Source organism: Manis pentadactyla, chromosome 14 (assembly GCF_030020395.1).
Source record: "Manis pentadactyla isolate mManPen7 chromosome 14, mManPen7.hap1, whole genome shotgun sequence".
In the NCBI taxonomy this organism is placed as follows: domain Eukaryota; kingdom Metazoa; phylum Chordata; class Mammalia; order Pholidota; family Manidae; genus Manis; species Manis pentadactyla.
Window position 1 is genome coordinate 36,456,622 of NC_080032.1, and position 245,334 is coordinate 36,701,955.

Here is a 245,334-nt window from a genome sequence, read left to right on the forward strand (position 1 = left end):
CACCATCTATGGTCCAACTTTGTATCCATATTATTGCCTAACTGCACTAATAGATAAAGAGTGCTGGTAAAAATTTTTGAGTGGGAGCTGCTGAAAGTTAAAATCTCAACTGAGCAAGTAACACCAAATTATTTTTTTAACTATAATCTCATCAAAGTATATTTTCCCAAACTATCTTTTTGCCAGTGTTTTTTCCCTCATTTAAAAACAATTAACTATTTAATATTAAAAGGGGGAAAAATAAATGTCTCTTGTGGGGGGGACTTGGTGAAGGGGGGAGTCTAGTAAACATAATGTTCTTCATGTAATTGTAGATTAATGATAACAAAATGAATATAAAAAAATAAATAAATAAAAATAAGATTTCTCATTTCAATGTGTCAAGTCTCAGCAATTAACTATTCAGTGTTATTTATTCATTAACAAAATGACACTTTTCCATGTGGACATGCTCACTACAAGGGCTCCTTAATACAAGTGTTCATGTAGCCCTAAAATCTTTAGTTGGTCTTTTAATTAATTAAGAAAACACAGGTGATACATACTTTTCTTTAAGCTGGGAGGGATATCGGTGTCTAAATCCTGGGCACCCCCCAGATCGGTCAGGGTGAAAGAAGCCATGGCGTATCTGCTCTTCCCTGCCTCATGGTGCATCACAAAACAGGGTTCCTCCCAATGAATGGTTTCTCACTGGTGTCACGTGAAAAGTTTATTACAAAAGTATATTCCAACACCTACCCAAATTCTGAAACTTTGGGGCTAGATCTCCAAAAATCTTGACAATATTTGTGCACCCTGAAGGTTATGAATTACAGGCTAAACTCTCATCCTCTTCTAAACTGAGAAGCAGAGTCCTCTATAGAACTGCCCCAGTGCACCTTAAATAAACCAAGAGGGTTGAAAGAGTCTGTCCATCTTCTCTCCCCTCTCAGAGTATCCTTTTTCTTTATAATTGTCCCTCAATATTTTATTTTGATAAGTGTTAAAACACACAGGAAAGTTAAAATTAAAAGAAAGGACAGTGGGCACACACATACTACACCATTAACATGTTCCCTTCTTTGCCTTATCACAAGTCTTTCCTTTTATCCATCTCTCTATTCATCAGCCCATCTTAATATTCTGGGGGAATTCCAAAGCAAATTTCAGGTATCAGTAGCCTCTAATTTGGGATGTTGGTGACTTGAAGAAAAGCAGGCAATGAATCCATGTGCCCTGGTGATAATACAGTGGCCTCATTTCACTGGCCAGGATTGGTAGCTGCTGGGCCTGGGCAGGATATTTAGAACGCATTTAATCAAACACTAGGATAGTTTTGGCTAGCTGTGGACGGCTCCCACAGAGTGGTATCTATTTGTCTCTATTCATGTGAATGGTAGCTTTTGTTTTGTTACTGGAAGAAGGGAGGTTTGGAGCCTTGGAGAAGAGAAGATTCAACAGGGAAGCAGATGGCAGTGTAACCCCTTCCCTCTTCCATGGGTTCTGAGGCCCTGATGGAGAGACGGCTCAGAGGCCGAGATGTTCTGCACAAGGTTGTGAGTCAAACTGCGAAGGCCTGCACTCCAGCTGCCTCAGGCTGTTGAAATACTCAGCCTTTTGGCCACAGTTTTCTCATCTGTAAAATCAAAGTAATGACAGTACCTGCACTATATTGTTGTGAAGAAAATACATGTGCCTGACATGTCACTCATCAACCTCCGTGGTTAAAATACAATTACATTTCTTGATTAGTTTCCTTCGGTTCACACCAAATTAACCTGCAATTGTAGCAGATGGTGAGCAAGAAAGAAACAAACTAAACGATTTTGACAAGTAAGCCTAAAAGGAAATCACGGAGATGCAGGAGGGAATAATCTTCTAGACCACTCATTGCACTTAAAAAGAAACCCTCCAACATCAGTAAAACAAAAAGTCATCCTACAGTATGGGAGAATATATTCTTAAATGACATATCCAATAAGGGGTTGATATCCAAAATATATAAAGAGGTCACATGCCTCAACAACCAAAAAGCAAATAAGCCAATTAAAAAATGGGCAGAGGATCTGAACAGACACTTCTCCAAAGAAGAAATTCAGATGGCCAACAGGAACATGAAAAGATGCTCCACATCGCTAAACATCAGAGAAATGCAAATTAAAACCCCAATGAGATATCACCTCACACCAGTTAGGATGGTCAACATCCAAAAGACAAAAAACAACAAATGCTGGCGAGGTTGTGGAGAAAACACTGCTGGTGGGAATGCAAATTAGTTCAACCATTGTGGAAAGCAGTATGGAGGTTCCTCATAAAACTAAAAACATAAATACCATTTGACCCAGGAATTCCACTCCTAGGAATTTACCGTAAGAATGCAGCACTCCAGTTTGAAAAAGACAGATGCACCCCTATGTTTATCACAGCACTATTTACAATAGCCAAGAATTGGAAGCAACCTAAGTGTCCATCAATAGATGAATGGATAAAGAAGATGTGGTACATATACACAATGGAATATTATTCAGCCATAAGAAGAAAACAAATCCTACCATTTGCAACAACATGGATGGAGCTAGAGGGTATTATGCTCAGTGAAATAAGTCAAGCGGACAAAGAGAAATACCAAATGATTTCACTCATCTGTGGAGTATAAGAACAAAGCAAAAACTGAAGGAACAAAACAGCAGCAGAATCACAGAACCCAGGAATGGACTAACAGTTACCAAAGGGAAAGGGACTGGGGAGGGTGGGGGGGAAGGGAGGGATAAGAGGATTAAGGGGCGTTATGATTAGCGCACATAAGGGGGGTATGGAGAAGGAAGTACAGCACAGAGCAGCTTACTACACTGATGGACAGTGACTGTAATGGAGTATATGGTGGGGACTTGATAATAGGGAGAATATAGTAAGTACAATGTTGCTCATGTGAAATCTGAGCATAAGATTGTATATCACTGATACCTTAATAAAAAAAAAAACCCTTCAATTTCTTCCTTCGCTCGGCAAGGCCCCACCGACATCCGGCTTCTGCCTGCTTCTCCAACTTCATCGCCTCTCCTACCCTCTTAACTTAGCTCTTGACACCCCAGCCCGGTTTCCGAAGGAGCCAGACTCCTTCGCTATCAGACCCCTCGCTCTGCGGGTTCGCTCCGCACGACAGGCGCTCCCCAGACCTTTGCGAAGGAGGTTGCTGAGGGAAGGGGCTCGGGGCGGAGGGAGCGGAGCCTTGTGGGGGGCGGGGCTGGAGCCGGAAGCGGGGGCGGGGGCCCAGGAAGTGACTGCCCCGCTCGCGGACTTGCGAAGTCGGTGAAGTCCGCAACGCCAGCTGAGCTGCGGGCGCGTTCCTGGGCCCTGGGCGATGGAGAATGGAGCGGTGTACAGGCCCACCACGGAGGAGGACCCGAGCCCCGGCAGGGGCGCCCGCAGCGGCCTCGCCGCCTGCTTCTCCCTAGGCAAGCTCAGGTGGTATCGGCGCGTTCTCAAAGCCTTGCAGTTGGTGAGTTCGCGCAGGGCAGCGAGCCTGGGCCGAGGCGGGGGTCTGGCGCCGGGCCGTCCGCCTGCGGGCCCAGAGGCCTCCGGGCCTTCTCCCCTCAGCCTGGCGCCCTGGGAAGCGGCGGTTGCCACACCCCAGTTCCTCCCCGCCGCGCCTGGGTCGGGGGCGTTACCCTCCGGCCCCTCCCCGCCGCCCCGCGCCCCTCGTCCCCCTCGTGGGTCCCCGACGACCACCTAAGGGCCACCGAGCTGTTAGGCGGGTCCAGGAAATGCGTCGGGGAGGGCCCGAGGCAGCCACTGGGGCTTCGTTCACTTGCTTTCTGTAGCGCCCTTCGTCTCCTCCAGCGGTTACGCTGCGTTATCGCCCAGAGTGCCTATATTTAGACCACAAAGTGCTTTTCCTTTATATTTCTCTGGTTCTTGTGGTTTTCCGGGTGCGAGCCCATGTAGGCAGTTTAAGTTGTTGGACAAAGTGTTCCGATACCACGCGTGGCCTTGATATGTGTGTGTCCAATAAATTGCCTCCCACAATTCTTATATTGACTGGAGAATTATTTCTGAATGAGCAGTAGGTGTACACAAAGTATAAAGTCAGAGGGACAGCCTTTTGTGTTTTGTTGCTCTTAGCAAAACGAGGGCATCATGCACTTATCTTTCAACTTTACTGAGTTTCAATTTAGGCTGTTCAGGTGCCTTAAACCTCTTAGCGAAAAAATCAAAACATCTCTGAGATTTAAGTTTTAGTTCAGATTACACACATACTGAGTAACCCAAAGATGAGCAATATTTTCTGCAACAGAAAAATCAAACTGCTTAGAATGTTTATGGATTCATTTTTTTTTTTAACCATCCCAAGTAAAAATAGCGAATTGGTTTCCTTGGGAAGAACATAACTTCATAGAACTCAGATAACCAGAACTTACCATTTTCTTAGAACTCAGATGACCTACTTTTATTGAATAGAAAAGTAGCAGCAGGAAAACTGGTGCTACTTTTTAACCACCAAAATGATCACTTCTAGGAATACTTGGGAAATCATTTGAAGGCAAGTGGTCATGTAACCTGTGGGTCCCAAGAGGGCCTGGCTCTCTGGCTTCAGCCTCTTTTCAAGTAATTTTACCAGGCATCAGGAACTCTCCTGTCATTGTCCCTTTGTGCCCTGTTCCTTCTGCCCAGAAGAGCTTCCTTCTGCCCTTCCTCTTAACGGCTCTCACATGACTTTTAGATATCAGCATTGTTTCTCTGCAGTAGAGCTAAAATATTGCTTCATGTATTCTGGTACTCTTTAGAAAAGAAAAGAATTTTCTATTCATCTGACACATTCTTGCTGCTGAAAGACATCACTGTTGGTCTGCTGTCCATTACATCTATTTTCAGTTGCCTTTATTTTTCTTAATTAGAAATGGCAAAGCTAAAGTCAACTTTCTCATTACCTTCTTTATAGTTGAGTAAACGATAGTTCCGTATTTTTGAAATAGAATATAACCAGAAATTTGGGTGGTAAGCTTTTTACTTGCATGTGAAGAAGGAGGGAAGATGAATTTGTCTTGCAAGGGCTGGTAGACTGTTCCCTTGTTCTCCGTCATCCATAAGGAGAAAGAATGAAATAATAAAAACAAATGTCTCTTCTTGATGCCCATTTATTTGTTTATGAGGAACTCCTAATGTTATTAGAATGCCTTCTTCACATAGTGACTCTGTGGCATCTTGCTGAACTGATGGACAGTGACTGCATTGGGGTATGGGTGGCGACTTGATAATATGTGTAAATGTAGTAACCACATTGATTTTTCATGTGAAACCTTCATAAGAGTGTATATCAATCATACCTTAATAATAAAAAAAAGAATGCCTTCTTTAAAATAGATTAAAAATTTTTTTTCATTATTGCCATTTTTTTTTGTGGTTATCTTTTTATGCCTGCTTTGTCTGTTTAAATAATGTCTCTTCACAGTACTGTATTACAGGAGTTTCCCAGAAAGTCCCAGGGAAGTTACTCATGAAGTAAACTAAAACTCTCATCCAGCCTGGGGCAACAGGCCAAGCATTCTTTGCCTTAACTCAAATTCTGACTTTAGGTAACTTACTTTTAAAAGTTTAATTGAATTACGAAGCTCCAGTAAGGAAACAACTGTAATGGAGAAAACCGTAATCAGAAGAGAGGGTACTTTCACAAGGAACTTGCGAGACTTTTGGCATTTTATTCAGAATGTCGTGCGTTTTTGTGTTTGGGTCTGGACTCATGAACCTTAACAGATTCTTAAAACCGGAAAGAGAAAGGAACCTTACTCTAATACATAAAGCCAGACATCATGTTCTTAGGAAATTCTCAGAGTCCTAGGAGGTTGAATTGGATTTCCTCTGAGGTTCTTTCCAGTCTTAAAGATTTTTACAACTGTCTGAAGCCCTTTGGGGTATGCTGCTGGTACAGAGCTGAATACCAAAGGGGTAGAGAAGGCTTGCCTGCATAAGGAAAGGGAGGTTATAGATAAATAAGCTTAACTAGCTCTTGAGTTACATACTCTTGGAGTTATATGGCTGTGTCTACTACTATTCAGATATGACCTTAATTTTGTCAGAGGCTTGTACAAAACATAAGCGTCCCCTCAGCTACCATTTACCCTTCCAGAGCTGAAGAAGAAATAAAAGTCTCAGTTGAGAATTAATGTAAGGAGTTGTTGCAATCCTAAATCTGTGCAGTTTGTTTATTTATTGTTTTTTTCTATCCTTAGATTGGTCCTTATGCCAATAGTTTATTTTGTGAGGTCTTATTGTCATCGTTCTTTTCAAGCATGTTTGTTTCTGTTTTAAGGGGAGAATTGACATTTGGCAACCTAATTCCTTGATAGTAAGCTGGTGCAGTGATTTAAATACATGTAATATTCTCTCTGCAACAAGTTGACATTGTGTTTATCATACCAGTTGAATGTCCTGATGGCCACACAGTACTGTGATTATAATGACTCTTCAGGCAAGCAGTTTGATTTAGGATTCTCCAGTGATTTTAAATTTATTAAATTATAAAGTTACTCTGTAAGTGCCAAGAAACAAACCACTTGGAAGCAATTTATCTTGGTGCTCTTTTCATTATTTAAATGTGAAAATTGGTATGTACTAAATTGAAATGCTCTTATTACCTTGAGGAAGATCCATAGTGTCAGCAAATTATATCTTTGGACCTCTGTGAGAGTAAATGTTTGCCTAAGGCAAGGGAGACCAGCCAGCTATTCAGACTAACAGATTTGTTTACTGGAACCTTACATTTGACTAAGAAGTTTTTAATAGAAATTTGTTTAATTCACAAATTGATATAATTTTATAGGTGGATTCTAATAATAGCAAACATTAGAAAGTACTCTTTTTGTAAGAAACTTTCCAGTGGTAGAATGTAAAGACAACAGATTGGGAATTATTATTTAATATATTGACTTAATTTTAAAGAAGATTGAAGTTTCAGAAAAGGTAGTGAAACTGAAATGGAGAGAGACACTGGGTAGTCATTATCTGAATGTTCAAATCTGCAGAACTGTAAGACCATCTTGTAGTCTCTAAGACTTCCCAAATGTGTAGCCTCTAGCACTTTGGTTTTTATGTATGATTTACCAGCAAAAAGGGAAATTCACAAAACTGTAGTTGTTACTTCAAAAACCCAATCTTACAGGGAAACCTTACATGAGTAGTCATAAAATAACCTTAATAAACAGTGTTTTAGGGGAAAACAAGTACAGAGTGGGAGTCAGGAGACCTGGGCTCTTGTCTGCCTGGGTAACTTGGGATTTAGCTTGTAAGAGATTAATTCCATCATCTGTAAATAGGATGGGAAACTTTGTTCTCCAAGGGCCCTCCCAACTCTAAAAGCTTGATAATTCCCTTAATTGTATTTGTGTAAAATTTTATGTTATGTAGGAGGCACATTGGGCACACTGTTGTTAAGTACTTAGCTTAGTGTTAAGTAAGCAGTATTTAATGTGATGTCTTTATGCTGTTGAGAGTAAAACTGTTCACCAGAAAATAACAAATGGAGCCTTATAAGTTATGGGTTACATTCACTGTCATTTCCTTACCCAATTCAGTGACTTTAACTCTTTCCCTATACTTAAAACCACTTTAATGCTGATCACAACCCATTTCTTGCAATTCTTCCTTTAGCTTTCACATTTCTTTTCTTTTTTAGTACAAAATGTGTCTGCTTACCAATGAATGAATGAATGAATAATAAAAATATATGATTAAAATAAAATAAGTCCACTTCACCTGTCACACTATCACGCTCGCCAGTGTCCCTCATTGACCAACAATTTGGGGTACGTTTACTGCTCTTTAAGGAGTTTTCCTAAGAAGTGTTACACTTCCTGCGACTTGTCTAGTGCTAGTTGCCTTTTTCCCTCCTGCTCTTAGACTAACGTTCCTTCATGCCCCACCCAGTCCTCTCCTCCTCCTGTCTTCCAACCAGCTGAACCAGGCAGGCAGTCCCTGTTGCCTTCTGAAAGTCTGTATACTCCCTGCTGTGATCATCATGTAACTGCACCCAACTCCTTAGCCATTTTTCTCATGAGTCCCCATCCAGGTAGGTCAGCTGCCTTATTATCCCTTTTGGGCTCACCATGCAAATATTTGCCTTCCTGAATCAATTCTTTTCCATCCCCCACCTGGAATGTCTTCTCCCTATCCAGACCTATGTGTCTCTTGGCCCTGTTTTAAGTTTTGTTCTTCTACTCATCATCCAGCTATTACTCCAGGTAGATCCAGAAATTTCTTGGACTTACAGTGAATGCTCAGTCATGAGGTATAAAAAAAAAATGGTTTTCTTATTGTTTTCTTGTTCACTTATCTTGTTGCTCTGTCATTACATGTTCCTATACATATTATAGTGTTGGATACATAATACTCAAATACACTTAAAAATTTTTTAAATTTGAGGTGTAACCTATACAATAGTTTTAGGTATACAACTTAATGGTTTTGTATTTGTATATATTGTAAAGTCACTTATTTCATGCCAGAGACTATAATGCTGTGGGAGATTATAAATGAAGGTTAGTAGCATCAGAGATGAGAGTCAGGAGATTTCATATGGAATATAGCTTGTAGTGCTAATTTCTTGAACTTTAACTGGGAATAGGAACTAGTAAATGTCCAAACTTTATATTGTACCCCTTCAGTCTCTTAAGGTAGTCATGTAGAACTAGCCTCTTCATACTTCTCTGAGGCTTAATCAGGTCAGTAAGAATGACTCCTGTTAGAAAGTTGGGAATCAAACTTGGCCCTGATTGCTTCCAGCCTAGCTGGATCCTGCCCTTTCTTACCCAGAATAGACAAGCAGTCTGTATCTATACTACAGGTAAGATTTTATTGTCATATAGCCTACACAGATGAGTGTTCCTGATGATCTTAATTATTGTAGTAATGGTTTGAGATCAGCTGTTGTCAGACCCCAGTTACAGTTTTAGGCTGATATCATCTCACAGTTAATTTGACTTTTCTATACCTGAGGGGTATTTTGCAAATTTCTCATAGAAAACCACCTAAAACTTGAACAAGATTTAACATAGAGGCAAGAATAAAGCAAAGGAATATAAGACAGTTAGTTACTATTTTATTGTACTGTAGTTCTGTAAAACTCATCCTGTAATTATAACTACAGGAGACTAAGCACTTTTACAGTGCCCCTCTGGGATTTGTCTTGGTGTGTCACTTTATGTCCTGTGATGTAGTGATTGGTAATACCTCACCTGACATTTGTGTGAAAGTTTGGGATATACTCGACTATTTTATACCTCACTGACTTACAGGAAATCATAGCAGCAGGATCTGTTTTCATCCTTACCTAGATTTTTTTCAGTTGTGGGGATATATGAATTTTGTATTGCCAGTAGGAGGGGGGAAAATCCCTTAAGGGCTTAGATAACAATTTAGATTAGATCTTTTCTTTTTAAGCTTTTTATTTTGAAATAATTATGGATTTACAGGAACTTGCAGAAAGTACTGGGAGGTCCTTTGCACTGCTGTGTGTGTTTGTGTGCATGTGTGTGTACATACGTATGTGTATACTTCTGTGCAGTTCTCAACACGTGGAGCAGCTTCCTGTAATTACAACAGTTGGGTTACAGAACTGTCCCATCACCACAGGGCTCCTTCATGCCACTCCTTTATAACCCTCCTTTCCCTTCTCCCCTGGCTACAACTAATTAGTTCGTCATCTCTATAATTTTTGTTATTTGAAGGATGCTATTATAAATGGACACATGCAGTATATAACTGTCTGAAGTTGGATCTTTCTCTGTTTGCATAATTTGGAGATTGATCTAGGTGGTGGCATTTATCATGTTTGTTCCTTTTAATAGTTAAGTAGTATTCCATGATGTGGCTGTACCACAGTTTGCTTAACTGATGGTTTCCAGTTTGGGGCTTTTACGAATCAAATTTTTGTGAATCTTCATGCATCCATTTTTGCCCAAATCATAAGGTCTCGTATCTCTGGGTCTTACACACAATGTAGGCAGGCAGTTGCTGGGTTATATGGAAGTAACATGCTTAGTTTTTTAAGGAACTGCTAAACTGTTTTCCAGAGCAACTGTAACACTGATCTCTTTTCGATGAAAGTATTATATAGAATAAAATTTTTATTATATACTATGAAATATATGTGTTGATTTTTGTAGCAATCTTGTTGCCTTTAATATATTTGGTTGCTTCTACTGGCCTGACGGGTGAGAGGCATTTCCTGACAGGCTTCGACTTGGATCATCAGTCATTTTTTGATGTTTTTAACAATCAGAAAGAAACTCCCTTAGCTTCTACAAAACCCACACAAACTGCTCAAGTGACCTCTCTTCCCTTTCTTCCTTCCTATTTCTAGAGAAGAGTTAATCCCAAACCTAAGCCCTAAATCCTACATTTAGGGAGCCTCTTTTCTCCCTCTGTGTTTAGACCCACACATCTTACGGCTTCTGACTAAGCATTTAAACACGCTCAGTTACCCGCCCCCCGTCTTGGAGTTCCCTTCAGCCTCATCCTCTGTATCCTATCTGACCACACTTCTTGACTCTGCTGTCTCTGTTCCCCTGCCTTGTCTTCCTGTCACTTTCCAAGAGGCAGTACTGTAATTACTATATTACTGTTGTTACTAAATAACAACAATATTCTCTACCCGACGACACTGAAAATGTCTTGCTGATGTCACCAGCAGCTCTCTTGTAGCTCAGTCCATTGTGTTTCGGTTCCGTTCTTACCAGACCTTTAAGTAGCGTTCAGCCCTCGATCACTTTCTCATTTGAGATACTTTTTTCTTGGTCTGTTGCCCCATGGGCTGCTGCTCCTAATTGTCCTTTGCTGGTATCTTCCCCCTCTGTTTATCCTTTAAATCTTGGGGTTCCTCAGAGTTCTGTGCAATAGCTGGCTCTCTGGGTGAGCTCACTGCCTTACTCCCACATTTCTTCTCCACCTCAGACCTCTCCCTGGGCTCCAGGCCCATCTCTACCTAACTCTTCCACAGACCCCTCATACACAGTGTACTTAAAACTGAGTTTATGCTCTCCCCAGCAACCTTGCCTCATGAAAAGGAAAGGGGGAAAAAGTCTTTCTCCAGGAGGCACCAGTATGTCAATACCACAGACACAGCAGAGAGAGCCTGTTAAAACCCATTTGCGTTTAATTGAGTTCCCGATTGACTAGAGTTACCAGTGCTGTTAGGCGTTCAGTGTGAGGCATTCTGACCCCTGCCTGCGTGTCACAGACACCCTGGCCAGGAGGCCCCCTCTTGAGTCCTTTTACCTCTGTCATCAGTTGACTTGTGTTAGTCCCAGACCAGTTGATACAGTTACGATTGTTATGGTCAAACATTCAATTAAATATTACACACACATCAAAACTGAATGTTGAATTATTTCTCTGAAAACTAAATTTGAGTGCTTTGGAAAGAATGGAAAACAGATTACTAAAACATTGTGAGAGGCTAATAATTGAAGGATTCTGCACGCTGCTTCCCAGGTGTCCGAGATCTTGCCCCTCTTTAAGTAGCAGCAGTCTGAAAGTGGGAGTCATAACTGATGAAAGTGATTAATGCAGAATACATTATGTGGAATTCCTGTCATACTCAAAGAAAAGGCCCACTTCAAAAGATCGGTGGATAAATGGGCCTTTTTTGTTTCACGTTAAAATACAGTGTTGCCATGTTTACTGTTTCCTACTCTGTATTCACCCTTTGTCTGCTGAGGGCTCTACTGCATCTTCAGTGATTAGCCACACTTCTCCCCTCCCCTCTTCTACTGCTGCTTTGATCTCTCTCTTTCCCCTGATTTTCTCCCCAGCTGGATGTCTGCCCCAAGTTTTGCCCTCCCTCCGGTGCTCTGTCCGTATCGAAGCTGTAGAGAGCTACTACAAGTGTAAACTTGATCATGGCAACCCTTTGCTTTCAAACCCTTAAAGTCTAGATTCCTTAAGCTAGTAGAAGAGGATTTTCAGATCAGGCCTTTGCTTGCCTCTTTAGTCTCCTAGTCTCATTGGATCATTTTTGGGCCGCTATCTGCTTCCTTCAAAGTACACACTTTAGCCATGTTGACTCAACTTGCTTTCCCAGATCAGGTGGGCAGTGGGATACCTGTGTGTGTGTTGAGGTGGGGGGGTGCCATGATCTCTCACTCTAGGTCCTTTGGTGTACTGCTGCTGTCTCTGGAACTTCTTCCCCTGTCTTTCACTCCCAAACTGACCTCACTCCTTCAGGGTTCCGCTTTCCTTCAGGAAGCCTTTCTGGAAGCCCAGGCTGATCACCTCTTCTGTGGGCGTTTCCCCTAGTCTAGCAGTTAGCGCAGGGTAGTTAGTTAGCAACCAGCCTAAGCTCTGGGTAGGTGAGGTTCATTCAGTAATCTTGTTTGCTGCAGTCCCCACTTAATACATTTTTGGGTGAATAGATGTTGTTTTCTGTGGGTGAATACTGTACATTTCTGGAAGACACTGAAGTAATGCGTTGTTTCTTTTGTAGGTGTTTTCTTTGCTGGCCTTTATCTGTGAGGAGGTTGTATCGCAATGCACTCTGTGTGGAGGACTTTACTTTTTTGAATTTGTCAGCTGCAGTGCCTTTCTTCTGAGTCTCCTTATACTGATCGTGTACTGCACCCCAGTTTATGACAGAGTTGATGCTGGAAAAGTAAAGTCATCGGTAAGCATGAAAAAACACAACCCCTGTATTAGGAACAGAGCTGCTTTGGTGTCTTCTGTAGTTTTATTGTTCAAAATAGTAATGCTTTCAAAACTCAGTAACACGAGACACTATCCAGTGTGGCACATCTGGCTCCAAGCAACTCAGTTTTACCTGTCAAATGGGATGGTAGATTGATGGGGAAAGCAAAATTACAGTGAGAGTGATAAATGCTGCCCAGAGCTTATGGTTATTGGTGCTTTACTCTAATTCACATAAGATATATATTTTTAAAACTAGGATCTTGTTACTTTAGCTTTCTCACATTTCTGAGTGTCAGTCATTGGTTCTACAATTATTTATTGTGTACCTGTTATGTGCCAGGCATTCTACTAGACAGTAGAGACAAAGTCATGAACAACTATGATATATTTCTGGAACTTTTAAATGAAACAGCATGTAATTCTACTTACTTCGTTTTCATTTTACAATGAAAAAAAGTTGCCTGTAAGTGCATAAAGAATTGTTGAATTCACTGTTCGGAAATTTCCCTTTTAATAAGTGTACATGAGAATTCTATTTTCACAGAATTAGGGACTCATAACTTTCTGAAGATTCAGTCTGCTGGCCCTGTGTTTTTATTTGAGTAATAATACGGATTTGTGAGTTGACAGATAATTCACAAGTTACTGCATTTAAGGAAGAAAGAATTGAGCAGTTTGCTTCTTCAGTAGCATCTGAGTGTCTGTGGTGGTTTTTGAAGAAGTGTATCTGTCAGGATCGACATGTGAAGGATTGAACATCTCTGAGGGAAGAGATTAAAATTAAGATAGATTTGTAACGATTAAGAACAAGAGACAACAGGATAAATACAAAGTAGTGTGATTCTATTGTTTTAAATTAATGAGAAGCAAGCATTGAGTCATACATTGATTATACACCTAAGACATTTACTTTTTTCTCTATACCCTTTTGTACCACTTAAATTTTGTGCTTTGGGAATCTATTACTTTCATTTAAAAGAATTGTTCTAAGTTTAAAACTTAAAAAGGCAGAAGTTGATATCAGTTAAAAAAATAACTGGGAAGAACAGGTGGAGTCTGAATCAAATCCATCAAGCCTTTGATGAGCGCATACATGCAGCTTGGGTGTATGACATGGTATGGCCAACATATGACTCTTCCGTGATCTCACCTGATACAAGCTGCTGGTGGTGCAACTGTGTGCCATCACTGTATGTGCTGTGACTAGAATCCTCACACCCTAATGCTCCATTTTTCTGTTGAGCGAACTTAGGTTCAGGATGGTTTAAGTACCTTGTCCAAAGTTACACAGATAGGGTAAAGTAAACTGAGAGTTGGCCCCAGGAGAGCCCTCACACCTGCGTTCTGCCATGGGGCCTGGGCAGGGTCCTATTAGAACCAATGCCATGGCAGGTGTTGTCATCACAAGAATGGCTATGTAACGATGACAACAAATTTGTTTTATGAAGCAGATGTTAAGAAGAGGATGCAGAGAATACCTTAGACTTTTTGTTAATTGTATTTGTAATCTTTGAAAATTCTACCTTTTTACAGATTCATATGTGATGAGATTTGGACAGTGAAAAAGTTCACTAGTATTTGAAATGATTGATTTGTAGTTTGTGTAAATCATGTTTTAAACATTAAAGACTGAATATTACATCATCTAATTTATCAACAGCAAAACACCCATAAAAATATTTTTAGAAATATTTAGTTTTTTAGTGCCACATCTTATAGTGCCACTACAATTGTAAACCTGATCATGGCATCCCTTTGCTTTCAAACCCTTAAAATCCAGATTCCTTAAGCTAGTAGAAGAGGATTTTCAGATCAGGCCTCTGCTTGCTTTAGTCTCCTACTCTCTTTGATCTTTTTGAAAAGGAACAATACTGTAGTATTTTCCAGTGTAGTGTAATGGTCTGAACTAAAAAAAAAGGTAAAACATTTATTATGTCAAACTTGGGCATTTAAAAAGTTATTTATTTTAGGGTAAATATTGGAAAAATGCAAACAAATCAGTCATTTCATCCTGAAACATCTTTTGTAAATTTACCATATTTCTTTGGGTCTTTTGTTTCTATTCCTGGGCAGTATTTAACATTTAAAATAGTTGTAATCATAAAGTGTATATATTCTACTTTCACTTGACATCATGAGATTTCATGTCTTTTTTAAAGGTTTAAAAATTACTTCACTGTCAGCATATTAATGTACTTTAATTTTAAGGTATTTTAATGCAGTAGAGGTTTTGTTTTGGAGAAAATGTTTTGAGTGTGTGATGGTAGTCGTGTCTAGGGAGGAATGATAATCCTTTTGAAGAGAGAATCTTTTCTATCTCATGCTGTTGGGGGCAGATTCTATTAAGAATAACAATAACCGACATTTATGGAACATTTACTACAGACCTGGCACTATCTAAGCACTTTCTATGGATTAATTCTAATCTTCAGAATCAGCTGTAAAGAAGCTACTGTTACTCCCATTTTGCAAATGAAGAAACAAAGGCACACAGAGATTAAGTAACTAATTCAAAATCATATATAGCTAGGAAGTAGTGTAACTGGTATTTGAACTCAGTCTGGCTTTAGAAGCCATGCTTATTAATGAGCACTATATTATTCTGTCTCAAAGTGATTGCCTTGTTTAAATACCTCTTTGAAAGTACTACAAATACTAGAGTTTTATATTGGTATGTAACAGATTTGAACTAATATTCAGAGGAATAGAAAAAACAAAGTACTGTGACCTCTCTTAGAAGTAAGGAGAAAATCTCTAAATATTTTAGAAATGTTAAAGTGAATGATCAACAATGTTGGATAGTTTTACTGATACTAAGTTTAGGGGAGATTGCATTTCAAAAACTCAGAAAGTACCAGAGTTAAAATCCTCTGGAGTGGCTCTCACTTCACCAGTTTCTCCTCTAAATCAAATGTGGATGTTAAGTGCTGTTTGCAGTGAGTGTAGGAGGGTGCCTCAGGTGCTGGTGGCATGTGCCTGAGAGCCTTGGAGACTCACGAAGAGCCTCATCCTTGTAAACTGCCTGCTGGTGAGATATGGTAGCTGTCTCATTTTGGATTACCTACTTGGAACAATTGAAAACAATGTGTTATTCCAGAGAGCTTAATTAAGTCTGAGAAACATACCATACCATTCGCATCATTTTTTTAGTTAATGTGGGTGGTTCTTTTGATTCTTTTTCCAAAGTGCTTTCAAAGCACCAAAGTAGCCTCAGAGAGGTCATCCTAGCATAGAATTCAGATCTTCCTTGACTTACAAATAGAGTTATATCCCAATAAACCCATGACAAACTGAAAATGCACGCAATACGTCTGACTTTCCAACCCCCCAGCTCAGCCCTGCTCAGCATTCTCTTGTTAGCCTGCAGTGGGCAGAATCGCCTCACACAAGCCTGTTATAAAAAGTGCAGAGTATCTCGTGTAATTGATTGTCTGCTGTACTGAAAGTGAAACAGATGGCTTTTGGGTTCAGAATGGTTGTGTTTTGGTCTCTGACCCTTGTGATCACGTGGCTAACTGGGGCCTGCCTTGCTGCCACCGCGCAGCCTCACAAGGGAGGATTGAACTGCCTATCACCGGCCTGGGAAGCATGGTTTCTGCTGAGTGCATTATGCTTTTGCACCGTTGTAAAGTTGAAAAATCCTAAGTCAAACCATCATAAGTCAGGGACTGTCTGTACTTTGAAAGGGAAAACAAAAGCGTTTTTTAAAAATTTGCTGCAAATAAGATTTGATTCAATTAGTCTTTTGGCTTTGATTTTAATAAGTCCTAGAGAAAAAGACACACACACAATCTTTTGGGGAACTGCTTTTATTAAAAGATTATCTTGTGATGTGCTTTCTGAACATGCCCTATCCAAGGGGCAGCTGGGGTTTCTTTACAGGTTATTTATCCAGTAGCAGGCTTACTGAAAAGCTAGAAATTGAAGTATGTAAGTTTGGGTTAAGAAAAAAAGTCATTAAAGTTTTTCAAAAGTTAAAAACCAAAATATTTGTTTCCATCAAACTAACCACACTGTGTTCCTTATGTGCATGTATAGGATTTCTATATTACTTTGGGAACAGGATGTGTGTTTTTGTTGGCATCCATCATTTTCGTTTCCACACATGACAGGACTTCAGTTGAATTTGCTGCAACTGTGAGTACCATGTATTTTTATCGTTGCTTATTTTTGTTTCCTTACAAATACGAAGTATGGAAGTGCATGACAAGCTATACAGCATGGGAGAGTACTTTGTTTTTTAACTTATTTTTTAGTGTAATTTGAATAGAAGACCTAAAAGCAAATAAATATGATAGCCTTAAACACCTAGAACCTGTCTTTAGAATTTGACTGGATTTTGTTAAGAATTTACTCCACATTTGAACATGTTATTGCTAGTGAAAGTGTAGAATTGACTAACCTTATATTTCTCCACATCTCAGCAACAAGAACACCTACATGCCAGGTGCTGTTCTAGGTGTAGAGAATAAACAGGAGAAATGACGCAAAGGCTCAGCCTAATTTAAGACATAGATAAGTAAATGTTCATATGGAATCCTTGAGGGCCAGATTTTATTTTAGAATTCAGAATATTCTTTGACTTAGGAAGGTAATACTATACATATACTGTATTACATAATACCTTCGGAGGGCCTGGGGCAGCACCTTGTAATCTAACAGTAATATTTCTGAAGCATATGAGTATTCACAGAGAAAGGGATGGGTAAAGACTAAATGGTTTTACCTTGTGTTAATTTTGAACCAAATTATCCTGAAAACTGTGAGTTTTTGTAGCTTTGTGGATTTTAGAATTGTAAACAATGGATCATACACCACAGGTGTGAACATGACTAGATAACAAATTCTTGTGCATGTCAGCTGGTTTCCAATTAATACTTTTGTTTGACAAAATGGAAGTTGTAATTAATGAGTTGTCAGCTAATAGATCATTAAAACTACTTTTTGTGGTAGAACAACCCAAAAGGGGCTCAGAGAATTGCAGGGCTATAATGTGTCTGCCTATTCATGTGTGTAAAGTTCCTTTGCACTTGCACATGTACAAACAAAACAAAACAAAATTAATACTGAACTTGACTCATGTTAACAAAGGGATATTTATCCATGGATATATGAACCAATTGAAGAGAAAATTACAGTTTAGTAGAGCCTTATGGTTAATTTCAGTTTATGTGCATATTTTTCTTAGGCATATTATAGGGTGGCCAATAAAATACTTCTGAGTATAAAAATATATTATTATGAAATCCTGTGGAGAAAGTGAAAAGACGTTGAGGAAAAGTTGAATTTAAGGGGAAAAAAGCATGGCATGATATCCCAGGTATTAAAAAATTATTTATATTTTAATTAGATGACATCTTAGATTATTAAAGTATTTAAATTTCATTGGATATTTTTAAGGGTGACTGGCATTTAAAAAACTCAATATTTATAATATGCTGGAAGTTACCTTTAAAACTTTCAAATTAAGAAAAATTATATAGACTTAAATGAGTGAAGGAGTCCTTCAAAAAGTTGAAGTATGTGAGCAATATTGCTGGAAGATCATTTGTTGCGATCACATGGCACAGAGGGCCCTACGTGGACTGGAACTCTCTGAGGTGTCAGAGGTGACGTCACAGACAAAGTGACATCTGGTCCGCCTTCAGAGTATTCAGGAAATTTGTCAGTCAAATCGGGATAGATGCCATCAAGCCAGAATAAAGACTGCAGAAGGGAGATATGATGTGGGGTTTCAGGGGTGGGACTGATAAATATAGGTTGGATTTGTTGGGGACACCCAGGTGAGTTAATGACTTTGGAACTCAGTTTGCTTTTCACCAAGCAGTGGCAGAATGCATATGTTTAGCATGGAGGGGTTGGGCATGAAGGGACAAGAGCCTGCTGCAGACTATAACAAAGTATTAAAAATCATGGAGATAGAGTGTTAGAGCTGGAAGGGACTTTAGCCATCACCTACATAAGTTGTCTTATGAGCACTTCTTAGGTCCCCATTCCCTTAAGGGTTTTGCTAGTGAAGAAGCTAAAAAATTTGAATCATAGTCTTCTGTCTCTTGACAGAATTCTCAGAATGTTTATCATATGGGAGAAGAGAACAATGAGGAAGTGATTTAAGAAAGAGGAAGTAGGTAGTGGCGTCATGTTGCTGTGTCATTACAGTCTGGCAAATATGTTTTAGGTAATTTAAAAGTATCTTCAAAATAGAATTTCCATTTTGATATTTAATAACTTTTCCATTTTCAGCTGCCTAATCACATATTTCCCTTTCTCATCTGTGGGTCAATCTAACCATTGCTAATAATCCTGTATTATTTTATAGGATTTTAGTTTTTATACTCTTAGTCTCATAGATTGGTAACCCACACATACACACATACATATATAACACAGAATATTTGTATTTTAAAAGACTTTGATTAATAGCCATCATTGTGGAATTTTTTGTGTGTAACTTCTTTCCATTTTTTGATGACCTTAAAAAACTCTTTTATCACTAAAGTTAAGAATAATGTGTGAATGATAAAATGGATGAATCATCTTGCTAGTATAAAACACTCTAAGAGCCAAGTAGGAAATGTGAGATTCTGTCCCAGAATTACTCATTCTAATCTTTGCCCCTTTTTCCTTCTCAGGTATTTGGATTTCTAGCAAGTTTTATGTTCCTGTTTGACTTTGTCAGTATGCTCTGTGAGAAACACCATGAGCCCGAGCCAAGAAAACCTGAGAGTTTGACGAGGGGAGAGGCCGTCACTGAGCCACTTAATGCTTAGAGACGCCGGGGAGCAGATGCTAGCACAGTGTGGCGGCTGCGTTCTGCCTGAGCCAGGCAGATGCTCTTGTAGGATTTGTGTAATTGCTAAGCCACTTCCGGAGAGCAAAGAGAAGTGCAGGAAGGCATTTTTATTAACATTGGACTGTGTATCAGTCATCACAAATTTGGCCAGAGGGTTTTTTGTTCCCTTAAATTTTTAAAATAATGGTTAAAACATTAAAATGGTTGAAAATGGTCAAATGAAGTTTGGTTTTTTATGATTTGGAGGTGAAGGCAGTTGTTTCCTTAAATCATTTAGCTGAATTGATGATGAATTATTCTGTCGTCATTACTAAGCCTAATTTCAGATTTATGCTTTAGTGCTGTATGAACAGCATGATTGTTTATCCATTTAGAAATTATTTCTTTTTAAATTAATTTGCTTAGCCATGAGTTTGTTTTTTGGTGATTAGATAAAATTTAATGTATATTTAAGGGACCAGTAGTCAAACTGTTGGTCTAAATTTCTTTCCTGAAAATATAATACCCAGGCTTTACTGTATCTAACTCAGCCTTAAAATTATATGTTAACATTTTAGAATAATTATTCTTAACTCTGAAACCTTTTGTAGCCTAATGGAAAATGTATGGGAGATGTTGGTATTTTATAAGTATAAAAGCAGCAACATCAGGAGCCCCGTGTTTATACCACACTTTGGTGGTGGTTGATACCTAGTAAAAAAAAAATTTTTTTTTTTACATATAACACATATAAAAATGGGAAAAACTAATACCATACCTAATGACCAAAGACAAGAAAGATACACTTTTTGTGCAATACAGTGAAAGTAATTACAAAAGCAGGCTTCCACCACTTGCCAAGTGTCTGAAGAGATGAGTTGATGCTGTGAGTTAGAAGATGGTCTGTTCCCCTTATTCACCTTAATCTTACTGACATAAGATTACTGCTCAGATTAATATAGCTCTGCAGGTCCTGTTCCATGTCTTCTTTGGCACCAGTTTTCTTTTTAAAACTCCACCTTTCAAATTTTTATCTACTTGAGAGACTCCATTTGCTGTCTTATCAGAATGGCCCACACCCCGCTTCGTCATCCAGCAGAGGTGGCCCCCAGCTCTGACTTTCTCGATAGCAGTTGTCTTCCAGCCAGCTGGCCAGTATCTGGGGCCCTTCCCATTGCATAGAGTGTATGGCAGGACCTTGAGGGCCCTTGTTCCCACACAGGTGGGGCTCTGGTGTCTCTTTGGAGGAGACCTTCTTAAAGGAATTTCTAGAGAATCTGCCCAGGTTAATATGGTTGATGGTGTAAGAGAGTAGTCAAACCAGACCCTTTATAGCCAGTTCTGATGATTTGGAAGAGCTGAGTGTGCTGGTAGGCCATCTTAGAGCCCTGGGTAGGACTGTTCTGACCAAGTGGTTCACAGACGAGACCTTTCTTGTCCTCATACTAGATTTTTGACTGGAGCCCCTCGTGTTAAGATGGCGAGCCCACACACCAGCTCCTTTGGTACTTTGGTGGAGGTCTCCTCGGGGGGTGGCTGAGGCTGAGGCGTTCTACCTGAGGAGTGGAATCAGATTTAAAATGAGACAACTTAGTGACCCCATCCTTTTAAAATTTCTTATCTGCCATATGTGTGTGTTGTAGATGAGTTTCGCCTGCATGTATGTGGTGCATGTGTCTCTCAAAAATTGGTCATAATGGCCAGATACAGCTTCTCCTCTGTCTTACTGACTCAGGCAGGACCGTAGCCATTTGTCTTAGAGTCTGGATATCAGCACTACTACCTACTTGGGAGATAATGAATGCTCTTTTTACTCTGACATGCCATCTAAGAGAGGAGAAATAGCCTGGGTCTTGGGTTTGAGAATAAAGACTGGTTCAAAGATGACCAGCTTATGGTAGGCAAGTTCTGCGATTTCACATCAAACTGTACCATTGTCATTTTAAATACCATACAGACTCAGCTGGGATTCACAGCAAACCATCTGGGCTACTTCAGGGTCCCTGCACATGCATTGGGGAGTTGGATGGATAGACCCTCAGCTGGCCTCACATGTATGCATGTTGGCATCGAGCTTAATAAAGCTCTCCTTGTCTGAGGTTCCACTTCCATTTGTTGTTGGTATAGAAGTAGTCCTCTTAGCTGGTCACTTAGTCATTTCCTTTTCAGAAAGATAATATGTTTCCTGGTAATCTGGGGTCATTCTAGAAACTCTCTTCATACTGTCTTTTGTGGGACCCATGACTGATTATCCTTCCTCTTCTATTGTAGAAGGAATTAGAAGTAAAAAGACCATTGTGGTAAATAAGAAAGTTCAAGGAGCACTTGGGACCAAACCCTATTATGTACAGAAAAGGGGAAACTCAATTTTTAATTAACAGCTATGGTAAATTTAATTTGTTATATTTTATACAAATTGTTTAGAATAGTTCTTAAAAATTATAAGGGAAATGCACTTACAAGTCCAAAAATTTTGTAGTTGTTTTACTTAAATTATATTCTGTATGGGGACTGGGAAATATATTTTTACATTGTTTATAGTGAATCATTTTTGTATTTATCAATTTAAATCCTGTGGGTCTTTTTTAGCTCTCTCAGTGTCAAATTTTGTAGTCTTCTTTTTAAATAAATCCATTTTATTGTCCATACCTTTGTAGTTGTTTAGTTATTACAGAAGTGTGATGTTTAAATGAAAACTTTTTCCAGAGTTCTAGGAGTTGGCTCTACAACCTTGGTGAGTCCCTATGTGGAATACTGGACTGTGGGTTTATCCAGATTTTGGGACATGGGTAGAAAAGAAATCAGTTTCCTACCCATGGGCTGTCCCTCTTGTTGGAAAGGTGAAATACACAGAGACAGCATTTTTAGGGAGCCATGTATGAAGAGTTACCAAGGATTGTTATGGACTAAACACCTTTAAATACTTCCAAAGAAACAAATATTGACTCTCCATCACATTTCTTGATGTAACTAACAAAGCTGAAAACAAAAGAGGCCCATTGTCTTTCAGACTGTTCAGTGATGGGGAAAGTGAAGCAAAATTAGGGTGGTTGCAGTACAACTACAACTATTTGAATCGTTTGCAAAATTCCTGCCTCCAGCCTGTATGAGAATAACAAGATCTTTATAGTCATCAAAAACTCACTGGAATTTGTACATTTTTCATAGTTTAGGTTCTATAAAGAGCATTGTATCAGTGTGCAGTCAACTGCAAGGAGCAGGAAACCTAATTAAGTGGGTCTTAAATGGTAAGGAAAATTTATTTCACAAGAAGTCTGGGTCAGGTAATTCCACAGCTGGCAAACTCTGTGGCTTGGTGGTGTCATCTAGGATCCATGTTCTTTCCGTTTTCTTGCCCCTCCACCTTCTGCCATGTGAGTTTGCCCTTGGATCGGTGTAAACGTCTACAGACGTCAGCCCTGTGCACTACAATGTCTGAAGGCCAGAAGGAAGAGATGATTTATTCTCTTGAGTTTCTCTAAGGTGTTTCCTTTTCACATAAGGCCCTCAGTGGACTTCACCTACATGTCTTACTAGAAGACGTTAAATGCCCATTTCTAAATCACATGGGGAGTGGAATTACTGTAGTTGACTAACAGACTCCACCTTAGGTTGTGATAGCCATGGAAGCGTTTGGCTGGCTTCTGACACCTGTACAAAATCGGTTCCGTCGGCATGAGAAAGGGCCACTGGGCTGGGAATCAGTGGGAGCTGTTACAAGCATGCTATGGATCGTTCCCCAGCTAGGAGACATAAAATTCCCAGTTTAAGAAACTTTTGCAGACCTGACTACGCCCAAACAATTAAAAATAGAAGAGCTAACTTTTTTTAGACTAAATTACAATGCTACAAATAATGTAAAACTGGTTTCCTCAAAGAGGGAGGTGGTGTCCTTCCCATGATGTCTTTCCATTTCTTCTATTTTCAATTATTGAAACATGTAAAGCACTGGAAATACAGAAGATAACACCTATTGTACAGCACTCAGCTTCAGTAGATCTTAACATTTGCCATATTTGTTCCAAGGGTCTTTGTTTAAAAGACAAAATGAAGCTATAAAAAAATGACATACCACCACCTCTAATTTTGTTATCTTTCCTGTTTTTATTATCTGTACTATAAATGCAGATAAAACAATGTATAACATGGTGTTTGTGTTATATGTATCCTTTCATAACTTGCAATTTTCAATCCAGTATTTTGAAATTTATCTGATAACAAGTAACTGTAGTTCATTCATTTTAACTATTTGATATAACATTGTATGACTATGCCATAATTTACTTACCATTCCCCTGTGGATAGAAAAATTTTAACACAGTTTTGTTTTTGACCATCTCACCCAGTGTTACAGTGGGCAGACATACGTGAACGTCTCATGCACATGTGTGAGAGTTTGTCAGGTGTGTACTTAGAACGGAAATTGTGGGGCAGAGGGTCTCAGCGTGGCTCAGTGTTTCCCAGTGGGTCTGTCAAAGGGGAGGAGGGCTCACCAGCAGCGAGCGAGTGTGCTGCTTTTCCCATTCTTGGCTTGTGCTTAATACTAGTTCAACTCAGCATGTTGCCAGCCTGGGGCTGAGAGCGCCTGTCATTTTGTTTTAGGTTCCCCATATTACTGGTGAGCCTGTTCATCTCTTCATTTGTTTGTTGACTGCTTAGGCTTCCACACATCTGTGAGTTGTTTGTTCATATCCTTTGCCCTCTTTTATTTTTGTCATATTGAATTTTTCCTTTCTCATTTGAGAGTTCTTGACATACTGTGGATATTATCTTTTGTTAGTAATACATCTTAGAAATACCTTCACAAAGTCGCTGATCTATGTTTTAACTTTGTTTCTATGGTTAGCTCAATGTCAGAGATGTTCTTACTTTCTAAAATATTTTTAAAAGATCTACCTTTTATAGTTAGTACTTGATTTTACCTTGATTTTTGTGTATGGTGTGATTACCTCATACCATCTGATTTATTGTTTCAGCAAGTGACTAGTAGTGTTGCCAAGTTTATGTACATGTTATGAGTCTGGTGCTGGCTATCTTGGGCTATTTTTCTATACCAATGCTAATACTACAGACTTAATATCTGATAAGGCAAGTTCAAAAGTGTTCTGTTTCTGACATCTCACTTTCTTTTCATTTTAGAGACTAGAACAGTTTTAGGTTTACAATAAAATCAAGAGGAAGGTAACAGAAGCACTTTACCTTTTACTATAAAATTTTAAGATTATTTTGGCAAGTTAAAAACCCTTGTTGATTTTTTTTGAATTGCATTGGATTTATGGGTTAATTTTGGGGGAAAGAATTTATGATTGAATTTCACAGTCATGAACATGGAATCTCCGCTGAATTAAGGCTTTTATTGTCTTTCAGTTAAGTTCTACAGTTTTCTTCACAAAGGTCTTATACGTCTTTTGTCCGATTTATCCTAGATTCTTTATTTGTGTAGCTACCCAGAATGGGATCTTTACTTTAAAATTGCGTATTACATGGTTAGTGGAATAGGAATGTGATTGATTTTTGTTGATCTTGTATTCAGCCATGTTGCTGGCATCCTCTGTTACCTCTAACTGTGGATTCCTATAGGGTATTTCACAGTCTGGGTTTATCTGTGTTCTTGTGTTTCTTTCCTCTAGTCACAATATTCCCTCTAAACTGGAAGATAGCTCTAAAATTAGCTTGTTTAAATTCAGGTTGGTCTTTTTCTTTTTTTCAAGTCTTCTTATAGGTGATGCCGTGTATTTGACCAGGCGGAGCAGAACCACACACCATGGCCATTTGATCAGCAGGTCAGGTGCTGACAGCCTGATCCTTCCCACTGTAAAGTTGTCCACCAGCTTTTAGCTCAAAAGTTCCACCCATTAATCTTTGTCTAAGTCTGTTATTTTATTAGGAGTTGCAAATGGTGACTGTAAAAGTCTGTCATTTCTTCCACTTCTATTAGCTAGAATTCTTCAGTAATACTCTTACATTTTGACTTCATAAAAATTTGCAAAGTTAATTGGTCCTCCTACCCATCCATTTAACAATACTAAGACCTTAGAATTAATGCCTATAAGTTTTTCCCACTCATTGTGTGTTTTTGCCCAATGGTTTAAATTTATCTTACCCTGTCAAGTTGGCCATTGTCGTCGTCTTATGCCATTACTGTTTTTAGATTTGCTGATAAAATATTTTCTCTTTTGCTCACCATTGCTTCTTTGCAGTGTACCCCTTATTGTTGAATTCCATTTTCTTCTAACTCAGTGTTGGTTTTCATTTAGACAGGAGTCTACAAATGTGTTTATTTTGCCCTTACTCTTTAAAAGGATGTAAGCTAAGCTGGATGTAGAATTCCAGATTGACGGTTATTTTTCCTCATTACTTCAAAGAGAGTCCATTGTCCTTTGAGCCCTAACATTGCAGAAGTCTTTTGTCAGTCTACATTCATAGTAGATGATGTTTGGTTCTTTTAAGGCTTTATCTTGGCATCTGGTGTTGAGTTCCACTGGAAGATGTCTAGGTGGGTTTATTTGTATTTAACTGGGTAGGAATGAAGAATGCTGTGGTGTGAGGATTGACGTTCTTCATTTCTGAAAAACTTATTTTTTACTTTGAAGTTGGCTTCACTTACTCTCCATCTGAATCTAGTGCCCTTATTATATGTATGTGGGACTTTCTCATTCTATCCGCTATGACATTTAACCTCCCTTTAATATCTTCTGCTTCTTTATCTGCCACGTTCTGGATGGGAGCCTCAAACACTAATTTTTTTCTCAAATCTGTATTTAACCTATTCATTAAATTGTAACTCTAATTTTCTGTTTAGCAGCTCCATTGAGTTTTTAACTTCATTTACTACATTTTCTTTCAGATGATTCTACTAAGATCTTAAGTTCTTTTGGTGCTAATTTCCCTGTTTGTTGGGTTTACTGAATCTTCCTCATGTTGGTTCCATGTTATCATTCGGGAGTGTGAGCTCTAGGTTTCCAGTGGCTCAGCCCTTTTTATTTGATCCTCAGGTTCTGACCCCGCCACCTGCACTTGTGGCCTGCCTTCTGGGTGCTTCTCCCAGCCACCAGTTACCCTCCTCTCATCTGTATTCAGAGGATCTAGCATCTACAGAAAGATTGTTGCACTGGGGGCGAACTGGAACCTGCTATTGGTGCTGGACAAACCAATGTCAGCCCCGTGCTCCTGCCCTTGGAATCATCGTAAATCGGGTTTAACCTAAAACCTACATGGGCAACAGAAGAAACCAGCTCTTAATAAAACCAGCCTCTGGAGTTGGTGGTCTAGATGGAGACCCTGAAGTTTTAAACCACCTTGGTCCCTGCTCTCTCCACTGCCACCAATAATGATGCGTACCAGTAACCCCAAAACTCAGTGACTTAAAAGTACTTCTTCAGCTCATGAGTCTGTGGGTCATGGCTGTAGTTTGTGGCTCTTCTGGTCTGGGTGAGGCTTGCTTGTCACCTAGGCATAGGCTTGCTGTTGGCAGGAAGGTCATTCTTCTGGGGCAGCCTACTGTCAGCTGGGGAACGAGGTCCTCCACACGTTCCTCGGGTCCCCCCAGCAGGCTGGCCTCAGCATGTTCTCACAGCGGCGGCGCAAAGGCAAGTGGACAGGCCCCAAAGGGCACTTTCCAGTGGTAGCTCCAGGCGTTGATGGGCATTCTCTGATGAAATGATACTTTTACTTGAGTGTAAATTAGTGGGGACAGATGTTCACCCAGTGGAATATAGATGTTCTCTGTAGATGTGGAGCTGTCCAGTTTAACATGACATTGTGCCTCTTGGTACAGATATAAAGCAAGACTTATTGGGGGAAACTAGGCAAATTAGAAGTCGAGTGTGTGTAGTTCCCTGAACCTTCATTACCCTGTAATCTGTGCTGGACATAAATGGACTCCATGCAGAGAGGAGCCCTGCCCCACTGCTCCACGCGTATGTAAGGAAGTTGGAGGCAGCGACAGGGGAGTTATGCAAATATGTAAGAATGGAAGCTCTCTGTAGAGGAGTGGCCTTATTAGAAAAGGGACCCTCAAGAGCTCATGGGCCAGAATCAGTATATTTCTCCATTGTGCTAACTCAGATCTTTGGAGTCATCTCTCCAATAAGCTACTAAAATGAGGGAGCAAATGAACCTGCAGAGCCATCCAGATTTTTCTTAACCCATCCCTGTCCCTTGGGGTCCTACAACTGGTTAGGTGGGGTGACATATTTATCATGGCAACTAGAGGAGAGAACAAGGACATTTGGGACAGTTTGTCCATATTTGTAATAGGAAAAGAGAGCTGCTCACTTCCCCTTGGACTCTGTGTACTTCCTGGAGTCAGACACGTTCGTACCTGATGAGATCTGTTGTCCCCTTAGGGATGAGCCACATTGTCCTCCTTTCTGGACCCAGGAGTTGCCATTTTGTTACCAATAAACTGAGCAGAGAAGGGTGGCCTAGAATATCTGAGACAAAGTGCCCGAGTTTATCTACACAGATGTGAACAAAATGAACTACCCATCCATTGGTCTGTTGAGGTCAAATCAGGTGCAAGAGCCCGTGAGTGCCTAGCAGCTCAGGGAAGCAGAGCTGATTATCACATGCAACTTGGCTATAGGTGAAGACAGACCAGCTGGCCTTGGAGAGGTCATCAAAGAGTCTGGTACAGGTGGCACGTAATAGAGTCTTTGCAGTTAAGAATGGCTTCTGTAGTTTCTTACTGGGCATCTCAGTCCTTTACGGTCCTTGCATACACATGGCGCATTTAAGCACAGCCCACTGGCCTGTAGGAGAGATGTTGACCGTATGTTTATTGGCTTTTCTCATGTAAGTTTATATAAATGCTTTTTTTTCTCTAGATATGGTTGCTTCATGTAACCATATATGTAACATAAATATTGAGTCTGTAATTAAATAGTTATATGTCTCATGAGTGGTGGGAGTGCACCAAGTATGTGGTATGTCTTTTCTAGTCCAGTGCCAGGTGGTTCAAATACCTGACCATACAGATAGGCCATGAGTGACGGGCCGTGAGCCTTTATACAGATATTATTCAGTCATTCGGGGGTGGTGCACTCTGGCTGGAAGTTCCACATGTCCAGCCCACTGTATGGGGGTCTGCTGCTGTGGGCCACTGGCCATCAGCCGTCACTGGGCGGCTGTAGCATCGCACAGGACCTGTTCATGTTGGAGGCCAGTGGGCTCTTTCATAAGTCGTTCTTGTCAGCTGGCCTATTTTGTACGTGAGGCTGTTACTAAGCCAGCAGTTTATTAGGGAAGGCAGAATTTCTATCTAATGGATGGGCAACCTGTTTGTGAAGATGGCTGAAGGCTTAGGGGCCCTTAATTGGAAGATCCATTTTCTCCTCATCAGGGCTTTCTGGAGCTTGTCCCTTCTATGGAATTTAGTGCAGAATTGCAGGATGAGAATGTCCAGTTGGAGACTTGTTTCAGTTAGGGCTCAGCACTTGCCTCTTAAGAGCAGGAGGAAGTCCTCACATTCAAAGACTCAGAGGTCAGAGGGCCTTGCTAGAGGCCCCAGTCAACTGCATTCAATCCTGGGCACCTGCACTTCCTTGAGGGCTGAAGCAGAGGCTCTGGGTAAGGCATCTTACTGCAGCCTGACCGCTTCCAGAATATTTGTTAGGACCTTTACTCAAATGTGCCACATGGCTGATGGCATGGGGTGGGGACTGTAGGAATATTGGCAGGTTTGGGATGTACTGTCCCTAATAGCCATAATGCAAAGCAGCCAGTTTGGGTGTGGGACCGCTTCTTTTGCACTTGGTGGCCACTACAAAGTTTGTATATTTGTTGATGAAATAACTCCTTGTATTGTGACTCAGCTTCCGGAGACAGCTACTTGGGATGCAGTTTACTTGGGTGTTGTCCTCATTCGGGGCCCATCTGTCTTTTGTCAGCTGTGCTCGGGGGGCATGTGCTGCAGCGAAGGCAGTTTTCCCTGTGGAGCCGTCATGGAAATGCCTGCATATCCGCCAACAGGTCACATTATACCAGGTGGGTCCAGTCCTCTGATGCTCTATCACAGGAGAATTCAGGGTGATAAAACTGTGTACCAGATACTATGTCAGGGGAAGGCAAACTGATCCCCACGCCCCTAGCCCACCCCCAGGGATCTAAAAAAGAAAGTGTTGGCAATACACTAGGCTGCAAACCAGGACACTCATTCGCTTTGATGTTGGGCCCTGTGGAAATGAATGACCATGTTCTTTAAGCTTCCATAGTCTACTGTAATGTCCCAGCTCCCACTGGCCTGACAAGAGTGCTCAACTTAAAGGGAGCTTTGAACTTTGCGTAGCATGCTGGCTGCACAAAACAAACCCTGGTGTGAGAAGACCATGCACCTTTTCTTGTCCCAGGAAGAGGCGTTGTTTCAATGGTTGGACTTGGCAGGGTTTATGGGTAAACACCAATTTGCTCTGCATCTGACTGACACATGAGCCCCCAACAGGGTCCCAACAAATGTCCAATGAATGGATCCTGTGAGCAAATTCTTGCAAAAGAACAGCAAGCAGAGTCTAGACTGACCGACCAAACTTCCACAGAACCACAAAGTACAGCTGCTCTCTGGTAAGCTTAGGAACATTTGGGGCTGCCTCCAGGGTGGGGTTGAACTGCAGACCCAGTCCCATACCTGGTTCCAGTCCCTGCTTGTCCCACCACTGTAATTGTCCAGCCTGAGTCGAATCAGCTCAGCCTCAGGTCCTGGCTCCACAGGAGCAAGGGAATCCACTCTAGGGTTTGGTGGCTGCTACTCAGAGCCCCCTCGCTGCCCCCGCTCCCCCAGCGATGCCTGTCCATCACTCCCTTGGCTTTTAATCATAAAAATACATGCGTCTGTGATGCGTTTTTTCCTGGGATACCTTTTTTCTGGCATTCAGTGGCCTCATTACCCAGGATTTTAATTTTGTAGGGAATCCACTTCCTGTTCAAATGACTTGTCTGTTAGAGTTCTAGTAGCTTTCTGCCCCCCACTCCCACCCCCTCAGGGGCTACAGGTCTCTCTCCTTCAGGCCCCTTGCCTTTCACCTCTCCCCCTGGCTGTATGTTTTCTTTCCTTGGGCCACTGCCACCAGAGTGGGTGACCAGATGTACCACCCAGAGCTTTGACCCTGGGCATTATTTCCCTTCACTGCTGTCTTCTGGCCTGAGTAAGGCCATCGGTGCAGGCCACCTCATTTTCGGCTTACCCCTCGTATCCAGCTGAGCCACCTGTGTGGAGTGAAACAGGAAAGGAGAGTGAGCCAACACAAGGATGCGTCACTGAGCTGGCCACCACTGTGTGATTCCCTGCTGGTCCCATAGGAATACCCTTGGAGAGGCTATATAAAACCCACCTCAGGACATCCGGTCCCAGGAGAGGGGGACAAATGTCCCCACTGATTCCCGTGTCCCATTGGCCAATATTACCACACAAGGCAGGCACTCTCCCCCACTTTCCAGCTGCCCACGTGTGTGGGCTGAATGCCTCCTATGGCAGCATCTACAGCCAAGCTTCAGCATAACAGTCACGAGGTGTCCCTGGAGGCCTGAAGCAGGGTGTCACAGTCCTTGCCGGGCTGGCTGTGCAGCAGTAGCTGAATCAAGAAATCAGCGAGGCCAAGAGGATGTAAACTGTTGCATAAAGGGGATGTCTGTTACAGCAATATAGTGGTCAGTGAATAAAGTCCCAAAAGGTTACATACAGCGTGGTGTCCCTGCCATTTAATTATAAATAACTACCGTAATTGCATACATGTAGCTACAGTGGAACTATACATAACGAGCAATGATGTGGTGAATGAAAGATGTAGGAGGTTATCTTGGGAGCGGGAGAGGGGAAATGGGCAGGGTGATGAGAGGGGAAGAATAAAGGTAGCTAAGGCATGAAATTGTCATTGACCAATGATCAGAGTGTGAGAGTGTCATGAAGCCTGGATTACGATTAATCTGTGCTCCTGAGGTCCAAACAAAATGTGCTGCTCGTCCGTGCCGGGATTTCGGGGCCGAAGGGCGGCAGGGCTCCCCGCCGGCCACAAGAGGGCGCGCGCGGCGCAGGGTGAGGGGGCGGGGCCGGGCCTCGGCGTCCCCTGGGGCTCGCGGCTGGTGTTTCGCACCAGGACGGTGTGCGGGGCGGAGGGGTGGCGGCGCGTCCTGCAGGCTGGGCGGCCCCCGGCAGGGTCCTGGGCTTCCCGGGGAAGGCCTACTGTCCTCGTCCACGCCTCCCGGGCTTACCGCGCCTTCTCGCGACCGCCAGGCCGGAGGGCTGCAATGAGCCCTCGCACAGGTTTTGTTTGGCCTCAAGTGTATCTTTTAAAATTAAGTTTATCTGGCAACATTAAAAACCAGGAAATGTGTTGTCTAAGAAATCCAGATTTCCACTGGCCGGTGTCACTTGGGACATTTGGTAGCACTTGGCGGCCAGCCCAGCGGACGACACCGGGCAGCTGCCCCTCCACACGCAGCCCTTGCGGGGGGAGGGAGGGTTTTAAAAATAGTTTCGTGGCGGTTATCACTTTTCAGAACTGGGCCAGTCGCACGCCTCATACCATAACATTTCCTTTTTTGCACAGCTCTATGGAGTTCAAGGTGGTCTTTTAAAAAATTTGCATAGTTTTCTATGTATAATGAAAATACATAGATTTCTATGTATAATGAAAATCCCTTACAGTCCAGCAGTCGCTTCAGTCTCCTTCCAAGCGCCGAAGGCTCCGGGTGTTCTCACGGTGGTCCTCATGAGGGAGCCCCCTCAGCTGTCTGCCCCCTCCGACCTGGGCCGGTGGCCCTTGAAGCCATCTGCTGCGCAGTGGCCAGCCTGGCCGCGCCCTTCATCTCTCGGGTTTCCTTTTCTTTTTAAGCAGAGAAATCCCTTTTTTCAAACTTAATCATATGAAACCCCATTAGATACATCAGGAAATACATTAACATAAATGATCAATTTATAACATTTTCTTATTATAAAAGCCCATAAAAATAATGGAATTAATTTGCAAAGCTCACAGCTTGGATAAGGAGATCATCTTTGGATTCATCCCTTTATCTTGGTCGCGCAGGACGGAGGCATCCCCGCGCCCCGAAGGCAGCGCGCTTTCTGGCGGCCTTGCTCTTGGGCTTCCCTAACTCGGATTCGGAGGCCTGAAGCCCGGCCGCCTGTGCTGGAGGCGGGGTGAGAGGTGCGGCAGGCCTCAGGGTTTGCCCTTGCCGGCCAGAGGGCATGTTTTAAGGTGCCAGCATGTATTTTGCGCATAAAATCAGACATCTGTGAGCCCCCTGAAGCACCTCTGGGAATTCACAGGATGCAGTTCAGAAACCACCACCCAGGGGGGAAGTGGCAGTGGCTGAGGAAGAGTCCCGAGACCTGCTGCGTTCCCACGGCAACTGAAGTTAGTCTTTCACGCTAAGGAAATGGCCTGCGAGGTGGTGGCGGGGGAGAGGGCCAGCTCTGGGTACTGGTGCCCGGCTGGACGCCCAGGCTGAGGGCTGAGAGGGAAGCTGTCTGGAAGAGAATCCTCTAGCACGCGGCTGCGACACCAGGGCCTCCTGCAGGACCACGCTTGTCTCCTTCCCTGGAGCTGTCTGCAGACATCAGGGCCAACTGCTTGTGGACGGTGCCAGCTGGCACGGGCCAGCTCTGGCCTTGCCATCCCAGAGGCCCTGGTGGGGAGCTCACAGGCCAGGCCCAGAAGACAGGCAGACCTGGACTCGGACTCCGGTCCAGCTCTGTCCGTAACCTCCTTCCCCTTGGCTCTCTCCTGGGGCCTCCCTGCTGCCCTGCCAGTGTGCCCAGGGTAGGTGGACTTCCCCGTAGGGCAGTTCTACGGCTACACACCACCTGCCACAGGGAGGGAATCACACCAAAGCCGCTGTCTAGTGCCTCTGGGAGAAGCAGTCTTTCTTGTGGGAAAACATCTGCGGCAGAGGACTGTCTGAGGAAGAGCGTCACCTTCCAGTTTCCACCCTTTCCTCCCCGAGGGCAAGGCCAGCTGCAGGAGGCTCTGGCCAGTGGCTGGCTGCTCTTGGGCGATGTGGGCAGACCGGCTGTGGCCTCCTCTCTCCGCGCCCCTTGCAATCACAGGTGCCGACACCCTTTCCCAGGGCCTCAGGTTGCCCTCGGCATGGCCCCTGCCTCCCATGCACCCAGTCTTACCCCCTCTCCCATCTTTGCTCAGTCCTGCCTGGCTGCAGCGGCTCAGGGAGCCACCTCCCTGTGCTGGGAGCTGGGGCGATGTGGGGAGAGTGTGGGCTACACATGGGCACTGCTCCCGGGGTGAGGGCCTGGTTTAGAGAAGACAGACACATCCCATAGCTTGTATTCCAGGACCGAATGCAGAGCGGTTAGATGATGGCCCCCGCCTCTGTTGGGCTGCGATGCCTACTCCGGGTTGGGTGTGATTGGGTCTCTGTCCTCCCTGCATCCCCCAAATAGTTTTTTCAGCTACTTAGGTGCCTAGAAAGGTTATGCATTGCTTTAAAAAAAATTGTGGTAGAAAGTACATCGAAGTTACTGTTTGAACAATTTCTGGTGTACAGTGCAGTGGCATTACACACATTCACACTGTTGTGCAACTGCCACCACCATGCACCTCCAGGACTTTCATCACCCCAAACGGAAACTGTGCCCACTCAGCACTAACTGCCCCTTTCCCTCCCCACCTACCCTGGCAGCCAGCTCTCCCCTCTCCATCTCTACTCCTGGGCCCTCCTGAAAGTGGAATCATACAGTAGTTGCCCTTTTGTGTCTGGCTCACTTCAGGACCTAACTAACGTCTTCGGGTTCATTCATGTTGGGCGATGTGGGCAGACCACCCACATCCTTCTTTTCTAGGTGGCTTCAGTTGCTTGTGAGTAGTTTTGTCTTGTGTGAACAATACTCCCTTCCACCCTTAATACCAATTTACTTTGAAAATACGCAGATCTTGACGGCCAGCATCTTGTGCATCCTCTACCCCCTCACCTCCAGTGGGGCACATACACCCAGGTGCCCCCAGGGAGCGTCGAGTGCTAGCTTTGTGGGCCCCTTCACTTCATTCCTGGTTTTATAGCCTTCTAGTTGAATAAGAAATCCTGCTGCAATTGGCCAATATTTTATTAAAAAACACACAAACACAAGCACACGACGGTAACGAAGGGAGAAATGGGGAAGGAGATGCGAGCTCTCCTGTTTGGGGACAGACTGACCACATAGCGCTCCTCACAGGCACACCTCACTGAAGAAAGAGGGTATCTTCAAGGCCAGGTTTCTGAGCTAGATGAATTAGGAGATGGCTTTGTTTTTGAAGAGAGGATTTAAGGTAGCTTCACTCCCCTGAGGAATGTGAAGTAGAAGCTCATGTATGCAGGAGTTTCAGAAACCCCTCCACTGTGGTGCTCAGTGGGGTCACAGTCCCTGAGGCAGTTCTAAACGCAGGAGGGAGAGTCCGGATTTCCCTGGAGGCTGCTTTCTTCCCCAAGGAAGCCTGGAGAGAGGGGCTCAGACCAGCCCAGGAGCCCAGGAGGAAGGCGAGGGCCCCTCCTGTATCCACCAGCCTGAGCAGGACTTTGGCACATGAACACAGGTTCTGAAGGGTTTCCTCGGTCCCGGCTCTAAGATCCTCGGGTGAGCTGGCCACGCCTCCTGCGGGGCGGGGCCTCCTGCGGGGCGGGGCCTCCTGCGGTTGGGGACGGGCTCTGGTCATCAGGCGGTTGCGTCTGGGGAAGGAAATGGCAAAGTCAGAACGACTTGCCAGGGCAGGGCCCACCCAGAAGCCACACGAGGGCTGAGCCAGGTTCTGCTCAGTGTCCTTCCTGCCCCAGCCAACTGTCACTGTGCCTATTTTATTCTTTTTGAATACTTTGCTAAAAAAGAAGAAAAAAAATCACGGTGCAGAGGGGCCTCCTCCCATGCCCCTCCCAGCCGGGCTGACCCCACAGACGTGCTCCTACTCCTTTGGCTGTTTCTTTCGGCTCCTCCCCTGGAATGTGAAGTAATATATTTATGCCACTGTTTATACATTTATCACATTTCGACATTACCAGTAACCTGTTTTTTCTTACTTTCTCTAATTTTCTCATCATACATTTTTTTTCTTAAACAGCTTTACAGAGAGAATTCACCATGCAATTCACCTGTTTAAAGTATACATTTCCATGGTTTTCACCTTATTCAGAGCATTTGTGCCAGTGTCACCGCAATTTTGAACATTTCATCACTTTGAAAAGAAACCCCCTACCCATTAGCAGTCACCCACACCCCACCTCCCCCAGCCCTAGGCAACTGCTAGTCCACTTTCCGTCTCTGGATTTGCCGATCCTAGACTTTGTATCAGCAGGTTCCTACACTCTGTGGTCTTTTATGACTGGCTTTTTTAACTCAGCATCCTGGTAAGTTTTTGCCAGAGGACTGGAAGGGAACTGAAGTTCTCATGTGACAACCTTTCTGCAGGGCAACTCAGTCAATATGATGTTCATGCTTTGATAATTTTAATGCATTTTTTAAAAAGACAGAAACAGAGCAAAGAAAGGAAGTGCTGGATCAAAGAAGTGGAAGAATCAAAATAGTTGGTTCAAGCCTTTGGCAATTTTAGCTCTAGAAATTTATTCAAAAGGTAAAAAAAAAGTAGGCATGTGTTTACAATGATGTTCATGAGAGCAGGGTTTAGTAGCAAAGAACTAAAAAAAGAAAACCAAAAAATAAAATGCACTGCCCCTAAAGAGGAGACACGTTAAGTGAACTATGGCACAGATGTACAATGGAGTTACTTCAAGCCTATGAGCGATTAGCAATGAAGAACAGCTAACAACGTGGGGCAATATCTGCACTGTAAGTGGGTTAAGTAGGAGAAAAGGATCAGGTTACAAGATTACACAGTCTGATCTTTTTGATAAAAGCAATATACGTATCTATACACCTATCTCTGTATTTCTATATCTAGCTAACTAGCTAGCTGTCATCTATTCAGACGGACGAAATATAGGACAGATGCCTAGCAGGTGCTATTTCTGGATAGCATGATGATAGATGGTTTTTATTAAAACAACTTTTTTCTTATTTGTATTTTCTAAATGCTCTACATTTCATTCTTGTCATTAGGACACTTATGTAAAGAAAATGCTTCACATCAGAGGCTGAAACATGAGGGGTCCCTGGGTGTGGTGGAGACAGGGGTCCTGGGTATGGCTTTCCTCCCGGGCCCGTGCTCTCACCGCCTCCCCCACAGCAGAGCCGTTCACTGCTGAAGTCCAGAGTGGGCCTCCCTCCCGTTCCCATGTGCTAAGCCCTGCAGCTGTGGTACCTGTAGCAGAGGGAACCTTCTGGGATCATCTGTGTTCAGACACCGGAACTCACCTGTTGACTGGGTCACACACGAAATCTTGTAGGAGAGCCACACACTCGCCAGGCAGAGGAAGGTGGCCATGAAGCCGAAGATCTGCACAGGAGAGAGGGGAGGAGGTTCCCAGGGCTGCTCTCAGGCAGTCCTGGCTGTCTCCTGCTTGAACAATGGCCCGAGGGCGCTGGGGGATCCTTTGACCCAAGCACCTGTCTGGCTCAGGTGCCAGGTGAGGCTGGGGCCCCGGGCAGGCGGCAGCCGGGCCTCGAGGGCGCCCCCTCTGGGCTCTTCTCACTCTTGGCAACTTCAGCACCCAAGTTCTGCTTTAGGTTTGGAGCTGGGCTGGGGCCAAGCCTCTCTACTAATGAAAGAGAAAAGGCTGGAACTGTACATTTTAATTTTAGTTCTAAACATTTTAATGTTCAAATGGATTGTATTGGTGTGGTATTCTTGTCTGCATGGCATTTGTTCTTTCTGGCTTTACAGCTGCTTGAGAGCCAGAAGCTGAGGCCTTGATACCAAGTTTTATGTTTGCACATATTTAAATAACATTAGACTAAAGCAAGCGAAGGCAGTGCTCCTTCCCGAGGCTCCACCCAGTCAGTGCTCAGGACACCTGCCCCAGCCCAGGCCAGCCTCCTCTGCAGACGAGGAACAGGGTGCAGAGAGGGAGAGTGCCTGGTGCCGGCTCATCAGATGGGCGGGAGAGGAGCAGGCACACGCTCTGGTGTCTCTGTCTGCAACTTCGAGGCCTGAAGCCATGTTCCTTGCTGTGGACAACACTGGCAGCTAGAGCAGCTAAAATTCTTTGGGCACTCACCGTGGCCCCCCATGTGCTAAGCCCTGTAGCTGTGGTGGTCCCCTTAATGCTCACCACTCTGCCAGGTTCCCTCCTTATCCCCTCTCATTTTGCAGGTGAAGAAATGGAAGGACAAGACTGTTGAGAATTAGGCTTGGGGTTGATTAATGATTGTGCATTGAGTCCCCTATACAGAATTTTATTGTTGTTAACAACCATTTGATCAATAAATATGAGATATGCCCTCTCAAAAAAAAAAAAAAAAAAAAGAAATGGAAGGACAGAAAATCAACTATTTTGCCCAGGGCCACAGAGCCAGCACAGGCCAGACACAGGATGGGAACCGGGGGTCTGGCTCTGGAGCCCATGCTCTCCCCCGTTGTTGCCCAGGTGCTCCCAGCCTCTCCAAGGGCCTCGGGCAGCTCATGCTGCCGCGTGCACGGCCCAAATCGCTGGCCAGCGTCCAGGAGGACTGGCTCAGGAGCAGCCAGGGCAGGGCTTGGTTTCTGTTCAAGCCTGGCTCCTGGTTTACACAGCAGCTGCCCCCGCTGGCCCACACCCACCGTCCCCTCCCCCAGGTCCCTTTCCTTGGCTCCCTTTGTACTGATTGTCTGCACCACATAATGAGCCATTGGAGCCTGTCCTGGCCTCTCATTGTCTATGCTGAACAATTAGCACACTATATGCCACCCCAGTCTCCAACTGTCTGCACTGCAGAACCAAGCAGTCTATTCCATGGCCACATAATGCCAGCCAAGCCAAAATGCCTCGTTTGCTCGTTGTTCCATGCGCCTCGGCCTCGACTCCTAAGCTAGAACACCATTTTCTCATAAGCAGGGACCATATCTTTTTATTTTTTCTGGCTCCTGTATGGCCCAGACTTTGTCCTAGGCACAAAGACAGTATATGCGATGTGGGGTTTCCTGGGATTCCAGGGCTAACACGGTTATGCACAGCAGCCTGAATCATAAACGCAGTGTGTCAGGCACAGTTCCCTCGATGCTTCTTCCACCAGCCTGCCTGTAGTTGGGCAGGTGACAACCTATAGGCGGGAACCACCCCTCTCCTTAGACTGAAGGGTGGGGTTGGGGGCTGTGGGGGGAGCTGGGGGAGGCGCTTAAGGCCCAGGAGGGCTTAGAGGCCTGGCTGCCTCTCTGCAGTGAAATTCTGCCACACGCTGCCCTGTGGAGGAGAGGGTCCACCTCTCGGGAATGCTGGCGCTAACCCACTCCCAGCCCGAAGTCTGGAGAATCTGGGTGAAGTGTGTAAATGGAAGAGTAACTGTCACACATACGAGCTTCTCTTAAAACTCATTTACAAAATCTTGGGTGCTGATCAGTGAGGCAAATCAGTACTGGCCCATAGGCCACCAAACTAAACCATCAGCTAAATCAGAGATCAGATGACAGGAACCTATGAATCTTCAAATAACAATAACTACATCTATATGTATATACACATATGTACATATGTGTGATAAATATAAAGAGCTTCATGGCACTGTAATTTTATGCATTTCCACGCTACTTCTATTCAGGCTCTCAGATGTGAAAGGTATAGAATATAATTTCCTGGCCTGAATGCTGTTCAAAATCAGAACTTGCAAAGCACGGCCTCATGGTGGATATCACTAACTGACACAGTACTTTGCTCGTGGGCCCCAAAAGGGCCTCGGAATCTTTCTCTGCATAGTGCTGAGCAAATGACTAGAATGGGCATATGAATTAAAACCTGTTTGCCCCATTGAAGTAGGGGCCTGTAAGACAGAGTCCTGGGCCGCCGGGGCCGTCTGAATTTGCCAACAGCTCTGAGGATCCATTTTCTGAGACCCTCTGCTGTGGGCCCATGTTTAAGTCCCTTTGGGAACTGCCGCAGGCTGGATCAAGGTGGGTACTGATTCTGCGAAAGAAAGGCCCTGGAGGACAATCCCTTCACTGCCCCCGTGAGGAAGATCAAGCATCGAAATGAATTCATTCCGGAAGGCTCCCCAAGAACGTCCTCACCGCTCCAGCGACCAGTCCACTCTGGCTGTAACTCTTGGAGGCTGCCACGATGGAGGCGATCAGGAGGAGCAGGGTACCAATTAAATAGTGCAGAAGTTCCTGGGGACAAAACAGAGCAGAGCAGTGGGTGGGGAGGTCCACCCTGGGTTCCGAGAGCGGCGGGCATCAGAAGAGATGAACAGAAGCGGGGGCAGTGGTGCTCCCTCCTCTCCCTGTGAGATGCACGAGAGTGGCGCAGCTCAAGGAGCAGAGGTGCAGGGCTGGCCAGCATGAAGCTTGGCAGGAGAGAAGAGCTGCAGCAGGCAAGAAGAGAGCAGACGAAGGGAAAGGTGGCTTCCCTGTGGGGAGAGAGCTGCCCCCAGCACTGCTTCACTCCTGAGATCAGTGTGTGGACAGCACCCTGACCTCCGGCAGAGCTAAAAGCAGACGAGCCTCTCACAGCCCCGGGCTGGGGAGTCTCAGGGGAGCTTCAGCTCAGGGAGGAAAGCCCCTCAAAGAGGTGTGCGCCTTTGGCTTCTGCTGCAGAGGAAGTTCTGGGCTAACACTGTGCTGGCTATGGTGGCTGCCTGGAGTGCCTGCCCACTCTGAATAGCTGTGGACTTGAGAGGTGCGCGGTCCCCCCAGACTCGGCGCCAGGGCCTGCGGGGAGGTCCGTGGCCCTCAGTGACATGCTGTGAGTGTGTGGAGGGAGCTGGCTTTCTCCCTCCTAAGTCCTCCTGATTTTGTTGTCATTTTGGCTTCCCTCTCCTTTTCTCTCCAGAAGTGTCTCCTCAGGCCAAGCTCTGCCGACGAGTCTACTAGCACAGCTGACCTGCCTTTGCATCTTCCTTGGTCCACGGGGCCATCCATGCCCACCCCACTCACTCTCCAGACAGAAATGGCATCTCTGCGGGCCCCGGAAGAGGTGGAGCCTCTGCACTCAGCATGGTGACACTTCCACCTCCTCCCTCCTCCCCGTTAACCCCAAATCAGAGGAGAATGGGGCTTAGGGCCACTGAGTACTCACTCTGAATCCAGACTGTATCCATTTTCAGTTGTTGTCTGTGAGAATTAGGAAATTATTCCTTCATGAAGTCCTGTCTGTCAGGCAGGCAGCTATTAAATTTTAGAAAAGCATTCCACTTTTAAGCTGCAGCTCCTCTCAAAGCTGTGCAAAATCAAAGACCCTGATTTCTCCCCTAGTGACTAGAAACGTATATCACAAGGTAGACCACAAAGAGCAGATTAGTAACTGGAAGTTCCCTACCTCCAAGAGTCTTACCCACAAAAAAAGAGCAGTATGAGATAGGGAAAAGACTTGGGAGCGAGAAAATGGCCTTGAGAGAGTCTTGAATGGAAGGCACCTAACTAGCACTCTGCCAAAAATGCACAGCTCCCAACTTCCACTCCCCTTCCAGGACACCCTCATTCTTGTGCCACTACTTTTATTCTCTCCTTTGCTTGTTCATTATCAGCATCAGAGAAGCCCAGAGGAGACTGTCCTCAAAGAAAGCAGAAAAGTACCATAATTTGAAAGGGGACTTACAACTTAGGAACACAAAGGAAATTTTTCCCAAAATAACATAGTAGGTAAGAACATTAAATGTGGATGATTAAATAATCTGATCAAGAAGCAGAGGTTATCAGATAAGATTTTTAAAAAAAAGACCCCATTACATGCTGTCTATAGGGCACATATTTTATATTCAAAGATACAAATAAACTGAAGTAGAATGATGGAAAAATACGTCATTCAAACACCAACCAAAAGAAAGCTAGAGAGGCTATATTAGTATCAGACAAAATAGATTTTAAAATAAAAAAATGTAACCAGAGATAAAGAGGAACATTTTATAGTGATGAGAATATCAATCCATGAGGAATATGTAACAAAACTTCTATGCATGCACCTAAAAACACGGCAACAAAATACATGAAGCAAAACCTCAAAGTGAAGGGAGAAATAGAAAATTCAAAAATAATAGTTGGAGGCTTCAATACCCCACTTTCAATAATGTATAGAACAATTAGGGCAAAGATCAACAAGCACCCAGAAGACTCAACAATACTACAACATAGCGAGACTTAACAGACACCTATAAAACACTCTACCCAGCAATAGTAGAATATAGATCTCAAACACACAAAACATTCTCAAGGATAGACCAGATGCAAGACCATAAAACAAACCTCAATAAATGTGAAAGGACCAAGATAATATGAAGTATGTTTTCCAACTATAACAATGAAATTAGAAATCAAGAGCAGAAAGAAATTTGGTAAACTAACAAATACATAGAAATTAAACAACACATTCCTAACTGACTACTGGGTCAAAGAAGAAATCATGAGGGAAATTAGAAAATACTTGGAAATGAATGAAAATGAAGACACAACATACCAAAATTAAGGCATGCAACTAATGCAGTGCTCAGAGAGAAACATATCTGTAAATGTGTATATTAAAAAATAATAAAAATTTCAAACTATAGCCTACTGTAAGACACAGGAAAAAGAAGAGCAAACTAAAACTACAGCAAGAAGAAAGGAAATAAAGATTGGAACAGAAATTAGTGATGTAGAGAACTGACATAGAGAACAGAAAAACAATAGAGAAAATCAATGAAACCAACAGCTGGTTTGTTGAAGAGATCAACAAATTGACAAACCTTTGGCTAAACGGGTCAAGAAAAAAAAAAGAAAAGACTCAAATGACCAAAATCAGCAATGAAAGAGGCGCCATCATTACAATCTTACAGAAATAAAAAGGATTTTAAAGGAATACTATGAATAACTGTATGCCAATAAATTAGATAATTTAGCTGAAATGGACATATTCCTAGAAACACATGCTACTGAAAATGACTCACATAGAAATAAGCAATATGAAATACATCTACAACAAGTAGAATTTGAATTAAAAATAAAAAATTACTCACAAGAAAATCCCAGTCCAGATGGCTTCACTGTGGAATTCTACCAAACATTTAAAGAATCAACTTTTCACCAAGTCTTCTAAAAAATAGAAGGGAACACTTTCCAAATTATTCTGCATCCAGAATTACTCTGATAACAAAACCAGACAGATAACAAAACTATAGACCAATAACATCTCTTTTGAATTCAAATACAAAAATCCTCAATAAATATTAGCAAACCAAATCCAGCTACATATAAACTGAATTATAGAACATGACCAAACAGAATTTACCCCAGGAAGGCAAGGTTGGTTCCACATATGCAAATCAATATAATACATCACATATTAGTAGAATATGGCGGGGGGACCCACGTGATTATCTTAATAGACAAAGAAAAAGGATTTGACAAAATCTAACATGCTTTCATGTTAAAAAAAAAACTCAATGAAGTATGACTAGAAGGCAACTTCTTCAACCTGATAAACAGCATCTACAAAAAACCCACAGTTAACATCATATTTAATGATGAAAGATGGAAAGCTTTCCTCATAAGATCAGGAACAAAGTAATGATGTCTGCTCCTGCCACTTCAATTCAACATTCAATTAATTTCTTTAATAAGGCAGGAAAATGAAATAAAAGTCATCCAAATTGGAAAGAAATGTAAAACTATCTCTATTCAGAGATGGCATGATCTTCAATTTACAAAATCCTAAGGAAATCCACTAACAATCTAATAATCTAATAAAGGAGTTCAACTAGGTTGAGGATACAAGACTAATATAAAAAATCCATTGTATTTCTGTCCATTTACAATGAATAATCCAGAAATGAGATTAAGAAAATAATTACATTTGAAATAGCATAAAAAAGACTAAGATAGTTAGGAACAAATTAACAAAAAGTCCAACTCTGAAAACTATAAAACATTGTTGAAAGAAAAATGATCTAAATAAATGGGAAAGTCCCCTATGTTCATGGATTACAAGACTTAATATGGTTAAAATGGCAATATTCTCCACACTGATGCACAGGTTCAATGCAATTCCTGTTAGAATCCAGTTGACTTCTTTGTTGAAACTTAAAAGCTGATTCTAAAATTCATATGGAATTGCAAAAGTCTAAAATAATCTCGAAAAAGAAAAACCAATGAGAAGACTCACAATTCCTAATTTCACAATTTACTACAAATCTGCAGTAATCGTGACACTATGGTAAGATCTATGTAATAGGACTGAGAGTCCAGAAATAGATCCATGTATTTATGGTTCACTAATTTTGAATAAGGGTGCCAAGACAATTCAATGGGAAAAAACAGTCTTTTCAAAAACAATCAACAGATGGTGTTGGGACAATGATACTCACATACAAAAGAATGGAGTTGAATCCATACCTCACACTATGTACAAAAATTAACTCAAAATAGATCAAACACCTAAATGGAAGGGCTAAAACCATGAAACCCTTAGAAGAAAATGTAAAGGTAAATCTTCACAGTCTTGGATTTGGCAATGGCTTTTTAGATTTATACCAAAAACATGAGCCAGCAAAAGAAAAATAGATAATTATATTTCACAAAAATAAAAGCTTGTGCTTTAATGAACACTATCATGAAAGTGAAAAACAACCAAGAGAAGGAGAGAATATATGGCAAACCATATATCTGATAAAGATATACAACGAACTCCTACAACTCAGTAAGACAACCTAATCAAAAAAAGGGCAACAGACGTTTCTCCAAAGAAAATATAAAAATGGCAAAAAGGCACATGAAAAGATGATTACTATTAGCCATCAGAGAAATGCAAATAAAACCATGAGGTATCACTTCAAACTCACTAGAATGACTAAAATCAGAAAGTTGGAAAGCAAGTATTGATAAAGATGTGGAAAATTTGGAACGCTCATACACTGCTTATGGAATGCAAAATGGTGCAGTCATTTTGGAAAATAGTCTGGCAGTTCTTCAAACAATTAAACAGAGTTACTGTATGACTGAGCAATTTCACTCTTAGGTATATTCCTAAGTGAAGCCAAGACATGTCTATACGAAAAAACTCGTACATAAATGTTTATGCATTTATTGCATGTATTAATAGCAGTATTATTGCAGTATTTATTGCAATGATTAATAGCAGTATTAATCAAAATAGCTAAGAAGTGGGAACAAACCAATGTTCATCAATAATGAATGAATAAACAAAATGTGGTAGAGCCTCTCAGTGGAATATTACTTGGCTATAAGAAGGAATGAAGTACTGATAAATTCTACAACATGGATAAACCATGAGAGCACTCTGCCACGGGAAAGAAGCCAGTCACAGAAGACCACATGCATGACTCCATTTACACAAAATGTCAGAATAGGAAAATTAACAGAGACAGAAAACAGACTGGTGGTCACTCTGGCCTGGAGGGGATGAGGGATAGGTGACAGCTAAAGGGCACAGGGTTTCTTTTTGAGGTGATGAAAATGTCCTAAAATTGACTGTGGTGAATGGCTGCTCTACTCTGAGAATACACTGAAATCCACTGAATTGTAGACTTTAAATGGGTAATTGCATGACATGTGAATGATATATCAATAAAGCTCTCTTAAAAAATAATATGGGAAGAAAAACTACCCTGGCAACTTAGGACATTGGTTTCTCAGACTCTGCTAGTCCATTTCAGCTGATGAGCCTTATCATTCAGTATTCATGACTGTGTAACATCCATCCCTTTGATCAGCTTCTTCCTTCCATTCCTTCCATCCTTCCTTCCTCCTGCCAACTCACACAGCCCATTTTCTGTCACTGAGAAAATAAACGCTGAGGTGGGAGGCACAGCCTTCTTGTAGCTGGAGGTGAGTTTTAGAAACCCAAGGGACCCCAGGCAGAGATGTCCACCCCACAGAAGGAAATTCAGGGCTGGGGCAGCAAGGGACACTGAAAGAGGCCGGTGGGCAGAGGGGCTTCAGCACCCCACCTGCCAGGTGGACTTCGGCCAGGTCTCTCCCTTACCGACAGGGGCCAGCTGATGCAGGTGAGCATTCGGTAGAGGCGGAAGAGGTGGACCAGGTAAAAGACGAGGATCATGATCAAGTTGCAAATGGTGACCACTTCAAAGTAGCTGTAGGCACTGTAGCTGGTCCACACGGAACTCCTCACACAGATGAGGGCGATCAGCAGGGTGACCTGACACACAGACAGAGACGTCAGAGAAGGGTCTGCCCCAGGCAAAGATAAATCAAACAATTCGATTTCATCAGAATAAACCATTTTATTTTCATAAAATGTTGCTCCCAGGGCACAAACAAAATAGCAGAAACACAAACTGCCACAGAGAATTGAGGAACTGCTGTAGTTCTGGATACTTCCTCACACACTGGCCAGAAGCTGGAAGAGTGCAATTTCCCCCAGTTCAAGCTTTTTAGATATATGCCGGTCGTGAATGCAGAGGGTGGCTTTGTCCTCTCTGGAGCCCGTTATGTTGTGCATGCAGGATGCCTCCTCAGAGAGAGGGCAGGAATGCAGGGTAAGAACCACAGAGTACCAGTCAGACCTCCACAGGGCAAAGATACTAGACTTGGGTCTACCTCTTAGGTTGAAATCACATATAGGAAGTCGCCAATATTTGGCTAGTTTTACAGACCCACAAATATGGTGATTCATACGTCACAACTACTAGTTGGCAGACAGTACATTACCATTTACTGATGCCTGATGTACATGATCTCATGGAGGCCTCACAGAACTCTGCCAGGTAGACAAAAATCACCCCATGTTCATATGGGGGAAACCAAGGCACACAGGTTCAATAAGTAGTCTAAGGCTACCCAGCATGTAAGCCTCAGAGGTGGAATCTGAACCCAAGTCTGTTTGACTCCAGGAGCCATATTCCTCCCTGTCAGGTGCAGCTTTACTTTCCAAAAATGTAAGCTCTCATTATACACAAGCTGTGGGTGGTGGATGTTCTCAAACGAGTGGGACTCCCAGTTACATGGGGCACTTGTTCACCACTGGGTATGTGCTGCATGAATAAGTGAATGAATTGCAGGATTCATCAGCTAGTGACCTCTCAATGCATTAACAGGTCAGGTAAATTAGCAGTAACATATGAACACTGTGGGAGAGTAAGACGTTTCTGTGAAGGTCGCTCAGAGAGCAGAATCTTGTGGGCTCCACCCAGGGAACAAGCCAACAGCACACAGGTGCTAATGTGTATAAAACCTTAGGATCTATTTTAAAAGCACAACTGATTTAGGACAAAGGTTATTTTACTCTGCCTCTTCCCTATGGAACAGTGACTCAAGGGTGTGTGTGTGCAATTTTCTGTCCTACGGGATGTTTGGCGATGTCTGGATACACTTCTGGTTGCTACAGCTGGGCGGGGGGCTTCTCCTGGCATTTAGTGAGTAGACACCCAGGGTGCTGCTAAGCACCCCACAAGGCACAGGGCGGCCCCCATAACAGAGAACTATCTGTTCTCAAATGTGGCCCAAACTCTTGTGCTCTGTGGAGAAACCCAGCTGTAAAAATGTGAGTCTATAATGAGATCAAGTCACAAAATGGGTCTAATGGCAGTTAGAGTAATCAATGCTCAAAATACTTTATTTTCTAAAGCCCCTCATTTCTAGCACACTGGCAAGGGCCTCAGTCAAAGGTAATGACAGCTAGAGAAGAACTCTGCTTGAAGCTTTACACAGGCATGAAGAGGGCTCTGCTTAGCAGACTGAAGTGGAAGAGTGTGGCTCTGACACAAAGGGACCCTCAACATTTGCCTATTTCCCTTTGGTAATGAGCAACGTGCGTATTTTCATTTTTTCAGTTCCTCTCAAGCCAGTCAGCCTTGGTAATACAATGATTCAGGCCTTGAGGTTGTCTGAAACCTCTGAGGGGAGCCTCTGCCTCACGCAGGGGGTGCCGTGACTGCCAGAGCTTCGTTGCCTCCTCAGTCCCCCTTCCGGGCCTCCTCTACCTGGAAACCCTCTGGCTCTCCCCAGTCCTGAGCTGACCTCTTCCCCCCTTCATGCACTGGGGCATTTTTATTCAAGGCCTGTCTTAAAATGCAGATAATTCAGGATTATACAGGATGATCCCTAGGTGGAGAAGCAATTTTGTACCTAGTTTAATGCAAAAATTAGAATAATTTGTACAATTCTTCATCTGTGACAGAAGTCAGCTCTTTCTCGTGGTGGCACAGAGATGTGGGAGTTTCCCAGTGAATGAAAGGGGCCGGGGCAGGTCTTCCCCTCTGAGCTCCCAGACCTGAGTCCTGTGCAGCAGGAAGTCCACATTGCTCTACCACAAACCGTCTCAAACCTCTCTGGAAAACTGCCTTGTGAAATAGGACTTCCCGAATTCTGTCCACTTGGTCGAGGCCTCCTACCATGTGCTATTTTTGGGGGAAGGCCGATTTTGGGAAATCTCATCTGGACTGCAGCGGGTGCGTACTAAAGCATACTACTAAAAGCTCCATTTCTGCCCATTAATTCATTCATTTCTACTTTAAATGGCCAGCGTCTTAGCTAGTGCACCTAAAAAAAAAAAAAGATTTAACTGACATCAAATTTTTCTGGGACTTTTCTAGGTAACCTCTGCAAATGCTGGAGACCCCTGAATGCTTTACATCAATACTCTGGGGGCAGCCAGAAAGGCAAAGCCAAAGAAAGAATGAGCAAGACGATAGTGGAGAAAATGCCCTGGGGTGCTGACCCCACCCCTCCCCCGACCCCCAACTTGGCCCTCTAGGACCTCTTCTTTTTCCCAGTTAGAAAAGCCAATCAACAAACATGACTGAATTCAGAGAAACTGAAGTGGGGGTTCTGATTTCAGGACTGTGTGAAGGATGCTAGAGGTTTCTGGGAGACAGAGGTTCTGTTTAGAGCAACTTTAATGCAGTTTGTCCAAAGGACTAACCTGTTTTTCCCAGTACTTCTGGCTCCTCTCATAAAGGTTTGTTCTTTTACATTGACCTGTCATGAACACTGAAAATAAAACAGCTAACATAAATGTCCAGGGGTTTAAAAGTAATGTTGCAAGAGCCTCAACTCAAAGCAAGGGTCTCACAGACCAGCCATGGCACTGTTTAGAGTCACTGGAATGACCTCAGATCAGAAAACACCCCCCTCTCCATCCCACTGTGTCCTTTCTGACTCCATTCTAGCAGAATTCTTCTAGAAAAGAGAGATGATTTTTGTAAAGACAGCACTGGGTGTCAGTTTCACAGCAGATCAGGCAAGCTGGTGTCACCTGAGAAAAAGGACGGTCCCCTGAGAACTGCAGGACTACAACAGCCTGGTCCTCACCCCACAGCCAGGAGCCACCCAGCCAGCCAGGTTCTCAGCCTGGGTGGGTGTCCCTCGAGGAGCAAATAAAATGTTAGCGTCTAAGATGGAATACTTCTGGAGAAGACTCAAGAGGCAGTTCGCAGGAGATGCCTTCTGAGCTGGGGGTCCCTGTCATCTGCTGCCTGTCTGTGCCCTGGGAACCTGCCCTCAGCAGGCCTGACCTCTTCATGCCCCTGCCACACCTGGCCCACTGAGGGTGCCTGTTTGGCTGGAGAAGGCACCAGACGCCTTTTGTTTGAGAACCCCAGGGTGGGTGCCACTAGGTCACCCAGCCCCACCCTCTCGTGGGGGTTTTTATTCTGACCTTGGAGTACTGTTTCAGTGAGACAGGACGGGAAGCAGCTGATGGACGCCAACATCAAAGGGCCTCAGACCCAACTCTAAGAGGCTTTTCTGGAAAAGCCAAAGAGATGAAAGCCAGGCTTGTTAAAAAATCAAAGATGGGGACAATTCTGTGAGTGGAAAATGCCATTTGTAGATGCAATCAGGCCCATCGATGACTTTACTGGGCAGTGAGCAGGCAGGAAGAGGAACCTCATCGGTTCCCAACTTGGGCTCAATTCTGCCTCCTGAGGTGTAGGGAAATTTACCCCTGCCTCCCCGTTAAAGCCCCACCCCGGGCATTACCATGGGAAGAGCTGGGGCACAATCTCACTAACCCCCCACCAAAGGCAAGAGCACCCTCACCCCCTTACTCCCTCTGGATCCCTACCACACTCACTGGCGTCAGACTTTTGGTTCAGGCTCCTTCCCTCCTTCCCACCTTCCACCCCAGCACAGTTTTGTTCCATATCCAAAAATAAAAATGCCAGAGAAAACACAAGGGAGGGGGAACAAGCTGGAAAACTTTGTCAGGGGTCCTCAGGTCCAGGCCTTGAGCTGATGCACTGGTTTCCGAATCCACCCAGGCAGCAAAGTGCCTGCAGTGTATTAAACACCAGATCCTGTGCTCGCCTGGCTGGGGACTGTTTCTGGAAGGACACATAAGAAACTGGTCACCGAGGCTGACTTTGGGGAGGAGAGCTGATTATTTAGTGCATTTTAAAATGCATGTATTTTGTTTTCCTTGTATTATGAAGATCACAAATTAAGTTGTAAAAAAGCATTTTTTATGGCAGGTCTTGGGGCTTTCCATGGCACATATATTGATCTCTCTACCTTTTAATTGGCTGCAGCTTTATTTGACCCAGGGTTTCTCAACCTTGACACTGCTGACATTTGGGGCTGAGAACTGGTGGTGGGGAGCAGCCCTGCTGCGGCTTTAGCAGCATCCTCTAGATGCTGGCAGCACTTCCCCACCCAACAACCAAAAACTGTCTCCACAGACATTGGCAAAGGTCCTGGGTGGAGAGAGCGGGGGGCACAAATAGGCTCTGGCTGAGAACCACTACCTTCAACAGACTTCCTGATGGGCGTTTGTCACATCCCCAGCTTTTGAGTAATACAAACAATCCTGCAGAGAATATTCTTTCACATGGCCGTTTGTATATGTGTGAACATTTCTGAAAGATTCCTGTAAGAGAAATTTTCAGTGAAAGCACACTGACATTTAAGATTTTGATGTCTGTGGCCAAAATGCTATCCAAAATTGATGTTTTCTTGCATGGGGCATCTTGCCAACACAGGTTATTACAAGTATTTTGAAAGAATGGAAATGATGTCTTGTTATTTAAATCTTCATTTCTGCTTACTAGTGGGTTGACTATCTTTATGTTTATTGGTTACTGCCTGTTCATGAGCTTGGCTTATTTTTCTCTTGTTTGTACTTTTCTTAGGAATTTGAGGAACTTTATATTCTGTTACAGGTATTGCAAAAAATATTCACTCAATCACCTTTATTCCTAGTCTTTTGTTTTACTGAAGTTCAAACTTTTTTTTTTTTAGATAATTATTTTTTATTGAAGGGTAGTTGACGCACAGTATTACATTACATTAGTTTCAAGTGCACAACACAGTGATAAAACATTTATATACATAATTCTAGGTTCCAGCTATCACCCTACCAAGCTGTTACAATATCTTGACTATATTCCTTATGCTATACATTACATCCCGGTTACTTATTTATTTTACCATTGGAAGTGTGTACTTTTTTTTTTTTTTTTTTTGTGAGGGCATCTCTCATATTTATTGATCAAATGGTTGTTAACGACAATAAAATTCTGTATAGGGGAGTCAATGCTCAATGCACAATCATTAATCCACCCCAAGCCTAATTTTCATCAGTCTCCAATCTTCTGAGGCATAACAAACAAGTTCTTACATGGAGAACAAATTCTTACATAGTGAATAAGTTCTTACATGGTGAACAGTACAAGGGCAGCCATCACAGAAACCTTCGGTTTTGCTCATGCATTATGAACTATAAACAGTCAGTTCAAATATGAATACTCATTTGATTTTTATACTTGATTTATATGTGGATACCACATTTCTCTCTTTATTATTATTATTTTTAATAAAATGCTGAAGTGGTAGGTAGATACAAGATAAAGGTAGAAAACATAGTTTACTGTTGTAAGAGAGCAAATGTAGATGATCAGGTGTGTAGATGATCAGGTGTGTGCCTGTAGACTATGTGTTAATCCAAGCTAGACAAGGGCAATAAAACATCCACGTATGCAGAAGATTTCTCTCAGAACGGGGGGGTGAGGTTCTAAGCCTCACCTCTGTTGATCCCCAATTTCTCACCTGATGACCCCCCTGCGACTGTGCCTGTCTTAGGTTGTTCCTCCCTTGAGGAATCTTACCTGTCTCTGGCGAACCAGTCATCTTCCGGGGCCATACAGGGAAATGTAAAGTTGGTAAGTGAGAGAGAGGCCTTATTGTTTGAAATGGTTAGCTTTTTATTTCTTTGCATATTTATGCCCTGTGGCTTCTATGCCCAGCATTTGTCTTGAGGTGTCTTTACCACTTGGAAGAATTATGATACTCGGTAAATTTGATATGAGGCACGAATTCTATTTAAGGGTTGTAATTAGGAAGGAAGAAGAAAAGCTATAGAAGTAGCAGGCGGTGAAGTTCAAACTTTTTATGCAGTCAAATCCATGCATTATTTTTTATAGCTTCTGGGTTTTATGTGTTATTCTCCACCCAATATCATAAAAGAACAGTACATTAAAAAGAACACGTATATATAAAACTTTCACTTCTTGCAGCTTCTGGGATTTATTTCTGTAGACTGCATGAGCTGGGCACACAGTAGGGTTCTAACTTCATCCCAACAGTCAATTGTGCTAATGTTATTTATTGAAGAGGGTAGCCTTTCTGCCCTGGTTTGAAATGCAGCCTTTAATACAAGTACCTGCTCCCTTCCAATCCACTGTCCAAAGAGCAGTCATCAACTTTAAAACTCCTTAAAGCCTTATAACTTAAAGCCCTTCAATAGTTTCCCATACTTTTGGATCAGGTGAAGTCCCTTAATGAGGCCCGAAGGGGCTGCAGGTTCTGGCCCCAGCTACCTCTGCTTCCCAGGGCACAGCGGTCTCCTGGAGGGCCTCAGCAGGGGCCCAGCATGCTCTCTGATGGAACCTTTGCTAACGGAGCCACATGTGCTTTTGTTGGTTACACAGCTGTGTGTGTGATATTTAACTTGTTCATGACCCATCCCCCGACTACTGTCGGTACCCTGCTGGTTTCACTCTTTCTCTCTCTGCTCCTTGAAGAGTGCCCTGCACACAGTAAGGTACTCAGTTCAATGGTGGGAGAATGAATGGCTCCTGGGGTCATCTCCATCCTCTGGCATTCCACAACACTATTACATTAAAAAAAAAAAAAAAAGACAAAAATCTCCTTCCCTTACTGCCTCAAGTGCTTTGAGAAGGGAATCATGCTTTTTTTTTTTTAACTGAGGGAAACTGACCATCCAGCACTTGAGAACCACCAAGAAGGTTGTAGCCTGAGCAGAGGTGTTGGACTTGGCAATGAGCCTTTTCCGAAAGTGGTGGGGAGAAAAATTTGGGAGACCAGCACGACCTACCAGCCTGCTAAGATGTATAAAGGAGTGTGTGGGGAGTTTGTCACTGGACATCACTTGGGGACCTGGTGTGATGCCTGGCGTGTGGAAAAAGGTGAGAGACTTTGGAGGCTACCCTCAAACACCTTTCAGAGTTGGCCAAATGGCCTTGTTAGCAGCTCCAGGGGGTTTGGCTTTCAACTCTCCCAGGGTGTCGGGGTAGAGGTGTGAGGTAAGAATTTCCAGATTCTTAGTCCAGGATAGAGCCAGAACATTCTCTGCTTATTATTCAGGCCGGGCCACTCCCCTGGTCTCTAACCAATTCTCCAAAATGGATGCAGCTCTGGACGGAAGATGTGGGAGCCTCACGTCACCCATGTCACCACTGCTGTATACTGGCAAAGGTCAACAGTCACACTTAGGAAGACTGGGATAGAAAGCTCAACTTGTCAAAACAGTCACTGTATCAAAAAGGATGAGAAGCACCATGAATATTTATTATGTAGCAAACTTGGTGGTTTGGTGCTTACATTGAGCCAAACTGAATCACAAATTTTGGTTTGCAAGTCATGGGTTCCCTAGCTTCTTTCTCTTTCTGGCTCGATTTCTGGGTCCCCATAGTGGCTGGCTGAGTCTCAAGAACAGAGAACACAGAGCAGCACCTGCCGCCTCTCACTCCTCACATAGCTAGGGGATGAGCCCACGCTGTGTACACGTACGGCAGTGAAAGCGCAGGGCAGCAGGCGGTCACCTCCCAGAGGAGCAGGTCACCAGAGGACCGAGGGCAGTGAGAGGACATGGAGGAGCCCCAGGGAAACGCAGGGTTGAGCCCCCAAAAGAAGAACCTCTTGGCATGGCTCCCAGGGTCAGAAGAGCAAGGGCTGCGCCCGACCGCTGACCCTGTGCTGCACCGACCCTCTGAGCCTAACACGTGCGGGTCTGTCCTCACTGAAACCTACAGCGAAGGCGCTGCCACCCTGCCCACCTCACAGAAATGAAACCAAGGACAGGGACAGGGGCTGGCACCAGCCCCACAACGGTAAGTCCGGGCAAGGCCCCGGCGGCCAGGCTCCCCCTGTGGGGCCCCGGCAGTGATGGCCCTCACCATGGGGCTGTCCCCACAACCCTCTGGCCTCCACACTGGCTCACGCATGTACGTCAGCCAGGGTGACAGGATGGAGGAACGGGCAGGGTGGATGAATGGAGGTCAGTGCCCAGGAAGACGGAGGAAGGGCCCAAGGCCTCGCAGCCCAGGAAGGAGAGAGCCTTGGGGGAAGGGAAAGGGAGAAGGGGACTGAGTTCAAGCAAAGACCACAAGGGCTTGGTTGGCGGGTCTCATCCTGTCCCCACAGCCACCTCCTCTCTTGTTCACACGTGTACTTCCTTTCTGCCGTACTTCCTCTGATGTTGCATTTGCCCTCCTCCACTGGAAGCTGTACAGACGGTGGCTGCTACCCTTGGGAATGCTGCCTGCGTCCAGGCACCGGGCCAGAGGAGCTAGAAAGTGCACTGCTACTTTTACCCCAGTTCATCCTCACATGAGTCCCAGCAGGTGAGCACGATTATCATTGTCCTTTTACAAGGAAAATGGCACAGAGGGGTTAAGCAATGTGCTCAGAGTCACACAGGCAGGCAGAGGAGCCAACTGGGCACCTGGCAGGCTGCTGTGGTCTCTGCTCCTCACAATACTGCTTTGCCTGCAGGACCTGCTTGTTTCTCTTCGCAGCCCCTTCTCTCACCTTCTCTGGGAGCCCCTGGGTGACCAGATGAGAGAAGGGAAGGCCTGCCCTGCCTCAGGTTCCCCGCGTGCTGGAGAACAGGACTCTGGGACTCAAATCCAGGGAGGGCCTATTAGAAATGGTATTCATGACAAGTGTCCCACTTAAATAAAAGTTACTCTAATCATACAATCAATACTTCTTCATTATAGAAAATTAGGTCATGAAAGTATTTAAGAAAACAAAAATCACTCATGATCTTATTTCTCGGAGATTACCACCATCCCTTGCATTCTGGAGTATTTCCCTTCCACATATATTTGTTCACTGTTGTTTCTCCAGTTGCCTGGAAGCCTGAATGGGTTCTCTATAGATATTTGTTGAATTTAAAAAAAAAGAACAAATGAATGAATGCAATTTTATACTCATTCCTAAGGGCCTTCTCTTTTCTGGGCACTGTGGTGGGCCACATTCCTGTCACTCCTGCCCGGTGTCTAAAGGAGAGAGAGACAGGCAAGTACAGGGAGGGAAAGCCATCCCAGGGGAGGGTTCTTATGTTTAACATGTGGGATGAGACCAGGATGCTCGCTCTTCTGTCCATCCTGAACCAAGTAGCGGCTTTAAACCCAGAGGCAAGGGGTCATCAGGAAAGCAGTGTAAAACACCCACCCACACGTTCAGATGCACATCAGGCCAGAGAGATGCTTTGGTTTGAGACAAGCTGATCATTAAGCTCATGTCCTAGCTGAGGCCACCTCTGCCCCCTGCCATCCTGTGTGCACAGTTTACCTCTGGGCACACAGGGATCACGACTAATTTCCTGAGCATCCCTGGTGCCCAGCACAGAGTAGACCTTCAACAACATATGTAGAATTTATATTGAATTTGGGGTTAAACTGGATTCTCGACAGCACCCTCAGTGTAATAATGCAGCCTCTTTTCTGTATGCATTTCCTCTCGGCCCCTCGGAGACTCTGGGGAGGCAGCACTGAATGTGGGGTTTGCTCTCCTTAGGCATCAGCAGAAGAGGGGATGCCTGAGCAGGCACCTCCCTGACGAGCAAATAGAATGCCCAGCAAGGCAGATACACACTGGAATATTTACAGATGGGATAAAACCCACCTGGGCCCCACCTGGGTGTGCCTGACTGCATCAGACCACTCCCCCCAAGTCTCTGCTCTGGAATTTGCACTGGTGACTTTTGTGACTGTAGAACCCCTCAGCACAGGGTTTGCTGCACAAAAAGATGGGAGCACATGGGCATGAGGGGTCTTTTGGGGATGATGGAAATGTCCTAAAAGTGGACACTGCACCACTCTGTCCACTTACTGACAATCATTGAATTGTGCACTTAAAATGAGTAGATGTTACATTACACCTCAGTAAAGCTACTACAAAAATAATGTGGGGTATTAAGTGGGTGGGGATAAGTTCAGCAGGACTGGCCATGAACTGGCCACTGTTGCAGCCAGGGAGGGGTTTGAAATTTGCCATTATAAAAAATTCAAAATATAATGCCCAATAAACTCTGGGAAACAGCTAATAACGAGGAAGGGGATGGGAGGAAAAAGTGAATTGAGATTTTCAGTCATTGTTCTTACCATAAAGGCACAGGTGGAACTTAGGAGATTGTTAGGTTTACCTTAAAAACAGGACGACAGTAATTCCATTTCATTAGCAATTCAGGCAGTGTGATGTCATGGGCCTTCATCTAAGTGTAGCCAGCGATTTTTGGATCTCTCCGATAAACTGAATGAAAGTGCATAATCACAGGCAGCCCAAGCAACCAGGATCTACATTCACAAAAGTCACCAGTGCAAAGACTTAGGGGGTGTGTGTCTGGTGCAGTCAAGCATGCTGGTGTCTGAATGGGCCCAGGTGGGCCCCAGGTGGACAGGGGCTGCCCGCAGCTTTTCACAACTCTCAGTGCAAGGCACGCTGAACATAGCTTGCCTCTCAGAGAAGAACAGAAAGAACATTCTGGAGCAATGTTTTTCCAGGATTAACTAGAAAAACACCCGAGTGGCTTAATCAACTTGGCAGGGGGCTGTGGAAAGCATATCCAAGACCCTGAGATGTCCGGAAATGCCTGGTATGATTTTGCAAGCCAAACAAACATCCTTTTCCAGCAGAGAAAGAAGTGAATCACTGAACGTGAGACTGGTTCCTTTCAGCCAAAACCCAGCCAGCTAAACCAGGTCAGGTCAGCTGCCCCACATCACCTCGGCTTCATTCCTTTTTAAACTTTTTCTTGGCTTGCATCTCACAGACACCCTTGACTTCTAGAAGCTTGCTCTCTAGAGGCTGAGCAGCCACTTAAACCCTTTACAAATGGACAATTTGTCTGAACTCCTGTTTGTTTATTTATTTTTCTCCTCTCTTAAGGCACCTTTACCAGGTTGGTACTGAGGTGAGGAAGAGAAGGGAAATCTCCAGGCAAGGCAGGTGCTCCAGGGCAGCCGGACCCTGAGGCTGCAGGGAGCAGGCCACCCGCTCAGGTCACCTCAGCAGGCCTGTTGGGCAGCTGGCAGTGTTTCTCATGCTCAGGGTCCAGCCCACAGGTGGGTATCCTCTCTAGTCCCTGCCACGTGCCCTGGGACTGAGCCCCTCTCCCACTGCATTGTCCATAGGGAGCACTGTGTTAACCAGTCACCTCCTGGCACCAGGCTGCCTCGTCCTTAGGTCCCATGCACGCGGCAGCCTCTGCTTCAGCCAGTGTGATGGAGCCGGGTGACGACACAACAGGCAGCTTCCTCGGAACAAAAGGCCACAGGCATGATGGATGCTTAAGAGATTCATGATCTGATGAGGACTCCTTCTTACCATCACTTGCCTATCTTAAACACGAAAGAGGTCTAACATAAAGTCCCTATTTATAATGAGGCTTGTGGGTCACGCCAAGCAGAAGCTCCAAGCTCCCTTTCACACGTCTACCTCTACTTCCTTATGCACACCCATGTCCAAATTGAGGCAGACTACTGGCCGTTTCCATCCTTTACTTCCATTCCCTCTGCCAAACTCCTGCCTGGAGACCAGCCATGCCCAGTAGAACTTTCTATAGCGATGGAAATATTTTCTCCCTGTGCTGTGCAATATGGTAGCCAATGGCCACATGTGGCCACTGAGCCCTAGAAATGTGGCTGGTGTGACTGAAGAATTGAATTCTTAATTTAATCTCAATTAACTTAAATTTAAATAGCCACATGTGGCTGGTGGCTACCGTCTTACACAGTTCTAGACCATCCACGAAATAGTCTCTGCCCTTCTGTTCTCCACACTGAAGAGACCTCTCCCTCTTCCAGCATTTCACTCCCACCCCTTTTCTAGCATTTTCCAGGTCCCCTTCCATACCCCTCAGGAGAAGAAACTTCTTTGCAGATCCAGACAGAGTCTCACAAAGCAACTACTTAGTGAAAGAACTCACCAAGGGCTTGGCCTGTTCAGTGGGGACCCTTGACCCCACTTGGACTGAGTACCGGGTTTCTGGGAATGGCTGTTCTGGAGAGATGGTGACTCCCCACAGATACTGGCCAGGGAGTGGATGCTCCAGCCATCGGCTCTTTCCTACGTACACCCAATTTTACTCCTGATGGCAGCTTACCTTTGGTGCATGTGGCTCAGCTCAGTGGCTACTGGCTGGTAGCACTTTCTAGCTGTGTGGCCCTCTTTCCCATGCCTCAATTTCCTCATCCAGATTAGTAGAGATAATAGTATAATATACAAGGGTGCCATGAGGATAAATCAGTTAACACATGTACAGTGTTGTGTTTGACCCAGTAAGTATGTAATAAACAGTGAAATTATAGCAGCAAACTAACAATGTAAGGGTTGGTGGTTGAACTGGGGCACCTCGGGACTTAACATCAAATTATCAATTATCCACAAAGAAAATGTATATCCTTTGACCCAGTGATATGATCGCTAGTAAATTATCCTATTGAAATATTCACAGATGTAAGCCAAGATTTATTTACAAGAATAGTTACCAGGGAGTGTTATAAAAGTAGGATAGGAAAAACCTAAATACAAAGTAGTATATGTGGGTTAAATGTTATGACTTATCTTTATGACAAAAAACTACATAACCATTAATAAAAATGTTCACCAAACTAAGAGAAATAAAATCAGGCACAAAGCTGTAACTCCTCCCACTACACACTACCTAACAAAACTATGGACAATATATTTCAAGGAAACTACCATAGACAAAATGCTAACTGTGAATATTTTGGGGTGATGGCATCAAGAGAGATTTTTTCCCCCTACATGCTTTTCTAAACATCTGTTTTGAATGTGTTATTACTTTCTTAATTATGAAAACATAGCTTTAAACAATTTTGCTTTAATAACAGGGGATGACAGTCGCCGCATAGTAATAAGTACAAAAAAGATCCCAGGGAAGATTTGCAATGTGAGAATATATCTGCCTATATGCCAAGAAAAAAAATGGAAGCCTTAGGTGCCCAGAATGTGAATGGTGGTGCATACATACTCTAACCTTGGGCTTTTGGCTACGGGAGCAGGTGTTCTGACTTGTTCTAACTTGTTCAGGATTATGTCGGTTTGCGCTCCGACTTATGCTCCGGACCAGCTGGCCCACTGGCATCCCCCTCTTGACCTCCCTCCCCACCCACCCCAGGTCCTAAAATCAGTGGTGGGTCTTATGGTCAGTAGGACCTTAGAATTGAGGAAACACAACATATTAATTTAGAAATGGGAAAGCAGAGAAAATATATTAAATACTCTTTTTTAAGAAAATATATTAAATACTCTTTTTTTAATATATTAATATAGAAATTTAATTATAATAAAGAAAATTAATATATTAAATACTCTTTTTTTAGGTCTTATCCTAAGACCTAGAGAACTGGATGAAATCAGACTGATAACCTCCCCTGTAACTCAGTCAGGGTCTTACTGGAAGTAGAAGCTAGTGTTTCTCAGAGGTTCCCTGATGAGGTGATTAACAAAATAAAATTTTCTCTAGGACTGGTGGGAGCAGGTGTAGGGCCTATGACCCTTGCTGGGACATGAGCTTTTATAAGGTGTTGAAATAACACTGATAATGATCATTGTTTTCATGAATGGCTAATTTCATTAGGCACTTATCATGTGCCAGGCATAGTCTTGTCAAATGATTACAACAACCTTGGGGGGTAAGTGCTATTACTCTCCCCATTCTACAGACAAGCGAACTGAGACCTGGGAGAGGCACCTGCCCCAGGCCATAGAGCTATATGTGCAGAGATGGGATTCATCTTCTCCATCGGGCTCCAGAATGTGGTTCTCAACCACAGGACACTGCTTCTTGCCTCTTTTACATTTTTCCTAAGCTGTGAAACTGTGCAGATGAATTCATCAGCGAAGCCTTACCTGTAAAGCTTTTCCCGAGGGCTCAGTGGTGTGGAGGTGAGGGGTGGGACTGGCACAAGAGGTTTCAACAAGCTTCCTGCAGCCAGGATTCTGATTCCTATGGCCTTAGTGATGAGGTGCAAAAAGAACAACCACTACCCTATTAGTGCACTGTTGCTGTGTTTCCCAAAAATGGCCACAGCACCATTTCCAGTCCCACTGGCTCTTCCAGAACCTTGCTATTCCCCATCAAGAGCAGAACCTATTTCCCCTCTTGCACCTGGCAGCCTTGGTGGTCACCTAGAATGTGGTGAAAAAGACACTGCATGACTGCCCAGGCTGGGTCACAGGTCCGCATGACTTCCTTCTGGCCCACTGGCTCAGGACACTCCCCCTCAGGACCCTGCCGCCATGCTATGAGGAAGCTCAGACCACTTGGAGAGAACATGTGTGGGCATGCAGCCAGCTGCCTGGCTAAGGGCCCTGTTCAGCAGCCAGCATCAACCTTGCCAGGTGAGGAATGCTCCTTCAGCTCATCCCAGCCCAGCTTTCAAGTCTTCCCAGCTGAGGCCCAATCCTTACAGAGCAAAGACAAGCCCTCTTCTAAGCCCTGCCCAAATTCCTGACCCATAGAATTTGTGAGAATAGGTGTTGTTTTATACCACTCATTTTTTGGGGTAACTGGATATGCAACCATAATAGCTGGGGCGGGCACTTGAATAAAAAAAGGCCCTACTCGGTCTGTTTTGAAAGTAGCATATGAATTGTTCTGGGTTTCATGTTTTGATTCTTTGCATGGGGAAGCTGAGATATGTCCAGAGGGAAGTGATGGGTCCAAGTGAGAGAGACATCTGTGACCCACACCTGGGACTTGGGCTTAAAAATGGCCCCTCAAAAGAAATGTTCTTGAGGCAGGCTCAGCTGAAAGGCAGCTGTTGCCTCCGAGAGTCTTGTCACCAAACATACAATGAAACCATCGTGGTGGGGATGACAGGAGAACGGCTCCATAAATCCCCCCCACCCCCGGGCCCCACATCACTGAATGGATACCCATTCTGAATTCATTCACAGACTCACATGGGCTAAAACTGCTTGGCCAGGAGGCTCCGAGCTCGCTTTAGGCAAGTGAGAAATGCCAGTGACAGAGACAACTTCCCAGAGTTCCTGGTTTTGGCTTCCCATCAGCCTTGCAATCCAAGAGGGAGAAGTAGGAGGACAAAGACCTGATGCCTATAAGAATCATTTTTATAGCTTGCAAGAATCATATATTTATGCTTCCTGGTAAGCTTTCATTTGCAAAGAGGATCCTACTACCAAATATATCTACATAATGATTTTCTGTAAATTAAATAGGGGCAACTCTCCAGGGCTGCAGCCCAGAAGGTTCTTTGTGGTTGGGTGAGCTCTGCCACGGCCTGATGTGTGCTTTGTGACAACACAATCCTCCTACCACTTTTCTCAAGCTACTAGCCTTTTGGTTCCAGAAGGATGAGACCTGTGGACAGTGCTGAGTCAGTCCAGTTACCCGAGCTGAGTCCAGCCCGGGGCAGATGGCAAAAGCCAACCCACAGACAAGGAGGCGAGCCTAGGTCATGATCAGCAGTGCCAATCCCAGCTGACCAGCCATGTGAGCAACAAACATTTATTGTCATATGCCACCGTTTTATGACTATACGTCACACAGCAAAAGCTAACTGATACATCTGTTTTCAGAATGTCCTGGTTTCCCAGTCTCAGGCAGTCCTAGTTTTCAAAGCAGAAAGAACAAAGTTATTTATCCACTGATGATTGGCCGAGTACCAACCATGTTCCCAGCTCTGTGCTCAGCACTACGCATTGCTTTCCACTCTGTCAATTTAAGGAAACCTTAATGCAGGAGAAATAATTATGCTGCTCAATACTTTGGGCACTCTCCTGGGGAAGTAAATATTTGGAGAAGCTGTGGGGCCAGTCCCAGCAGGAGGCCTGGCATCCTGCCCTGGGCATGTGCCACAAGTAAGTGGTTTTGAATTTGAGAATGTGGGTGTGGGATGCCTTGATTAAAAACCCAGGCAGCAGAATGACAGAAGAGTGCCAGCCCGGAGGAGAGAAATTAGTCTGGGGCAAAAAATGACAAGGCCAGTACATAAGAACCATTAAGGAACTGTAAGCATGAGTCACTGATGGAAAACCAGTTACTAATGACATGAGCTCATCATATGGTACCCCGTGGAGGGAGAAGGGAGTCCGAGTGTTGGCCAAAGGCTGGCCTCCAATCAGAATAAGCAGGACTGATGGGAACAACAGAGTCTGGCTAGCAACCCCCCACAGGTCAAATAGTCATATAGCAAACACAATTATAGGTTGGTCAGTTAACCATCCTGGGCCTCAGCTTCCTCATCTTTAAAATGGGGATAATAAAACCTGCCAGAGTTGATATGAGCATTAAATGAGCTCCTTTGGGCAATTTATAACAGCCTGGTACTGCTTAGTAAACACTCAACAAAAGGTAGGCATTAAACCCCACTCAGGTTTGCTGGGAGGATTACATGGGATGCCTGAGAAACTCTTAGCGCCGTGTAGCCCTTGCTGGTGATTCTGTCCCTGCAGGGAGCTGTCAGCAGGAGATGAGCACGAGAGAGAGACAGCTTAGACAACAGACCCTGTGCTGACGGGCAAGGGGGTTCAGACCCAGACCAAGTAACTCAAAAGAAAACGGGCTAAATGCCGTCAGGGAGGTTAAGTTTGTGAGGAAGGATGCTTGGAGGAGGGAGAAGATCAGGCCTGCCCTGTGAGGAGTAGATGGGGCCTGTGTGTGGAGCCTGTAGGAGGCGGGAGGTGATACTGGAGCTTCCAGCAGAGGGAACACAGCAAGGGGCAAGGGAAGGCATGGAGTGGAAGAGCAGTGGGAATATTTGGGAATAGGTGAGTTGGCCATTGTAGGCAAACCCCACATGCGTGTGAAGGAGTGTGGTGAGAACAGAGCTGGCAGGGAGGCGCGGGCATGTGGTTCCGGGCTGAGGAAACCAACATTATGGGTGGGCAGTGGGGAGCCCGAGAGTATTACTGAGGAGAGAAGATCCCCAGGCAGAACCACACTCCAGGAGATGAGCAGCAGAAGGGACGCAGAGGCCATGCAGAAGGTGGCTGTGCTGGTCCTAGCAAGGCAATGGGGATGAGAATGAGAGCCCAGCCAGCAGAGATGGGAGGGAAAAGGGGGGTGCAGAGGGCAGGGGTGTCCCAGGGAGCCTCCGAGGATCAAGGCTGCATGATGATGGGGGAGCAGGCCACCTCCGGCCACAGGGCCCGTTCCGACAGGACTCTCCCTTGCTGGCTCGGGAGGGAGGTGGCTGCCTTGGACTCCTCAGAGTGCTGACAACATGCTCAAAATGAGCGGTAATTCCGTCTGTCCAAACACTTCCACACAGGAAACCACAGATCAGAGCAAAATGCACCAGGCCTCCCCCCAGCTTCAGGCCATCCGCTGTGCCCCCTCTCCTGCTCTCCGAGCCAGTTCTGGAGAACAGTCCCCAGAGCAGACCTCTCTCCCCTGCCCTCTGGCTGCCTGTGCTTCCAGGGAGCAGAAAGCCTGCCAAGCTGAACCACCCCCTTCAGACAGGCAACACTGTGGGGGCTGTGGTGTGACCACCTCCCCACTGTCCCCCTCTCTCCTCCAGCTACCCTGTCTTCAGGTCAAAGGCACAATCACTGTGACCTTTGTCCCCAGCGGTTTAGTGAGGTCCTTTCAGAAGGCAGGCATGGGTAGGACCTTCTCTGAAGCCTGTATTCTCCTTTGCTCTCTCACTTTTAAGTTATCTGAGTGCCAGGTAAAAATACAGATCTCCCTTCAGAAGGTTCTCTACCCCTGGGTAGAGAAATATAAAATAAAAATAACCCTGTAAAAATAACTTATTAAAAATAACCCTGTAAGGCTGGAACCCAGCCCCTCCCTGCATTCCCCTCACCTGGCCTGCAGAGTCACCCTGAAGCCTCCTGCTGGGGCAAAAGCCGCCTGGTGGTGAGACAAAGAGGGCCTTTCAGTCCCCACTAAGCAGCTGTCTCCTGCCCTGGGTCTGGATGCCTTTGGAGGAAGCAAGGAGAATGTGAACATGAAATAGACACAAACAAAAGGTTTGTCCTAAACAAAGCTGCCTCTCACACACCTGCCAACAGGGATGGGCCACTCAGATAAATCCAGCACAAGTACAGTCCTCCAGGGCAGTATGGGGCCAGGAACCTGGTGTGACCTCAATCAGGTGAGGCAGATCAATCTGAATCTAGCTTCTGATCTCAAATGCTTCCTCCTAAAACCTGTTTCTCAATTGAGTTTCATAAATTCATGCTTTTCTAACATGTGGGCAGAAGTGAGAAATAAGTAAAGCCAAAAAGAATGGCAACTAGAGGAAGAGGAAAGAGAGATACGGATTTGAATAATTCACACTAGACTTTTGAATGTCTTAAAAGGCAAGCCTGAAAGTGGGCTGGGTCATTAGCAAGCTTACAGATAAACTTTTTCCAGGCTATCAAAACCCTCAACAAAATATTAGCATATGGAGTCCAACAATATATAAAAAATATATAAATGCATAAGTAACTTTATTCCAGGAATGCATGGCTGGCTCAATATTTGGAAATCAACGGATACACCATATTAACAGATCAAAGAAGAAAAACCAGATATTCTTATGGACTGATGCAAGAAAAGCATTTGACAAAATTCATCAACGATGAAAACTTTTAGTGAACTAGAATAGCAGGAACCTCTGTGACCTGATAAAGGGCTTCTACAACAAAACAAAACAAAACAAAACTACAGCTAACCTAACACTTAGTGAAATGTATCTCTAAGATAGGGAACAAGGAAGGGCTGTCATTTCTCACCGTTCTTACTTAACACACTGCTGGAAGTTGCAGTAAGGTATGAAAAAGAAATAAAAGACCTATAGATGGAAAAGGAAGAGACAAAACTTTTTTATTTGTAGACATGACTACTTATGTAGAAAATGCCAAGGAATCTACATAAAAAGATTCTAGAGCTAATAAATTAATATAGCAATGTCACAGGTTGCATGATCAGTATACAAAAACCAACAAATTCTATATTTTAGCAGTGAACAACTGAAATTAAATATTAGAATCAAATAGGACTATTCACAGCAGCAAAAAAAAAAAAAAAGGAAATCTTTATCAGTTGTAAATCTAACTTTAGGATAAAACTACAAAATACTGATGAAAGAAATCAGAGAAGACCTAAATAAACTCAGAGGTATAACATGTTCATGGACTGGAAGAGGCAATATTGTTGGCATGCCAATTCTCCCGTAAGAGATATACAGATTCAACACAATCCCAACGAAATCCAGTAAGCTTTTTGGGTGATGGGGTGGGTGATAGATACCTGACTTCATGCATTTGCCAACACACACAGAACTATTATAAAGCTCTGAAATTATTTGTGGTGATGGTGGCACATATTCTGTGGATATATTAAAAATCACTGAATTATACAGTTGAAATGGATGAACTGTTGGTATGTGAAATTTATCTCAATGAAATGGTTACCAGAAAAGACCTTAAAAGAAAAACAAAAACAAACAAACAAAAAAAGACACCTGTAGAGAGGTGCCTAATGATCATCAAACCACAGACTGAGGGGTTGAGATAAGCAAACATTTACAGGCTCAGCCCTCAAAGCACTTTGGTCAAAACCTCATGGAAGCAGTTCCACAGCCATTTTACAGAACTCGAACTTTCTCTGCCCTGGAATTTCTTGATACCAACAGGTAAGCTTCTTAATAATGCCCAGTATAGGAATGGCACAGCCCCCAGCACTCCCAGCTCCTCTATGCCAGTGCCCAGGCATTCTTGAACTTGCCCAGCAATTCGGTATGACCCAGTATATATACCAACTAGAACAACAGTGATCTTGAACATTTTCCTCCTACTTCACAGGAAAGAAATTTGAGACCAAGAAAAGGGACATGATTTACCCAGGATCACTTAGGTGATGGGAAATAGAGGCAAGAGCTAAGGCTATGTTCTCTCTTCATCACCTCGACACCTTTCTGCTAGGTCAAAAATATGGGGCATGTATTACACGCTCTATACTTTAATAGCAAAGTGCAAAACAGAAACTCTGCTAAACCCTGAATGAAGGTGAATTCTCTCCTCACCCAGACACCGACCTGTGCCCATCTAACACTTCTACTAAAAGGACCAAATGAGATGGGGACATGCAAAGGGGAGAGAGGATGAAGACCTGGGAGGAAATAGGACTATCATGCATATTAAGAAGAGATCCAGTCAATTTCTGGAGAAAAGAGGAAAGATCTCACTAGGGCACTAAAGGGAGGTAACAGAATAGTAACTAACAGTTATTCAAGGCTCAAACACTGCATATAGGATTTACACAGTAACCCTCAGAACCATGTAATATCAGCTCCATTTCACAGCTGAGGCCCAGAGCAGTTAGGTGACTTACCCACGATCTCACTCAAGCAATGGGAATCCCATTACCTCTGACTACAGCTGTGTGACTTGGAAAAGCTACATAACCTCCCCAAAGCCTCAGCTTTCCCATTGGGAAAGTGGAGATGACAAATAGTACCCCACTTAGGGGGCACCTCATCTGAGATTATGCCTGAAAAGCACCAAGCAGAGTGCCTGGCACATATTACATGCTCCACATGTATTAAAGGCAAAATAAACCTTCATTAGGTCCACAGAACAATTCTATGATTGTAAACAATCTACAGGCCCCATAACATAACATTCTTGGGTTACCATTGCTCTTCCTTAACTGAATTTTCTGGAAGGAGTCTCTTTTTGTGAGTGAATTAAAAACCAAATAGAAGCCACCACCTCATCAGCCTCTCTTCCCCCAGTGAAGAGGGCCCTTCCTGCCTTTATTTTTCTTCACCTTTCCCCCTGGCTCCGAGGCATAGACGATTCAGACTGACGTAAAGTGGACGTCTGTTCAGGGACAGATGGTCTGTGCAATTTGAATATTTATTATCTTAGTAACTGGTACTTTACCTCGCACCTCTCCCTCAAGTTAGAAGGGATTAAAGGAGACTTAATAAGAAATGTCAAAGATGAAGAGAGGAGCAGAGATCTGCACCAAACAGGAGCTGTGAATGCAGTGCTGAAGTAACATTATGAAGATCAACAAAGAAAGTGCAAACTTTCAAGGTGAGTGCAGCATTAACAATGAAAACTGAACCAAGAAACCTTTGTTTGGAGGTTACATATGGGGTGGGGAGTGGGGAGAAAGTTCCCTGAAAGTAGACTCTGAAGCATGTTCCCAGCCCTCATGACAGTTACAGGGCAGACATTAAGGGAGGGAAGAAGCAAATAAATAATTACAAATTACAGAACCCCATGTTATGATTTCTAAAACATACTGTTAAATAAAAACAGCAAAGTGAAAAATCATGAAAAACGCAAGGTGCCCATTGTATAATGGAGGGATCAGGCTGACCAACACCTGTGCCCACGACCAGTCTCAACACCATGAACGCAGAGATAACAGACATCAGGTATCTCCTGATGGAAATACACATCACCACCCAGGTTGTGGTTTTACAATAAACAGATGTGAATCTGATGAACCTCTAGGTCTAATTGCCAATTTGTGGTAAATATGAGAACTGGAGAACTTGTTAGTGACACAAGGCAGCACTCGGGCACATCTACTCAGTGGGAATGAACCACAGGAATGAAGAACCTGATTTATTCAAGAAATAAATTATAAGGAAAAAAGGGGGGAGGACTCATAGATTAAGAGATTTGAGAGAGACATGGGTGAAATACGTGTGTTTTTTGTTTGGATCCTGACTAGAACAAACCAACTGTTTAAAAACATACACACACCCACAACTGGAAAACACTGAACAGACTGGATATTTGATGATGCTAAAGAATTATTATTAGTTGAGTTGTGACAATAGTAAAATAAGATATGATATAATAGTGGTCATTATCAAGAACAATGCCTTCTGAAATATGGAGCCTAGAATTTGCTTTCAAAATAAGCCATGCAGTGAAGGGCAGACATAGATGAAATAAGATGGGCCATGTGTTGATAACTGTTTTAGCTAGATGATGGGTAGGTGTGGGGTCATTATATTCTCAGTACACTTATGTTGAAAATGTCCCATAATAAAAACTTTAAAAAGCAAGGGTACAGAACAGCGAGTATAAGCAAGCCATGGAAACAATGTTGCCACCAGAGACTGGCTGGAACAGAGGTGGGGGGAAATTTTTCCAGTTTATCCTTTTAGACTTTGTGAATTTTGAACTGAACTATGTGAATATATATCATTATATATCTATTATCTATTGAGTATTATACAATACATAGTATCTATTTTATAAATAATTTAAAATTAAAATTAATTGTAATTGTAGCAGGGAAAGGCTAAGTGATATTAAAATCTGTGCTCCTCCTTCCAAAGCACAAAGCTGTAGCCGAGTAGTGGTGCCCAGCCAGGGAACTAGGAAGAGGAAAGGCTAGAGTGTGGAATTGAAACGTGAGGGTGTGTTTGTGACAGCAGCTAGCATTACACGAATACAGTAAGAACTATGAGAACAGCTGCAAATCAAAGAACTGGGTGCTGCTGGGGTGGACAGGGGTATAATGAAGATGTTAACTGGCAAACTATGAACAGAAACAAAATGGACCAAAGTTGCTTTAACAGCTTCCAATTACTATTATCTCCTAATGGTCAATGAACTGGCTTATTCATTTGTTCTCATGATATTTCACTATCTATATGGACCATATTCAAGCTGTAAACTGGAAATTATTTTGAAATCAACAAAATAATGTATATATCCATTGAATAAATAATCCCATCTCAGAGTTTATCTTAAGGAAAATAACACTAGTCAGAAAGCTCTACTACACACTGTAAAGTAGGTTGGCTAACTTTTTTTGTAAAGGACCAGAGAGTAAGTATTTTAGGCTTTGGGGGCCATATAATCTCTATTAAAACTATTCAGCTCTGCCTTTGTAATAAAGCAACCATGTGCAAACATAAATAATCCCATTTGGCTGTTTCCAATGAAACTTTATTTATAAAAACAGGTGGCAGGCCAGATTTGGACAGTGGGCTATAGTTTGCCAACCCCTGCAAATGGTCAACATAGTATCATTTGTAGTAGCTAATAGCTCAAAAACAACCTGCATGTTCAAAAGAGAATGGTTATATTAAAGAATATCCACTTAGATGATTGTACATAATATGAACAATTATGAAGACTTACAGCAAAAGAGATATGTTACTAAATACTGTATTTTGCAATGAAAAAATAAAAGGAGCAGAATTCCTGATTGTACTCAGTAGGATTAGAGCTCTGCAAACTTCATGCAGACACTTAGACAAGGCCCAAAATAAATGATCTGTGGAATTTGTGGAATGGTGGGCCCAGTGGTGAATTTTTAAAAAAATTAATTTGTTGGGTCTAATTAAATTAATGACACTCTAATCACATTTGTGTAATAATAGAATCCCCAAAACAAAAATTAAATGCCAAAACTATAACATGTCTTCAGTGGAAGACTCAGGTGAAACAGGTAAATTAACATGCTCACTGCATCACTAATTTCTCTAACAGTTTCTATGAGACAGTTGACAGTGACTGAGAAGTTGTCAAAGCCTAATGGACCCACCACTAACTTATTCCTGTGGCTTCAGCTCTTCCCGCCTCTACCACTACCAAAAAGCCCATTTTGTGAACTGACCAAGTTTTCAAATCATCTACCTTCTCTCTCCACTCTGGGCATTTGCACAGGCTGTTCCCTCCTCCAGACCACTCTTCCTGCCTGTTCCTCCTGCCCTGCCCCCTCCCACACTCAGGTCTCAGCCTGGAGGCTCTTTCCCCATGAAGGTCTGTCCCAGGCAGGAGGACCCACTGTCTGTGCCCACAGCATCCTGCTCTTCCTCCTTCGTGATGCTCAGCACCCTCATACTGACTACACTTAACCGATTCAAAGATGCTCATTCGTGCACATTTTTACTTCCCTCAGTCAGGCATGAATCTTACGGTTGCTGTCGGTCAGACCAGACAGCAGTTGTAAAGTGGTTACCTCCGCCTGCCACGTGCTAATGTGCCAGTGTCAAAACTTGTGGTGTGGGTGTCAGCAGTGTGGAAGAAAATCCCAGAGACAAGCCCTTGGAACCAGAGGCTTGTGGGGCTGAGATGGCGGGCTGGTGAATGTGGCACATTTAGCATCATTCCCGTCATGGGAGTCAAAAGCCAGCTCCTGAGCCCAGCACCAGTGGCTTTCAGTTTTTATGGATTCTCCTAAGGAATGGCTGCATTGCTCACATCTTTGATGGAACAGAAGATAACAGCATGTGTAAAACTATTAAAAAAAAGAAAAAAGAAGAGGAAAGCTCAGACTATAAAGAAGTTTTAGGAGTATCCAAACAAATTTATTTTCCTTCATCAACTTTTCTTTTTATGTATTCACAAGAGTATAAAAAAATCTCTGTTTAATTAAGTCTAAAGGGATTCTTTTCATGAGCATCAGATGATAATTCTAAGGGTTGAAAGAGATTTGTATTATCATATAATTAATGTTTTCTTTTTCTTAGCAATGCCTACAACAGTGGCACCTTAGAGATGATGAAATGACCCCCACTCAGTATCTAGATTTTCTGCCCAAGGGGAGGGGCTGGATCTGCCTTGTTCCTTACTGTACCCCCAGCAGCTGGCACAGTGCAGGAACAGAGTAGGCACTGAACACTTATCCACTGAAGTGACTTGAAGGAGGATCTGCCAGGCAAAGGTCTGTGACCAGGATCACATCAGAGGGTTAGCACCTGAGCCAGAAATAGAAATCCCAAAGTGAGCTTGCCGCCTCTGGCATTCAATTCTTTCGGCCTCTAATCCAATACAGTAATGCCACTTTTCAGTGTCTCCTGGTGGTGTTTTAAACTAGGAACCCTGTCCTGACAGCCGACAACCTGACAGACACACCCTCACCCTCGGCTTGCCTCCGTTTGCTTTGGCACAATAAACTGCTATTTTGACAGTCAGTTTGTGGCAACTTGTCAGCTCAATGAAATAAAGCAGAAAGGCGCCCTCACACTGGCAATGGCACAGAAGCTGTATGGTAATCAGAAGTTCCAGGATGGACATCCTAGCTTCTCCTCACTGGGTCCCCTGCATCTTGTCTGGCCGCTCACCGCTGTGTGGGGACTCCCAGCTTCCTGGCCTGCAGGCCTGGACTTCCGTGCCCCAGGCCCACCGCACCTTCTGGGCCTGTGGCCCACACTCAGCATTTTCACATCTTCTGAGGAAGGTCCAAGTCTCTTAAGCATTCCATCCAGGCTGACTTTTTTGAAAGGAGTACTATTACCAGAGGCTTTGGCAAAGAAAATATGCTTTCATTCATTAAAAAAAAAAAAAAAGAAAGAAAGATATATTGTGAGGGCTTTCCATGTTCTGGCACCAGGTCAGGACCTGGAGGCGTGGCCCTGCAGTGGCCCAGAGAAGGGCCGCTGCCCCTCTGCAGTGCAGGTCCTGGGGGAGAAGACCACTGAAAATACATCACAAAGAAGTGAACAAGGGGGTGTTGGCTAGAGAAGAGCTGTGAAGAAGGCAGAGTGGCAACAGGAGAGGGTGATGGGGTTGGGTGGAGCTGGGGGACACTTTAGTTGGGGGGTTGCTGGAGAAGGCATGGCCCTGGAGACAGGACTGGGAGCTGCAGACAGGCAGCAGGCACTTGCTAGACCTGGGTGTGTTTCTGTTTCCTTATCTATAACACATGAAAAATAGGGGCTTACAATCTTCTGCATATAGCTGACAGAAAAGGAAAGAGAATCCTGCCTTTGAAAAGCCTCAGACAGGAAGTGACAAGTGTCACTTCTACTCTCACTCCATTGGTGGGAACGAACTGCATGGCCCCCCTTAAACAAAAGACTGCAGGAAATGCCTGTGGCTGCACAGCTGCCAACCAGAGACAACCCCACACTGTGAAGAGAGAGCACAAGTTTTTGGTGAACAGCTAAACACCCCTGCCATGGAGTTAAACCCTGTACAGCAGAATCTGGCTGCATGATTGCCGTGAGTTCATACGCTTGGCATAAAATACAGAAACAGTAGTCCCTAAACGACAGAGCTATTGGGAGGATTACATGAGGTACTTCACATTGTTGTTTACAGAACAGGACTTGATAGGGTATAAGCCCTCCAGACATTTTAGCCATTGTCCCAAGGATGTGATGTTTGAGATAAGACTTTTATTTTTTTGAAGACAGGACATGCAGTTAAGCTCAACATGAACTATTAAATATTAACCTCAGATAGGAAGTTTGCAGAAGGGTCTTTTGTAAAAACGAAGGCACTAAAACTGAGATAAAGTGTTCGTAATGCAAACCTGTCTTCTCTTTCATTTCTTTTCTGCCTCCCTTGTAGCTACAAAATGCTGAGAATCAGAGGGTCCTGCCAAACCGACTTCAATATCCCACAGTGGGACTGCTTTGTCCTAGGCTCTGCACAAATGTCAAGGTCATGAAAGACAAGAAAAGCTGCTCCGGATTGAAAGTGATTAAAGATATCTGACAACTGAATGCAACTCATGATCTGGGATGGGATCCTAGGCCAGGAAAAGGACAATAGTGGGTCAACTGACGACATCTGAATAAGGCTGGTAGATTAGACAGGGGCATGGTGCCATGAATTTCCCGATTTAAGTAAGTGTACTGCAGTTATACAAGAGAAGGTCCCTCTTCTTAGGAAATACACTCTGAGGTACCACTGTGCAAAAGGGCATTATGTCTGCCAACTTACGCTCAAATGGTTCAGAGGAAAAACAGTATGTCTATAAATGGAAAGTGATTATAAACAAATGTGGTAAAAGGTGAACAGTTGAGAACTTGGGGGAAGGGTAAAGGGGGAGTTCTTGGCACTGCTTCTGCCAAGTGTCTGTAAATCTGGAATTATTTATAAATAAAAAGTTACAAAAGTATCTATAATTTAGAGACTTAAATCACCAGGCACTTCTACAAACCATGAAAAAAAACAGTAACTATTTCACTAGCAGTAGATTAAGCAGGGCTAGTTTGACCACCTTAATACATGTATTTTGAGCCGCAGCATCTTATCATTTGTGTCCACCCTGCCATCTGAGAATGACCCTCTGATGTCTTCACTTTTGCGCTGTCTTTATGGTTCTGCTGTTCTCAGCAGAAATTCAATGACTGATTCTCTCTTTGAATAAGCACTTAAGGAAAAAGATGTAGCAAAATAAAGAAGACTGAGAATGTAACTGCCATCCAGAGTGGCAGAGAGTGGCCGTCACCTCTCTGAAACATCATTCCTGGAAATTAACAAAGTGCTTTTTAAAGAAGACGACATTAAATGTCTACAGTCTACTATGCTATAGATTTTTAGAATCTGACTGCAATGGGAAGTCTTGAATTGGATGTATTAGTTTCCTGTGGCTGCTGTGACATATTACTATAAACTTGGTGGCTTAAAAATAACAGGAATTTATTCTTTCACATTTCTGGAGGTCAGACATCTGAGATGAGTACCACTGGGCTGAAGTCAAGGCACCACAGAACTGAGTCTCTTGGGAGAATCCTCTCCTTGCTTCTTCCAGCCTCGGGTGGCTGTCCTGATATTCCTGGGCTCATAGCTGCATCACTGCACTCTGCCACACTCCACAGCACCATCGCCTTCTCCTCCCTTGGGTGTCTGTCACAAAAACACCTGTCATTGGATTTAGGGGCCTCCCAGATAATCATTTCAAGACCCTTAGCTTAATTTCACCTGGAAAGACCCTTGTTGCAAATAAAGTAACATTCACAGGTTCTCAGGATTAGGGTGTGGATATATCTTTGGGGGCCTACCATTCAACCCTCTACAACTGGAAAGCAATTCTTCATCCCTAAGCCATACTAAGTCAACTGTAATACTGAAGCAGCAATCTCATCTGTAAATACAGGACTGATGTCCCCACAAACTGTGACGGTAGACTGTCGGCAAGGAGACCCCTATCGGGCCCAGGGGCTGCATTAGCTCTTTCTTCTGCCTAAAGTGACAGTCAGTAAACAGAACACACCGCTCAATAAAGGTGACACTCTAGGAACCCTTTAGGAATGTCAGTGGTCCTCTTTTACCTTTTCCAAGTGTGAGTGAAACTCTTAACAGTATGTGTCAATATAGCCCCATCTGTGAAATCAAATATTGTTCTCCAGGAAACTTTTTCTGTGGTTATGATCTTAGCTCCTTCTGAAGAGTTAAAACAAATTATTTATGCTACAGTGACACTGCTTCTAATTTCCCGTAAAAGATTACAGAAATAATTTTGCTCCCTATTGATTTTATTTTTCACTCAGTAAACATTGTTTTCCTCTCCCCTGTTTCAAATAGGAGTTGAAAAAAATAACATCACTGTTTAAGTAGACAGGAAAAGGTAACACCAAAACCCTGTGGGTCTGTCAGGCAGCTGCCTGGCATTGCAGAGCTGGGGGGGGTGCCTGGAACAAGAATACTGATAAACCAGTTTTGCGGGTGGAAGGAGGCTGCAGTCAGGTTTGTATGTCCCCAGAGGAGTAAGCTTCGAGCCTCAGCAGAGCCCAGAAAGGCCGGAAACAATCCCAGCGGCTCCTGCGGAACACAGCAGTCCACTGGTGTCCTGCTCTTGGGGCTTCACCAGCTCAGTGCATTCCTACCCAGCTCCTGCAGGGGGCGCTGCGCCAGCTCCTCCCACCTAATTTCCCCGGGACTGCTGCCGCTGTCCAGCTGGGAGGTCCCTAAGACTTTATCTGCTCCCTTCCCTGGTCCATAGCTGATGAAGGGCACAAAATTCCAGCTCCACTGCCTCAAAACAGGAGACTGTCTGGTGCGCCACACTTTCCAGAGCTCCCTGAAAGATCAGGCTGAGGCTAGACTTCAAAACTCAGCCTTTGTCTAGCTCCTTCTGCCCCGGCCTGCTTCCTGCTCTCAAACCAGTTGCACAAGAATCCCCATCTCTAGCTCTACTTCTAGGGAAGCTGACTCCAACACTCCCTGTGATGGACGCTGGGAAATTCTAAGAAAAATCCTGGTCATATTTCCAGACCCTGGTTCCTAGTATCTTAAAGCGAAGTGGGAGACCAGAGCAGGGGAACTCAACACCTTCTGAACACTAGTCTTTCCCAATGGCAATGATGTGGAAGACCCCTGACGCCCTCGTGGAGGTCACAAGGTGATGTTTGGGAATCTGCGTTTTAGAACATAAGAAAAAATTTCCAACAGCAGGCAACAAATGGCCCAGAAATTCTACTTCTAGGAATTTCTCCTGATATTCTTGAGCACACACAAAACTAGGATATGTGCAGGGGTATACATTACAGCACCATGAAATAACAAGAGATGGGAAATAATCTAAATGCTGTCACTAGGTGCTGGGCAAATAAATTATGGTAAATCTATTCTCTGGAGCAACAATGCAGCTGTTAAAGAGAATGGGGAGAATGAGAATACTCTTTCTGAATGGACATGGAATTCTCTCCATGCTGGAAAGGGAGAAGCAAGGGTAAGTATGCTCTCACTGGGGTGGGGGACAGACACACACACACACACACACACAATAATTCCTCAAGGAAATATAAGAAATTAGTGTCACTGGTAACCTCCAGGGAGGGTAAGTGAGAACTGGGTTTTTTTTGTACTTTTAAAATCTTGATCATGGGAATGTTATCTATTTTTTAAAGGTAAATACGATGTTAACAACTGTACAACCATTATTTTTTAGAACAGCTCTTGGAAGGGACTGTGGAGGAGAGCTGGGACAGCTGGGACAGCTGGGAAATGGAGGCAGCTCTCACAAGCCTAGTGGCTGCAGACAGGGCTGCACACCAGCTTCCTCATCTATAAAATGGGGATACGGCACCTCTGAGGGATGTCATAATGACAGGTGAGTTCTTGCAAATAATGCCTTCAGCATACTTCCCAGATCAAGAACTCAACAGATTTGCTCCACAGGAATTCAATGACATGACTATAAAAATTTTATCACTATAAAAATGGCATAGCACTTTCTGGCTCCTGCACTACTGTTGCCCCATCTTTCCTTGCTGAGGAGCAGCCACATGGGAGCCAGAGCCAATGAAGAATACAGGGGCTCCTGGGGGTGTTACCTATTACTGTGTAACAAATTACCACAAACTAATGAGCTTAAAACAACATTCATTTATCATCTCACAATATCCACTGGTCAGGAGCCCAGGCCAGGAGTCTTCTGACCAGGATCTCACAAGGATGCAAGCAAGATGTCGTCCAGGCTGGGGGTTTCATCTGAGCCTTGAGGTCCTCTTCTGGACTTAAATGGTTGTGGGTAGAATTCAATTCCTTGCAGGTGGAGGACTGAGGTCCCTGTTTTCTTGCTGTCAGCTGAGAGCTGCTCTAGATATGGCCTATAGGTGCGTGCCACATGGCCTTTTGCCAGGCTTTTCCCAGTAAGGAGTTACGCCTTCAGGGCCAGCAGGAGAATCTCCCTCTTTGGGAAGAACCCAGTACCTCCTTAAAGACTTTCATCTAATTGAACAAGGCCCACTGGAAGGTAATCTCCTTTTGATGAACTCAGAATCAACTGATGTGGGACCTTAATTACATCTGCAACATATCATTGGAATGATACCCCTCACCTTTGCTCTATTTTACTGGTTAGAAGCAAGTCACATGACCCTCCCACTTTCAAGAGGCTGGAATTACACAGGTTGTAACTCATTGGGGGTCACCCTAGGGTGTCTGTTATCGTGGGTGAGCCTAAGAGCCTGCTCACCACACTTGGAAAGATGGCAGACCACGGTGGGAAAAGGCTAGGCTTGGCCACACCTGGGTTCAAGTGCTGGCTCTAGAATTGAATGGATACTTTGAACTTTGGGCAAGTTACAAAACCTCCCAGCTCCTGTTCAACCAAAAGAAGGGGAAAATAAAGAACATACAGAGTCACTAGAAGGGCTAAACCAAGGAAAACTGCACATAAAAATCACCTAACATAGTAGAACAGACACTAAACCTTAGTTCCCATTTCTCTTCCCAATCCTTCCAGAACTCAGAACTTAAAAATGAGGATTAATAATGATGGTTTCCTCTTAAGCCTTCCAGCAGCGCTGTGGGTAACATGCACACTTTCTAAAATACCATACACACACTGTTTGATACCCTGGTGAGGGGTTTTCCCCACTCCTGCTGATTTCATCTCTGGCAAAGGATGAAATTGTCACTTGCACCTGCTGTTATATCTCACTGCACTTCCTTTCAGGTCTGCTGAAGCCTGCCCACCAATGAGGAGCCAGGTGGATAAATTACGGTGCAGCCAAATACTGGATGCATATGCAGTTATCACAACATCGTTTCCAAACAAGTTTAAGTGATATGTGAAAATACATATGGCTTATGATAATGAAAAAGAAACGACCCCAAACTGTCCTTTTATGAGCTCAGGATCTGGACTCAAACTGCCTGGCCCAAAACCCAACTTCAGTATTTATGGCTCTGTGACTTTGGGTAAGTTACCTAACCTCTCTGCGCCTGTTCCCTCATCTGTAAAATGCAGATAATGCCCTAGCTATCAGGAGGATTAAATGAGGTGACTATGTAAAGCACCTAGCCCAGTGGCTAACACCTGATGGGAACTCAGTGACAGGCGCCCTTATTATTATTAAATAACACTTCCATCTTTGAGAGGAAAAGTTCAAGCAAGAGTTCTTTGTAAACAATATTAGTGTTGTTTCTGCCTTCTGAGGGGAATAAAGAAAATCGAAGAGGAAGAAATGAGTAAAAACATATTGAGGTCATACTGGAGTAATTCTGTTTTCCAGAAGGTTCCAATTTACTCTGTACCTGAAAGCATTTAATTATTTTCTCCTTTACCCCCTTCCGATTCCCCTCTGAAGGAGCTTCATTTTCTCCATCTTTAAAAGTCAGGATGATACTGCTTTTCTCTTAAGTTTCACAACAATCCTTTCTGTGGATAATATATGGAAACTGCTTCACAGGCAATTTCTCTTTATCACTCAATTTATCCTATCTATTTGAAGCAAAATAACAATTTTAAAACGAGTGTGACTGCCCCAGGAAATGGAAGGGCCATGTCCGTGCCATGCCAGGTGCAAGACTTTCTCTGCAGGAGGCCAAGAAGCTTCTGTTAATGATTTCCGCCATGGAGCGTGGGATGGGCGGGGGCTGGGAGGAGGGACAGATTCCCACCCATCCTCCTGTTGCCGGGGGCAGAGTGGAGCTGCTGAGCAAGTAAGTGGCAGCCAGGGCCAGGCCCCGAGCCAGGCTGCTGATGCCAGGAGTTGCTAAGGACCCCAGTGTGGAATGGCCGGGGAGTGAGCAGCGGGTGAGAGAACCACTGAGCAGAGCTGGCGACAGACAGTGAGCATGTGGCAGGCGGCAGGTCAGAGAGAGGCCTCTGTGGGCAGCGTGCCAGCCAGCTGAGCAGGCAGAAGGCAGCAGGGAGGAAACAGATGGACTTCTTGTGGAGCTGAGAAGCGGGGGAGGGAGGAAGGGGGTGCAGAGGAGGGCGTCCCTAACACAAGAATTTAAATAAACACACTGACCCACACAGGGAGTCCCCCAAGTGAGGCCTAGGACTGCCCTGGAGGGTCTCTAGGACCCGCTCTAATGCCAGAAACCCATGGGACTCTCTCCAGAACCCCATTCCACCCCAGCCCCTGCAGCCTGGCAGACCCTTCAGCTGGTGTCTTCATCAGTACCATCTCCTCTGGCCAGTGGTTACCAATCTGGGGGCAGATAGTTATTTGGGGTGTCCTGGAGGAGACTTCTTGCTCGTAGTTAAGAGATCCACATACTCTGCAGGCAGAGTAAATAAGGCCTCACACCTGTGTAGAACTACGATTCTTTAAATGTAGGCACATGCTATTGCCATCACTGAAGTGCAAGTGCATTTAAAAGCATTGCAGAATTCTCCAGCCTGTCAATTTCATTGTTCCTTTTCCAAACTATCAGACACCAAAAACACTATTACAACTTAAAATATTGCTATCACATTTGGCTCCTTGAAATTTCTGGATGATAAAGAGATACCTGTATTTCTAGATGCTAAAAGTTTAGACAACCGTTTAATGCCACCATGCTCTGAAGGGCAAGAAGCACTTCATTTCTCTCTCTGTAAGAGGTCACCTCATGTATCCTGAGGAAGTTATTTATAGATCTGTACACCAGGAGTTCTTACAAGGAAGTTCATCACAGCCTTGGGCAGAACCAGAAGCTCCTTGGGCCACAATAAGGGAGAGGAACTGGTCACAGAGACCACAGTACATCCAGGACTGGATACAGTAACACTATTAAAAGCCAAATTGCAGATGAATGTTAAGTGACATGAGAAAACATTCATCACATATAAAGCAAAAAGAGCACTTCATAAAATATGTATAGATCTTCATTTTGTAAAACACACACACTCCCAAATTATGCATGTCTACTATGAAACAGTATAAAATTTAGTTTAAATATTAATCTCAGGGAGAGGAGGTGGGAGAGTATACTTTCCTCTAGGTGTTTCTCAAAATTTCTACAAGGAACAAACATTACTTCTGTTACTGGATATAAAGCCCATAACTTATGATGTTTCATTATTTTCATTTTGTTTGAACATTGATAGAAAAAGTAGTTTCTTGTTCTTGGATCAGGATTGGGTTGGGGTCAAAGAATCCTGACACTGAGTTTCTTTGCTGCCTTTAACTCTTCAGCTTCCAGGAAACAGGGCCTGGGTGTGCAGACTGCTTTGGCTGGCCTGACCCAGATCTAAATCAGAACGCAGAGGGATGGACCGTTCTGGGTTAGGCTGGTCGTTTTCCACTCACAGGTCTATTTACAGCTGTACCAGGGGCTGAGACTCCCCGTGGTCTAATTCTGTTTGGGAATGGGGCTGTGAATTCCTGAAGTGAAGCCCGATTGCCCCGACCTCCTGGAGGGACTTGAGGATGTCCTCCCTGCCAGAAAACATTGTGCTCCCCTTCCAGACTCACATCTGCTCAGGGCGCATCCAGCTGGGGTAGGCTCCTTCAGTCCTACTTCACACAAAGCATCTCTTTAGGATATTAAATATTTTTGCAAAGCCCTCATTACTATCCTGAAATAAAATGTATGCACAATCTGATCTTAATCCCTGTGACAACCAAAAATGCTTCCATGAAATTCCAAAATAACCCCTTGCAGGCAGTTCAGCCCCAAGTTGAGAGAGAACCACCATGTCAATGGAGGGAGGGTTGATACTAACATGATGCTTCCCTGATACTCTTCGATTAAGGGCCAGACCCTCATCAGGATCTGGCAGATGGTGGGTTCTGGTCCCTGCATGTTTCTCCATTCTCATCCACGCAAGGTTGTCCCCTCCCCTCCAACCCTAGCAATACTCCTTCCTCCAGTCTCAGAGCCACTGTCTGTGCTCTTCTCCCAGTAATGCTGTTCCCTCATCCTTCAGTATTCCTCTTACCTCCCAGACAGTTCAGATGCCCTCATTAATTCTCTGTGGTATGGAATACTTCTCTTTCCTAGCTTTTGTCCCACTGTATAGTTATGTATCAGTAATCATTTTATTAATGTTTATGTTCCCTATTGGAGTATGAGGACAGGGGCTGATCTGTCTGCTTCCTTTTGTTTCTAAAGTGTCCTGGCATACAGTAGGTGCTCAAATATTTGCTGAATAAATAAGTGAACCTTCTGGAAGACATTTAGGCTTCCATCTTTGCTGTGTATGAAACTACATTCTGATTCTCTTTCCATATGGTTCTGCAGATGTCACAGTCTCTGTTTTCCTGCACAGGCAGAAAGGGTTGCTCTTGTTAACTGCTGCACAGCATATACCTCCCACAGGAACGCAGCAGATGCTCAATAAATTAGATGAAAGCCTTTCTCAGTGTCGTGGGAGGGAAGGTTAGGAACTGCCTGGACATTGGCTCATGCTGTATCTTCTTCCAGCCCACCACCTGCAACATATCACTTCTCTCCAGCTCACACACCCTGAATAAAGGCTTGGTGAGGTAAACAGGGCACCCCTAAGCTGACAAACCATACTCATCTCTGAAGATTCAACTCAAATGATACCTTCGTTTTCCCTCCATCCTTCCTCCCCAATGCGGTCAACAATCAGGGCTTTTATGTCCCTGACAATTTGGGACTTGTCTGTCTTCTCAATGGAACCACAGACTTCTTAAGGGCAAGGGCTCTGACATAGCCATCTGCTTCTGCAGAGATGGAGGTGGACGTAGCCCTCATGAATGTCTGCTGAACAAACAGACTGACGAGGAATGTTGCTGGTGAGGCCACAAGCAAGGGCTTCAGGACCCCTTCAGACCTCAGGGCATCCTTTCCAGCTCAGGCCCCTTAGGCACCCAGATGACACCAGGAGACCAGCTCTCCAGCTCAGACTTGCAGTTTCCACTGAGGCTTGCAGGTGGACATTCCTTCCTCTAGCCGTGGATGTGGGGGGACACCAAGAGAGAAGTATGGTGTGGCCCTCCCACACCCAGTGGCTTCATGCAGAGTAGCTCCCCCCATCCCCAACTCTTGCCCAGATCTATTTCTAACAGCTTTATTGAGATATAATTCACACATTTAAAGTGTTCAATTCAGTGGTTTTTAGTCTAGTAACTGAGTTGGGCAACCACCACCACAACCAATTTTAGAATCTTTTCGTCACCCCAGAAAGACACCCTATACCCATGAGTAGCCACTCCCCATTGCTCCCCAGTCCCCAGCCCAAAGCAGCCACTATCTACTCATCTGCCTGCTGTGGACATTTCATGCAAATGGGATCATACAGTATACAGTCTTTTGCATCTGACTTCTTTCACTTACCATGTTTCAAGGTTCCTTCATGTTATAGCATGAATCAGTATTTCATTCCTGTTTCTGCTGAATAACATTCTATTATATGAATGTGCCATGTTTTATCTATCACATTTGGGCTGTTTCCACTTTTTGGCAATTAGGAATAATGCTGCTATGGACGTTGATGGACATGTTTGCGTAGACATATGCTGTCATTTACTCTTGAGTATACAACAAGGAGTGGAACTGCTGGATTATACAGCAACTCTCTGCTGAATGGTTTGAGGAACTGCTGGACTAGTCACCATAGTGACTGCCCTACTTTACGTTCCCACTGGCAGTGTAGGAGGGTCTGATTTCTTTAGATCCTCCACATCCTTAGGCTTGTCGCTTTATCTTTTATGCTGTTGCCAGCCTACTGGGTGTGAAGTGGTGTCTCGCTGTGGCACTAATTTCCCTGAATCTCTTAACAAGCAACAACTCTGGGTCTTCTGGGACACCAGGCCAGGGAGGCCTGGGTTGGTCCCACCCCTGCTGCTGACAGCTGTGTGACTTCAGTAGCTCAACCTTTCAGCCAGTTTCCTCATTTTCCAAACATATTACTTTGCTGGATTCTTAAAAACATTTCATGGCACGTACATGGTATAGAGTATACAATTCCTAGCACATTATCATAAACAATAGCAGGGATCAAAAAACATAGCTATAAACCGCATACACACAAAACCAGTCCCTGAGGGCCAAAAACTGTGACTGTGTCTAGTCTGAAGAGCAAGACCAAAGAAACTAAGTCACCAGAGGCACAGGATTATAAGGATTTGTTAAAATGACAAGTAAAACATTCGTATAGAAATTCTTCCTGCTTTCTCACCTTCTCATTTTTCTGATAGTGATGGACCCAGGAGGAACTCAAAGCAAAGAAGTTGTTCTCCAAGGGAACATCCTTTTCAATGATTTTTTAAGGAATTATTTTGACAGGTCTGTTGATCAGATGATGATGAAAACTCTTTATGGGAAGTCTAGTACATAAGGGTCAGTCTGTTTAGGATGCAAATAAGACATCAATGTTCAAAATCAGAGACCCACAGATAGAGTGCCCAAAGGGTTGCACCACTTCAGCGGCTTCTGCTTCCCCAGCGATAGAACTTGACTATGTGATTGTTTTCCAGCCAAGGATACAAGAGAACAGCAAATGCCCAAACAGGCGTCCCGGAAGAGAGGAGGGGAGGAGAATGGGGAAGAGGTACACAAGGGGCCCGAGCAGACAGCCCTATATTGTGACAGTCTCTCTTTTGTAATATGACCACCCTGCAAGGGCAAGTTCACTCCCGGGGCTCTGCTCAAACCAGCCTGCAGCCACAGGGGGTTCCCCAGGGAAGGAAGCAGGTGTAAGAAACCTCTGGGAATGGTTTTAAGAGGGTCACACATAGAAGTAATTCTCCAAGTTTTTGTTTTCTCTTTGAAACATCCAGGCCCCATCATTGTCACCTGCAACCTGGCACAAGGGCCACAGACAAGAGGCTAGCTGAGGACTTTAAAATGAAATGGAGGTTTCTCTTCTCCACAATCTTTGTCCACCAGCCTCATGGACCAACCTGAAACCTTCTCACTCCCATTACCTTTGTCTCAAACTCATGGACCAAATGGAGGTTTCTGATTCTGATCTTTGTCCACTATCCACTATACTCATGCACTCAGGCAGGATCTCACCCCAACCCACCTTTTAAGGATGGGTAGGTAGGCTGGTCTCCTCTACCTGGCTGATCAGCAGTCTTAGCCTGAGTCAAAAAATGCCTTGCTCAAGTCAACATTGGTCAGCACAATTTTTTTTTTGTTAGTAGTAGCTAACATGCCTCTGCTTCCTAGTTTTTGGTCCATCTGGACACCCTTCACAGAGAAAAGGGAACTCGCTCCCCTTTCCCTTCATATCTAGGCCAAACAGGAAATAAGAGCCCCCTCTACACACAGCATGACGGTGCCAGGGGTCCAGACCCTGGGGCTGGTCCACCTCAGCAGTCCCCAGCTTCTGGGTCTGGAACCTTCCTCGTTCCTCTCCCCACATTCCTATGTTCACATCCCTCTTCAAAACTACTACTTCCCCATCCACCACTCTTGCTGCAAACATTACAATGAATGGAGAGTTACAAACAGCCCAACCCAGTTTCAAAACACATCAGACAAATGGGAAAAGGTGTTTGAGAGCAAGACTGTTTAAAGAGGGAAAAAAATGAGAAGGGAGAAAACAAATGAGTGGCAGACAAGAGAACAGGCCAGAGAGTGTCTGCCCTGAGAAGCTCCTGCACCATGCTGGTCACACTCAGAGCCCAGGCTGTCACCTGCCTGTCTCTGGAGCTGACCCCCACTCAGGCGATTCTGCCTCCCCAAAATAAGTACAGTAGTACCTCCTTATCTGTGGTTTTAGTTACCTGAGCTCCGAGGTCCTCTTGATAAATCGCCTGAAAGTCAATAGCAGCCTAAAGCTAAGTCACAATCAATGCCCAGTGGCTCCCCTCACTCCATGTCTTCACCTTGGCATTTTATAATCTCACATCATCTCAAGTGGAAGAAGGGTGAATATAGTACAGCAAAGGTATTTTGAGAAAGCAAGAGACCACATTCAAAACTTTTATTACAGTATATTGTTAGAATTGTTCTATTTTATTATTGTCAGTCTCTTACTGTGCCTAGTTCATTAATTAAAATTTATCACAGGTACGTATAAATAGAAAAAGCAGTATATACAGGGCTCGTAAAGCCGGGGTGTCAGGCTTCCACTGGGGGACTTCAACAGCATCCCTTGGGGAAGGGGCAAAAACTAGCCCGTCTAAACAGACCTTCGCCACTGATCGCCTGGGCCCTCCCTTGGAACTTGGGAGGGCAGGGACACCGACGGCTGCCCAGGGGCCCCCGTTCTTTTCCCCACAGGGCTGGAGTTGGGCCCTCCTCGCCGGGGGACACCGCCCCACAGCAGGAGGGCCCCCCGCGTTCGGAGCACAGCAGAGGCCGCAGGGCGGGGAGGTCGGCTGCGCTGCCTCAGCTCGGCGCGGGGCGACTCTCCCACCCCCGCTCGGGTCAGGGCGGCGCGGCTCAAAGAGGAAGGAAGACGAAAAGGAACGTTTGCCTGCGGTTTCTGTCAGACGTTGGACCAGGCCCCAGAGAGAGGTGCCTGGACAAACCTGGGACCCCGGAGAGCAGGGCTGGTGGCTGGGCTCCAGCTCGGGGTACCCGGACGCCCTGCCCGACGTCTTCCTCCAACTTGACTTCGCAGCGCGGTCCCCGCCCCGCCCGCGGCGCGATGCTCCGGCGCCTGGCGCGTCACCTCTCGGGACCCCTTCCTGCGCCCCGGGCCTCTCTTACCATCTGCGCCACTTTCAGCAGGGCCGCGTGGGTGCGAGGATACACGGGGTCCAGCAGTCCCTCCGAGGGGCCCGCGCCCGGCTGCCCCGCGCTGGCCCCGGGTCCGAGCGCGCTGCCGCTGCTGCTGGAGGTGCGGACAAGCCCGGCTCCACGCGACATCGCGCGGCCCCTGCCCGCCGCCGGCCGCCTCGCGGGGCCGCGGCCAACGGGCTAGATAAGAGGGGGCGGTGCCGGGCGGGCGGGGGCGGGGCGGGGCGGGGCAGGACGGGGCGGGGCTAAAAGGCGGCGCGGGGCCGGGAAGCGGTGGGCGGCAGGCGGCAGGGACGTCGGGAGGGGCAGCCGCAAGGCAGGGGCGCTGGGCGCTGGGGGAGGGGCTAAGTTGCGAGTGGGCGGGGCCGGGCCGGGAAGGCGGCTTGGGTAGCCCGAGGTGGGCAGGCGTCCCGTGCTCCCTGGACACGCGCCGGCGGCGGGGCCGGGCCGAGTTGGGCGGTGCCGGCTCAGTCCCCGCCCTGGGCGACGCGCGGAAGTGGGCCCCGAGGGCGGAGGACAGTGGGCCGCGGGCCGTGGCCTCCCCGAAGTGGCACGGCCGGACCGCAGCTGGATCTGAGCCTTGTGGGGTCGCGTGTGGGTGTGGCTGCGGATGTGTGCTGAGTACGTTGCTGAAAAATAGGTTACGTACACTAAAGTGCCCAAACCGTCCGTCTTTGGCTCCATTAATTTTTCTTTGTGTACACCTGTGTAACCACCACCGGATCGCCACATAGAACGTGCCAGAACCCCAAACGTTCGCTCATGCTGCTCCCCAGTCTGCCTTACCTCACGGCACCCCCTGCCCCCAAGCCGCAGGCAACCACGACATTCTGCTTTCTGTCAGTATAGATCAGTTTTGCCTGTTCTTGGACTTGATATACTTGAAGAAATTAAGAATTTTTCATTTGCATCTGACTTCTTTCACTGGCGTGTAAAATTTTCTGGGTGTGGGACCATTCCAGTTTGAAGCTCCTATTTCCTTTCTGACTAATGAACTTTTGAACTGGGCTAAAAGACCATTTGAACAGGGCGAGAAATGGTAATTGTTTTAAAAGTGATTGCTCACAAAACCAACAGGGCAACTGATGTTGGAATCATAAAAGACTGTCACTATGAACTTTATGAAGTGTAGTTCGTTTGATAATACTAATGAATTAGTTCAACAAAGTACAGTATAAACCAAACAGCTCAGCGTGTTAGGACCAATCCATAATTCTTTTTCTCCTCCTCCTCTACCCAAATCATGTATTGCCCCCTGCCCCATAAAAAAACCCTTGCTTTTTCCATACAGACAGGACACGTTTTCTGGTTGTGCCAGATCCGTGCTCTGGGAATGGCAGTTCTGAGACTCCAAGTAAAGGCCTTTGTTTCTTTTTCATTGTTGCTGTTTTCACGGACAAAACATCCAACACAATGCATCTGAGATTCATCCTGTTGTTCCCAATAAAGCCGTGGCGAACATTCCGGTAAGGTTTTTTGGTGGATGTAAGCTCCCGTTTCTCTGGGGTAAATGCTTTGAGTGGATTTGCTCGGTCAGGAGGTGAGCACACGTTTGCTTGTATTAGCAGCTGTCAAACAGTTACACAAGTGACCTACTGTGTTGTACTCTGGACTATTTTTTAAAGGCAGAGAGGCCCAAACAGAGCTACCACAATGTGAATATGTTATCCCTCTGAACAGCATGTCCCTGTGGCCAAACTTGTTACTTCATTTGGAGATAACATAAAAAGCCTACCTCTACGAGATTATTGGATACCAGGGCTTTCTTGTCATCAGAAAACTGTCATCAATGCGGCAGTCTTGTTAATTCTAGAATATGGAAATACTCATGCAGTCTCTGCTTTGACAAATCTCCAAGGTGATTCTGATGAACACTCAAGTTTGAGAAGCAGTCACTGTCAAAGTTGAGGCATTTGGGGATTCCTTACAATTTTTCCTCTACTTTTGTGCACTTTTAAAAATTTAAGTATAGTTGATATATTACATTGGTTTCAGATGTACAGCATGGTGATGCAACAATTATGTACATTACAAAATGCTCACCATATGTGTAGTTACCAACATATGCATAGTCGCTGTACAAAGATATGGCAATATTGAGTATATTCCCTATGCTATACTCTCATTCCCGTGACTTAGTTATTTTATGATTGTAATTTGTTCCTCTTTATCTCCTTCATCTATTTCACGCTCCCCATTCACCTCCCTCCCATTTGTTCTCTGTGTACATGAGTGTTTTTGTTTTGTTTATTTTTTAGATTCCTCATATAAGTGATACCACATGGTATTTTTCTCTGATTTATTTCACTTAGCCTAATACCCTCTAGGTTCATCCATGTTGTCACAAATGGCAAGACTTCATTCTTTTTTTGGCTGAGTAATATTTCTTTGTGCAGCTATACCACATCTTTATTCATTTACCTATTGATGGACTTGCTTCCATATTTTGACTGTTGCAAATAATACTGCAAAAAACATAGGAGTGCATATATCTTTTTGAATTAGTGATTTTGTTTTGTGGGTAAATTCCCAGAAGTGGAATTACTGGCTCATAATTTTTAATTTTTCAAGGAAGCTCCATACTGTTATCCATAGTGGCTGCACCAATTTACATTCCCACCAACCTTGCACAAGGGTCCCCTTTTCTCCATATCCTCACAACACTTGTTATTTCTTATCTTGTTGTGTATTCTTAGCCATTCTGACTGGTGTGAAGTATTGTCCCATTTTGGTTTTGATTTACATTTCCCTGATGATGAGTGATGTTGAGCGTCTTTTCATGTGCTGTTGGCCATCTGCATGTCATCTTTGGAAAAACTTCTATTTCAGTCCTCTGCCAATTTTTTACCTGGATTATTATTATTATTATTATTATTATTATTATTAATTATTACTGTTAGTGTTGAGTTGTAGGAGTTCTTTATATATTTTGGATACTTACTTTTGTGTACATTTAATAATTTTCATGACCTAAAAAAAATACTTCCAATATCTGTCTTCCATTTAGACAACAGTCACAATGCTGGGTACCTCATTTAGTTCTCTGTAAAACAAAGATAACTGCACCTCGGGATGGCTGTAACAATGCAGTAGACATGCAGGCATTCTATAACATTTCCAACTCTATGCCCACAGGAGTGAAGTTAAATAGTGCATATCTTTTTTCATGTAGATTTACATTTTCACTCTTGTACTTTTCTAAGGCTTCAGAGCCCACAATGGAGATAACAGGTGGTCTTTCTTGAAGTGAAGGCTTCAGGGAAGCAGAAAAGCTAAGCACTGGATAATTTCTCCTTCTCTGAAGGGCCTTCAGCCAATTCTCCAGGTCTTCTAAATCAGTGATTTTCAGTGTATGGTCCCCAGACCAACAGTATCAGCATCACCAGGGAGTTGTGAGAAATGCAAATTCTTGGGCCCCACCTAAGCCTGCTGAATCGGAAACTCTGGGGGTGAGGCTCAGCAAGCTGTTTGGACAAGTCATCTTCCCACTTCCCACATGATTTGAATGCAAACTGGAGTTTGAGAACCACTGTCATTTCCAGAGGCCACTAGAGTTGAGACTTGGCTAGGTTTCTTTCACTGCCATTGGCCAATGTGCCATCCAGTCCAGATTAAGAAATAATCCCTGGTGGTGGCCACTTTCTATCAATCACTTTGTCATGATCACCTAAGAGCCTGAGCAAAATGCTTGGCAGTACAATGGCCACGTGCTGGACTGGTGTGCAAGGAAAGGCTGCACAGATCAGACCTGCTGCCAGGTACACTGAGAGGTCTACACTGTGCAAGGCCTTCTTGGTGTGAAGGGCTGCCCTTGAGGGAGCAAGGGCTTAGGCAGAGGACTTTATAGCCTCTTTAATGAATTCACACTCTGAGAGGGAGCCAGCCAGAGGGTTGGTCTCTGAGTAGCTGGTGAGAATTCAAGGATTTCCAAGTTCTCTATTCATCTACCCTGAGGCGGGGCAGGTTCCAAATCTTCACTTAACCTTAACAGTTCCAAAGCTTCAGTTCAGGTGTCACTGTCTGGCCACAACTCATTTACACCAATGTGATGATCGTGATACATCTGATCAGATACAATGAAAATAATAATAAAATGAGAGTTGCCTCTGCATCAGTCACAGTGCTCTTGGTTGTCAGTGACAGAAACTAAACAGCAAAAAGAATCCCTTGGCTTGTGTAGCTGCAGGATGCAGAGTGAAACCCTTTTCCAGGCATGACTGGGTCCAGGTGCTCCAATCAGGCAGTCAGGCACCCTGTCTCGTGGCTCTTGGCTTCACTGGGTCCTCTGTGTTAGCCTTACTGTCAGGCAGGCCCTCTCATGACCCCTGGCAGCATAGGCTTTATTTCCTCCCGGCTAACAATCCCACCTTTAATAAGGGCACCTCCTACCCAATGGTTCTGACACGCTGTTAGTCTGCTTGGCATGCTGTAAGAAGATACCACAGACGGGGTGGTTTAATCAACACAATTTTCTCACAGTTCTGGAAGCTGGAAGTTTAAGATTAAGGTGCCACCAGGGTTTGTTTCGGGTGAGGCCTCTCTTCCTGGCTTATAGACAGCCGCCTTCTCACTGTCCTCACATGGCCTTTCCTTTGTGAGTTGACGGTGGGGAGAGAGGTGTCTCTCCCTCTTCTCGTAAGGGTATTGGTCCTGTTGTATCAGGGCCCTGTCCTTACGATCTCATTTAACCTTAATTATCTCCCTAAATATCTCCATATACAGGCACACTGGGGGTTAACGCTTCAACATACGAATTTGGGGAGGGACATCATTCAGTCCATGACAGGCCCTCCCATTGGTCCAAATATGGATCATGGCTTCGCCTTTTAACCAGTCACTATATCCAGGAAGGGGATATTTTTATTAGACTGGCCAAGTTCTACCTACCCAATGCACTGGGGGTGGGTAGTTTTCCAGAACGACAGGAACTGAGAGGGGAAAGGTGAGTCCCAAAAGGAATCCAGGGGCAGATCCCAGAAAGGGGAATGAGTATCAGGCAGGGTTATGGACTGAATGTCTGGTCCCCCCGCCATGATGCCCCATGCCTGCTGGTTCATATGTTGAGCCCTCACCTCTAATGTGATAGTCATTGGAGACTGGCCTTTGGGAGGTGGTTAGGGTTAGAGGTTCTTGAGGGTGGGCCCTCCTAATGGCATTAGCATCCTTATAAGAGACACCAAAGAGCACTCCCAGAGCTCTGCCATGTTAGGACACCATGAGAAACTGGCCATCTGCATGCCAGGAAGAGAGAGATTGAGTTGGCTGGAACCTTGATCATGGACTTCCCAAACTCAATTTATTTACTGAGAGAAAATATATTTCTGTTGTTTAAGGCACCCAGTCCACTGTATTCTGTTACGGTGCCCAAGCTGAGCAAGACAGGAAGGCAAAAGCATCAGGTGTCCATGACACTCTTCCAGTATTGTTTTCTAAATCCTTTTCCAGCAATGTTTTAAGTTTATGAGGCTCTGGGAATCAGCCATACTCCCAGACCCTCTGGAGGAACACTGATCAGGTGTCCCTACTTCACGGCCACATCTACTTGGACCAGGATGGCCTATCCAGGGCCAGCAGCATTTGGAGTGGCCTGCCGTGACAGCTTTGTCAACAGGAGCCCATCAGACCCTTTTCCTTGAGCGGTCCATCTGGGGTGGATACAAGGAGGGCTTAACTGCTGGCAGGTAGAGGCAGCAGAAGCCAGAGGGACACCTGGGGAGAAGGCGGAAGGGCCACAAGAAGAGCTGAGGAGGGCCCGAGTGCAACAGAGGGGCCGAGGTGTGCCCGCCACTCAGGGCCAACAGGCACCTGTCCCTGGCTCTGGGCAGGACCCTGATACCTTTTTCTCTGTGGCTTGGGCTGTGCTGAGGGGCAGGACTCCAGAACTAAACAGCATGGGTTTGGCTCCTGGTTCCACCATTTTACTAGTCTCGTGTCCTTGGGCAAGTGATCACCCTTTTCTGAGCCTGCACTTCGCTGTTTCCATAACCATAAGCATTGGAGACCACCTCTAAGGGTGAAATAAGACTTTTGGGATAATAGAATTTCAGAGGATCTGAGAAGCTTTCTGTGGGAAAGTTTCACTGGGAGGAGGAAGAGGAGGACTTACCTAGTCATTTGTGACTTATGCATCATTCAGCAAACCCTACTGGGCCCTCCCGCATGCCAGGCAGAACAGTTGAGAGAAAAGAAGAGGAACCACCTCACCCAGAGAGTCTGCAGCCTCCAGCAACCCAGGGGCAGGGTGTCAGGTAGCGGAGGGGGCTGGGGTTCTCATCGGCATGGGGCAGAGTCCAGGTCTGGACTGGAGGGTTCCTGTTCATGTCCCCTGCTTAGCAGATGGCCTGGCCCAAAGGAATACTCATTATATATTTATGAGATTAATACAGAGCTGCACGGTGGCCCAAAGGAGGGAGTGACTAGCTTGTCCTGAATGGGGAAGAGGTTTCACAGAAGAGCTGGTGCTTAGAACTGGGTCTTGAAGGGTGATTAAAAGAGTATTGGGTGGATGGAGCTAGAGGGCATTATGCTCAGTGAAATAAGCCAGGTGGAGAAGGACAAGTACCAAATGATTTCACTCATATGTGGAGTATAAGAACAAAGGAAAACTGAAGAAACAAAACAGCAGCAGAATCACAGAACCCAAGAATGGACTAATAGTTACCAAAGGGAAAGGGACTGGGGAGGACGGGTGGGTCGGGAGGGACAAGGGCAGGGAAAAAGAAAGAGGGCATTACGATTAGCATGTATAGTGTGTGTGGGGCACGGGGAGGGCTGTGCAACACAGAGAAGACAAGTAGTGATTTTACAGCATCTTACTATGCAGATGGACAGTGACTGTGAAGGGATATGTGGGGGGGACTTGGTGAAGGGGGGAGCCTAGTAAACATAATGTTCTCTCTGTAAAAATAAATAAATATATATATAAAATAAACCCACAATAGTGTAAAATTTAAAAAAATTAAAAAAAAAAGAGTATTGGGTGCACAAAAGAAGGCATGGCACCCCAAGGCAGGAGGCAGGTGACAGCACCCAGGATTCCAGGGATTGCCAGTGGTTTGGTGCAGCTGGGGTCTGGGGACACGTGGGTAAAGGCTGGGGCACGGCTAGAGGGTTTAGGCCTGAGGCAGGTCTGGTAGGACCATGGACACCGGCTTTACGGTTTGCACTTTTTGTAGGTAATGGTTGCTGTGAGGTTGGATCAAAGGTGTAAAATATGTCAAATGCTGAGAACTGTTAATACTGATGAGAAGGAGGAGAAGAAAGGTGGCAATGAGGTGTCTGTTATCTTAGTGATGTCATCCTGATCATAGCACCTTCCCTGACACATTCCTGTCTTGGTTCCTGTTATTCTCTGCAGGGAATGTCTTGCTTATCTTTTCCTAACTCATGCTGTGATTTGCAAATTAGAATCACCTGTGAAACCCATGACCATCTATACCTGCCCAGGCTCAGTCCTGGAGAGTCTGATTCAGGGTGCTCAGGTAGAGCCCAGACATCCACATCTGGAAAAGTTCCACAGGTGAGTTTGATACATTTATGGCCCTGACTGGAAACTGTTGACTGATAAATTCCCAATGATCAAACGAAGTCCAGCTGAAAAGTCACAGCCTGTGGGAAGCCTTCCTTGAGCAATGAGCACTCTCCCATGGCATTCATTCAATCAGTATTTATTGAGCATCTACAAAGTGCTAGGCATGGAAGTACATGTTCTTTTCCCTTTAAGAGTTTGATAAGAAGGAAGCAGACTGATAGAACTGGCAATTTTAACACAGTATGGGGAAGGCTAATGGGAGCCCATGGGAGTTACCCTTCCTTACAGGGGAGTAGTGAAGTGGGGGAGGGCTACCTGGAGGAGGGGCCATCTTAACCACACCCTGGAGGATAAATGCCTGTTAACCAGCTGTGGGTGAGTGAAGAGTTCAGACACTCAGCGTCATGATGTATCAGAGGACATGAAGTTCACTGAGGTTTGAGCATGGGGTCCAAAGGAGGGGAAAGTGCTAGGTGAGACTGCAGAGGTGGTAAAACATGGCAAAGGTGGGTGCATCCTGGGTGTACACCCAGCCTTGCACCCACATTGCAAGTATCTGAAGCACTGAACTTCAGCTTTAGCTGTCTTTCCAGACTAGGAATTCCTCGAGGGAAGGTATTCCATCTGGGAGGAAATTACCCTACAGCCACGGTCATGTTGCCTTAGGTTTGAATTCTAATTCTGTCACCTACCAGCAATGAGAACTTGAGAAGTTTTTAACTCCCTCTGGGACTCACTTTCCCTATCTGTAAAATGAAGAACGCTTGTACCTGTATTTCCTAATCGAATTATCATCTGCTGCATATCTAAGCACCCCAAAGGGTAGCAGCTTCAAGTGGTTTATTACTACCTTTCACGGTTCTCATATTTGACTGGGCTCAGCTGCGCAGTTCTCAGTGGGGTCTCTCATGCAGGTGCAGTTAGATGGGAGCTGGGGCTAGCATCATCCAAAGGCTCGATTGGGCTGGATGTCCAAGAATCTCTCTCACATGGCTGTTAGCTGGTGCTGGCTGTTGGCTGTTGGCTGGGGACTCAGCAAGCACTGTCAACTGGAGTGCCCGTATGTGGGGTCTCTCTGTGGCTTGGGCTCAGAGCATAACAGCTGGGTCCTGAGATGGGGCACTGGAGGGTAAGTATTTCAGGAGGCAGGAAGGGGATGCTGCCAGCCAATTAGGGGCTATGCTTGGAACTGGATCAACACCTTTGTATTCTACTAGTCAGCGAGTTCACAGAACTTGTCCAGATTCAGGTGGGTGGTGAAATCTCCACCATTTAACTAGGGAGTTGCATAGTGGTATTGGCAGACCATCTTTGGAAAATACATCCTGCCTTGTCTCCCACGTGGGTTAGAAAAATCAAGGCATAGAGAGCCCTCAGCCACAGCATCTGGCACACAGCAACTCCTTAAAAATATGCAGGCTTAGGTGGAGAAAGACAAATACCAAATGATTTCACTCATTTGTGGAGTATAAAAACAAAGGGAAACAGAAAGAACAAAAAAGCAATAGACTCAGAGACACTGAGAAGGTAACCCTTTAGTGAATCCCAAAGGGGAAGAGTTGAGGAGGGTGGGTAGGGAGGGAGAAAGGATTAGGGGCACTAAAATTCATAAGTACAGCATACGTAGGTCACGGGATGGGAAACAGCACAGAGAATACAATTAATGCAGATACAGAGATGGTGTTCAGAGTGGCTCTGAGGTACCTGGGTTCCAAGGCAGGTCTTCTGACTCTGAATCCAGTGTTCTTTCCACCATACTCTTCTCTTGAATCTCCAGATGTTTCCCCCCATTTTCAAGTAGAGGGCTAGTGTGTATGCACAAATAAAGCAGACTGAGCATTCATGTTCAGACTTATTTTTAACTCAATAGAACAGTGAAATCGATATGTTTAATGAAAGTCACAGTCATTACTGGGTTACCTGGCAATTAAGTATAAATAAATGGTAAACAGTACCTCAGATACTCCAAAGAGGTCTGTGTGTGCCCGAGGGACAAGGACATTGCCAGCACTTGCCACCCACTCAGGCCATCTGCACTTGGTTCCAGCCTGAGTTGGAGAATTTGGTGTAGAATTGTCCAGACGGTCCCTAATCCCCACATGGGAGTCTGCCGTTTAGTGGGCCGATGCCCACGGATACTTGTCTGGTCAAAATGACTATCAAGGAGAGAAGGTTTGGTGTCAACCAAGGACAGTGTGGTGACATTCGACGATCAGGCAGGGAATCCTGGCCCTAGACAGTTTTCTCTCGTTTTCTGATTCCTGTGTGTCTGCTCTGTCTCCTCAAGTATACTGCAGGCTCTCTGCAGACAATCTGCTGTAGAATGCTCTCCAGGGCTGTCACTTGCCAACATGCAACTTACCCATGCACTAGGGCTGTTGTGTTTAAGAGGCATGGGGCAAAAAGGGGCACCCCAATTCTGTAAGCAGGGGGACGTCTATCTAACAGTTCTGGTTTTGTCTGCTTGACCTTTGAAATAAGGAAATGGGATGTTGGCTGCCAGTCTGCTCAGAAGTGAGGTGGTCTGGACCTCAGTGTTCCCTTTTGTGAAGTGGGCTGACACTATGTCTTTTTAAGTTCAAACAGAAATGTAGTTGAAAATGTTAAGAAAAGTAATAAAGCATCATACAAATGTAAGGAATAATTAGATTTTTGTGTTAATGTTTTCTACCAGAATCAGTATCCTTCTAAGTCAGGAGAGAGGAAGAGGAGGGTACAAGACTCTCTTTACTTCATCCACAAAATCTTTTGTAAGTAAGATAAACAAAGGCCAAAGATGACTACACTTCCCTTCAGAAGACAAAGGAAATATTTTATTCCCCTGAATGGTTTTCATGCAATCAGTCTGGCCACTTTGTAAGGCAACATGAAGATGTTAATTCTTCCACTAATATTGAGGAACCTGCTTTTTTCAACCTGCTGACACGACCACCTTCTCTTGTCTTTAAGAATATTGTTATTTCCTGATTATAAATGTACTTGCTGCTCATTGTAGAAAACTGGGGGAAATTCAGGAACACGTAGAAAATAAAAATCACCCCATGACCCTAACATTCTTTACCAATTGGTTTGCTCTGCCTTGTAAACTCCAAGTTATACCAAAGCATTTCCTGTTAAAAACTCACCAACAGTGACTATATCATATTGTGTGTGTACAACTTATTTTCCTCCGTTACATATTTTTAGAAGGACAGCACTTTAACCACTGATCTGTAGCTTAATAACCAATCCAGCAACCACAGCTCAGCACAGCTTGAGGAATGTGTCAAAAGTACAAAGTTAAGTCATTAATGATGGTGCTAACCAGTTCTGATTCTGAATAAACTTGGGAGGACATAAGTTGTGATGCATTAATTTCTAAAGGCTTGTTCTATGGATTTAATTATTTTTTTAATTGTTCTCTTACTGATAGGGTTTTAGGTTGACCCAGTTTCCCCCCTCCCCCAATTATACATAAGACTAGGATTAACATCTTCGCACATGAATCTTAAGACTCCAAAAAGAGGCATCCCTAAATACAAGGAAATGGATATTTTTAAGGTCCTTCATATATATATTGCCAAATAGGTTCCTGGAAATGTTGCACTATTTTATTTCCACACCAGGAGTGAGAAGGCCTCCAAGGCAGCCCCAAGCTATTCTAATTACTTGCTGCGTAACCTTGGGCAATAGCTGACCACAGAAAGGATGCTTAGCTGTCCTCATGAGATTAAAGAGGCTGTGGACATCTGCTTTTTCTAAGGCAAAGATAGTTTGAAGATCAAATGACATCACCTCAGAAAGTAACTTGTCAAGTAAAAAACTGTAGATTGAACTGTATGAAATTGTCATTTTTGTGGGTCAGAGTCTAATATTGGCAGTTTCCTATATGGCTCAACCTAATACTGTATCATTAAATGGTTGGAAGTTGTTAGGCAATTAAGTTATTTATGCATTCCAGAAACCAATCAGCTAGTTGAGTGTTTCCCCAGGGACGCAGATCACTAACCACCTGGTAGCTTTCATTTACTATGTACTTTTCTGACAACTTATTTCTGAGCACCATAAATAGACCCAGACTCAGGCCCCTCCCAGCTGCTCAGCGCTCGGTCCCCCAAAATGCACAGAGCCCTCACCCACCCAGGGCTCCCCGTCAGCAGGCCCTGGGTCCCTCACATTCTGCAGTAGTGGTTTCTCAGCTGTGCTCAGGTTTGCCCCTCAGTTCATTTACCTTACTTTGTCTTCCAACTTGCTAATCCTTCAAGGTCTTCTGGGACTTTCTTTGCGGTACCAGACATGTATTGAGCACCCACTATGTTCCACATACTGTGCTGAGCTCCAGAGGGAAGATGAAGATAAACACCCACTATCCCAGCTCTCCAAGACACCACAGACCAGATGGGATAAGGATGGTAACAAATGATTTGGCAGGACAGATGGGATAAGGGCTATAATAAACATTTTAAAACACCCCACTTGAAAAAACAATCAACTTTACCAAGGTGTAGTTTACATAAAATAAAATACACCTGTTTAAAGAAAAGAGTGTGAATTTTGACCAATGCACACACACACATGCAACCCCCACCACCATCAAGATGCAGAATATTGCTATCACCTCAGAACATTTTCCTGGGCCCCTTTCCAGCCAATCCCTTCACTGTAACTATGGACAACTGATCAGCTTCTTACCACCATAGATTTGTCTTGTCCTGTATTTCATATAAATAGAATCATATGTTTCATTTTTTGTGTGGCATTATTCTTTCATTACATTTTTTTTTTTGAGAGGGCATCTCTCATATTTATTGATCAAATGGTTGTTAACAACAATAAAATTCTGTATAGGGCACTCAATGCACAATCATTAATCAACCCCAAGCCTAACTCTCAACAGTCTCCAATCTTCTGAAGCATAACGAACAAGTTCTTACATGGTGAACAAGTTCTTACATAGTGAATAAGTTCTTACATGGTGAACAGTGCAAGGGCAGTCATATCACAGAGACTTTTGGTTTTGATCATGCATCATGAACTATAAACAAGTCAGATATGATTATTCATTTGATTTTTATACTTGATTTCTATGTGAATCCCACATTTCTCCCTTATTTTTTTTTTTAAATGAAATGCTGAAGTGGTAGGTAGATGCAAGATAAAGGTAGAAAACATAATTTAGTGCTGTAAGAGGGCAAATGTAGATGATCAGGTCTGTGCCTATAGACTAAGTATTAATCCAAGGTAGACAAGGGCAACAAAACATCCACGGATGCAGAAGATTTCTCTCAAAACAGGGGGTGAGGTTCTAAGCCTCACCTCTGTTGATTCCCAATTTCTCACCTGATGGCCCCCCCTGCGACTGTGCCTGTCTTTCATTACATTTTGGAGATCCATCTGTATTGTGGCATGTATCCATAGTTTGCTCCTTTCTTATTGCTGAGTAGTATTCCACTGTAAGGATATACCACATTTTGTCTTTATTTATTCATCATTTGATGATCGTTTGAATTGTTCCCACTTTTAGCCAATTATGAATACAGCTGCTATGCATGTTCTTGCATAAGTCTTCCTGTAGACATATTTCTCTTGGGTAAATATCTAGGAATGGAATTGCTGGGTCATATTATAAGTGTATGTTTAACTTTATAAATAACTGTACCATTTTAGTCCCACCAACAATGTATAAGAATGCATATTCAGATGCTCCACACCTTGTCAACACTTGGTATTGCCAGTCTTTTTAATTTTAGCCATTCTGGAGAGTGTGATATAGCATCTCATTGGGGTTTTAATTTGAAAAAAGTGTACCACCTTTGACTTCTAAGCTCTTTTCCTAAATATTAGGAGTTCAGGCCTTATTCTCACCCTCTTGGGCTAGTGTTCATTGGCCCTTAGTGACCAACTTACTTCCAGAGAGGGAAGCTACTTCTCAAGAGTGACTAGGTGTCTGAGATACAACAAAGGTGAGTTCTTATTATAAGTGAAATGGCTGTAGGCCAGATATTTGTGTTTCCTCCTTCACATTTGGCTTTCCTATTGCAATGACTGATATCAGTCATGAAAACTCCTTTGAGTACCCATCTTCCCTGTCGTTTCTCCAGAGCCTCCCAAGCTATCACAGCCTTAAACAATAGCTCCAAGAAGGCTTGAGTCCCTCTCTCAAGTAGACTCTCAAGTTTCCCTTTTTCTACCCTTCTACTGCTAAATAGCACTGGTGCTAAAGTTGACTTATCCCACCATCACTGCCATCAGCCTAGGGACCTGTGGGTGATTTACTATTAGAAAATAAATCAGAACCAAAATGTTATTATGCCTTTGCTTGAAAGCTATTTGCTAGGATGTCCTGTGTACTGGTCAGGATGCTCACTGTTGTGAATGACAGAAATTAGTTTAAGTAAAGTGAGAACAATAGCTCATGCCACTGCAAAGATGCCGAAGTCAGTAGCTCCACGATGTCATGGTGAAGTTCCCACCTCTTGGTTCTTCTTTCCAATCACCTTTATCCTCTGACTGGCTCCAACCTGTGGCCACAAAACATTTACCAACAATTTCCTACCTACCTATTTCCAAAAACTCCTGAACAAGGCTTTTGTGAGTCAAACCTTTGGTGTGACTGGGTGGAGCTGTCCAGGCAGAGCCACAGGCCTGGAGCGAGTGGAGCCGGCTTCAGGTAGCTGGGCTCTAAGTGGGTGGGTGCACACAGAATGAAAGCTGAGGTAGAGAGCAAGAAGAGGGAGGAGATGAGGAGGGGAGGAGGGGAGGGGAGGGGCAGCAACAAGGTCGGCTACGTCCCAGAGTTAGTTATTCTGAATATTCTTAAAACCTGTCATTGCCATGAAAGTTTTTTCAAAACATACCTTCCAATTGTAACCTCTCCTCAGTCACAACTTTCTTGCGTTCACCTTCCTAAGTTTCTGAAGTCATCCCCTCTGTGTTACCATGCACTTTCCCCAAAGCCAATCCTCTTTTATATATATACCAAATGCCTAGGTGTACAGCCTTCCTAACTTGTACCTACATATTCTAATCTTCCCGATTATTTTAACAGTCACCCCACCTTCCCCCACAGCTGCCCGCTTACAGTTCACTTGGGCAGCAGAACATTGCCAGAACTTCCATGTAAGATGAGTTAACTTGTGTCATGAGTTGCCATCTTTCCATGCACGTGTGCCTTATGTGCCCAGATTTTTTTTTTCTATGAAAATCCATCTTTTCAATTGAATAAAAATTGTCTAGGGAACAGAAATACAGACTTGAAATAGAGTTTCTACCCAGGGCTGCATCTTCAGTCAATACTTTTAAATGGCTGTGCTCTATGCAGAGATATTTTATGTATTTAAAATCTTTGGTGTGCTGATACCCTGAAGGGATTTTTCTCTGAAAGGAGCAATTTAAAAATGTACAAAAATAAAAGATACTGAATGTCCTTGTCTCTAGATTTTTCTTGTGGTTTTCAAATATTGGCTAAATATTTATTTTTGGGGGCTATTAGTTGGACTAAGCAATGAAGAGAGATGAATTGCCTAAAGCATTTCATTGATTTGCCATGAGTGGATAAATACATCAAATCAAAAAGCTACCCAGTCTGGGGTTGACATCCAAATTATATAAAGAGCTCATGCACCTCAACAAACAAAAGGCAAATAAGTCAATTAAAAAATGGGCAGAGGAGCTGAACAGACACTTCTCCAAAGAAGAAATTCAGATGGTCAACAGGCACATGAAAAGATGCTCCACATCAGTAATCATCAGAGAAATGCAAATTAAAACCACAATGAGATATCACCTCTCACCAGTTAGGATGGCCACTATCCAAAAGACAAACAACAACAAATGTTGGTAAGAATGTGGAGAAAGGGAAACCCTTCTACACTGATGGTGGGAATGTAAATTAGTTCAACCATTGTGGAAAGCAGTATGGAGGTTCCTCAAAAAGCTCAAAACAGACATACCATTTGACCCAGGAATTCCCCTCCTAGGAATTTACCCTAAGAATGCAGCAGCCCAGTTTCAAAAGGACATGTGCACCTCTATGTTTATTGCAGCACTATTTCCAATAGCCAAGAAATGGAAGCAACCTAAGTGTCCATCAGTAGATGAATGGATAAAGAAGATGTAGTACATATACACAATGGAATATTATTCAGCCATAAGAAGAAAACAAATCCTACCATTTGCAACAACATGGATGGAGCTAGAGGGTATTATGCTCAGTGAAATAAGCCAAGCGGAGAAAGAGAAATACCAAATGATTTCACTCATCTGTGGAGTATAAGAACAAAGCAAAAACTGAAGGAACAGACTCACAGAACCCAAGAATGGACTAACAGTTACCAAAGGGAAAGGGGATTGGGGAGGATGGGTGGGAAGAGAGGGATAAGGGGGAAAAAGGGGCATTACGATTAGTATGTATAATGTGGGGGGGGTGGCACGGGATGGCAGTATAGCACAGAGAAGATAAGTAGTGACTCTATAGCATCTTACTACGCTGATAGACAGTGACTGTAATGGGGTATGTGGTGGGGACTTGATAATAGGGGGAGTCTAGTAACCATAATGTTGTTCATGTAACTGTACATCAGTGATAGCTAAAAAAAAAAAAAGGGAAAATCATGCCTAACACAAAAAACCCCAATAAAAATATATTGTTTCCAAAAAAAAAAAAAGCTACCCAGTCCATCAAAGAGGACCTGATAGTTTCCTAAGGGCTGAGAAGCGGTGAATGTGGATGGCAAAAACCGATGGCAGGAAGGAGTTTAAATAGACTGTATACTACCCCTGAAATAGTATTTTTCAAACCCCAGAAACCAATTCTTTCTGTTATGTTGGTTGCACTGCATGTGGCTTTGGTTTTGTTTTTTCTTAAGAGAAACATTAAAGCAGTTCAAAACTTACAGCTTCATCTGAACAATAGAGAATAATTTTGTTGTCTAAAAGCCCACACTTAAAAATTATTCATGAATAAAATCTCTCAGTATCTAAAAGAGGAAATAATAATTTCCTTTCAGTTAAAAATAAATGCCTTTTTTGTTTTTTTGGCAAACTCACAGGACAACATATAGGGTCATACTCCTGAAAAACCACAAATAAAGCCAAGACAACAAGTGCTCCTGCAGGGGCACAAATGAGTCATTGTTCTCTGGAAAGAGGTCTATTTGGTGCCACTGGTTCAAGAAAGGCCTAAACTTGTAGTCTTTTTGGAGAATATTTCAAAGTGGTTTATGAACTTTTCTCTCCAGAAGTTACTTCCTATAAGTGTGGCTATGATTACAGAAATTACACACACACACACACACAGAAAACATAAAAGCAGCTTCTTTTTAAAGATTGTTTCTAGAAACAGACCTCTGTGGTTACAGTTTTTCTGCCTTTTATAGAGTCTTGGTTACAACATAAGTACTTAAAAAACCCACTGAGTACTTATGAATATGCCTCTGTGAGTGTGAGACAGAGCGATGGACAGAGAGGCAGAACATACCAACTCTGGCTGGTTAGTTCAGCTTTCCTTGCAAACTCCAGCGAGTCAGAGGCTGTCCCAGTGACGAACATGGACGCAGCTCCAAAGAGATGGCAGCCCCCATCACGAGCAGGTCTGTGCTGCTGAGGTTCAGCCCTCCTGGCCTGCTGCGTGTCGGACTCAAGAGTGGCCTCCTGTGTCCCCAACACCTCCCCCTCCCACATACCCAGCTCTCAACCTCTGTGGACACAGTGCCCAAGAACACTCCTCATGACTTCTCTCAAAGGTCTAGATGACTGTTATTAGACACCAAAGAAATCTCAGCTCTCCTAGGCAGGGAAAAGAAAGCTTGGACAAGGAATTAGAGTTGAATAAACAGGAAGACCAACACGAGCATCACACAAGAAGAAACAGCTCGGCCAAACAACAGCAGAAGAGCAGAGGCCGCGCATGTCACGTCCAGAGGGCACGTATGAAACTCTCCTCACTGTTGTCAACTGTACTAATGTTTCTGTGGTTTTTTGTTTTTCAAAAGCAGCTCACATTGAAGAATCACCCAAGATGCACAGCAAGAACCATCTTGCCTAAAAACACTTCCTCTAAGCACACATCTGCATTGATGACTGGGGCTTCGCACCTGACGATGATCTCTAGTAACAATGCTACAAAACATTAGTGCTGGAGATGGGAGGAGCTTTGAGACTTTCTGGTCTGGTATTTTTCCCACAAAATATGATATACTTGTCTCTGTGGCTGGCAAGATGCTTTTGAGGTACATGCAAGTATTCATCCTTTGAATGGTTATGTACTTACTTTAAAGCATATTAGAAAAAATACCCTTAGTATGCCAGTCGCTGCACTCAGCATGCCTCCTGGAACAAGCTTATTACCAAGTCTAAGACCAGTGTCTCATTAGATGCTTTCTGGGCTAACTGGTTAGCATGCAAGAATCATGGACAGAAGATCCGCACCTGGGGAGATGCATCCCTCCTACGCCCCTGACCTCATGGCTGTCATGTCTTCCAGCAATAGTGCACCTGAGCAGTCCTGGCAGGCCGATTTCCCCATAGCACCCAGCCTGGGGCTTCAGCCGTAGGTCTCCCTTCTTAAATCAGACACAGTGTTACCTGGGATTTTAAAACATTTAATCAAAAAACATCTGACATTTTAAACGTTAGATTTACAAACCTGACAACATTCTTAATATTAGCAATTTATCTACACACCACCTAAGAAAATAAGGTCTATGAGGACATCAACAAGGTTTATTTAAGAGTTCATTATAAGCTACAGCCCTTTGCAAATAAGTATTCAGTTTAACTGTAACAAACCACTGGGAGCAAATTTAACTAAGTATATAAAAACATTAGTTAAATATAAGTCTCTGGAAATATATATTATACCTACAGCTGTGGTTACAGTGAGATGCTTCCTGCCTTTTTCCCCGGTTCAGTTTCAAAATGGCAAATCACTGTATGGTCCTGGATCTCCAAGCTATAAAACTGAAATATGTGTTTCCAGCGTAGCAGATGGTGACCAGGAAGGCAAAGAACTGGAGAAACAAAGCATAATAGAACAGGGGTTGAGGGCAAATTCTAACTAGCAAAAGAAATAATTTCGCCTCTGCTGAACCAGGTGCCTGCAGCATCCCTTGACTCCAGGCTTTCTTATCTAAAACTGCTTTATTGGTTCAATTACCTTCCTTCTGAAACAATTTCTGCCTATGCTTGTTTCTTTTTTTTGGAATGTATCTGGGAAGCCTGTAGTTTTATTCAAATGACCCCAGGGTGTTTGCTTAGGGGTGAATATGGTGGTGTGCATCTGAGAAAAGCACATGTATTTCTCAGATGGTTAGAGCACTTTGGGACCAGGGCTGAGCCCCGCATTGCCACAGGGTCAGTCACACAAACAACTGAGTGGGCGAGAGGAAGCGATGTACCCACGCGTGTGTGGTGTGAATGGTGAGTGGGAAAATGCCCCCACCCAGTTCTAGCTGCTTTTGGCTATCTGTTAATTTGAGTCCTGTGCCACCAGAGTCTGTGATTTTTAATTTTATGTGCATGATGCTCTCTACCTTTAAATAGAGGTTTTCAAATACAAATATAAGAATATAAGGAATGCCCATGTATCATCAATCAGCTTTAACATTATCATTTTGGTGTTCCTGTCCCACTGACCCCCTCCCAAATATCCCCCTTTTGGAGATGGAATATTTTAAGGCCAGTCTCAGAGAAACTTTTAAAATTAGTTTTTTTTTTAATTAAAAAAGGATATGTATTTAGGGTTGAAAATGCAAACTACAGAAGCACATAAATTAAAAAGTCAAAGCCCCTTAGGGTCCAGTCACAGTCTCCGGAAGGAACCACTGTTTGGTGTTTATCTTCCCAGTTATTCTCACAAAACAAACATTTCTGCTTCTTAAAAAAAAAAACTAATTTAATTAGCATGCTCACTGTCTGCAACTCTCTCCCTACTTCAACTGTAGGCAGAATTTTTCTTAGAATGCCTCACATATTTGTTCTTCCACAAACACTTATTTTGTTCCAGCCACTGGGCTTTCACTCAAGCAGTCTTTCAACCTCTTTGCACTCCAAAGCCATTAGGAGGCCCCACCAATCTGTGTTTTCAAACCAGTAAGCTAATAGCCAGCATGTCACTCCCACAGGTGTCCCCTCCCTAATCCCCAGTGGGCTGGGGAACCTCAGGGAGGTGGGGATCCTAAGGGAGGCGGGGATCCCAGGGGGAATATGAGGCTCACTCACCGAGGAGGCCGCCCAGCTGTTGAAGTTGTGGCTGTCCCTCTCCGGGGACACAGAGGACGCGTCCACGACAGCGGCTGAGAGGTACAGGAGGAAGGCACTACCATTGAAGCACAGACCCTGGGGAGAGAGAGGGGGTGTTTAGGGAAGGCCTGGGTCCCTGAGGGCCTCCAAAGTGGCCAGCACTGTGCCCTGGGCGTGGCCAGGGCCCATGTGGCCACTGGGCGCGGGGGACAGGCTGACACCTGGAGCACCCAGGCACCCTGTGCTCTTCCCACAAGACACCTGGGCTGCCCACTGCCCTTCCAGCCACTTCTCTTCCTCAGTTTGCCGTCGATTGCGGCTTCTCTGATTTCAGCCGCGGGGACTGGTTGGCTGGGGAAGGCGGTGCCGAGGGGCCACCTGAGGTCGGCCTCAGCCACCTGCACATCTGTCCTGACAGAGCTGGGAGAAAGCTTTTCAAAAAAAAAAGGGGCATTTAAGTGATCTCCTCACTCTAAGCAGAAAGGGGCATTTAAGTGATCTCCTCAATTCTAGCAGGAAATTCTTTTAAATAAAAAGATTCTACATTATCAATGTCTTTTGAGAACTGATCTCACCCCGGCTTCACGCTATTTTTTCCCATTCTTAAAGAGAGATAACCCAGGTAGGTATTTGGTTTTCAGTGACATTTAAACTCTAGGAAACCATATTCTAAACTGTGCAAAGCTTGGTCCTAACTGAACAAGGGTGAGGGGTGGGGCAAGACCAGTGCAGAAACCAAAGCTTTAGAAAGGGAGGAAGAGGGGTGACTCTCAGGGAGGAGACCCCTGTGGTCCAACATCTCTGCCTCAGTAATTCAGAGACACAGGAGTGGACAGGAGAGAGGGGAGAGAGCAATATCTCTTCTCAGATACAAAAAGGCACATGGAATTTTCCAGAAGCAAGCCCCAGCATTCTGAGGTGGGATGTGTAACCCTGATACCACCTCTTTACTTTGCTCACACTGTTCCTGGGATAGGACAACTAACCTTTAAGATAAGGGTCAGTCCCAGGGTTCAGGTCGCTCATGATGCACATCTGCCATAAAAAAATTATCTCTGAGAAGCCCTGGTTTCCCGGGATGACTGACTATGCTGGTTGGTTTGGGTGTTCTTTTTTTGGTCTAGGAACACATCTGCACATTTAAAAAAATACTGCTTTTTGTGTTTTTGGTTTTTTAAATTGTACCTAATTTCTAGAGTTTCTTATATTTATTATTTGCCAAGTAAAGCATTCCCCACCTACCTTTTTTTGTAAATGCAGACACAGATAAGTGTAGTTACCTCTGAGGAGTGGGAGACATTAGTTTTCATTTTATACCCTTTTACAAGTGGGGGGTCAAACTTTATTTTTAAAAAATAATTTTTTATTATAGGAAAATTAATATTATTTATAAATTAGCCATGTATTACTTTTGAAATATTAAAATGCTTTTGAAAAATATATATAGGTAATGTATGTTTATGGTAACTAAACAAAATCCAACCTGGATGGAACAATGGAGTAGAAGTCAGAATCTCCTTCCATCTCAACCCCTTCCTCTGGGGGGACTAGGCAAACCATTTTATATGAATGGAGCCATACAGTAATGCAACTTGCTTTTCTTTTTCCATTTAAAAAGATACTGAGGGCCATCTTACATGTCCAAACTGACTGACCTCATTTCTTGTCATGGCACTAATACCTCAGAATCTAATGTTTCCCCTATGGCGAGGCATTGTGATGTTCCGAGTTTCCCCAGATTACAAGCACTGCTGCCACCACCCAGCTCTGAACATGCCCGTCCAGCTCCCCAGACAGGGATCAGGACAGATGAGAGCATTCAGAGGGCCCAACCTGGCCAGGACTGCCCTGACACAGTGGCCACCTGCGGATGAAGGGGCCAGACAGGAAATGGGGAAAAGCCTCCCGGGGACAGTGACCCTGTCCCTGAGTAAGTGTGGCCCAACCCCCTTTTCTAAGGCAGTGTGAACTCCTATTTCCCCAGGAGAGAGGGAGAAGCAGGTGGTGAAGCGAGTAGGAGGCAGGGGTATTCTTCCCCCCAACACCCCCAGTGGGGGCCCTGCTGCTTCATCACAAGCCTCCGTCAACACCACCTCAGTGCCCTACCCACTGGCTTCCCTGTCTTATTTAAGGACTCCCCAAATATGCCCAGAGGTGGGTGGTGCCTGAGTTGGGGAACTGTAGTGAAAATAGGTGGAGAAATGAAAAATAAAAGAAGGACAAAGAAACCAAGATCTGAGATGGCTGTAAAGGTAAAAAAGGAAAAAAAGATCTGTGTGGCTACAGAAATGGAGGACAGCTAAGTGCTTCAGCAGGTTCTGAAATACCACTGAGCTTCCCTGAAACATGGGGTCCTGCTGCTATGGAGAAATAGGCCTGAATTGCAGACAGTTCAAGTTCAAAAAACTTAAAGTTCCTCCAACTCAAATGCCAGTTCTTGTGGCATCCCTGGGCCACAGGGGGCAGAGCACAGGGTCAGCATAGTGTCTGACCAAAGATTTCAAACTATGCTTTTTCGGGGAAAGGGAAGGGAGGCAATTCTTCTCTGGAACTCCATCGCTCTGTGATATATTCACTTTTATTGACATATAGGTGACATATTATATTGGTTTCAGGTGTACAACACAGTGATTTGACAATTACATACATTACTAAATGCTCACCATGGTGTTAGTTACCACCTGTCACCACACAGTTACTACAGTATTACTCTATTCCTATGTGTACTTATCATCCCTGTAACTTATTTTAAACTGGAAGTGTGTACTCTTGAATCCCTTCACATACTTCTCTTCCCCTCTCCTCCCTTCCCCTCCCCACCAGCAACCACCAGTTTATTCTCTGTATTTATGAGTCTGTTTCTGTGTTTTTGTCTGTTAGATTCCACATGTAAGTGAAATCATACAGTATTTATATTTCTGTGTGACTTATTTCACTGAGCCTAATACCCTCTAAGTCCATCCAATCACTCTGGTATAAAATGTCCCTCCTCTCCTCCCCCTCAAAATAAAAGCTCACTAAGATTAAAAACTCTCAAATAGCTGGCTGCCCCTTGTTGACCCTCCACACAGTAGTATTCCTGGAGTCTACAATTTACAAGACCTAACTGCTAATCATGCCTGATTCCTTTGCAGTAGGGAGGAGGGAGGTTGCCTTAGTTTCAGACTTCCTGAAGGCTGGTACCAGGGCACACCAGACACAGTTGGCATCAGAGAACCTGCATCCCATTCCTGGCTATCAAAATTCTTTCAGTGTCTGTTTCTTCATCTGCAAAATGGAAATAACCCATTCTACCTTCTCAGAGTTATTGTGAGCATTAACTGAAATGGACTCAGCATGACATCTGGCACACAGCAGGTACTTAACAGTGGCTGCTATTGCCTATAAAAGGAAGCTAATACCCTCTGCCATGAGTACTGTGCCCTGCACTGTTCAGAGAGCTTGCAATGAGGCCAGCAGGATGAGCTCCAGAGGGTGAATCCTTAGAGGACACACCTGCATAGGTGCTGGTGCTCAGTGCTATGAGGACAAACTGTATTGCTTTGAAATTCTAGCTCAGATCAGATTTGTCAGAAAGCATGCCCTAGCCTCTCTGGGTAATGGTATTACCCAGGAGCTCAGAGATTCTGGCCAGAACCAGCTGTAGCTCCTGCTGCATATTACAGATGGATACAGTAACTTTGCCCCTGTGTTCTCCCAGATACATTAAGAGAATGGCCTACTGTTATGATAGAATTCCAGTGCAAATCTCAAGCCTGATCTCTTGAGGAGCTATTTGCAAGATCATGAAGCTCAGTTTTTGCAGTATCCCATGGGTGGTTCTCCAGACAAGCTCCCAGGGGCTAAAATCTAGTCTACCAATCCCTTTTCTGTCATCATAGATTTCCCAAATGCTCTGAAAATCAAAAGGAAACCTGGAAGTCATTTGGCAGGAAAAGCTGACTTGCAGTGACATGGGGGCAACGTAGTTCTTATTATCCCTCTTAGCAGGATAATGCATGCATTCTTGCAGAAACATCAGCGTGTCCGATTACAGTGCTGACCCAGACTTGAGGGAGGTGTCACATCATGTAGTAAATGTACCAGATAACAATTACTTTATGAAAATCTGAAAAAAAAATCTTGATTCCAAACATATCTGGCCCACAGGTTTCAGGTAAGGGATGAAGATTTATAACTTTCTATAAACCAGCATTTCCCACATTTAAGGTACCTAAGTAGTTTGTAATAATAGAGATTCCCAGGCCCTCTATAGAGTTTCTGATTTAGTAGGTCTGGGGTGGAGCCTAAGATTCATACCAAGCACCTGTGTGAAGCTACTGTAAGCAGGGACCTTACTTTAAGCAGCAAGATTCTAGGATGCTCACTCTGGCACCAGGGGCCTGTGAGCTGCTTCAGCACAGAGTTCTGGTTGGCCTGACCCTTGCCATGCTCCTGATCAGCGTGGTACCCGGTTATATGGCCAAATATTCTTCTGGGTGTGTCTAAGAGGGTGTTTCTGGATGAAATTAACACTTGAATCTGAAGAGTAAATAAAGCAGATTGCTCTCCCTAGTGTGGGTGGGCCTCATCCAATCAGCCGAAGCCCTGACTAGAACAAAGCAGGCTCAGTAAGAGAGACCTCCTCCTGCCTGCCCTACTTGAGCTGGGGCATTAGTCTTTTTTTCCTATCTTTGGACTTGCACTGAAACATTGGGTTTTCTTGGGTCTTGAGCCTGCCAGCTTCTGGGCTGAAATTTACACCATCAGTTCTAGTTCTCAGACCTCTAGACTCAGACAGGAACTGCACCACCTGCCTGCCTGGGTCTCCAGTTTGCTGACAGCCGATCTGGGGGCTTCTCAGCCTCTGTAATCATATGAACCAAGTCCTTATAATAAATTTATGTATGTATACAGATTTACATGTATATATACTTATATATACATTCGTACACACACATCCTATTTTTGCTTCTCTAGAGAACCCTTATATAGAATCTGTATGAAGAGTAGGGTAAACAGATTTTATAACCAGGAGTGACATGCTGCTTTAACAAATACCTAAAGATGTGGCAGTGGATAATCAGTAGAGGCTGGAGAGTTCTGAGGTGCATGCTAGAAATATAGACATTACAGGTGATTCCAGAGAAGGCTCAGAAAGAAAACAGGAGAGCTGGAGAGAACACTCCCATCTTCGTGGAGAAGACATAAATAATCATAAGCAGCATGTTAGTAAACATGTGAATGTTAAAAGCCATTCTGGTTAGATCTGAAATAAGAAGTATGTTTTTGGAAACTCAAGACCCAGCTGGATTCTTGTTATAAAGAGGCAAAGAATTTGGCCTAACTGTGTTCTGTGGAAGGTAGAACTTGTGAACTATGAAAATGGGTATTTAGCCGAGGAGATCTTTAAGCAAAATATTCTAAGAGTGGCTTGGTTCCTCCTCACTGCTATAGTGAAATGCAAAAACAACAACAACAAAACAGCTGAATTAAAGAAAGCATTGTTAATCCCACAACTTGAAGGTCTGTAAAATTCTCTCCCCATCCCTATTGCAACAAATAAGAAAGCTGGTCCTGAAGAGATCACTAAAGGTGTGGCCAAACACCTTTTGATAAAGAGACCATGGGTGCAAACCACAGCTCTAATCAGCTATCTCAGCAGAAACCAGGAATAGAAAGGGGATTGCATCAGCAGAAATACTGCTGGTTTGAACCAAGAAGGCCGAGAAGGGACAAAACGAAGGAGGGCTTTGAACTTCCTCTATTCTACAGAACCATGGAGCCATCTGGCTATGAATATGCTCTCAACCTCATGAAATGAGAAGACTGGATTGCCCAGAGGTCAGAGACCCTTAGGGCCACCACTCCTGTCACAGGCCCAGGGGACAGGCTGGTTCCTTCTCAAAGGGCTGGGCGGCTTCTCTGGTTTCTGTGAGCCAGGATGTCCCCGTGCAGTGCCTCAGGGGCAGGGTCGCCCTGAAGAGACCAGGGATGACAAGGCCCTCCCCTGTGGGCTTGGAGGGCACAGCATTGAACCAAAGGATTATTCTGGACCCTAAGGTCTAGTGGAATTTGTCTTGTAAGTTTTGGGCTTGCTTGGGATCTGTCACCCTTTGCTTTTCTCCTATTTCTCCCTTTGGGAATGGGAATGTCTATCCTATGCCTGTCCCGTCACCGTATTCTAGAAGCATATAGCTTGTCTGGTTTCACAGGTTCACAGCTAGGCACCAAGGGCAGGCTGCCCCAAGATGTGCCACTTTGACATGCATTTTATTTTGAAGTGAAAGCCAGTAACTCAGAAGCAGGGAGAAGGTACTTTGACTTTCCAGCCCCCCACAATGAATAAAAGGAATTCAGATGGAGAACTGCTCTGTGAGGAGAGCTATTACCATAGATAACTACATTACAATGTGAACTAGGAGTGAGAGACTGGAAGCAGTGTGACAAAGCTTGCTGCTAAAATTCCTCTCTGGGCCGTGTTGTTTCCCAGCGGCCCACCAGGTATCTTATTTATTAAGCATGGACTCTCTTCACATTCCTGTGAATTGCTTCTCCTTTGCTTAAAGATCTCAGACCCCTACTGCCTTCTCCTTGGTTCAGGATGACAAACAGACCTTGTTGACTGTCTGGAACTCATGTCTCTGGCAGTTAAACTTTGACAATCTGATTCTTGGACCAGCCAGAAGAACCTCAAGGCATAGAGGAAATTTCTTCCTCCCCAACATTAGAGAGGAATTTTGCCTCGGCATGAATCCTGCCTGCAGTCTCACATCTGATGCAGTGATATTTACATGAGATTCCAGACCTTAGACTTCAGTTAGTGCTGGATGGGTTACGAGTTTGGGGGATGTTGAGATGGAATGTATTTCGCCTGTGAGTGGGGCATGATTTGGGGGGACCAGGGACAGAACGCTATGGACTGTTTGTGTCCCCCCCACAAAGTTCCCATGTGAAAGCCCTCAGTGTGACAGTATGGAGGTGGGCTTTGGGAAGGTAATGAGGCCAGGCCCTCAGAATGGCACTAGTGCCCTTACAAGAACAGACAAGAAAGCTCACCCTCTTGCTGGTTTTTCCTCGGTCCTCCATGTGAGGACACAGCAAGATAGCAGGCATCTCTGTAAGCCAGCAAGAAAGTCTCACCCGAAACCGACTATGTGACCCTTGATCTTCCAGCCCCTACAACGGTGAGAAGCAAATTTCTGTCATTTAAGCTACCCAGTCTATGGTATTTTGTTATGGTGCCGAGCAGACTAACCCAGACACCGTAATCTCCACATTTTCTTATCTCTTTCCTCTTGGACTGTGGGTTCCCCTTACTTTATCCTGCATCCAGCATGGTGCCTGGAGCCAAGACAAGAATCTGATCTCCCCTGACTACTCTTGCTTTTAAATGTGAGTATACCTATTCATTCTAACAGCAGTTTCCATTTCTCATTCTTTTTGCACACACTGTGCATCCCAACATAAAAAAAACTCTGGCATACGAGAGGTTATATATGGCCATGGCCAGAGGGGTTTAAAGAAAGTAAGAGCTACAGAGGATGATGTGCTGACTTACCTATTCCCAGGTAACACTGTTGTCAGGGAACTAATAATGCAAGAGTCTATATAAGATAACTGATTTTTTTCCTATTTCAGTCTCCTGAGACCCGGTCTGCTGTTTTGCCTGAAAGGAATTCCTGAACCTTCTGACATTCCCAGTCTCACGCTGAGGTGGAAAACACCTGAGGTCAACGGGACACTGTAGAGAGTATCTGCCGTGCTGGGCCCTCCCTGCCTTTGGCCCCTGTTTTGTTGGCACAGAAACAATTCTGAAATAACAGAGAACTAAATCCCATCCTACCTAGTGGGCAGCAGACAAGAACCACCCCCTGGCTTTCTTACCACCGTTGTCCAGGGCACCTGGGGGATCCTGGTGTAGGTCATTGTTATATAGATGATGAGGAAGAAGACGGTGAGGACCCAGTAAAATACAGCTACGAACATGACCCAGCCAAACGCAGGGACCCGGAAGTACTCGGTTCCAGCGATAAGTGTCCAGACCAGCAGTCCCAGAACCTGTACATGGTAGAGGCAGCAGAAAAGGGAGGCAAAAGGAGAAAATAAAGAAAAAGGGGAAAGTGAGGACAGAGAGAAAAACAGTGTGAATTACAACTTTCATCCATATATATATATACACAGACACTTGATTTAGGAATACAGTTAGGGTCCCAACCTCACACGCCTACAAATGTCAGAAAGGTAAAGTAAATGAACATAATAGGCAAGGCGGAGAACATGGCAAATGAGGGAGCCTGTCTTGTTCAGCAGCCTCTGCTCAGCTTCAGCCAGCGGTTGTGGGCTGGTTTTGCTAGATCCTCCTTTACTTTTCCAGAACATGGAAACTCCAGTTCGTAAAGGGTAATCTTGATTTTTCAATGTTAGCAGTACTAAAGAGTTTTAAAACATCATGAGGGGCAAAACAACACACATCCGTGGCTGGGATTTGCTCAGAGGCTGATTCTTGTCAAAGGGACAAGACTGCAGGTCCACTAGAAGTGGTCCTGGGATTGATCTGGAAGGAGCCTCTGAGGATTCCCACTGGCCACTCGGGTGGCAAAGAACGTGGGGCCTGGGTGCTCTAAGCACGGCCCGTTCTGATCACTCAGCATTTTAATATAAGCTGCACATTTATTTATTCCAGAACAGTCATCTACCACGTCACCGATGCAGACTAGCAAGACCAAATCAACAGCCAAATCATTGCCACCCGCTGACTAAGGAGGACTTCACCAGGGGGAAAGGAGCTGATCTCAACTGGAGCTGTCTTTAGTCCTAAACAAAGGAAGGCCAGGGCAAAGCATATTGTGCATTTCAGCACCTTCCAGGGACTTGGGAGGACTTTATCCCCAAGTCACGAAAAGGTCGGCATCTAAACCACATCCCCAGGAGACAGCACCAGGAGTCTGGGGCAGGCTCTGGCTCCAAACAGATTATTTTGTTTTTGCTTTAGCTTTCTTCATGATCTACGGAACAGAATATTAAAGGCATTTCAATCACAAAGCCAGGAAGACAGCCTTCACTCATTCACTCATTTTAGGTGCTTCACTGAAGAGCACCTAAAATATGCCAGGCATCCAGCCATCAGGCCCCAAGGATAGAGTGGGGCACAAACTGAACCTATCCACGCCAGACACAATTTACAATCTAGTGGGGGAAATAGCCACATAATTACAATTGTGAAAAATGCTCTGAAGGAAAAAGAAGGCTGTGAGGGGGTCTTTAACAGGGATATTAACCTTGTTGCAAGCAGATAAGTGTCAGCGAAAAAGAACCTGAAGACTGAGTAAGAGATGGTGAAACAGAGGCTGGAAAAGACCAGGTTCTAGGCAGAGAGCATGTGCGGGCAGAGGTCTGCAGGCGGAAAGGGCTGTGCTGCCTTCTAGAGCCTGTAAGAAAGTTAGAAAGTTGGTGCAAAATGTCAGCGCGGTTGGGGAGAGTCAGGAAGCCTAAGGATTTTGTACTTTCTCCTAATGAGTTGAGGGTGTGGAGCAAGACAATGATAAGATCAGGCAGGTTGATAATACAACTGGCTGCGTGGGGAGAAAGGGGAGTGGAGGGCAGAGTGGGTGGGAGGAGGCCAGCAGAGACTGCTGAATGTCACCATGGCCCCCGTGGCAGAGGATGATATATTCAGCATCAACATGGTGGCAGCGAATATTGAGAAGTGAGTGAATTGAAGACAAATTTCAGAAGTAGACAGGACTTCACTAGATTTAATAAATTAGATTAGGATGAAGTGGAAGGACCCCTGAGGTCTCTGGAAAGATGGACAAAGTGGATTAGGTGGTCATTTCCTCAGCTCAGTTTCCAACCTAGCCCTTCGGAGGTCGCCAGGGACTTCCAGAGAGGGACAAGAAGTGGACACTGCAGGGAGAGGAGTTTGGACCCCCACTTTAAGAAGGAAGACTTACTGTGAAGATCACTGAGCCCTCAGACAGGTTCCTGAGGGACATTTTAACTGCTCACTGACAGAAGCCACCTCTCCGGTTTGGGTGCCTGTCCTGGAGGGCAGGAAACAGGTTTCCCCTCTTTAGAGAACAAGGTTGTTCTTTTATCTGCTAGAGACTGTGTATCAGTTCCCAAGAAATGCTAAGTGGAGGTGTGCTTTTGCACTTACACCCATGGCAACAGAAGTTATTGAAAGTGAAGAGCCTCAAAATGGCAGAGAATTCTAGAAGATGTTGAGCCTCACATTAATGGGGTTTGGGGCCCGAATTAATCATAACTGACAGGTAATCTACACACGTACATGTGACATTCCATTGCATCAGTGAGACTGGATGTAATCCAGCGTAGCAGGTTCTGAAATAACATCTCCTGCAGGCTCTGCATTCAAACTGAAAGGGCTGGATGAGTCCTTTGATGATGATCCACACATAACCATGAAACATAACCGTGCATTGCAAATGGGTTCAGGGGTTTCTCCAGGGGAGTGCAAGGGTTTAAGTTTCCAGCACAAGCCCATGTCCAGCTAAACAGGCTCAGCTAACAGCTCTTGGCTCTGAATGCAAAAACCTTTTTCATTATTTAAGCAAGCAGAGTCCACTGTCTAGAAATGCTTTATCTAAAGTGCTAGCACTTTCACACACAGGGACTATCATTAGCTGAACCATCTCTCAAAGGGCAGGAAAACTTGGCCCATGACCTCACTAGCAAACACAGTAAAACAAAGGCTCCTGTCAAGAAAAGAATTCTTCTACCCAAGTGGATTTCCCAGGTAACTGAAATATATCCAGAAGCAAACCTTTTGTCTCTCACTGTAACCAATACTGATGAAAATCACTCCACAAGAATGTTATTCATTTCCTGCAGTGTGTGTCGAAGACAAACTTTGGCTCTTGACTGGCTTAGACTACAAAAACACTGTTTGCTTTTTATCGATAAGCACTTCCTTTTAGGCTAAAACTCCTTTTGAGTGGTAAAGCTAACACTTAAAAATTTTTGTAAAGAGATAAATGCAGACCAAAAATATAAAAACTGCAAAAATAAAGTATTTATCAAATACACAAAGGAATGACAACAGTCTCCAGCCTCCAGGTAAATTCTCTAGGGAAACCAATACAACAATTTTATATGTGCCCTTCCTAACTTCTTCCCTTGCATCTGTTAACTACTATCTGCACATCTTTTTCTTTCTCCCTTAAAAATATGGATCACTCCGTGCACGATGCCTACAACTTGCTTCTATCAGTCAGCAATACCCTGGAGGACTTCCTTCCATGCTGCTACAGGCAGATCTTTGCCAATTTTAACAGTTGCCCAGTTTCCCACAGTTCACGTAACCAGTTACCTAGGGAGATAAATTTAAATAGTCTCCTTTATGGTTGTACAAAAATCCCCAGCAGACATTCCTATAATATACACCTGAATTCCAGGGTAGATTCCTAGAAGTGGAACTTCTAGGTTATTTTAAGCTTTACAGCAACTGCCAAATTGCTCATCAAAACCATATGCTAACTCATTCTCTCATCAGTGTGGGCATGCTCTTCCCTTCAACTCTCATGAAATTCCCACATTTAAAATGATTAAAAGTCTGATTTCTTAAAATGTCATGTTTCACCTCTCAGTGCGCTTTATTGAAAGACAGCATAGAGAGAAGTGACAAATCCTCAGCAAACAGCTCGGGGAATTTTTCACAAACCACACAGACCTGTGTAACCAGCATCGACATCAAGAAACAGGACATGTCCAGGACCTGAAGGCTCCCTCTTCACTTCTAGATACTCCTTCCCTCCCCAAAGGTGACAACCCTTCTGATTTTTACCACCCTGGATAAGGGTTGCTTGTTTTGAACTTCCTATAAATGGCATCCTATAGCCTGTACTCTTACGTTTGGTTTCCTTCACTCAGCACTGTGAGATTCCCCCATGACACTGACTTTCACTCACTGGTTCCCCTGGCTGTGCAGCAATGGTTCTCAAATGGGAGTGAGCATCCGAATCATCCGCAGGCCTAGTTAAACCACAGATGGAAGGGCCCCACTCCAGACCTCGTGATTCAGGAGGTCTAGGATGGGACCTGAGAATCTGCATTTCTAACCAGTTCCCAAGTGGTGGGTGGGATGTGGCTGGTCCAGTCACCACACACTACGAGCCACTGTTGGACAGTACTTCTGTTTGCTTTTATTTGCATTTTCCTGATCAGTAGTAAGGATGGTAGAGCATCTCTTCAAATGCTTATTAGGCACTTCCAGTTCTTTCCTAATTTATTGATAAGTTTGAAAAAATCACTTTCTTACTGATCTGTAGAATTCTTCACTTTAGAGGGATGGTGACCAACTACATATGTGGCAATATTTTACACATCCGGCTTTTTTTAACTTCACAGGGTCTGTTATCAATGGAAATTTAAGTTTTTTCCTGGTTAACTGGTTGCTCTTTAAAACCTTCCTATCTGCTTAGGAAAAGGTCTTCTTCAACACAAGATTCTAAAAACATTCTTGTCTTTTTTCTTGTAGGTTGTATGTATGCTTAGATCTTTAGTCCCCCTCAAATTAAGCTCTACATATGGGGTGAGGAAAGGCTAATTTTTTTTATTTTCCTAGCAGATGGTCAGTTGACCTGTTGTCACTTACAGGTGATTCTTACATATTGGTTCCGTTTCTGGAATCTTTATTCTGTCAGCTCCTCTGCGTTGACTGCTCTGCCAGGGCTGACTACTGTAGCTCCAGCATGTATTAGGTTTCTGGGTCAAGATGTCAAATTGAACACATCAATCTAATTTTGGTCCTTCCCCAAACCCTTCTAAAACTACCATGAGGATGGGATGAGTAGGAGCACAGTCAAAAGCGATGCATTTTTGGAAGCCTGGAACACGTGTCGATGAGGATAACTGACTTGGCCACGTGAGACAGTGGGATTCTAAAGAAGATGGCAGGTGTGGGAAGTGATGAACCAGACCCAAGCTCACTGCCAAGTTGGAAAGGGCACAGGTGCTGTGGGGCTGGGAGCATGGCAGATGGCGACATAGGAGGGTCTGTGGAAGGCTGTTCCGCACTAGCCATGTCCTTACCTGCTACCCTACTCCAAGCTGCTGGGTGACTGCCCCACCTGTCAGTACCTGAAAGCTTATCCTCTAGGTCAGCATTCCTCCACCTCAGCCCTGCTGACACCTGGGCCAGTGTTGCGCAGGGCTGTCCCAGGCAGGGTGCTGAGCAGCATCCCTGCCTTCTACCTACTAGATGCCAGCAGCGAGCTCCCCACCACACCTTAGTGACTATCCAAAATTTCTCCAGAAATTGCCAAGTGTCTCCTAGAAAGCAAACTCAGCCATGATTGAGAGCAACACTAAAGAAGGTAAAATAAAATAAAGGGTCTCCGGGCTGAGGGACACAGTTGAAGGCTTGAATATCACACTGAACACAATAGGTTCAAATGACTACTCAATATAGTGACTTCCCCACCCTTCCCACTCCTGCTGGGTTCTTAGAATACTGGCCACCAGGCCTTCACTAGCACAAGAGAAAAGACCTGAAGATACTGACTTGGGGATTCCCCAACACAGTGCCAGGCCAGGCCCACCTACAGTGAAGTTCGAAGTTGATAAACCCCACTATGTGCTCAGAGCATCCAAACAGCTTTGTCCTCCTAGAACATGGCAGACAACCCAGGCTCCCACATCTATGAGGAAACCAAAGCTGTGTAGCAGAGCAGAGAGCTGAGACCAGAAACAAATGGGGAGAGTCACTTTTTGAAGAGAGAGAACATGAAAAAAAAAGATCAGTGTCACCAGGGGGAAAAGACAGCACGATGGGGAAACAATAACAGGAGGTTATAAGGACACACAAAAAAATTAGCTTCTGAAATTAAAACTCCATAAAAGTATGACACGATAAAATTGAGAAAACTTTCTAGAGAAGACAGCAGAAAGACAAAAAGGTGAAAAAACAGGAAAGATAAAGTAAGAAAGTTAGAAGACAGGCTCAGAATGTCAAACATTTGAGTCATAAATTGGCAGGAACAGACCGGAGAGAATAGAGGGGAAGAACCACAAAATAACTCAAGAAATCCCAGAATTTAAGGACATGAATTTCCATGTAAAAGGGCTCTTCTGAGTACCCAGCACGATGGATGAAAATAGACCCAAACCAGGGTACATCATGACATTTCAGGACACCAGGTACAAAGAGAAGATTTTTTTAAACAATGAAAGATCACCTGCAAAGGATGAGAAACAAAAATGGCTTTCAGCCTTTTCTAAAAGCAAATGGAGTATTAGAGGACAATGGCAAATGGTTTCCAACTGGAAAAATGATTTGTAACCCAGAAATCACCCAGGAAAATTACCAGGGAAGAACAAAAGGAGAATACATTTTTTCAGACATGCAAAGTCTAAAACATTTATCTCCCACACATTCTTTCTCAGGACTCTACTGTAGGATATGACTCACCAAAAGGAAGGCATCAACTCTGAAAAAGGAACCAGGAAGAAACCATCAGGAGAACCACACCGGAGGGAGGTGAGGGTAACCCCTGGAGAGGAAGCCCAGGTGCTGAGAAACGTGTCCCGGGCACAGAAGGTAACCAGGCCAGACGGGAGTAGGCTGACTCACAGGCAGGCATGGTAAAGGCTATCATCACCAGCCCTTGGGCCATTTTACTTTTTTTTTAACCTGGTGAGCCTATTAGGGGTCTGCTCCATCAAAATGAGAGAGGCAACCAAGGAAGAGGAACATCAGGGATCCAGAAAATAAGAAATCTGGCCCAACAGAAAGGTAAAGGGGATTCCAAAGCAAAAGGAAGTCCCAGGGGAAATTCACCCAACGTAAAATTTGGAACTCTGGTAATCTGACTGGCCTCGTGGGAAACTCTACTGACAGGCAGTGGAAAAATGTGAGACAAATTAGCTACAAAGAAAACTAAGTAAATAAAAAAGGTTATACTGTGTTATTAACTTCAGTAAAAAAACAAAAGAAAGAAACTTCAACAATGGCTGGTGGTTAGGTGTTCGCTGTAACACTAAATAATACTTGCCTAAAGACAGTAAACAGACTGACAATAAACTTAAATGAATTGTAACAGGAAAGAGGGAAGCAATGGTAACAGTGCTGCCTGCCCTGTACACGCTGACCCATCCTATGTTGAAGCCCTAACCTCACAGTGTGATGGCATTTGGAGGTGGGGCCTTTAGGATGTAATTAGGTTGAGGTGAGGTCCTGAGGGTGGGGCCCTCCTGATGGGATTAGTCCCTTCTAAGAAGAGACAGCAGAAGGCACCCTCTGCTGGGCCCCTACACATGTGCTAAGGAGAAGTCATGTGAGGACACAGCAAGAAGGCTGCTGTCTGCAACCCAAGAAGAGAGGCCTCACCAGACACTAAACCTGCTGGTGCCTTGGTCTTGGACTTCCAGTATCCAGAACTGTGAGTTTAAGACACCCAGTTTATGGTGTTTTGTTACAGCAGCTCAAGCTAAGACAGATGGTAACAGGAAGTTGCTAGTTAACATGTACAACTGAATCAGACAATGGCAGTGCCCATCTTAGTTATAAATACAGCTATGAGTAAAGCCGGAGGTGTCTAAAGGGGCTGCCTCTGGGCAAGGAGGCCTCCGGAGTAAGGAGGTATGGGGTGAGATCCACTGTTCATCAGCCTCCCCTTTCTCCAGGTAGTTGGCCACACTATGGATCTCAACTGATTCCCTAGAATTTTCTGGTTAAGACATTTGCAATCATAGTTTGATGCTTTCCAATATACTACTTGTTTCTTTCTCTTACAATTTTACATTCAATGTAATTTCCAGAAGCATCTTCCACACATGACTGTGAACATCCTGATTTCATTCTATGTTACTGTTCATTTTGATGTTTACATCTGTACAATGTCTGTTGTTGGATGGATAACCTTAATCAAGCTTTCTTAGTGAACTAAGATTCCTTCTCCAACCTCCCACTCCTTCCCCAAACAACAGGGTAACGAGCTCAGTTAAATGCATTTTCTACGTCTCCCTTTTACAATTAAGTACAGTATTCTTAATTTAGCTAGGCCTTCTGATGACCCAGAGTCATCATGAAAATTGAATAGTCCAACAGCTTCCTTGTGCTTTATGAAGGAGATTGCTTGCCCTTGCTCTGAGCCATCCCAGAAATCTGTGTTTTCCCATGAAAATTTCTTTAAATGAAAATCTTCAATGTTCACCTCTTGAGGTTCTCAGTTGATTCCAATAGCCTTCCTCTGCTCTTTGCATGTACACCCCCCATATCTTTATCCTAGGATCCTACAGACTCAGAAAGCAGATGCCTTAGACTTTAACAAAACCATACTGAAAGACACAGTAAGTTTTTCTGTGAAGACTCTTGATGAAGTCAAGTCTATGAAGCCTATGAGCTTAATGATGGTTTCCTGCTGCTCAGAGTGATAGCCTGATGGTGGTGTTAAAGGGACTCATTTATTCAAATATCTACTAAGCATTTATTATGAGCCAGGGTTTTTTCTAGGCACTAGTGGTGAGACAGGAAATGCCACACTGCTATAGCACACAGGCTGGTTAATTTATTTCAGACTTAAGCTCAACTGGCATGAGCACCATCTGTACTTCAGCCCTGAAAACAGACAGGTGACTTTTGATGATTAACTAGGCTACCCGAGGGAGCAATGTGCCAGCTGCTCCCAGCTGGCTTGCCCAGGGGAGCTGCACTGTTCAGGTGTGAGCTCAGCACACCTCTGAAATATCTCACTGGATATGGGTAAAATTGTAGTATTTACAAAATATCTCGCCTGGCTTTTAGTGCATGCTCAGGGGTGGAGAGAAGTATGGTTTTAGTGCATGTGCATATTAATAGGTGTGACTCAGGGGTGGAGAGCAGTTCTAATTACCTGGGCAATGGAGGGCTTATCTGAACCTGAGAGGTTAAGGGGAGGCTGATTTGCTTCTGCTGGAGCAGGAAGAGAAATGGCCCCGGACTGCAGTTTGTAAGCAATAAATGGGTTTTAAACTTTATTTCTCCCTTTGACTGATTACAGTTCTAGAGGTACATTGTCCCAGGTTTTCTTCTCCCCGGACTTACACTGGGCTTCAAGTAATTTATCACATTAATTCCTTGCAATGTAGTTGCACTGGAAATCAGCTATTGTACATTTACTCTTATGTGCAGTGCTGCAGGAGAACCACACACTGTTATCATGCCTGCTGGTCTTCTGACATATGTTTAATACAGCACATGTGTGGCAACATGGATTCATTCAAAAACCTCACTGAGTTCTCACTGGTGGTACAATGATGGGGCTTGCGGGTGGGTGTGGGAGACAGACATGGTCTCTACCCCCAGAGAAGGTACATCAATGGGTATTTAACTATAACTGTGTTAAGTCCAATGAGGAAACTAGGCTGATATGAGAATGGACTCAACCAAGTCTGAATGACCAAAGGAGGTTCAAGATTTAAACAGGTAAATGGGAGTTAGCCAGGCAAAAATCTGCACGGAAGAGGAATGCTAGACTCTGAGACAGACACTCCAGCTAGTGACCCAGGTCTCCCAGAGGCTCCAACCTCACACATGCGGGTCAGATGGAAGCCCAGTTCTGGGGAGGCTGACCCATGGCCCAGCACTGCCTATCCATCTCCAGGGAGCACCTTTTCTCAAGGCAACACTAGTTCCATAGTGGCTTGAGGGCTGAAGAATGTTCGTGCTGGAAGAGAAGTTCAGGAGATGTTCAGAAGCAAGGAGCTTGGAATCACAGAGATGGGTAGTGGTCAAGGCCGAACCAGCGTTCAGCAGTGACTTCAAGTTGGGGGCTACATCTTATACTCTGAGGTCCCGATTTCCTCCTTCTTCCCCACTGCCCCACTGTCTGAATGGAGTGACACTCTCACGCATCATGAAGTGAGACAGACAGGCGGGGTCGGCTTGGTGAGGAAACCCTGGACTCTGGAGTAAGCCTGTCTGAGACCCCGCCCTGACTTTAGGCGAGTTACTAACCTGAGACTTAGTTTCCTTCTCTGTACAATGGGGATACAGAAGTTTTCCTCAGAGGGTTGTAGGAAGACGAACTTAATTCAGTAATATATGCACAACACTGCCTGGTGCAAGCGAGGTGCTGTGTCAGTTAATATTATTATATTGTATCACTACCAGGTTTACAATGACTCTTAGGAGTGCTCCCCCCTTCCTTTCTTAGGTAAAAAGCTTCCTATTCTCTGTAATTCAAGATTTTTACCCTTATATGGAGTCAAGGAGTTCCAGCCTCTGGATGTATTAGACTGAACTTGAAGATACTCCTATGAGCAATACCACCAATTAAATGGGCTAAAGGTGGACATCCTCAGTGTCACTGTTACCATGTCCTCTCTTCATATTTGGTTAAATGGTGTAATGCCAGGGCCACTGACCTGGCAGAAAGATTCAGGCTTTGAACTCTTACCAGCTATGTGATTGGGCAAACTACTTTACTTAACCAATATGTATTGAGCACCTAGTATGTGTGCAAGCCCCAGGTAATAGTAATAGTATAATATCTACTACAGAGTAAGTAAGTGTTTCTCATGCCTTATGTCATTTAACCCACAGGATAATGGGAATAACTTTTATTAAAGCCATTTTACAGATGGGTAAACCGAGGCACAGTATGTTAAATAACTTAGCCCAAGCTTTTTACTATTTTGCTACACAGTATCAATATCATGCCCAAATCATGCCTTTTCTATGCCACGGTTTCTTTATCTGTAGTATGGGGATAACACATTTTCTAAAATGCACATCAGACAATATGTTCTGTAAGTGATTACAGAGCAGCTACTATTATGACTAATCACGGCAGAAAGAGAGTGGTTTGGCAGACCACACACCTGCCCTGGGGGAACTGCCATGTGCCACGCTCAAGAGATGGGTGCAGGAGACAGAGATCTGGCTCCTGCTGTTGTCTTGCTGTGTGAGGGATGCGGCATTACCTAGAATGCCACCAGCCAGCCCCCTCCCAAGGGCATGCCTCTGGGCAGAAATGCATCCTGGTAGATGCCCTGATGCAAATCCGTTCCTGGTTCTGCAAAACAAGATTCCCAGCAGCCACCCACAGATGTTGTGCCACCAGAGAGTGCTACCTTCAGGGTGGCATGGGGCTGACCATTATTATAAGGCCTTCGTGTCTTCTGGCCTTTCACATGACACCTCGATTCATTTTAAGTAGAGACAAAGAGAAAGAGAACAGGGATGACAGCTAATCCTATTTGCCCTACTAAGTTGAAATATCGAATTCCAAGAGTATGCTGCTTTTAGCACAATGAATTCCAAGAAATCCTGGAAGAAAGTTTATACATGATAGAAGTTGACATATGAGCCATCTCGGGTCAGCATACATGCTCTGAGCACCTGCCACAGGCCAGACAGTGCTGGGTGTTCAGGGCCCAGACTCGAGCAAGGCACAGAATCCCCTGACAAATGTACCTTCTAGTGTGAAAGATAAACACAATTCAGTTTGATGTTCTTCACCAGGAGGTTGACAACTATGGCCCGTGGCCATGTACATAAATACAGCCCATGAACACTCCCATGCTTGTGAATTTCCAGGTCATCCATGGCTGTTTCATGCTACAGTGGCAGAGTACATGGCCTTTGGCTGCAAAGCCTAAAATATTTACTCTCTGGCCCTTTACAGGAAAAATTTGGCCCACCCTTTGTGACATTACACATACTCCCTGCACCAGAAATAAGTACACATGCACGTATCTACATGTACTTATATTTTTGTTTCCAACATTGTTTCAAATAACCAGCTTATTAATACACTGAGTCAGAGATGGAGGACAAAAGCGTGTACCATGTCCCTGTATTGGCAAGAAATACACCATACTCAAGCTGAGCGCTCCCTACACCTTCTGTCTTCTACAGGAGTCAAGGGGGATCCTCAAGCCAGCATCTCCAAACCCTTCCTAGCTGAGTAGCTCTTCTGTTCCCCAAGCATGAGACCTTCTCCACTTCCCCACTAGAGGGCGGCCGAACACTGCTTATGAAAGATTAAGGCGCTACAGTCCCTGTTCAGCGGCGAGAGATCAGTTTACCATCTGTCTGGATGAGTTCCTACACTTACACAGCACATTCCACAGAGGTGGCAGGATGTGGAAGAACAAACTCGGTCTACTACTCACCCATTAGAACCAGATGTTGCCTGGAAACAGATCTGCCAGGAAATGGAGTCAGCCAACTGAGATAAGGATTAATTTATCCAAAACTTGGAAGGGCAAATTTAATCCACGAGTCCATTGCCTTCTCCTTCTCTGTGTGTCCCTACAACATTTTTACTGAAGACTGTTTAATACTTTACAGTACCGTGGGGCGAAGCGACCTGTGCCGCCAAGGGGCCTCGGGCTCTGCCACCCTCTCCAATGAAGAGCTTGGCCTCTTTGGGCCTCTTCTTCCCAGCCTGGGAAATAGGATTAGAAAAACAGTTCTCAAATGGGAATGGGGGTCAGCGCCTGGGAGGAGTACACCTGAGACACCTGGGAGGTTCGGACCCCCGGGTCTTCTTCCTACTTTCACACCTGTCATGAGGGTAGCATCTCTCTCTGGCCCTGCTTAAGTAGCCCCTGGGTGCTCCGGAGCCAAATTAAGCTCCACTAAGCCTTGGTAATGCTAGTGATCTGTGACTTAACCGTGCTCTTGCTTAGGACTTCAGTCTGACATTCTATGATCAACTGGCCCTTCAATGACCTTCAATGAAACAATACCACAGGACCCCAAGATTCCCAGCAGGCATGGAATGGAAATCTGTACACCGGGCTGGTTTAAAATCATGTCTACAGATTCTCTGACACACCTCTTGAATGCAGGCTCCTCCTGAATGTAGTGACTTGCTTCTGATGAACAGGTGGCAGAAATGATGCTATGTGACTTGGGGGGCTAGGTTATACAAAGGATCCAGCCTCCCCCATGCTGTCTCCATCTCGAATCTCATGCTCTGGGGAGTTAAGAGGTCAGGTTGTAAGGGTACTCAAGCGGTCTTGCAGTGAGGCTCACAAGGACAGGAACTGAGGCCTCCTACCAACAGCCAGAACCAATTTGCCAGCCAGCTGAGCAAGCCACCATAAAAGTGGTGCCAGGCACTATCAAGCCTTAAATGTCTGCAGCCCCAGATGACATCTGACTGTGCCTCAAGAAACACCTGAGCCAGACCACCCAGCTTTACTGACCTTGAATTCCTGACCCACAGAAACCATGAGCAATAAGAAATATTTACTGATTTTTTTAGCTAAGTTTGGGGGTGATTTGTTACACAGTAATAGACGACTAATATACCAAGTTCCATCCAATTTGGGCTCATATACAAGAGGCAGTGAAGTAGGTAAAAAGGACAGAAGGCCTGGGTTTGCCAATAACTTGCTGTGTACGTACAGTTAAGTCATTTCTCCTCTGGACCTCAGTTTGTACCTCTGTAGAAGGGTGCAGCACCATCTAGGCTGCTACAGGGTCTGAAGGTGTTTTGTGATCTGCAAAGATCTAGGTGAACAGTGGTGACTACTAGTCTCACGTTTTTTCCTTCCAGGAAACATGATTTAATGTTTGGCATAGCTGGCATGTTGGAAGCAAGGGTCCTAGAGTACTCAGCCAGTGAAAGAAAGGGGGTCTGTGCCTGTAATTAGAAGCACTGGGCTCAGGGTGCCGAAGATCTGCTCCAGCAAGAACTGGCAGGCTTTTTCTGTAAAGGGCCAAACAGTAAATATTTTTGGGGTCCATATGGTCCCTGTCACAACTACTCAATTCTGCCACTGTAACATGAAAGCAGCCACGGACAATATGCAAATGGAGGGGAGTGACTGTGTGCCACTAAAGCTGTATTTACAGTGATGGGGCAGGCTGGACTTGCCAACCTCCAACCTCCAGCCTTGCTTCTCCAAGTGTGTGGTCCCCAGAGCAGCGGGATCAGCATCTCCAGGAGCCTGTTAGAAATGCAGACTCCCAGGCCCACCCAACTCAGCTGAATCAGCCTCCTGGGGGAAGGGCCCAGTGTTTTCACAAGCCCCCTTGCTCAGGTTTGGGAAGCCCCACCTCCCTCCCCTCCTTTCCACCTGGAGTCCCATGTATCAGGGACTTAAGAGGGATCTCAGATGACACAACTGGACCAAAAAATCTTCTAAGGTCTCACAAAGAGCACCCATCATCTTGGTATTCTCCATGAATCAGGGAATATTTGATGCATGACCCTGGACCAATTTAAGCAAAGTGGTAGCCAGTCCTAGGCAAATTGCATAGAGTTTTCAAGAAAACAGAACAAGCTATGTGGTAACACTCTTGGGGTGAAAGGATTGGATGTGCTGGTAGCCCCAGGCTGCCCCTGTCTCTCCAGCCTCCACCAGGCCTTGTGTGGTCAGAGGCCAAATGGCTCCCGACCCACTTATTTTCCAGCAAATTTATTGGAATGCTGGTTTCCTTTTGTTTTGGTGAAGTGTGAAGTATAAAAGCAAAGAGGGGAAGGAAAAAGGGTATCTTTAAGGACTAGGAGAGAGATAAATGGTGGGTAGGAAGGAAGGAACAGACAGGAGGATGAGAGAGGCATGAGGGGCAGCAAGAGTTGCCATAATGACAGTAATGGTTTCGTCTCTAACCTCCACTGTTAGTACTTGAATAAGGTGTTAGCAGTTACATCACTCTCATCTCATTTAGCCGCACAACAGCCTATGAGGTAGATAATCATGCATCCCACTGAGACAGCCAAACTGAGGCTCAGGGCTGGGAAAGGCCATGTCCAACACTGCATTACTCTGCAAAGCCAGCTCCGAGGGCTCCTTTCTGCTACAGAACGTCCCAGCACTGCCCTCCAGCCCACCGCTCTGTTTGGGGTCAAGGGAAAGTCTTAACAGTACGAGCCTTGATTTGTGCTGACTTTACTTTATCACAGGTTCCCTGCAGGGACTGCTCACTGGCAAGCCTGCTACCTGCTGGGACAGCTCTACCTCCATCCTCCTCCCTCTAGGCACTGGGGAAGGAGATCAGACCAAAAGGTTCTGACAGTGTGGCCAACCGTTCTTATCAAAAGTCACACGGCCACTCTCTAATGTCAACCTGAAAAGAACTGAAATAAAAAGCAACAAAGGAAGATTATGAAATGCTTCCCTCTGCCAAGCTGAGGACTTGCCCTGCAGCTGCCAGGTGTGAAAAGCCCAGCCCTCACGTGCATGGAGAACCACTACGCTCCGGGTGGGATCTCCAGCTCCCTGTCTGGGCTGCTGTCTTCTAGAGTCTGTCCTTCCCTTGATCCGCTTGCCTTGTGGATGTTCAACAGCCTCCAAGTGCAGGAACAAGAATATGCTTCACCTTCTAGCTAGACTGCTGCCTTCTCAGCCTGTAGGTCCCCTCACTTCCATGGAGCTGAAGGGCCTTGGCGGACATGCTCACCTCTTAGGAATCCATACCCTTTCATTGTGTCCATTCTTAATTTTGTGGTTCCTGGGTTATCAGGACTTTCTGCTTCAAACAAGTAAATTTGGAAGTAGGGGGTGCAATATCATGAGTATGACCAAATATATATTTCCCAGGTGTATTTGGTCTTCATCCACACACAGCTCCTGAAAACACTGCAGAGAGTCTGAAAGGTGGAATGGGTGCCTTTTGTCATGCTAAGAGAGACTTTTGGGCCCCACCCAAGGGCAGGGGCTGGAGGTTGAATCAGCCAATGGCCAATAATTTAGTCAACTATGACTATGAAACGAAGCCCTCACAAAAACCCCTGAGAAGAGCTACTGTTTTCCTGGATCCTGCTTCTTAGTCGGGGAGAGCTCCTATGCTTGGGGAACCCGAACGCCTCCAGCATGTGCCACAGAGCCAGGCCCCAAGCTTCACGGGGATAGAAGCCCCTTTATTTGGGGCCTTGCCCTATGCATCTCTTCATCTGGCTGTTGGCTTGTATCCTTTACAGTTTCCTTTATTAAACTGGTAAAGTAAGTATTTCCCTGAGTTCTGTGAGCCGCTCTAGCAAATTAATCAAACCTAAGGGGGAGGTCATTGGAACCTCCAATCTGTAGCTGGGAGATCAGAAGCACAAGTAATAAACAGCCTGGGGCTTGTGACCTGCATCTGGAGTGGGTGATGGAGGGCAATGTTGTAGGACGGAGCCTTCATCTGGGGAATCTGGTGCTGTTTCTGGGCAGATAGCGACAGAACTGAGTTCTCGGACACCCTGCTGGTGTTGGAGAATTGCTTGGTGTGGTGTGTGGGAAGACCCCCTCCCTTTCCATCCCACACACTGGAATCGGGTCCTAGAACCCGAGTGGAGTTTTACTACTATTACTGCCGTGTACAGTACTATTATTGTTGTTGTATATTGTATATGAAAAAACGTGTACTGGGGCATAAATCATAATGGTAAGTCCATGAAATATCTGGGAACATGAAACCTTCAACACATCTTTTCTATCCAGTTAGCCATTGTCCCAATGGCACCAGCCAGACTAGAGTCAGTGGGGTCCAATGGCCATGGTCAGTGAGGCCACGGCTGCAGATATGGAGAAAGGGAACCATCTGGTCCCTGGAAACAAGTTTAGGAATGTCAGGTTCTGAATTAATGTGAGTCTGACCTCCACATTTTCGTGCAGCCTTTGTCACCTCCCCCACCCCAGGTGTTGGTCTGCCTCTCATGGGAGATGTATATACCTCACCAGAGTCCCACCAGTGACCAGCTTGTGCACCTCACCCCAAAACACCAGAACAGTTCTTTGTCTACACCTGTGAGGAGATAAGCACAAACACACACAAGGCAGGAAGGATAGCATCGATGGGAAGGCATCGCACTGGCCCAGCTCTCCCAGAAGTGTGAGGGGCACAGCCCAGCACCAGCTGGACAAACCCGGTGCTGGACAAGCCCATGGGTGTCCCTGGAGATCATGGTGGGCCCTTCCCGCCTTGCCACCTCAGACAGAAAAGCCCTAGAAAGATGGAGTTCGTGCCCCTGGCTTGGCCTTCACCCTTCCCATGTGGGTGGAATATGGCAGAGGTGTGCTTTTACTCAGGGAGCAGGCAGGCCTTCAAGGAGAGATGTAGCCCCCACCACGCCCCCTGCCAGCAAACTCCTGCCCCAAGACGGCCCAGGGGCTGGGAGGATTGGTGTTAATTCTTTAGAAGTTTGGCAGAATTCTCCAGTGAAGCCATTTGGTCCTGGTATTTATCTTTGTTGGGAGGTTTTTGATTATTGATTTAATCTCCTTACTAATTACAGGTCTCTTCAGATTTTTATTTCTCCATGATTAGTCTGGGTAGGTCATATGTTTCTAGAAATTTCTTTCTTCTAGGCTGTCCAATTTGTTGATATATAATTGTTCATAGTAGTCTCTTATGATCCTTTTTATTTCTGGGGTATCAGTTATAATAATTCTTTCATTTCTGACTTTTTAAAATCTTTTTTTTATTAGTCTAGCTAAGGGTTTGTCAATTTTGTTGATCTTTCCAAAAAACCAATTAAATATTTTTTTTGATGGCAAGGATCACATAACTGTACAGCACACAGTATCTTTATGTAGTCATGGGTTCTAATATTCTCTGATAAAACTTATTACCATTATAGAAACGATACGAATGGAGGAGGCGGCCAATTTGCCATAATACTGAAGATTATCCAGGCAGCTTCTATCAATATATTACACATGTTCATCCTACAAAAAATGAAATTTCTACTTACACTAAGGACTAGGAGAGGCGGTAACACAGGTCATACAATGTGGTAGTTTGAGATGGAGCCCTCCAAAAAAACCTTCATGTGCCCAATCTGGTATCCTGCAACTAAGAAAAATGCAATGGGATAATTTTGGCAATTTTGCTATGGAGTCTCAGATTTAATACTCACTCCCAGAGTGAAAACCCAAAACCTTCAGGCAATCAACCCATCAAAGTAAGAAACTTCTATAAAAATAAAACTCCCGTTGGCAGATAATGAATTCTAAAACAAGTCAGCAGTTTCTCACACTCAGACAAATGGTTCATCTAAATATTCTCCCAGAGGCAACTAGAGACAAGTTTAGTCAAGGGCTGAACAGAGAATACACCAAGGTGGTCAAAATCACCTGGGTTCTCAAGGGAAGGACACTGTGAGGTTTGACTGAGGCATTCTCTCCAAGCATGCCAGCACCAGGGGCAGGCTGAGATGGGCGGTGGCTTGAGCTAACACAGCTGTCTTTGTATGCTTTGGATTCCAGCCAGCTCAGACAAGCATTGGCTCTGCTGCAAGAATCCAGAAGTGTTGCCACTATGGAGGGAGTGATGGCTCATACAGCATCTGTGACAGCTGTCTTTTGGCTAAAACACTATGCTGGTGACATATTGGTCTGGCTTTTCTCTGCTGGGGCTTTGACTCAAGCAAGCCCTAATTATTTCATCAGGGTTTCTCATGGTAGTAATTTGTCCCATTCAGCATGTGCATTCCAACAGCTTAGAGAAGTTTGTTAACTTTGTTTCTAATTATTAAAGTCGCATATTTATGGTAGAAAACTTGGAAAATCCAGAAAAGCACTGAGAAAGCAAAAACAAATAATTCATACTCTTTTATAACTTAGAGAACACTACTGCTAATGCTTTGGTAAGGGTGCTTCAATGTTTAAGAATTTTTCCAATATAAAGCATTAATAAGCTTAGTAATAATTAGTGTCATTATGAGATTTAAGAGTTGGTATTTGTAAGGTTCTTGGAACCACGTCTGACATAGTAAGTGCTACACAAACTTAACAGGAGATAATCTGGGCCCCTTGTTAGAAACACAGGTCCCTGGGTACATCCTAGAACAGTAAAGATGCATTTGAGGAAGGCCTGGGCATCTGTATGTTAAGAAGCTTCCTGACATGATCCTTACAATCAGGTGAATTGAAGCATTCAGCATTCACGCTGCTGCTGGAAGGTACTCTTGGTAGCTTCCTAACAAAGACCTTTATCTAAAAATGCTTATTTTACCTTTATACTTAATGACAATCTGGCTGGGTCTAAAATTTTTTTTCCTCCAGTTTTTAAAATAACAGCTTTTAGGTATAATTCACATACCACAGAATTCACTTAAAGTGTACATCAGTGACTCTTAGCATATTTACAGTTGTATAACTATCACCACAATCAATTTTAGAACACTGTCATCATCCTAAAAAGAAATCCTGTATTCATTAGCAGCCACTCCCCATTTCCCTTAACCACACTCCATCCCACCCCACCTGCCAGTCCTAGGCAATTAATCTACTTTCTGTCTCCATGTTTGCCTATTCTGCACTTTCATGTAAGTGGATCATACAACGTGATCTTTTGTGATTGGCTTCTTTCACTTAGCATGTTTTCAAAGTTCATCTATGTTGTAGCATGGATCAGTTCTTCATTCCTTATTTGTGAATAATTTTCCATTGTATGAATATGCCACATTTTATTTATCCGTTTATCAGTTGCTGGACATTTGGGTTGTTTCCCCTTTTTCACTCTTTTGAAGAATACCCTTGTGAAATTTGTGTTCACATTTTATGTAGACATAGGATTTCAATTCCCTTGGGCATATGCTTAGGAGTGGAATTGCCAGATCATATGGCAACTTTATGTTTAACCTTTTGAGGTAATGTAAGACTGTTATAATGAGTGACTGCAGCATTTTACATTCCTACTGGCAATAGGTGAGGGTTTCAATATCTCCACATCCCAGGCCAACACTTACTTCTTGTCTCCTTGATTCTAGCCATCTCAGTGGGTATGACATGCTATCTCACGTGGTTTTGATTTGCATTTCTCTGATGGCTAAACATGCTGCGCATCTTTTCATGTGCTTATTGGCCATTTGTATGTCTTTGGAGAAATATCTTTTCAGATCCTTTTCCTATTTTTTAATTGGGTTGCCTTTTTATTATTGAGTTGTAAAAGTTTGTTTTAGTTTTAAATGTAACAGTTGGCAATATTTTTCCTTCTACCATCTTTTAAAAATGCATCAACTATTGTTTTAAATATTGGTGAGCCTCAACATTCTGCGAGCTTATTTTCCAAAACATGTTATCAAGTTGCTGTAAATCAAATTTATTTTAAAAGACTTAGAGAAGTGTTATTCACAAGAGGATGCACAAAATCCTATTTGAGAGAATAATCACTTTCTAATTGAGTTTCCATGTAAACTCAAGTTTTCCTGGATTGCATCTATTTATAACACATCTGTGTAAAACTCCATTATTTTCATTCTTCAAGCAGCTGAATGGGGGTCACTAAGCTTAGCGGACACCAGGACCACCAAAGAGACAGGCCTTGCATGAGGCCAAGGCATGCAAGAAAGACAACACAGCTCTTCCCCTGGAAGAACGCTGGGTGTAACCATGGAGATAAAACAAACAACATGGCAGTGTACTCAATGCAAGGGCCAGGAGGTGCAAGTCATGTCAAGAAAAGCTGAGAAAGTCATTTGGGGGAGCAGTACATGACTCTGGGTGCTCAGAGGGAACTCAGGGCCTCTGGAAGGCCAGGATTTTGATGGGAGTAGCTGCACTCCAGGCAGGGGTGAGGCTGGGACTTGGCACTTACCTGCTTTAAAGATGTGGGCAAAGGGTCAGAGGAAGGGCAACACTTGGGATGGCGGTGAGAGATGTGGAGGAGAGGGCAGTCTGCACCACATGGTGGAGAGCTCTGGGTGGCAGCTTGCAGAGCTCAGACTTTCTCATCAGGCAGGCACAATGCAACCAAAGGCATTTTTGGAAACAGGTATTTCTGGCATTAGTGTTTCCAATTTAGCACATCTTCAAACTCTCCTTTGGCAATGGCCAGATGGGGAGAGCCAGTAAGGTAACTGAACAAGGGCTCATCATCAGGAACATTTGTTTCAGTCACGTTGCCTAGGAGGCCGGTGGGTGGGTGGTGGGTGGGTTGGGAGCCCTGCCAGGTTGGCCTCTACACCTCTTCTGGCCGCCTTTCCACCTTCAGAGCAGACCTGCATTCCTGAGAGAAGGATATCAGCCAGATGTCCCAAGCTGGCTTTCTTCATGGATCTTGATAAGTGCCTCCATCCTGGTTGATGCCAAGGACTACCAGTGCTCCCAGGAGTACAACACCCCTCCGCTCAGGGGGTCCAGTGCTCAACCCGGCATTGTCCATTCAGCCACTGTGGTCCCTTGGGACTGCCTTGTGATTATAGAGTGGTAAGAATGATGTACAGTACACAACGAATCTGGGGGACCTGGCAGGCTGCTGGAATATGGGAAGTCATGTTATCTTAGCATCAATTTTGCCCACAGTTGAGGTGACACGGGAGAAGAACTACCACACATAACTAAATATATTATAGACTGTCTGTATCCCCCGAATTCATACAGAAACCGTAATCCCCAATGTGACGGCATTGGGAGGTGGGGCCTTTGGGAGGTAATTAGTCATGAGGATGGAGCTCCCGTGAATGGGGTTAGTGTCCTTATAAAAGAGACCCCAGGAAGCTTACTCTAACTTTCAACCATGCCCAGACACAGTGAGAGGACAGCCCTCTAGGAGACAGAAGGGAAGCCCTCGCCAGACACTGAACCAGCCGGCACCTTGGTCTGGCCTCCCCAGCCTCCAGAGCTGTGAGAGAAATGTATGTTTTTTATAAGCTGCCTACTCTATGTACTCTGCTGTAGCAGCCAGAACGGACTGAGACAGTACTTTTTCACTGAAAATCAAAACCAGAAATATTGCAGAGGAGAAGGCAGCTTACAGGAATTTAAAAAATAAAATATAGAACTCCAAAAAAAATTTCACCTGGACAGCCTCGGGCCCCACCCTCAAGTCCCTGAGGGAGGAGTTCACTCTCAGAGGCTCAGGATATCTTGGTTGAAAAACCTGGTAAGCTCAGGCTTATAGAAGCAGGGCTCATTAATTTAGACACCTACTGTGACATTTCCCTTCCATTGAGTGTTTAAAAAAAGGAAAAGTCCCCTCCCCTATGTAGAAGCCAGCACATTATTCATAGCACAGTATGGGCTCTTCTCTGTGGAACAGACAATCACACAGGCTTTCTAAAGCTGGCCAATAACAATGCATCTCTATTATTGGAACTTTTTTTTCCCTGTAACTGAGTTGCACCTAAGCACCCCTTGGTCTATTTCACGATTTCAATGGGCATGTAATGATGCATCGGGGGTGGTCATAAATCACTGCGCCCAGTAAACTTGCAGTAAGATGCTGCTGAAATTTTAAACAGCTCACCAAGCTCCTTCCAGGGCAAGATGACACAGGGAACCCCTTTTCTTTAGATGAGTTTCACAATAATTCCCTAAATGAGGAAAATGAGACTGTCTGCTGCCTTCTTCACCTGTTTCAAAGAGGCAGAGCACAGTTTCATTTAAGAGGACAGTTCACAAGAAGCCAGTGAACCTGAGATGATTACAGTAAATTGGCAGCTTGCCAATGGAGGCAGAACATTTTAACAAATAACTATTTGTACTATTTATAACAAGTCCATATTCTCTCTTGGAGAGGCTCAGAGAACATTTTTTTGCAGGGGATAACTTGAAAGCCTTTGTAGACGGAAGTAGGTTTTCAGAACTCACGAGGTATGGCTCCCAGACCAGAAAAATGGTTTCACATGATAAGCAAACAGCTTCACAACCAGACTCCCAATGCCTCACTTAGTGGTACAATAGGTCATTTTGCAAACCACGGTGAAATTAAAAGCTAATAACTGAACTACACAGAAATGAGAGGAAGGGTCCTGATGGAAAAAGAAAGCTCAGCCAATTCAATTCATTGTGGAAACGTGTGGCTGGCATACCAAAGTTTACCAAAAATCTCCAAAATTCACTTCACCAGTTTCAAAGGCATTCATTGTCACATCCACCCAAATATTTGCAAGGCTGTTAGCAGCTAGCAGAAGTGATCAGCCTTGGCCTTTATCTGCATCATTTTACAGGGGAAGAAAAAAGAAACAGCTAGCATTCCTTGAGTCCACAACAGGCTAGGGGCTTCCTAAGTATCACCACCAATCTCTACAACAATTTGACAATGTGCTGGTAACTGTGTCCACATTTTCGAAGTGGAGAAACTGAAGAGACACTGGCACTTTGCCCAAAGCTGGCAATAGGTAGAGGATTTGCACCTGATTTTCTGACCTCTAGAGGCTTTATTCACCAGGTCTTTGGACACCTTTTGAATTATGCTCAGAAAACCAGAAAGGGATGGAGCAGTTCAGACTCCTCGGATGACAGACATTGTCCTGGGCAAGCTCAAGCAGGAAGGGGTCTTTGACACAAAGTTCTCGGGGTCTCTTGGCTACAAGGAAAAGCTTGTGGTGACTAGACCTCTGATTCAGGAACAACTGGGAACTATTTATGTGGAAGGACTATTAAAAGTAAAACCTATAGAGAAACATTATGGGTAAAAGGTGTCATGCTTGAGAGTCAGAGTCTAGCTATGCTGGCATTAACTTTTTAAAAAAATGTATATTTTATTCATAGAGAAAGTAAAATAAGCTTGTTTTTGTAAACTACCTAAGACGGAGATGGAGAGTCAGGAGAAAAGGTGGAAATGGGTGTTTCATTGATGTTGATTGTTCCAGAAAGCCATGGATGTGTCTCAAGGAAGCGAACTGGGGACAGGAGGCCTGATGACGAGTGCCAAGTGGAAACCTGCCAGAGCAGGCCCTCAACGGCCACCTGCTGCCGTCTCTGCCCCCCAAGCTCTGCTGGCCTTAGGAACTCAGCAGCTGCCAGATGCATGGCTGGGAGGCCTCACCTCCAGTCTTCTGACCAAACCATCTGAATATCCTTTCCCTTGGCTTCAGCATTCCTGGGCCATTCCGCAACTGCTATGCTGGAGGCCCCTACCTCCCCACCTGTAAGGTGGCAGGATGCGCACCTGGGCCGGTGTCGGTGGTGAGAGCCCATGAAGCTCTCTGAGATCTGACCCCATCCAGCCCTACAGCACCTACTTTGCAGAAGCAGGAACTGAGATCTACCGAGACGCTGCGGGGAACACAAGGACTTCCCTCTGCTGTCTCCCTCTGGATTTCTCCATGTCCCAGCCACATAGAAAAAGGCTGCTCATTCCATCAAAGTTAGAGCTCTGGCCCCTTGGGGAGTGACTACAGCAACTCCGCCTCAAAGCCTAAGTTCCTGGGGAACACTGTGAGCAGCCCAGCCTGGGCCAGGGTGCACGCTCAGGCCCAGCTGTGAGGAGGGCTGGGGTGGTGCACGGGTGTCGGGGGCACTGCTTTAGCACCAACTGGCTGTTCCCCTGCCACCAGGACTGACAATTCCTAGAAACCCTGGGAGCACAGCACTCAACAGCTGTCTGTGACCAGGATGGCATTAAGAGTGGCCCGGCCCAGAAGCTGCCTGGGTCACCAATCTATGCGGAAGTTTAAAAAAGCTATTATGGGGGAAAAAGCATTAAACTCTGTGTCATGCAAAATGTACAGTAGTTTCATGCCAGCTCCTGACTCCAAATGTTCCTAGTGAGTGATAAACACAACACTAAAGAATGTGTGAGGGCGGACCCGGTCACTGCCTTCCTGACCACCCCAAGGAGGACAGACAGTGCGAGAACAAGCCATCTGAGGAACGCTGCGCTGATCCGCCTGTCGGGACAGTCTGAATGGCACTGCCTGCTGCCTTGGGTTCTGAGCCTCTCGCTGTACAGCTCTGAGACCTGTGGTTTTTCCTCCCAACACATATTAGGCTCAAGTTCCAAATACCACAAATAAAGGCCTCTTTGGGGGACTCCCAAGGGAAGGGAATTCCAGCACTTAGCACTGAAATCAGCAAAATTTCTGTAAAGGGCCAGATAGTGAATATTTTAGGCTTTGTAGGACGGTGGTTGCAGTAACTCATCTCTGTGGTTGAGGCCTGAAAGAAGCTAATATGTAAACAGATGGGACTGGCTGTGTTTGAACAAGAAGTTCTGAAAACAGGCAGCAGTCCAGATGACCCTCACCAACTCCTGACGTAGATTACAGCTACACGTTCCCTCCATATCAAAGGGAGTCTGGGATGATATGGGGGGGCGCTCTCTTCCCAGGCAAGGCCCCTTCCTCCTCACCACCACATTTCACCAAAGATGTCAGAACTTGCCCCTTTCCTCCTGGAAGATCCAGAGAGGGACCAGTGGAGTCAGTCCACACACCTAAACTCTCACGTCACACCTGCACACTTTGGCTAGTTGTGGGTTCTCCCCTCTCTCCCCGGTACGGCTTTCTATTTTCAGCAGATTTTTCAGTGAGCAAGCTGGTGTATGACCCAAGCCTCATGTAGGCCCCGATGTGGTTTGACTAGCCCCACACTTCCCTAGGAAACAAGGCTGGTACGGCTCTTTCACCAGCAGGAGAAGAGACCTCTGACTTGGGTGTTGTTTTTAAACTTTGTCTTCCTGTTGGGTCATACAAATAAGAGGGCCTGTCCTTAGCTGATTCCAGCACTGTTTTTCGAAGACCGAAGCAATTTCCAACACAGGAAAACTCTAGAAAAGGAAAGTCACTGACTGTTGCCCAAAATGCACAAATATACTTTAAAATAAGTTTGGGGGAGAGAGGAAGGAAGCTATTATCTGCTAAAGGAACAGCTGTTTATAACCCCAAATGAAGTGCTGGAAGTAAAATAGGATCACGGGGCCAAATAAAGTCACCACTGTTTCCTAGATAATTATTTTTTAGGAGAGAAACTTAAGTTTATAGAGTTTCAAGGTAACAGGCAGCCCCCCCTCCTCCCTCTCTCATCTTACCTACCACACCCTTACCCTAGGGGCTGCACACCATCCCAACTCCAGGAAACAAAACAAAAGCCAAGGAAGGGATGCAAGGACATCTTGAGATGGTGTAAATTAACCAAATCCTATTTTTTTAATAACAGCTCTGTTGACATATAACTCACACACCAAAGAAGTGTATCTACTTAAAGTGCACAATTTAATGGATTTTGGTGTATTCACAGAACTGTTTAATCGTGGGCACAATTTTAGAACACTTGCGTTATCCTAAAAGACCCCCTCACCCATTAGCTGTCACTCCCCATTTCCTCCCACCAACCACAACCCCCAATCCCCAAGCAATCATAATCTGTCTCTGCACATTTGCCTCTGGCCATTTCATATAAACGCTATCCTCCCACACGCAGCCCTTTGCATCTGGCTCCCTTCACTTGAAACGATGTGGCCGAGGTTCATCCGTGCTGTCGTGTGTTGGCAGCATGCACCCTTTTTAATGGTTGAATAGCATTCCATCGTATGACCCACCACGTTTGTCCATCTGTTAGTGGACATTTGAGTTATTTCCACTTTTTGGCTTTTAAGAACATGCTGCTACGAACATTCCTGTGGGTGTAGACCTTCATTTCTCTTAAATCCAACCATAGTTCATATGCGCCAGGGCAGCTTGCCAAGGATCTGAGGGAGTGGCTCTGTTTGGGGTTGGTTTAGAATTTTAGACAGCAGACTCCGGATCGGAAGTGTTTCCTGGGATTCCCTCTCCTCCACAGCTGCTCACAGCAGGCCTACTATACGCAGAAACGCAGAAACACAACTTCCAATTTTTGCACACTATTGACTGCAGCCCCCAAATGCCTTCTAGGTTCAGCATCCTGACATCGGCTGACAAACCAGCATTGCCACTAAGGGTTGTTTTCTCAAGGGTAGTTTTGACGGCTTTGGCACCCTTACTTCACAGCAGGGCTAGTTCCCGCTGCAAATGCCTGGGTATTTTGTTGCTTTTTACCTTTACTGGCCTATTGCAGTGAGTGGGAAATGGAAACATGTAACTGCCGGTGCTGGTGATAGTACTGCTGACCACAGGTTCACGGGACGGAAGTCCCCAGACCATTCTACAGAGGAGGGCAAACCTGATGGGCATGAAATGCTGGACGACCTCCCTGAAGAGCAGCTAAAAAGCAAGGAAAAGTGATGCAGGAACTGGGGACAACTTTAAAAGTATGGATTGAGGATTAATATTTCAAAAATTAATTCAACAAAGCCAACCTTCAAATGTGACAGTATCACGTTTTTGTGTATGTGTCGGGGAGGGTGGAGAGAAGTTTAAATTTTTTCAAATATATATATACATATAATGTTTTCCAAAATCTGAAAACCGAACTCCTACCTTTTAGAGCCACCTAATGAAATATTTACAGATGAAATGGTATGTCATCAAGGATTTCTTCCTGGAGGAAGAACAGATAGGAATACAGATGAAACAATGCTGACCATAAATTAATAATTATTGAAGCTGGGCGGCAGGCAGATGGGAGTTTGTTGTGTGGGAAGTCTCCCACGATAAAATAAAAAGAAAACCACACACTCCTGAGGCACAAATGCAGAGAAATTCCCGGGGCTTCAGCACTTTGGGGAGGGCGACACCCTAAAGGAGGAAGGCTGGAGTTGAAATACCTTGATTATCTTAACTCTTCAGATGGGGAGTACACCTGGTTCAGAAATTGAAATGCACAAGACGTTTCTGTCTAATGAGATGTCTCCTCGTCACTGGCTCCTCTCTTGCTTGGGTCCCTCTTGCTGCAGCTTTCCCTCCCTACCCCTTGGAGCCAAACACTATTATTAGTTTTCCTGTATTTTTCCAAAATTGTACTTTACTCCCCCGACTCCCAGACCCCTTGCTGTTCTGACTTCATGCATCTTGGAGATTTTCTCTAAGAATTTAGACAGCACCCTTAGTTCACATTAAACACTACAGAATATTCCTGAGTACTGTCTCCGCTAGTTCCTGATGGGTGGCACTTCTGGTGGTTTCTGGTTTCCTGCTATTGCAAACAGTGCGGCAAAGAACTGCCTTGTATAAATACCACACCGTGTGTTCAGGTTCACTGCAGGGCACGTTTATACTTAAGTCTAACTACTCAGCCAAAAAGTACCCGAGTTTGTCCTTAGGACACCTACTGTCAGCCTGCCCTTTATAAAGGTTAGACTTGCATTTACTTTTATTTACTTTCTCACCAACAATATATGACTTTGGAAATAAAACCTGACCAGACTTATGACCATCTCTTGCCTCCTTCCCTTTAGCAGTTAAGTCTTCCTTCCAACAGGAATGTTTATTTTCTCACTAAATGTCATTTCAAGAAAGATGGACCAAGTCAGATGTGAAGAATTTACTTTAGAAAAGTAATCACAATTGTCCATACTTACTGTTTAATCTACGTTCTTTCATAAATAATAAACTAACATTTACTGAGCAGCCCCTGAGGGCTAGGCAGCAATCGAGCCCTTTCCGTGTATGGGCACCCTTAATCCTCACATGGCCTTGAGGTTGATTTTATTACCAACCTCAGTTCAGATGAGGACAGACCCGAGTGGCTGTCCCAGGTCACACAGCTTGTGAGTGACAAGATGCTGCAAGATGCACTCCACCCTCTGCCTGCCCTCCCTGTTCATGCACAGCCCTCCAGACAGTTAGAAAACTTACAAATCTGGATCCTGAGCTACTTCCCAAGATTCAGGTCTCTTATAGTAACATGTTAAGTCTCACGTTCAATTTTCAAACACCGACTTGTCCTGTATTTTTAGGAATAAAACTATACACAAAAGCATTTTCTTATCAGAGAAAAATACCCACCATATTGGCAGAGAAGCTTTCAAATCTGGGCTCACAATGGGTCAGGGGTTTGATTGGAGTGTGGAGCCCTGAAATATTCATTCTCCCCGAATATATTTTGAATCTCAACTGGAATTATTGCTCTCTTGGAAAAACAACTCCAAAACTAGCAAGCAGACACCTTTATAACTTGCTTTCATTTCATCTTCACGTAGTGTAGAGCTTGACAAGTGATTCAACATCTCTGTGAGGCCACACACACTTAGTCACACACTAACAATAAAGGTCACATTGTTGCCATGCCTTCTGTCAACGTCTTCTAAGCTTCTCTGAAAGAGCTGCCCATCTGTCAAGGCTCGGGACCGGACATGTAAACACTGGGCACTGGAAAAGTCTGAGTTAATCTCAGAGGAATTTTTTTTTTTTTAAAAAGACAATACCCAAAACTTCATCAAAGCAGCTTACCGGGTGGAAGGACCCAAGCAAGTAAAAACACAGAATCACAGAAGTATAGCGTGAAATTTCACATTTCTGCAATTTCCTTTTGTGACTTCCCAGAGGATGTCTAGTTATTTCAAAGAATTCAAAGAATTTCTCAGAGTAGAGCTAATACTTAAAAAAAAAGAAAAAATATTAAGAGTCACTGGCTTTCTTAGGAAGAATATGATATAGGCTGTCAGCTCCAGATAATTTAGGAATTAATATCTAACACCACAAGCCACCAAACACCAATCATCTGCTCCATAAGTCACATTTTTCAAAATACGTTTTCAGTGGTACTCCATGAAAACAGGGTTAATGGTCAGGTCAGTCTGGGGAAGGCTGACGCTGGCCCCCTCTTGGAAATGCAGCATATTAAAGCCTCTGAAAGGACTCAAGTAATAAACCCGTCTAACCTGGCCTTTTCCAAACTTCGTCATGGAACCCCTTTGGCCTTAAGCAGAACACCCAGGGGGCCTGCTCTGCAAACCCCATACCAGCCTGGTGCTTCGGGCTCAGTGTCCGCATCTCTTTTTCCCTGAACTGTGAAGTTGTTGAAAATAGGGCCTGCGGCTGAGCCACCTTTGTCCTACCCCCAGAACTTAGGCTACCTACCGGACCACTGGCCAGAGGCTCCCTGTGCCACTCCAGAGTCAGCAAGTCTGGAACAGAAACCAGGCACCGTCCACCAGAACACACAATTCAAGATCTGTGGAAAGGGCTTGTTACATCCCCATTGGAGATGCCTCCAGCGACTGGTAAAGGCCCCCCTAGGAAACTCTCCCTTCTTTCTGCTCAGGGATGAAAGAAAACAGAAGCATTCAGAAAAACACCCTGCTTGCTCCTTGTGCCTGAGCAGGACCTGCCTTCACACCTTTGCTCCCTGGAGGGCTGGCACCTTCTGGACTCCTTCCAGCCTCTTCAACTGCTGCAGGGTGACCTCGATGCTCCCTGGAGGGCTGACTCCTTCCAACCTCCCTCAACTGCAGGGTGACCTAGGTGCACATGCACCTCTCCCCAGGCACCCTCACACCCAGCGTGTCCTCCTACCTGGCACAGCCAAAGTTACAAGGCTGCCCTTCCTAACCTACTCACACTGCTCCCTGTTCTCCAGAGGGGCCCAGGCTGATGCAGAACAAAGCATCAAGACTCCTTCTGTGGGGTTGGCGGCCCCTACGGATACACTAGCCTCCAAGATGAGAGATAAATGCTGTAAAACCTTCTACAGGAATTGGCCTGGGCTGCACCTCTGATACTTTTAAAAAGTGATGCTTGGACTGCCAGCCCCCAAATCTCATAGTGAGTTTGTTAAAAATGCAGATGCCTGAGCCCCATCTCAGACCTACTAGGGCAAAATCTCTGGCACTCAGGAATCTACACTTAAAAATTTACATGTGGAGCTAGTCGGTCTCAGAATGTTGGAAAGTGACTGGAAAAGGAACCTGCCTTTGGCCCTGCCTCAAGGACAGGGCATGAGAGGTGGAGAACCTGAGTAGGAGACAAATGGCCCTGGCTCACAGAGCAGACGGTGGAGGACCTGGGCGTAAACCCAGGGTGGCTTCCCGGCTCCACCGAAGCCAAGATCCTGGCTGGCCCAGGACAGCCCTTGGTGTGCGATCACAGACAGCGCCCTCCCCCTCAGAGCTGCTCTCCGGGGATGCTTTGGTGGCTGGGGGGACATCTGGCTTGGAGATTGTAGAATAAATGAACATGCATCCTGTTTAAAAACAAAAACAATTTAGATGTGACACATGCATAGAACTCTGAAAAACACTGCTTTGAAAGACCAGGAGAAGAGGGGCAAGTGGGGGAAGGAATGACTTGGTGTGGAATGAATGGCTCCCTAATGGTGTCCCTGTTCTAATACCCACCTGGGAATGTTCCCTGTATTGCAAAAAGGGGCTTTGCAGATGAGATTAAGTTAAGGATTTTGAGATGAGGAGATTATCCTGGATTATTAGATGGGCCCAATGGTCCACAGGGGTCCTTATACATAAAAAACAGAGGCAGGGGAGTTAGAGAGCGACCTGAAGATGTAGGAGGGAACTGTAAGCCAAGAAATGCATCTGGAAAAGGCGAGGAAACAGACTCTGAGAGCCACCAGAAGGGATGCAGCCTTGGCAGTGGTGACGTTAGCCCAGTGAGATGGATTTTGGACTTCTGACCTCCAGGGCTGTAAGAGAATAAATTTGTGTTGCTCTAAGCCACTCAGTCCGTCATAATTTGTGACAGCATCAATAATAAACTAACATGCAAAGACAAAGAAAAACCCGAAAAAACCAGCACTGTAGTTAGCTTGCAGCCCAGATGTTCGATATATATCTCCTTCCTGAGAGGTGGATATTTTAAGTGAAAAATTATGCCAGCCAGCAGAAGAATATAAATATTTGGCTGTAAAGATGGAAGATTGAGGAAGAAATGGCTTGCAGATCCTAATAGCACCGGTGATAAGGTGAGCATCACTGAGCTCCCAGTGTGAGCCACCGTGAGCAAGCCTGCAGCTGGGGAGGGTGGGCCTGTGAGCTGGGATGCAGTGGCTGCTGGGAGGGTGGAGGGGAGCCAGCCAGACCAGATACAGGGGGCAGGGGCAAGGGGAAGGAGGGGATAGGTAGGTGAGAACCAGGGGGACGGGCCACTGGGCAGAAAATTCTGCGACCACCCAGGAGAGTTAAAAGGCCAAACACCTGTGTTCACCCTGATTCTTCTTCAATCAGAAAGCCAAACGGCAGCGCAGCACCCAGGTGCCATGGGTACAACAGCAGATTCAGGAAGCATGATCCCAAGCAAGGTGAGGAACTGCCTTGCACCAGGACTGACCCAAGCATGGACACAGAATGAATATATTACAAAAGCCCTCAAAGAGGACAAGCTTTGTCATCCCAACTGTGCAGAATGTTTACGGAGGGCACGTGGGCCCACTCTGTTTCTCCCCCATGACTTCACTGAAATATCATTTACGTACAACTGGCATCCATTTAAAGTGTACAGTTTTGTAAATTTTGCCAAATTCACAAAACACAGAACATTTCCAGTACCACCCCAAATTCCAGGCTGCTGTTTTGCAATCTACTCCTCCTGCCACCTGACAATCCCTGATCTGTTTTCTGTCCTCTTGATTAATTTGTATTTTCTAGAATTTCATGTGAATAAAGTCATCCAACATAAGGGGCCAGCACGCTTTTTCTGTAAAAGGCCAGATAGCAACTATTTCAGGCCTTGAGGGCCATACAGTCGCTGTCACAACCCCTGACCTCTGCTGGAGCATACAGGCAGCCGTAGGCAGAGCACAAATGGCTGACTGAGGCTGTGTCCCAATAAAATCTATCTAGGGACACCAATTTGAATTTCATATAATTTTTACATATCACAAAACAGTGTTCTTATTTTAATTTTTTTCCCCAACCACAAAAAAAATGTAAACTTCAATTAGGTTTTTTTTGTAAAAAACAAATGGCGGGCCTGATTTGGCCTGTAGACTGTATGGTTTGCCAACTCCTGATATAGGGAATACAGGATGTACTCTACTGAGCCTGGTTTCTCCTATGCAGCATACCGTATGATATTCGTCTTATTGCTGTGTGTATTAGTAATTCATAGAACTGGGCAGTATCCCATCAAACGGCTATGCCACAGGCGTTTACTCATTTGCCTATGGATAAACAGGCCCATTGGTTTATACTTGATCATAACCTTTATTAATTATTAAAACATTAAGAATATGACCTACAGAATGCCCAGAATGAAAAGCAGACGTTATTCCAGCATTCGGTATTCAAACATTTTTTCCCAATTTTTCATATTCCAAATTTCTATAATGTTTTACACTTGTATTACATAAGAATGCAAACCAATTCTATAAAACAACCGAGAGTACTTCCTAAGTAGTGTGTTTAAAGGTTCAGAGGTACACCTGGTCCCTGGCGCTATTCAAAACCTGTGCCCATAGCTGGGGATAAAGGATTATCCTGGCGATGAAATTCTGAGGCTCGTGTCAGGAAATGTGCGTGTGCGCGCGCGCACACACACACACACACACACACACACACTGTGCTGCTGGACCCGGCAGTATCATTTCTTCCTCGTGTCACAGGAAAATAACCCTGGAAGAAAGTGGTGAAGGGCTACTTTTAAATCTGACCTGTTTTCACTGAACTCATTTCTTCCTTTGGCACCTCTTGCAGGCAAGGACAGGGCCTCCTATTAAGACGTTATTTACTGGATGGGAGATTTCTAAAGCACCTCCAGACAGTGTAACACAGCTCGGGTTCATTTTTTCTTGTAGCAAAACCATGACTGGACTGTAAATTCAAGCTGCAGCCTAACATCACCCACAAAACCCCTTTGCTGTACCAGCGCCGTGACACAATTCCAAAGGGGCCTTCCTGCCAGCGAAACCTTCTCCCCAGCCCCCTGCCGAAGAGAACTGGCTTCTCTGAAGACACCTAAGAGCCTTGATACTTGAGTTCTGGAGGAAAAAACCCACAAAATTAAAAAAGTCACCTATAACCCCACCTCCCCTCTCCTCATGTGTAACTTACATGGTAAATATCAGAGAGGATGAATTTCCTACTGTTTTTGCTTCCTCCGATTTTGAAATGTCCTTTGCTCGTATCCTCTCTTCTAGGGAGATAGAAACCAACTGTGGGAATTGCAAATGATCCTACAGAAAGCAGGGTCAACAAAACTGGGTCAACCAACCACCGTCAAGGGTGACTGGACACAGTCATGTGGTGCCCCGGGGAAAAAACAGACCCATCACAGATGCACAGGCCCACAGTACCTGGCGTGACATGGGACATCCCAAGCACAGAGAACATAGAAAAGGCTAGCACGGGACTGGAGTACATGCTGCACAGCCGGATGGACCAAACGCCCAGCTGGAAGAGCTGAAGTACTGAAAGCATGACTGGGTTGTCACTGGGCTGGACTTGGAGGAAAGATGAGATGCCAAGATGCCCTGAGTTTGGAACACTCAGTGGGCACATGCGTCAAGCATGGGGAAAAAGAAGAAATGGGCTTCCGGCTCAGGCATACATGAGCCCTTCTGAGCTGAAACTCAAGTCAGGTAGTCTTGCTGCAGCACCTGGAGATGCTTTCCATGGCTTGGACATTTCTGTGAGTGGGGGAGGCGGGGGACACCTTAAAGAGATTCTTGAAATAAGCAGCTCTGTCCCTATGACCAAGCCACAAGTGCTCCCTGGACACCAGCCTGTTCTGTTTCTGTCTATGAAATAGTCAAACCTCCTAATCCTCCTAACCCCTGATGCCACCATCCCATAGGCAATGGCTGTCCCCAGATGGGAGCCAGTCACATTGCATCACTGTGGATTGAAGAGCTATGATGACAACTTTGCAGCAGACACGGTATCTGGAGGAAGAAGCATCTCTAATTGTTGGGGGCTACTGTGACCCCAAACAGTGAAACAGTTTTGAACCTTAGATTCTTAAAGGTGCTACCTCATTATTTTATAAAAAGGTTCACTGCAGGATCTAATGGATACAAGATTAAAATTCACTAAGCTCCACTGTGTCTATCAACCCATATCAAACTATGATAGCAGATGATGTTTATTTTCAGCCTTTACTATGTGCCTGGCAGTGTTCTGAGTGTTTATGTGTATTCTCATTTAAACGTCACCATGACTCTGAGGCTGGTACCATGATTAGCCTCATTTTGCAGATGGGGAGACTGAGGCCCAGAGAGGTTAAGTAATGCTAAGGTCACAAACAGAGAGGGAGTCCAGATCTCCTCCTGCTGCACTCCAGTGCCCCACGGACCATTCCACCCAGTAGTCCAAGGCTCTGGTGAAGAACCTGTGGGGTGCGCTAAAAAGGTCTCCTTTTGTTTCAAGTATACACGCACTGATGTGATGGGGAGGAGGAGTTTGTACATTTGTTGTTCTCTATACAGAAAACTCAGTATAGTACTCCACTGCTTTGTATTTTTTTCCTTTACAATGTATCCCTAATGTCCCTAAAAACCAGTGACACCAAGCTGCCTCTGTGTTTTCTGCAGAGAGCAAGACCATTTTATAAACTGGTTTTAGTAGCCCAGAGCTAATTGAGAAAGAAACGGAGATCATTTATGTAAATGCAATTGTGGTAAGATAGCCATAGGTCAACAACACACATTTGATTTTTTTAAATGCAAAATCAAAGATTTACATTTAACTCATAGAGTTGCCAATGGTGTGGAGGGGAAGGAGGTATAAATGGGGAAACTATAAGAGGTCTTGCATGGCCAGTGACAACACTGTGTGACTTCTCAAGACTTCCACATTGAGTAACGCCTTCACATCCAGTGAGATCCAGCCCAAAGGAAGTTTCTGTCTGTAGCCTACTGCACCATCTCCTCTCAAATAGTTAAAAAGGCACATGAAAGAAAAAGCACATTTTTCCACCAGTTTCGTGATGGTCTGTCTATAGGTCTCTTTTCCTAACAAAGCAAGCTTTGAGTGCAGTCTTAATTTTCTTGGAACACCCAGTGCCTAGTATACTGCAAACATTTACAGGTAAAAGGTCTCTTATCCTGTTAAAAAGAGCTTTTAAGCCTTGGCACTACTGACATTTTGGACCTGATATTTCTTTTGTAGTGGTGGTGGTGCATGGGTGAAGGGACACTGTCCTGTCTGCCTCAAGATATTTAAGCAGCATCCATGGCCTCTACTCACCCTCCCAGGTGTGACGATCACAGATGTCCCCAGATACTGCCATATGTTCCCTAACGGTCAAAATCACGCCAGGTTGAGTACCACTGCCATTAACAGGACTACGTTACACAGTGCTACAATTCTAAAATGGCACTGTAGACAACAGTCAACGTGTTTGAAACAAATGTTTCAGGTTACTAAATTACACACATACAGACACACACACACGCACAGTACTTCTCAAGGAGGATTTAGATTGCCAACATTTTTCCTTCTCAGATGCTTCTTACCTGCTAGCTCCAAACACACTTTAGTTCACTACCCTATAGGGGAAGATGAAATTCAAAGTTCACTTGCGTGTTCACAGGCATGCAGGAATATTCCTCCTCAAAAGTTTTAGTTAAACCTTTTATTTACAAAGTTTCAAGTTGTATGTAAATCGATGGTGCATGCTGCTGATTCCTCATCCTGCTGCAGAGCTGTTATCTGGGCCAAGCTGCTGAAGCAAACATTCCTGCTCCACAGATTAATGGGAACAAGAAAATTCCACATGTAACCAAGCTAAAGGCTTCTGCCTCATTTGTCTGTGTTTCTCACCAGGGAAGACATCAAACATTTTAATGACCTCACCCAGACCTTCAGTAATCATGGCAGGCTACTGACTCCTGGCAAACATTTGCCTTGGAGGTCTCTCTCTGGAGAGACAGAGCTACATCAAGCTTCTTTTGTTCATATAGATTGCATGTAACAATCTGGAAACTACACAGCACTCACATCATTCATTTCTGTCAATTACACAAAGGAGTAAAAGGGACAGTTCTACAAAGACCTGAATGGGGTTCCCTTCCTTCATACTCTGCCTTACCTCCGGCATCACCTCTGAGAACAAATCAGAAGAATGCCAAGAAGCCCATCAGTGGATGATGAAAGGCTGTGGGGAAAAGTACATTCTCGCAGTTTCAGAACTGGTCCCCACAGACTCAGCACAAGAGAAAAAGGTCCCTTTCAAAAGATCCGGCAGATACCCCTGTAACGAAGTAACCAAACTTACCAACACCAGTATGGGGGCAACCCTTACCAGGGGCTTTTGATGTGATATAACCAGAAACATACTGCGCCCCTTTGGGTGCTATTCCTGCCCAAATGGCTTAACCTGAACCTCTTCATGAGCCAACAGACAAACCAGGTATGGGGCAATCTATAAGAAAATGGCCTGAATCCTTCTAAACCGCCAAAGTCATAAGATAAGAAAAGGCTGAAGAGACATGGCAACAAAATGCAATTTACTAATCTTTACTGGATCCTTGAGCACAAAGTGGAGGCAGAGAACATTATTGGGAGGGGCATTTGGGGAGATCTGAATATGGGCTACATTACACAGTAGTAAGTCAATGCTAAGTTCCTTCAGTGTGCTGAAAGCATTGTGATTATGTACGAGAGTACCTTTGTTCTTGGGTGATACATACATAACCATTTATTTAGGAAGTGCCCAGTCTGCAACTTTATAGGGATTGAACAAAAAAACTAAAAATTAAATTAATGCACACGTATATACACACAAGGTAATGAAGCAAATGTGGCAAAATGTTAATTGGCACATTTAAATGAAGGAGTCTACAAAATATAAGTGAGGGCATCTGAATTGTTCTTTCAGTTTTCCTACAGATTTAAAACATTTTTCAAAACTAAAGTTGGGGGAAAAAAGAAAGCAAGATAGAGAGGTTGGTGGCTATCAACTTGCGATCAAACCAGAATGCTTCAGAAACGCATCCCAGGGGAAAAAAGTATTAAAAACCAAGTGTTCTCTGCCTCAAATCCAAAGATAAGTTACTTGAGACACTTCCAGTGTTGGAAAGAATATGGTTTTTTTTTTTTAAACCCTGAATCCAATCCAACATATTTTAACAGTGACATCACATTAAGATTGAGCTGAAATCAGAAGTTTTGATGAACCAGAGCTCTAAAAAATCCTAGAACTTTCTCATCAATATAATAATGGGCTTGAAGATTTATGTACACACTAAATCCCAAGCAGAGATTAAAGTAGTCTCTACACCTTGCTAACACAACTGCTCTCAAGAGAATACAGAGAAATCTTGTCAGGAAAGGCCTCCATTTCCCGGCAAGCAGGGACTATCAGCAATTTAGAACAAGACAACTCAGATATTCTTTAGAATAACTTATTTACAACCTCATTTTTTGTGGGGGAAGGGATCCTGGACTTGTGCAATTTAGACAATGAGTTGCAAGTTCACATAATAGCGATCAAGAGCTATTTGCTGAAAAGAGAAGGGCTGCACAATTGGGCACGTGGTTGTTCGTAAGCATTGGGAGTTAGGGAGAGAAAATTTTGTTTAATAGTTTAAAAGGGTCATTTGGGTGCTAAAACTTGAGACCAAGTCCTTCTTCAAATTCAGACAAAGATCTCAAAAGATCCTGAAGCTGCCAAAATGTGTGTGTGTGAGTGTGTGTGTGTGTGTGTGTGTGTGTGTGTGTGTGTGTGTGTGTGTAGATGTTTATGAGAGGACCTTAGCTTTCCTCAATTCTCAACTGATCCTGGGCCTCCCTGAAAGGGTTAAGGGCCAATGCCCTTTGAGATTTGCTATAATCTCTTCTCTGGGCTTGAAAACCCCACGGAATTTCAAGTACCTGCAAGTGTACTTTTAAATTCAAAAGAGGCCCCTGGTGTCTTATCTTCGATGTCCACCTCTTGCACCACTGTTCTGGCTTGTCAGGAAGTCAACCCTCCTTTTTGGAGCTTTGTTTCATCTTTTCCCCCTTAGCCAAGGAAATCCTTGCTTTTGGATTTAAAACTAACTTTGAACTGCGAAGCGAAGCGATCCGTAAGGTAGAGGGGAGGTAACAGGAAGTCACTGACAGAGGCACTTGGCACCATAAACTGAATAGCAAAGGCAGATTGATACCATTTTGTATTTTTCCACCACTATGTGTTCCAAGTAGAGAAGTAACTTGAAAGTGGTTATCTTTTATATTTTTTATTATATGATTAGTTTATCTTTTATGGAAGAAGTCAAACCTGGAAATCTAGATTCTGAACACAGATTATATTATTCTCATTTAGAAAAATAAAATTAGGAACATGGCCACTCAAGTCAATTCCACGAAAAGGAATGAGATTTTCTTTTGCTATAAAATTTTCAGCATGAGAAGGAACAGTAATGACTACAGAGTCCAGGCTTTTTAAATTTTACAATAGTACTGTGATCTCCAATGCCACATAGCTGGGTGGTCATGAACTCAAAACTGCAAACCTTGACACCTTGTCCAATGTTCTCTGGGACATTACCTGGCTTCTCTACATTAGTGTCTTCTGAAAAAAATGTTCTTTTCTTCTTCTTTTTAAAATATTATCAATGATAAGAACCTCTGACTGGAAACCAAAGTTATTCTTGGAAAATTGTATGAGATGGCAAGACTCACCAGGCAATGCCTCCACTATGCCTGGAGCACCAAATCTACAATTCCCCCAGGTCAAAATGAGCACAAGATGGGACCCATCCCAGGTGTCTCTCTCCCTCTGCCCCTCTTCATTCACCTTCACTCTCCCTTGACCATTCCTGCATTTAACGGGCAAGATGGGAGATAAGGTGTAAACCTTTTAACCTTACATTGAACAATTTATTGACTTACCCTGTTCTTAGTTTCAACAACAAATGAATAGAAATTTATATATATATTTTATTTTTAAAAGAATAGAAATTTAAACATTGTTAAAAATAAATGCCCCATGTTGCTTTTTTTTATGTGGCTGTCATAGCATAATTTTTTTGGAAAGTTAAACACTTGGGAATCAGCAGGACGACAAAAATGGCTCAAAAGAGGGCACAAAACCCTAAGTGGGGGAAGAAAGCTGAGGAAAAATGAGTGTTGGAATAAACTGGAAACTTAGACATAAAACCAAGTTCACGTGCTTCAGGGCACAAAGCGATAGCTTTGACAAGCCTTTTCTACCTAGGAGAAATCACTCACACCTTCACTGGACAAAATAATTTGCAACTTACTGCTCTCAGGCCATCTGCCCTCATAAGGCCTGCAAGTGCATGATTTTTATATTTTTAAATGGTTGAGAAAAAACAAAAGAGTAATATTTCATGACACATGAAATTCAAATGTCAATGCCCATAAAATCCATTTTATTGAATACGGTGCCATGCACTTGTTCATGTCTTACTATGAGTCTTTTGTGATACAAAGGAGGTGTTGAGTGGTTATCACAGAGACCAGGCAGACTGCAAAGCCTGAAATATTTACTACCTGGCACTTCACAGAAAAAAATTGCTGACTTTTGCCCTAGAACATTAGATGATCTTTGGTGGACGTATTAAACAATGTTCCAGCAGGATATGGAAAGGGTAATCTTTTTTGCCTCCTTTCCAAGTTTTGGATAAATTTTTCTTAAAAACCCCTTCTACCAGTTTATGATGTCTCCCCTGGCATCAGTGACTCCTTCAGCAGGGAATCCTACCTCCAGCTGAGTGAGGGAGAATCCTGGCATTCCTGTGGTTCAACCAATGTACTTCAACATGTTTACAACACACAGGGCAACCTAAGCCAGTATTTTTCATAGATTCAAACCAATGTTCCCTTTTGAATTATTCTCCAAAAATGGGGGGAAGAAGGAAGAAACACATCTGGAAATGGTGCCTTGATATTCCCTCTTACACTATATGTTGAGGTCCACAGACTTCTGTACAGAAATACATCAGCTCTCTGAGGATGAAGCCAAGATGGATTTAAACCAGCAATCTGGTAAGGGGCTGGATAACCACAGAGCAAACAAAAGATGAAATCAGGGTTGTTTTAATTTAAATAAGCAGCTGCTGGATAGACTGCTTAGTAAATTCCTAACTAGTATCTCCCTGGAAATACACCAGGAGTTCTTATTCTGAAAAAACTTTTAAGAGGATGAAAGGTTTCAAAAAACCTAAAAGTCACATATCTATGGCATTTCTCATATCTTAGACATTCTGATATGCGCAGAATGTTTTTAGTTAAGGGGATAAGAGAGGTTTTTGTTGGAATTTCATGAGCAATGAACACTGACCACCGGAAACCTTCTGGAGAATGCAAACCAGACCTCTTTACCTCTGTGTTTGAGTTTCTCATCATCTTTGATGTTAACGTGTTATTCTAATCCAGGGCCCCCTCATATGCAAACACTTCAAGTCCTTAAATTAGAGCCCCAGCTATTTCTCCAAATCCTTCCCACAGACAGATCTTATTTGCCTATACACAAGCCTGTATTTTAAACTGCCAAATCCCCCTGAATTTAAGAACTTTATTTTTTCTTTAACTACCACAAGCTGGTAATTAAATGTTCCTCCAGATAAGGCTGGTAAATAATAGAAGAAATTGTTCTCTTTCCCACCACCATTTCACACAAGATGCTGTGATGCCACTGCTGGGCTGTGGACAAACCAGTGTGGAGTTCCACCCTAGCAGCAAAGAAGGCTTGATAGCTGCTACACAATCTCTGTGTGTGGCCCCCCACTCATTCTACAAGGTGAGTTTCAGTCACAGAAGAGAAATTTAGGTGGATTGTGTCCCTTCCAGGTGAGGCAATGGTGTGATCCCTCTTCAAAAAGTAGAGGGCAATTTTTCCCAAATTATCTTTTTACACTAACAAATACTAGGGGACTTTAGTCTCTCTGTTCAGTGGCTAGACCACAAATCCACCAGGAGAACCACCACCTTTTTGGAGCAAACACAAGGGGAGTGAACTGATCCTCAGGGTGGTTTTATCAAAATAATTAAAATGTGGACATTAAGGTGGGCTGCTCTGCTGCCCTCTACTGGCCAGGCTGAGGATCAACAGCACACGTGTGCATACACATCCACACACAACCCTCCGGTCCTCCAGTGTTGAGTCAGGCACTGTTCTTTCTGAGAAAAACCTGGGTGAGAAAGCCAAGGGGGCCTGACTTATGGAATCTCAAATCCAGCAGGAACATGTGAAGCAACACTCCGGATTAGGCAACCCTAAAGGCGTTATTCCCATGGAACGCGATGTCAACAGAGCACTCGGAGTTGAGCAACATTGCAACCCCAGTGGGTCATTTAACAAATGCTCCAGAGGAGTAAGTGATCTCTCCAGGGTCACTGGGCCAGTAATGGGGCCAGAAGCAGAACACAAGGGAGTGGCAAAGGGAAACCAGATTCCTACACAGGAAAACAGGTTCCAGCTGGGCTGGCCTGAATAAAGACAAGTCAGAACATGTATCCATGGCTCATTCGATGCTTCAAGTATCCACCTGTCCACCCCTCACTCACTGTAGATACACTAGATGTGAGAGCCATCCCTATTTCCAGGGGGGCTTAGCAATTAGGGAGAGTCAGACAAGTAAACCGGCAATTACAATACAAGACTGTGAAAGTCTGAAGAGAAGGGGGTCCTGATTGTTACTAAAGCACAGAGGAGGGGCATTTGACCTGGACCGGGCACTGGGGAGATCAAGGGTAGCTTCCTGAAGGAGGTGACATCTAATGGAGATAAAAAAAATACTGGTCAGAAGAGGCAGGTAAGGAAAGTATTCCAGGCAAATGGAATAGCATGTGCAGAAAAGCAGAGATGAGAGGGCATGGGGCATTCTAGAACTTGGAGGTCCAGGGGAGCTGAGGCATAAGTAGGGTTCAAGTATAGGTGAACCAACAAACAACAGATAAGGCTGGAAAGAAAGGCTGGCCCTAGGCCACATGGAGACTTGCAGGTGGAGCTGTGGAGGACCAAGCAGAGCGGGCACATTAACAGGTGTAGGTTTCTTCCATCATACTAGGCTCCAAGGAGGCTCCTCAAAGACCTGTCATCATTCCTGCCCCCAAAGAACCTACAGTGGAACAAGGTAACAATAAACTTGAGGCAATGAACAAAACAAATGATGCCATGAGATTTTAGAGATGACATGAAATAGATATGTCTATGTGTACTACTGTCTCATTCACTACCCTTAGTTGTATGTCACTGCATAATGGAAAAGGCAAGGATTTTGTCTCTTCACTGCTAGCCCTCAGCTCTGAGACTGATGCCTGGAACAGAACAGGTGCTCGAATACTTGTTGAACAAGTTACCACTCACTTTTTAGATACAGTTTTGCTTTTTAAAGAACAGATGCAATGCCTCTCTTCACTGTGCCAGAGTGCATGTAACACGCTGTAGAAAACAAATGGCTCTGTCCTCAGGTGATGCTTATGAAAAGCCCATCTGCTGCGGCATGCTGCACACAGGGCTCTTGCTACTCTGTCTTATGAGGGAGTCACTGTTCTCATTTGAGGGGTGAGGAAACTGAGGCTCAGAGAGGGTAAGAAATTTGACCAAAGGCCTATGCATGCTTAAGTGGCTAAGCTGGAATTCAATACCAGACCTGGGCTCCCAGCTGCCATCTGATGCCAGGCAGCAAGACAACCGTGGACTGGTGACAGCATGAAGCAGCGGTGGTCAGCCAGAGGGAAGGCAGAGGATGGTGAGGGGAGGACTAGTAAGCCAAACCAGGAACTATTTCTCAGAGGAGATGGCATTTGAAAGCCTCACAGGACGGCAAACATTTTGAAGGAGAGGAGGGAGAGCATTTGTGGTGGAGAACACAAGTGCAAAGGGCCTGGGACAGCCAGTGGGGGACACTTGCCAGTCAGCGGAAAGCAGACAAGGCCGGGTTTCACTTAGCTCCTTGTTCAAGATGAATAAGACTATTAAAATGAGTGTGTGCTGGTCTATTAGGAAACATGAGGCATTTCTCACCTATGGAACTGGCAAGGACCCAAGGTTGATGAGGTCGGGAATCAGGCCTCTCAATCGCTGCTGATGGGGTGCCAAAGGGCACGGCCTTCGTGGAGGCGCAATCTGACTACCACTGCTGAAATGAGATGTATTTACTCTTGACCCAGCAACCCCATTTCTGGGATCTACCCACAGATACACCTGCACAAGGAAGAACGAGATGTGAATAAATGTACTCACCGAGCAGAGCCTAACAGCAGCAGGCTGGAAACCAGCGCCCAGCAGGAGGGGACTGGTTCAGTCAGTTAAGGTGCCTCCACACCACAGACACCGTGCAGCTGCCAGAGTGAGGACCACTTCTGTGTCCTCTCCAGGGATGTCTAGGATGTTTATACATGTAAAAGTTAAAAAATATAGATGGATGGATGGATAGATGGGGAGGGAAGGATAGAGAGAGGGATGGATGGAGGGATGGATGAATGGACAGATGGACAGTCAGGAAAAAAAGTGAGAAATAAGGGTATATATTCACATTTGCTTCTCTTTGCCTAAAGCAGTGATTTTCAACCAAGGACAAGTTTGACCCCAGGGGTCGTGTGGCCTGGTACCTGGTGTGTGGAGGCCCAAGTTCTGACCAGCATCCCACAAGGTAGAATGACCCAACCCCAACATCAGCAGTGGGGAGGGTGAGAAACTGATGTAGATAAACAACCAAGGATAAACAAGAAAGCTAAAGTTGTCCTGTGTAAAAGACAGGGCTACATGCAGGGGCAGGGGGACTGGGAGGCAAGATTTCTGTGCACAGCCTGCCAAACTTTGCCTTTCGAACTCTGTAGACATATTACCTGGTATATGCTTGTTTGGAAATTCAGTTTAATTAAGAGAAACATAAAGTTGTGACAAATGGGAAGCAGGAGGGCTCCAGCCTGACACACAGAAGCCCAGGTTTTGGATGTAACTCTGTCAGAAACTCGCAAAGCATCCTGGCCTCCAGGCCCCAGCCTTCTCATATGTGAAATGAAGCATCTCTATACAAGGAGCTAAGGTCTTTTTGAAATGTGCTCCAATTTCAAGCTGCCCTGCACCACAAGGGGGTCACACGCCAAGGTCATATGGGTTGAATGAGGGAGGCAGGTATTCCTACCACACACAAACTCAAGCTCAGCCAAGCTTGGGTTTTTCTGAATATTTTCTCTAAGAATTGTCTTAAAAGACCTGAAACATTCTGTTCCCAGCCCAGGCTGTCAAAAATTAAACCACAATCTGGATGGAAGGTATGAGAGCTACAGATCATTGAAGGGGTTTAAGAAGATGGTCTCACCTAACTAATTTTTTCCACTTCCAAGAAAAAGTTTATATCCTGTGTTCAATCACCAAGTAATGAAAAACAACAGTAATATAGTCCATGAAACTAACTCCAATCAGCCATACACAGAATGGCAGCAAAGCCTGCCTTTTATAAAAAATAAACTCACAAAAGAGGAACTAGGCGTCAGGGGGCAGGGTCTGGGGCCCAAGCCTTAGAGTGTCTGGGTCACTGGCTTAACTCACCACACACCAGGCAGGTGCTGGGTACCTCAGACCTTTAGGTGGGAAAAGGAAAAGTCAAGAAATAAGGCTTCTGTATTCATTCCTTTTTCTAGATCCATAAGTGACCATTCTCAGTGAGGCCACACAGGCCATCCCTGTATTACAGCTTGTAGAAAGGGATTCATCCTGTTTCACTTCTATGTAGCTCTGGATAAGTCACTTACTTTTTCTGAGCCTCAGTTTCCTCATTTTAAAAATGAGGAAATTAACTTACAGGACTATTTTGAGGGGATTATATGAAGTGCCTAAAGACTTGCCAACAGTTGACCACCAACAAATATACTTCTCTACCTAAACACATCTTCCCTCTCACCGCCCATCTGTCCTGCAAATTGCCAGTGGAGAAGTAATGATTGGGCTACATCAGATCCCAGCCCTACTGAGCCTATTTTGATAGTTGCCAATCTTGAACAGTGTATGGGCCTCCTCAACGTGAACATAACTCTTAAAACCACACTCAGTCATAGCTAAATCATGCATTTTTAGTATGAACAAAAACTAAATGTACATCTTTTACCTGTAGTTCCTCCACACTGATAAAACCAAACCAAAGTTGCAAATTAAATAGAACACAAAACCGTTAAGTCCAATGAAATTCAAACTGACATTAGTTATTATTAGGTAGCAATATAGATTTTTTAAAGTATCACTGATATGCAATCTTATGAGGGTTTCACATGAACAACATTGTGGTTTCAACATTCACCCATATTATCAAATCTCTCCCCCTACCCATTGCAGTCACTGTCTATCAGCATAGTAAGATGCTATAGAGTTATTATTTGTTTTCTCTGTGTAGGCAGCAAGATTTTATGACATCAAAGCTCTGTTTCCAACTCAAATATGATACCTGACAGCAGTCATGTCAGTTCTTTTGGATTTACTATGCCCATGTCACCTAACATATCCTATGTGACAATACAGTTGTGTAATGATTTTACTCTAGTGGTTGCAAGCCTCTTACTGGACTGTGACATTACTTGGCTTACACTTGGTCTAATCAAGATACTCATATAATCAGCCTGCTTGTACTTTTGCCATTACCCTATGATATCACCACAACTCAGCACCAAGGTGACTGCAAACACAAACACAAGCATCTGCACTGAAGTCATCTGGCAAACCCTAGGCAAGTCTGGACCATCCAGAATTTGCTTATAACATTAAAACAAATTATAAACAAATTAAAATTAAAAAGGTTTTAAATCCCTGAAAATACAGACACTGACTCCAGCATAAGAAACACTACCATATTAGATCGGATCTAAATTCTATATTATAGCACTCAAATCCTCTGAATCTGACCTGAGACTATCTGTTTAACATACAACACATTTTAGAAGGAGCTTAAGTTATACGTGTCTTACACTTACCTACACAAAACTTTTGTGGTCTGGACTGTAGTTATTTCAAGTGTATTTATTTGGGAAAGAATTGACATCTTTATAATATTAAGGCTTCCCATTCATGAACATGGTATAGCTTTCCACTTATTTAGATCTTAAGCTTTCAATGAAGTTTCAATTTTGTTCCATAAAGATCATATATGTTGTAAGTCTTAAAATTACATTTGCAAAATGTTTATTGCTTGGGTACAGAAATAGAATTGACTTTCTATTATGATTTTTAGATTGAGCAACCTTGCTGAACACTGTAATTCTGATCATTTATAGATTTCCTTAGATTTTCTTTATAGACAATAATATTGACTGTGAGTAATGGCAGTTCGATTTCTTTCTTTCCACCCTTATATTTCTTATTTCTTTTTCTTATTATACTACACTGGTTAGGGTCTCCAGTACTCTAATGAACATGAATAGTGACAGTGAACATCCTTGTGTTTCTGATTTTAGAAGATAATGCTTCTAAAGTTTCATCAGTAAGTCTGATGTTTGGTGGAGGTTTTTGGTGGCTGGTCCAACATTCTTTATACATCCATTTCAGTCAGACTGGCTTTCTTGTTAATATACCATTAACAGACCTTGGCATCACTGTTGGTGTTAATTACTTCGGCTAATATTTCGACTGTCACTGTGCTCGGCCCTTACTATTCTTTGTCTTTCCTCTCACATAAGCTTCCTACGCTGGAAGAGTTTCTCCCCTCTATTCTATTACCCATCTTTAAAAGGACCCTTTCAAATTCCACCTCCTCCAGGAAGTCTTCTCTGATACCACAGCTCTCTGAAGCTTCCTCACTTCCTACTCATTTGGGGAAATGCCATCAGAATTTGTCTTAGAGGCCACAAATTATACAGCAGACTTCATTCTCAAACCTGAGGACCAATGGCCAATTCTTTTGTGTATGCATAGTGATCAATATAAGGATTTCCCCCCAATTACAAAAAATATGGTACAATACACACAATATGAAATTTATCCTTAACCATTTTAAATGTTAAAGTGCACAGTTCAGTGGTATTAAATACATTCACATTGTTGTTAACCTACCACCATCATCCCTCTCCAGAACTCTTCGTTCTGTAAACTAAAACTCTATAACCACTGAACAACAGCTCCCATTTCATGCACCCCACAGCCCCTGCAAACCACCATTTTTTGTCCAGCTCCAGCGAGTCCAGGAGTCCCTGAAGGATGGACAGCGTCAACGACTGACGGAATGAATGAGGACACAGACACTAGCAAAAGCTGAGCCTGGCCTGTTTTATTGAAGTTTAGCAAGGTTATATATGTTTTGAGTATGCAGTTTCACAAAGATTAGATCATTTGATTCTTTCAGGAAAAATGTTCACATAAAGGTCAATCTTTAGAAATTAGATTATTGGCGCCTTAGCAATCATTAAGTTTTTGCACTTAGCTTGCTTGGCTTCCCTGGCGGTCTTGGAACAAAGATGACTTGTTCCCTCATGCCTGGCTGGCCTGGGCCCCACTTGCAGTTTCCTTATTATTGATTCTAAAACAGCCATGGTTACTATTCATCTGATTAACAAATATAGCTAAGTCTATTTCTCTAGATCTAGAGCATTACATGCAGATTTAAAGAAAAACATCAAAACAGTGTATCATTAAAGCAGTGTAGCAAGACTAAGTTGATTGTAATAGCGGGAACTGAAAACTCTGTACTCTAGGGTAGGTGCCCAGTTACATAGAGACGAAAGCGTTGCATCTGGGGGGGAATGATCTGAGGGGATAATGACCACTGAATCAGAAGGCAGAGGGACCCAGTGGGGCCACTTCTCTTCCTAGCGGGGGAAGCAGGGGCATGTCTGTCTTAGAGTTTCCTTAAGCCATTTACAATCATATCTGTGGTAGTGGGAGAGTCTGTAATCATGCCAGGCCCTTTGACATGCCATTATTCACACTGACTTTCCTTTATTGTTCTATTATTCCCCGAGACCCAACAGGTCTAGGAATCATTTAGAAATTTCTCATGGGCCAAGCTGGGCGGGGAGAGGGAACTGGAACCTACTCAAACAATTCATATTTATTATAACTTGATACTTGTTTCCAATATCTTCTCTGCATCACCCTATTATTTTTTAATAAAATGTTGAAATAGTAGGTCAAAGTAATAAAGAGTACAGTTTCTAATAGAAAGCTGTTTAACACAGTTTACTTTTTCATAAAAGATTTTTAAATCTTGATGTAAAATAAAGATGGAAAGTAGAGTTTAGTGCAGTAGGAAAGCAAGTGTAGACTGTCAGATCCATGCCTACAAACTGAGTACTGATCCAAGTGAGACAAGGGCAACAACAGCCATGGGTGCAGAAGATTTTTCTCAAAACTGGGGGGTGAGGTTCTGAGCCTCACCTCTGTTGACCCCCTGTTGTTCATCTGATGGCCCCCCTGCGACTGTGCCTGTCTTAGGTTGTTCCTCCCGTGAGGAATTAGTCTCTGGCTAACCAGTCATCTTCCGGGGCCATACAGGGAGATGTAAAGTTGGTGAGAGAGAAGCAATGTTCTTTGAAAAGGTTAGCTTTTTACTTCTTTGCAGATTTATGCCCCGTGGCTTCTATGCTCAGCAGTCATCTTGAGTTATCTTTACCACCTGGAAGAATTAGGGGGGTCTTGCCTCTAACATTTCTCCCAAAGTATTTTAAATTTGGTTTTCTAATTTAGGTGTATAAGTGACCAATAACAACATTTCCAAACACCATAATAATAATAAGAGATAGCGGGGTTGTTCCTCTCGGAAGTCCGCTTTGCGGTTCCTTCTTTCCAGGCGTCTGGGCGGTGCCATCAGACGGGCGGTTCAGACTGGCTCCCGACAACCATTCTACTGTTTTATTATTTTGACTACTTTAGCTACCTCACATAAATGAAATCATACAGTTTTGATCTTTTTGTGACTAACTTATTTCATTTGGCATAATTTTTAAGGCCCATTCATGTTGTACATGTCAGAATTTTGCTTATCTATTCATCCATCAATGGACACTAAGTTGCTTCTATGTTTCAGCTATTATAATCAAATCTATGGACCCAGGTATAAAACCATCTCTTCCAGACCCTGCTTTCAATTATTTTAGATATATATACCCAAAAGTGAGATTGCTGGATGACACGGCAATTCCATTTTAAATTTTTTGAGGAACTGTCACGTTGTTTTCCACAGTAGCTGTACCATTTTACATTCCCACCAATAATAGAGTGGTTTAAGAATGTTTTAAGAGAAGGCTAATAAGGACATTTTGTATTTAAATTTAGATTTATGGCTTCTCTGAAAAATCAGAAGATCTGCTATCATTGAGACCTTCATTCCTCCCTAACAACAATCAGCTGCAGAGAAGTAGTAGTGGCCCCTTTACATATGAGGTGCAATTTCTGGTTCCCCATTAACCCACTGTTTCATGTTGCCTTATAACCAGCCTACTTTGCTCATTTATGCTGCCTGCCTGGCCCCTGTATGCAGCTGATTTTCTGACTTCTTGTATGAAACAAACTGCAAGACACAAAGGATCAGGGCTCTGGCTTTGTCACTTGCTGGTATGACCTTAGGTAAGTCACTAATTCTTTGCACTTCAGTTTCCTCACCAGAAAAATGATCTAATGGCATGCACCTTAGCTCATTTATAGTTGCAGGAAATTCAGATGATAGCCATTTGGAAAAAAGGGCTTTAGAAATGATGGCTGTATTTTCTTCTAGTTACCGTCATGCATGAAAGTCAGTTCCTTAACTAAATTCTAGCTCCTGCAGGCAAGGATCCATTGTCTATAATCCAGTGTTGGCAGAGTCCTAGACAAAGAGAAACACAGTGATGTTGTAAAGACCCTGGGTTATAGAGTTGGGCCACATGGATTCAGAGCCCAGGACTAGCTATGTAAAATCTGGCAACTGACTTAATCTTCTGGAATCTTTGTTTGATGATCCTCACTAAAACATGTCAAGTAAATAGCATGTATCACCTGAGTTAAGATTTCATAAATACTTTTTTGAAAAAGCCATGGACAGGTTGCCCCCTTTATCACCAACTTTGAGTGTAGAATGCTGCTGCTGCTTTGTGAGGGTCAGCTGGCATGTGAGTGTATGTCCAGATTTCAGGTTCTCTGGTGGTTTTCCTATAATCCTAACAATAGCCTCTAGATCATTTTCCTGTCTCCTTCACTCATAACCAAAGTTTGAAGCAATATTCCCTCTGCCATCCTTTTTGATTTGGTCTTTTCCATAAGGTTGGGGGAATATGTGAAATAATGTGGATTTTTATACAAAGAATAATTTTCTAAAACATTCATTCTGACTCTTATCAATCTAATCAACATTTAACAGCCTCCCCAGAGGCATTGATATATTCTACAAAACTTTCATTTCCCTAATCTAATGTTCTAACTTAACTTTATTTGAAAGTGGCAGAATAATTATAATTCCTATCATACAAAAAGACAAAATATAAGACTTTACTAGTGGCAATATGGAAACTGTTGAACTACTGAGTTATATATTGGAAAGCGATATAAAATTATACTATCAATGATACTTGAAAAAAAATATGTACTAATAACCAAAGGATAAAAAAAAAAAAGACTTTACTAGTGGGTTTCACCCCATCAATATCCACTAAAATTTAAACGCTATGAATTCACCTAGTAATAGTTTAATTGTATTAACAGCTGAAGTGTTTCATGATTTTAAGACTAAAAGAAGCACCACATTGCCCTCAACCTGGTTAGGAACAAAATATCCGGGAAGTTTAAGTAAAACTTAAACTTGAAAAAAATAAATGTATGACGACTATGTGTCATGATAATTCTGATAAAGACTAGAAACTAAAGAAAAACTTCAAATTGTGGGAAAAGAACGGTTGTGTGTGTATGTGTCTAAAAGAATGGAGCCAATCTTAACCTAATTCCATTCTAGAGAGGAACACCCTTCCCTCATCTAGGTACCAAAATTATAGAAGATGACCAATAAAAATGGTGGTAAATCCCTGGTACCTTAATGTATTGTTTTGTGTCTGTTCTCAAAGCAACCTGTCAATGTTATCAGCAAACAACTACTTTAGGCAGCAAAGGGAACAGATGGGCATCTGTTGGCCCAAAATAAGGGATGCAAAGCAGCCACACCCTGCCTCCACTATGCACCACCATTCCGATCTCAAAGTGGTGGCAACGGAGTGTCAGAGGATCTGAGTGACTTGCTCAAGCTCACAGAGCCAGAGAGGCTGTTCCGGAGGGTTTGAGCCCCAATCTAACTGACCTTTCCACCAGACAAGTTAGCCTAGAGAAGGTGCCTAGAGCTGAGAGGGTTTCTGTTAAATCCTCACATGGAAATGGAGCTTCCTAAAGACAAATTCATGCTGGGTTTACTTAGGCCACAGGAGCGGCCCTCCTCCCTGTGCAGAGAGGAGCCATGCATATCTCCTTTTGCACGGAAACATTAACTTTGCCACCAAACTATCTGGTTACCATGGCTTGTGCCTGTGGCCAGCAATACGGAGCATGGGCTTTCTCAGCACAGCAGGGCCTCCCGGAGTGAGCAAACTGGCCTGCAGGACAAATCTCACCAACTGCCTGTTTCTGTATGGTTCACGAGCTAAGGGTGGTTTTTTAACTTTCAAATGGTTGAAGAAAAGAAGAATGCTTTGTGACAGGAGAACTGTATGAAATTCAAGGTCCAATGTTCACAGCCACATTCACTCATCTACATACTCTTTGTAACTGCTTTTCTGGCCACTGTGGCAGAGAGGGCTAGTTGTAACCATTACTGTATTGCCTGCAAAGCCTAACACATCTGCTGTCTGGCTCTTTATGGGAAAGTCTACAACACCCAGAGCTGAGCATTTATTCTCCAGCAGGCCCTGATTTACTTCCATTACATACATACGTTTAATTCTCCCAATGACCAGAGGAGGTGACACTGTTCTTAGTGCCGCAAGGCTACCACAGTCTCAGAGAATTTAATTCACCTGTGCTAACTTCACTCCAACAGTTGAGAACAAACAGTGGGTGGCAGGCACTGTTAGGTGCAGAGAACTTGGCGGTGAACGCAATGGGTACAGCTTCTGCTTTCAAGGAGTTTATATTCTCAAGGGAAGACAGGCAAAGAAAATATGTAGTTACCAACAGTGACAAGTGCTAAGAGAAGTGAGGTACGAGTCAGCACAGGGCACTGTGGGCCTGAGTCTACCTCTGTTGCCAAGGATCCTGCTTTTTTAAAAAATGTTTTAATTGCAAACAATCACAAACTCCTAAGAAGGTGCAAAACTACTGAAGAGAGGTCCTGTGTACCCAGCAACCAGCTTCTCCCAGTTGTGGCATCTTACATTAACAAAACCAGGACACCGATACGGGTACAACACACTTGACTAGTCTACGAGCTTACATGGAGTTTACCCACCTTTGCATATACTCTTTTTTGGGCAAGGGGGTATATACTTGCGTAAAATGGCATGCAAGGCCCTGTTCCTTCCTTCTGTATTACAAAACTTCAAACCCAACCACCTTCCGCGTGCACCCACTGCTGCCGGAAAGCAGCAGTGCTTAGGGACTGACCCCACCCACCCAGAGGGCTATAAACCTCAGCTGGATCAGGTCAGAGCACCCGAGATTGCGTGTGGAGACTGCATTACAGGGACCTCTGACTCTCCTCCTCGGAACCAGCGCAGCCTTCACAGTCAGGCCTTCCACTCTCCCTCTGCAAGCGAAGGCCACACGGAGCCTGTGTCTGAAGTTTCTCCCAAGTTTTCTTGAGAACAAGATCTAGGACACCGGTCAGCATTCCGGATGTATCTGTTGCCGTGAGAACTCTCAAAATAGAGCCAGGAGGAAAAAAATAAACTCTCCCAACAATAGGCTGGCTCCTTCCTTCCAGCGAGAACTGTCACACCATTCATTTAACCGATAAAATATTTACTAAGATCCTCCTGTCTTCCATGTACTGGAGTATGGGGATGAACAGACATAGTTGGGGGCCTCTATGAGCTGGGATCACAGGCCACTGGTGAGGACAGACACGAGTCACTTGAGTGTCTATCAGAAGTCCTATACCCATTTTTAAAACGATGCTGTAGAATCACTTAGATTTTTCAATGAAGAATACAATGTGATGAATAAAGGGAACAGTAAGAGTGCTAAGGAAGGCAGGCTCCCTGAGCCGGGGCAGAAAGTGGGCCTGCCTGACCAGCCACCACAGGCCCGGTTCTTAGCTGGTGGGCTCACCTGCTCAGGTAGAGTTTTTTGCCCCTTCTGTTTCATTACACTTAAGTGGACACTTGTGTGTGGGGGTTACACATACTCGTAAAAGTACTTCAGACCCTTCTTGGAAAGAAATGGGCCATAAATAAAATGCTCAGTGAACAATAACCAACAGAGTTTCAGGAAAGTACCAAAGGTGCCTCCACACACCTAGACCATCGTTTTCTGGCCACAAACTCGTGGAGATTTGAGCCTCCGCATGGATTGCCTTCACTCTGTCGTAATTCTCCTCGGAGCCTCTCTGTTGTCAAAGTGGGGTTCGTGCACATGTGCGAAACATAGTGAAGGCATTTCTGGCATTCAGATGAATCCTGGGAGTCAGGGAGGGTGGGAATCCAGCCCTGGGGGACAGTCTGCACGACGGTCAGCCGCCCAGCAGGCTCCAGAGGGAAGCTAACTCCCCTGCTGTGGGCTGCCACTTCTGACACCCTCTGTGGGTGGGGGCTTGTCTCCACCTCCAGGGCACAGTGGCCAATGGCCCCTGAGTCCCCACCAGCCTGGTGGCATGTGAGCTGCACAGGGAGAGCCCTGAGCCTGGGTCAGTCTGAAAAGAAGTTCAAGTAGCCTTTCCCCTGGGAGAGCTTATTAGCCAAGTTTTACTGTATGACATGTGGGTGTCAAAGCTAAAACAGCCCAGACTGTCCTGCGATGGGAAGAGGAAAGGAAAACACAGTAACAAGAGTAAGAACAGGCCCTGGGTGATGGTGCTGCCCACAGACTGGGCAAAGGCTTTGATTCTCAACTCTTTCCATTACTGCCCCTTGCTGCCAAGGAACCTTTGTAACACTTTTTTTCCTAGTGCCCCCAGCATCTCCCCATGTAAGATTTTTTTTTTTCTTTGAACAAACATTTATTTAGTGCCTGTTATATGCCAGGAGCTCTTGAAAGCCCCAGGGATACAGGAATGAACAATACACCGTCTCTGCTGTCACATGGCTCACATGCTAGTGGGAGTATCAGACCAAAAAAGAAAAAAACCCCACGAGTCAGATGGAGATAAATGTTAATGGAGAAAAATAAGGCAGGCACAGGGAGGCCAGGATGGCAGGCTGAGGAGGGGAGCAGGACGTGGTGTCCTCGCACTGGACAGGCTTTGCCTCTTTCTCCAGTGAGACAGGAGGTCGCACAATACGACACATCTGAGCAGTATCTCTCTGTTAAGAATTTAGACTGGGAGGTGGGACTGGGAATAGAAGCAGGAGATCAGTTAAGAGACAACTGCAAAAATGAGACAAGACAGGATTAGCTTGGCTGAAGGTGGGAATACTGGGGGAGGTGAGACCTGATAACTTTGGGGTAGATTTTTTTTTTTTACCTTTTCTCCTAATATACCAAATCATGACTACCACAACTAAAAAAAAAAGTTAACAGTAATTAATATCAATCCTTATCAATACTCAAATTGATTGTATCACATTTTTAAACTGTTTTGTTTGAAACAGTACCCAAATAAGGTCCATACATGCAAATGAATGACATGTACCTCATGCGTCTCTCTTAATCTACAGGCTTCTTCTGCATTACGCCTTGTCTGCTCTTTAAAATAGTTTTTTTTAAGAAATTAGGTCATTTGTCCTATTGAAAGTCTGGCTTTTGCTGACTACATTCTCACAGGTTTGTTTAACATGCTTCTCTGTCCCCTGTATTTTCCCAAAATTGGTCCTTAGTGCTGAGCTGCATGAGACAAGGAGAGAGAGTGTGTCAGTCAGCACATACAAACGTAGGATTCCAGGGGAGGTCTGAGGAGCCACAGACATGGACAGTTTAAAGCCATGATTCTGGAAGCCACTGGGGGAATGGGGGCATATAGACCTGAGGACTGTCCCAAGGCCTCGGGTGTTCCTGGCACTCCACTGTTCAGAGCTGGGGCGACAAGGAGGCACCGGGGAAGGCGATGAGGAGCACACCCACCAGACGAGGGTACAGATTAAGGACAGTAACCCCAACATCAAGGAAAGAAGGGATTTAAAGGTTTTTTTTTTAAAGCCTTTTTGAGATCTAACTCATATATCATAACATTCACCTTTTTAAAGTGTACGATTCAGTGATTTTTGGTAGATTCACAGAGCTGTGTATTCATCATCACTATTTAATTTCAGAACATTGCCATCATCTCAAAAGGAAATCTGAAACCCGTTATCAGTTCCCTTCTCTCTCTCTCTCCCAGCTCTGGCAAGCATTAATTGACCTTCTGTTGCTAACGGAGTTACCTATTCTTGATACTACATATATTTGGAATCTTACATGTGGGCTTCTATGTCTGGCTTCTTTCACTTGTCATTATGTTTCCAACTGTCGTCCACACTGCAGCAGCTATAGGTACTTCATTCCTTTTTACTGCCAAATAATATTCCCCTGGATGGACAGACCATATTTGGTGTATCCCTTCAGCAGTTGATGGCCTTTGGGTTGTTTTCACCTTTTGGCCATTAGGAATAATGATGCTATGAATATTTGTGTACAGTTTTAAAGTGGAAACATGTTTCACTAAACTATTTTGGGACTCTACCTAGGAATGGAATTGCTGGGTCAAATGCTTACCTTGTTTTCCTTTTGAGAAATTGCCAGAATTTTTTTTTAATAAGGTATCACTGATATACACTCTTCTGAAGGTTTCACATGAAAAACATTATGATTACTACATTTACCCATATTATCAAGTCCCCCACATACCCCACTGCAGTCACTGTCCATCAGTGTAGCTAAGATGCCATAGTCACTGCTTGTCTTCTCTGTGCTACTCTGTCTTCCCCCTGACCCCCGACACATACCATGTGTACCAATCATAATACCCCTCAATTCCCTTCTCCCTCCCTCCCCACCCACCCTCCCCCACCCCTCCCCTCTGGTAACCACTAGCCCCTTCTTGGAGTCTGTGAGTCTGTTGTTGTTTTGTTCTTTCAGTTTTGCTTTGTTGTTATACTCCACAAATGAGGGCAATCATTTGGTACTTGTCTTTCTCTGCCTGGCTTATTTCACTGAGCATCATATCCTCCAGCTCCATCCATGTTGTTGCAAATGGTAGGACTTGTTTTCCTGCAGATTATTTTCTAAAGTAGCTGCACCATTCCACAGTCCTAACAGCAATACACAAGGGTTCCAATTTCCCTTGTGATGTCTGTCTTTTTAATTATAACTTTCCTAGACTGGGTAGAAGTGGTATCTCATTGTGCTTTTGATTTGTATTTCCCTGGAGATTAGTGATACAGAGCACCTTTTCATATGCTTATTGACCCTCTGATTTTTGGTTTTGGGGTTGGTTTTTTTTTTGAGAAATTGCTATTCAAATTCTCTGTCAAATTTCCAGCTTGGTGCTTGACTGTGGCAGCCAATTAAAGACAAGGGCCCACCCGGGATGAAAAAATCTAACAAGAAATCGCCCCCTAAGTAGAGCTGGGATCTTAAAGGACCATCCCTTCAATGTGAGGGAAGACAAGAAATTAACTCATTATCCAGGTCGAATAGCAAAATAACAGTCATCTCAGTCTTGGCACTGGGGAGAGAGGGGAAATCCCTTTCAACTTAGAGCTACACTCTGTCTCTCGTGTATGTTAGTTCTGAGTGTATGTAGGCTATGAAGAGCAAAGTAGATCTGACGAAGTTAAAGAATTTCTAGAAATGTAAGAAGATTGAAATTAACAATTGTACAGCTAAAGAAAGAACTATAAAAATGGAAGCTATAATAATAAATAAATAAAATAGCCCAAGAACACAGAGTTGAAAATTATCAATTTAAAAAACATGGAAGAAACAGTATGAAGATCATATAGACATCTAATTAGTTTCAGAAAGAGATGAAATAAAATGAAAAAGACAGCATTTCCAAGAGTTCAAGACTTAATGGCTGAGAATCTTATAATATTGTTGAAAGATAACTGGATCCAAGAATCCCTCCTAAACCCAAGGATGAATAAAAGATACCCTTCAACATGACTGATGTTTACAAAGACAGACAATTTTAAAAGCAAAAGCAGCTAAATTAAAAAGGAACAGCCAATTGCTATTTGACTGCCAGCTTCATGGCAACCATGGAAACCAGTAAGACAAAAGAGTGACACCTTCAATGGATGGAGACAGAAATAACTGCCACCTCAGAATTCTATAACCTATGTAATTATCTTGCTAGAATGAGGAAGAAAAAGATTTTTCAGGAAAACAAAAACAGAAGGTAGGTCAGAGATATAAGAAGGGCCAATGAGCAAAGCTATCTGACAACTATGTGGATTGTGGATAAAACTAAATTGACAGTATACAACAATTAGAATGCCTAACTTGTAGGTGGAAAAGAGGACAGAAGTAAACAACTAGAAAATATTATAAATTGTGAGGGATATTATCTGAATTATAGTTCTGAGGTCTTTGTTTTTGTCTAGGAGCAAGGTAAAAATATTGATTAATTTTGTATAAAAGACTAACTATGTATGTCAAGATAGCTAGAGAAGCCACTAAAAGAATAGACAGAGAACAGCTTTCAAACAGGAGAAAGAAGGATGAGAAATTAAAAAAGGAAAACTTATCATTCTGAAAGCAATCCAGGTGGCTAACACAGAAGAGGTGAATTATGGTACATTCATATAACAGAATATGACACAACTTTAGGAGTTAATGAGCAGTAACATGTACCAACACGGAAAACATTCAATGATGAATGAAAAGTAGCAAGTCAAAGAAGAAAATATCATGCAGTTCTATATTTGTAAAGTTCAAAATGAGTCAAAGCTAAACAGTGGCCAGAACACCTTGAACTTTGTAGAATACAAAACCAGCAGAGTGGTTACCTCTGGGAAAGTGGGCAGGAAACACAAGGAGCCTCTAAGATATAGTACAGTTCTATTTCTTTAACTAAGTGGTTGGCATACAGTTGCTTTTTTATTATTCTTTAAATCATATGTAGGCTATAGTAGCATATGATATTTCACATGCAAAAAAGTTGTAAGGAATCTTAGTTCCAGGGGTATGGTTACAAGTATGCAGAAGACACCTCCCAACTTCTCAGTTATGCAAGTCAGCAACTGAACAATTGTGCCTCTGTTATAGTAGGTAGATAGCCAGACATGAGCAGGGAGGGAGTTGGGGACTTTGGCCAGTGTTTACATTTGGCTAGATGCTTGTTTATATTCTAAATATTCCCTGTAAACTGTTCTTTCCGGATGTGGGAAGGGAGGGTATAGATACCAGACCTGCCTAAACTAGCTGGTTTCAACATGGAAGAGAGGTTGATCCTGACTTCACCTCAAAATCAGTATACTAATGAGCGTATACAGTATACGTTCATTAGCATACTAAAAATCACACTCCTTGGTGCCATGAGAGTTGAGGCAGACATCTAAGGACAAAAAGAGGGTGTTAGACTCTAGTTCGGGAGAAATTCCCTCCCTATTCCCAGAGAGCCCCACCTATCCCGATGAATATTCCACCTCTGCTTAAGCTCCAGCTGTAAGACCACCCAACCGGAGCCCCACATCCTACTCAACTCTGCAGACCACCTGCATTCCCTTGAGTGTGTACTTTGCTTTACTAAACTACTCTTTGCTTGTATGTGCTCAACCTGCTCATGAATTCTTTCTCAACCAGAGTCAAGAACCCTTTCCCAGGGTTGAGGTCTCACCCAGTGCACAGGGAGACCTCCCCAGATGGGGTTTTCCAACACCTCCACCTTTTCAAGTGCTTTGAGAGAGGACTCAAAATACCACCCTCGAAGTGAGCTCCCTTTCCACAGGTGGGCAGCTAAGCCAGCTTGGTATTAACCAGTGACCTAGTTAATCAAGCTTCAGTTTTCCACCTTTCACTAAATGAACCTAATCACATAAAGGCAAGTTAAAAAATCCAACATTAGCTTCCCAGGGCAGTGTGAACATAAGCTCATGATTTGAGATGTGAATGAATAGGAGGAAAATCGCTCAAGATTCATGTCACAGTTAAAGGAACCTTAGACATGATTTCCAAAACATAAGCTAGTAGAATATTAAATGCAGCTATTGTAGATTTCCTCAAACATCTCCATCACTAAGGAAATTTCTGGGCCCATGAAACAAGAGGGCCAGGGCCTCAAAGCACAGACTTTTCTTTCCCTTAAAGTAAATCTAAAGCTGACAAGTCCTTGAAATTTTCTCGTTCTGACTGCTGTGCTCAACGTCAGGCAATACGGCTGCTGTTTCTAAAGAATCTTATTCAAGAATGCCCCTTCAAGTCTGCTCAAGGCTTAGTACTTCAGATAAAGTTTTTCTTTTTCTAAGTGATCTTTGATGCTTATCAATCCTTGATTGATAAAGATTTCTTGTAGCATCCTTTAAAACCTTTCCAGAAACAAGGCAGTTCATAAATCAACAATAAAGATGTCTTTCTCCTCTGAATTGCACCCTCCCCAGGTGGTACCTCTTATAATTAGATTTTGGGTAGATGAAGGCAAGGGTAAGCAAGATAAGAAGCAAGGTCAGAGCTTTGCATGTTTTTCCAAAACAGGTCATTAACCTCAGACCTCCAGAAAACTGACCCACCCCATGGCTTTTTAGAACTTGAGTAAAGTCTACACAGGAACATAAATTGATGGAATCTTCCCACTGCACCAACAAAACTGGCCTCATTCACACCTGTGACTACATCATTCTGTTATTATGATGATTGAAAGTTAATATAAGCAGGCCTTTATGGTTCTTTGTAGCCTGTAAGCTTTCTTAAAGGAATACTCCTAATCCTAACCTCGGTACCTATCTGTGGGTAAAATTGCAATAATTCCAGCATCTCTCAAGCCTGGCTTTAGTGCAACTCCATATCACTAGGTGTTTCCAAGGGATGGAGAGAAGTAATCATCTCCATATCAATAGGTAATTACAAAGGTGAGTGAGGACTTACCTGGACAGAAGAGGTTGGGTGGAGCTCTCTCTTCTGCAGCTGAGTCAAGAGACACAGGACAATTTTAAGAAATAGTTGGGTTTCACCCACTTTATTTCTCCCTTTGACTGTTTGGTTTCAAAGGTATTTTGCCGCAGGATTTTCCCCTGGAGTCAAAGTATCACAGAGGCTAAATTAAATTCTATGTTCATGCTCTTGGCGAGGTATGAAAACTCACTAGAAGCTAAACCATGGCCACTCATTCTAAATGCTGTTCTGTCCAAATGGGATTACTCTGCAAAGTCTGGATGTACTATGAGGAGAAGGGAAGATACAGATCTACATTTACCCAAAGAAGAAACTAATATTTACCTCTGGGGCAAGGCTTACATGTATTTTAGCTCATTTTATCTTCTGCTAACTGTGAAGTCACCCTTACTATTATAGATGGAAGTTCAGGAAATTAGGTCAGTTGTGAAGGTCACAGAGCTAGAAATCAAATGCATGTCTAGACTGTAAAAGGGCATGTCCTTAGAATGTTCTAAAAGTATGCAAATCCCAGGAGGCTTTCCACCTCCAACACAGTGATCCTAGTGGAATCCAATGAAAGTGGATAAAGTAAGTACTATATGCCGAGCCACTCAACTCTGTTCCCCTTGCAGTATAGTATGCCTTAGTGCTCACTAGAGGCTGGAAAACCAGACTATAGCTCAGGTTCCACACAGGGAATCTCTGGCAGACACACTCATCCAAGACTTAGAAGGCAAAAGACAACATCATAAGGCTAGAAGACATTCTTGGCCGCTTCTGTGTTCCCACTTGTGGACTCAGCCAAGGAGTTGAGAGAAAAAGTCAGGAGACAACCACTTGGGGCAGTGTGTCACAAAGGAGTCCATGGCGGTCCAGGACCTGTCAGTTGTGAGTTGTGGGTAATGGTAAAACTGTAACACTTCTAGGATATCTCGCCTGGCTTAGTGCATTTACTTATCCTCAGGGGTGGAGAGAAGTTTATCTCCATGTCAACGGGTAATTACCTGGGCAACCAAGGGCGTGTCTGAACCTGAGAGTTTAAAGGGAGGGGCAAGCTTGCTGGCTTGCTTCCTTCCGGAGCAGGGGAGAGAGACGGCCCTGGACTGCAGTTTGTAAGCAATAAACGGGTTTTAAACTTTGTTTCTCCCTTTGACTGATTTCGGTTTTGGGAGGTATCTTCCCCCGGGATTTCTTTTCCCCGGACTTACAGAGTACATTCTGCTCCACTGTCCTTCTTGCCTATGATAGGCCAGTTCTGTGGTGTGATTCTGGGATTTGGCTAGAAGCTCAACCTAGAACCTGCTCCTCCAGCCCTACCAAAAATGTTGGGAGCCATATAAATCTCTTGCTACTTCATCGAGCTAGAGTGGATGCTGTCATCTGCAACTGAACCTTGACCAAGACAATGGATATCCTGCTTTCCCAGAGAAGGGGGATTCTACCATGAAGCACATGGGTGACTATGAAAGAGGAAGAAGCAATTAGATGGGATTTGTTTTTTCTTATTTTTATTTTGATATCATTAATGTATAATTACTTTAACAACATTATGGTTACTAGATTCCCCCTATTATCAAGTCCCCCCCATATACCCCATTACAGTCACTGTCCATCAGCATAGTAAGATGCTATAGAATCATTACTTGTCTTCTCTGTATATACTGCCTTTCCCTTGTCCCCCACCTCCGGCTACATTATGTGTGCTAATCGTAATGCCCCTTTTTCCCCCTTGTCCCTCCCTTCCCACCTATCCTCCTCAGTCTCTTTCCCTTTGGCAACTGTTAGTCCATTCTTGGGTTCTGTGAGTCTGCTGCTATTTTGTTCCTTCAGTTTTTTCTTTGTTCTTATACTCCACAGATAAGTGAAATCACCTGACACCTGTCCCTCTCTGCCCGGCCCACCTCACTGAGCATAACACCCTCCAGCTCCATCCATCTTGTTGCAAATGGTAGGATTTGTTTTCTTCTTATGGCTGAGTAATATTCCATTGTGTATATGTACCACCTCTTCTTTATCCATTCATCTACTGTTGGACACTTAGGTTGCTTTCATTTCTTGGCTATTGTAAATAGTGCTGTAATAAACATAGGCGTGCGTGTATCTTTTTCAAACTGGGCTCCTGCATTCTTAGGGTAAATTCCTAGGAATGGAATCCCTAGGTCAAATGGTATTTCTATTGAGTTTTTTGAGGAACCTCCATACTGCTTTCCACAATGGTTGAAGTAGTTTACATTCCCACCAGCAGTATAGGAAGGTTCCCCTTTCTCCACATCCTCACCAACATTTGTTGTTGTTTGTCTTTTGGATGGTGGCCAACCTAACTGGTGTGAGGTGATATCTCATTGTGGTTTTAATTTGAATTTCTCTAATGATTAGCAATGTGGAGCATCTTTTCATGTGCCTGTTGGCCATCTAAATTTCTTCTTTGGAGAAGTGTCTGTTCAGCTCCTCTGCCCATTTTTTAATTGGCTTATTTGCTTTTTGTTTGTTGAGGTGCATGAGCTCTTTATATAATTTGGATGTCAACCCCTTACTGGATACGTCATTTATGAGTATATTCTCCCATACTGTAGGATGTGTTTTTGTTCTACTGATGGTGTCCTTTGCTGTACAGAAGCTTTTTAGTTTGACATAGTCCCACTTGTTCATTTCTGTTTTTGTTTCCCTTGCCTGGGGAGATATGTTCATGAAGAAGTTGCTCATGTTTATCTCTAAGAGATTTTTGCCTATATTTTTTTGTAAGAGTTTTATGGTTTCATGACTTACATTCAGGTCTTTGATCCATTTTGAGTTTACTTTTGTGTATGGGGTTAGACAATAATCCAGTTTCATTCCCTTACATGTAGCTGTCCAGTTTTGCCAACACCAGCTGCTGAAGAGGCTGTCATTTCCCCATTGTATATACATGGCTCCTTTAACATATATTAATTGACCATATATGCTTGGGTTTATATCTGGGCTTTTTATTCTGTTCCACTGGTCTATGGGTCTGTTCTTGTGCCAGTACCAAATTGTCTTGATTACTATGGCTTTGTAGTAGAGCTTAAAGTCAGGGAGCGTAATTCCCCCTGCTTTATACTTCCTTCTCAGGATTGCTTTGGCTATTTGGGGTCTTTGTCATTCCATATGAATTTTAGAACTACTTGTTCTAGTTCATTGAAGAATGCTATAGGTATTTTGATAGGGATTGCATTGAATCTGTATATTGCTTTAGGCAGGATGGCCATTTTGACAATACTATTCTTTCTAGCCAAGAGCATGGGATGAATTTCCATTTATAAGTGTCCTCTTTAATTTCTCTTAAGAGTGTCTTGTAGTTTTCAGAGTCTTTCACTTCCTTGGTTAGGTTTATTCCTAGGTATTTTATTCTTTTTGATGCAACTGTGAATGGAATTGTTTTCCTAATTTCTCTTTCTGCTAGTTCATTGTTAGTGTACAGGAATGCAACAGATTTCTGTGTATTAATTTTGTATCCCACAACATTGCTGAATTCAGATATTAGATCTAGTAGTTTGGGAGTGGATTCTTTAGGGTTTTTTATGCACAAAATATGCAAACAGGGACAGTTGACTTCTTCCTTGCCAATCTGGATGCCTTTTATTTCTTTGTGTTGTCTGATTGCCATGGCGAGGACCTCCACAACTATGTTGAATAAAAGTGAGGAGATTGGGCATCCTTGTCTTGTTCCCGATCTTAGAGGAAAACCTTTCAGCTTCTCACTGTCATTTATGTGTAATTTAAGAACTGTTTCCTCAAATCATGGTTCAACTAGAAATGGAAATTAAAGAAGAGATTCCTCAAAACTTGGGGCTGCCTTAATATCAAGTGAGGTAATAAATGTGAAAATTCATTTAATTTTAACTGAAAATTAATGACAAAATGTTCAGCCAAAAAAAAAGTACTGCCATCTTCCTGGGAATGGCTCTAGTCATAAATCTTAGGAAAAAAAGAAATGAGGTGTATTTTGTATCTGTTAAATTTTAGATTTAAATCTGGGAGATGACCAAAGGCCTGTAGAAATAAATGCCTTTTGAATTTCAGCTCAAATTTGAAAACTTGAAGTTTTTAAAAAAGTATCCTTCAATACTTTCCTACCACCTTTTTCTTTTGATGTCTTACATCCTCTCATTGATCTGTTTAAATAAAAATAGAAAGGTACTTGTGGGGAAAACAGAACGTTCTCACCAGGATTCCCGCCTGGCCTAAATAGCACCCATTGTGTATATAATAAGAGCCTGTTTGTACATTTATGGGATGCTTATTGGCAATAGAACCACTGGTCAGTCACAGGAGTACCTGCCCAGGGGAGGTCACCTCCCCTCAGTTCCTATTACATAATTGGTCAGGCATCCGCCAGTCACCAGAGACCTGCCTACAGAGTCCCTCCCCCAGGAATGGGGGAAGGAGTGAGAGGCTGGGGAGAGTGGGTAGCAAGGAGAGACTGAAACCTACTTCTGTGAGAATAAACCCCCTTCTAAATCCCCAACTTCTCGCCCTTGCCTTTATTCAGTCTCATCAAATTCATAAGCAACTTGCCCAGGGTGGGGAACCTCTCCTGGAGCAACAGTACTATTTTACTATTTACCACCATATTCTAAATGCTAGACACAGACACTGACACACAAATATTTAATACATAGTTGATGACTGAATAAAGAAGATATGCATTACTAATTTACACCATAAAACCCACGCATTCTACACTGGAAAAGATCTTGAGGAGCTTAAGAATCTATTGAGACATAACCGAAGACAAGGAAATAAGTAAGAAGTTTTCTTCTTAGAATCTGAAGTTCTGTAAATCCCTTTCCCAAAATTAATCTATGTATTATATAAAAATCCAACCAAATGTCAATATAGTTCAACAGAAGAAGGGGGACACAGCACTATATGACTTTTAAAAAAAGTATAAAAAATTATGACTGGGTGTTTTATCCTGTTAGATGTTAAAATGTACTTTAGAACTGCAGGTGTTAAAACATGAGACCGAAAACAAGAATAGACTAAAAAGTACACAGTTGAGCCCAAGTAGGTACAAGAATTAAGTAAATGAACAGAAGGAAGCTACCCAAATTAGTGAATGAAGAATAGATTTACCTATGTATTATGTGGGAACAATGATAGACATCTGAAAACAAAATTAGAGCCCAACTTTATGCCTTCTGCTACAATAAATTTCAATATGAAGGTTAAATATTAAGAAGTACCAAAAGAAAAATATAGGTTAAATATTACCATGTAAGTAATTATATTTACTTTTGTTTGTGAAGGAGAACTTTCTAAGTGTGACACTGAATGTGGAAGAAAAGTAAAACTGATAGGTTTGAATATAAATCTTAGATTTTTGTAAATAAAATCACCATACATAAAATTAAGGCATGATAGGCTAGAAAAATATTTGCAACAAAAAAAGATCAATGTTCCTTATACACATAAAAAGTATCATTGAATAATGAAACAGCTGAACTTCTCTTTCAGTGTAGCTGACTAGACTTGTATGTTCACCTCTTCATTCTTTCTAAACCCACTAAAAGGACAGAAAAAAACCCCGTGCAAATAATTTTAAACTACATAGTAGTGCTGAAAAGCTGGAAAGAGCAGTATGCAGGAGCAAACTAATGATAAGCAATGGGGTTTCCAGTCTTCAGCTCTGGAGAAGAAATAGAGGGCCTATCAAAAAGAAGTTTCCAAACAAACCTTCAGATAAACCCAAACATCAGAAGTTAGTAGTTAAGGAGTAGTTTAAAGGCTCAGAAGCTGCCAAGTTTAATCATTCGCTCCCCATCCTCTCTTCCAGAAGTTGCTTCTGAGAATAACCCCCAAGATAAAAGTTTCAAGACTGTCAGATGCTTCAACAAGTTATGTGCACACATCATAGGGAAATTTCAGGCAGCTACATGATCCCCAATACTCCCCTGACTCTCCCAGGCATTAGTATGTTCCTTCCTCTAAAAAAAATGCCACTCAATTTATGTCATGTGATGAAAACCTGTATTCACTGCCTGGGACACAGGGATTCTTGTTCACACTGAGCACAATGCCCTCTAGCCATCTCATCTACAAGTACAAATGGACAATCATGAATCATCAAATGATTGAGGAAAACAGTCATATGAGAAGCAACAGCCTCAACAAGCAGAAGTGGTCTCTCAATAAACAAAGAAAAGCTTTAATATATTCAAGATTCTTAAGTTGATTCAGAAAAAAACAATCAGATTACAAAGTAAAAGGAATGACCAAGTGTTGGGAATTTAAACCGTCAAAGCCAAAACCAAATAAATAAATAATTCAACGATGGGCTGAGGAGCAGAACATACTCAACTGATTGATTCTGAACTTGAGGTGGCAGTGTTATTTCCTTGAAACTCTGCAAAAGAACAAAAAGAAACTATGAAAGAAAAGTTAGGAGATATTGACGATAGTCTAATCTCTCCTAGAACTTCAGAATTGAATAAAGATGTTTTTGGAAGGAGAAAACAGAAAGAACACGTGCAAGAAATACAAGAAATTTGAATTTTAATTATATAGGAGCCAACAAATGCTGAAGAAGATGGATAAATAATGACTTTCTGGACACACAGTCGTAGTGTAGATATCTCTATGCATCTCTAAAAATAGGGAGAAAATGTCCAAAAATGTCTAGGGAGATTTTTTTAAAAATTTGGTTACTTAAAAGGAAATGAGAACCTGCCTCTCACAGTGGAGCAGATTTAAGCCTAGTGAAAATAAGCCCTCAGACTTAAATATAACAAAGGTCACAGTTTAATGGAATAGATGCAAAGGACACGCTCTCAGCAGGAAACACCAGAGAACATCAGGCTAGAGCTGTCCTGAGAGAGGGGCTTCAGGTCTTCCTGATGATCTCAGACTGAGGTGCAGGCATCCTGCCTGCCCAGGGGGAGAGCCCACTAGGACTCAGGAAATGCCAAGTGAGGGTTTAACAATCTTCTTTTACTCCAAACCACATCAACTGGAAGCTCTAGTATAATTTACATGGTTGCAGAATCTGCCTTTCCCAAGCCATGTCACCCCAATATAACACCACTGTTCCACCAACAATTTCTTGGTATACCACCTATGCCATCTTTCTATATTCTTGTGGGTGATATAATGTGCAAGGCATCATTCACGCAAGGGTGCACTGCAACTAAGTCTGTAGGAATGCACGGTCATGAACGGACAAGTCCCCTGGGGGGGATTGAACCTAATAGCTCTGTCACAGGCCTCTTATTAGGCCTCTTATTTACAATACTAGATGCCAGAAAACAATGAAGCAGTATCTTCAAGGAACTAATGAAAAGAAAATTTTCATTTCCTACAATTGTATACCAACCAAAGTATACCAATTCAAGTATGAAAGTAAAAGAAAGATGTTTCTAGATGTACAAAAATTTTTTAAGTTTAACCATTCAAACCCTTTCTAAAAGAATACTTAAGGAAGTACCTTGAAATTAAAAAATAAATCAAGAAAGTAAATGACACAAAAAATTATTGTGTGAAAAAAATTTAACTTGCAGTTAAATATAAATAATTGTTCAGTAATGTGTGGGAAGCTCCAGACAACAGGCAAGAAATGATCCTGAAAAAACATTCTTTAAAAAGTAGTCTAAGGATTGTAAAATGGTGTGTCCACTCTGGAAAACAGCCTGACAGTTTTGCAGATGCTAAATGTATGATCCAGAAATTCTACTCCTGGGACAATATCCAAAAGAAATGAAAATATAGGTCCACACGAAAACTTGTCCATGAATGTTCTTAGTGGCATTATTAACCATAGCTAAAAGGTGGAAACAACTCAAATGTCCACAAATTCATGAATGGATAGATAAAATGTGGTATAGCCACATAACGATATATCATTTTACAATACAATGAAATAAAGTACTACAACATGGATGGACCTTGAAAACATTCTGCTAGGTGAAAAAAAAGTAAGTCACAAAAGACCACAGACTATAGGATTCCATTTATATGAAATGCCTAAAATAGGCACATTTTACACAGAACATAGATTAGCGGTTGTCTAAGGCTAGGATGGATAGGTTGTAGGAAATGGAGAAAGACAGCTAATGTGCATGGGGTTTCTTTTGTGACGATGAAAATTTTCTAGAATTCACTGTGGTGATGGTTGCACAACTCTGTGAATATGCTAAAAGCCACTGTTGTACACTTTAAATGGGTGAACCGTGTAGTGTGTAAATAATATCTCAATGAACGTGTTATTAAAAAAAACAGAAAAAATTGTCAAACACAAAGTACATGGTGAAGAACAGAAAGGAGGACAGTACTGTCTTTTGAATGGAATTGTGTGGTTAAATATCTTAATTTTATGGATAATTAGACAAATATGTTCAAATAATTTGAGTAAAAATTTAAAAGTATCTCCAAACAAAACAAAAATAGGACTTACAACTTTCAACCACTACAGGAAAAAAAATAAGGAAAATAAGAATTCTAAGTAAGTTATCACAATAAATATAAATGTTTTAAAATTCTATATTGAAAGGCAAGTTATCAGACTGGGTATAGAAATAAAATCTAGTTATATGATGGATATAGAAGATGTACCTGTAACAAAATGATAGGGAAAAGTAAAAAATAAAGGGAGGGTTTCCTTTTGGGAAGATGAAAATGTTTTGGAAGTAGACAGAAGTGGAAACCATACAACATTGTGAATGTACTAAATGTCACTCAACTGTTCACTTTAAAATGTTAATATTAAGTACCCACTTCAATAAAAAAAAATACAGAGACAAGAACATACCAGATAAATGTTAGTCAAAAAAGCTGGTAGGGCAATATTGAAATCAGACAAAATAGACCACAGCAATGGAATCTAAAAGACTGGTCTTATAGATTAGCATAGAAACAAACCCCCCACATACATTAGCAAATCAAATCCAAGAGTAAAAAAAGGTTTTACAGTCCAGGAGTTCATTGAAAGAATATATTATAGCTAAGGAGAGATTATTCCAAGAGTACAAGAATGATTCAACATTAGATTTCCTAATAGAATTCAAGTAAATTGAGGGAAACAAAAACCCATATGATCACCTCAATAAACAACTCCCCTGCTGCCAAATCCTATCCCCTGAATTCAACAGTCATTCCTGATTAAAATGGATACAAAGTTAAATTTCCCTTTCTTAACTCAATAAAAGGATATCTACCAGAACCTACAGTTAAACCTGTACTATCATTAAATGCTGAAAACATCCCAATTAAAGTTATAAGCCAGCCAAGGATATTCATATAACCCCAATCAGTCAACATTACAGACAGTCCTAACCTATGTGATAATTTTTAAAAACTAAAGTATAAATATAAAAAGGAAACAATAACAATCTTTATTCACAGATATTACTCTAATTTACTTACAAATAATAAAACTACTATAACTAATAAATAAGGTGGCTAACACAGTGCTAAATAAGAAAATTAACAGCTTTTTTATCAAACACAAATAATTAAAAACTGTTAACTCCAATTCTTTTTTGACAAATTTCAATCATCAAAAATTGGGAATACTTAAATCTAGTAAGAAACACATAAGATTCATCTGGAAAAAACTTAGGACTTCAAGAACATAAAATGACCTAAACAGTGAGATACAATATTCCTAGGTGATAAGGTTCAATATCATAAGGACACCTCAAATTTAATGCAATCTTGATCAAAGTGGTAATGGGCTTTAATTGATTCTGAAAATCACTTGTGTTAGTGTAAGTATACAAGAAAAGCAAAGAAACAGAAAATTTTGTGTGACTTATCCTACTTGATATAAAATGCATGATAAAGCTAGAGTAATTAAATGGGTTTGGAATTGATTCAGGAATAAAACAGAATAGGGTCAAGAAGTAGGCACACATATATGGGACTAGGATATGATTAATGGTAAGACAACTAGATATCGATTTAGGTAAAAAGGTGAAATTATATTCTTACCTTATATACACAAAAGAATTTATGACTTACCACAGAAAATATTTTTAACATTAAAAATAAATTCTATATTTTCCTCAAATATTTGTACAATCCTGGGGCTGCTAAGCAAAGGAAACCTGGAAGGCTAAATAAGGATAACAGTTGATTTCATGCAAATTAAGAACAAATTAGGAACTTAACCCTGGAGCTAAGGATGTCATGTTGAAGCAAAGGAAATGCCAGAAGGCTAAATAAGGTGAACAGTTGAGATTTCATGCAAATTAAGAACTTATTTGGATGAAAAACAGCATGAATGATGCCAGTAATGAGCAACAGATGAGAAAATGAATACCTGTAGTATATAGAAAACTTACAAATCAACAAATATACAGGAAAGTATCAAGATATTATTAAATGAAAAAGAAGTTACATAATATACTCATTCATGTATGTCTGTACAGGAAAGTATCAAGATATTATTAAATGAAAAAGAAGTTACATAATATACTCATTCATGTATGTCTGTGTCTTATATTAACTGAATATTTGCACATGTACAGAAAAAAAGTCTCAGAGAAATGTGAATGGTAAATATATCAGGACAAGGTGAGCAGATGAGGGATGGAGTGAGGCAGGTAGCTTAGAGACTTTCAGTTTTCACTCTATATAGATGATTTGAAATTTGTTTTTACAATGTACACTTGAATATTACTGTAAGCTTCTTTAGTTATATTAGTGTATACATATATTCTCATTATAAAAAAACTTAAACCATATAAAAAGATAAGAGTTAAAAAGTGAACATCCTTATTCAAACATATTCCCCAAACCTTCCTGTGAGGTAATTTTCCTTAAAGTTTTCTCTCCCTTTTACATCTTTAAAACATTTTTTAAAGGAGTGAGCCTTATTTCTTTAAATTGGTAGAGGGACAAAACAGTAAGCTACCAAAAGAAGAATAAATGGCTAATAAGCAAACTTAAAATATTCAACTCTAATAATCACAGAAATGCAAATAAAATAATTTATTCTTTTTCACATGTCCCAAGGCTACCCTGCATGCTAGCTTATGTTCTTTTGATTAGTGGGTACCTATGCCAAACTGGTTATTATTTGGAATATCACCACCCCAACAGAATGGGCAAATATTAAGAGAAAGTTTGAATATTCACAGATATAAACCCTGTTTTACACTAAGACACCATTAGGAGAGTGCAAATTCGTATAAACCTTTCTGTACAACTTGGCAGTAATATAAAAAGCCTTAAAAATATACATGCCAAACCACAAAAAAAAAACCTATCAGAATTAATAAGTGAAGTTGGCAAACTTATAGGTTACAAGGTCAAGAATACACAATCCAACTGAATTTCTATGATCTACCAATGAACAATCTGAAAATGAAATTAAGAAAATAATTCCATTTGTGGTAGCATCCAAAAAAATAAAATAGGAATAAATTTAACAAAAGAAATCTAAGACATGTATGTTGAAAACTACAAAATATTGTCAAAAGAAGTTAGAGAAGACTTAAATAAGGAGACATCCCATGTTTATGAACTGGAAAGTTTAATTTTGTTAAGATGGCCACACTCCCCAAATCGATGTACAGATTCAACACAATCCATATTGAAATACCAGCTGCTTTTTTTTTCTTTTGCATAAACTGGCAAACTGATACTAAAATGCATATGGAAATGCAAGGGACCATTGTGTTTGGCAAGAGAATAGCCAAAAATTTTGAAAGAAAGAATACATTTGACACTCATACTTCTGATTTCAAAACTTTCTACAGAGCTATAGTAATCAATACAGTATGGTACTGGTATAAGGATGGACACAGAGATCAGTGGAATAGAACTCAGAATCTAGAAGTAAACCCTCACATTTATGGTCATTTGATTTTTGACAATGGTGCCAAGATGATTCAACGGGACAAAAATAGTCTTTTCAACAAATGGTGCTGGAACAATTAGATCAAATGAATATAGACCCCAACCTCACACTACATACAAAATTAAGTAAAAATGAATCATAGATTTAAATCTAAGATAGAACTAGACAACCTTTAGGAGCAAACATAGGAGTAAACCTTCGTGACCTTGCAACAGGCAACGTCTTCTTAGCTATGATATCACAAACCCAAGCCACAGAAGAAAAAAGTATGTAAATTGGACTTTATCAAATTAAGAACCTTGTGCTTCAAAGGACATCATCATTTAAAGTGAAAAGTCAACTTACAGAATGCAAAGAAAATACCTGTAATTGATGTATCTGATAAGGGACTTGTATCCAGAGTATGTAAAGAACTCTTACCACTCAAAAATAAAAGAAATTAATGTAATTCTTTATATAGCAAAGGATCTGAATACACATTTCTCCAAAGAAGACATGCAAATGACTGAGTACATGAAAGTTACTCAACATTATTAATTGTTATAGAACTACAAATCCACATTCAGATACTACTTCATAACCTATAGGATGGCCAGAATCAAAAAGATAAGAAAATAACAAGTCTTAGTGAGGATGGAGAAATTAGAGCCCTCATACTGCTGGTGGGATTGTATAGTAGTGCAGCCACTTTGGGAACAGTCTGGCAGTGCCTCAAAAAATATTAAACTAGGTTACCATATGTCCCAGCCATTCCATTCCTCGGTAAATCACAAGAGAATGGAAAACATGTCTATACAAAAACTTGTACATAAGGTTCATAGCAGCCTTATTCATAATAGTTAGAATATGGAAACAACCATTAACTGTTAATTAACATTAACAAAATGTTACATATATAATACAATGTAATATTATTTGGCAATAAAAGGAATGAAGTGTTGATACATAGTACAGTATGAATGACCCTTGAAAACATGCTCAGCAAAAGAAGCCAGATAGAAAGCCACATGGTATAGGATGCCATTTATGAAATGTCCAGAACAGATACGTGTACAGAGACAGAAAGTAGATTAGAGGTTACCAAGGGCTGAGGGAAGGGAAGAATGAGGAGGGACTGCTAATAGCTACAAAAATAGAACATTTTTGAGGTGATGAAAATGTTCTGAATTTAAATGTTAGGGATAATTATACAACTCTATCCTAAAAATCCCTGAACTGTACACTTTAAAAAGGTCAATTTTATGATATGAATGGTATATCAATAAAGGTGCTTTTCAAAAATACATATGCCAATTACTATTAGCAGACATAATGTAGTGGGGGGGCCACGGGGAGGGCTGTACAACACAGAGAAGACAAGTAGTGATTCTGTAGCATCTTACTACACTGATGGACAGTGACTGTAATGGGGTTTGTGGGGGGAACTTGGTGATGGGGGAAGTCTAGTAAACATAATGTTCCTCATGTAATTGTAGATTAATGATACCAAAAAAAAATATATATATATATATATATATATACACACATATGCCAAAATGTATACCAGAAAAGGTTAATTTTACTGTATACCTCAATAATCTTGACTTTAAAGAAGATTTACATACCTTTTATTCAATTCTCAATACTTCTCCTTGGAAAACATTAAAGAACAGCCAGAAAGATTTTAGCTTAAAATATGTTTATTACAATATTTTTAAAGGAAAATAAACATAAATTGAACAGTAGGAGCCTGGCTATTCATGGGATACTGTGGCCATTAAGAATGTCCTCAGAAATGTATGGTTGATGAGGAAAGCTCATCTATCTGGTCTCAGCAGGCTCTGGGCACCGTCAGACTAGGTAATCTGAGTGGAGTTTAATAAAGGTGTCATTTATAAAGCAGGGTGCAGGAGAACTGCAGCGATAGTGCAGCCCCAGCTATCAGAGCCAGGGAAAACCGCTGTGGGAGGGCGCTGCCAGGCAGCCTGCCTTCCAGTCTGGGACACGGGACAACCTGCTGGGAGCCAGCAGGTAGGAATCCCAGGGAATGAACACCCAGAACCTGCTCTCGTCTCACCCCACAGCCTCCTGCTGGTGCCACCTTTGGAGGAACCCAGTGAAGCATCAGAGGGGAGATAGTCCATGCAGGTCAGCTGTCAGGGTGGAGAACAGGGTGGAGAAGCATGGAGCGGCTGAGGACAAATGGAAGCCATCCAGCACAGGTGGCCATGGGAGCAAACGGGACGTCCAGTTTACAAATGACTGCGTTTTCCAAAAAGTACTCAACATACTCTCATTTTAATTTCTAAAAGCTACATTATATCATGACAAGATGGCATTTGAAAAAAATTACAGATGAATAATACATAACCACTTGAGAAATTCTGGAATGGTTTACTCTAAGGGGTACACAGTGGCCCACTCAGAGCGCGACCATAGTGTTGTTGGCAGTTGGTGAAGCAATTCTTCACCGCTGGGGACTGTCCCATGCACTTCAGGACTTTGCTCATTCTGGACTCGAGGCATCATGATAACCAAAAAATGTTTTAAATCTTACCCCCTCCCAGACTTGGGGTGATAGCACTCCTTTTAGGAACCAGCATGGGGGCTAGAATTACAGGGTTTTTTTTTCCTTAACTGTATTTTTCTAATTTTTCTACAAAGACTAGGTATTGTTCTGATGAAATGGAAACTATGTTCACTATTTTTTAAAAAGAACTCAATATAATAGAATAATTTAGATTCAGCTTTCAGTAAACCCTATTTGCCCTTCCCTAATGGCGTTTGCTCATGACAGTAAGTAAATGACAGGGGACCTAACATTATTACATGGATGCTAATTCATTCTGAAGTTACCAATAATAGGAGGGTGCAACTAACTCAGCTTCTGACAAATCAGTTTTATTCTTCAGGTGCTCGGAATTGCTGGACCACAGCATCCTGCAAGTCACAGGTTAAGTACTGAATTGCTTCTAACCTGTTATAAAATTTTAAAAGGAAGGAAATGACTACAATTTGATTTCAAATGTTTTACTAGGCTAGCTACTATCACTCACCCCTGTGAGAAAGCCAGGGCAAGTGATTTTGACAACAGATTTGGGAAACACTGTTTTGTGTTCTACTATTTCATTGTCCCCAGGTTCAAGCAGGAAGTCAGGTTCTTAGCAATTCTATCAGTGTTCTGTTTTTTCAAGGCAGAAAGTATTCCTCTGGGGGCAGGTCTCTCTTAATATCTGAGCTGTGACAGCAGTACTTTGAAACCTGCATCCCTACGCCTGGTTAAAAACCTGTCCCACCTCCATATTTCATTACCTCCAAGAAACCACCCATTGTACGCCACATCCTGATTCAGACATTGGAACATGAACAAAAAAGTATCTTAGATCAATAAAACACAGTATATTATTTAAGATGATCCTTGGCATTCCTAATTTTAAGAGTGCTTCTAATTTAACAAAAAGTATTTTTGGTTTAATAAACTCACACATACTGATGACAGTTTAAACCAATGGAACTTTGGGGAAAGATGACTTCAAAATACATAACAAAACCCTTATTTGTATACTCCTTGACACATAATTCTACTTTAAGGAACTCTCCCTCAAGAAAATCACTGGACAAATGTGGAAAGGACAAAGAAGGAATATTGCTACAATGGTCCTGCTATTAAACGTACAAAATATTTCAGCTTTAAAATAGAATACTGAGGAAATTAAACACAGTATTTCTTTATGACAGAAAACTAATAACAAAAGAACCTGAGACCCTGAAAAATGCTCATGTATGTTAAGTGAACAGAGCAGGTCACAAATCTGTGAGAAAAGTTATAAGAACGATACATGTATAGAAAACAATGCATAAAAGAAGCTTCAGGAAAAAACTGAGAAAAATGTAAAGAAAAAATCAAATTAAAAAAATCTCTTTTAGCATACATGTGTTTTCCTGATTAAGAGAACACAGTAGGTCCTCAATAAAATGGAAAATAATGAACTCAAATGAAGGCACCTCACCTTACTATTACAGATCTCTGGGGAGAAAGAAGATTCTACAAGGTTCTAGAAGGGTAAGCAAAAAGGATCAAGAATGGGAATTTTTTCAAAAAGAATCAGAATTGCTAGAAGATAATAAGAGGAATACTTCCAAAATTCTGAAAGAAATCAATTTCCAATCTAACATTCTTTACCTTGTCAAACAACTAAGTGTAATGGTCAAATTAAGTACATTTTGAAAGATGCAAATCTCAGTTTCGCATGCATCCTTTCTTAGGAAACTACTAAAAACTGTGCAGCCCCCAAGCAAGGGGACCCAATCCAGGGCACAGTGGAAGAGGATCCCCCAGGGTGCTGGCGCAAGGGCCCCAGGGCTGTCAGCCGTGCCAGGTGAGCAGGACAGGTGGGGGCAGGTCAGAGGCCCTCGAAGAGGGTTGGTCATGTGGCTGACCTTGGTGGAATACCAGTGTCTCTTAGTTTCCTGAGAGTTCTACAACGAAGGTAAAGTTAGTGATTAAATGGCTAGAGAACTAAGAAATGAAAAATGAGATTTACAAACTCTGGGGAAACAAACTGGGCAGGAAAGGAAAAATGCTCATAGGCTACTCAATGGCTCAGCTGTGAACAGTTCCCTGGGTCCTGAGGTCAGCACTAAGTTACTGACATAATCCAAAGTACAGTGAGACAGAAAGATACACGTATTAGTAGTGGGGGTGGGGAAGAGGTGGTCCAAGAGAGCTAAAGCCTTGTTTTTCAGGGTGGGAAGCCAGTGGGTAACACCTACAACTGGAAAACAAAATTCAAGAGATGGCACCACAAACGTTATCTAGAGCTTTAAGAGATTTGAAAGTGGGTACCACAAGATTTAGAGACAGTGGGGCAACATATTCTGTCTGTAGGGCTATTTGACTAAAACATGTGCATACACAACTGTCAAAAATAAAAACTATAGCTAGTAATAAGGGTAATTTTTCTTACATTTTCCCATCTTTTTCAAAAAATTTATTAAAATCTAAAAAGTCACATCATGCCAATGTATCAAGTGGTTACTTCTAGTGATGGCACCCTGGGCCATTCACACTTTTCTTCACTTCTCTATTTTCTGAAAAAGTGTGGAACACAGAGCATATTGATCATAAATCAGAAAACAACAGGCACTTTACATTATGCCTGGTACAAATCCACACCATTCTCTGTCATTTCAGCTTCCGTTTGCTTTGCTGGAGGAGGGGAGCCTGCCAACTCCTTCAACTCACACAGCAAATATTTGTTGAATTCTTGTAAGCCAGGCCCTGGAAAGGTGTTTTCAATACCTCGGCTTTTTGCTGGGTCTCTCAAAGTCCTCAATGCAGCTGAGGGATCCAGCTGGGGATGGGCTAAGCCAACACTTCACAAACTTTCTGGGCACTGGGTCCCCTGGGATTGGTTCAGTAGGTCTGGCAAGCGTCTGAGACTCTGGAGGAGCAAGTAAGCAACCGGATGTACTCAGGTATTGCCAAGGGTGTCTCAGAGGAACCGTTTGAGTCCTCACTCACTTCTGCACCATCCTGGTTCGTATTCTCGACCCTCATGTAGGCCGTATTTCAATTCCACAACAGTTTAAAGGGAAGTGTGTGAGACATGGTGGAAGGGATGCCCCTTAGCAGTTAAGAGCAGGGCCCCAGAGACAGGTAGGGCAGGGTTTCAATCCTAGCTCTACCGCCCCCAGGTGTGATTTACTGCCCCTCCCTTTGCCTCAGTTTCTTCATGTGTAAAATGGGATGACTGAAGCCACCTTCAAAGGGAGGGTTGTTGTGTGGGTTACATGAGGGCACAAAGGCACCTAAGGGGCTTGATGAGCCCCTAGCTCCTGTTGAAGACTCAAAAGTCGGCGGCCACCGCTAGCTGTTAACAGGCTCCTGACTTTTCTCAGCCATAAAGTGGTGTGGGGACTTTACAGGGAATCACGGGACCGCTAGACCTCCAAGTCCTCCTATGCCGGGGAAATGCACTCGCCCAGCCTCCTCCCCAGGGAAGTTCTGAGTCTAAAAGAGAGAGAGTGCACAGCGCCAGGAAGGAGCCCCTTTGGTGCTCAAAGACGCGGAGCACCCAAGCTTTACCCGGTAACCGTTTCCTGATTCCTCTCAAGTGTACTACGGCGGCGGGGGGTTGGGGGGAAAGTCCTCTCCCCTCCCCAATCTTTAGAAAGCCTTGCTTTGAGGGAGGCGGCCTTACATGTGGTGATCAGGTAAGGGAAGCACCAGGTGTCCATGACACCCATTAACCCAGACTCAGCGCCCACCAAGCACCCTGCCCCGGGATGCGCCAAGACCACTCAGCGGGCCCAGAGCGTTGAGCTCCTGCCCCAGCCGGCGCTCTGAGGGTCCCGACCCTCTTCCCCAGGAGAGCCCCAGGTGACCGGACCTGGTTCAGACAGGCGGCCTCCGAGTTTGGCACTTCGGGGAGAAGGCCGGGCTCCCTTCCAAGCCCGCGCGAAGACCCGAGTGGGCTCCGAGCCGCGAGCCCCGTGCGGCCCGCCTGCGCCCGCCGCCCGCACCCGCGTCCGCCCCGGGACTCACGATCTCCGCCACGATCAGGAGCCCGGGCAGCGTGCGCAGGAACTCGCGGTCGTAGGCGAAGCTGCTGCTGCTGGTGGAGAAGTTCTCGGCGAAGGAGCTGGCGGTGGTGGTGACGGTTTGCGAGCGCGCGCGCTGCGGCACCTCCATCGTCGCCCCTGGGCCGGGCCGGCCCCTCCTCGGGCACCCCCACAGCGTCGGGGGGCCGTGCGGCGCGGGGCAGGAGACCCCGGCGCGGAGGCGGGGAGGGAGCGCGGGCCGGGGGCCCGGCAGGCGCGGCGGGTCCGGCGGGTGCCCGGCACCCTGGCTCTCGGGCTGCACGGGGCCGGAGAGGAGGCCGAGCTGGCGAGGCGGCCGGGAGGAGGGGAGGGGCGGGGAGAGGGAAGGGCGCGGGGCGGGCGGAGAGGGGCCGCCCCACCCAGCGCCGGGGCCGCCGGCCTCTTCACCTGTTGCCGGGGACCGTGCGGCCCAGAGAGCGCCGGGTGGAGCGCGGGCTCGCGCGAGGTCTGGACTGGCAGCCCGGCGCGCTGCACGGAGGAGGCGGCGCGGGATCCGAGCGGACACCCGCAGCCGCCCGGCCCAGGCTCCGCCCCGCGGGCGCGGCCACCGCTGACCTGTCCCTTTCCACCTGACGGTGACGGCCCGGGCCCCTTAGGGAGGCGACGCCTCCGGAGCCCGGCGGCTCCAGGAATGAGCCCTCGGAGCGACTGCCGAGGCCGGGGCGGGGCCGTAACTCGAGGGCCGATTGAATCCCGACCTGGCCGGACCTTAGCCCCGAGATCGATGCGAGGCCGCCCAGAGAGCCCAGGGCGGCGCGAGCTTCTCCCCTCCCGCTCTGGCCGCCGCCACAGCCTGGCTCGATTTCCTGCCCCTCCTACCGGGAACAATATGAGGAACCAACTTAATCGCCGGGCTTTGAGGGCGAGCCGCTTCCAGGCACCCGCAGCGGCTCAATCGCGGGCACCCGCGGAGCCCAGGTGACGGCGCCTGGCGGGACGTGCATGGAGTCGCTGGTCGGGACGAATCAGTGTGACCGTCACGTCACCGTAGGAAGGAAATGTTTGTAAAAAGCTTGGACGGTGTTGTTTGGATTGCGCAAAGTGAAGTTTATGGCAAACGGACTGTGCGTTCCCGGGATGGGGGAGGAGATGAGGGCGTCCCATTTAGTGAGGCAGCTTGTGGTAGATCAGGTTGAGACCTCAGCTCCGAGGCGGCGCGTGAATTCCTCGGTTGTATGACCAAGAGCCAGTGGCTCTTCCTCTCCGGGCCTCAGTGGGGCCAACTAGATAAAATGCAGGCTCTGATAGATGGACCTCTCACCAAAAAGCACCTTCTGGGTGGCCCTCCTGTTCTGTGAAAGTGGTAAGAAACACTTTTATTTGGAAGCCACCAAAAAGAAATAATCCTTGGTCACAAATAGAGGGTTGCTTTGGGGTCACAGCATAAGCATTCCCTCACATCTGCTCCAGGATTTTAAAAAAACAAGCCAGAAGGGTTGTTTTATCCATGATGCCCAATCAGCTAAACTGAGAAGAAAGCAAAACCTGTTGTAGAAGGAAACTGGGATTAAAGTCTAGGCCCTAGCCTGCAGGACCTCAAGGAGTAAAAAGGTAAGGCTTCAAAATCATTACAAAGATGATTTGGAGATATTTTATCCATGAGCATTTACTAAACACGTTGGGCTAGTAGGTAGATACAACAAAAATTAAAATATGGCAATTTCCCCTAGAGCAGTGGTTCTCAAAGTGTGGTCCGTGGACCACCAGCATTACCCAGAAATTTGTCAGAAATGCAAGTTCCCAGGCCTACCCCAAACCTATAGAATTAGCAATTCTGAGAGCATAGCTCAGGCAGCTGTATTTGAACAGTCCCTCCAAGAGACTGTGCTACACACTGAAGTTTGAGATTTCCTGGTTTAAAAAAACTGATGTTGCCGCTGGGGAAATAAGAGATCATCACATGAAATGGCTGGAAAAGGAGTCGATGGCATGACATTTAGTAAATGCAGGAAGTCAAGACAACTCTATTTCTGTAATACAAAGAACAATTCCTTCTCAAAAATCCCGTGGATCACCCCCCCTGTTCTGAGAGAAATCTTCTGCATACGTGGATGTTTTATTGCCCTGGTCTAGCTTGGATTAACACATAGTCTACAGGCACACACCTGATCATCTACATTTGCTCTCTTACAACACTAAACTATGTTTTCTACCTTTATCTTGTATCTACCTACCACTTCAGCATTTTATTAAAAATAATAATAATAAAGAGAGAAATGTGGTATCCACATATAAATCAAGTATAAAAATCAAATGAGTATTCATATTTGAACTGACTGTTTAGAGTTCATAATGCATGAGCAAAACCGAAGGTTTCTGTGATGGCTGCCCTTGTACTGTTCACCATGTAACTTATTCACTATGTAAGAATTTGTTCTCCATATAAGAACTTGTTTGTTATGCCTCAGAAGAGTGGAGACTGACAAAAATTAGGTTTGGGGTGGATTAATGATTGTGCATTGAGCATTGACTCCCCTATACAGAATTTTATTGTTGTTAACAACCATTTGATCAATAAATATGAGAGATGCCCTCACACACACACAAAAAAAATCCCGTGGAGCCAGATAGATTTAAAAATTCTGATTTTTTTTTTAATTTAGAAAGGTAAAATATACACATACCATATACTACATAACATCCTGGGTGAGGTCTGGAGTGGTAACAAACACTAATTTTCTGCAATGAAAATATACGAAAGAGATAGTGTGTGTTTGGGTTATCTATTGCAATGTAATAAATGTTCCCCAAACATGAGTGGTTTAAAATAACCATCTTATTTGCTCTTGAGTCTGTAGGTCAGGAGTTTGGGCAGGACTTGGCAGCAGTCTTCTGCTCCACGTGGTGTAGTTTGGAGCAACAAACTCAGCTGCTTTCAGCTGGTGGCTGGGCAGGCCTAGAAAGTTCAAAAAGGCTTTACTCACATACTGGACTTCATTGCTATTCTACCTAGCCTCTCCCTCTCCATGAACTTACTCTACCTCCATCATGATAGGCTCAGAGTAGCTGGACTTCTACATGGCAACTGACTTCCAGCAGGGAAAGTTCTAAGAGGGACAAATGCAGACACTGCAGATCTGAGACCCAGCTTCAAAAGTTACACAGCATCATTTCTGCCACATTCTCTTGATCAACACCAGTGATGAGGACAGCCTGGATTCAAACAGGAGGAAAGAGATACCACCTCTGAGGGCAGGAGCACAAAAGAATTGTGACGATCTTTTAATCCATGAAATAGGATTAATGAAGACAATAAATAGCATCACATCAGTTTAAGTCAGGTTTTCTACAAAATAAATTATTTGCAAACTTGAGAAGAAATTTGGTATTCAGCTTTTTAGATTTAAGAATTATAAAGAAGCAATTGGACGCTGGTTGCTCACATTGGCTGCCCCTTTCCAACTGTGCTCATTTTTCCTGGAACCCTCCTTCCTACCATAACACCCTTATCCAATCCACTGTTCATCTTTCTACAGGAATTATTGTCCTGAAACACCAGGCTCAAATCTGGGCTAACATCCCACTGTGCATATGTCCGGGTGTCTATGCGGTGGTTCACCTGTCTTCTCAGCAACCCTAGAATGTGTCCCATTCCAGGCCAAATACATTTTCATATGTCTCTGCAGGTGTGACCACTTTACACCCATAGCCAGTTTTGCTCTCAGCCTAGAAAGCTGCCTGCCTTAATCCATAGATCAAAATCCACATCGTTTAGGCCCATTTCAAATGCCTCATTTTCTGTAAATTCTTCTGGATTCCCATAAAGCTTGTTCTTTTTGTCTTTGCTCTAGAATTCATTATTTGTATGCACTTCTCTACACCTTATTAAGGAACTATGAATTACCCTTCTTTGTCTCCCCTCTGCCATAGGAGGTAGTGAATGAATACAGAGACCCAAACTTTTTTCTTAAGTGGAGAAAAATATCAAAGGAAGAAAATGTAGGCCTTGCTTTCCCATGAAAAACTTCATGCAGAACAGAATGTCCCACAGAGCTTTGAGCTGAGACCTGTGGGACATATATAATTTGTAAAAATGGAGAAAAAGGTGGACTGGTGGGTGTAACTCTGGGGGGAAATCCCCAGGGCAAAATACCTTTGAAACCAAAATCAAAGGGAGAAATAAAGTTTAAGAAACCTGTTTATTTCGTACACTAGTCCTCCTGCATCTCTCTCCACCTGGCTGCAGAAGAAGACAGAGCTCCACCCCATGTCTCTGGTCTAGCTAAACCCTCCTCACCCATGTAATTACCTATTGATATGGAGATGAATGGCCTACTTCTCTCCACCCCTTGGAAACACCTATTGATATGGAGATACACTAAAGCCAGGCAAGAGATTCTGGAAATATTGCAATTTTACCCACAGTGGAACATTGCTCCATCTTACAGGAATAGCCCAAGTGAAGACCACAAATGCCTGGATGAGCAGCTCATGTGCAATTAGACACAGAGGAGTCTGAGGACATCTGATTGCACCAAATGAGGGAGATTCGTGGGGTGTAGGGCTGAGGGGCTCAGGGCGCATCAATAATTTAATGGAAAAAAGGGGCACCTTGTGACTTCCACCTGCTAGCTGAGAAAGAGAGAGACAGGGATGTTCTAATTTATAAAGTATATTTTCATAAGTTCACCTACCACAAGTTTCTCTTATTATTCTAGTTTAAAATGAATTTTGGTTGTTTCAGGCAGCAATCATCCATGGATGTTAGAATTAGTGAGCAAAATTATAAAGAGAAAAAGGGTACTTATCTCATAGCAAAGCATTTTCCCTTCATAATTCAAAAGTATCTTTGTAGAGAAGAAACCTATGAGATAGCACCAGATGTAAAGTTCTTATCACCAGACAGCACGTACCTCCCAATGTGCTTCAGTGAAAGGATATATCACTTTTGGGGTATTCTTACCAAAATGAATAACTTGAATTTAATCATGAGGAAAGAACAGAAACCAAAGTAAGGGACATTTTTAAGTTAAATGTCAAGTCATGAAAGACAGGAATTTTGAGGAACTTCCCCACTAACAGAAACTAAGGAAAACAGCTAAATGCAATGTGAAATCCTAGATTGGATTGGATTTGCAAAATCTGAATGTTTTGTAGATTAGATAACGGCATTATACCACATTCGTTCCATTATTTCAATCCTGGTACTCCTGTTATGTAAAATGTTAACGTTTGAGGAATCTGGGTGAACACTTACAGGAAATATTTTGCTATTTATTTTTCAACTTTTTTGTTAGTCTGAAATCATTTCAAAAATAAAAATAAAACTATTTTTGAAAAAAATTATTATTATTTATGGCTAATTAAAAATAGGGTTCTCTAATTCCAACTGTAGCTCACATTCTTCAAGCACATTTGGTTTTGTGGTTTACTCACCCCAGAACTTCCTGTCTTGTCTCTTCTTATCAACATGTCTTATAGGGAAACCTGGAGCTTGGCTGAGATACAAAAATGTACTTTCTCTCATACACAAAAGTAAACTTGAAATGGATCAAAGACCTGAATGTAAGTCATGAAACCATAAAACTCTTAGAAGAAAACATAGGCAAAAATCTCTTGAATATAAACATGAGCAACTTTTACCTGAATGCATTTCCTCAGACAAGGGAAACCAAAAGCAAAAATCAATAAATGGGACTACATCAAGCTAATCAAGCTAAAAAGCAAAGGACACCATAAGCAGAACAAAAGGCATCCTAAGTATGGGAGAATATATTTGTAAATGACATATCCAACAAGGGGTTAACATCCAAAATACATAAAGAACTCACATGCCTCAACACCCAAAAAGGAAATAACCCAATTAAAAAGGGGGTGGAGGACATGAACAGACAGTTCTCCAAAGAAGAAATTCAGATGGTCAACAGCCACATGAAAAGATGCTCCACATCACTAATCATTAGGCAAATGCAAATTAAAACCACAATGAGATATCACTTCACACCAGTTAGGATGGCCAACATCTAAAAGACAAACAACAACAAATGTTGGCGTGGATGCGAAGAAAGGGGAACCCTCCTACACTGCTGATGAAAATGTAAATTAGTTTGACCATTGTGGAAAGCAGTATGGCAGTTCCTCAAAAAACTGAAAAAGAAGTATCATTTGACCTGGGAATTCCACTCCTAGGAATTTACCCAAAGAAAACAAGTTCTCAGATTCAAAGACATATGCACCCCTATGTTTATCGCTGCACTATTTACAATAGCCAAGATATGGAAGCAACCCAAGTGTCCATCAGTAGATGAATAGATAAAGATGTAGTACATATACACAATGAAATACTACTCAGCCATAAGAAAGAAACAAATCCTACCATTTACAACAACATGGATGGAGCTAGAGGGTATTATGCTCTGTGAAATAAGTCAGGCAGAGAAAGACAAATACCAAATGATTTCCATCATTTGTAGAGTATAACAATGAAGCAAACAAAAGGAACAAAATAGCAGCAGACTCACAGGCCCCAAGAAGGGACTAGCAGTTACCGAAGGGGTAGGGTGTGGGAGGGTGGATGGGGAGGGAGGGAGAAGGGGATTGTGGGGTATCATGATTGGTGCACACAGTGTGTGTGGGGTCATGGGGAAGACAGTGTAGCTCAGAGAAGACAAGTAGGGACTCTGTGGCATCTTATTACACTGATGGACAGTGACTACAATGGGGTGTGGAGGGGACTCAAAAATAAGGGTGAATGTAGTAACCACATTGTTTTTCTTGTGAAACCTTCATAAGAGTGTATTTCAGTGATACCTTAATAAAAAATAAATAAACAAACAAACAAATAAAAAGAATGTATTTTCTGCTCCAATCCAAAAGCTACCAGTCTGGTCTTCAATTTGAAAACAGGCAGAAATAAGGCCCAAATCTATTCAACAATGAACCTGTGGGTCTGGGGTTTGTTTGGGTTCCAAGAGGCTCTATCAATATGACCAGAGGTCTTATATCCTCTGGGGTCAGGCAGATAAGGTAAAATAAGAAAACAAATCAGGCCAAATTTGTTTCAGAATGGCTTTTTGAATTGTATTCTTCTGAATTGACACACATGGGCTTAAATATTAACTTTGTAGAAAGTTCTTCACTCACACAAAGAGGACATTCACCCATGTTTTTCTTGAAAAAACTGTTCATTTTTCTGCTTTAGATTGAGACATAGGGACCAGAATTATTTCACTTTCCTCTTACCGCAAAGCAACATTTGGGAATCTGAAAATGCAATGAAATCAGCCCCAATATTCAAACAGTTGTAGAGGAGGAGGAGCGAGTGGTGGCGTCTGGGGAGAACAAGAGCCCTAATGCTCTACGGGGGCCAACTGAGTTTCTGCTCCACCTCATTATTGCCATATAAGAATTTGGGCCTAGTATTGTTAGAAATCCTGGTCTTTAAATATTGGCAACTAATGTCCATTATTTTAAAACTGTATGTGCCACTTTTGTGAGCTGAACAAAACACACCTGAGAAGCATCAGTTGGCACCATCTTATTCAGACAAGGGGATAAGGCCCTCTTCTCTGTCTCCAGCCCCCTCGCACATTCCCACCTTCCTCTGGGAGGCCCTCTAGAATCCTCGGAGGATGCAGCGTTTAGGTGGAGAGGGTGACCGAGAGCAGAGCTGCTGGAGGAAACACTAAGGAGAGTGGTGAGTGAAATGGGAAATAAATAGAATGGTGCTGAGGGCAGAAGACAGTTTGCTGAAGCCAAGGAAAGTTAGGACTGGGAAAATATACAGGGATGTGAAGAATCAGCTTATTTAGAAGCAGGGGTTCTTGGAAGATGTACCAACTAAATAGTACCTAATTTATTCATGGCCTATTTTGTATCAACCACTGCTGTAACTCTTTAAGTAATTCTATTAAGTCATCGATTTTTAAGAAAATCTTTGAGGTCTTGATCTCAATGAGAAAGATGGATTCCCTGAAGTTCACAGATGCATCCTCTGCTCTCAAGAAACATTTATCTAATGGCCACAAGTAAGGTGAGCAGTACTGCCCTGCACAGCTCAGTAAGACACTGTCCCTTCCTTCAGTGAATATGTCAAGATTAGGGGAGAGAGCAGTAGTAAATCAGTAGTGATCAGGCCAAGGGTGGGCCCAGGGACAGTTTCCTCAAGGGGCAGACTTTAAAACTGTTTTCAAGGGCCAAAGTTAACTAAGCAAAGAATAAGGGGATAGAAGAGGAAATTCCAAGAGGAGGGACACAACTCCTCTCATTAGGAAGTGCTGGACCGGTGTGTTTGCCGTCAGAGTGGCTGGAGGGAGTTTGAGCCCTCCTGGCCATCCAGGGCAGAAAACAATGGGTCCTTCCTCCACCTTCTCCATTTGGTCAATAAACATTCATTAATCTGTGCTTGGCAATGGAGTAGACAGGGAGGAAGCACTGATGAGCATTGATGAGGCTCAAGGTCCTACTCTACCTGCATCTGTTTGATATAGAGAGAGGTATAGGCATAGATATGTGTGTGTGTGTGTGTGTGTGTGTGCGCCCGCGTAATCTTCTTAAAGGGATGAATGAAATCAGGGTCAGATACTTGAGGCTCTCTTGCTCTGCAGACTTCCACTTTTTGGGCAATTACCTTTATAAGCCAGTAGAAAATTAGATTGATGATGCACATAATATTTCCTCAAAATCAAAGATCAATACAAGGATTGGTTTTGGGTGGGGGTTGCCTGCTCACTTTCTCTCACAAGGCAGCTTAGTTGCACAGTGGAAAATAACTGAGCTTCGTTGAAGGAAGGGCAAGTTTCCCTGCAACATAGCTTGCAGGGGAGCATTTATCACATTCAACAAGGAAACAGCCTAAATCACAAGCAATGGAACCCCATGAATGGACTGTGCCTGAGCATGAGGCCCAATGACACGGACATTGGTTTTGGGGAGGAGAGCAGCCGAGTCTGGGGGAGGCTTGTTAGAGGTCCCACAGACTTGGGGGGCTCCTCGCCAGACTTCCATGAGCCAAAGACCTGCAGGCTTTCTGTGGGATTGAAAAAATTCTAGGTTCTCATAACAATTTGAAAGAGAGGTGGATTTGAAGGTCCTGATGCCAATACCTTTCATTCATTAGCGTTAATGAAGCACCCACGTGCTAATTCCTCTGCCCAGCATACTGGATGAGCAAGTACCTGTCCTTCCAAAGCTGACTACATCCAAAGGACTGCCAGGAAGCTTCCAAAATGAAATTAGAAGCAGACCAAAAAAATTGGACAGTAGAGATGAAAAGCACAGTAATCTTACCCATCTTGTGTGTCACCAAAAGCCCGAGAGGAACACATTAAGCAAACAATTTAGGGAGTGGATATTTGCTTACCCAGTAGTTTTGCCTTAGAGAGAATTAGTTGTGGGGTTTGTTTATAGATGATTAACTATTTAAGGAGAGGTGATGAAGCTGAGAAATTAAGCACCAACACAACACCAAAGGTGTGCAGAAAGGTATGGTTAAGTACACATTCTTGAAGAGTTCCTGGCCAAAAATAAAAGTGAAATGTATTATGGAGTTGCTCCAGGAACTCTATCGCCTCTGTGTTTATAATGCCAAGAACCATCCCCTTGGTTGTTTTTCAGTTCCCATGCTTGGATTCGCTTTGCTCAAAGGCTGGTGACTTCCCTTTGGTTGCGGCATATGCTTGCACTGGGTGGGGGAGGGACGCTCTGGGCTTGGGTGGCATGGCCTCACTTGCACAAGCTGAAGTCATTTGAGCATCAGGCTCATTACTGGGTGACAACCTGCACTCCGGTTCCTCCCCTTGTGCGGCCTGGCGAATCTGTAACCAGAAAAGCCGGTTGGATCTCTGGTCACACTCAGAGGTGCGGGCTGATGGAGAAGGAGCAGGTGCACTGCCTTCACTCTTCAGCGCGGGGGATCCTCAAGACATATGAGAAACTCGGGGGAATTCTGACACTGCCAGTGAGAGTGGAATTCACCATGAACGCCTTGCCTTGTGCCTGGCTGATGGTAGGCACTCAACAGGATCTGGGGAGGAATGGGGCAAAAAGAAGTGGTACTTTTCATAAAACCAGGGTAATGTGGGACCTCTGAACTGGTCACTACACATTATTATTTTGATTACTGTCTCCGTCTCTAGGAATGGATCACATCCACCCCATCACACAGGGAGGAGTTTACATAGGTTTTTTATACCCAAATTGGAGCTTGCAGTCACTTCTCACCTGCAGTCTTTTTAGTTATTTTAGTAACTTACATGACAAAAGGCTCTGGTTGTCTTCAAATGTCCCCTCTCCTTTCCTCCCTGTAATAACAGAACTCCAAAGTTTTAGCTGGATGCAGAATCACCTGCTTAAGGACATCTCCAAGCCTCCCTTGGAGTTAGGTGTGGCTACGTGGCTCACAAAAATAATAATAGCTTATGCTTGTATATGTTACAGGTGACTATTCTAAAAGCTTAACATATATTAACCATTTAATTTTCACAATTGCTTCATTAAGTTTTAGGAAACAGAGGCTCCAAGACATTAAATGACTTGGTCAAGACCACACAGAAAATAAATGGTAGAGCTGGGATTTCACCCCCAAAAGTGGGGCCCCAGAGCTTGCACTCTAGCTCACATTCAGCCCAATGGAACGTGAGTGGAATTTAGGAGAGGCATGCTGTCCACTGCCCCTTCTTTCCTTCCTGCTAGCTGGAAATCTTCAACTATCAGACAGGATCCGCATGTTGAGGATGTCAGGACAAGATTCAGGGAGCCTGGGGTGCCCAACACCATAGGATGATCCTCTCAGCCTGGATTCCTCATGCTCAGGTTGCCACATGAGAAAGAAATCTTTATCTGATTTTAACCACTGTTATGTGGAGAGAGAAGGGTGTTACGTGTGTGTACATTACACACATACGCACGTGTGTTTATACCATAACTAATCTACCTTAGGTAAAGAGCGAGGGCATGGAAGGAAGGAAAACATATCTGAGCACCTACTATATATCCAGTGTCTTCTCACATCATCTCATTTACTCCCCACAGAAGTTCTGCCAATAGGCATCATTAACCAGTATCTGCCACAAGGAATCCGAGGCTCAGAACGGTTAAGTAACTTGCCTAAGATCACATAGCTAGAATGCAAATGGACTGACATTTCAACAAACCTTCTCCAAAGACCTTTTTCTCACTATTCTACAGCGATGTTCTGGGAAAAGGTGACTCATTCATAACAGGCCTTTCTACAACCTCTGTATCATGATTCATAACTCCTCAAAACAATCTGATCAGAATGGTACTCCTAGTTCCATTTTGTAGATGAGAAAACAGACATGACAAGCAATTATATCCCTCAAGTTAACAGAGGGCATAGATTTAGAAGCCACAGCTGCAGAAATTCAAGGCTGGTAATTCCTCTACAAATAGAACCAATCAGAGAACCCAGAAGTCCTTTTTCTTGAAACTTGAGAAATGTCTTCTTGTTTTCATGAGTTTAAGCAGTGGAGAATAGAAAGGGAGAAAGGCCAGTTGCTGATGACACATGAATGTTGTATTTAACCTGAGTGTGAGAGGCTGTTCATAATTGACTATATGCAAAGTTTGTGGGCCACATGAGACCTTCTGGATTGCAGGGGACAGTTGTTTTAGGGGACAGTTGCACAAAACCCTTGTCTTGACAATGGATTTTAGCCCCAGACAAGTTCACTATGGATTCAACGAGCCTGGCAAAAACAGTGGAGTGTTCTTGGGGTGAAAGGATTTTACCCAACTTTGTTCCCACAGTGGCAGGTCAATCACTAGAATCCCATCCACTCAGAACAAATCTGCATGCAGCAAGCCAGTCTCTGCCTCTGGGCCTCTCTGCCCCTGTAGCCTCTCAGTCTGTCCTTGGTGCTGACATCATTAGGCTAAATGCACCCTCCTCATTCCACTGTTATCCATGGTCACTACAAAAGACAGAAGCCACCCTGGGCATGTATCCCCTCAGACACTCATTCCCATATTGCCTTTGGACTCCTTTTCTTCCAACCCAACATCTCAGGGCTGCCCCATCCCAGCTCTGTCCACTGTGTCAGGTCAAGCCACCCCACCCTCTGTTCTCCTGCAGCCATGCAGCCCAGAGCACTGGGCAGAGCTCTTTATACAGAGTCAATAACAATGTATTTCCCACATGTGTGTGGCGAGCAAGCTGACCAGGGCCAGGTGAGAATCCTGCCATAGGAACCCACACTTTCTCTGCAGCCCCCCACATGCAAGCTGGCTCTCTCCTAGAGACAAAGGTACAGAGCCTCTCACTCCACCCAGTTACAGCCTCACGTTGGGAGACCTGGAGACCCCCATATCCTAAGTTCTGTTGTGCTTCTCTTTTTTTCCTGCAGGAGAACAGCTCTCTCCCTTCCTGCTCTATTTGGGGGGAAGTGTTAACCAGGACTTCCCCATAACATATCTCCTGCGTTAACAAGGGCAGCCAGACCAAACTGAACCCACATCTCCCACCCGAGTTCCAGTGAAGGGGCCCAATAGTGTAGCTTAAGCCCTCTGCCTGCCCCCACCTCTAATCGCCAATGGAAGGTGTGCAGCAACCATGTGGATGTGGGGAGGGGGCCGTTCTCATGGAAACCATAGCGGCAGATGACAGTACAGGAGTTCTCGACCCTAGGTGCACATTAGAATCACCTGGGAAACTGAAGAAACTACCAAAGTCCAAGGCCTCCCTCCAGAGGCTGTGATGTATCGATGGAGTCCCAGCCATCAATGTTTTGGAGAAAGTTCCCATGATTCTTCGCAGTCTACAGTAAGGTGTTTGCAATGCATTGTAACAGCAAAGAACGTTTTCAGGAATATTTTCAGCAGGAAGCTGTATGCTCCAAAAGGCTGTTTGCTCTGTGATTTGTCAGGGATTCCATTCCCTTCTCGTGTTAAACATCTGAAGATCTTGCTACTTGAATGTAGTCCACAGACCGGCGGCGTCAGCGTCACCTGGGAGCTTGTTAGCACGGCAGCATCTCAGGCCCCAGCCCAGCCCTGCTGACCTACAGTCTGCGTTTTAAAAAGATCTCTGGGTGCTCTGTGTGCACGTTAGAACTTGAGAAGCATTGCCTGAAGACCCTAGTTCTCAAACCTGGTTGCACATTGGAGTTGCCAGGGAAGATTTTTAAACTACTGGCAGTCAGGTCCCACCCCCAGGGATTCTGATGTGATTGGTCTAAAGCATAGTCCACATAGTGGGACTTTTACAAGCTCCCCAGGTGACTGTAAGAGACAGCAGATTTGAGAACCAGGCCTGTAACAGTCTCCCCTTCCCATACACACCCTCAAATGAGGGAAGTAAGTCAGCATTGAAAATCTCACCTTTGTTAGGATGGTGAATTCCAAGAAAGCAGTTACACTATTTGTACTCTTTGATTTAGGCTTAAGGATGGTAAATAGCTCCAGGCAAAAAACAGCCCTGAAGATTTGACTTGAATCTTTACCAGAATGGATTTGGAAACAGGAAACCAGCCATATGCCGGTCTTATTCTCTACCCCTGCCCTCTCCAGAGCCGTGCCCCGAGGTGTCAGCCTGGAATTCTCTTTCTCCAAGCCACTGTTTGAAGGCAGGAGAATGTCCACATTGTAGAAAGCCACTTCTTTTTTTTTACTGTTTTGATATCGCAAATTGGGGAAGTTTCCATTTTGCTTAAGATCTCAGCCTTCTGGGCTGTTCAATTTATGATTTGCCCTTGCTCTGAGCAGCAAAACTGAAAAGCACTCGAGAACCCCTCCAGCGGGCTCCTGGTTTCTTTCGGCCAGATAGCATCAGAAGGAAATAATTGAAAGCTGCTGCAGAGCAATTTTCCTTTTACACAGGTGACCTTTACTGGGGGACAGGACCCGTTTGCTTTATTTTTTTCAAACTTAGTGTTGCAAGGCAGGGCCTTTGCTCTCCTGGAATGCCCATCATCACTGCAGTCCTGGGCTTCTCCTTGTCACCTCCCCGACTCCCTCCTTTTTCTTTCCTTGGGAAAGAATCACATTTCCTAAAATGGGTGGAGGCAGATGATGAAACTCAAACCCAGAGAACTTTAATCCGTGGGGGGTAGGCAGCCTCCAGCAGTCAGTGACTGGTGATCCATGGCAGAGTCTGACAGAGAAGGCTAAATAAACCAGGAGCTTGGTTACCTCCCCAAAGCCGGCCCAAATGAGCAGCCACCTGGAACTGTGACAATATGCCATGGTTCCTTAGATTTTCCTGCACCCAGTCTTGAAGTTGAAGGATGCTTTCATGGGTGACAGGATGAGTTTGGTAGACACTGAAGTTGCCTCTCCAACATCTGTCACACCTTCCATCATTGTGCAGTGGGCACGGTGGGAGAATAAATTTGACCCCAGCTCCATGGCTGTTCCCTGGCCTGTTAAGGCAATCAAGGTAATCCTGCCTCCCTTTGCCACCCTGATTTGTTGAAGGGGAGCTGGACAGAGGACCACTGTGTGAGGGGAAGACTGAGCAGAAAAACAGCAGGAGCCCTCAGTGGTGGCTCTCAGGAGAAAGGGTATACAAACCCCAGTATCCTTACCCCTGGGGTGGGAGATTTCTGGGGCATGTGCTCCACACCGTTTCTCAGACCCTAGGGACTGAGCTTCAGGTACCCAGCATCTATAACCAATTTAACAAGGCCTCCTTTACTGGTTGCCTTCCCTTCCCCTCACCATTTTCCAATTCTCTTCTCTTCTCATATTCTCTTCAGATTCCCAAATAAACTACTTATGCTCAAATCCTTGCCTCAGGTTTGCTTCTAAGGGAAATCTAAAGTAAGACAGTCTTGTTAAAGTCAATTTTTTAGACCAGATGTGTAGCTTTCTTTTTGTGGATGTTGTGGTATTTGTTGGCCCCCTGCCTGGGTTGCCCTTGCTCCCTGGTCTCTGCTACACAAACTCCTGTTCATGCTTCAATACCCAATTAGGGCCTGCCCCACCTCAGAAGAGTTAGTCATGGCCTGCCTGATGCCATCATCGGACCATGTAGAACACTCTATTGTTGAAATGACCTAATTAGAGTTGGGCGTTCACCTGTCGGTCTTTTGTACTGAGGGCCTTAAGGACAGGCTCCTCTGTTCCGGTAAGCATTAACACAGAACTTGGCACAGGGCTGGCATTCAAAATGAATTGGTTGAGTCAATGTATGAATGATTTAACTAGTGACTCTATCAGACTCTAGAGGCTAAACAGAGGTAGGCCTCCTTCTGTCTAGAAGCTGGAGGTTAGACTTCCTGATCATTTAAACTGCCTCTCTAAAGCAAAGGTTCTCCACCTTCTCAACTTGTATGGATTCTGGGGACCTCGGAAGCCCTAGAAATTGTTTGCAAAGCCATGTATGTTCAGGCATTTATCTGCAGAGAAAACCTTTGCCATTGTCAGAGCTTCAAGAGTCTGTGACTCGATTCCTTCAACAGCATTGATGACTACTGTATGCCAGCTGCACACCGAGCACTGTGCGGGTGCTGAGAGAAGGGGTGAACGCACAGACCAGAACTTCCACAGAACTTCCATACCAGAGGGGAGAAAATAAATCATAAATGGGGATGAGCGCCACATAGAAATGTAAAGGAGGAAAGAGGAGAAGAGCTGTGTGCTGCTTACCTAGGGCGTCCAGGGAAGGCCTCCCTAGGATGGAGGCCTCTTCCAGCCAACCCGAGGGGAGCCATGGAGTTCATGCCATGGGACGACCCAGGGGAGAGCGGTCTAGGCAGCGGGAATAGCAAGAGCCAAGGCCTTGAGGAGCGGCATCCCAAGGCCAGGAAGATGCCACTGTGATGGGAAGGAATGAACAAGAGGGGGAGCAGTGGGGGGTGAGGTCAAAGAGGTGTTGGGGACAGACCCTGCAGGGTCTCCTGGCGAGGACCTCGGAATTTCTTCCGGGTGACAGTGAATAAGCCATTGGAAGGTTTCAAGTCAAGGAGGGGCACATTCAAACATGGGTTTTAGGTGGGTCATCATGTGAACAGACCGTGGGGAGAAGGCAGGGAGAACAGTGAGGATGGGCTGCAGTAACTCAGTGAGCAATGGCGGGCCCCCATCCTGGTGGTCGTAGTGGAGGAGATGGAAAGTGGCTGGATTCTGGATGTATTTTCAAAACTGAGCCAATAGGACCTGCTGAGGGACTGGGCGGGGGTGTGAGAGGAAGAGCAGACAACGACTCCGGGGTCTCGGCCCGAACATCAGGAAGGATGGAATTGCCATTAGCTGAGACAGGAAGTCAGGCTGTGGGAGGACAGTAACGGAGACATTGATCACTGCCTCAGAGTGACAATGTGACTGGGGACAATAAATCTCTCTCCAGCTGCTTCCTGTCCTTCATGAAGCCCTATCTTTCCAAGCCTCATGAATAACAAATAAACAAACACACCATTTTCACCAAGACCTTTTAAGGCTGAAGCCATTATGCTGACTACTGGAGTGTAGCCCTACAATCTCGGGGAGGTGGGGAGGAGATATTTGTTTTCATGATTAATAATCTTCAAACAAGCCTGGTCCAGGCAAAAACGTGAGGGAGACATCCCAGGGCATCTTTAGCATTCTGCATTTTTTTACCCAGGTTCTTTCTCATCCAGCAGAAGTAGTGCATGATAGTAGAAGGAGCAGAAATTGCTTGCATAGAAATATCAGGGTTATAGCCCTAGGTATCAGCTGGGTGGTGTCAGGTAAACTACTTAACTTCTTCTCCCCTGGTTTCCTAATCAGGAAGCACTAGTGGTTGCCATAAGGATTACAAGAAATAAAGGCATGCTTCCCAGTTACTATTCCTGTACACCAAACTGTGCCAATAGTAACTTAAAGCAACCACCAGTTTATTCTATCTCACAGATTCCGTGAGGCAGAAATTTGAGCAGACTTGGCTGGGTGATTTTTTGATACTTGCAGTGTCATTTGAGGACTGGTCTGGAACATCCAAGATGGGATCACTCATTTCCGGCATCATTGCTGGGGACAAATTTGTGTTCCACTGTGGTGGTGGTTTTAAAACATGGGTGCAATTTCTTTCATACTCCTTCCATCAAGACGTGGGGTCTGTGTCTCCTTCATCTATGTCCCACCCTTAAATGTGGGTGGAAGTGATACCATGTAACATCTAAAGCTAGGTCATAAAAGGCTTTGCAGCTTCAGCCTTATTCCTTAGAATATGCACTTGTGAAGCCCTGGGCTGGGGCGTAGGAAGTTCAGCTGGCTTGAGGTTTCCATGCTGTGAAGGAGCCCATGTCCCTTGAAGAGGCCATCTGTAGGTGCTCTAGGCTACTGTCTTAGGTAAGTCCTGGCTTTGAGTCATTTCAGCCCAGATGCCAGACATGAGTGAGAAGGCTTTCAGATTATTCCAGCCCCCAGCTCTCAAGTCTTCCCAGATATTATACAGCAAAAAGAAGTCAGCTCTATGGTGTCCTATCTGGGTTCCTGATCCTTGAAATCTGTGACACGATGAAACCACTAAGTTTTGGGATGGTTTGCTAACAGCAATAGGTGCCAGAACAGCCACTATTAGCTTGTGCTTGCTACTTAAACTGCACGCCCCTCCTCTGAAAAATGGGGATAATAATAGTATCAACTGTTCAACTGGATTTTTGTGAGTCTAGAGTAAGTTCAGAGACTTGTGTCTGGCACATGGTGAGTGTCCACAGAGTGGGTTCACTATCGTGCTTAGGATGTGCTTAGCCAGCACTCAAGGCTGTGACCTTGCAGAGTCATGTTTTATTCTGGAGGAAGCTCCACACTACTTTCCACAGGGGGCTGCACCCATTCACCTTCCCACCAACAGTGTACGAGGGTTCCCTTTTCTCCACATCCTCCCCAATGCTTATTATTCTTGTCTTTTTGATAACATCCTAACAGCTGTGAGGGGACATCTCACTGTGGTTTTGAGGTGCATCTCCCCAGTGGTTTGGGATGTGCCTTTTCACATACCTGTTGGCCATTTGTATGTCTTTAGAAAAATGTCTATTTAGTCTTTGCCAATTGTTTAATTGGATCATTTGTTTTCTGCTGTTGAGCTGTATTGTTGCTTACATATTTTAGATATTAACCCCTTATCAGAGAGATGGTTTGCAAATATGTGTGGATAACCACTTTGGGAGGGGTCAATCAGGGAGGGAGCTACACAGCTCCTTTCTAAAAAATCATTTATTACTAACTCCTACTTCAAAATATTAACACTTTAAAAATTTTATTTTACTATCATTAATATACACTTACATGAGCAACATTGTGGTTACTAGATTCCCCCCATTATCAAGTCCCCCCCACATACCCCATTACAGTCACTGTCCATCAGCATAGTAAGATGCTATAGAGTCACTACTTGTCTTCCCTGTGTACATTTTTAATCTTAGGTAATATGCTAATTTAATAGAGAAGGTAAATTATTCCATTAATAAAAATTAAGTGTCCACTCCACTTACATATGCAGTCATTGTTTGCAGAGATGATTAATGACCAATACTGTTGGCTTTCAGCTGGGGTCCTTTTAAGCAGTTTCAGTTCTAAGACAAATCCCTCTCCCAAAGACCCAGTTCTTTACCTGCCGCAGGTGGTATTTATTTGAGCTGTGGGAGGCAGGGGCCTGTGGTAGATGTTTACCCACTCCCTCACCCTTTCCCTCCCACTCCTGGGGGCAGCAGGGAACAGGGGGTGGGGCAGAGAGGCTCACTTTACCTTCCAGCGTGGGTGGGGGGGTGGGGAAGAATCTTCCAAATTCCATTTCTCCCTAATCCACATGACAATCCTAGTTAGTAAGGTACCTGCTGGAAAGGTGTGGCCCACTCTGGCTGGGTACTTCGACAAGAGTTTAGTAAAAGGACTAGTTAGGAAGTTGTGAGAAGGCAGGAACTACCCGGGAGGGGGCAGCACCCCAGGGTTGGGAGCAGGTGGGGCTGTTACCGCTCCGGGGCCAGGACGAGGGAGGAAGAAGAGGCTGCTGGTGCTGGGGGCGGGGGGTGGGGTGGGGTGCTGCTGGGACTTGCCCCCGTCCAGAAGCTGAAGCAGCCAGCCAGTGTCAGCCTTGCCAGGAGGGAGTTGGAATTATAAACTCCTGAACTCGTCTCCCCCAACCTCCTGCTGAGGTTGCCTGAGCTGGACGGGAAAGGTAGAGAGGAGACCCCGGGGGGCAGGTGGAGGTCACCCAGCTCAGCATCATTATCCGGCTTTAGTTTTCAGTGGGAAAACCTCCAAGGCTCAAAAAAAGATTCAATAACTTTCCCAAGGATATGAGGAAATGCCTTTCCCTTTCTTTCCTAATTTTGTATGCATAAATATGTATTCTCTTTCTTAAAGAGGGCCCTCAAAACTGCAAAAGCTGCTGACCCCCCCAATACCTGCGTCTGCCTTCTTGAAGTTTGTTATTACTAACAATTATTATTTGGGTGATAATAATATTTTGGCGGGGAGGGGGGAAATGAGGTGATATTGTGAGTTCTGGGGTGTTTCAACCTTATCCCGAATCTTGATGCTTTTAAGTATCCCAAAGAAGGCCGGCCCCGGTGGACTCACAGGCCAGGGGCAGAGCCTGCCTAACCAACAGAAGCTACGGCATCTCTTCCTTTGTCACCTGCCCCATTCCCTTTGGCACATTGCGCCATAGTTAAGCCTGGAAGCACGGCTGAAAAGAAACTTGTTTGCATCAGCTACTTCCAGGGACGCATTATCTCAAGGATGTGGCCCAGCCCGGATTCTTTTGGTGGGAAGGAGTCTTAGAGACCCTGAACCCCAAAGCCCCAATTCACAGGCACGGAAGCGACCTCAGTGGTGGGTGCTCAAAACTAGGACCTGTACACTCTTCTCTACAGCAGCCTGGATCCAGCATCCAGACCAGACACAAGCCATATTTATCCCAATATCATGTGACATGAATCCAGGTGTTTTTCACAAGGCAGCTACTGTTCAGGTATCGGCAATAGACACGCAAATATGATTTCTAATCTGCCCCACTGGAATGGCCTGTTTGGATGGCAAACAAGACTTTGTTCCCTCTGGGGCCTCTGTGCACAGAGTGTGTGCAGCCACCTTGCCCTTGCACAGCTGATTTGGGAGAACAAACACATCTATCAGGCACAGCCATTAAAGACTCACTCAGAAAACTTATTTTTCAGGGTTCTAACTAAATGCCTCTAGAAGAACTTCTGCTTTTTGGACTGGAAATATCTAAGCAAGTAGGTTTTAAATAGTTTGACATTTTAAATCATAGCGAGGTGTGGCTTTATATCAGAATATTGTGCTATTTATTGCTATTCTGACAAAAAATTGTAAAATAGAATTGCCTGTCATGTAGGCCTTTGGGGGTATTACATGCAAAACTAATTTACTCCTTAAGCCAGACAAGCATACATAATTATCTGCAGTGGCTAGGATTGCAGGTTTAAAGAGTGCTGGGAATAGTAATAGGTAAAAAAGGTAAGATTTGGATGGGAGCTTTCAAATAATTACTCCATTAGAGTTGGGTTATTAAGTTTTGATATTAAGTGAATATGTCTATGGCACACTTATTCCAGGAAAAATTTATATTTAACCTTCTCCATGTATCCAAATACCCACACAACTTTCAAAAATTACACTGGGCAGCCTTGCTTTTAAAAAAGCCCTTCATGCAATGGTCATTTGCATAAAGGTTCTTCACAAGTTAAATAACTTAATTGCACATGATTTTTCAAAGCATAAAGTACTTTGGGGATCTGAAATGGATGGTAATTTTTGTTTCAGTTGTTTTGTTTTTCCAGCCCATTCCTTCCTTTTTGTTCCCATAACATGTATGAATTTGCATCAGAACCAGGGACAGTCTGAGTTCACATGTCTTGTCAAGGTGTCCTCTTCATAGTGTTCCCTCTGATTTTCAAAACTGTCCCACCTTGAGGCTAAATTACCTGGTCACCCTAATAATAGTGCAGGTCGCACCAGGTTCTGGAGTTTCCTTATGGAGATGGTGCTTTCCTTGTCTTTTTCTCCTTATCCTGCGCCTCAGTGCCTACAGCAGGATCTGACACACGCTAGGTACACAGGAAATGTTTACTAAAGGATTAACAGCCAGCCACCAAAGGCCTGATATTTCCTATTGAGATATACTGATTAAGCCCAGTATTAATGATTTCATTCTATCCACTGACTTGTGCCTGAGTTTATTAGCTGAGCAGCAATTGGCCATTAATATGATAGTAAAAGAAAAAGTAAATGCTAGAGTTACAACAATGTAACAGGCAGAGGGAAACAACGGAGGAGGTGAATGTGACCAAAAGCCACAGAGTGTTTCAAATACAGAAATTATCCCAGAATCTTTTTATTTAACAAGATCTGCTACTGTAAAACCCAAAGTTTGGAAAATGCAACCTATCCTGCAGTCAAAAGTTATTAAGGCCTTTCAGTATTTACAGGACTATCATGTGCTGGAAAGATTAGATTATTTTGTATGATATTTATCGTGTATGACTTGCCTGTGGCTGTAGAATGATGTATTTTGATCTCGAAAACATAAAAATGATACTTTATGAAATTATAATAACTATCTTATAGTTTATGAAAAGGTATAGAATGCCTGGGGAAATGCATGCTTAGATTCAGTTTTAATTCACTTTTATTTACCAGAGTAATAAAAATAGTAGTTTTGATGTACATATTTTTTCCCACACTGAAATAACTCCCAAAACATAAATCTCAGAACCACAGAAATTAGAATAAGGTCTCCCTCTGATAAAGAAGGCTATTCAGGCATATTTTCACTGGGTGATTTGAGTCTTGTAGCTGTTTAAGGAAATGTCTGCTGTGAGTACTCCCACCCCACCAAAATTATAAAAGCAATAAAAATTCATTGTATAACATCCCATCAATAAAGAAATGCAAAAACTGAAAATTACTTCTTTCCTATCCCTCTCCCCAGAGATAATATCATTTTAGTTTTCAATTTAAGGGGAATTTTTAAAAAGAAATCTTTAAAATTTTAAGTAAATATGTCTTGGAAACCAAAAAAGTGAAAAAAATTAATAACATCAGTGCAAACATACTTTTTCTGGAGGGCAACTTCTATTTGTTAGTGGCATATCAACCCCTTTCTAGTCAGAATGCTAAGATCTAGTGGTCGAAAAGATCATTTCCTTTTTTTAAAAAAAGCTTTTTATTTTGAAATGATGATAGTCTTGTTATGGACTGATTATTTGTGTCTGCTTGAAAGTCCTAATCCCCCGTGTGATGGTACTCGGAGGTGAGTTAGGTCATGAGAGCGGAACCCTTGTGGGTGGGATTAATGGCTTTATAAGGGGCCACAGAGCTAGCTTGCTCTCTTTGCACCATGGGAGGGTACATGCCAGGGGAGTAGTTCTCTCCCCTGAAACCCAACTATGCTGTCATTCCTGATCTTCGACTTCTAGCCTCCAGAACTGTGAGAAACAAATTTCTGCTGTTTATAAGCCACCCATCTACAGTGCTTTGTTACAGCGGCCAGGACTACAGAAAGGCCCCAAAGGAAGTTGCAAAAATAGCAGAGAGGTGCCAGTGCTCTTCACCCAGCTTCTCCTAAAGGTTACATCTGACATAACTATAGGATGCGGTCCAAACCAGGAAACTGACTTGACCATTTCTTTTTGAAACATGAAGTGTTTGGGCAAAATCCTCCCATAAATATGACAAGAGGCCCCCTGGGTTCTTTATGCCCAGGTAAAATTATTCTACAAGATATCTTGTAGCTGGGTAGAAGGTCCTATTAACAACTTTTATTATTATCTGTAACCCCAAATCAAGTTACAGGCCTGAATAGAGGTCAGCATGGAATATTTACTGGGTCTTTGATGCACTATGTATTGATTTAAATTCTGTGCCACCCTAGTTTAAATAAATGGAATTTAAAGTACCAGCTGATACTGATGTGACTGAACACATTTATATTTAGTGACAATGAGATTGGAAATACGTTTTTCTGTAAAGTGCTGTTTAAATACATCAGTATACTTTGGAGCAGTGCTACAGTAAACAATCAGCAGCTCTAAACAGTCACAGAACTATGGCACCGATATTTCAGTTGTAACATAAAAGCCTGTCTCCAAATCCATACTTACATTAGTTCCCCCCAAGCACTGTGTTTAACTTATTTTGAAAACACCTCCATTTGGTGCATCATTTCCTTTACTCTTGAAGTTGCGTTTAACACAATCCAAGAAAACAAATAATATGGCAATGTGGATATTCCCACAATGCAGTTTTGTAGTTATTAAGCAGGTGGTTTGTGGTTGGAAAACATAATGACTCTTAAAAATATTTTTGTAGGCCAGAACTACTGAACAGAGGAAAAGAGTGGGTCATAGCAATCTTTAAGACAGAAAAATCCATTTATTTATTAAAGAAGTACTAAAGAGTGTCTGGTAGGCAGGCACAGGTCAGGGCACTGGGTACACAATGCTGGGCTAGACATTTTTTTTTATTTTGACATCTCAGAAATAGAGAGGTGGGCTAATGGTGTCAAGTCACCATTGGAGTTATATGGCAATTGTGTTGTCATCACCTACACAGTCGTGAATTTAGTTGTAATTCTTGGTTGTAAAACGGGTTATCTGTCACCCTTCAATGTTTTGGTCAACAAATCATTTAAGAAGCACTTGAAGAAGGAATATGAGTCTCAATTTTGTGGAAATCTTCCACTGACCCTTCCAGGATGATCTAGAAAACTCCAACATCAACTTGCAAAATGGGTGTCCGGGTATTGGAAAAAAATTCTGGTCACAGTAGTGGACTGTTTTCTTCAGAGGTTCTGGATATATGACAATCTTGATGTCTTGGAGGAGAATAACAAAAGTGGAAAAACATGTACATAAAGACCTTGGATTGGAAAGTGATTCAGAAGAAGACCATGATTGTGAATTCTATCACTTATATACTATATATACATTATTACAGCATATATGTGTGTAATATATATCACATATACACATTATACATAAAATATATACTTTATATGTATTAAAGATGTATTTTTTCCTTTTGCATATATGCCAGAAGGATATATGATGAAAATCTACATCTAAATAAATTTATTAAAAAGGTCAAAGCAATCAATAGGGAATGAAGTTTTTCAACAAATGTTGCTGGAATAATGGAACAATTTCTTTTATATGAAAAAAAATGAACCCCAACTCCTACTTCATAACATAAACAAAAATTAATTTGAAACCTAAGGTGATGGCTATATAAAATTGTTTCAATTTTATATGTGATTGAATTTTTTCCAAATAAAATGGTGGAAAAAATTTAAACACCTTAAAGCACATAAAAGAGCTCTATCAATAAATAGAAAGTAAAAATTCTAAGTGATAAAGTCATTGTCTCCTAGTTTAATTGCTGGTTTTTATTTTTCTTTCTTCATTGTACCCAAAATAATGACGTGTTTTAAAGTTGATGGAACTTCAGATTTGAAGAAATACAGTGGTTCCGTTCCTAGGGTGGAGGAGAATCTGGTCTCTCTCACCCTTTGGGAGCTTCCAGCGGAGGAGAAACGGGACGTGAACCTCAGAGCATGGAGTGGTCAGTGCTCTAATAGGGCAGTGGAAGTGCACTTTAAAGAAACCCTCACATATTAGGGCTTTACCGTTTGCACTGAGCTTCCACATTTGCTGTTCATTGCATCTTCTTAACAATCTTGCAGGCAGGCCACATAACACCTGTACATCAGGCTGATGCACATTGGTTGAATCAATGAATGAATGAATGAAGCCATAAGGAAACTGGGGCCCCAAAAGATTAAATATCTTAACTAGGATCATCCAACTAGTAAGGGCTCAGTTGAAGACTTGTTGCTTCCAGCAATTCTTCCTAAACCATTTCTGTTCCATTGGGTTCCCAAAAGCAGAGTCTAAGAATGTCCCTGTGTAAGTGACTTAGTGAGGCTGTTATCTAGGAGACACCTAAAGGGACAAAGGTACTCTGGGTGATGGTGACTGCACAACTTTGGGGTCAGCCTGCCCAGGTTTGAAATCAGGTCACCACAATCCACTGTGGGACCTTGGCTCATCTCCTTACACTCTCTGTGCCTCTATTTTCTCACCAGTAACTGGGGTTATTAACAGTATCTTCTTCATGGCACCACTGGGAAAATTAAATATAATCACATAAATAAAGTGCTTGGCATGGTCCTATTGGAGGAAAACAAGTTGGAGTGCTGTGCCCAGAACATGTGGTCACTCATTGTCCTTCCTTTGCACAAGCTTTTCCTTCTTCCTAAACACTCTGCCCCTCTCCATCTAACTCCCTAAATGGATACAGAGGCATAAGAGGGTGAATCAGGGAGGGGCCCTAACCCAGGATGAATGGGGCTGGGGCTGGGGAAAGAGGAATATTTATGATCACTCATCCAAAGTAATGGATGGGGACGCCCTAGCTGAGTTTTGAAGTTGTCCTTCAAGAGTTAACAAAACGCCAGCCAGGTCAACCAAGGGAGAAAGATGGGAGTTGGATGGAGAGGGGCAGAGTGTTTAGGAAGAAGGAAAAGCTTGTGCAAAGGATGGACGATGAGTGACCACGTGTTCTGGGCACAGCACTCCAACTTGTTTTCCTGCAGAGTCTAAAAAGTGGCAGGAAATGAGCCTGGCAAAGTACATGAGAATCATATTATACAGAATGTTAGGAAAACATTATAGAAAACCCAGAAATAAGGCCAAGTGGATGACTGCATATGTTTTCAATGTCATACTCTGAGTAAGAGGCCCACCCAAAGGTTACATAACTGGCTAGTATGATTTTGTACCATTGTGTCATTTTGGTACTTACTATTACTTAAGAACACAGACTTTGTGAAGTTCCATGTGCATTAGATTTGAGTCTAGCAGAAATGCAAATAATTTCTACCTGGTAGAAAGGAAAATCTCAAAGTTTATAGTTGATTGCCTTGTAAGGATATTAATGAACTTTTTATCCAACTTAGCAAACTTAGTCTTCTTTTTTTTAAAGGACTACAGAAAACTTCAGTTCCTTAAGTGTTTCTTGAACTAGATTTATTTTCTTACTGGTTTCCTAACTAATGAGTCAATAAATGTTAACATTTTTGTTCTATATTTTTAAGAAAGTCTTATTTTTAAGTCTGAAAAAGTATGCTAAGAGGTATGGATTTTATCTTGTAAAGAGTAAGGAAATATCAAAGTACTTTGTGCTGGAGAATGAGACAATTATATTGGTGTTTTCAAAAGTTCATTTTTGCAGCAATGTGGAAAGGAGCAAGAGAGCCACTTACATGAAATTCAAGCCTGGAAACCAGTGGACATTTGGTGGTATTGATAAGAGTTTCTGAATATCCTAGGGGCAGGTAGTAACTTCTGTATGAAAATTTGATCATGTATAGAAACAAAGAGGAATGCTGTTCACATTGGTGTAGAAGGATATCCTGCATATTAACATGTATTAACCAACTTTGGATGAGTGATCATAAATATTTTAAATAAACAAAAGAAGTTGTGCCCTAGGCTTACTGTTAGAAGCACATTAGCAATGTGCCCTTGGATATGCAATTGGAAGAATGAGCTGTAACTTGCCTTCAGCTGGAAAGAAAGTCAGTTTATCTGATTTGAAGCTCTAACACTCCCTTTTTTCTCTCCATATCTTCTAAACCCAGGAGGTGAAGTGGAGTGAGAAAACGTGTAGAAAGTTCACATTCTCTGGGTACACTGCCTCTAGTGAGAGGAACTAGGGCTGGGAAGGAGACATGCTATTCATGTGCCTTTGCATTTTGAACCATTTGAATGCACAGGCATTCTGTGTACTGCTGTACCAGCTGCACACTGCACAAAGGAGCCATCATCTGTAGAGGCACTCTTCACATGGGAGGCATTTTAGATCTGGATAAATATAACTATTTTCTGGCAGTTGGCAGTGAAACGTCTTGGATCAGGAGTGCCTTTTTGCACAAAGGCACCAAATGGGCTGGGGTGGCCTTGTAAATGATTTATTTTTTCACAGTGTATTTTTTAAAACACTAATATGTTGAATTCCTAGGATTTTCAGGGTGGGTGTTTTCAAGTGTTTTTCTCATATTACACATTACTGTATCACTTTTTCTTCCCTAAGGTGGATCTATTTCTCCAAAGTTCTGGAAGTTCAGCTGAAGCCACAAATGCTTTGCCCTAATGAGCGTGATTCCTGTTTGTGTTGTTTTCATGCATAGAGTCTTCTCTATAGGTGATACTTGTCATTTTAAAAAACTGCTCAGCATCTATTTCCCCTTGAAATTATTGCCCTGGATTTCCTTTAGGAATTCACCCCTTCCTTATTCTCAACCATGTGGGTTTAGACGGGATTGAGCCTACCCTCATTTCTAGGGCTGGGCTCTGCTTGTGGGCACTTGATTGTTTCAGGAAAAGGAATATAACCCCATCAGAACTAGTGAGACAGGAAGGCATTTGTTGCCATCCAAGAGGAGAGCCTGAAGCTTCTGGAAGAAGGGCAACTGGTAGGAGAATAAATCTAAAAACAGGGAAAGAGCTTTCCACGGTGATATCATTTGAACCCTGAGGCACACTGCTCCTGAAGCCAGCCCCACTTTTGAGTATTTTGGATACTTGAGCCAAGACAGTCCACTTATTGTTAAGGCAGTTTGAGGTTTTTGGGATTTTGAGAGGGAAGTTGGTTTCGTTTGGTTTTGATTTTTGTCATATGAAACACACAGATCCCTTCCTGAAACATTCTATTTCTGAGTGATTTGGATTTATCCATTGTCTGACCAGTGACTTAAAGGATGAATCCAGGCTCCAAAAGATTGTTTTAAAAATAGCTGTTTGCGACTAAAAGCACTTCATACAGTTACTGGCAAGAGAGCTTCATACTAGTTGAAAACTACAATTACATTTTTTTTGTCTTTAATCAGGACTAAGTATCTTGACTACTCTTTCTTGATACTTCTATAAAAATGAACGGTAATTCATGTGTGTAACAGTATGGGTCCAACCAGGAGGTAGAAGCATTCCATAGGTTAAATAGGGCAAGTTTTACAAAAAGAAATATTAACTATGAAGAGAGTAACTGTAAGGTAAAAGGAAACACTAGGGTATCCCAGGGCTGAAGGAGCTACCCAACAAAGGTCAAACCTGGGGTTCAGATCTCATTGGAGAAGCATGGACAACACATAAGTTCGCTGGTTCTGCCAGAGCAAGGCTGGTCTGCTACTGCTGGGAAGCCATGGGCCGCCCCCTGGTGTGCTGGCCAGTGAGGCGGGTAGGGGAGGGGGCAGAGCAATGGCGTCGGGGGCAAGGGAGCCCACCCCCGGGGCAAGAGTTGCAAAGGAATCTTGCCATGGAAAGGTTACTTCCAGGCGGAAGCTGCAAGGTCACATGAGGACCGTTCTGGCCTGTGGCTGGGGCAGGCTCAACCCCATGGAGCCAACTGGGTGGTCTCCACACAAAGCAGAAGAGCCTCTAACCCTTGCAGTGTCTGTCCCTCCTGCACCCTCTACAGGGAGAGCTTGATTCACAGCATGCTCGACTTTTATTAGGAGAAATACTTAACAGGAATTCTGTTGTTGATCGCAGAGCTCATATTCAAGGTGCCTTAGGAGCCAAGGAGCGATAAATTGACAACCAACCCTGTTTTTCAAAGAGCACAGCTCTGCATTTCATCGGGTACTCCTCATGGGGGAGGAAAGACACGCTTTACTAATCTCACTCACCCAAACCCTTGAATGGGGTTAAGGGTTTCCCGGAGGAGTTTAAGTTAGTCTAGGGAGGTCTTTACTAGAGTGTGTTTGGAATGAAGCAGAAAAAATGTGGGATATGCTGCACTCAAGCACAGGTCCCTGGTTTATTTGCTGTTGGGCGCTTCCGTGCCTGGGCTACGCGAACGTAAAATCAATGTCCCCCAAATGATTTGAATTTGTAATCGATGTTTCTCAAAATGCCCACCATATCTCCTACTTCTAAATCTCCTCTCCTTATTCTTCTTTCTCCTCCTCTCTCTCCTCTTTCATCTTTTTAAATCAAGTACAAGAGCCAGGCCGGCCCCGGGGCCTCTTGGTCTCCTTGCCCTCGCGTGGCCCTCAGGCTGCCGGAAGCCTCGTTGCAAACGCCGGGGAGTTTACAAACCTCCTTCTCCAGGAGTCCTGATGCCTGTGGAAGTCAGCCCAAACAGCCCCCTGTGGGATTTGGGTTGATACTGCACTGGAGCTTGGCCTCCTTCCCTTCCCGGTCCACCATCTACGCCCCATGGGTTTCTCCCGGGAACACTTCCTGCTACATGACATTCACATGGACCCTGGTCTCAGGGTCTATTTCTGGGAAATTCAATCCAAGACATTCCCATTTAACAGTCAGAGAAACTGAGAGGTAAATGGCCCAAGCTCAAAAACAAGCAAAAATTATTGACACTGAGATTTACCTGGCTCTGATTCTCAAATCCACATACCCAACCATTATTTTCTAAACTCCTTTGTGAAACAAGGTCATCAGTTAATATATCTAGGCCTCTCCGGAGGAGGACACCTCTGGACAAAGCACTGCTAGGAAGCGCCAGCCACTCCACACAGGCCTCTGGTTTATCCACCACTGCAGGATTCTCTAAAGATCCTGGGGGCAGACTGGGCTATATTCAGCTTTGCTTCCCTCCCTCAGCAGTACCCAAACTTCCCAACATCCGAGCATCAAGGACTATAATGATACCGGGCTGTGATAAACCTCTCACTATGCCATAGTGAAAAGAGAAACAAACATTAATGTGCTAAATTTTGCATGACCCCAAATGTATTCCATTTAAAGGACTCATCTTTACTGCGAGATTATGTCCTTCCTACATTTTTAATTTTAAATATCTTTCTTATATAAGATAACAGTAAATGTTGATAGTTAATTTTTTTTAAATGGTCTAATGAGACAAAATTAAAGTTGGTGATTCTGTCATTACAGATTTTTTGAAGGTGGAGTGGAGACAGGATGGCAATTTAGTATTCATCTTGAAATTCAGTGATCTAGAAGTTAGTGTCCCCCAGGTGTATCAAGACCTGCAGGTGTCAGACAAACTTCTTATTTGAGCAGAACCCTTCCTTAATCATTACAACCAATGTTCATCGGATTCTCTTGATGGTGAGTGACAGAAAGCCAATAATCTTAGACAAAAGGGGATTTTGCAAGGCTCTTATTACATTAGGAAGTTGTTGGTAAGAAGTGGAACAATGGAACCAAGCACTCAAAAGCCACTGTGACCCTCCCTCTTCCCATGTATTCCAGTTAATGTATTGGTGAATAACTATTCACCCCAAAATTTAGCAGCTTAAAACTATAGCCATTTATTATGCTCATGGACTTGCAGTGTAGACAGGGTTTGGCAAAGAAGGGAAGGCTCATCCCTGCTCCACGTGGTATCTGCTGGAGGCCTCAACTGAGGGCTGGAGGATCAGCCTCTAAGAAAGCCCCATCAGGCTGGCAGGATGGTGCTGCCAGCTGCAAGACTGGCTGGGGCTGAGGCTCCAGGTGTCTCTCGTGTGGGTCTGTCCATGTGGCTATCCATAGCGTGGAGCTCGGTTCCAGGGGCAAGCACTGGAGAGTGAGCCAGGAGGAAGCTGAACTGCTTCTTATGAGCTGGCCTCGGAGTCAGATGGTATCACTCTATTCTTCTCTACCGGGAGGCAGTCACAAAGGCGCACCCCACTTCAAGGGATGGAGATAGTCATAAACTTCACCTCTGGATGGGGAATGTCCAGGCTCCGGGAAAGCACATGGGATGAGAAATATTATGTGACCATTTTTTTTGGAACACAGTCTTCCATAACAAGCAGTCTTCATTCCCTTGGCTGCCAGGCATGGGCCGCACGGCCATCCGCGACCCTCCCATCTCCAGCTCTGTCATCTGGGACCGACACCCCTCTTGCCTTTGGGCCAGGCTGGTGTGGATCTTTGTATCAGTTACAGTAGAGAGAGATTGGATGATGCGATTGGCTTATTTTGGGTCAGGGGCCTACCACTGTAGTGCTCATTGTGGCTTAGGGGGTGAGATCTGAAAGAAGAGGCTCTCAGCACAGGGTTAGGGGCAGGACAGAGGCAAGACAGAGAGTCCAGAGAGGGGAAGAGTGCTATTGTGAGCTGACACATCAGTAGCCAGCGGTCCACCACGGGAATGCAAGGCATGCTCTCTCGGAGGACTCGCTCATAAAAGCTGCTCTTTCCCTGCCCCACTTGGAGACAAGGAATGTGACCCGGGCCCTGATAAATGGGCTACCTGGTTGCAACCCCAAGACAAAACTTGTGCCACTTTATAGGCCCAATTGTGACAATATAACTACAGGTTTGGGTGGAAGCTGTGGCAATTTATGACTAAAGAAACTAAACCCAGCAGGCTTAGCAAAAAATGAAATTCATTTCTTTCTGGAAGTTCTCCTGCTCTGAGAAGGTGGGAAGTTTCAAGCAATGTGCTCTTTGATGGCTGCAAGCAACCCGCATGTTTCTCAAAACAACTTTAGTGGAACACTTAGGCTTTTGAATACCAACTTTGGCCTTAACAAAGAAACCGCTTGAGATCATCTGAATAAAATCTACATTTTTGCAGCCAAATATTCAAGACCTGCCATAATCTGGCTCCATTTCCAGAATTACAAAATTATGGCTTCCATTTCCACTCCCAATTTAAACTTTGACAAGTAGACTTTAGAAAAACATTTTAAATACGTTTGCCATACTTTTATTTTTCACCTTCGGTAGTTTCCTAGTGGCAGGTTGTGGACCATTTTTGTTTCCTTCTTCATATTTTTCTGTATTTGAGGAAACCTAAAAAATGTTATTTTGGGCAGAATAGTCTCCCCTCGGCAGAGGGATCCCCTCGAACCTGTGAAGTACTGCTGGAACTCTTCAGTGCGAGAGTGCCTGCTGTCGTGCGGGGTGTACCACTGGGCATTAATCGCTGTGGGAAGGTTCTCGCTTTAAACTCAAACCTAATTCTCTTGCGCAGGAGGGTAGTTCGGGGCTCTGGACCAAGATGCACAATTCTCCTTCCCATGACTGCCCTCTGGATATTTTTAAGAGCTCTGTCAAATTTATCCCCCACATTCAGAACAAGCTTTCTGTTGCCAAGTTTCTCATACCCAGAATCCACCGTCCTGGTTGTCCCCCTTTAGATGGATCTTGATTTTAACTATTCCCTCTGACAGTGGGGTGCTTGGATTCCATTCAGTATGTCTTTATTCCTTCACCAAGTATGCATTGAGCACCTACCACAGGCCACACACTGGGGTCTTGTAGAGGGCAAGATGGGCTCAGTCACTGCCTCAGGGAGCTTGCCAGTGTCTCAGAGGAGACAGGAACAGGTGGTCTCAGCAGCCTCTATCAGTTCTCAGGAGCATAACTCCTTGTTCCTGCTCGTGCAGCCTAAACCTGTGTTACCTTATTTGGTTTCTGCAACAGATTGTTATCACATGAACTGGGACAATGCCAGGCACCTGTCATCCTGTACCTGTGTGGGGTTTTTTGTTTTATGTTGAAACACAGCAGCAGTTTCCATGTTATCTTGTTACTTTCAGTAACCTATGAAATACCATGCCATTTCCAAGACCCTCAATAAAATACTTGAACAAATATGTACTTTTCTGTGATATTTTAAAAAGATCTCCTTTTCTAAAGTCTCTTCACTTGCTATTTCCCAAACCAATTGATCACTTTTTCCAAAGAGTCCTGGCACTTCAGTGTCACTAGACTGGTTGAGTGGTATCTCAAACATAATTAATGACATAAGTGTGTTACAAGGAGCTATAATAATGTCTGTATGTCAACCCAAATATCTATTGTTTGGAGGATTTCCCAAATTACCACACCTCTGCTAACCCCTGCCTCACCCCTTTAGAAAGGAAAATTGGGTCATTTGAATGTAATGTCCAACTTACCTTCATTTGTAAGTGTCCAAAAGAATAACTTTTTTAAAAAAAGCCTAAGGTCGACAAAGGCATCTGCTAAACCATTTTGTTGGTAATTTTAAAGCCCTGGACTAGTCAGGAAGATTCTATTTTTATGCTTGTTGTTGAGAACATCAGGTATCAACAGGAAAGCAAATCCCACTGAGTGAGATCAGATAGTCCCAGACAATGGTTGTCCCGCCACTGCCACAAAGCTTCTGGTTGAGCCTACAGAGTTGGGGGTCTCCTCCCAAAACTGGAGCAACTTCCGATTCCTGGTACTTCACAGAGCAGGGATCAGAGGCAGATCAAGGGGCCTGGGTAATCTATTAGCCTCTGCTTAATGTGGAGAGTATCATGCAGTAAACACAGAGAAATGAAAATGGTTACTGCTTGTACTGAAGCAGTCTGTGCCCCAGAACTGGGTATGTGTATGCATGTGTCTGCATGTGTGTGCGTGTGCTCACGCTTATGCAGTCCTCGCTGGCACAGACCTACCTCTGCCCATTATTTCTGGAGCATGCAATGTTGGGTCAGTAAAATTCTGGAACCAAATATTGCTTCTCATCTTGCTGTTTACAGGGACTGACAGATTGCTTTTATTATCTGAAGTAAAATCACTTTACGCCTCTTAAGAAATCACGAGCCCTTCACACACTGCTGTGTGTAGCAGTGGGTCTAGTTTAATCATTTCAGAAAGCAAGCAGTCTGGAAATACTTAGAAATTAGATGTGTAGATATCTACCTGACAGCCCAGCACTCCCCACTCCTGGGCATATGCCCAGAGAAACTCATTCCTATGTCCATGAGGACACATGGAGAAGAACATTCATTGTCACATCCTAGTGCAACAGAGGAGCTGCGTCTGTCCATCACTAGGGGAGTAGAAAAGTCCACTTGATTGGAGGCAGACTGGTATTCTTGGGCAGAATCAATGAACTGAAGAGACATACAATGATATAGACAGATCTTGAAAATATGGTGTTGATGATAGAACTTTAAACATAGAGGAAGATGTAAAACAGTGCTGCCTGAAGTGCAGCCACTGCCCAGCAGCCTCAGCATCCCTGGGGAACCTGTTACAGATGTAGGATCTCAGGCCCCACGCAGACCTGCAGAATCACTGTCTGAGGAGGGGCCCAGTCTTCTTTGTTTTCTGCAGGCAATTCTGATGCAGCTAAAGGTGGATTACCACTTACAGGCACTTCAAATGCACACATACAAGTCAACAAATCTCTGTATTTCTCAAAGGTTTCCACGGAAACACTACACATTACCATGAGTGCTCATGAGGAGAAGTGTGAAACAGAGATAAGGGAGAAAATCCAATAAAATAAAATAAATACAAGAGCGAGGCCAGAGAGATGATAGTAAGTGATAAACTTGAGTAATATGAGTAACTTCATTCTGTAACTGAGGTTCAAAATAATTGTGTGTTCAGAAAATCCCAGAAGTAAACTGGAGAGAGAACTCAGACACAGGGGAGATCTTTTTGCCCCATGTTTTAAGTCCACTGACTGCTGTAGCCAGCAGAGGTACTCAGTGAATCACAATGTTTGTCCTTGTGGATGGAGAGAAAAATCAGCTCCTCCCACTCCCACTAAGCAAATATTTAAAGAAGTCAGAGGGGGTGCCAAATTATTAGCCTGCCCCAAATGTCCACATGTTTTATTCTGGCCCCGAGAGGAATACTTATTTTAAGAGACCCGTGAAGCAGGTGAGAGGGTGTAAGTGGAAGAAAAGTGCACCTTCTCCAGTAACCACTGAGCCTGCAGATGATATAGGACTGGGCCAGAAAACTGAGTCCAAGGAGCCCTTGGCCCAACAACAGGGGAGCTGAAATGATCGCTAAAAGGCTGGCCTTTCTCTTGGGATTTTTTTTTCTTTTGTCTCTTTTGTTTGAAAATCTTACTTCTGACTGTTGGGAAAAGCAGAGGGGTGGTTTCCTTGGCACGAATCCTTAAGCACTAAGTAATGAAGGGGCTGAAGGAAGAGAGGCACCTCACAGGCGCAGTGGTGAGCAGGTTGGCAGGGCACTGGCGAGGGGCTGTGTCACACCACCCTGTTAATCAGAACGTCCTCAGGAGTGCAGGGGCTGAGTCACCAGTGGGGATGGTTGAGGGTGATAAGTCTGCAGGCTGGGAGTGGGGAAGACTGGGTGCTCCCAGGGCTCTGGAAAGGGAGATCACATTATTTATCATCCGTTCTGAACCCAAGAATATTCTACATTGATATTATCTAATCCACAGACTTTCTTCAGTTTCACCACATGATCCACTAATGTTCTTTTTTGCCTATCCAGGATCTAATCCCATACTATGTGTTCCATGTAGTTGTCCCCTTTAATCTAGAATAATCCCTTGTCTTTCTTATCTTTCATGACTGTGTCATTTTTCAAGAGTATAGGCCAGTTATGGTGTAGAAATTTCCCTCCATTTGGCTTTGTCTAATGTTTTTCAGAGATCAGATTCATTTTATGTGTTTTGGGCAAGAATCCCACAGATACTGTTGTGTCCTTTTCAGTGCATCATATCAGGAGGCACATGATGCTTACTTGTCCCATGAACAATGATGTCAACCCTGGTCACTGGGTTCACTGTCTGCCAGACTTCTCCACCATAAAGTTGCTATTTTTTTTTGTAATTATAGTAATCTTTTGAGGATATTCTTCAGAATGGTGTAAAAGGGGGTGCTCTTGACACTCGCATTGGGGTAACAGATGTAAACTGGGATTATTCTGGAAAAAGAGGGATATATGTTCACCCTAGTGCTGAAGGGCTTTTGTGACTTCTTGGTACACTGGCCAAGTTGCTCCCAGCCACAGTTACATTGGTGGAGAGCCCTTTCTGGGCACCCCCTGCTCTGCCCCCATTTCACCTTGTAACGATGTCCATCAAAGACCTGTGACACCTAAGTAGTCCTCTGACTCCTTGTCTCTCTTTGTCTCAGACTGAGAGACCCCTGGAGACAAGGACCTCATCCTTGCATCCTTCTCTCTCAGCACCTTCCTTGAAGCAGCAGAGGAGAGGCACCTCCTAAACCCTGAGTTCACACTGGCTTTCTCTGACCTTGGCTTTCTCACCTTGTGCAAAGAGGGAGAAGGAACTTTGTTAAGTCATCCTTCAGGATCTACTGTAATGAGGTCTTATAAGTGAAAGTACTTGGTAAATGGGAAAGAATGTCAGAGGACAACCAGGCATGGCTGTTTGGAGCTAAGAAAAGTCTGGACACCAGTAAGCATAGCTGGGGCTCCTCTCACACCCTAGGAGGGGGCAGCCCAACTCTTCTGAAATCATCTTGCCCATACCAAGTTCCTGAGAATCACTCCTGTGGCTGACCTGTCTGTCTCGCTAGCCTCAGGACCTAGCACAGAGTGCACCAGAGGTGCTCACTCAGTGTTTTGAAAGACCACTTGCCTGAGTAAGTGAATCTAGCCCCTTTCCCTCTTCCTAGTATCCAATCTTCCCAAAAGCAATCAAAGAACCGGCACTCCCTCTGACACAATGTCATGTGTCCATTCGAAAAGAATGCTCATGAAGAGGCGTCTGGCAAGTTAAGAGGTTGAGCTGGTAATAAAAAAACCATCCCCACCTACAACATGGCTTCACTAGAGAATTCTACCAAACATGTGAACAAAATTGAATACCAATGTCTTGCAAATTTTTCCAAAAAATAGATGAGGGAATACTTCCTAATTCATTCTGTGAGGCCAGTATTATCCTCATGCCAAAAGCAGACAGAGACATAAAAAAATTGCAGATCAATATCTCTTATGAATATAGATTTAAAATCCTAAACAAAATACCAGTGTGTTTAATTCAGCAAAGTATAAGAAGTATACACCATAACCAAGTGGGATTCAATCCAGGAATGGAAGGTTGGCCACATATGAAACTCAATTGATGTAATATACCCCATTCATACAATAAAGGTCAAGGCCACCTGATCTCTTAATACACACAGAAAAGGCATCTGACAAAAATCCAACATGCTTTCATGATAAAAACACTCAACAAACTAGGACTAGAAGGGAGCCTCCTAAACCTGATAAAAACAGAACAAAACAAAACAAACCTACAGTGAGCATCTTAGTTAACGGTGGAAGACAGAATATTTTCTAAGATCAGAAACGAGAATGTCTTCTCTCACCACTTCTGTTCAACATTCAACCAAATAACAAACCAATTAGGCAAGAAAATGAAATAAAAGGCAACCATATTGAAAAGTTAGATACTATTTGTCATCTATTTGCAGATGATGTAATCATACATATATATATATAGTCAAAAGGATCCAATAAGAATTATTAAAACTAATAAACAAGTTCAGCAAGGCTGTAGCACACAAAATCAATATACCAAAATCAATTATATTTCTATATGCTATCAATGAACAGTCTGAAAAGGAAATTCTTAAAAAACTTTTTTAATATGTAAAATACTTGAGGAAAAATTTGACATAAATGTAAGACCAGTACACTAAAACTACACTCTATCCTAAAGAACTGCCCCAAATGTCCACCAATTGATGAATGTGGTATAGCGATACAAAGGAATAGTATTCAGCCACAAAAGGGAATGAAATGCTGACTCATGCTGCAATATGAATGGTCCTTAAAACCATTATGCTAGGTGAAAAAGGCCAATACAAAAGGCCATGTATTGTAGAATTCCATTTACATGAAATGTCTAGAATAAGTCAATCCATGGAGACAGAAAGTAGATTTAAGTGGTTGCTAGCAGGTGGGGGCAGGGCAGAACAGGGACTGACTGTTAATGGGTATAAACTTTGCATGTAGGGTGACCAACCTTCTTGGTTTGCCTGGGACTGAGAAATTTCCTGGGATGTTGTGGAACTTCAAGTGCTAAAGCTATAACCGTCCCAGGCAAAGCAGATGAACTGGTTGCCCCATTCCTATCTGTAAATGAATGTGTCATATTTGGTTGTCTCTCATGTCCTTTCTAGCTCACACATTCCTTGAGATTTGTGAAAAAAGAAACAACATATTGCTCAAAGAGAAAAACAATAAAAGCTGTTCTTCTTCCCCTGTGTGGTAAAGGATGCTCCCCGGGCATGCATACTGTCTGTGACTTTTACTCATTCCAGGGAATCACAGCCAGCAGCAGGATTCTCTGTGGGACAAGCACATGTCTAGTGTATCTAAAAGATAGCCCTGCTCAGCCTCTAACCCCAGAACAATTAAATCAGAGCATCTTGGGGGTGGGATTTTTTAAGAAAGCTTCCCACTTGATGCAAATGGACAGGCAGGTGGGATCTGACAGCTGCCTACATCCTCTGTCCCTTCACTTCCAGCCTCTCCAGGCCCCTTCCCCTGATTGGACCAAAGTGTGAGAGGAGCCAGAGCCTCTCTCAGGAATCTGAACTAAGACATTTAGGGGAAGCTTGAGGAAGGCTGCAGAGACCATGGTAGGTCATGGACAGGGTACTGGTTGGTGGGGGGGGTTGGGTGGAGAGCAGAGGCCAAAGGAAATTGAGGAAGACCGAGAAAAACAGGAAGCAAAGAGGGTCCCAAGCAGATATGCAGGAGGTCACAGACCAGCCGTGCGGGTCTGCCCAGCATCCATTCCAGGGTTTTCCTAATTCTAGTCTGTTGTGTTTTGATAATAAATCCTATTTTTCTTAGCAGTAGTGTACATTGTATTTTTCTAAGGATGGCTACAATAATATCTCCATCCCATATGGTGTCCTCAATATGACCTCACCACTCCCCCATTGGGAGATGGCATATAATTCCTCTCCATTTGACCTAACGCTGTAGCCACCGGAATGCAGTGCAAGTAACACTATGACTTCCAAGGCTAGGTCAGAAAAGCCATACAGCTTCTGGCTGGTTCTCTCGCCTTCACTCAAGGAGACCTGAGCCACTGTAAAAAATCCTACAGCCCAAGACCACCATCTGAATAGGTCATGTGTAGCCTCTCCTGCTGACAGTCCCAGTGGAGCCTCGCCATCCGACCACCCTCACCAACATGCCATACTGGCTCCAGAGCCACCCAGCCACCAGCTGAGTACTGCTGAGTGAAGTCAGTCAACACCAAGGGAAGTGCTCGGTCTGAATCCTGCCCACATTTCTGCCTCACAGAATCCATAGGATATAACAAAATGGTTGCTGCCTACCAAAGTTTGGGCTAACTTATCACACAGCAGCAGAAACTGGAACAGGTAGTCCAAGAAGGTCGGTATTCCCAACGACCGCCCCCAACCCTATCTCTCAGGACCCGTCCCCACTCCCCACTCCCCCTCAGTGTGGTTGTCACCATGCCACCAACCATCTGCCTCCCACCACCACGGGGTGAACTTGAACTGTGGGCAGGAACTGCTGATGATTTTCACACTCAGAATGATTCCTAAAAACCCACAGTACAATTATAAACCCACAGCACTATTAAAGCTATTAAAAGAAAAATATAAGTAATACATTCTTAAAGTCATGGTAACATATACATGGAACATACCATGTTAACTATTTTTAGGAGTACAGTTCAGTGCCATTGGGCGCCTTCACATTGTTGTGCAAGCACTGCCACCACCCACCTCAAGAACTTTTTCACCGTGCCGACCTGAAACCCTGTATCCATTAAACAGCTCCCCATGTCCTCTCCCCTCAGCAGCCACCATTCTCTTTTCTCTGAATCTGAGTTCCCCTCCTATCAAAGGACTCATACAGTACTTGCCCTTTTGTGTCTGAGGTAGTTCACTTTGCATAATGTCTTCAAGGTTCATCAACATTGCAGTGTATCTGAACTTCCTACCTTTTTAAGGTTGCATAATATTCCCTTGTATGTATAGACCACTCATCTGTGCATTGAATGTTTATCAATTCATCTGTCAATGGACATTTGGCTTGTTTCATAATACTGCTACTGTGAATAATACTGCTATGAATCTGGGTGTACAAGTATCTGTTTGAGTCCCTGCTTTCAACTGTTTTGGATATATGCCCTGAAATGGAACTGCTGGATCACGTTATTCTGTTATTAGTTTTTTAAGGAAACCCTGCATTGTTTTTCATAGCAGTTGCCCCATTTTACATTCTCACCAGCAATGTACATTGTTCTAATTTATCCACATCCTCACTCACCCTGGTTATTTTGTTTTTTTTAATAGTCATCTTAATGGATGGAAAGTGGTATCTCAGTGTGGTTTTGATAGCATTTCTCTAATGATAAGTAATGTTGAGCATCTTTTCATGTGCTTCCTGACCATTTGTATACCTTCTTTAGAAAAACGTTTATTCAAGTCCTTTGGCCATTTTTTAATCATGCTGTTTGTTTTTTTGCTGTTGTTGAGTTGTAACTCTTTGTAAGTTCTGGATATTAACCTGTTATCAGACATATAACTTGTAAATATTTTCTCCCATTTCATGGGTTGTCTATCTGCAATATTAAAAATGCTAAGAAAGACTTTCTAAGCATGGTACCAAAACAGAAATTATAAAGGAAATAATCAATGGTGTGACTACATAATATGCATTTGCCATAAAATACCATAAACCAAATTGAAAGCCAAATGATATAGCAATTTTTTTTTTTGCTGTATATATAGCAATGGATTTAACATATAGCAAGTAAAATCCAATAAGCAACTGATAAACCCCAATAAAATTAAACAGGGCAAAAGACAGCAAATAATGTAGTTACAAAAGAAGAAATACATGATTCTTTACACATCCTGCTTCCATTAAATCCCACGGTTAGAGGACAATAAACACTTTCAATCTTATCTAATTTCAGCCCCAGCCCCCGATCCCGCTTGCAAATAAATGAACATTCCTGAGCATTTCCTGTTAAGTTGCTCACTGCTTTAATGCAAACAACTTTATGCCTGACTTTGGCAATGCTGTTGTCTGAAGGCCCGCCACAACTTTTACAGAAATGATAACCCTGTAGGAAAATAGACGGTTTTCAGTCATGCACATACCAACTGTAAATTCACTCACCTTGGTAATTCTGCAGCATTTGGCTTTAATGACCTGTTGTGTTTTATTTGATGACTGGGTCCTTCTGAGTGTCTCGTATTACTTGCAGGTAAATTTCTTTTCTTTTCTAAATGCTATCATCTCTGAGTCTTCAATTCACTGGTAATCAGTAAATTAAAATTAAAATGTCCTGATACCATTTTTTTTTTTTAATAATTATTTTTTATTGAAGGGTAGTTGACGCACAGTATTACATTACATTAGTTTCAAGTGTACAACACAGTGGTAGAACATTTATATACATAATTCTAGGTTCCAGCTATCACCCTACCAAGCTGTTACAATATCTTGACTATATTCCTTATACTATACATTACATCCCGGTTACTTATTTATTTTACCATTGGAAGTCTGTCCTTTTTTTTTTTTTTTTTTTGTGAGGGCATCTCTCATATTTATTGATCACATGGTTGTTAACAACAATAAAATTCTGTATAGGGGAGCCAATGCTCAATGCACAATCATTAATCCACCCCAAGCCTAATTTTCGTCAGTCTCCAATCTTCTGAGGCATAACAAACAAGTTCTTACATGTAGAACAAATTCTTACATAATGAATAAGTTACATAGTGAACAGTACAAGGGCAGTCATCACAGAAACTTTCGGTTTTGCTCATGCATTATTAACTCTAAACAGTCAGTTCAAATATGAATACTCATTTGGTTTTTATACTTGATTTATATGTGGATACCACATTTCTCTCTTTACTATTATTATTTTTAATAAAATGCTGAAGTGGTAGGTAGATACAAGATAAAGGTAGAAAACATAGTTTAGTGTTGTAAGAGAGCAAATGTAGATGATCAGGTGTGTGCCCGTAGACTATGTGTTAATCCAAGCTAGACAAGGGCAATAAAACATCCACGTATGCAGAAGATTTCTCTCAGAACAGGAGGGGTGAGGTTCTAAGCCTCACCTCTGTTGATCCCCAATTTCTCACCTGATGGCCCCCCTGCGACTGTGCCTGTCTTAGGTTGTTCCTCCCTTGAGGAATCTTACCCGTCTCTGGCTAACCAGTCATCTTCCGGGGCCATACAGGGAAATGTGAAGTTGGTAAGTGAGAGGGAAGCCTTATTGTTTGAAATGGTTAGCTTTTTACTTCTTTGCATATTTATGCCCTGTGGCTTCTATGCCCAGCATTTGTCTTGAGGGATCTTTACCACTTGGAAGAATTATGATACTCGGTAAAGTTGATATGAGGCATGAATTCTATTTAAGGGTTGTAATTAGGAAGGAAGAAGAAAAGCTATAGAAGTAGCAGGCGGAAGAAAACATGGGAAGATTGATTATTTCTTTGACATATCTTCTTGTAGAGTAACTTCAGCATGTATAGGTTTTAAGCTACTACTTAAATTGTGCACACACATTAACATAATAGGAGTATAGTTACATAACCAAAGCATATCTGTAATTACCAGCCATCTCCAGTGAAACCAAGAAAACCAGTTAGACACCTTAGGCATTTGTGAAAACTTATCTATGATATGGTGGATATTGTCCAACTGAACTTGAACAGTCTGAGAGAAATCAGACAAATTAAAACAACCCATTCCTGGGGACTGTTCACATGCCATATGTTCTTTTAACAGTAAATAGTCTGCAGTTGTAAGACTTTGGAGCGCTACAATTTGCACTTCTCCAAATTCTTGGTTGAGTTCCAACAGTATAGATCCAGTCAAATTTGTTGTTTTACTGTATGCACAGGCCAGCTTAGATATCTCCTTCCTCATTCCCATGGCAAGTCCAGGAACTGGTGGGATGAGTGCATCTACAGCTGTCGCAGTGCGTGGATCTTTGTTGGGGTTTTTTGATGATCATCTTCTGGCATGAGTCTTCCAGAGGGTGCAGATGTTGGAAGTTCTTTTTCATATCGTATCTTAGTTCATTTTCGGTGTAGCCCAATTAGGCTTTGATCCTCTGTATAAACACAAACAGACCCTTTGCCTACACTTTTATATGCCCTTTATACCCTTGTGTAGAACTCGTTGGAGGTTACCACACAGGAACTGCCCTTTTTTTTTTTTTTGCTTTGTTTTTGGTATCACTAATCTACACTTACATGACGAATATTATGTTTACTAGGCTCTCCCCTATACCAGGTCTCCCCTATAAACCCCTTTACAGTCACTGTCCATCAGCATAGCAAAATGTTGTAGAATCACTACTTGCCTTCTCTGTGTTGTACAGCCCTCCCTTTTCTCCTACCCCCCCATGCATGTTAATCTTAATACCCCCCTACCTGATACCATTTTCACCTATTAAATGGGCAAAGTTGTATTTTTTCAAGATACTGCTCTATGCCAACTAGGCAGGCAGAAAGCTGGGCCCACCTAATTACTGGTAGACAACTTAGCTCTATACATGGAGAGTTTCAAAAATATCCTCTTTAAACCCTATCATTCTAGCACCTGCAATTCAACCCTTATATATAATTAGGTTGTATATCCTAAAATTAAACAAACACTACAGGAATATTTAATACTATGGGAACATGTTTTTGACTTGAGATGAAAAAAGTTGGGTCATTCAGGGTGATGGAAATTTGGTCAATAAAACCATATATATGGCATTTAGGAAACTGAGAGGAAAAGGAAAGCATTTTAATTACCACCTCCCTTCCCTTTAAGGAAAAACATATTCTATTTTGCTGGCATTTAATAACAGAGAACACAAACTTAAGTAAGTTCTATTAATTTGGAATAATATATAATGTTCTTTATTAAGGTCAGTTCAGGTGGGTAGAACTGGGTGTGAAAACAAGCAAGAGGGGGAAGAAAGAGAGATGGCACAGCATAGGGGAGGCAGGAGACAGACAGATGGAAAGACCTAGAAACTTAGAATGATCAAATGAAATCAATCCATGGGGCACAGTTTCAAGTTCTCGCTCACTCTCTCACACACACACACACACACACACACACTCTCTCTCTCTCCCTCTCTCTCTCTCTCTCTCTCCCTCTCTCTCTCTCTGTCTCTCTCTCTCTGTCTCTCTCTCCAGGCTGTTGTTTGAGAAGGTTCTACAACAGAAACCAACAAAGAAGTCAGCTTTCTGAACTGACAAGAACACAGACTCTTCTGCAGATACAAGTCCTAAAGTGAAAGAAACGATGTTCACATCAAATCCTTGTCAGTTGAGCGCATGCAGGAGCACGCAGGCTGGAGTTTGAAAAGGACATCAGAGCCGGCTCAGAAGTTGTGGTGGGTTGTCCTAGAGGGAAAACAAATCTTGTAGCAAATTGCTCAGCACCCTTCTGTGGCAACAATCAAGCAATCAACATCCGGTAGGTGCTCCGCCTTTCCACGAAGCAGGCACAGCAGGTTCAGGTTACTGAATTATTTATTGGAGTTCTAGTTTAAAAAAAATTAAAAGAGCAGGGTAGGGAAGTAGGCAAGGACTAGAGGAAAGAAAAGAACAGGCTGTTACTTACAAAGGACGCACACACATGTGCGCACACACACACACACACACACACATAAGTGTAGACCTGTAATGCGATCAGAGAGGCAGTGTACCAGCAAATTCAGCCGAAGTTTCTTTAGCAAAGATCAAAACCAGGAGTTAATTGCTGACAGCAGGCCCAGGACTTTGCCATTGGGCAAGTGAAGCTGGCATCTGTTGGTACCAAACTGGCCCCACGGAAAGAGCTTTGAAATGCTAGGTCGGGGCAGGTCTGTCCTCTCAGAATGAGACTCATACTTTGAATTGTCCAGGTTTGAAAACTCTTTAGTGGATTAAGACTCTCCCAGGGGTCTGATTTAAGGAACAGGGTAATGTCCTGGAGTTGGAATTTGGAGAGTGTCAAACACAGGAGATTGGAGCACTTGGGAATCTGGAAAATAAAGCAGGATTCCTTGGCTCTGTGTGAGAGAAACAGATCAAGTGAGCAGCTTAGCGGTTCGGCTGTCCATGGAAAGAACCCGACAAGCTATTTGACGCTGTAGGTGCCCTGCTTGGTGTGGATTTCAGGAACCTCAGGGCCTTTGATTCTCGGTGGCCACCCCCTTCAGTAAGTTGGCAGCTCAGGCTCTGGGGTGGCTGGCCATGGCGTAGACAGGAAGTGCAGAGGTCTTGCACGGGCATTGGTGAGTGGGATAATGGCAGGATGCACAGAACAAACAGTATCTTCCTCTTGCCTCCCTCCTGTTTCCTCTAACTTGGAAAAGTGGCCTCAGCCACAGTGCTGGGGCATTGCTGTGACACCATCTGAAACAGATGTGGGGGGCAGATGACACATGACCAGGAGAGGCAGACGACCGTCAGTAAAGAGGCCAAACCTTTTATGGATAGGCAAGCTGGCCGCTGTACCAACCACCCTGAGCCATGAGATGGCTATTTTGACTACTGTCATGAGCTCCCAAGGCCATGACAGGGGCTGTGCACACACAATGGGAAGCTGTTGCCTGGAAGGAAATCCTCAGAGGAGCAGAAGGGAGGGTATCGATCTGACAGCCTATTGCTGCCACAGCTTCCTCAGCAAAGGTAAAATCAGGATTGGGTTCATTTAAAAAGAGACAAATCCTAGTGTCTACCAAGATGTTTGTCCTTCCTATTTTGAGTCTGCTGGAAAGAGCAAGGAAGAAGTCGTTTTTGGGTAAACACTACTTAAAGTAGTAGCCAGTCCTTGAAGAACTAGTTTGTATACTGGATACTGACAGTGAACCAAGAAAACCCAGCACATCCCTGGCAGCCCTTCCCGGGGGCTTCAGCTATATTTTCTTAGAAACACAGACCCGTATCTGTCAACAACGCTCTGAACACCCACTCAGAGAGGGAGGTCAGAGAGCAGGCGTGACTGGCCATCACCCCCGTGACGGTTCCTAAGAAAAAGGGCATGTGGATCCTTTCTGGAGTGCCGCCCAGTCAGTTTTGCTGAACAGAATTGCAAACCCGATGGCTTAAAACAAGTAGAACAAATATCAGGGCCTCTGCAGCCAGGCTGAACAGTGGAACCGCTCAGGGAGTCTGGGGCCCATGTTAGACCAGTAAGATGTGAACCTCTGAAAAGTGGGCAGGTCACTGGCATTACTTAAAAAGCCTTCCAGGTTATTTCAATACAGATGCAGGGTATGAAATAGTGGTAGAGAGCAGTGCTTCTCCAACTTTAATGGGCAACCAAAGCACCTGGGATCTCCTCAAACTTTAGAGTTTAATTCTGGCAAGTTTGGGGAGGGCTGGAGAGCCTGCATTTCAAACAAGCTTCAACAGATGCAGAGCTGTTGGTCCAGGGCCTGCACTTGGGATCACAAGTGTCCCTAGAGCTACCTCTTTAATTATGGGCATTAGGATTCTCACCAGTAAAATACACTTCAAAGCCAGTGATAAACCTTTTCACCATTTTGGTCAAAAAACTTCTCTTATCATGTATGAGAGGAAAACAGGGGAAAGCAATTAGATCAGAAGAGCAATTTTCTGTTTCAATTACATTTTTCGTGAACACTATTTCAACTGATGAATCAGTAAACAAAATGTGGTATATCCCTACAAGGGAGTATCATTCAGCCATAAAATGGAATGACATTCTGATATATATGACAACATGAATAATCCTCAAAAATATTATGCTAACTGAAAGAAGTCAGGCACAAAAAACCCCCACACAATATATATTCCATTTATATGAAATGCCCAGAATTGGCACATTTATAAAGACAGAAAGTAGACTGTGGTTACTTAGAGCTGGAGGCATGGGGGTGGCAGGGGTGGTAGCTAAAGGCATGAGGTTCCCTTGTCAGGTCACGAAAATTGTCTAAAATTATGTTAGAAAACCACTGAATTATGCACTTTAAGTTGGTGAATTGTATCTGAATTATGTCTCAATAAAGCTATTAAAAAATTACAAAGATCTTTGCAGTTCATATAACCAAACAAACCTATAAATGTGTAATATTTTTTATGTAATGTATATATACAATATACATTATATCCTTTATACACTCTATAATACAGATACATATTGTGTATAAAATATATAAAATATAAAGATTAGATAAAGAGTTGTAGGAGCAAATTAAAAAAATTTTTTTTAAGTCAAGCAACCCAACAGGAAAATACACACCCTACATGCACAGACAATTCCCAAGAAGAAACCAAAGGGCTGATATACATGTGGAAAGAGGCTCAACCTCCCGGGAAACCAGAGAAATAAACATTAAAATATCAACCAGATATCATTTCAGATCCATCAGATTGGAAAAAAACAAAAGCAGTAACAAAAAGAAAAAATCCAAAACTCAGTATGACAACCCTTAATGATGTTAAATGTGGAGAAATGAGAATTCTCCTATAGTGCTGGAGGAACAGTAGAATGGTCCGAAATCTTTGGAAAGCAATTTAGCAGTATTTCAGTAAATCTGAACTGTGTATATCCCATGATTTGGCACTATATACATGTGATAAAGTCTCACCCCTGTATAAAGGGCACGCACAGGATTATTTTTCCATTATTTTTCATATTAGTACAAAACTTCAAACAACCTACGTGCCATCAGTGGAGAAATGGACAATTATACTGGGGTTTATTCATGTAATGGAAAATCAGACAGCAGTTAAACATAAAGGAATTTGAGTTACTGTATATAATAAAAATATTTTAAATGATTCATATTATCTCCTAGAAACTAGACTAAAGGGAACAAAGGCATAGGAGAAAGTTAAGTTGACAAAAGCATTTATTGCTTGGCCCTGGAACACCAACACTCCTGCCACCCTGCACTGGGAAAGCGAGTCACAGGGTCAAGCCCTGATTCCAGGGGCTGGGAGACAGACTCCGTCTTTAAGGTCTTGTGGCTAAAGGACATGGATTCAGGGAGGCATGAAGAACTGGGGCATGATGGGAACCTACCATATCACCATGTCTTTGTGCCATCCCTCCAACGTTACTGCTAGACAGGAACCAAGTGGACTGGAGCACCCCCTAGATGTCCATGCTGGCCTGGATACTGGGACACGCTGAAGAATCAGCAGAACCTTCTGGCTCAGGGAGATCATCCACCAGGGAAGACAGGACATATGCACAAGAAGACCAGTAACATTCACCTTGAAGAGGGAAGTGACCTAGGTGTGGAAGGAAAAGTAGGATTTCTGGCCTGTTATCCCTTACTCACTGGGCCCTTTGCCATCGCAGGGCCTTAGCACATGCTATTGCTTTTACTTGTAACACTTCTCCTTCCCCTTAGTTAATTCTGCTGCATCCTGACATATGGTTGTAGGGTCACCTCCTCAGGAAGCTCTGACATCCTAGGCTAGGCCAGTGCCCTGGTTACAAGCTCCCTTAGTAATTCTACGTCCCTACTAAGGATGCATTGAAGCAATGATGTTGGTTGAATGACCCCCTTGCGCCGTGCTGCCCTCAAGTGATTACTCTGGCCTTTGCAACAACTGACTTACAAACTGACTCCAGAAGGCTCTCATGCTACTTGACAGCAGAATCAACTGAGAATCAGGCCCAACAGACACCAGCAAAGGTGCTCAGTGTCACTGACCATCAGGGAAATGCAAACCAAAGTCACAGGGAGCTATCACCTCACACCTGTTGGGACGGCTATCATCAAAGACAAGGGGTAATGAGTGTTGGGGAGGATGTGGGCAAAAGGGACTCTCGTGCACTGTTGGTGGGAATGTACAGTGGTACAGTCACTATGGAAAACAGCAAGGGGGTCCCTCCAAAATTACAAAAGAACTATACCATATGATCCAGCAATTCTACTCTTGGGTACATATCCAAAGGAAATGAAGTCAGGATCTCGAAGCAGTATCTACAACCCTGTGTTCACTGCACCATTATTCACAACAGCCAAGACATGGAACCAACCTAAGTGTCCGCTGATGGAAGACATGCTACATATATACAATGGAATATTACTCAGCCATAAAAATGAAATCTTGTTATTTATGACAACATAGATGGACACTGAGGGCATTATGCAGGTGGGATTAAGTCAGAGCCAGAAAGACAAATGCTGTAGGATCTCATTCATATGTGGAATCTAAAAAAAGTCAAGCCCATAGAAATAGCAGAACAGTGGTTGCCCCTTGAAGGGAGGGGGAGATGCTGGTCAAATAGTATAAACTTTCAGTTACAAGATGAGTAAGTTCTGGGGATCTAATGTATGGCGTGGTGGCCATAGTTAATAATACTGTCTTGTATACTTCAAAGTTGCTAAGAAGTAGGTCTTAAGTTTTCTTACCACCACATAAGAAGTTAACTACATGAGGTGGTAATTAGCTTGACTGTGGTAATCATTTCACAATGCATCCATATATCAAATCATTAGCCTTAATACCTTCAATATATGCAATTTTTGTTTGTCAATTAAACCTCAATAAAGCTGGAAAGATGAGAATGGGGCCCTGAATAAGTAAATCCCGAGGAAAAGGGTATAAGGTTTACAAATCCTTCATGAAATGAAATGTGAGCTTCTGCCCAGGCCTCACCCTCCTTATCTGGCTGTTGCTGGGCCCTGCCCGCCATACCTCATGGACCCCTCCTTCACTCCATTCAGACTGCCTCACCCAAACATCAGCTCTGCTCCTTCCCTTGATCTGTATTCTAGAATGTTCCCTTGCCTCCCAGAGACCTCCCTATGGAAGGCCCCAAGCAAGTCAAGCCAAATATGGTTTTGTCTTTTTCTCCCAGGGTCCTTTCCATCTTGAGCAAATTACATGTTTTCTAACTTCCTAAGAAACCTGACACTGACAAGAAAATCTAAGTCTTGGAAAGTTAAGTAACTTGCCCAAAGTCACAAGGTCCAGAATTTGAATCCTCATCTGACTCCAAAGTCTTAAAGCTAGGTGTGGGACTTGCTTTAAGAGACCTGAAGCTTTTACAACTTGGAAGAGTGGTGGTGGTGATGACCTCACAAATTTAAGAAAACAAGAGGGACGGGGACTTGTATGGGACTTGTCATGAAGCTTACACCTCATTAGCTTTGTGATAAAATGACCTTAAAATGAAAAGTGTGCCATCCCCAAGGATAATGGACAGGCAGATTAGATACAAGATTAGGATATGAAGATTTTCCTTTTGATATACACCACCCTGCTTGCTGAAACTTCTTTAAAGCATGGGAGGTCCATCCTTTGTATTTCCCCAGGTATGTCCTAGAGTCTTTCCTTGGGGGCAAAAAGTAGGAAGCAGATATTTTTGCTACCATCAGAATGTGGAGAAGACAGAAATTTAACAAAGATGGATTAAGTGAGTGTCGAACAACAAGGAAGGAAAAGCGATCTAAAAGCAAAAAATTCCAAACTGGTGTCTAAGAGAACACAGGCCAGAGTGGAACTAAAACTGCTGTCCATCACAGTTTGTGGTCAGTTTTGAGTTAAAAAGTCAAAATGAAACCTGGACACTGGACAAGTTCCTAGGACGAACACAACTGAGTTCCTAAGCAATGCGTCGCCCTCTGAAACTTGACCAAAAAGTCACAGGAACAATGATGTTATTTTTTGCAGGCTGCCAACTGCCTGGGGAAAAGTCGTTCCCAAAGAGTGACCTCTAGTGGACAGGAGGGTCACAGTTCCCAGCTGCCTGGAATTTTCTCAGACAAGCCTAACAGCTTGTTTCTTAGAAGAGCCTTTGGGGTTGTTCTTAAACAGTGAATGGTGGTGTTTTAACATTTTATTAATTTCCTTGTTTCAAAGTTCCTTGTAAACAGCTAACTTACATGACCCATTCTGTGCCTATATAAATGTTCACCACCATTATGACTGTTGCAGTAAGACGTCTGCTTTAACAAAACTAGTTTTAAATAACAAAATTTTACTTTCTTCAGTGAAACAGGTAGGAGAGACTTCTAAATTCTTGATAATACAAAACTGCACATTTCTTGGATTTATTGTTTCAATGAGGTCTCTGATTATAATGAAGGAATCCCTAATAGAGGTTACAGAAGTAATTAGGAAAAGGAAATGAGGTCAGAAGCATAAACTGCAGTCATCCTTTTGAAGGTTAATTTGGCAGTCAGTATCTGTTAAAATACAAAACAAGCATACCTTTGAGCCAGCAATTCCACCTCTGGGACTTTATCCTTTAGATTTACTCATGGGAGTAAGCAGAGATACATTTGCAATGATGTTCACTGAAGCAATTATTGTGATAAGAGAAATAGAGAAAAACAACCTAGATGTTCATCTCTAGTAACTCATGGAATAGTTGTATACTAAAATATGAGGTAGATATTCAAAGGACATGGGAGATTCATGTTCTTCAAAACTAAAACTATAAAACAAAGTTTCAGAATAGCATTGTTTTAAAATTTAACACAAGTATGAACAGAGTACCTGTATGCAGGTTTTGCGGAAAGAATTGTTAAGTGACTGCATTTTTGACCCTTCCAATCACTGTGTGATTTTGCTTAACTATGAGCAGCCATTACTCAAAGGAAGTAATGCAGCCTAAAAGTTAAGAACACAGACTCAAGTCAGACTGCCCGAGTTCAAATCCTGGCTTTACCAATTTCTACCTCTGTGACTGTGCCAAGTTCTTTAGCCTCTCTGTGCCTTAGTTTCCCCACTTGGATATGGGAATGATGTAGAGGAGTAAATAAAGTCATATACCCCAAGCACTTGGGTAATGCTAAAAGAGCTTTGCTACTATTATTTCAACTTCCAGTTTCAAAAACAAGGTGTTGATACATTCAGGGAAACTGGGTGAGGGGGACATGGGATCCCTCTGACCTTTGGAACTTCCTATGAATTCTTAGTTATTTCAAAATAAAAAGTTTTCTGAAATGCAGTTGTTAAAAACAAGCAACTGATATGAAAGACTGTCAAGACCTAATGTAAAGTGAAAAAAAGCAAGATGCAGACCAATGTGTCTAGTAAGCTCTACTATGAGTACAAAAGGAGGGAGTAGGAATATATATTTGTTTATGTAAAATGAAATTCTAGAAGAGCACACTAGAAACTAGTTAATGTACCTACTTGGGAAATGGGCAATGGGCTTTATTTTTGAATGAAGGGACTGTGTTACCCAATCAAAAATTATTTAAAAATAAAAGCAATAATAAAAATGAATTGCAAGCAACACTTCTATCATAGCATAAAAGCAAGCCCATTTGCAACAAGTCAAGAAACAGCAACTTGACAAATCACAGGGTACCTGAAGGTCAGTGATGAGGTACTTTTCCAATGGCTCTATTTCACTCACAATGTGTTACATTCAGAGAGGCTTCATTCCTGATTTTCTCAGGGGGAGATGAAGAGCCACTCCTCCTTTGGGCTTCTGCCAGACATCATTTTCAGAGATAACATTTGGCATGTGGACTAATCTAAAATCTAATGAACATTTCTAATTAAAAGCTTTTGAAGCGAGGAAAGTACCTTAAGGACACTCTAGTGTTAAAGAAATTCAAATAAATCTTGGACCTTGCTGGCTTTCATCGCCAAGGAGGGGCAGTTATATACACAAAGACTTAGCTAGTTAGTCCTGGGGAGAAGAGGTTCAGACCTAACCAACAGGTGTACTCACCCACAATCCAACATATCAGGCTATGTCTAAATGGTGCCAAAACAGGTATGATGCTATAGGGACCAGTGGGTCTCTTAAAATTTCTGCAAGTTTCATCCCTTAACTCTTCAAATATCTTTTAGCAATGTTTTAGATAAGTTATGCTAGCTGCTGAAACAACCCCTAAATCGCAGTGGTGTAATGACAATGATTTTTGTACCTATCCCAGTCCAATGTAGACCAAGGGTGGGGGAACTTTCTCCATGAAGTCATGTAGGAATCCAGGCTGAAAGAAGCTGTACCATCTTCAACACATGGCTTCCAGGTCACCCTGGAAATGGATATCCAATTAGCACACAGGAGAAGAGTGAAGATCCAAGCAGAATATAACCCCTGGAAGTGGTGTTCCTTCTCTCTGTCTTGGCCAGACTCAATTACTTGACTGCTGGGGAGCTGCGAAATGTAGTTTGTATATCTCAGGAAAAAATTTAAATGATCTAGTGAATAGGATATGATTCTTCCCCTTTAATATGTTGGTAAGATTTATTGCTTTTGACTGACCTTTATGGTAATCCTGTGAGGTAGATGACATGGATATTATTCCCACTTACCAATGAGGAAAATGAACTTCAAAGAGTTAGGTAACTTGACTAAATGGAAACTAAATGGTGATGCAGGGGCTAGAACCCAAGTCTTTGCACAGTACTACATCTCTCATCCAAACCAAATGCAACATGCTTGCTTCAGTAACTTGAATCACTGTACCTTCAGTAAATAAGTAGAATATTATGCTTATAATTATATAACATTATTATATAATTAAATATATTAAATATATTACGCTTATAATTTCATACAACTTATTTCCTTAAAAAAAGTTTACTGTCAAATTAGTTTATATGAAGTCATTAAGTTATATATGGTAAAATTTTAAAGGAGATATATTATGGAAAACAACATAAAATTGATTACATACAATTAATTCTGGACAAATTTTAGCCTCTATTTTTAAAAAAATTACCTCTCCCTCTTCTCTCTTCTGGAACTCCTACCAGATGTAGGTTGAATCTTCTTATTCTCTACTTACCTTCTAAGTTCTCAAATATTCTTCTCCTTTCCGTTAATATCTTCAGATCTGTTTTCCTGTTTGCTAATTCCATCTCCAGCTCTGTCAAATCTACTTTAATCTGTCCAATGATGTAATTTAAGTTATACTAATTTCCAGATGTTCTCATAGGTTTGTTTTCAATTCTCCTTGGTTGAGTTTTTAGTTTTTTCATAGGAATTTATCCTTAACACTTTCATCCTCCTTTTGTCTTTATTTTTTAAATTACCTTTCAAAGTATCTATCATATTGTTCAATTATTTGAAATGCTGGGTATCTAGTTTTCCTGTTTAGAAAAGTCTGTTGACTTCCACTCATAATTAATTACTTTGTAATTATTTTATACATTTTTAAGTGCATATCCAGGACACCTTATTTATAGGAAGTCTGTACAGCATGGATCCAGAGTGGATTTCCACAGTGATTTTGTGTGTGCTTCTGCCAGTTTTTTACCAGCATTACTGGCTCAAATTCTAATTATTATGCTATTTGCTTGTGGTTTCCTGGATGTAAAAAATGAAACCCAAAATCTC

At 43.5% G+C, this 245,334-nt stretch overlaps 3 protein-coding genes and 2 long non-coding RNA genes across 9 annotated transcripts; 3 read left to right on the forward strand and 2 right to left on the reverse strand.

The window, feature by feature from the left end:
• The first annotated feature begins 3,250 nt into the window (after positions 1-3,250).
• CMTM6 (CKLF like MARVEL transmembrane domain containing 6) lies at positions 3,251-22,074 on the forward strand. The gene is made up of 4 exons (XM_036892012.2): positions 3,251-3,478; positions 12,455-12,631; positions 16,693-16,791; positions 19,287-22,074. Exons 1-4 carry the CDS (start codon positions 3,341-3,343, stop codon positions 19,422-19,424), a joined length of 552 nt encoding a protein of 183 aa, XP_036747907.1. The 5' UTR covers positions 3,251-3,340; the 3' UTR covers positions 19,425-22,074.
• A 4,961-nt stretch (positions 22,075-27,035) lies between these two features.
• On the reverse strand, positions 27,036-85,134 carry CMTM7 (CKLF like MARVEL transmembrane domain containing 7). Of its 2 annotated transcripts, none has more exons than XM_036891987.2 (5): positions 84,901-85,134; positions 45,407-45,580; positions 39,505-39,603; positions 36,720-36,801; positions 27,036-28,179 (listed from the first exon to the last, which is right to left on the reverse strand). In XM_036891987.2, exons 1-5 carry the CDS (start codon positions 85,057-85,059, stop codon positions 28,133-28,135), a joined length of 561 nt encoding a protein of 186 aa, XP_036747882.2. In that variant the 5' UTR covers positions 85,060-85,134; the 3' UTR covers positions 27,036-28,132. The 2 variants fall into 2 exon arrangements, with proteins under 2 accessions (XP_036747882.2, XP_036747892.1); XM_036891997.2 differs by lacking the exon at positions 27,036-28,179 and adding an exon at positions 34,464-35,083 and having other exon boundaries at positions 84,901-85,133.
• On the forward strand, positions 54,096-63,934 carry LOC118915753 (uncharacterized). 2 transcript variants are annotated; one of them, XR_008993568.1, is made up of 3 exons: positions 54,096-54,242; positions 56,794-57,745; positions 62,047-63,934. It is a non-coding gene; the product is annotated as an uncharacterized LOC118915753 (long non-coding RNA). The 2 variants fall into 2 exon arrangements; XR_005026185.2 differs by having other exon boundaries at positions 57,039-57,745.
• Positions 73,461-81,584, forward strand: LOC118915756 (uncharacterized). Its single transcript, XR_008993567.1, has 3 exons — positions 73,461-74,944; positions 75,494-75,655; positions 77,006-81,584. It is a non-coding gene; the product is annotated as an uncharacterized LOC118915756 (long non-coding RNA).
• Positions 85,135-103,025: 17,891 nt separating the features above from the next.
• Positions 103,026-192,069, reverse strand: CMTM8 (CKLF like MARVEL transmembrane domain containing 8). Of its 3 annotated transcripts, XM_036891950.2 has the most exons (5): positions 191,424-192,067; positions 112,547-112,720; positions 111,719-111,838; positions 104,660-104,776; positions 103,026-103,449 (listed from the first exon to the last, which is right to left on the reverse strand). In XM_036891950.2, exons 1-5 carry the CDS (start codon positions 191,568-191,570, stop codon positions 103,366-103,368), a joined length of 642 nt encoding a protein of 213 aa, XP_036747845.2. In that variant the 5' UTR covers positions 191,571-192,067; the 3' UTR covers positions 103,026-103,365. The 3 variants fall into 3 exon arrangements, with proteins under 3 accessions (XP_036747845.2, XP_036747856.2, XP_036747867.2); XM_036891961.2 differs by lacking the exon at positions 111,719-111,838 and having other exon boundaries at positions 191,424-192,052; XM_036891972.2 differs by lacking the exons at positions 111,719-111,838; positions 112,547-112,720 and having other exon boundaries at positions 191,424-192,069.
• Positions 192,070-245,334: the final 53,265 nt, after the last annotated feature.

What these genes read in the sequence shown, in the direction of transcription:
- CMTM8 (XM_036891950.2), bottom strand. Translation starts at nt 191,570, where the DNA reads ATGGAGGTGCCGCAGCGCGCGCGCTCGCAAACCGTCACCACCACCGCC. An exon ending in GAGGAAAAACCAGCAAGAGG is followed by an intron (nt 104,777 to 111,718) that starts GTGAGCTTTCTT and finishes CTCTCTCCCCAG; the next exon opens with GGTCTGTGCTTCAATGGTAG. An exon ending in ACAGCTGGGCGGCCTCCTCG is followed by an intron (nt 103,450 to 104,659) that starts GTGAGTGAGCCT and finishes TTGTTTCTCCAG; the next exon opens with TTCTTTGCCTTCCTGGTCAC.
- CMTM6 (XM_036892012.2), top strand. Translation starts at nt 3,341, where the DNA reads ATGGAGAATGGAGCGGTGTACAGGCCCACCACGGAGGAGGACCCGAGC. An exon ending in CTGGAAAAGTAAAGTCATCG is followed by an intron (nt 12,632 to 16,692) that starts GTAAGCATGAAA and finishes GTGCATGTATAG; the next exon opens with GATTTCTATATTACTTTGGG. An exon ending in CAGTTGAATTTGCTGCAACT is followed by an intron (nt 16,792 to 19,286) that starts GTGAGTACCATG and finishes TTTCCTTCTCAG; the next exon opens with GTATTTGGATTTCTAGCAAG.
- CMTM7 (XM_036891987.2), bottom strand. Translation starts at nt 85,059, where the DNA reads ATGTCGCGTGGAGCCGGGCTTGTCCGCACCTCCAGCAGCAGCGGCAGC. An exon ending in TGCTGAAAGTGGCGCAGATG is followed by an intron (nt 45,581 to 84,900) that starts GTAAGAGAGGCC and finishes TCTGTGTGTCAG; the next exon opens with GTCACCCTGCTGATCGCCCT. An exon ending in GCATCAGCTGGCCCCTGTCG is followed by an intron (nt 39,604 to 45,406) that starts GTAAGGGAGAGA and finishes TTTTGTCCCCAG; the next exon opens with GAACTTCTGCACTATTTAAT.